The 257,374-nt window shown below is 43.9% G+C and overlaps 5 protein-coding genes across 11 annotated transcripts; 4 read left to right on the top strand and 1 right to left on the bottom strand.

Annotated features, from left to right (window-relative positions):
• Window positions 1-2,136: 2,136 nt before the first annotated feature.
• On the bottom strand, window positions 2,137-32,892 carry LOC128810301 (TGF-beta receptor type-2-like). The gene is made up of 7 exons (XM_053983032.1): window positions 32,713-32,892; window positions 13,775-13,925; window positions 11,818-12,020; window positions 7,999-8,807; window positions 7,745-7,886; window positions 6,422-6,549; window positions 2,137-2,639 (listed from the first exon to the last, which is right to left on the bottom strand). The coding sequence occupies exons 1-7, from the start codon at window positions 32,762-32,764 to the stop codon at window positions 2,427-2,429; spliced, it is 1,698 nt and encodes a 565-aa protein (XP_053839007.1). The 5' UTR covers window positions 32,765-32,892; the 3' UTR covers window positions 2,137-2,426.
• An 8,554-nt stretch (window positions 32,893-41,446) lies between these two features.
• On the top strand, window positions 41,447-74,246 carry SNX4 (sorting nexin 4). Of its 2 annotated transcripts, none has more exons than XM_053982993.1 (14): window positions 41,447-41,609; window positions 42,593-42,708; window positions 51,122-51,260; window positions 51,338-51,487; window positions 52,531-52,578; window positions 56,616-56,671; window positions 61,171-61,243; window positions 62,754-62,815; window positions 64,306-64,371; window positions 68,228-68,317; window positions 69,557-69,656; window positions 70,408-70,553; window positions 71,908-72,022; window positions 72,361-74,246. In XM_053982993.1, the coding sequence occupies exons 1-14, from the start codon at window positions 41,484-41,486 to the stop codon at window positions 72,406-72,408; spliced, it is 1,335 nt and encodes a 444-aa protein (XP_053838968.1). In that variant the 5' UTR covers window positions 41,447-41,483; the 3' UTR covers window positions 72,409-74,246. The 2 variants fall into 2 exon arrangements, with proteins under 2 accessions (XP_053838968.1, XP_053838967.1); XM_053982992.1 differs by having other exon boundaries at window positions 41,473-41,609; window positions 51,359-51,487.
• Window positions 74,247-97,914: 23,668 nt separating this feature from the next.
• ZNF148 (zinc finger protein 148) lies at window positions 97,915-141,599 on the top strand. 6 transcript variants are annotated; one of them, XR_008437922.1, is made up of 8 exons: window positions 97,915-97,997; window positions 118,467-118,812; window positions 120,018-120,143; window positions 123,194-123,317; window positions 123,979-124,062; window positions 129,962-130,080; window positions 130,418-132,313; window positions 141,544-141,599. XR_008437922.1 is itself a non-coding variant. In XM_053982582.1 (8 exons), exons 2-8 carry the CDS (start codon window positions 118,483-118,485, stop codon window positions 132,005-132,007), a joined length of 2,301 nt encoding a protein of 766 aa, XP_053838557.1. In that variant the 5' UTR covers window positions 97,915-97,997; window positions 118,467-118,482; the 3' UTR covers window positions 132,008-139,703. The 6 variants fall into 6 exon arrangements, 5 of the variants coding, with proteins under 5 accessions (XP_053838557.1, XP_053838555.1, XP_053838559.1 ...); XM_053982582.1 differs by lacking the exon at window positions 141,544-141,599 and having other exon boundaries at window positions 130,418-131,659; window positions 131,732-139,703; XM_053982580.1 differs by lacking the exon at window positions 141,544-141,599 and having other exon boundaries at window positions 130,418-139,703.
• Window positions 141,600-145,675: 4,076 nt separating this feature from the next.
• Window positions 145,676-193,632, top strand: SLC12A8 (solute carrier family 12 member 8). Its single transcript, XM_053982344.1, has 14 exons — window positions 145,676-145,692; window positions 149,195-149,411; window positions 150,175-150,321; window positions 153,222-153,413; window positions 155,802-156,033; window positions 171,782-171,895; window positions 178,748-178,835; window positions 180,368-180,455; window positions 183,607-183,753; window positions 186,563-187,235; window positions 188,091-188,188; window positions 189,744-189,861; window positions 192,084-192,144; window positions 192,513-193,632. The coding sequence occupies exons 2-14, from the start codon at window positions 149,343-149,345 to the stop codon at window positions 192,676-192,678; spliced, it is 2,193 nt and encodes a 730-aa protein (XP_053838319.1). The 5' UTR covers window positions 145,676-145,692; window positions 149,195-149,342; the 3' UTR covers window positions 192,679-193,632.
• An 8,215-nt stretch (window positions 193,633-201,847) lies between these two features.
• HEG1 (heart development protein with EGF like domains 1) lies at window positions 201,848-253,519 on the top strand. Its single transcript, XM_053982696.1, has 21 exons — window positions 201,848-202,031; window positions 219,735-220,007; window positions 221,014-221,244; window positions 221,627-221,899; window positions 222,982-223,290; window positions 223,692-224,009; window positions 224,537-224,854; window positions 225,749-226,057; window positions 226,740-227,291; window positions 227,648-227,989; window positions 228,962-230,314; window positions 232,643-232,762; window positions 234,379-234,473; window positions 235,285-235,343; window positions 235,771-235,931; window positions 237,638-237,772; window positions 242,450-242,492; window positions 242,595-242,632; window positions 243,126-243,213; window positions 244,662-244,836; window positions 246,382-253,519. Exons 1-21 carry the CDS (start codon window positions 201,848-201,850, stop codon window positions 246,529-246,531), a joined length of 5,526 nt encoding a protein of 1,841 aa, XP_053838671.1. The 3' UTR covers window positions 246,532-253,519.
• The last annotated feature ends 3,855 nt before the right edge of the window (window positions 253,520-257,374 follow it).

Raw genomic sequence — 257,374 nt, 5'->3', positions numbered from 1 at the left:
AACTCTGACCAGATTTGATTCTCTTGCATAACTGGAGTTGTTTCCATCCTGTACCTTCTGGAGCAAAGGGAAGGGCTCAGTGCTGCTTCCTGTGTAGATACTTGCTAGAACCACAGTGTGTTCCAACAGGGAACGTGGCAAAATAGGACACTGGCTTATGTTACCGTCTGTCTTCTTGGCTTGATTGGGCCCCACTGAAGTTAAGAGCAGAATTTTCATTGATCTCAGTGGTTTTAGGCTCCCTGAATCATAAACAGATCTTGGATCTTAAATAAGTGGCTGTCTTTAGAGGTGCTGTGCAGCCTGCTGCTCCTCATAGAAAACAGAGTGCAACAAGTCAGCCCTGTGTAACACAGGCATTCAGGTGTGTAATGCTGATGGATTTGTGTGCACTATGCAAATTGGGTTATTCTAAATTTTAGGCATGGGTAGGGGAAAAGATAAAGTTTTTCAGCATATTTATGTATGAACTGTCAAGCCTAGGATGAAATCTCTCTCCCCAGGAGAATTTGGATTTCAGCCATCAGAATCAGAGATGCAGCCTTCAATGTCTAGTTTGCACAGGCTGATCCCCCTCTGTCCCTGTCACCTGTGGGAAGAACAGGTCAGAGTGTCTTTTAAATCCTTTTGAGCGTCAGAGAACAAGTGAACACATTCATCAGTGTGTTCAAACAACTTGATGCAGAACTTGGTATGGAAATTCTCCATAAAATACTATGGGAAGCCAAGATTGGACGGTCTGGGGGGGAGTTTGGTGTGTTACTGTAGTTTTTTTATCTCCCATGACAGAAAAGCTGCCCCCTGCTCTGTTTCTCTTGTGCTAGTGGTTAATATATTAAAGAAATGAGACTGAAGTCAGGTGGGTTGAAAAGATGTATTTGTGGGGAACTGGGGAGGGTGTGCTTCAAGAGAAAAGGCTTAACTTGAAAAATTGTAAGGTGTCAGGAGGTAGCAGCCAGGTGAAGATTAGTGAGAATGACAGGTGTGGTCACTGTTGCAGATGGCTTAAGTGGTAGCTAAGCAAATTTTTTGTTATTTAGATTTAGTGCAACCTAATTCATTCCCCTTCTGTCTTTTGAAGTGTTTAGAGACAATTTGTTTCTAGGCTTTTAATTTAGCAGCTGTAAAAACAGTCCAGGGAGATGGAAACAATAGCTAGAGAAGAAAAGGTTTTTATATGTGTTAGTGCTGTCATAGCTGAGCACTTAAGAGAACCAAACCAGCCCTGCACATCTGCATCCCTGTTCCACATTGAGGAGCCTCAGCTGCAGAAAACTTGTGGCTGTTGCATGGTTTGCTCCCTTCCCCTTTTTCTGGGCTGATCCATGCAGCTGTGTGGTGGCAAGAAATGTATTCCTCTTGGATGCTATCCTGAAAAATACACCTCTGTGTAGGTGTCAGGTGTGGGCTTGCAGGACTTAGGGTCCTGAGGTCTTTGCTCCCAAGGGTGGAGGGACTTGCACAGTACCAGGGGTCAGAGTGAGATGTGACTTACCTTTCCTTAATTGCTGTCCAGAATAGAGGCAGCCTGGGTTGATCTGGTGATCGGGGGGATAAAGGTCTCTGTTCAGTCTGACTGTGTTTCCCCAGGTGGGGTAATCCAGCAGGGGGGTGTGAGAGTTTCCAGAAGAATTGGCCAACACCCTTGGCCAATTCTTGACGCTGTTACTGTGGCACAGATCTGGCTAGAGGTGGCTGGAAACTGGTCTGATGGGGGAAAGGGTTGTCTAGATATCCTGTGTGGAAAATTTTTAGGGTGAAGCAGCCATGTCTACACAAGTGACTTCTTTTTTCTCTCTCAAAGAAGCTTCACACACCCACCTGAAGTATCAACCCAGGAATTCCCCAGTGAGGAAAGGTATGTTGGAGTTGCATTGTATCAGGCTTTTACAAACTGGATTCTTGTGGATCTTTGGACAATGTTGCATGAGTGATTTTCTTGGATTTCAGCATTTCTTCCATAGAGGGTGTGGTACATCTCATGATGTCTTTTTCTGCTACAACAGATTTTGTGTGTGTATGTGTAGGCTATTAAAAAGAGGAAAATTGTTTTAATCACTGCAGAATAAGGTAGAAAAGAAACTCATGATGACAATATGGAAGGACTTAAAAAAGATAGACGTGGAATTCAGCTGCTTATTAATAAAAGATTAAACATTATTATTTTAAAAAATAATAAAAGGAATGCTTTGCATCATTATACATTTTAAGTAAGTACAAAGTCAGTTCATATAATAATGTTTCACTTTAACCAAAATATTGATTCCTCAGTTCATTGTATCTGTGGGAGGAAACAGATCTTATAAATAATTTATGTACTAGATCTTAGTTCCATTTTGAAAAACAGTGAGGTTTTTTTCCCCCATGAGCTAAATGCTTCTCTCTTATCCTCTTGTTCCTCGTGATGAGGACTTTTGCCTGCTGCATCACTGAATGTTTCTGCTCCCATCACTGTCCTGGAGCTCCCCACCTGGAGAAGCTGTTTTGCTGGCCTCGTTGTCCATGTTGTTGTTGAGGATGTCATCACAATCCATCTGTGCCATCAGGTTGAAGCGCTCAGCCACGCAGTGGGCGGTGAGCCGAGCCTCGGGGTCGTGGTCCCAGCACTCCGTGATGGTGTCGCACAGGAAGCGCATTCCCTGCAGTCAGAAGGGCTGAAATTAGGATCAGAAGGCAGGAAGAAAAGGATCTAACAAAGTCTTAGTGGTTTACCAGACTTCTGACAGCCTTCTGCATAAGGGCTGGTTTTGGCCAAGCTTAAGCACAAGAGGAATGAGCCTCGGTAAGTTGTGGAAGTGCTGATGCTTCCACTGGCACTGCTTGTGTTAGAGCAGCAGCCTCAGCTCTCACAGCATCTGCTCCCAAATGTTCCCCATGCTCCCTGGAAACTGATTTCTGTTGGCTGAGAGACTTAGAGCCTGTTTCCTTCCAGCCTGTATTTATTTCCTGTCTAAGCCTTGCCCATTTGGATCAGAGCACCCTAAAATCAGGAGGGACAGGAGAGGTGTGGACAGTGACTTGTAGGCTGCTGGCTGAGCCCAGGCCTCTGGGTTTGAGCTGCACCCTGCCTGTTACACCTGGAGGGAGGGGTTGGGGAGGGGGGGAGGTGGTTTTCAAAGGTAGGTTTGGAAATATTTTTTTAAGTCTGACTTCTTGTTTTAGTGGCATTCTGAAAGGCTGTGCTGTGCCAAACACTCATTTCAGCGTGCAGCTGAACCTTGTTCTCTTATCACAAAACAGTGTTTTGGTTGAGATGGGCTGAGGTGCTTCCCAGTTTACTCCAGAGCAGATGGAGTTCCTCTCAGCTACAATGCTTACATCTCCCAGAAAGCTGGGGGTTTTTGTCCAATTGTGTAGGGCTCTGAAAAGAGTCACAATATTTTGGGCCTAGGAACAAAATAAAGGGTAATACTCAGCTGGTGCTTTCCCCACTCTTTAGCTAGTAGCACAGCTAGCACCAGAAGCTGTGTTGAACCTTCCCTCGCCCATGTAATTCCATCATGTGCTATTGCTTTTGGCATCATTGTCAACTAAAGTTGGAACACAGTGGAAAAATCATTATTCTAAATAAAGCTTCGTGTTTTTCAGTGGGTTTTATGTATTTCTTAATTTGCAATTAAGAGAACCCTGAAGTTTCACATGGACCCACACAAGAGGAAAATCCAAGTCCTATAGAGATACAGGGTCAATTCCATCTGCCCTTACTCAGAACTCACTGCTCACAGCTAAGGTTCATTGTGCTAAGTCTTCTATAATAGACACAGATTGGAGAGAACAGGATTGTAGAGCAAAACTGACAGATGGTGTGTTTCAGCACCTCTGACGTCACTTATTTATTAGCTTAGTTGAAAGGATTTGAGGGGAATTGATTACATGCAAAAATGAGCTAGCTTAGGTGAAGCTTTTAAAGTCATCCTGTTCTCAAACAGGACATTCAAGATTTTCTGTACTTATTTTTCTCTTAAATCATAACATTTATTTGCAGTTTGCCTTGTAGTGATGATGTTCTTTTGAGTGGTATAACTGAAACACCTTGTTTGGCTTACAAAATGAACTTAGTTTGGCTTTTATATTTGATATCTGTTTTTCTAAGATTCCAAAGGATGCTGAGTTGTACAAGTGTATTTTTAGTGGCAATATTGACTTAAGCGGCCAGTGTTCCTTCCTGTCCTGCACCGGCCTCTGGTTGTGACAGTACATCAGTCTGTTCAGCTGTTTTGTGAACCAGATTCAGGAATTTACCTGGCCTAAAAAACCTTTTTTCCCCCTTTTTTTAATGTGCTGGGGTGTGAAACAGGTAGAAGCACAGACCTAAGGGGTCCATAAGTTATCTGGGAAAATGGGGATGAATTTCTTCAGCTGACTTTGTTGTGGGGCCTTGCAGGCAGTTGCTCTCAAGGTGCTGTTGGGTGAGTCAGCCCTGTCAGGGAAATTAGTGCTGACACTTGCTGAAAATCAAACCATGGTCTTCACTTGACTGAGAGCAATCCTGACAGTTGAAACGTGGAAGTTTGTATGACTTATTGTCATTGGTGGGAACATCTATCGGTGCCTCCCATTCAGATGAGCCAATTGTCGCCCTTTCTCGATGTCACCCAACACCTCCTCCCACGGAAAGCCAGCCTGGACCCCCAGAGTGGCACAAGCTGATGCTTTCTGCTGCTTCCCAGCAGATGGTGCTGCCCCGTTCCTCCTAGGGAAAACTGTTGCAAAATGCCCAGAGAATGCTGTGAAGCTAGGCTTGTAAGGAGATGTTTATTGGACCAGCAAAGATTAATCACAGAAAAACTTACAGCAACATGATGTGGCTTTTCTGTTCCTCTTCCCTAGTGACCATCAGGTGATCAGTAAAAGTTCCCACCTTATAAGCCTTGCTCTCTTTGTCTGCTAGACCAACCCAACTACAGCAACATTATTTCTAGGACGTGACTGCAGTCAGCCTCCCTTCAGCCCTGAGAAGAGCAGTTATGTTCACACTCTATCAAAGTGTGATTTTTGACAACCCAAGCCTCTGTATATTTTTTCTGTGGTTTCAAAGTTTATCAGAGACCCTGTGAGGTGAACTTCTGAGCTGAATACTCAAAGGCTTCAAACATGTGGCACTGCTGATTGAAGTTCCTGTATTTGCCTTTGTCAATGAAAAAGGCTGGGTGAGCTCCAGAAATGGACTCACCAACTGATAAACTCCCCAGGGCTCCCGCAGAAGCCACGGATTCATTTGATCCTGTTTGCAGTTTTGGTCAGTTAGGTCAGCTGCGAGTCTTTGGACAAACATAGTTTTGAGAGGAGACATTGTAGGGAACATGTGGCCTCCTAATGTTGAGAAATTCTCTCTTTCCTTTTGCAAAGCTTTCCTCTGTGTGCCAGCAGGGCAGAGTGGGAGCAGAGGCAGTGTGTTTTACGGGTGGATATTGCAAAATGCACTGAGCACTGCAAGGCTCTGAAAGCCAGCAGGCTCCATGTTCTAGCTTGATTTTCAGGTGAATGGGAGTGTTGATCAGAAGTTGGGTGTTTTTCCACAAAACATGTGAAATTCAAGAAGTCCTAAAGTCAGGCAAGGTGTGGAAGTCACGATCAGCGTGCCTGTTATCCCTTGTGTCCTTTGTGTGTGGCAGAAAGCACTGGCCTGGGGCAGAGGACCCTGTCAGGGCCAGGAGGGAGCTCTGTTTCTGTAGCTGGTTGCTCTGGGTGTGCTTGTAGGTGGTTTTAACAGAGCACATTTTGTCACTGCTGAGAAGTTCCTGTTCTAGAACACTGGGTTATGCCCTCTGTGCTGACACATTTGCTTTCAGACCTTCTGAAGGCTGGTGAAAGACTTCTCTTAACAAGCCCTGAGCCTTGCAGAGTCCCTGTTCTCAGCTTCACTCACTTTTCCTGAGTGTTTCACATGAAGGAGATGCTTCCTAGTTTGCTCTTCCTTGTAGTAATGGAAATTTCTCTCACATTGAAGGTAATATTGAGCTTGAAAAATCCAGGCAGAAGGCAGGATGTGCCTCCCTTCCCCTTTGTCCCTGCTGTGAATGGCTGTGTGTGGGGGACTTCATGTTTCCTGAGCCTTCCAGACAAGGTGCTAGGGGGAGAAGTGGGGCAAAATCCAATGATTCATGGGAAGAGCTGCACTGAAGTGCTCCATTTTGCTGTTATCCTCAGGGTAACTGAAACCCATCACCTGCCACTTACAACTTCCTGATCATGGCTATTGATCAGCACACTCTGCTGTACCTTGGCTGGTGGCTTTTGTGCAATAAGGAAATGAGTCCAGTGGGACTTGTGTGGGCCCAGCCATCCACAGTGGAGCTGAAAGTAGATCCCAGGAGTTCTGCCCACTTTTCCTTTGACTATGAATTTAATTTTTCAGGCTGGTTTAGTGAGGAAGTGCAATATGTGTTGCTCTTTTCTGAACCAGTTGCTCCCAGCTTACCTGGTGCACCAGCCAGCTGCTTGGGATCTCGGGCCGGCCTCTGCCATGCAGCACGATGTCCCTCATGGTATCCACACAAGGCTGCTCCTGCACTTTTGACCCAAAAGGTAGCTCATAATTCTTTACCTCTGCAAGGAAGCAACAGCAGCATTACAGGATGTTTCTAATGCATTCCCTGCTTTGTTTTGCTATGGCCCACCAGATGAGAATGGATTTGTTTTTAACAGTCTGCAAAAAAATAAGCAGATCTGGAAACAATTGAGAATTTGAACACAAAAATGTAGTGCTGGGTTTTCACACAGAAGTTCTTTTCAGAGACAGCACTCAGGAACCATCTGACCTCCTCCCCAAACCCAAAAGATGCAGTACAAAGGACCTGGTTTGTCTTTGGGTGAGACAATTTGAGCAGGCAGACAGTACGGTGCTGGTGAAGGATGGGAGAGGTGACTATGACATGAAAATTTCCAGATTTCTGCCACAGGCAGGGAATGGGTTAGAGGAGAAATGGCCCTTCTGGAAGAGCAACCCCATGTGGTGGAAGACCAAGGAGAAACTGGCTGCTGGCAGAGGTGAGAGGCCATCCTGGTTTCTGCTGGCTCCCATCCAGATGTGAATGCAGGTGAGATATGAGCGGGGAGAGATGGCCTGGGAATGGTGGCTTGGGAACAAAGGATGCATGCAGCATCCAGATCAGACAAGGGCCTTCCCCTGCCGATCATGGGGCTTGCAGGGCAGTTGGAGCAGCTTTCTGGCCAAGGGTTGAGGGTTCCTGCACTTCTATGGGCTTGTATTGTGAGTAGGTGGGATAGGGAAGAAAGGTAAATGGGAGCAGGCAGAAGGCAGGCAGGGGCTAACTCCAGGGCAGTTAATTAAATGTTTTCTTACACACGATTGTAGATGCCAGGATGTGGCTCTGGGAGGTGACAGGGTATGTCATACTGTCAGAGGCTGGGGTTTGTGAGACCCCATTGCAACATAAGCTCTCTGGTGTTGTCTGAAGGAAAAAATGGGTGAGGAGGGATAGGCACCTTTGGCTGTTCCTGCTTGGTTTGCTTTGCATCATCAGCACAGGCTCCATGGGACTTGGCAGCTCATCAGCTTTGAGCAGGGGCTGGACCAGATGTCCCCATGGCATCCTGTCCTGCTCCTTGACCACTGAGCTACCCCCCTTCAGCCACTGCACACAGAGCAGGGGAATCTGTCACCAACTCTTGGCAGCCCTGCAGAGACCTGGACCACCCAAGTCACGTCTTATGCCATGAGCTGGGATGTGGAAGTAAGGGAGCAAAAAGGCACACAGCGACATGGGTGTGATGCTCCTACCTCCTACCACTTCACATCTGGAGGCCATTTCCCACAAAACAAGGGCCATGGAGTAGACATCCATCTGCTTGAAAGACTCCAGGTCTTCCAGGTTCACTCTGGACTCCAGGACCTCTGGGGCCATATACCTGGCGGTGCCCACCTGGCCACAGAGAGGAGACAGGCATTAGCAGGGGTGGGCAAGGACTTTGGCCACAGGACATGGCGGTGGCTGGCAAAGGCTCCTCCAGAGAGGGCTGATGGGTCATACTTGCCTGCCCACTGTTGGCAAAGTCATCCACTGTGAGGGAGGGGTCGAGGCGTATGGCGATGCCGAAGTCGCAGAGCACGCACTCCTGCTCGTTCTTCACCAGGACGTTTGTGCTCTTGATGTCGCGGTGGGCGATGGGGATTTTCGGGCGGCCGCAGGCGGTGTAGTCGCTGTGAAGGTGGGCCACCCCACTCACCAGGGACCCAGCCATCTTCTGCAGGTCCATCCAGCTCAGCACGTGGTGGGAGAGGTAGTCCTTGAGGTTGCCCCGGCTGTGGTAGGCGGTGATGAGCCAGTACTCCCGGCGGGGCCCCGTGCCCCGGTCCTCGGCAGTGAGGAACTGCAGGACGCTGTCGTGCCTGAGGCTGGTGTCAGTGAAGATCTGGCTCTCGTTCTTCCAGGAGGAGTATTCCTCACAGGGGAAGATCTTCACGGCCACGGTCTCATACTGCCCCGAGCGGCTGTGGCTCAGCTTGGCCCTCCACACCTCCGCGAACTGCCCTTTGCCCACCATCTCGTCCAGCTCGATGGGGAGCAGCTCAGCGGGGCGGCTGCTGGCGCAGCCGGGGCTGGTGCTGGCTGGGCTCTCATCCATCAGTACAGACAACTTCTCCTCCCGCTCAGCTGCCTTCCCCTGCTCTGGCAGCACTGGGGACTGTCCCTGTTTCCCATCCCACGCCTTGGCTCTCTTGCGTCGCTTCTGCGTGCGGCAGAGGTAAAATATCACCGTGATCATCACTGCCACCAGCAGCGGGGGCAGGAGGCTGATGGCTGCCACTGGGATCACCTCTTTGCTCTGCAGCATGGAGTAGCCTGAGGGGAGAAAAGAAAAGGCGAGGTGCTGCTGCGGGTCTGCCATAGCTCCTTTTCATCACGTGGAGGAGGAAAATATGCAAAGCTGTTAATGGAGCGCAGCCCTTCGCGGGGCCGCACAAGGGCTCATCCCGACACAGAGCCCAGACGTAGGCACTTAGCAAGGGGGCTGATTGGTTTTGGTCTCAAATTTATCTTCATTTATCAACAGAATACACAGGCCAGTATCACTTGGATGGGACAGTGTGGTACAAGAGACTGCAAAAGGCATTTTGGGGGTCCCAAGCGCTGCTTGCGCTTGTGGCAAGGGGAGCTTGGCTGGAAATAACAATGATAAATCCAAGGTAAGGCTCAAACACAGCAAATCTCTGAGGGGGCCTGGGGCTGGAGCTTTGCTGGACCCCTGTGGTACACAGAGAGTCAAGAAGGATGCTGGGGGTGGGCAGTCTGCAGGACCACCCAGCGCAGGGGAGTGCCTGGATGCTTTGCAGGATAATTAGCACACAGGAGCATCATTTCAGTGCTTGTCTGGCAGTGCTGGCATCTCCTTCCTCAGCCCGTTACAACAGCATCCCCAACAATTGCCAGGGCATGGCTGCGTTTGTTTTATTTCTTTTAAACCCTCTGTTTGCCTTCAGATTGTCAGGGGGAGGACACGCACACAAAGCCATAACCCTCACACAACATATAATTGTCTGATCCTTTGATGTTCGTGATTCCTGGAATAAACATGCTGACTTCAGTCGAGATATTCAAGTAAAATCTTACTCAGAGCTTTTTCTGCCAAGTATAATAACCCAGGGGAAGAGGGATAAGAATCATTCCATAAGCAAAACTCTCGCTGCTTGACCTCAGTGTGTGCAGATCATAATTCAGGTTCTGGAAAAACAGAGCATTTAGCTATTTTCCTTGGCAAATTTCAAGAAAATGTGCTGCAGCTAATTTCTGCAAGGCTGTGAAAGCGTTTCTAAAATAGGCATCAGGTTTAAACCACAAGATCAACCTGAACTGATATAAATCAATAACTAACTCAGGAATATGTTTATTTTGGAAAGTATTTGGCTTGGATATCACCTACTGCTTTAATGGATTTACCCGATGCTTTGGATCCCATCTTTGAAACTCTGAAGAAAGAGAAGATATTTTTAAGGAAGTTGCATGCACAAGTCTCAAAAAGGGGAAGTTAACACAGCTTCAGAAAATTCCTACGTAAGGATGCCCCTTCCTGATGGAAGTCTTTTGATACACAGGGGCTGCAGCAGGGCTTAGACCCCTTCTATGGAAAGCAAATGTTGTTGATCTGGCAATAACCACAGGTCTGTAAACCCACACCTTGTTGAGCATTGCTGCGTGGGTTTCTCCATCCCTGCTGAGGGGATGTGGACCTCCAGGGCTGGGCTCAGCTGGAGCACAGGTGGAAAGGACTTCCCATGCTTCACCCTACCCAGCATCTTCCCGAGGTCTCACCTGGACTTCTGTGTGCACAGCTTTAGGAAATGATGGCTCTGTGTGCTCATTAGTGTGGTCTTTGGTATCTGATGGAGTCCCCTGCACCCCTAGTGTGAGGGCAATGCCACCAAGCAGCCCAGACCTGAAAGCAAAGCTTAAGGAATCAAGAAACAGGAAAAAAATCTGCCTGCTTCAGCTGCCAGAGAAGTGCTCGTTTCTCTGCTCAGGAGTTGTCTAGACCATTGAATGTGACAATAATTTAATATTTAGAATGCAAATGATCCCTTAAAGTGGAAGAGAAGGATGTAAAGAATGGGGTCTGTGAGCCTGGGGTTTGCCTAGGCTGGCCCCTGGCCCCTATCTAAGAGGAGAGAGTTGCTGAAGACCTGCCATGGTCTTGCTCTGACTTCCAGCGCTTTCCACGCCAGCTGACAGGAGGAGGCTGGATATGGAGCCTCTGCTGGGGGCGGCATTTCCAATGAGCCAGTTGTCATTTTTGTGTGAAATTGTGAAATCCCAGCAGCAGCTTTGGGATTTGACTATCTCTCCCTAGAAGTGTGTGTACCTGTTATGTTTGGCTGGGGAAGCAGCAAAGAACCGCCAAATTTAGCATCATTTTCTTCCATTAAAGTGGCTTGTTTGTTCAGAGAATTTGCATTTCATGTGATGTTTTTCTTTTTTCCTTATGTTGCAGGAGATGCTATGCCACTGGCTTGCAGGTTCTGCTTAGGCTCATTTTCAGCATCTCCTTGTGTGATTATGGAAAATTGGAGGCGTTTCATTTTGCTTTTGTTACAGGTCAGATTCTTGATGGACACTTGGATAAACCTGATCCACTTGGAGTTGGGGAGGTTTAGACAAGCCCCCAAAGGCTCTGGTTGGAAATATTTCCAAAATACACGACCCTCCTGAGGTACAGAAGTGAGCAGCCTCTTAGTTTTCCCTCCAGTGGATTTACAGCTCCCGTTGGATCTCCAGCCATGTGCAGCAGTGTGCCAAGCCACGCTCACGTGTGTGCTCAGCACCCGGCTGGCTCCAGCTGTCCCTTCCCAGGAGAAACACTGCTGCAGGAGAGGAGAGCAGCAGGGGAGGCATTCCTGTGTGCCCAGCCCTGCGCCCCAGCATCTCCACCTCTTTGGGTTACAGCCGTGGGGGATGCCAGCAGTTCCTGTGGGTGTCTTCTGGGGCAGGATTTGCTCCAACACAATTTATTTAAAGCTTTCAGAGCTTTTGACTCACACTACGTTACACCAGCCCCTGGGTTCCCCAGCTGATTCAACCTGTGCTGAAAGCACAGCCCATTGAGAGATATGGTGGATTTTCCATCACCTGATGTTTCCAGACAAAGGCTGGAGGTATTGCTGCGAGGAATGCTTTGGCCACAGACAAAATGCTGGGCTCAGTAACAGGGTAGAGATTTTAACTGGCTTTTATATGGGGAGATCAAAGAAGATGGCAGAAGAGGCTCTTTTGCCATCTCCTACTCCGCAGGAAATACAAGGGATTTGGCATTGGTGCTGGGTGCTGCACCCCCATAAATGACATCAACAAAAGCACTCACCATTGGTGTGGTTTTCAAAGATGAGTTTGTCGTTGCACTCCTGCTCATCCACACAGCCACAGATGTAGATGATGCCATCCTCGCTGGGCTGGGGGCTCATGATGCAGCGTGAGGTGTTGTAGTTGGGGACCATGAGGTTTTCGATGGGGCGGTGGGGGTTGTGGCAGAGCGTGCTGATCCTGATGCTCTCGTTGTCCTGTCTCCTGCATGTGACAAATGAACCAACACAGCGTTAGCCCAGCAGCTTGGCCCTTGTGTCACCTGTGCATCACCTTAAACCTGGTTCTAAGATCATTTCTTTCAGGCTGTGTAGGGAATGACTATTTGCAGTGGCTGTGGTATAACTCTACTTACATGTACTTATAGGACCAGTGATGGGGATGACTGGGCCTGCACAGGCTACAGCATTGCAGCTACTCCTGGGTGCATTAAAGGAAATGACAACCATTCATTACTTCTCCAGGAACAGCCTCTGCCTCCTGACCTGGTGGTGCAAAGAGCGGGGATGAAGGTATGGAGAGATTTCACAATGTCTTTGAGGTCAGCTGGGAAGTCAGACATAAAAGCCAAGGAAAGAACCTAAATTCATCACCCTCTCCCTGGTGAAGTCCCCCAGTGTCAGCACTCCCCACACTTTTTTGTGGCTACCAGGTAATTTGACAGAGGAGCTCCCAGATGAGGAGTCCTAGGAGGGTGAGATCCCTTCTGAAGCTGCTGCTGTGACTGAGATATCCACTCAGGACAAGTTTGGATGATCCACATATGCCTCTGCAAGTGAGCAGCAAGCAGCAAGGCTGGCCTGGAGGTGAGCCCTGCTGGCAGGGATCTTGTTCTCTGGATGAAGCATAGAATGGGAAGGGAGGTGCTGGAAGGGGCTGGCAGGGTGTTTGTGACTGCGTGGCTGCCTCAGCCCATCCGATACACGATGCTGGGTGCAGCTCCATCCTGTGCAGTGGGATTGCTTGCCTGGCATGGGGATTCCTGCTGCAGGGGCCTTGCTTTTTCCTGTGCATGTAAGCTGTAAATGGAAAAACCCAGCAACACACTGGATTGCCTACCCAGGATTTAAGGTGCCTTCTCCATGCATGTGTACGGGAATTTGGGGCAGGGGGTGGATTTTGTTGTTTGTTTGTTTGGGTTTCTTGTTGTGTTTTGCTTTTTAAAAATCCATAATGCAACAATTAGGTTGAGGCAAACTCCTACTGAAAGCTGGCATAGAGCAGTCACGCTAATTAGCAGGTTGAGATAAAGCCTAGCGATAAGTGCTTGGCTGGCTTTCACTTTGGCAGCCAAATTAAAAGGGAAAGTGGAGGAAAATCACTCTGGGCAGACCCAAAATGGATGCTTTTTTAGTTTTGCTCATGGGGACCAAAAAGCTGGGGGAGGCACTCTTCCGGGCCAAACCATGCAGTGTGTGCTTGGCCTGAAATACAAGACTGTGTTTCCTGTCCAGGCACCTCTCGCAGGAGCAGAAAAGGACTTTTTCCAGGGGATGGGAAAGAGGTGGGTTAAACCCAATGGGGTAACCCCAGTGTGGTGCCAGCTCAGATGTCCGTGTGCTGCATGGGGACTGACCTTGGCTGCACCCCTGCATGTGAACTGAGGTTTCACCTGCCTGATGCAAGAGGACATCACAGGTTTGGAGGTCAAGGTTGCTGGTTTGCCCTTGAGTTCAGCTTGTAAAGCTTAATTCAGAGGTTTATGGGAGTTTATAGTTCCTGCAGCAAACTTGCCACGCTTTCAGCTCAAAAGCTGAATCTATTTAGAAAATAAACTGGTACTAATTACGGGGCAGACCAAATGATTTTTTTACTGTGCATTTTAATTATACTGGGAGTCAAGGAAAGAGGAAGAGAAACTCCTGAATTACTGCAATAGGCAAAAACACAAGCACAGGGGTATACACATGAACCCCTTCCTCCCCCTGTCTCCCCTTGGAGAGGGAATTTCCTCTTACCATATTGCCACGCAGATCTCGTAGGGGTCCTCGCAGTAGGAGTTGAGGTTGCAGTTGCTGTAGCACACCTTCTCCTCGCAGGCTGGGGCTGTGGAGTCGCACCACTTGCACAGGTTGGTCTTGAGGCTGCGGCGGGCGCCGGCACCGCAGGCTGCGGAGCAGAGAGGGGCTGCAGGTGAGCACGGCCGTGCTCGCCCTCAGCGGGGAAAAACAACCACCATTCCCAGCGATTCACAAAGCCAGGGGAGAAGGAGCCTCCACTGACCCCATTTCTCCATGTATTATTTTTTAAATGCTTTTGTCTGGCTCTCCTTTGCCCAGTCATTTGTGCTTTGTGTTATCCCAAAGCCTCGAGGAGATGGGGGAATGCTGCGGGCAGGTCCCGCTGGACAGAAGCCTGGGAGACCACAGAGAATCACGTTTTCTCTCTGCTTTTCCCGCACCATTTATCATCAAGGGGAAATTTACTTCTTCCTCTACCACCCAGGCTCAAATTGGCACTTCCCCTCATCTTGAGTACATTCGGTGTTCAAAAAGGGACATCTCCGGGTCGCTCTATGCCTCAAGACTTCATTTATTCCCCACTCAGCAGGAAGAGAGGTGCTGGGGACGGGTGTACGGCCAGGCTGGGACAGCTCCCGCCTCTCCTGCTGCCTCCTTGTCCCCCCCTTCCTATTCAATGAGGCCATGCTGGGAAACCTGTTTGCTACCCACTCCCCAAGAATCTGTGGCTGAGACTTCCCCAGCTCTGGGGCAACAGGGGCTGCTCCCTCCATGGCTCCACTGCCCACCGTGCCCCATCCCAGCATGAGATGTTCTCCTGCCCCTTGAGCCTCAGATCTGCCGCAGCAGCAGGAATAACGGCTGCCTGTGGGGAGCTGCTCTGCCTGTATCTCACAGGCATAACATTATCTCTATTTTTATAGAAAGGGTGCATGAACTATGCTTGGTTAAGGGATAAATCCCAGCTAAATTTAAACTTCCTGTCTTAAGGCTGCTAAATGTCTTTTTAAAAAATGCCACTGAGTGGCTTATGTAGAAATATTTATTTATGCTTTTTTTTTAACTTAAATATATGCACTCCAAAGTGTTCAGGTATGAACCTGAACTACAGCAGCTAATTTTTTGAAGCTTTGGGCCATCCATTATTCTCTGGCTGCCATGTCCCTGAACCACCCATCAGTGCTGGGTACTCCCAGCCCCTGTGGAAAGGGCAGTCATAGCTCACTGTGCTGCCACAGCCCTCACAGAGTTTTCCATCACCAGCTGTAAGTCTGAAGAAAAAAAAATTGCAAAATTCCTGACTATGGCTTGGGGAGCCTCAGCCTCTGCAAGGAGGGTCCTTCTGATCCAGCACAGCCATGAGTGCCCCCAGGTCTGTCAGTGACATGCAGGAACTCCTGTGTTCTTGGTGGTAACATCTGTGACCTGCCTGTGTTCCACAGCTGAGCCCATGGATGCTTTTCACTGTCCCAACAGCAAAATGGGTATTCAACTTCCCTGCTCCCCAAATCCAGGGCATGCAGCCTGCTCTGACAGCATGCCATGTGCCTGCTCTGCTTCCCTCACCAGCCCAGGACCCCCTCCCTGCAACAGTCGTAAAGAACTGCTGGAAGGCTCCCACACAGAAATAAACCATTTACAAGCTCCCATGGCCTTATATATAGGGCCAAGGTTAATGCTGGGGGAAAACCTGGGTGCAGAGGAAAAGTCTGTTGCATCTGGAGGTTGGAAGGAGGAAATTTTGGCTTAAATGACCCATGCCAGGCTTAAAATGCAGCTCAGCGGGGATTGTGCTGTGCCAGGTTTTGGGGGAGTAGGGAGCAGGGTAGGTGAAGATGTTGCCCACAACCTCTTACTCAGCATCTCACCCCATCCATGAGGCTGCTCTGGCCCTGCTGGGGCACCTAGCACAAAATCCATCTGGATTTTGTGGGTGACCTCAAGAGATCCAGTTACCCACATTCATTTGAGGGTTAGCTACTAAAACCATGGCTTCAGTGGGATTTGAAGCACCTGCAGCCAGCATGAGCTACCCTCACCTCCCTGCCTTGCTCTGCCAGAGCAGAGCTTGCAAAATCTGAGGCAAAACTCCACTGGAGGATGAGAATTTTGGGTGTGGAACAGAAATCAAGCCCATCATTCGTGTGCAGCCTTCAACCTACAGCAGTAGCCACCGCACCCTACAAACTCCATTTGGGTAAATTCAAGGGAACAGAGAATTGAAGGAAAGCTGGTTTCTCACCCCAAACCCAAGCCCTACCACACCCAGGCCTGTGCTCTGGTGGTGTCACTGCCACAGTTCCTCTTCCACCCCTTCAGCTCAACCCATCCACACCACGGCTCGTGCTGTGCTCGCAGCAGGCTGGTGTGGGATTGGCTCAGCACCATCACCGCAGGGACACCTGGAGGCTCTGCAGAGGAGTAACAAAATGACACATCCAGGTCGTGGATGTTGCTGGTGCAGGATGAGGTTGGTTATTTATCTATTTATACCCACCAGGTGTGTTATTTACTTATTTATATCTAGGGTTTGCTTGAGATCTCAGAGCAGAACGTCAGACTTGCTCGTAATGCACTGGTGCGTGTGCTGGGGATCTTGGCTTGGCTGTGCTGTGCAGAGGGGAAGCCAGGACAGACGAAGGAGTTAAATATGGAAACAAGAGCCAGAAATACAGCGGTAACCGGACAAAATTCTTCGGAGACAAATTGTTCTAAACTAACTCAGGCTGTGATTCTGTTATCTGCTCTGCAAGAAAGAGCAGGGATATCTCTTTTTTCTCCCTCCCACCTCCTTCTTGTCCTAGGAAGCTAAAAAGAAGAGCACAAAGCCCACTGCAAGGTTCTTCAGGACTGTGTGTCCTTGAGCCATTAGCTCGTAGGTACAGTTTAACTGCCACATCACTCATCTTGGCCCTGATTAGACCCAGATGAGCACTTTCAATATTAATAGTCGGATGATTTAATAAAGCTGCACAAGCAGTAAAAGTAACAATACACTTCCATAAACGGGTTCCAGATGTTGCCAAGGCAAATGCTAAACATCAAAATACAAACTTCAAAAAAAAAAAAAAAGTTAGGGAAAAAAAAAAAAAGCTGGATAAGCAAAACTTGGAACAAACTGTAAACTAATTAAATGTGGGTTGAGTTTTCCAAAAATAAATTGAAGCCATAAGGATGTGATGTGAGCCAATAAATAGTCCAGTTAGTCAAAGTTATTGTGGAATGACAGTTGGAAAGATGGTTTGAAGTCACCGATAGGTGGGCTCACAGCAAGCTTGGCTTCCCATCAATAGGAAGGCTTGTTCTCCTGTGCACAAGAGCAGGATCAAATCCTCTGGTATCTATAACTGGGACTCTAGAGAGGTTACTGAGAGAATATGAGATGATTTTCAAGTCAGAGAATAATGGAAAAATGATGCCAGAAGTGCCTGTGTCTCTCCTGCAATAGCAGCAGGGGTGATACCACCACCCAAGGACACTGGGATATCTTTTCCTGCATGTCGGGACAGCCTTCCAGCCTCTCATTGCCCACAGGGCTTCCACAACCTCTGCCTGGCCACCTGCAAAGCCCACGGGAACACCACCACTGTAGTCAATAACCCACCCTCCTCCCTGTGCAAGAGTCATTGCAAACAGCTCTCCAATTCCACCCCAGTCCCATCGCTGCGGTCACAGAAGCAGCCACCCACAGCAGATGAGCTTTCTGCCAGCAGGTACTGCACCTGTAAGAACATGGAGGGGGATTTTGTGAGCCACTATCCACCTGCACTATCTACTGCAGCCCCAGAGAGCAGGTGGGTCACCCAGCACCTCACTCTGGCTCCGGTTTTCCCTACACTGTGGTCCCCAAGGAGGAAGAACCACTAAGGAGCAAGCTGGGGGTGCTTGGGGGTGCAGGCACAGCACATTTGTTACAGGCAAGGAGAAAGTGCCTCGTAGCCCAAGCAAGGGCAGGAAATGCATTTTCACTGAGGGGCAGAATGAACACTTTTAGTTCTCAAGTATTCTCCCTGGCATGGTGCTTTTGGGACAGCTAAACACCAAGATGGGCTTAAGGGAATGTGTTTAGAGTGAGATGCTAGGGCACTTATCCCTGTTCCCAGCTCTTCCCTTCCCAAGGTGGAAGGAAACCAAGGCTTTTTTTACACAGGGCCTCCATTACAGGACCCTCAGATCATGCTCTGTCTTGCAGTGATAACTGTCCTTACATTGCTTGTATTTTCATGGACAAAGAAAATTTGTTAATTTTTAGGTTGTAAATGTTCTACAGTGAGGTCTATCCCCCCTTTTCTGCATATCTCCAATATGCAGGATGGGGCTGACACTATTTCAGCAGTCACAGAGGGCTGCCCAGTGTGCTGTTACTGCAGTGGCTCTGGGAGCCCCTGCATCATCTTTTCCATGCAAATCAGTCAACCTGTAATCCCCAGGCTTTGCACTGGGAGAGACTAAGGCTAGGCAGATCAGCTGAGATGCTCTTTTCTTTCTCTAATGAGCAGTGCACTTAAACACAGGACTGGGGAGCAACTCTAACTCAACCCTGCAGCCCTGTTCTTCCTGGAAACCCCCAGATAGGTGCCCTGATGGAAACACAACCTGCACTGGGACTTGCTTTCCCACCTGGGTGAGCCTGGGCTCCACCGTGAGTCCTGCATCTGCCGCCAAATTTAGGATTAGTTTTTGCTTTGGGCTTTTATCCATGGTTAATGACACAAGCATGCAATAACAGAGCCTCATAAAATTATTATGAGAACAAACAAATTCCTTCCCTTTTATATGCAGTACTTTGTTTTTAAGATTAATCCAACAGCAGAGATGATGGGCTCTGCTCTCTCACTGACCCATGTGAGAGCACCAGGTGTTCCCCATCACCAGGTTACTCCTGAGCTGCCTCCTTCATGATGCAAGAATCAGTGCCACAGATGGACATCAGGGTAATTCCTATGCCCTGATTTCCAGGTGATTCTGTGCAGGCTCAGAAGTTCCCATGGAAGTTGTTCAGCATGACCTGTGTAACAGTGATCCCAGATTTCTTGCAGATTTCTTGCTGTCTTGCCTGATCTTGTTGCTGTGCTGCAGAATCTCTCCAGAACCAGACCTCAAAGTGTTGTACTTCTATTTTGGATGCAGCTCAGTTTCCTCCAGCAGACTCCTGTTCTCCAGCAGTGGGGTCTGGTGCTGCTTTCTGGTGCTGAACCAAAGAGGTTTTTTGTGTCTCTATCCATGTGTTTTACACTGTATCTTCATCTTTGTAGGAGAGGTAGAGCAGACCAAATGAAGCTGGAAAATCTTAATATCCCAGTTTTTGCCTCTGCAAGGTACAAGCCACTGGCTCTCCCAGGAAATCCATCAGTGCTGCATTCGGATCAGGGGACCAACCCAGGCTCCACCCTCAGGTATGTGGTCCCACATTGTCCTGCATAATAAATACTGTATTTGGCAGAGTACAGTATGGAGCAAGGAATGAGCCAGAAATGTTTCCTGGTGCATAAAAAAGGACTGATTTTGATTGTGTCAGACACCAGTTCTTCCAGTGCCAGGAGGACATGCAATATGCATTTCTGGTTTGCTTGGACCTTCTTCAAACAGGCTGGTAACTGACTTACTCTACCATTTATTTTTCCTTTGTGAAAATATCCCTTTAAATTCAGTGTTTAGCAAATACTGCTTAGTCCCATTACAAAATAAATTGGGTATGGATCATAACAGCAGGCTTCTCCAGTCTTGTTCAGATGCTTAAATTACATCATGATCTAACTTCACCCAGGGGAGGGACAAGCTCTGCAGATTGTGTCCATCCTTCTGCTTTGGTAATCTCCGGTATTTCTCGTGTGCCTTTCACAAGTTTTCTGTGTATCAGCGCAATGACTCTGCTTTTGGGGCGTGGGGATGTTTTGTACTGAGGTACCCCAGGGTTGTGCCCCAACAAAGCCAGCAGCATCCAGGCAAGCTGGAATGCCAGGGGCCAGTGAGGAGATGCCTGGCACTCGGCAGGGAGAATTTGGCCAGAGCAGATTCTCTTTGATTTTGGTCAGTTGATGTCTGGGTGAGGACAGGGGAGTGTGCCTGGCCCTGCACTCCTCCATCTGCCCTCAGAGCCACTTGTCTCCTCCATCCACTCTGACCGGATCTCAAGTTTCTTTCACAGATTTCACTTTCTGTCCCCAATGCTGCTCCTGCGGGGACAAGCCCTGCTCCAGCCCTTTGTGTCCCTGGGGTGGGGATGCCAGGTCCGGTCCAGCGCTGGGGGCTGGCAGGGGGCAGCCTGTGCCGCGGGACGCCTGGGCCAGCGGGGGGGCTGCAGGGGCAATTATTTGCCATATTGTGCTCTCGCTTGTGTTTAAAAACAACAACAGCTCAACTGACTCATAGGTCCTACGGCCTCTGAGTCATTTTTTATTTCTGGATTTCACTGCTCTGCCCTTTGCAATGAAGGGAGTTGCATGCTCTCTCTCTCTCTCTCTCACACACACACACACACACACACATCAAGTTCACATTTGTTTTTCCTCTATAAAAACAAAACGATTTCCATACCATTAATGAAACTGAAATTATTTGACTTCGCGTACCCTGGCTTTTATTTTCCATTGTATAAACTCTGCAGATGAAATAATGATGGTTGTAAAGTAAACTTCTCTTTTTTTTTCCTTTCCCTTTCCAGGCAGCCTCTTTTCGAAATAGCAATAGGGAGTCACTTACAGACTTGGCTTGTGCTGTGCCTGTAGTAATTAACCCCTTCATCCCTAGCTTTTCCTCTGTTGGAAGTTAGCCACGGCGTGGGTGGAGGCATCAGCAGGTCTCCTCTGGGACTAGAAGCAAAGCGGGGGAGCAGAGCAGGCAGGGAAATGTGGGAAAGGAGGCCAAGAGCTGCTCCAGGCTGAGCAGTGGTGTGTGCCTGGAGCAATACACTCGTGAGCTGGACAGCTTTCCTGGGAGAGCCAGAGTGCTGGCACTGCAGGGCCAGAGGTACCTTCAGTCTTCCTACACCCCCCACTTTTTCTGGGTTTAAATCAGCACTACTGTTTTGTGTTTAGCCTGGCAGCCCCGTCCTGGGTCACCTCCCTTCCTTCCCACTCCCCAGGGACCACCAGTGAAACGTTCTCTCTCCTCCACATGCCACTGCAGAAATCATCTGTGGTAAATAATTATTCACCTAATCTTGCTCTTTTTGTTTACAGGGCCGTTACGATTTTACGAAGTACTCGGAGGAACATTATTGGGTGAGGTAATACCTTACCCAGCAGCAGATCCAGCTGGAGCTGGGCGTGCGAGCACGCGCCTGCCCTGCCCCGCAGCACGGGCTGAGCTGCCCTCCCCACGAGGGTGGGAGCTCTCCTGATAGACCCTCACCATCACACACAATCTGTCTGTCTTCAAGGCCTCCACACGGGCCACAAGCATTTTTCCTAATCACATTTATCATGCAACAGCACAACCCTGCATCCCCCCAGCATTGGATCAGATGCTTCACTGGTGCCTGGCCCGGGCGGGTTGGTGACACTGACTGAGTTACTGTTCCTCTTCCCAGACTGGGTGATGTGTTTTATATTATTTCTCTTGGATTTATTAAGCATTATGTAACTGGCTAACCAATCCCGCATGCGATGCAATCGTGGCTGATTTCAAGTCAGTGGAAAATAAACAAAAAAATCGCTCTGAAGTGGCTAAATTGAAATTCATTTCCACATGCAGAGCAATTCCTGGAGGATCTTTCCCATCTCCTTGTGGTTAATTTGCATCCAAGCTCTCATGCAACCCATTAGAAAAGAGTTATGGAAAAATTGCACATAGAATATGATGGCGTGTTATGATGAAAAATTATTAAGATGAAGTTTATTTTACTTAAAATATTTTAAATATTAAAAAATAAAATGTTTTTAAGCAAATTTGTTGATTTCTGCTGTGCCTTGAAATGTGTAACACTTGCCTATTTTTTGTCTTTCAGTTGAGGAACTCAAAATGTGAAAGTTGCTCCCCAAAGAAAGTTTGGCATTAAAGTTTGAAAAACCAGGCAAGCCAACCCTGCAGTCCTGAGGTCCTGAAGCCCAGCAGGACCCAGCCCAACATGACAAGGAAGATGTTCTGCCCTTGCTGAGCTTTGGAAGGACTGTAAATATCAGGTGAGGCAAAAACTATACCCCCATTAGACTCTGAAATCAAGCTCTTTCCGGAGCACTTGCTTTCTGGTGCCATGGACAACATTTTTCCCATTAACACCAGTTTGTATCCAGAGATGTTGAGCTGAGGATGGGGGAATGTGGAATGGATAAAACAGTAGTGGCTTTGCACTACTTCATTTGTTTTTCTCAGTGTTTTTGAGACTTTTAGCAATGTCTGAAAGTGATGTGTGTATTTCTGGATCCACTTCACTGACACACTTCACTGAAATATCAGTAAAGTTGGTGGTTGGGGCTCACCTGGTTGCATGTTATTTGCATTATTTTTCAGTCAGTCCCTGAGGCAGCCAAGCACCTGCTTCACCTTGGCAAGAAGCTAAGTTCAATTAAGCTGAAATGCTGTATTAGACCTGGCTGGGCTCATGGACCATGTAACATCATTTGCCAATTGCTGGGCTGGAATTTGAACATAAAGGTGACACCAGCTGTGATCCACAGACAGATGAGGGTGGTGAAGGGGCAGGATGGGACAGCCCTGAGGGCAATGCTGGTGGGCAAGCTCACAACTCCATGTGGGTGTCACCACTGCACCTATCCTTGTGCTGACTCGCTGGATGAGGAAAGCTGTCCTAAAACAAGGAGAAAACTCAAAAGTCAGGGGTTGTCCCCTCTGCTAGAGGCTAGTTTATTCCTTTGTGAGATGAGCAGGGATGCTTTGCACCCTTCCTTGAAAAGACAGCTCAAAGGAGGCTTGAGGATTAAAACCGAAGGTTAGCACAGGAATTCCTCACAGTGCCCAGGACACCAGCTTGAGAGTGGGGTTTTTTTACTCCCTACCTGTTGGATATTGTGGGTCATTGTGTAATTATGGTCAGTACCTCTAGAGCCATGACCAAGCCAGGCAAAGGTTCCCTGACAGGCAAAAGCAGGTATGAGTTTACCTGGTAATACCTGTACTCATCCCTCTAGGCATTTGTTGGCCTGAAGGTGCAACCTTGTTTGACAACAAGTCCCTTTCATTGCACCTATGTCCCCATTTCTTTTTTGCTCCTATATTCTGCTGTCCTTTCCACCCTGTTGTATTGGAAAACCCTAGAGAGAGCAAGCCAAGCCAGCAGCACAGCCTGAAGTGCCTGGGAAGGAAAAAAAACCCCACAGCCAGGGGTCAGCCCAAGAAAAGACCATGGATACAGTTTGGTGACCATCACCAGCATCACAGCATGGCCCCACTGCCACAGCAACTCCCACCAGCCCAGACAGCACGTGAGGGGAATGTGCCATTCCTCTTTGTCAGATGGAAAGCAAAGCAACTTATTCAGGGTCTGAGGAGGTGGGGAAATGCTGAGTTTCAGCAGTTCATAAGTAATTTTAGCAGCTCTGCCAGCACCTCTGCTTATCTGGGCCTTGCAGGGTGAGGCAATGCATTATCAGCACATCACAGCCTGCCGGTGGGGTTTGCAGAGGGCTGAGCTGGCCCATGCCCAGTGGAAGTTGCCTCCTAATGATTGGGGATTTGCATGCCATGTTTTCAGAGGGCTCAGAGATTTCAGCCCTTTAAAGAGCACTTTGCAGTGATCTGGTTTTGACTAAATTCTTAGTCTTAAAAATAAGTCCATTCTCCCACCTCCCACACTGCTGGGGAGCAGGAGTCACTGCATGGCCACGCATGGGTGGTTTGAGCTTATGCTGTTGCAAGTTGGTGCAGAAATTGCTGAGGATTTTAGACCACTTTTAGGACTGAGAGCTGCATGGCAGAATGCAACAGTCAACCAAATCCACTCTGCTGTTGCCATCATTTTTGTTGCTCTTGTTTCTGCAGAGGCATCAACAATCTATCCTATATCCCAATTAACTGCAGCTTCTGCAGCTCATTCTCAGATGCAGCAGTCATTAGTTCCCCTTTTACACAGAAAAAGCAGCAGCAATCAACCAAGTAGCAAAAACATGTGAGCTGCAAGTCAGTAGCAGACATTGCTCTGCCTAAACTACTCCCATTCAAGTAAATCTACTGTGCAGCAGTCAGTGGTTTTTTACTATTATCATCATATTATGCTCTGGAATTCAATTTTCTGCGTATTCTTCAGGCTCTGCATGAATCCTGGATTTCCGTGAATAGATGGAATTGAAATTGAAAGATACCATCCAAATAGGTAAACACGTCAGAAACATTATCTGGGTCACATTTGGGCACCAGGGTTCGCTCTGTTTTAAGTGCAAATGGGTTACTGACGATTGAGATGAACCTCCTGAGGAGTGTTTGAAATTCCTGGCACACATTCACTATCCCATCTGCTAGAAGGTCTTTGATAAGCCCACAAAGAGACATTGGACTGGAGCTGCTGCTCTTCATCTCTGGTTGGACTTCTTATGATTGACCAGTTTGTATTTTTTGCATTTGTATTACTTTGATTCCCAAGGAGAAAAAGGGCTTGCAAGGGACTGTGTCACAAGCTGCTGGGGCAGAGATGTTCTGTGAACTCTCCATCCATGTGCTATCATCAACTTATTCCAACACTGCCAGTTCTTTATGACTGCTAAAATTATTAGGTAGAGTCAAATTTTGCCCTCATTTAGGCCAGATCTAACAGTAATTAAGTAATTTGTTCTCTCAGAGGGAACTTGAGACTAGTTTGGGTTACAGATGCTAAAAACTTTCTGTTTAGCACATAAATAGATGGCATCTTCTTCTCTTTCATGCCCTTCTTCACCTGTTAAAAAATATATTTTCAGGAGCTTGTATTATAACATACCAAAACACACCAACAATTCAGTTGGGTTGAATTCAAATTGAATATCTTCCATTTTTTAAAGCAGAAGAGAGCTATGGCAGGAGGGTGGGGGACCAGGATTGGAAAGGAATTTTTTTTCAGGAATGGAACCGAGAGTCCTGTTGACAAAGCTTGAAGTGCTTTTTCTTCGCACATAGAAGAGGAGCCTATGTATCTTTGCAATGCCTCTCAAGAGATCCCCCTTGCAGGAGAAAGAGAAGGTTTCCACAAGTCCCAGCCCCTGGGCAGAGCTGCAGCACAGCTCCAGCAGCTGAGACTCAGCAGGGAGACTCAGCAGCTGAGGGAGATGAGGTTCAGGGGGAAAAGCTGCTCTTCCAGCATGGAAGAAATGACAAAGCAGGGAATGTTCTCTATTCCCCATCTCCTGCTGCACGATCTCATCATTTTGCAGCAGTGCCTTATCTTTTCAATTCAGTAGCCTGCCTCTGGACACCTCCTGAGACATGCCACAAACTGAATATGCTGAACAGTGCTTCTGCCTAAGAGCTGCCTCCCAAGCCACAGCCTGTTGCAGAGCTGATAGCCCTGGCAAGGGTGAAAGGAAGGCTCAGATGTGATGATGCTGCTCTACAAGCAGGTGAGCACAGGGCACATATACAAAACCACAGTAAATGTTTGCTGAGACCTCACCCCCAAGCTAATTGCTTCTGCCTCTGGTGGGAATGTCTACCCACTGAGTGCCTTTTGACATATTAAAGGCACGGCAGGAACTGAGATCCCAGGGGATCCATTGGTCTTATTTCTGTGGATGCTTGTACCCTGGGTCTATTTGAAGAAGGATGATTCATTCAACTGCTTCAGCTTATGGGTCTGTGTGTCACTTCCCACTGTAAGAAGGGTCTTCTTTGCTATCATGGACTGGATGGGGCTAGTTTTGGGATAGATCTAGCATGGAAAAAATGCTTTACGCAGCAAGACAGCAGCTGATTCAGTTTCTTCCATGCTGGATGCTGGTGTTTAGAGTCTCCAAGGCAGGAAGTGTTATCAAGCAACATCAAACAGATGTTCCTCATCGTGCTCCAGCTGCATTGACTGGCAACCTGCTCAGTCAAACACTCGAGGGGGACACAGGCATTCATTCTGCATGGACAGCAGTTTTTTAGCAATCCACCTGGAAGCAGCAAAGGATCTTTTAAAAGAAATATCTGTACCAGTGTTCATTGTAAATGCACCAGAAGCTCTTGTAGTCACAGCACTCCCAAGAACCATTTCCAGGAAGGGGTCTGAGTTATCCTCCTGATAACTCAGGAGGATAAATCCTCCTGATTTTGCAGGAAAAGTGAATAATTTTTTCTCTGGATTTTCACACCTGCTGGTCAGGGTATGAATCCACATTGGCAACATCATCTTTTGATGGGGTGCACGGTGAACCATGGCAGTGCAGGATACAGCTAAGCATTCTGGTTTGGGATGGCTGAAGGGAGAATGGATCAGTATCAAAAACCCAGAAACCCAGGGTTTTCCATTGTTGATCTAAAGAAAAGGCCCCTCTTCGTGGCCAGGAACTCCAGCAGATGTCTCTGGACCTTTCAGATGCAAAGATGTAAGTGTGTTGTTCCCAGAGGGAACATCTTCACAGGGATGTTGCAGGAACTGAAGATATTAGGAGAGATTTGGACAGTGGGGCAATATCAGCCATCAGTGGATGTCAGCTCAGGTGATTGCTTCAGGGCTCTGCCCTGCCTGGACCCCAAAGCAGGGCAATAAACCAGCCCTGTTTGCTGGCTGCCATGGCTGTGCTGGTTCCAATGGCTGGAACCAGCAGCATCTGTGCTGCTTTGTGTTCAGGGCATGCATTAGGGGGTGTGTGATGGTCCTGGAGGCCTGGACTCTCCAGCTCTGAGGCATGGCCAGAGTACTTGCCATTGGGTGCTGCATGGGTAGGACAACAGCTTTTTGCAGGCTGAGTGAAGGCAGTCTGGAATTTCCTCCAGAAACCTTCACGCCTCACCAGCACTGAGCCTGGAGCCAAGGTGGAAGCTGCTGGGGACAGCTTTCTTTGGACATCTACTTATCCACAAAGACTGGAGTTTTGGGTCCAGTGGAGAGTAACTGACATGGAGCTAAAGGGAACATCTCCATCCACAGTGTGGGAAGGTGAGAGGTCTTCCTGCAGGCGGAATGTGCCCAATATGATGCTGCTTCAACTACTTTGAGAGTTGTGGTCACTTTGAGGGAGGCACAGGTAGAACTGAAGCACGGGACCCTGCAAAGTGACACTCTGCAGCTGCCACTGCTGGAACCCCACCTCAGCTCCCCACTATAGCTGGAACTGCACACCAGCCCCCCAACTACAGCATGCCCAGGCTGATTGCTTCAAATCACTCAGCTCAAATAGTGATAATGTCCTTTAAAAAAAAAAAAAATCTTGAATCCAAATAACCCTGTGCAGTCCAGGGTTGCACTTGGGTTTAGGCATGTCCTTGGGCTACTAGAGTCCACACGGGCCATAGCTCTGTGTCCAGCACAGCCTGGCACTCTGTGGTCACAGCTGGACACATTAATGACCCACATGCCACAATGAATTTGCTGTAGTATTAATCAGCTGTCATTTGTTCCTGGCTTATCAATGGGAAAGAAAACACTGCAGTGCAACAGCTCCATGAAAGCTGAAGTCTTGGAGCCTCATAATTGGTAGGAGCATGGGCTGCAGAGGGGATTGCACGATAAGAAGGCTCTCCCACTTCTCCTAAAATTTTGACAGTTACCAGAAGCTGGCAGCAGAGTTTCAACCCTACATGGGATGTAACAAAAAGATGAACCAACTGAAGAAGAAGAAATATGACTCTGATGGACACTACAGATCACTTCCAGAGGCAGGATCACAAGAGTTGACTCTGAACTCAGGGACATGCATGCAAGCAGGGCCAAGACAGCTTTCAGCCACTCCTTCACTTCCCCCTGAAGATCCCTAAGGAAATGTTATCCCACAGTTGGGGTCCAGCACGGACATAATGTAGGTTTGATAGGGCAGGCAGCCATCAGTGGTGTTATCTCCCTTCTGCAAGGAGGCCCCTTCCAGCGCGAGGCTTTCACTTGGCACACAGCACTGAACTCGGGATGTGAAAAGAGCAGAGTGTGTGGGAGCTGCTGATTTTGTCTCCTTGGTGGGACTCGGTTTTTTTAATAAAAGTATCAGATGTTGCACTTCCTTGAAAACATGACAGTCTATGGGAGAGTTCATTAGTTTATGGCAAGTTGCAACACTGTGGAGCCTGGCTGAAAGCAAATATTATTGCAAAGAGTTATCACTAAGGGGAGAGGAAAACAATGTCCTGAGGAAATAAACTCGACAGAGCAAATCACAGAGCAATATAAAGCTGCGGAGTACAGGCAGTAGAGCGGAATTCTTTCTCAGAATAAAAGGCCCCAGTCACCTGTTTTTAATGCCAGTGTTTGCTTTCTGCATATTCAGTGAATACGTGGGATACATCTGTGCAGAACTCTGTCTCTAATGGGAGAAACAAGTATCATGATTGCAGCTGGCTGAACTTATTTACTACTAGTACACAAAAATGTCTTTGGGGCCATCATTAAATAGTGATAACACCAGTAAAATACCAGTAAACATCAGTTTTGTGTTGGTTGTTGGGGTTTTATTGTTAGAAAATAGTGTGGTTTAATTTCAACTTGTACCGAATATTCCAGAAAGTATTTCTTTCCTCAAAAATACAGAGTGAAACTTTACTGATGGTCAGCTATACCAATGACTAGCCTGTCTCAAGTCTGAGCAAAGCTGGAGGTGCAAGGGGAGAGGAAATACCAGTTTTCATTCATCTCACATAGCTGTACACTGCCACTCTTCTTAACCTTCAGTTAATCTAATTCACACCAAAGACTGAAACCGTAGCATCAGATTTGGAGGTGTGTAAAGGTAAATTGAAAATAAGCCATCACTTTCCTTTCTGATTCTCATGGCACTTGCAATATTGCAGAGCACTCCAGTTCTGCATTGTCAGGATTTTTCTCGTGTCTTCCTTTTTTATTTCCTAGCTGGAGAATTTGCTGCAGCTTTGTTCTTATTTAGCCTCATGGTAGGATGCACAAGTTTCTCCTTCAGGCAGTGGGATCCTGTGCCTGCTCCTAACCCAGCTACCTACGCCAAGCCAATGTGGGGCTCTGGTAGCCCCTCAGAGCTTTTGAGAGTGGTAATTTCTTCCTTTATTTTGGCTGTATTAAGACAATATGACACGGATTGTCATGACCAGCCCTGCAGCCCTGTGTCCTGGGGTGGGCAGTGTCTACCTCCACATGCTGCCTGGCCTGGGAGGAGAGGTTTGCTCTGGTGCTCTGGCTCGTCCTTGGACCTGCAAAGCTCCTTTCTGCAAATGCCTGTGAAATGCAGGGTGACTCTTCCTTTGTCTTTTTCCTTCCCTCATCCTCTCACTGTTTGACCAGTGTTCCTAAATTTTGCATGCATTGGTGTTGGGGTGCAATCCCAATAGAACCCCTGCCAGAGAAGCAGGCTGGCATTTTGGTGGCACTACAACCTCTGGTTCTAGCTCTGGTGACCTCAGAAATAAGAGGCCAACTTCTTGAACAAGCTGCCTGAGGAGCCTGGGATAGGTCAGAGATTTCTTGGGCAGATCAAAAGCCAGAGATGCTTTTCTGACAGCCCTGGAGCTCCCTGTCCTGATTTATGAATTCTATATGCTCTATATATTTAGCTGAAGAGGCTCACTGGGGGAACAGTTTTTGCAAGCAGGAAAGAGAATGTGACTTCAGAAAGCCACCATCTATCAGGAGATAACCCCTCAAATGCACTCTCGGTAGAGCTATCAACCATGGAAAAGGGAGCCCAGGAGACTTGGCAAAACATGTTAGGATATTTTAGCGAACCAGCATTTTTTTAACAGGAAACCTGTTAAAAATGGGGAAGCAGATTATGGGAAAGCAAACTCAAACCCCAGGAACTGGGAGCTCTGGACTTGGGGTAGCAGACCTGCAACCTCACCTCATTTCAAAAATCTTCTTTCTCTTTCTTGGGAACCTCACCAGAGCCCAAGGGGTACGGCTTGCTCTCCCTTGGTAAGTGCTACGTGCCTTGGCAGATTTGGAGTTTCATATCCTCTTTTGGAGGTTGGATGCACAAAGGCTCTGCCAAGCTCCTGGGGCTCTTCACAGCCCTGAGAGCTGCTGTCACACCAGTGACACTTAGCTCATGTTCTTGAGGCAGTCTCCACAGGTTAGAGGGTTGTGATGCTTTGCTGTCCCCTCTGTGAGATGAGGCTGAGCTCAGCCCCATGCCTGTTTGGATGTGAGCCCTGTTCCTGACAGATGGAGCACAAGGGACCATTTCCCAATATTCATAGAAAACAGGGCAGGAGAGCTCCTAATTCCTACTTTTAAGGCCAGAGTGTTTCCATTGTGCACAATACAGTAATCCTGATATCAAATCTGTAGTTTCTGTATAGGTTACAGACTTCCAAGCAGGTAGTCTTGCAATCTTGAAGGCTTTGAGCAACAAATATTCACCACATCCCAAGCCTAACTACCTGCTGGAACAATTTTACTGTGTTGTGTCCCATTTTAGCTTCCAGTGTGCACATCTTGTTTTATCTCTGTTCCACAGAAGAGAAAGCCCTCTGCCAGAAAAGGTTTTCCCAGGACCTGGCTGTAGATGGCCAGCTCACCTCCCAGCTCTCTCCTGGCCAACCTAAAGACACTGAAAGCCTCCAGCTCCACCCCCCTGTATGACAGATCTCCAATTCTGAATGATCCTCATATTTTTTTTGTCCTGGTCCAGGTAAGTCTAGGACTGCACCAGCTCTCTGTCCTGGAAGGATTCTCTGCTCACCTGTGTGAGGGTTAGCAGTGGTGAAACTACAGCTCCTGTCTTCACCTTCTGCTGAAAAAGCCACGTAAAATTGCTGCCCTCCAGCAGGAACTGCCATTGAGGAGAAGACTGGATATTCTGAAGCCTTGGTAGAGCTGTCCATGGAGAATTAGGGAAATCCACTAGCTGAATTTCAGTGTTCTGTCAGATCAGAGCCCTTTTTTCCACTGCATATGAACTGAAATGCTCAGATGTGCTGTGGGATGGCCATTCAGTCATGTTGGGGATTAAAGGCGTAGACAGGCAGCATGGAACACAGGCTGGGGTCTCTGCTGCCCTGGGGTAAAGTCTTAGGGACAGCAGCAAGGGGTCTACAAATGCTCAGCTGGAGTTATTCTGGGGTAACAGAGACACAGTCTGGGCCATGTTCTATATGGCAAGACTTAAATCTCTGTGCTAAGAGGAGCAACATTGCTGCTGCCACCAAGCCAGTGCTGTCACTCTAAAGAGAAGCTGGATGAATGGTATGATTTGTTGCTTGCAGAACAGCTGAATGTGCGTATTCTGTCAGTTTGGGAAATTTGGGAAACTAGATCTTGCCTTCTCTTTTAATGTCAATGTGAAGTGGCCTCCTCAGGTACTTTTATTTTCTCAGAAAGACTGTAGGGTCAATCTTAACACTAAAAGCAAAGGAAGTGGATGTAGTCCCAGAAAACATCTATCACTGGTGAGCTGAATCACAGAGAGCAAGCCCTGGCTTATTTTTTTTACCCTGTGCAGAGGCAAATTTTGTCATCATATCACTCACATAACCTTTCAGATGAACTTAGTAATCGTGATATGTTTTGGTTTGGCTTCTTTCAGATTAAAATCTTGCCTTTCAGAAAAAGGAAACCATAAGTTAAATAACTCCAAAATTAGGTATTTTTGAAGGATAGTTAGTGGTCTTCTTTCTTACCAAAAACAACCCAAGATTGTGCTTTAAATAATAACCTGTAGTAATTCCTGCGCCAAATGTGATTAAGTTAGCAGGATGTTACCAGTATAGCATCCTACATTTCAAACCACACTTTAGGGTATTATCTACAAAAATGAGTACTATAGATCTCCGTAACTTTGAAAAATCAACCAGATACTATGTCCTGAATCTCCCCATCTGGTTCTCTGCTTCAACAGTTGCACCCATGGTTTTGTTTGCCTACACACAAATTACTGACCGATTATTCTTTTATTCCCTGGTCTTGTAGATAGGGGGACCCATGTAAAATGAATGCAGATCCCTGCCCCCAGTGATTTCATTTGGATGCAAAAATACTGGAATTATAATCCTCCTCCTTCATCACTTTGAGCAAAAAGTAATTTTAGTTGCATTGAAATTTCTATAGCAAGGGCAACAGGTCTGTGTTTGTAAGAGTTCACTTTTAAAAGTAATGTCCATGCAAATATATAAATATATGCTTTGTAGGGATATATGCCTGTATACACATACAGACTCTGTATATACAGAAAGACACACACACATACTTAGGAGATGTGTATATAACACTCACTTATATACAAATCCATTCCCTGTTATGAAACAATCATCAAGATATAAACAAGAAAAAGTTAAACCACGGATGGGCACATTTTCAAGTGCTGCTGGAGGGTTTTATCTACAGTATTGAAGAAGTGCTATCAAAACTGAAACAGGGCACTTATTACAAAGAAATCTTTACGTAAGTGCTGGAAAGGTTTGCTGAATAACCAGATGTTGTTGCAAAGACACTTCTCCTCCCCCCTCCCCACTTCTTTCCTTCTTTAATAGTTCGATTAATTCTGCGCATAAACCAGGGCTGATAAAAGTTCTAAGCTGCAAACTTCACCACATCTGGACACTGTTGAAGCCAGATCATTCAGCGGTGCACTTCAGTTGCTTTTAATCTCCCTCAATAAAATAAAAACTTCCAACAAGTAATGCTGACCTATATATATTTTTGCACTGTAAACACTGACATCTGCGAGCTGCTCCGAGCGAGCACGCAGCGTTTTCCACCAAGCAATCGCTTGCCCCTCGCCATAAGAGAAATACGCAGCTCATGCAGTCGTAGCAGAGTATTCAGCTAAAGTCTCTGCTATTTCCAATCCTCTGGCTAATTGCTGTCAGGGGAGAAATCAAAGATTAGCTGTTTTGCTGGAGGAAGGAAAAATAAACGACCTCTCTGAGTATGTAGCTTAACATTACCTGACCAGAAACAATTTTCTACTCACACAAGGAGAGCAGCAGTAAGGAAAGCAGACCAGGTCTCCTCCAGTACCCCATTTCTGGATCCCACTGGCAAGTAGAAGCCCAGCTTCACGGCATTGACCAGCTCATCCTCCCTCGGTGGAGCCAGCCTCCTGCGTTTCTGCTGTCAAGCCCGGAGCCCCTTTTTGCGAGGCTCCCGGCTCAGGCTTGCCGGGAAGGCGGATCCAGCCGCCAAAGCCGAGCTGTGCGTGGGGTCCGCCCAGGAACTGCAGTTTATGAACAAACTAAGCCTGACTCTCCTCTCGAAATATATACAAATATGAAAGGGGGTGGAGGGGGGCTCGGGGAAGAAGTCAGGCTCTGAGAAAAAGAGTTTGATTTTTTTCCCCCCGATGTCAATGCAGAGCTGCTCCTGGCTCCATACTGCCCAAGGATCTTTGAAGGGGACCTAAAGCCTGCTGCATGCATCTAATCAAAAAGGCATGGGTACTCCTGCATGAGTCTTTCATCTGAATAAAGCATGTAAGGTAATGCCTCAATACTCTGAGCTGCCATTAATTCACTACTTTCCCCCTGTATTTTAGAAATTATCTTTTTAAATAAGCTTCAACGGGCTATATTTATAATAGGGATAATTAAAAGTTTTCGGGCAGCTTTTTCAAAAAGACCACATCAGTGTGAGCTTAGCCTAAAATAGGTGCTTGCAACCCATTAAAGCAGCAGGATTTAAAGATATATGTTTTCCTGAATCAGGGCCTAAAATAATAACATAGGGCATTTAAATATCTGCTTTCTCCCCAAGATCTCTGACTGCTCTGCAAAAACTAGTAAGAAATATTATCCCACTTACAAAAGGGAAACTGAAATGTAGCAGAATTCTGACTTGCCTTGGTTGTTAACACAATCAATCAGTGGCAAAAGGAGGAGTAAAATCCTCAAACCCTTGCCCTATGATCTACCCCAACCCTTCAGATCAATGTATTTAAGAGTGGCAGAGAAAGAGATGTTGTTATTAAGGCTTTTTGCAGGCAAAAAAATAAGATAATAGTTACTGAAAATACATTAACTGATTTTAATGCATACACTGTATTCTAATTCAGTGAATCTCCAGCTTTTTATTTACCCATTTTACAATTAATTTTTTGGTTCTTTAATCAATTTGAGATGGATACGTGGTGTACCTATTGTGTGTGTATTCATTATGGTGAATGTTTTCCTCCATTGGACTTGAAGGCCCTTCCTTTGTATCCATCTTGCTTATAATTTGCACCCACTTGTTTTGTAAACTCTTTATATAAATGGTTCTGTTAGGGTGTTAAATAATGGTATATCTTTTCCCTTCTTCTGTGTTTAAAAAGGAAAAAGAGGAGATGTTAGATGTGGTACAGGCACAGCTGATAAAGTGTGTCTCCTGTGCCATGGTGACACACACATGCCTCTGCAGAGGATGGCTTGGTCTTCTCAAACCCGCTCCAGGGTGCCCAGATCCAACTCAGCTCAGCCTGACCTCTTGGGGAAATGCCTGCATGTCCCTGGCCCAGGCTACCACAGATCAAATATGACCTCTGAGGGCTAAGAATGAGCGGATGTTCAGCAAGCTTTCAGAAAGATGTTATTTTCCAACAAACATATTGGAACTGCTCATACTGGAACTTCTTTGCTCACGGTGATCTCTTGGGGTGACCTGCCAAGTCTCCTCTCTTGGGTTCAGAGCATTTCAAAATGCCCATGGATTTCTCAGACTGCCAGTTGGATTTTCAGATGTGAACTCTTGTGTGTGTTACAGGACAACTGGATAAGGCTTGTGTTAGCAACATCACAGGTTATTCATGATCCATGGGAGCCCCCTTTAAAACCAGGAAGAAACCCCTGCTGCCTATGAAACTTGGAGAGAAATAATGTCCTCAGCAGGAGTCCAGAGGGGCTTTAAACAATGGTGGACATTGACAAAACATGCTGTATGATTTGGAAGTGCAGGAGAAGCATGGGGTACTATTTTTTCTAGGAGCAGAAACTGGGAAGACAGCAGGATGCCTGCACAATGTCACTGTAGCCAGGGACCCTGAGCTGCAGGATCTGCATTTTCCAAAATTCCAGGCAATCCCAAACAACTTCTGAGCCAAACTGAACCCTATAAATCCTGTCTGCAGAATAATCTTCGAGAGAGACTTGGGGCCAGATCTCACTGAAATGAGAGCAAAAGCAGTAGCTGTCCCATGCAATGGCATCTTTACAAGGCAGTTGGATATCTACAGGAAGCAAGAGAAAATTTTTGGGGAGCAATGCATGTCCTGCTCTTCCTAAACAGTTATACATATTTTTAGATGGTGTTAGACCTTCTGCTTGGCAAAACAAGCTGCCATGATGATAAGGGCAGAGGTTTGCTTTCCTAAACTGGGCACTGCCAGCTGCTTTCTGTGCAGCCCTTGTGTAAGATGCAGGGAGCTAGATGTACCCTCCTGTAACCTCCATTTTCAGTCCACTGAGCTGAGGCTATTGCAGGCAAACCTCATGTGAAGAAGAGGAGGGAAGTGAGGCTGGCACTATGCCATGAGTCACCCCAGGTCTACTGGGGAGCCCCTCAGCATGTGCCCCACTGGCCTGACTACCAGCTCTGTTCTGGAGAACCTGGTTATTTCTTAGACCTTATCCAAGGAAAAAAATCTAACTAAAAATCCACCAGAGTTACTTGGGGAAAATGAGTACTCTGGGGTTTAGCCTAAAGTGCCTAAACTCACATTATAGAGCTTTGCTTCCATGAAAGAACACAGTGACCTTTTTGAGTAAGACACTGGGGAGGAAGAAGAGATAAATGGTTATTTTTATTGTTGGCTTGTTTATTCCTTTTGGTGTAAATTCCCCTGCTCCTCTATTAGTGGTCTGGACAGCCTCATAACTCAAGACACACTGAAGGCTGGATTTAAGCTGAGGAACATAAGGTCTCTGCAGGGTGATTTTTAAGTTGCATTGTGGGAGCAGTTTTCCCAAAGTTCTCATTTAGGAGCTGGAAGATATTTACTAGAGAAGTAAAATAAAACTTTGGACACCTGAAACAATATAGCATATGTTTAAAGGAGGGTTTCAAACAGCCTGGGAGGCAAGGCTCAGCAATCAAGCAATAGATTTGAAGCTCCCAACATGAGCACTAAATGCCCCTGCACAGGGTAACCTCATGGTGGACATGTGCCAGGCCCCGGTGAGTCAAACCTGTTATTATTCCCAGGGGTGAAGATCACCTTCTTGTGACAGGGAGAGAGAGAAGGGAACCACATAACCATGCAGACAGTGCTAATGTAAAGGCCAATGCTCCTGAGCTTCTCTGGACCTCCTCCATGCTTTCCAGGCCCCAGAGATCCTAGCAGGGTACTGGGTTTAAAATGACCGACTGCAACAAAAGGTGTTAGGTTTACTTATACAATCAGGATATATCCTTCTGGCCCTCTTGATTGCCTGCACATTACATGACTGGGCTAATATCTGTTGCATCTGCATTGCTCTTTTTTAATATGTTTATATCAACAGTGATGTCGGGCATCAGATGAAGTCTGTGAGTGTCTGTGTTGTTCGGACAATTTGCTTTATACTTTGAAGTATTAAAAGACAGGTCTAAAGAAAACATCTAGCTGATAGGATCAGGACTTAGCTTCTACTAATGAACACAAATCCACGAGTATGGATTTGTTTTTATGTTGTGTGCTCATATTGTACTACCCCCAGGTTGTCCTGGCAGTTAATTAAACCCCAGAAATGTCATCACTCTTATAAGCACGACCTTGCTTTCACTGTGCCATCAGCAGCAGTTGCCTGAGAAATATGTTCACCTTGCAGTGTGGATCCAATCCAGCCGCTGTCTCCACCCTGCATTCACACAGACACTGGCTCCAGTCCTGGGAGTGTCCACTAAATTCAAATGTCATTGCCTGGTGGCACTGAGGGTGCCCATCAGTCTCTGGGAAAAGTTCTCATTACCTTGCACTTCTCAGTTTCACAGGGTTTTGATGTTTGAGATCTTGGATGTGGTGCTATGGCTTGCGGTCCCTGCTGCCACCTAAGGAAAAATACCATGATGATTTTTGACATTTTCCATTCCCTTGCTACAGCTTGTGCCTGCAGCGGTGTGGTAACCTTTGAGGATCTGATGGCATGAGGAGTCAATCAAAGCCAGCACTGCACCCTGAGGGACACAGCCATTCCTCCTTTGGCACAGGTGACCTTGTCTGCTTTGCCACAACCCCTTCTCCTTAGCCCTGGCAACTTCCCTGTGCTCCGGCCTCTCAGCTAATGCTCGTTTTGGTAGCCACACAGGATAATTGCATTTTCTAAGTGATGCCTGACTTTCATTGGAGTCTTTGCATAGTCCAGATACACCGGCCTAAGTTCTAACTTCTCACAGACTCTGTGTAACAGCTTCCTTGACCGAGCTGCACCAAGATTAAGTAAAGGTCTATCCCTCTGTACCATTTTCAATGTTATTGAGTTGGCTTGTTTTTTTTTTTTTTTTTTTTTTCCTCTTCAGTTCTGTCACACATTATCTGGCTTTCTTCCTTTGAAGTTTTCTCATGGCTTACTTTGAGCTGCTTTTGAAGCCACTTCCAATACATTTTCATTCATACTGTTGATGTGTTTGTACAGATTCTTTCAAAAATGTGGATTAGTTTTGGTTTTCTTGTTATTATTTGTGGACTGAGATATGCTGTTGCTGAAAGGAATGGAACCCGTTGCTACCAATTTAAGATTGAGTGAAACTGAATGATTTTCCCCACCCCAAAAGTCACCCATATCTCTTTTCCACTCTTTCTCTGGAAAATTAACAAAATTCTGATTTTCCTACACCTTAGTACTTATTTCACTCAGATATTTAAATGATAGAAATATGTCTATGAGGAGCCTGAACTCACCTACTTTTCTGCCTGCACTCTGCCATGCTAAAGCAGCTACTCATGCATTTTACTGACAGTTAGTTCCTTGACATTAATTCCTCTTCTGTATTTTCTTAGGGATCCCAAGCAAGCACTGTTTTCTGCTGCATCCATCACACACCAAGGACATCACACAGAGACAGATGCCAGGGTCTTCAGTGGGGATCAGCCTGTGAAGACCAACAGCACAACCTGGCACCACTTCGGCTGCCGGATGCCTCTGGAGAGCAAATACCTTCAGTTCTGGAGGAATTACTCTGTAGAGGGAAGTAGGAGCAGTTTGACAGCCTGACTCATGATCTTTGTATTATTATTACTGGTAGTGAAACTATGATAGGATCCAGGAGCCTGAACCATGGATCAGGAATGTGCTTTTGAAGAGAAACTCCTGGCCTTCCTGCTTTGGCTTGTGTTACAAGGCAGTCTTAAGGCAGGCACACATGGGTTTTTTTTCCAATAGCAGCTAAACTGGAAGTTATGAAGGGTGGCCAGTCCCTGGGAGTGGGCTAGAGGCACCCTAAAAGTTATCAGCTAAAATATGTGTGGTGTGGATGGTGGGTTCTCAGCTCCAGGGTGTTGCTCCATGAATCCATTCTGTCCTGAACCTCCCTGTTTTTGAGAACTGGCACAGCCAGGTCCTGCACAGGATACGCAGTCGGCAGGAATATTGGCTGGTTTACTCTCTCTTCCTGAGGTTACTGAAAGGCTGTGGGTGTTGCAGGATAGATGCAAAGCAGAGCCACTGCTTTAGGTGTTTTCATTCTGGTTCTCAGTAGCATTATGGTTGTTGTTAGTGGTTTTATTATCTTTTAAATCTAATTACTTCTAAGAAGTTGAAAGATGAGGAACCGGAAATGAAGATACTGATAAATAACGTTGTGACAAAGGGGAAAATAACTGAAATATTTCCCATTAATATGGCTTTTTTTTTAAGGTGTGTTATTTGCTAGAGCAACACAGGCTGTCAAAAGATCCAATAAGAATGCATAACATTACAAAAAACACCAGGAAGCCAGTGTATAAGGTATATATACCAGTGTATATACCTTGCTTAGCTTTCTTCCATCAAAAAGTTTATCCAGTGTAACAGTAGGGTTAAAACAAATAGATTTACAGAATAGAAAAGATGGAGTTCCCTGTTTTCCAGAGACTGTAATGGGAGTCAGGGCACTTTCAGAGACTGAAGGGACTTGTAGGTAGGAAGTTGAGTAAAATTTGCCTTCTTTTAGTTGAAGAACAAGGGACATGCTGCCTAGTGAAGATGCTGAAGAACAGGAGAGTGTCCTGGTTGGATTGACCTGCAGGAGATTGGACTCACATCCTGACAAGAGGGGATCTAGGGAGCCCCTGGGTGCATGAATGGTTGTGCCTAGTTAGGGTGGAAGCACTACAGCTTATTTTGACTGAAGTAGCACAAATCCTGGAAGTTCTCCTGAGAGCAGCACTGTGCTGTGAGAAAATACTGTTATCCCACTTTGCAGGCTGAGGTAGAGAAACGTGGCTCAGGAAAAGACTTTGCTGGAGACTTTGGTGTTTATGGAAGATTTCTCCATTGCACATTGGTTTTTTCAAGACATCTCACTCTCCTCTGAACTCTCCAAGCTGTAAGGTACGTGAGGGCTGCCCATGCTCACAGCCATCTTGATTTAGGCACTTCTATCAGTACCCTGATCCTATATATGTAATGTTTTAACTCTTATCCACATCTTTTAGTGTATGAAGAAAATTCAAAGGTGAAAATAGTTTTTGAAATCATAGAATATTAGACCTACAATATATTACTGTACTCTATTGTTAATGTTGTTTCCATATTAAAAATATTTAGTACAAAGTATGATATCCTGCATGAGTTTCACATAAATATTTCCATTATATAACTGATAGGGATCAGAAAAATTTCAGTATGCACATGCTGCAAATGCAAGTGTAATTGATACAAGGTATGTATCGTGATGTACATCTTGAGTAAATATAGGAAAACCATAGCTTAATGAAAAACAGACTGTGTCTTACAACATGCAATCATGCTTTTACATCTGAACTGGACCTTGGGTTTAGAAAACAAATCTTAAATCAGTCCTATTCAGAGGACAAATCACAGTTCACATACTTGTAAAAAACTTTTGTTTTAGGAAAGCCTTTTGTGGAAAAAGCTTGGGAAACTCCATACAGCTACAGTGGTGGAGGGGTGGGAAAGGATAGATTGAGGTATCAGTTCAAACAATCTGAGGGAAAAGTTGCATAAACATTGAAGACAACAGAATAGAAACCAGACGCCAAATATTAATTCATGGGGTCTTCAAAGGGGATTTTGAGATTTATTTTAATTGTTGTTGAAAGAAAAAGATTAATTTTTGGATGAAAAATGTATGCAAATTCATCTCTGGTCAACACTACAAAACCCCCATTTCCTACACAAAGCAGAAAAAGGCAAAGCAAAGAAACCCACAATATCAACTCTGTAATCCCCCAAAGTGGCCTTTAACCTGGGTTTGAAAAGAGTAGGAAAAGGAAAAAAAAGCTGCATAAGAATAATAAAGAATGTAGTGCCTGAATCAAAGGACATGAATCTGGTGCAAGAATGGGAAATCTCAAGGGTTGATGTGACATGTAAACCAGGGAACAATGACACTGTTCTGGAGTGTCCAAAATGGTATTTGGAGAATGAGGAATAAATAGGAACAACCTCTTCATCCAGTTTGCCAGTCCCACTGGGACTGTGTAGGCACCATGGGATCATGAGGGAATAAACCCAATAGTGAAGATGTATATATGAATAAATCTAGAGTGTGTGATGGTTGGTAGGGGCTGAAGGGTGGACTTCCTGAATGTCTCTCCAAAAAGACTGACAGAAATGCACAGAGATGTTTGTTCCTGTTCACTGAGAAGAGATGGGACAGCTGGGGCTTTCATTAAATAGCATCAGAGGCTTCCCCAGAGCTGAACTTGGCAGATTTTACCTACTCCAGTCCCTCCTGAGGAAGACAGGCAGGATGGGACATCCTTGGGTGTTCCTCAGCAGAGATGTTGGGCAGGAAAAAGCACCTGTGCATGTTCAGCCAGAGTTGGCAGGGAGCTGATGGAAAAGGCTGGCAGCCAGGAGGGTGAGGCCAAAGGAACAGAGCATGACCGAGTCCTTCACTACTGCTAAAGGAGTGAGTGGGGGAATAACAGGTTGGTGGGCTTCAAAAAACAACCCGAGCTGCCTAACGCTAACAAACATCCTGTGGGAAAGCGCCGAAAGAGACTCAATAAAGGAAAGTGACAAATCTTGCTATAGATGAAAGATGAGAAAGTGTCTGAAATAATTCCCATTCGTATGGAATTTAATTTTTGTTTAAGATGTGTTATTTGCTATAACAACACAGGGTCTCAAAAAAAACCCAGCCAACCAACCAAAAAACAAGCAGGAAAGGTGTGCGAAGCATGGCACGAGAAACTCTTCGGTGACCTAAGAACTAAGAGGGGAACAACGACAACAAACAAATGTTAGAAATAAACATTTACAGCTGTAAGAGTGCTGGTGAGGGGCCGGGGGGAGCTTTGTCCCGGACAGGGACAGGAGGCTCAAGGCTGCCTGTGAGCGAGCGGAGCACGGTCACAGCGAAGGGTGGCCGTGCACAGGGGCACGAACGAGCCCCTTCTGGGCACCAGGGTGGGCAGGACGCCCTCAGCACCCCCGGATCGAGCCTCTCCACGGGCACGGGCGGCAGCGGAGGGCGGCGAGGGCCGGGGCCGGCTCGGCTCGCCCCCGCCCGCAGCCCCGCTCCCCGCGGACACACCCCGGCCCGGCCCGGCCCTGGGACCGGCCATGGGCTCGCCCGGAGCCCGGCTCAGCGCCTGCGCGGAGCGCCGCGGCCGAGCCCCCGAGCCCCATGGAGAGCACCGAGCCCGAGCCGAGCGGCAGCCGCCCGGAGGAGGAGGAAGAGGAGGAGGAAGAGGAGGAAGAAGAGGAAGAAGACGACGGCGCCCTGCCGCCCCCGGAGCAGCCCTTGGCCGCGGTGAGGGTGCGGAGGGCGGTGGCGGAGGGGCAGCGTCCCCCTCCCCGGGCTCAGGGCCTGCTCCGCCGGGCGAGCACCGGGCTTTCCTGAGCGCGCTGCCCGGGCCGGGCGGGGAGGGTGGCGGGGCTCGGGGGGCCGAGCGCTCGCTCAGCGCTGCCCGCCGCGGCGGGAAGGGGCTACAGGTGGGACGAGCCCTTCCTTCGCTGCCTGGGGCCGAGCCCTGCTCGGCGGAGCACGGGGCAGAGCTGTGCAGCGTGACCCTCGGAGCTGCGGGGTTCTCTTTGCAGCCCCGTCCTGGCCGCTGTGAGAGAGCTTTGTGCAGCCATCCTCTGCCCTCGTCCGTAATGTCAGATTATTGTTTATTATTATCAATTATGTTTTTGTCTCCCCCTCCCCCCTTTCACAAGCGACTCCCCGTTCCTGCTCAGTGCAGCTCTGCCTTTCCATGGTGGGCGTGTGGTCCTTACTGATTTCTGGTGGCCAGCGTGTAAAAAAAGATAACGATCCTCCTCTGAGAGATTTAAAAAAAAATATCTTGGTCCGGATATATTCTGTTTCCTGTGAAAGGGGAAAGGTGGCTGCATGTGTCCCGGGTGTCCTGAAGAGGAATTCACTGGTAGTTGGGAAGTGTTTGGATAGAAAATATTGGGGTTAGCGTGTTTGTTTTTTAAAAAAATGTTACTTTGTTACCTGTAAAGAAAAATATTTCTCGTTTCTGTATCCTCCTGGCTCAGGGTGGTTTTTGGTACCTGAAGTTGTCAGTTTGTTGACTTTTCTGTTTTCCCCCTAAAGCAGATTTCCAGTTTTCACTTGAAAATGTGATACAGAACATAAGTATAAAGTAAAACCCTGTCAAAGCCTTTGTCCCACAGAGACTTGTCTTATTTGAACAAATGTGGTGTGGGAGAAGGGGAGGCAAGGTTAGTAGCCTTTGCCTTGTGTGGTTAATGTTACATGAATCTTTATTTTCCTCTTCTAAAAAGATGGAAGACTGTTTGGCAAAGAAAATGGAAATCACGGTTTCAGAAGCTGAAAAACGGACTGGGAGGAATGCCATGAACATACAAGAAACATACACTGCTTACCTCATTGAGACTAGGTGGGTGATGAGAGCTCAGTCTCAAGTGTACATGGATGTGCATTCTAAACAGATTTTCTCTCCTTCCACCCCTAAAAATAATCAGGTACAGTTGATGAGAGGATTTAGCTGTTTTGTGCTTTGTTACGTGGTTGGTTATCAACCCACTCTGGAGGATCTTTTCCTGTGAAAATTTGGCAGCTATCTCCAGTTCAGTACTAGTGCTGGTTTTGTGTAACTGTGTACTGTAATTCTTCATTTGGAGCTAGGTGGAAAAATGTGTGTTTGAAAGCTGTTGCATTAAAGTGATGCCAGCAACTGCTTGGTTATTTCTTGGACATAAGTTGGACAAGTTTATTCACGTATTTGTGAGATTGAATGTGAGAGAGGTCTAAAGTAACGTTAGGCTTGCTTGAGATGGTGAGAAAAAGAAGTCTCCTGACTTATGTCATGTGGTCAAAATTTATTGCTCAGCTTATATTTGAAGAGTTTTGCTTGGTCTGATTACCACATACTCCTTGTAGATGGTTTAAGGGTTAGAGTTAGTTAACTATTTCCTTTCTTCATACTAGTTTGAACTTTCACTAGGGAACTTACTGCTCTTAATCTTCTTGTGTTAACAAGATTAATACTATTAGTATGATAAACATTCTCAGTACCACAAACACAAAATTTCAAGTATTGAATAGTGAGCAAAACTTTAAAATCTCTTCTAACTTATCCTTACTTCCCAAACAGTAACAGATGACTCCTGTTATGTGGGATCATGTTACTCAGCTGAAGCAAGAATTTCAATATTATACTTTGTTATGAGTTTTGTTTAGCTCTTCTTTATATTACTAGTTTTAACCTTTGGGCCTTGCCTTTGGAATTATCTGCTGTACAAAGAAAACCTGAAACAAAGCAGTTGCATTTTGCAAAGGCTCTGAAGAGTTCAAGTTGTAATACTGTCACATTAGCCTTCTATTTGCTGGTTAAAAGGCTTCTTAGTTTGTTTAGCTGATGCACACACCAGTCACACTGACTGCAGGCCTTTTGGAATAAGTTTACTGTATTTTTGCTAAACTTAAAGAACAAAATCCAAAATAGACATACATTTTTCAAATATTGTAGCTCTTTGACAGTTGCTCAGATGCTTAAAAATACTTTTATAGTGTATTGATATTAAAGATCACACCTTCTCATGTAAGTAGTGCTGTTTTTATTGTAATGATATTTCTGAAGGAAAAGAGAAGAAAATTGGAATCATTTGGGCCTAACTGTGATATGAAGTATACTCTGGGGGCAGATTTATGCAGCCCCAGAACATGCTGACTGCATCTCCTTTTCCAGTCATCCTTGCATTACTTTAGAGTTGCTCCCACTGGTCTTTCCCAGTTGTTCTTTCATAGTGGCAAAACTGTACTTTGCTGGCCAGATTTTGTTTTTTCATTAAGATTTATTTTACTCTGTGGTCAGCAAATACCGAGACCAATTACATGTTTGTCACAGAGCGATTGAAAATGTGTGTTTGTCACATCTCTAATAAAATAGGTTCTCTATTCCTTTTGCTGAGAAGGCAAAACTTCTTGCATAAATATAATTGGTGGCTATTAAATGTGCTTCCCGCTGAGCCTGTAGCTGTAGGTGGGCTTCACAGTAATTTGTCTGGGTAATAAGATATTTTGTAGCTGAAGAATAAAACTGTTTATAGTAATATAAAGGGAAGACCACTTAATAATAGTTGCATTATGTTTATATGAACTGGGGTTCCGCCATTACTGCTATCTAGGATTTAATTTCAGTTTGAATTGAGGAATTCTATCTGGGTGAATAAGAGACATGAGATGGATACAATTACGACCATGGTATATTTATTATAGAACAGGAGCTGAGTGCATAAGCCTTTAACATGCAAATTTCACTGCTCCTGGTGAAAATGTTTTCAAAATACAACTGATGGTGTTACTTAGTTTTTCTTTTTAAATGAAAAAAAAATATTATTGTGCTCACGTTTTTTTGTTGATTTTTTTAATTAGTGTGATATTATACTTTGATGTGGATACATTTCTTTGAGACAAAACAAACTCCATTGCTGTAGACTGCAGTGTCAACAAATTCCAAGGGTTGTGCTTCCTCAAAACTTCTTGCTTTAGACCTTTCTAGCTAATTCGATTTTTTTAATGATGAGCTATTTCCATTCAATTAGTCATAATGTCAGTTTGTTTCACAGCTTCTGTTAAACTATACAGTTATTTAAAAATAATCAATTTTTATATTCTCCCTGTGAGAACAGAGGTCACTTCTACCTCTTTGTGGGAAATGGCATTAAGGCAAGTACATATTCTTAAGATGTGCAGCTAAATATTCCTACTTGAGATGTGCTCAGTGTATCACTTGCTTTCTATAAGGGAAGTAGCAAATATCCAAAAAAGGATCTTCCTTAAATCCGGACTTGCTTGTTAGAATTTTAGGCAGCTGTGTCTTCTAGCAGAGTCTGCATGAAACTATAAGAACTCAGGTAGAATAAACCCCTCTGTCTGACTCCTGGCTTTGTACCTGTTATTTCCATGACAGAGCTGAAAGTTAATCAGAATGCAGAGCATCTCTAAAGAGCTGTGTGGTATTGTACTTTTAATTATAGGATGTACAGGGAATGCCTTTTTTTTTCCTGGTCTCCTTTAAAGTAAACTATTTCTTCTGTAGTAGGACACTTCCATTTAGTTCACTTTCCTTTCATCCCTGCTGACTATAAGATTTCTATCCTGCCCTTCCCAATCAAACAATATGATGACAAGCACGTATTTTTTTTGTTCTGTTTTAAATGTGGCTTTAGGAAAAAGTAGCACAAGTTTGTGCAGCCTGCTATCTGACCACTTAATAGCAGTATCCCTGGTTTCCAGCCCTACTAGTCTTCGCTTTCTCTTGCAGTAATTTGACAAGGGGGCTCATTTTATTTCCTTTTTACTCCCACAGTATGGCTGGGAAGTTACTAGTCTTATTTCTGGTTTCAGTATTTGGAAAGTTTTGCACTAGTTAAGTTGTGATATGAGTGTTAAGACCTTGGACTTCCCATCCAAAGTGTGAGAACTTCTAAAAAAAGTTTCTGTGAGAGAAATGGAATTGGAAATCAGTAGCTAGCCAGACCACAGGTCAGTGATAGCAGTGCTGCATTGTGGGATTTCAGGAGTTTTTCCTTTGTTATATTTTGTTTAGTACCTTTATCAAAGTTTCCTGTCTCACTGGGCTTGGTGAAAAGCCCAGGCATGGGTTTCCTGAGAAGAGGCACAGGAGGAATGCCCACAGAGGGATGTTGTCGTCCGATAGAACAGTAAAGAGCAGATTTTGGCCAATGGGAGTCAGGAAGACTTGTCCAAAGTACTCCAAAGAAAGTGTGAGGGGAAAAGTCTAAATTCAGCATGAGCTTTAATCAGGGAGGTGAGGTTGGGAAGTGAAAGAAGACAGAGGATTTGAGAACTTAGTTTTCTTTTGGTTTTCTTTTGATTTTTACTTGATAGATACTATGAATCATTCATCTTCCTGACAAATGGATGTTTTAGTTAAATACAGTAAACTGGGTGACAGTATAAACAAACCAAAGAATCACCTGGCTGTGAAAAATCATCTGGCAAGAGAAATGCTTCCTTGTCATACAGCTTGCCAGGTAGAAAAGCAATTATTAAACATCAGCTGTCTGAGAGGCCTGAATACAGAGACTATTTCTAACTAACTCCTGGAAAAAGTTGCCCATCCCTCTAAAATGGTGTTCCTCTGCACAGGGAGTGAACCTTGCCCACTACAGGGAGTGGAAGTGTCACTTCTCATACACTGGAAGGTCAAAGGTTGAAAACAGAGTTACTGCTTCTGCCATTGAAGAGATGATTGCTTTTACAAGGAAATAAACCTGTGTATTTCCTTCTTGTCTGATTTAATACTTCACAGCCATTCATCTTTTATTGCATTCAGAATTATTTAATGCCTCATTTAAGATAATTAGTTTTAAATGGGAAGTGAGAAGAGGTTAATTAAATGGACTAAAGTTTTCACACTGACACTTTGAATTAAGGCAAATAAATGAGACATGGAGTAATGTAATCTTTGAATTGGTTATGATAACATCAGTTATAAATATAAAAGCTGAAGGTTTCAATTTTGTCTTTTTAATTTTTTTAGGTAGGTTGGTTTGTTCGATGAATAACTTGCATTGTTAAAAGTGTACTTAAAGGGGAAACATATGGTTTTCCTGCCTGAAGACTGTACAAGTATTATATTGTGTTTTTAGAACCAAAACAAATTGAGAAGTTTGACTGAATGTCAACAAGTGATTATAATCTTAATTGAGACTGGTCTGCAATACTTGCATGTAATGGGGGAGTTCATAACGTGGTCTAAAAAATTAGATGGTAGTGAAGGTATTAAGTCTAATGAGTACCTTTGTGGATTTCTACTTCCTTTCTGAAATGGTGTTCCTGGGGAGGAAATGCTCTTGTAATTGGTGATATTTTATGACCTCATATGTAACCAGGCAGAGACATTTTTGGTGTGATTAAAAAAAAAATTCTCTCATCTTGGTTGCCTGTCCTAAATCCATCCATGCTGTTTCAAACTCTTATTACCTCATTTAAAAGGCCATGGTGCTGACACAGGCTCCTAACTGCGGGCTGTGCACTGCTGTCCCACCACAGCTTTGCAAAGAACTTTGCTGCTCCCCTCCTTTACCCAACTCTGCAGCCTTGTGCTTTAGAGAGCACAGCCTGGGGGTTTACTCTAAGCCTGGGTGTAAGCTTGGGGGGTGCAATTGATACTAATAATTTCAAAATGTCCTAAATGTATTCAAATCAATTAATTTAAGAAGCATGGCTTCTTTGTTAGGTGCTATATAGGTCCTCTCCTGTTGAAGATAAAAGCAGCTGTAAAAGGCTGTGTTTACACTCCTGAGACACTGAGAATAAATGCATGTTAGAATAAAGGAAACAAGTATGATCTGAAATGATAATAATGTCAGGCTGCTTAACACACTCTGTGGTGAGGTGGTTGTATCAGATGCTGTCTAGTTAAGAAAGAATTAACTACACAGGCAGGTTTGACCTTCAAGATTCTCTGGTAGTAATTTAATCTTTTTCTTCAGGGTATAGTGTGAGGTTTTTGTGTCCCTCACAAGGGTTGTAAAGCTTGATTAACTGAGACTGGGGGAAGCCTAGCTGTTGTCCACAGATCTGCTTTATCAGAATAAATTGTCAGTAGGCTTTAGATGTAGTAAACTTCCTTAGTGTCTTCAGTGTGGGCAGCGTAGATGCAGTGAGTGGTATGAACTGGTCTGGCAGTCTGCTTCCTTCCTCCTGGAGTTCTTGACGCCCTGTGTGGGCATAAAACTTCAAGTAACAAGGTAGTTATTTGTGCTGATGTAGCACTAGGCTTCTCTATAAAGCTGTGGTCCTTTCCTGCTGAAGTGTTATGCTCCCAAATGACCTTTTAAAATTTTTGATTAATATTTAGTTTTCTTCTGAATGTATGTGGACTGAGATGTTACTACTATGTTTTTTTTTCAAATAACTGATGAGTTCTTATTAATTGTAGCAAATACAAAGCTGATAGGCATGTTCAGAAAGGGTTTTTCTTTTTTTTTCTCCCCACAGTTAAGGCTCAGCATGGCCTTTGCTGCTCCTACTTTCTAATTAACTCTGCAAAACAATTACGGAGCATTTATAAGCATGATTTAGATGCTTATAGAAATGGACCATTCTCCTGTCAGAAGGCTAACACAGCAGCATCTGTACCTGCAGGACAGATGTGTCCTCCTGGGATGTGGCTGGGTTCTCAGGGCAGTCCTGACCCATGTTTTCTTATCTCCCTATTTATGCTTGCTTGTGCAGCCTGTTCTCAGGCAGGGTCCCCATAATACTATCATGTACTGATGGTAGCAGTCTTCCTTAAGGCTTGACAATAACCCATGTGGAAGTCTTGAATCCCATGGTGTAAGTCAGTGCAGCTGGTTGGTAGGCTACTGAAGCTGAAGATAAAAAGGACTTGTAATTCTGAAGTACTTTTATGTGAGTGTCTTGAATGGCCAGATTGTTTACCAAACCCTGCTGGGAGTTTTTCCTCCAGGAATGCAATGTTTGTGCCTTCAGCTTTTGACTAAGCACTTAATCTTTTGAGGCACAGTAGCTCAATTCCTTATCTATTCAAATTTACCTCTTACTCATCAATAGTTCAATCACTAGATACCTGCTTTGAGCTGAAGTATTCTTGTAATATTTGAATGGTGCAGCAGTTAGTGTGGGGAGGAATGCTGCAGAGCCTGTCAGTCCAGGCTAGGCTGAGCTTACCTTCTTCAGAACTCAGTATTTGCAGGTGCAGCTTCATTGAATTTAAATACTCTAATAGGGAAGAATTCTGTGGGATGCTGACAGTGTGAATAGTGGCTGTCAGTAGTGTACTTGCCTTTTCCTCTTGAGTCACTCTCAAATAGTTTTGATCTGCAGCAGTTTGTGTTGAATGCTGTGAATTTTATCCTTTTTTCTTCTTACTTGTGAAGTTTCTTTTTCCCTACAAATTCAGTCACCTGGAATGAATTTCCTTTCCCCAAGACATGGGTAGATACATAAAACTTTTTGCAGATTACTAAGTTAAAAAAGTTTCTTTTGCACTCTTCTGTATGACATTATTCCACCTTAAGATGTAACTAAACCAAAGCATATAGCAAGACTGTTCCTCTCTAATGAGGGCTCACAAATAGAGGCACCTTGTATTTTGTTTAAATGTATCAAATAATTGGGGCAGCTTTAGAGTGGGATTGTTTGTTTTTCAGTAAGATCATTAGAAATCTGACCATGTAGGTTAAGAATAGCTTAAAAAATGATCAATAATTTGTGTGCTACTTAGATGTTTTAAAACTTCACAAAGTTCTTATGAATTCAAGAACTGAATTCAGCTGAATTAAAGCCTGACTTTTGCTGGAAAAAATAACATAGCATTCTCTTCTACTAAATGCCATATGAGTAACTACTTGTAGTTCATAATTTATTGTTCCCAGTTCTGAATTCTCCAGCACCAGAAGGATGTGGACTTACTGAAGCAAGTCCAGTAAAGGGCTGTGAGGATGATTATGGGCTTGGATTGTCTGACCTGCAGGGAGAGGCTGAAAGAAATTACATTGTTCAGCCTGTGAAAGAGACAGCTGATTTTAGCAGTTGTGTACCTGGTGGAGAGGTAAAAAAGATGGAGTCAGACTCCTTCTGTGATGCTGAGAGAGGGCAAAAGGCAGTGCCCACAAATTCAAACATGGGAAATTCCATGTAAAAGTAAGAAAACCTCTTTATTCTGAGGTTTGTCAAACATGGGAGTGGGTTGCTCGGTGTGGTGGGAGAGACTCAAAACCCAAGTGGATGTGGCTCAGAACATCCTGCTTTGAGCAAGGGAGTTGGATCACAGACATGCAGAGGTCCCTTCCAAACTCAGCAGTCAGTACTGTTCCATGTAGGTTGATGCCAGTGCTTTATGTGCTAGTTAGTCACTTACAGGAAGAACAAAGTTGAAATAGGCATCACTGTTTTCTGTTAAGTGCCTTGTGTGAATTCTCTCTCTGTGTTTATTCTGGCATATGCTAACTGTTGGAAGTGTTGCTACCCAATGCTTATTTTATGATATTGCAAAGTATTTCTGTTTCTTTGAATGTCTTGTATGAAAAATGATTTTTCTTGTCAAGTATTTGTATTACTTTCCAGTCCTATATTCAATGATTTCTCCTTTTATAGTAACATAAAATCCTTTATTACCTTGCTAGGTCATGTTGGTTTTAAGTCTTCAATGAATTTTTCAGACACATCAATTTTGTACCTGCTTGCTCTAGCTAGTTTGTTACATTTTTAGTCCTTAAATATAAAAACATCTCACTTTGAACAAAAAAAGAAAATTGGAAGTACTTTGAAATTTTTTCTTTTTCTAAAAATACCCTGTAAAATATCTTAATATTTTTAAAGTTGTATTTGTAACTGTATCAATTGTTGTATGCAAGACAATTTTTATCCTCTGAAGACTTTCCCACTGAATAGTAAATTTCTTCTTATAATGTTCTGTATCCTTCAGGTACTCATGAAATTTTACTAACTTTGAACCTAACACTGTTCCGAGAGAAATAGGGCTATTTCTGTAAGGGTGTGGACTAAGCCACATGTGTCTCTTTACTTGATTGTGACATACCTGTTTGTTTTTGATGTGTAAGTGCATTCACTTTTCCTGTATTCCTAGCAAATTGAAGTGCTATCAGGCAGAAATTATAAATATTTTTGAATTAAGTATGTAGACATGAAATTAATTAAGGTTGCTTTAGGTTATGGGCAAGTCATGCAGTAGTCACTACTATACTTGGGGCTTTTGGTCTAATTGCACTGATGGTTTTTGAGGGAGTAAGTGATAGCTCACTAATGTTCAAATTTGCTGCTTTATCTTTCAGAGCTGTTGAGTCCCAGAGTGAGGGACAATGTGCCCCAGTGGAGTCCCTGTGGCGACGTTACAGTGAATTTGAGTTGTTGAGGAATTATTTGTCAGTTACCTACCCACATATTGTTGTTCCACCTTTGCCAGAAAAAAGGGTAAGGAAACTGAAACTGTGGCTTGCTTTGTTTTGTTTGTTTTTTAATTTACTGTTGACACTCTTCTGTTTAACTAGGCTGACTTTGTTTGGCATAAGCTATCAGCAGATAATATGGATCCAGATTTTGTAGAAAGAAGAAGAATTGGTCTGGAAAACTTCTTGTTACGTGTGGCTTCACATCCTGTTCTTTGCCAAGACAAAATCTTTTATGCATTTTTAATGCAGGTATAGTAAAGTTATTTCTATATACATTATTTAGTGATTATTTAATTAAGATAATGTCCTTTCGATCTTTTGTATTGACCCATAACTTGTTCTGTGTCAGGAGGAAAGATAGACAATGTGAATAAACTTGAGGTGGAAAAGGCTTGTCCAGCTAAAAGCTTATTGAGAGCAGCCTGTGGTTGTATAGTTGCCCTTCTAATCTTCCTTATGATTTTTTTCCAGTCAAATTGTAAGGCTCCTAAGAGAGAATTTCCACCTCTTTGGAATAGCCTATTGGGAACTTTATGCATGTTGGTTGGGAGCTCTTCCATAGGGCTAAAGCTGAAGTAGTTACTGTGCTATACTGCTGACTGCAGGGACAGCACTGGCTTCCAATTCACTCTTTGGATATCCATGGTTTCTTTAGCTTTGTGGTTTGGATCATCCATTCATGTGTGGAGGCCCAAAAGTGCTACAATACATTGTCACAGAAGTTGTGGTTCAGTTGTGAGCTTAAGCATCGCATTCTGCAGCTTTCAACTTTAGGAGATGTTTGGTAGTTTTCTGTGCTCTGATGAAAGATTTCCAAATACTGGACTGAACAGCTATGTTTGCCGTGGTACAGTATGTGGGTGAACTGATGTATGGGAGCTGAAAACAGTAGAAAACCAGCAGTACACCTGAGCCAGGTCATGGCATGTGCACTGCAAACTGTTGTCATCTGTATGCTCTCTGCCTTGAGATGCAAAGGTCCTTGGAGATGCTGGTAATCTCAGAGGCAAAATATGTTAGCTACTCTTCTTTAGACAAAGCAGTGTGGCTCCTGCTCCCAGCTGATAGATTGAGGTAATTGAGAAGAGGATTTTTGGGGGGAGATTAGTATGTAAGCACAACATAATGATTGGTTATTCTTAACCCAGATTCTTGAAAAGACATGGGGAGGGTAGCTGAGGCAGAAGCCAGGCATACTGGAGAAGCTCCTTTGATGTAGGTTCTCATAGAGACTTGCAAAAACTGCAGCATTCTTAAATCACTAACTGAACATTCTTCTCCTGTATATTTAGGAAGGTGGATGGAAAGAAATGGTGAATGAGACTGGATTTCAGTTGAAGGTAATTACTGTAATTGTTTGTCTCATGATTGCTGTGGCACAAACATATTCCAGCAAACATGTTTTAGGCTATTTATGAAAGGATGTTTGCTGTAAGAATGAGTTAAAAGCATTGCTTCATGAGTACTTGTTATTACAAAAACCAGTGATGTTCTTGGCATGTGATGGGTAGCATTGCAGTTAAGTTCTCTAGCAGGCTTATGTGCCTATATAATTCTGCTGGTAATGTAGAATCCTTACGAGCTTTAAAAGTAATGAACTTGAGGTCACAGCAGTGAGTTTTTGTGTTTTCTGTTTAGTTTAGCATTTTTAAAGGTGGATGTCAAATTTAATCTGGTAAGAGGTGCAAGGTGTCAAAAAAAGGTAAGCAAAGAGGTCTGAATTGTAGGACTTTGCAAGGAGCAGTTGGTGAAAGGGACTAAGACAGATGGATTTGGTGCCCCTTAACTGTTTAACAGAATGTGTCTTGAAGTAATACTATCCTCATTGACATCAGTGAGTTCATGGTTGGGTAAACTGGTGGAAGACTTGCAGGAATAAATGGTCTGAGGTTGTGTGTCTGTACAGGTCAAGAATCTGAGAAGCTGATAGATTGCTGGGCCGTGTCTGGAAGAATTACGTTATGGGGACAAATAGTGAGCTTTTTGTTTCATTGTAATGTGATCTGCTCTCATGAAATCACAAGTGAAAACTAGGTGGATTATGAAGAATTATTCTAAATAGTGAGAGCTAAAGAAAATCCCTGGTGTTCTTATCCTCAGTGTCCAAGGGGCTTTGATACTGACACTTACTGTTGATAACTTAAATTGACAATAATTCTCTTCCATCACAGTTGGGTTTGCATACTACTAGTGTTCATAACGCAAACAATGTAAAGCTCTAAAGCTACATACACTCATAGGAGTTCAGAAAGTTTGTACTGGCAGGGTGTATTCAGGAGAGCACACAGTGGTGTGTTTATGGAAGAAAACTCATAGCAGAATGCTGAGAATATTTGCCTCCCTGAAACCACATTGTAGATTAAATGAGAGACTAGCAAATCTTGTTTTCCCTCTAGATTTGATTGTGTATGTTTTCCCTTTCACAGTTCCAATTTCCTTAGGAAAGAAAAATAACTTTTCCAAAAGCCTGGTAAAAAGAATCTTCTCTTTATTCTGCATCTGAAGTATAAACTCTCAATATTTAGCACTACACTGGAAGGAAAACCTCTATTCAGTGCATGTTTTAGACTCAAATCAGACAATTTGTTTATGTTTCTGCTGCCTCTGCTGCATTTAAGTGGGATGTGTTTTTTGTCTGAGAGGGTTTGAACTCTCTAACTAAACTTTAAATTAGGTATTAATGCATAGGTAGCATGCTGTAGCTGAATGTTGATGTTGGAGACTTTGTTTATTCTGCCAGCTGTATCATTAAATCATGCCTTTCCTCCCTCCCAAGCCCAGCACTTATTTTTTAAGGGATTTTTAATTTAAGGGATTTGTCACTTGGGATTTTAACCTTTTCTGTAGGAAAGAGAAAATTCCCATCTCTCTTTAGTTGACATAAATGATTATGGGATCATAGTAGGTGTTAACTCTGAAAAACTCCTCAGCTGTACCTCATTTGATGGGTGGTTCATCTCTAAAATGCTTGTGCATGTCACTCTTAAATGAATTTTAAGACTAGACAGATGTTTCTCTAGAAGCCTAACTCTGGTGTAAATGCTCAAAAGTGGTGTGTGAGAGTTAATGTGCTGCAAATGGCAAAAAGGAAATAGCCCTACTGAGATGGTTGAGCATTGTCAGGATTGTGCTTCCCGCCTGATAGTGCTTGTATGGACCTACTGAACTCTTCCTTCAGAGCACTACGTGTGTCTGTGACAAAAGACAAAAACTTGCTCTGCAACTGTAGGGTAGGAAGTTGTCCTTTCTAAGTGTAAAGCTGTTCTATGTGCCTGCTGCCCCAAGAGACTCAAACGGCTTTGGTGCCTGCTGTTTCAACATAAATACAGGGTTTTGGGAAACAGCTGCTCAGAGGGAAGGACTCTGATAATGTCAGTGTATCTAGGTGATGTTTGTACTGTGAGAGGATGTGTGAGGAGTACCTGCAGGTGTGTGTGAACAGCCCAAAACATAACTGGCTTGTGTATTGATTTGTTGCTGTATGGCAGTGAAGATCCAAGACTATACAAGCCTCAGAAGTGCTCTTAATAAGCATAAAGGCTGGGAACTTGGAGCTCCTGCAGTGTTTTGTGTTCCTTGTGCTATCTGGGACATGCTTCCCCATGCTGCCTTGTCTTCCCTTTGCAAGATATTCTTTGAGAAGTGTCACATGCAGTGGTGACAATGAACCTGTTTTCTCCCAATGTCAGTCAGTCTTAGTCTGGAGGGTTTTGTTCCCTTACCCTTCAGCTTGTGGATTATACTTTGTTTTGGTGTTTGATCATTGGAAGAACAGCTACAGTTAACCTGACTCTGCCACCAGTCCACCAGTAAACCATGTCCCTGTGGGGACATCCACATCAACATATCTTTTAAACACATTGAGGGATGGTGACTCCATCACTTCTGTGGGCAGCCCGATCCCATATCTGACAATCCTTTTGGTAAAGGAATTTTTCCTAGTGTTCAATCTGAACTTCCCCTGAAGCAACTTGAGGCAGGTTCCTCTTGTCCTACTGCTTGTTATGTGAGAGAAGAGACCAACCTCCACCTCACTACAACCTCCTTTCAGGAAATTGTGGAGAGCAGTAAGGTTCCTCTGAGCCTCCTTTTCTCTAGGCTATGTATGGGGTGTCTTCTGCTCAGCCCAAATGTAGTGGGAGGTGAAACAGTCTCAGACTGTGCCTGTCTTATCTGTAGATGCTATTACAAGGCCCCTAAAGGATGGGCTCTGTTCTTGTTTTGGGAGGACACTGTGTTCCCTTCACTGACAAATTCAAAATAGCTCTTCAAGCTCTGAGTTTTCTGTAACAGGGCACAAAATATTCTTTTGTCACATACTAGCACTAACAAGTACTGCTGAAGTAACTTACTGCTTGCAGCTGTGACACAGCCTGTTAGCTAAAGGAGTACACTATAGGAAATCTATACACCTTGCAAAGTGTGCTGAATTATTTTCCTTTGACTGAAGAGAAGGATGTTTTGATCAAAAGTAAACTCCAGCCATTTACCCACAATTGGCGTTTTTCTTTGGTATAGATGAGCCCTGAGTGAGCTCTGTGTAAAATGCATTGTAGGAATGAAGAGTTGTAGTGATGTGGACCTCAGGGATGAGGCTGGGATCTCTCATGTTTGTTGGTGTCTTATTAGGAGTAAATACTCACTGCACAGTTTAATATTCAATAAATTGGGAAAAAAAACCCTTCTGTCTCCTTAGAAATGTTCAATACTGCTGTTGCAGTAATTGATAAACCAACATCTCAAAAACTAAAGCAGTCAATTACCTTTTTAATTAGGTATTGAATTTTGCTCTGTAGAGATTTATATATGCTCTACCATAGAGAAGAATATAGCATTAAAAAGGGCTCTATTCTGATATACAAATTACATATTTTCTGTAAAGCAAGTCATAAAAACTAGGAGAACAACATATATAAGATTTTGATTTCACTGGGGAACTGTTCCTGGTAATAAAGAGCATATAGAGGTCACTCTACCACTGTTTTTATTTGGTTTGAGAAATATAAAATAGCTTGTCCATATGGTCTTAAGTTACCTAATTGCTTCATCTGAAAAGAATGTGGGGTTGTGTATCTTAAATCCATGATTTGTGCAGCATTTTAAGAAGGGACTACTTCTGTGGGACTTGGATTATACCAGCTTTATTTTAGTGGTTACTGTTTACGTAATATTCACAAAAATAGTGTAGTTTTTTTTATTTTTTAATAAAAATATCTGACATTCAGGGTAGCTGGTGTCAACTTGTTCAATGTTTGAAGACTTAAATATGCCATGAAGGCAGGATGTTTTTTTAATGGTGCTGCCAGAAGGCTGAGATTTTTTTGTCACTGAAATTTAATTGCATTAAATTAACAAAGCTTTTTTTCCCCTTTTTCAGGCAGATTCCAGATTAAAAGCTCTTAATGCAACATTCAGAGTGAAAAACCCAGACAAGTAAGATTCCACATCCTTCTTCCCTCCCTTTTCCTTTTTCAGTTACAACTATAACTTCAGGTGACAGAATATTCTATCTCTTTAGTATAAATTCAGAAAAGAAAAATTATCTTTCTGCACTTCAGATCTTAACAGGAGCCCAGTAAAGAGGCAGTGTGAAAATATTTGATAAATCCTGCCTCCAGAAGCAGGAAGCATTCAGAAAAATTCCGTCACTTTATGTAAAATGAGTATTTCATTTTAGCTAGAAGGGACAAAAATGAAGGGACAAAAATCCCCTAAACCAGACTCTGAAAAAGAACTTCTTAATATTTGTTTTCAAGAAATCTTTCCAAGCATGAACAGAATACAGATTGATAGTAGGTTTTTCCAAAAGTCTGCTAGTGTACAGCTCTGGATGCACACACCCTGGTGTTGCAGTTCATAGTTCTTTCCAAGCTGCCAATTTTCACAGATGCTTTTGGAAATCCAGAGGTCAGTTCAGCTCTGTTGCAGTTTACAGAGCTCTGGGACAGGCACTAGAGCAATCTGGTGGATGGAAAAACTGCTCAGAATTGTCAGTGCACATAGTGGGAGGTTCATCACACCCTTGGTGATGTGGGAAGGGTAAAATGGAAGTTTCTACTTCTGCAGTGGTTTAGAAGCATCAGTGTGTACTGATGGGGCCAATAACTGTGGCTGTTTGCCATCCACAGGCCGTGAGACCTGTGCAAAGTGCCCTTCTGGGTGCACTTGCTGTCCAGCAGTGGCACCAGGAGATGCTCCTTGGGGAGTGCCCCTGTGCCTGACTGCTGTCTGTTGTCTGTTCCATAGAATCTGTGGATATTGTGTGAAGGATGTTAGAGGGTACATACTTTTCTCAACCTCTTCATAGACTTAACCTGTGAATTGGTCCAGTCCCTCCTTTTTTACTGTGCTTGTTTTTAGGGCCTTCTTTGGCAGACAGGAAGTTTTTAGCCAGGGTTTACTATAAAGGATAACATTCATGAATGAGATCGGAAGGCAGCAATTCTCTGTATCTGCAGGTGAAAATGGTCCCTTGTTTGAATGCTTCATCCTCAGTCATCTTCCTCAGTGGCCAGTAGGAGTTATCTTTTCCTGCTCTCAAGTCTGACTGTAGGCACAGGTCGGCAAGAGTGTTTAAGGAGCATCCTTGTTATCTTTTGAGGTAACAAATGTTTCAGAAAGCAAAGCTGTTGTGAGATGTAGCTTGTTAAAAAGCAGGGAAAGGGTTAATAAAAGGAAAACACGAGGAAAGGGCTTGTAACAAAAACAGTCCTTGAGTGTGTGTGCCTTGGTAGAGCCTTCACAGCCCTTGAGAGATGGCACATGTTTTCTGTTGTATTCTGCCAGTTATGTAACTTCCAAATTGCACCTTTGGATACAAATTGTTTAATAAATAACTCATGAGCAGAAATTGTTTGTTTGCCTTTTGCTGTAGCATGTGTGGCTCTACGGGGAGGCACAGTGCTTTGCTCTGCCCAGCACACTCAAGCTTGAGCTGCTTGGAATGTGATGCCTGGCCCTTCTGCTTTACCTTTGGTGCTTTTGTGTGGCTGGCTGGTGAAGTGGTTCAGCAAGCTCACCTTGCTGAAACAAAAGGTGTGACTTGACTGCTGTGAGGAGTGTAGGCTTTCAGGCTCCTGGGCCAGGAGAGGTTCAGGTGAGGAATGGCTGCAGCTCCCAGTCAGGATTGCCATGGAGCTGCACCCGTCAGCTTGGCAACGTGAGGAGTTTCATGCAGCTGAAACAAGGCTGCTCTTTGAGGTCAAATGTACACTGGAAACTAAACCTTCTTCTGTGAAAGCAATTTGTAGTTTCAATGGTGGAATTAAATGGTGATAAAAACATGGTATTCTGGTACTCAGAGTTAAATTTCTATCTACTGCAGACCTCTCTGATTTGGCCTCATGGCACTCATCCTTTCTTTCTCTTTCTGGGTTTTAATCAAAACCATAGCTTTTGGGTTTTGGTGGAAGAGCTCTTTAAAAAATCCTAAAGCCTTTCCTAAGGCTTTTATTTTTTTTTTTTTTAAGTAGCTCTCTGGGTTTTGTTTGGTTATTCAGGCAAGTGGCTTGTTTTTAGTGAACAGTTCTGTTCTTGTAGTATCTCTCTTCACAAAACAGGACAATGGCACTGCCTCTCCTGATGCAAGAAGGATTACTGCTGAGTAAAATGCACAAAGTAAATAACTTACACTGAAATGCTGTCTACTGTAAAGGATTTTTTTTCTTTGCCAGTATCATAAAGGATTTTTTTGAAAGACCTGCTGGTGTTCCTGCACCAGTGTGACCTAATCAGTTCTTCATTTGTGTCTCAAGTTCTATTTAATAGCTCAGTTAAGTATGTAGACTGTTGCTAATGTTGCAGAACCAGTAAAACCAAATGAAAAGTGCTAGTTTAAAAAGCCTCAGTTACTGAGGGCCAAAACTGTGTCTTGTTTTACACTTCTACTGTTAGGATGCACTGGGAAGTAAGCATCCCTTTGTGTGCCTCACTGAGCTCTGTTTGGAAATTAGTTTATAATTATGTAACTTTTTTTTTACATGAGCAATGACTAGGACTTAAGCAAATAGTTGAGAAATAAACTTTTGCTCTGCAACACCACCAATCTCTTAAAACCAGTTTTTCCTGAAAATTGTATTTGTAAAATTTTCAACCTTCACAGAAGATTGAGAAAAAAATAGCAGCACTTTGGTTTATGCTTTTATGGGACAAAACAGAAGGCAGCTTAATTCTGAAGTAGCAATTTTTAAAAATTATTTTTTTAATTGAGGAAGAATTGGTCTGAGAGAAGATGTATTGCTGCTGAAGGCCAGGATACTGAAAGTCCTCCTAGGTTCCTGACTCTGCCTTCAGGGAGTACAGTATTCCTAAAAGATTTCTTGTGGCAAAACAGGATAAATAAAACTTTACGTTATAAATTTCTGGAGTGGAAAGGGGAGTCTTCCTGAGCTGCAGGCATGCTTTTTAATCTTTTGTTTTTAGTTCAGTTATTTCAAATATCTTCACTGTACGTGTCTGCAGCTGTCTGACATGCAGCCCTGGTGCATATTTTATAAAGTGTAAACTGAAAAGATTGCTCTCTAAATCCCACTGTGCAGATCAGTGACTACATTTCTTTTTCCCTTTACAGCTTCTCTGCTAACTTTTAAATCTTTTTATGTACTTTAACCCCGTGTGTGTCATAATGCTATTAAAAAATGCTTCTTGGAAATCAAAAATATTAGAAGTCATAATAAAGCTTTTACTTCCTGAATGCAAGGATGGGAATATTTTAGGGGAAGACTTCCTGGCAGGCGAGGAAGAGGTGTTAAATGAAAAACCCTGGAATTTCATACTTGGTCACCCAAAACAAGTGACCCAACTCATTTCAGTAAGACCTCTTGGGTACAAGCTATTCTGAAATACAAAGCTGGACTGTGTGCCTGTGGTGGGAGGAGGGATTAAGTTTTTTTTAATTCTTGAACATCAACCTGGAACACTAATCTTGGTCTCCTATTCCTTAATTTTAGTTGCATTCTTCAGTGGTTTTTTTCAGATCATTGTTTAGTAATTTAGGTAAAGCTGTTTCTGGCTTCTCATCTGGATGAAATAAATACATTCTTGTGTACCAAAGTAGGTCATGAGCTAGACTTGTGTGTAGTAGGGAGGGTTTATGTGTACACAAGAGGCTGTTGCTGCAGTTTAATTAGTTACCTGTCACTAGCAAAGCTGTGGCAAATGATTCACCTTTGTTATTAGCAAGAGCTAAAGGTATCAGCTTAAATTGCTTCTGAAACCTAACTGGGCTGGCTGATAAAATGCCTCTTCTCCAGAAGTGACAAGCCAGCAGTATGCACAAGTCAGTTGCAATGGCTTCCCTGTCTGGTTCCTTATTGAGATGTAGTGATTTGATGGCCTTCAGCCATACATGGCTCCAGTGCAGGTACAAGTCTCAGTAGGATTTCATATGTTACAGTTACTGTACAGATTAGCCTTGGGGAAATGTAATTGTAAATGTTTCCTTGAACCCCTAAAAAGATGTGCCCAAAACTGGATAGAGGCAGCTTGAAAGTAAAGTATCTTTGTCAGGTCAGAAATTTAAACATGCTTCTATTGAGAAATATGCTTCAGCAGATTTTGCCTTTGTATTTGTTTCAAGCTTTCCTATTCACTAACCTTTGCTTGTATAAATCCCATTAAAAACCCCTAACAACAAAACAGTGATGTAATAACTTCAGCTAACTACTCTTATTTCATAAAATTTTATCTCTTAATTCGATCTGAGCCTTCAACATTTGCATTTAAAAAACCAGCAATCGTGCAAGTGTTGGGATGTTTGTTCACTTGAGGGAAATGAAACTCAGCAGTCACTTCTTTAGCAGTCTTCAGCTAATTCCACTCCAACACAATCCAGGCTCCGTCTTGCTGGCCGCGGGGCTGTGGCTCTATTGTGCATGCTGTGAAAGCTTGCTTTCATGATGGTTAATGATGTACTATCTGTTTCCTGCTCCCAGGAGATTTACTGAGCTAAAACACTACAGCGATGAACTGCAGTCTGTCATATCACACCTTCTGCGAGTCAGAGCTGTAAGTATTTCCCATGTGTGTCATGACAAATAGTATGATTTATTTATAAGGCAGTATTTCTTGTTTAGTCAAGAAAACAGTATATGTGTTCTAGAATAAGGGCGGTTTAGCCTGAGGGAGTCTGTCTCTGGAGTGTGGAGCAGGAGACAGCAAGAGGTGAGGGCACTGACTTTGTACAGATTTGGAAGGGGGAAGGAGTTCCAGATCTGATGCTTGGGTTTGACAGTGCTAATCTGCCCTGCCCTGTGATAGTCACGTATCGCAGGGAGGTGCTCTAAAGAGGGTCGAGGCATCTGCTTCTCTCTGCTCAGCAGACAAGTTACTTTTGCTGGATGTTTGGTTTGGGAAGGGCCTCAAAACTCAGTTTTCTGGTCAGACGTATAATGAGCTTATAGTATGAATCCTTTATGCTTCCCAGTATGTATTTTCTTTTTTTGGCTCGTTCATTGATCTGCAATGAATAATAGTCTTTCTAATGATGGCAACAATTATGTAATACATTAAGATACTCTATGGATTGAGAGCAGAAGGTTGTTATTTTTTTAAAGACCTAAAAAGGAAATAAGAAATTACAATTCTAATAATGAGAGTATGATACTTCTTTTTAGTATGTTCAACAGGGATTTCTTTTTCAATGGACCTGTGTGGCAGAGAGGACAGCAATGGATTGCTCTGTTAAACTCAGATTCTTGAGAGAATTAATCACTCTCAAGAGTGATGTTCTACAGACAGTCCTGTTTTCTTAGGGTTGTGTGTGTGAGATCTGTTGGGCAATTTGTTAATGTTTCCTTTTTACTACTGCTGTGACAAACATCATAATAACAATGGTAGCTCTTGCAGAACTTTAATCTCATTCATTGGTACATCACAATTCCAAGGGCATTATCTGGATTACAACTCACACTTCAGAGTGTACACGTGTCTTTTCTTCTGAGGTTTTGCCAGCATTGTAGTGCTGGCTGCAGCGGGTACTGACACTCCAAACAGCTGAAATGACCTCTAGCTCAAGCAATGAGTTCTGTAATGGATAGTTCATTTCCTTTCCCTCAGTTCACTCAGCTGGATGGAAAACTCAAGTCACCTGTTAGAATTTTACTGACAGTATTGATGTCAAGATGGACTTCTGACTTGCTGTCTATAAATTAAATAAATGAGTGTGTGCATAAATTTGGCGTTATTTGGACAAAGAATGCCTTATATTTGATTATCAAAAACTGAAGGGAACTCGATTATGGTCTCCACAGACATATCCTATCAATGAGTACTTCCAAAGACAGATTTGAAATGCTACTTTTCAGCATAGCCTTGATTGTGACTTCAGTCTTCCAGGACTTAATGCTGTTGACTTTTATTTTTTTTTTCTTTCTGTAGTGGCTTATGTTAGATTTAGGCCTAATCTTGTTTACCTGTGTAAGAACATTAGGGCTTTAGCTTGGAGCATGTATGTGGGTTTTCACAAAGCAATTGCACTTAATGTTGATGACCAAAACCTGTCTCTAAAATGTTTTAGAGGGTAGCAGACCGGCTTTATGGTGTCTATAAAGTCCATGGGAACTACGGAAGAGTATTCAGGTAAGAGTTCATCCAGTTTTTAAATACATACATAGTTATGGGGAGAGAGAAGAGAATTTCTTGGTTGTGCTGTTATGCTTTCGGAAAGTATATTTGAAAAATTTCATCATCTGTCTTGAAAAACTCTGTATTGCAGTGCTAATGAGATTTCTGTGCTGCATGCAGAGATTGCCCGGTCTGCTGAGCTTAGCCTCTAGTGGAAGACTACAGCTTTTTCCTTTGTGTACCAGACCTTTGGGCCTCTGCTGCTGCCTTGGCATTTTGCTTCTTTAGAAAGTAACTCGCTATTCTTCATGCAGTTGTCTCTGGAAAAGCTTCTAGGTTCTTTTAATGGATAAAAATCAACAATTATATCTATCCAATTTTAGTAGCTTTTAGAAGTGAATTTGCCAATCGTTTTTTTGATTTATATGAGGGAATTGCATGCTCAAGTTTTCCATCTCACTGGAGAATTCAAGAATCTAAACTTCTGGTTAAGGGAAACCTCCTGCTTCTACACACTGTTCAAGTGCTAAATTTAATTCTCTGGGTTAATGGATTGCAGATGTCTTTCTCATTGGGGGTTTTAAAATGAAATTAGGTGTAGTTCTGTAATAACACAAAGACAAATATCAACATCAGCAGAGTGGAATGTTTATGAAAAAGTGAAGGACAGAATAGATGCATTACACATAAATTATGCGAAATATAAGGAGAACCTCTTTTTTCCTTGTAAAAAGAGTTGTGGGTATAATTCTTGTAACTAAGAACTCTCATAAGGTTTCTCAAAGCTGAGAACACAATTAAAATGGCAGAGTACATACCAGGATGTCCAGAACAAGTCTCTTGCTATCTTTGTTGTAGCTCTGTTTTTTTTCTTTTTCTAAGTAATATCTCTAATGTAAATAGGTAGTTGAGACAACTGCAAGTTGGATTTTTTTTTAATGAATAGAACTGAACAAGAGTCTACTATGAAAACATAAAGCTACATACATAAAATAGTTTCAGGAGAAGTAAAATGCTTACAAAAGTCAAATTCACCCTTTGGTTTTTTGAATGAGAGGCTTCTACCTTCTATCTCATAAGTCTGGAAAGCTTACGTTAGGTTAGGGTTAGGCTTCTTGGTGAGCCCAAAATGTATTTCAGAAAGTTCACCATTGTCATTGTCCCTTGGTCCATTTACATTAAGTGCTTGGTGGTTTGGTTTTGTTTGTTTGATTTTGTTTTGAATTGAGTTTCAACTACTTAAACGAGATTATGCTCAAAACCCATCCCAAACTAACTATATTTGTGACTATGAGTTTAGGGATAATTGTTTTACAGAGTGCCATAAATGGCCTTGTCACATTGTCAGTGCTGTTCCTTAAAGTAAAAAAACAGCTTGGCCAACTCTAATTTTGAGGCAGTTTCCATTCAGGTGTCACCTGGAAAGAAACTATATACAGGATGCAGCTTATTAACTTCCCTTACCCTTCATGTGTGATGTTGTTTCTCGTTTGTTTTTCCTACAGTGAGTGGAGTGCAATAGAGAAGGAGATGGGGGATGGGTTGCAGAGTGCTGGCCACCACATGGATGTGTAAGTACTGACTGAATATCTGATAGTTTGATGTAAGCCAGATGTGGAACTCTCCCTCTTTCCTCTCTTTTCCCTCAACCCCAAAGTGCATATGAGTACCAAGAAAGTTGGGGGTGCATTGTTTTTAGGTATACAGTGTTTCTGTGCCTTGGATGCAGGCACAGTTTTAGCATCCATATACTGTATTAAGTAGCTCAAAAAGCCTCAGGAGAACCAGAGGGGTTTCTTTTTTTATTATTATTTTGAAATCGTAGAAGTGTTTGGAATCCTTCCAGTTTTTCTTTTAAGCTACTATGCCAGAAACTGGTGGAATACAACTTTAATGTACTACAGACCTGATGAGATCCATTTGGTTTTGATAGCAGCATTTTGTACCATGCTGTAGATGGTACACAGATTTGGACTTAATTACAGGGAGTTAAGAAATTTAATTAATCAGCACCAAAACTCCAGTGGATTCTTGAAACAAACACTGACTGGATATAATAAAGAATCCTCTCTCTTTGCATCTTTAGAGTCATTTGGCAGCGTATGTGAAGCACAGCCTTCAAAATAAGAGTCTGGCACTTGGGAGTGCTCACAGAAGTGGTATTCTAAGCTCATGGCTTCTGCTTTTCATGTAGTCACATATAGCAAGTGACACAGCATTCCTTACCACTCTGATTCCTCTTCTGTAATCCCACACAGCAGATAAACAACAACTCCAGCAAGAGATGGAAGCTGTTTTACACTTTATGCAATATTTGTACTGATTAAGTGTAATTCCTGTGGAAATAAAGTTCTCTGGTTTAGTTTATAGGGCAGATTTACATATGTACTACTGCCTGATTGTTGTTGTGGTGTCAGGTTAACAGGTTAATTGTTACTGTCCTTGCCAAGTGGAAGGGTTTGAAGAGCCATGCCCTCAGCTTCTTTAGAGTAATTCTGCTTTTAGCAAATGTTTAAGAATTGGACCACTTCTGAATAATTTACTCACAGGTCTGTGTTTTGTCTAATGGGGTGGTTTCCATACAAGAAAAGCTGTAATATTTTCATGGCAGAGGGCTCTGGTGAGAACAAAGAATGGAGAATGCATTCTAGTTTCAGAAGAAAAGTAATTAAAGCAGGGGTGGAACACAATGTTAAGCACCTACTGCGGTAGGCAGGAAATGAAGAGATTGTGAACACTTGGTATGATATAGTGGAGTTAAGGAATCACAGAAAGGTTTTCAGTGGTTCAGATACACCACACGAAAATGTCAAACACCTGGAAATGCATAACCAATTAAAAGAAGTTTGTCTCACTTCTCAATCAGGAGGCTGAACCCTCTCACACATCCGTAATATTTAATATTTCTGTCTGTAACACAGGGCTAAAGATCCAGAGTAATGGCAGTGGGTAACTGCTGTTGTGGGCAATTTTACTCACTGCATGAAGTCTGAGGTGGCTTTCATTGTCTGTCATCTCCTGTGCTCTGGCACTCTTGTACAATAGTAATCCCTTAGTGATGACAATCAAGCAAGAAGCAGCAGTTGTGAAGTTCAGGAACTCATTCAGTGACCCATATGGTCTCCTAGCAGTAAGGTTCATATCTGTGATTTCTTTAAAGTGTAACTTACCCGTTCTGTTACCATTCCCATAACATCAGGTGGGAATTTATTGCAACAAAAAGCTACTTCTAGAAGGTAGCCCAATATAGATGTTAAACTTCAAAACTAATTTAATTATTCCCTTTCTACCCCATATGGTGTAGTCTTTACTAGATGTTTATTTAAGCTTTTGAGTAGTTATTGGTTAGTGTGATCTATAACTCCTAAAAGTTTGGAGAAGACACCCCAAAGCTTCTCTGGGTGTGTGCTTTATTACAAGATGAGGCTTGCTAAAGTGACAGAGAATGCTGAGAAGGTTGGAGTGAGTGGCTATGGCTAGCATTTAAAAGATGAAAGAAAAAAGTGCCAGACCTTTGACTTCTGTCCTTTATTCCATTAATGAGTGACCCTTTATCTCTGTATCAACTAGACTGACATTCTATATTGAACCAATCTAAACTAAAACAAGGGTTCAGTTGACAGCTTACACAAAGAGTGAGACCATTATCAGGTACCTTTAGAACTTACTGCAATGTTTCTCCTTAACACTTTCTCTAGTTTGCCTAAGTTTATGCAGTCAGAAATGTAACTTTTCTTATTACATTTTTTTCCTCCCAAATAAAACTTATTATAAAAACCTGCCTAGGTAAGGTAGGATTTTGTTTGGTGAGATTTTTTGGTTGTTTGTTTTTAAAGTTCTTTTCTGAGAGTTGATCTGCCACACATGAGCTCTAGCACTGCTCTAAACTTAGATCTTACTTGAAAATGAAATGTGGTCCATCTGCTGCCCTGAGAAATCTAACCACTATACGAAAATTATTGCACTGCAGAACTTAAAATAGGGCAAGCTATTTATGACCTTTGTGGCTGCAGGATTTTTTCAGAACAAGTGTATTTTTCAACAGTTTTGACTTAGTCCTTACGCTGATTCATAATATGAATTCTTGTTCTCCCTGTTCTTTAATCCCTTCTACTTAAACTTGTCTGCTGTTGCTGACCACTTCATATGTTATATTTATTCACCAAGAGTCTTGGTAGGGCTTTTCCTGGGTGTGCCATGTCTTTGATTTCACAGAGCATCAAAACAACTCATCATACTTGCAAAGTTCCCAAATTCATGTTGCTCCTTCCCTTTCAGCTTGAGACTGTGCCACTTCTTCCACAGAGCAAATTACTGGAGAAGCATAGGGAGAAAAGGAAAAATAGAAAGATTCTGCAAAAACTTGAAAGCCAAGAGGTGCTATAATTAGCATTTGGGTCACGTTGTGCTGGTTGCTAGAGAAGAATGGACATATGCTCACTTCAGAGAGCCTGCAGGTGTGTGAGATTGCCACATAGCTGAGAATCCAGACTGAGTTAGCAGAATAGATGAAGGTGTTTGTGTGGGATCTCATTCATCCTGGTTATCTCCAGTGGCACATACCCTGAGTCCAGGCCACAGAGGAATCTGATTTCTTGGCTGTGCCCAGTGAGATGTGCAGATAGCTGTAGGCCTGTCCCTACAAAATCTGTCCAAGACAATCACCTTGGTTAGCAAGAACACACTAAATACTCAAATAAGCAGTATCAACTAGAAAAATAAAGTGATTTTTTCCACTTGTAGCCTAAATAACAAAACTCTTACCAAATGCAAGAGCTGCAGATTTGGTCCAAGCCCTTGTACTTCAGATTTCTCCCTAAAAGGGGTGTTAAACTTCCTGTTGCTGTGAATTAACATGGCTGACTTACACAGCAGACAAAGCTATAGGCTTTGAAGGAGCTGAAGAAGGGACCTAATGTTGTGGTGTTCAGGGCACCCCTGTGAGTTATGAATAACAAGCCATGAAAGCAGCTCTGCTTTTCAGAAGGTGTGATGTTCACATTCTTGGCCCTTAATGCTTTAAGCTTTGAAGGATTTCTTTTGCACAGTGTCTTTTTTTTTTTTTTTTTTTTTTTTTTTGTCTTGGTGCTGCCTATTGACTGTCCACTGAAGAAAAGGAATAAATTGGGTTTTTTTCCTGTAAGAAAAGCTGTCTCATCTTCAGCAGGAGACTTATGATAGGTTTTGTACTTGTCAAAAGATTCATTGTACAATGAATCAATATAGCAACCAAAGAAGCAGGCTCACAGGAATGCTGACATTAGCTGATTCAGAGTTTAATTAAAAACAAAGAAAAAACCCTTTTTGGAAGTGCTCTTTGCTGTTTGCCACAGGTGTTTCTGTCAAACAGGTGTTGTCCCTTGTAACTGGATGTGTATCCTTAAAGGTTAATCAGCTTTACGTTTAACTGTGGCTGTTTTTCACTAGATATGCAGCTTCTATTGATGATATACTGGAAGAAGAGGAGCACTATGCAGATCAGCTGAAGGAGTATCTCTTCTATGCTGAAGCACTGCGGTATGTACAGAAGTCTAGAGCTCAAAATGAAGCGGTAGTCCTTTTCTCTAATGTGATGTTGATGTTTAATTTAGTCTGGTATCCTTTTGTGTTCTCTGAGAAGAGGAAATTCCAGTGTTGTGGAGTCTCCATGTTCTTGTTTCTTATTCTGCTTACTTGTATTCAATTGCCATGAGTGTAGCAATACAAATTAGAACTGATCTGATCAGTAGTGAAGAGACAGAAATGTTAGAATCTGTATACTATAGAAGAAAATGCTGTTTATTCCTCTGGTTCCATTGTTACCTTGGCTTTTGGTGTAATAGTGCCCCAATGTGTTGAAAGCTCCAGCTTTCAAATGAGATAGGCCAAACAGAGCTGTTACAACCATTATAGATTCCAGGAGCTTTCAAAGTGCTCAGCATAACGTTCATCTGCTGCACAGTCATGTGCATTTAAATACCAACTTTTTGTTTTGTTTTATGTTAGTCTTTGTCAGTCACCTGTAACAAGCATGGACACAAAAGCAAATTGCTTTATGCTGCAAGGCTGTGCATAAAGCTATTGTACTTTACAAGGGTTGGCTCTGAACCTCTTGCAGAGGTCCAGTAGTGAATTGGGTTGGCGATTGCAGGGGCTGCTGTGTGGGAACCTGGAGCACTGGTAGCCTCTCCTGGGAGACAAACGTGCATCTGGCTGTGCAGTACGGATGTAGCATCACCAGCCCACACAGGACTGGGAGTTACTGCAGGTGGTCAGAGGAAACTCCTCTTTTCCAGATGAAAGGCACTGTACGAGTCTAGAAGCAGTTTATTGTTTCATTGTTTAAGAAAGAAAATGTGATGAATTTTATGATTGATTGATAGATTGCTGCTGTGACAGGTACCTTCTCCAAGTATCTTTTGTCAAAGCTGTGGTATTTCTGTAATGTATTTTGAATTAAACTGTTTTACAGTGGTGTCCTTAAGGAGATGGTAGGGCTTGTATTGCTGAGTGTATCTTGGAATGATTCTATAAAGAGAAGCAGAATGCTGTTTTACTAAGAACTTTATTTATACTTTGATGCAAACTTGCTTAACTACAGCATTTGCAGAGTTATGCAGTCTGTGATAGGGCTGTTGAATTTGGGCTAGATGAATAATTAGAGGTGCTTCCTGTCAAAAAGCAAACAAAACATGATGCTATCTGTAAAGTGTAAATGGAGGGAAACATAGCAAAACAAAGTATTTAATGACAGATCTTTCATGACTTACTTTTCAGGGCAGTTTGCAGGAAGCATGAACTAATGCAATATGATTTGGAAATGGCTGCACAGGACTTAACATCTAAGAAACAGCAGTGTGAGGAGCTGGCAACAGGAGTGAGTCTTTTTCCACTTTCTTCTCCAAGATACCTCTTTCTGAATTTATTTTTTACTTGAGCCAAGTTACTTAGAATGATATTTAAATGGCACCAGCATGCTGGCTGCTGCTTTTGAGAAGTGGTATCATATGAGCTGGAGACATGTGAGGTTTAAAGTAACTTGGTTCTTGGAGACTTAAACTGTTAGCGCCAAATGTCTTTTATTGAATACTGAGCAAGTAAAAGGTTGCAGTAAATATGACTGGAGCAGAATAACACTCTGTCTATAGACAACTCTATCCTAAAGATGAAAATGTTGGGAATTCTGAAAGACTGCCTTTTGAACAGTGGGTGTTATTGATATGTTGTGTTAGTCCATTTTATATGGGAGATAACATTACCTAAAATATTATCTGAAAATGGTAACTGACAGTTTTAGAATTTTTAATGTTGCTCTTGGATCTATTGATCTTCTTTATGGAATGCCTATATGGCTTTTGTTTCTCTTAGTTTCTTTCCTAATTCACTTACTAGGAAGGATGCTCTGAAAGTTCTCCCTTGTCAGCCTTAAAGTGTTTGAACATCAAATTACCTCCTCCCCACTTTGCTTAGTCTAACCTGAGTCACCAGAATACTTATCAAATAATGAAATGGAAATTAAAGCAAAAAAAACCAGCCAAATAGTAAGCACAAATGCCAATAAAAGTCACCTGATGTCCTGTGGCTGTGCTCAGAACATGCCAAACCTAGAGTATCCTTGTTTTTTGTAGACTGTGAGAACCTTCTCCCTGAAGGGGATGACCAGCAAGCTCTTTGGGCAAGAAACCCCTGAGCAGAGGGAAGCCAAGATAAAGGTTCTAGAAGAGCAGATACAGGAAGGAGAAGAGCAACTGAAGTCTAAAAATCTGGAGGGCAGGTAAATGGACTTGACTGTTTCAAAGAAAACACAGGGGCTTGTCTTAGCAAAAGTCCTTGACTGGATGCTCTTGAAGGTGTTTGCATTTTATAAGTGTTTTTAATATATTCTTGGTGTTTATGAGCTGTCTATAAAAGCTCCTGTCAGCTGCAAGTTGTGAAATAAAGTGCAGTACATGCAGTTAGCTTCTGGTCTGAGTGTATGGCTTATGTAAAACCTGATGACTTTCCCAGTTACTGAGCCCACTCTAATGGCTGGCTTGCATGCTTTTATGTTCCACTAGTAATATATTTAGCAGGTGGGCTTGGAGGTCTGCAGCTGAATAGGCTGAGACTCAAAGGCTGATTTGCTTCAAATACAGTATTTAGTTTGGTTTAAGTGTAAGGGTGCTGAGCCCATATTCTGCAACTTCTCCGATGGGGGACACCTTACTCCTGTTTGAAAGAGATTAGAAGGTCTGGGAAATTGTGTTTGGGTAACTGCTTCTTGGTGGTAAAATGAAGTTTTCTTCAGGTATGCAAAAATTAAAAATAGGAACTAACATTCTTAAAGCAGTGGGATTTTGTCAAAGCATGTCTGTCATATAACACAAGGGGTAAACATGGTATCTCCTGATATGTTAGCATTAGAGCTGGAAAGATAAGACTAGTTCATGAATACTTCAAAGCAACAACACTCAGTAAATGCAATATCTTAATAATTTTGGCAGATGTATTCGAGATGTGCTTTTGTAGCTCTGGAAGCAATTTTCAAGTGAATGCTAGTCCAGCACAAATGAAAGTAGGAATTACAGGTATATGCCTCCATTTTAGTTAAGGAGACCTGACTACACATTACCAAACCAACAAAATTAATTTCTGAAGTGAATTATCCAAGTTAAATTTGCATTGTAAATGTTTATTGTACTTGACTGTCTCATATCCTGACAAGCAAGTGAGTTTTCACACTGAAGAGATGAAGATTCTGACTTGACAATTGAAAAAGAAACATGCAGTGTTGTGTGCTGAATGTTGGCATAAAGATAATTAGTTACCCCAACAGAATCTGAAGGAAAAAAATTATATTCTGACTTATGCTGGTTCTATGGCAGGGATACTTCCTGGGGAAAAAAAAAACACCAAACCAAGCAAACACCCTAATGTATCCTGTGAAACTCTAGGTTAAAAACCTTAAAAAGAAGATGGAGAATTAGGTAGTGGTGCCAGTTGTAAAATGAGGACACTGAGGGATGCATAATATTTGTAGGACTTGATTTACTGACTGAAACATGGAGCACTCTGTCATACACAGCTTCTCTGCTGAGGGTGGAACATGTAAAACACTTCCTAACAGAAGTCATTGCTTTGAATTTCAGAGACTTTGTGAAAAGTGCCTGGGCTGACATTGAACGGTTTAAAGAGCAGAAGAATCATGATTTGAAGGAGGCACTTATAAGCTATGCTGTTATGCAGATTAGCATGTGCAAAAAGGTACGTGTGGCTTGGGAAGGCTGGTCTAGTGTGTTTGTCCTGTCAGCAGGGGGGCAGATGCACTGTCAGTAACTGGGAACATGGCAGTCACAGAAGATTGGAAGTCACTACCATAAAACCTCCCATATAGTCTCCTCTTGAACTCAGTGACATGTTAATGTTGAGATAGATATAGATATAAAATAGACAGGGTGGCCCAATTTCAATATGGTCTCTGCCTTCTTCTCTGAAGTTCTATGGGACTTCTTTGTAGAGTCTTCTGTTGAAGAAAGTTGTGGATGAGGTTTGCAAATAAAGTATATTTCCACCTATTGATTTTTTAACTGTTCTCTTAAAAGGGAATTCAGGTTTGGACAAATGCAAAGGAATGCTTCAGCAAGATGTGACAATCTGGAAATGAATTCCTCCTCCAAGTGCCAGAGAATGGAAGCACAGTGTATAACACCAATGTTATATTGCTACATGACTTACATACAAATCATGAAATAAATGTAATTGTTAATAAAGGATGAAAAGAACATGTTGTTAAATGTTTAGCCCTGACTGCCACTTCTGTGGCATGTTTTATATGTGGTAGCAAAGAATGCAGGGGTAAAAGAGTTACTGAAAACTACAGCTCTGTATTGGACAAAGGTACTGGGAAAGTTATCCCAGAAAGTATGAACTAAACTGTTCAGAGACTTGTGAAACACCATGCTCTGTAATGTGTAGATCACTTCCAGATGCCCTTCTTTCCAACCCTTGCTGTTTAGAATTTTTAATGCTCAAGGGTGCTTTGGTTTTATAATGGGGCACACAGTTGTGTTCTCAAGGTCTACGCCATAAGAGGACAAAAAATGAAATATTGTAATGCCTAGAGTTCATATTTAAATGCCTTTGCATGTCCATAGAGAAATATGTTTTTCCAGAGTTCAGGTTAAGCAGTCTCAAACTCCTGAGATGTTTGAAACTCTCTACAGTAGAGGTGTTGTACAGTGGTTTGATAACAATATTCTGCATTTACTGGTTCCCACTTCAGTTTTGATACGGGCATTGATTTCTTACTAAACTTCTTCCTGCAAGTAAAGGCAACTGGTGATTCAGCTGAGCAGAAAAACCAAAGTCAAAGCTGGTAAGAAGCAGATGCAACTTCTCTTTGGTTGTTTGGAACCTGTTTACACTTGGTGTGAATCTGGCCTGTGGCACCTGTAACTGAAGTGGTTTGGTTCTTAAACAAACAGTTCTTAATGAAGGTGCTGAAATAATAAACCTGGTGCAGCTTCTGTCATACTTCAGAGCAGTGATGTGCAGAACCCACAATGAACCAAGGTGTCTGGCCCTTGTGATGATGTTTCAGTGTGTGTGAGTCTGTGTAAATGTGTAATATACACACCTGTATAACATGATTTGCAGTTACAGGATGTACATTAAATGTTTCCAATTATGAAAATCTCTTACCACTGTCTAATACTGGGCTTTTTCTACATCCTTACTGAAAGTTCCTGAAGTCTTGTGGAATTTGTCAGACTTGATTGGTAGTCCTGAAGGAAGCTTTGTAATAATCTGTTGAAAAGTGTATTTAATTATTTTGGATTATAACACTATTCAGATTTTTTTTGTAAGAGATACTCCCAAAAGTCCTTAAATGTTCTTTTGATAAAACTATCTAAATGTATTTACTGGTATGTCCCATGTTACTTTTGTCTCTTCAACCTTTCTTTTCTATAAAACCATTGTAAAGAATGCATAGGTCTGGTGCACACTACAGCTTAAAACTCTGAAGTAAAGTGCTGGTACTCTGAAAACCTGTGTTGGCTTTTCCAAAGCATGTGACAGTGACATGCCTGGCTGCAAGATGATGTTGGGCACAAAGCAAAGAGGTCTCTTCCTTTAAACATTGGAGAAGCATTGTTCCATTCAGAGGTTGCAGTGTCCGGTTCTGAGCAGGCTGAAGGACTCTCACATTCCAAACCAAGAAGTTGCACACTTGATGTATTCAGTAAACCTTCTAAAAGAGTGGTGCCTTAACACAATACCATGAGGCGCTCAGAGTAGGTATTTTTCATGCACTTTGATTTTTGGTAGATCTTTCTGGTGCCTCCTTCCACATGTCACTTGCTGTACAGCTCATTAAATGTATTAGTATGCCTTTTTTTTCCTTGCTAGTTGTACTAAAATTTAAGAAGGGAACAAAACAGTTCTTGTAAGTTTTGTGCCAAATAAGATAAATAAAATTGCTCTTTGATATTTTTGTTATGGTTTTTTTGTAAAAAGCTCTGTCTTTCCTATTTTGAAAACTGCCTTTTGATTTCTTGAAAGTGGTTCTTGTCCATTTTAGCTCTCAAGTGGCCTCCAAATTTGGGTTTAAAATTTGGTGAACTGTGCACAGCTCTCCCTTTAGGTAGGAACATAGTGCTAAGGCCAAAATTAGATGCTTGCTACAAGTCAGCTGTGTGAATTTCATGTGTGTCTCCATCTAGTTAAGAGACAGTGCTTTTGAAGACATTTTGCATTATTTGTAAAATTATGTGAAAGGCAAATTAAGGGTAATTTGCAATAACTTTGTTTCTTTTACTTCTGTCTTTCCAGGAAAGCATTGCATGTGGTCTGTGTAGTTGGGAATCATAGCAAACTGTGAAAGTTTCTCCTCCTCTTTTAGCTTTTCAACTTTTTAAGGTGAAACCAGCCAGTTAATGGCTGTTTCCATGTGGGTAACAGAGCCCACATGACAGATGTACACTTGCAAAGTGTGCATTTTTCCAGTTACAGTGTGGATTTAACTCCTGTAACTCGTTCCACTTTGCCAGTTATCCAGTAAACATCAAAAATTGGTGCCTTGAGAATGAGGTAGGAAGAACACTTTAACTTGACAAAATGCTTGTATGTGAAAATGTTTACCTGCCTGGATCATCTGATCTGCTGATCCTGGTGCTTCTGTCCCAGGAAGCTTTGCTGGGTGGATTGTCGCTGCTCATGCTATCTCTGACCTTCCCCATTAATAGCAGGACCTTGTCTTGTCAGAGCATTTTAGTTGCTACTGTTGTCTGTTCCTGAAGTGTAGCAGGGGTGATGGAGCCAACTGCAATGGAAAGATAGAGTTTTACAAACTCTCTTTTTTTAACGTATTATTTCAGTATCTGGCACATCAGCCCAAGCAGTGTTAACCAGCTGTGTGCAGGGACTACCTTGGCAGGCGCAGAGCAAATCTTGGAGCTTGAGCCACACTAAGGAGCTTGCCTTGTGCAGGTGAGCCAGAGGAAAGTCTTGGTTCTGGCCAAACACACAGCAGAGCCAGCAGAGCAGGCTGCAGTCCCAGAGCACTGCAGCTCAGGAGATCACTCTCCCTGTATCACTCTCCCTGTATCTCTCTCCCTACCACTGAAATTCCTTTGTTCATCTTGGTTCAAGAACTGAGAAACACTTTCTAATGTTGCCTAAAGATGACACAGAAGGAAGTTGTCTTCATTCCCTTTGCTTGTCCTACAATGGCAGGGCAGGGCTCTAATCCAGGTGTCTGTGTGCCTCCTGTTCTGCCCATCCCTGGTGCCTCTGACTTGTGTTTGCGCAGAGCTCTGTGGGGAGGCACAATGTGTAATGAAAATCCCCACACAGGGCTGCTCTAGAAATAATGCAAGGAGAGGAAGCAAGTGGAATGGGAGCTGGGAAACTTGGAGCACAGGCCGTTGTGTGAAATCCAAGTTCAACACACCTGGATGTCACCAGTAAAAGCAGTTGCCTTTGTAAGCAGTCACTTTGCTGCTGCCCTGAGTCCATGTCTGATCCTGCCTGGCAGGCTTCCCCAGCAGAGGTGTTTCCTAGGACAGGGACATGTCCCTAAGGATGTCACTCAGTCTGTCCCCTGAGAGACCCTTGGCAGTGCAGGACAGAAAGCGCTGTGAGCTGCTTTGTTCTTTGGGCAGTCCTTGGGGCAGGCAGGGTGCTCACTGCAGCTGTGAGCAGAGAGGTGTCTCTTGAGTGACAGAGGCTTGGTTGTCCCCCCAGCTGAAACAGAGGGTCACCTGTGTCCCCTCCACAATAGCACTGCCATGGGTGTGTACTGTGGGAAGCCTGGAGAACCTCAGATTCCTGCTTAAGCAAAGATTGTGGCCCTCTGGCTGCTGTGTTCTGGTGCTTCCTGGTGATACAGTGTTATCAAAAGGATTTTGTGATTCTGACTTTCTGAAGGGTCAAATGCAGAGGAGAAACTTGTTTGTCCTGTTGGTTGGTTCTGTTTGTTTGTTTTGCTGGCTTCCTTTTGAACAGCTTACGTGGACTGGCCTTCCTAATGCTGTGTTTTCTTCAACAAGAATCTTTTGCTCTGACTGCTTGTAGAACAAATCTAAAATGTGAAACAAAGACAAATCGGGAAGGAATTTGGGTTGTTTTGGAGGAAAATAGCTTCATACACAGTGAAAGTACAGAGTATTTGGAGGTAAGGAGAGATGGTGCCATGCCCAGACAGGTAAGGATGGGGTGAAGCTGCACATGAGAGCAGACAGGTTTTGAGAAGAGATACACAAGAGGGTGAGGAGATGAGGCAGGGAAGAAGGACAGCAGAGATGGGATGGGTGGTGGAACTGGAGAGGAGAACAGATGGAAAGCTTCTGTACCTGCAGGCTGGGCTATGCAGGAAAAGGGAAAAGCATCTCTGTGTGGTCCTTGTTTTGGAGAAACATTACCATGATAATCTCAGACTGAAATTTGTAGTGATGACTGTGGTCTTGAAGCTGAGTTCAACACTGACAATGGTGTGTCACAGGTCAGGAGAGATTTCATTTTGTCTAATGTTTTGTATCTGTATTTAATATGGTAGTTTTCACCTTCCTGAATAAATGAAACAGGAGAAGAAGCTTTAGTCTTCAAAAACCCAGCATAAACTTTGTGGGCTCCCCAATCCTATAAACACCAGCAAAATCAGCCATGGGATCTGGGGGCCTGCTGTCTGATGCAGCTCTAAAAGAGGTTGCCCCAGCAAGCCAGGGACAACAATTAATAAATAACTCTTCATCTGTACCAAACATGTTTTGTTATCTGTAGATATCTGTGGCATGTGATAACACTAATTATATTCTCTTCAGAATGCAGCTGTAAGTGGCCGCAGAAGATAAAAAGTGGTGAGGCTCCCCGGGACGCAGAGGTGGAAAATGATGCAGTCGGAGGGAAAAGGCAACCCCGACCGCCCTCTGGTGGGTCTCCAGCAGGAGCTCGCAGGGCGCGGGATGCGGGATCCCGCTGCGGGAGGGAGGTCAAGGCCACCTTGTCCCCTCCTGCCCTGCAGAGGTACGGGAGCAGTGCAACAGCCGTGGTGTACCTGAAGCCTAAATACAACGGGATGGGTAATCTGGAGCAGTTTTTAGTGCTGAGTTTGTGTCCTGCTGTAGGTTGCTGTTAATAATAGTGTATTACACTGTGATTTGCAGCTTGGGTGCCCTTTGGCACAAGCACTGCTGTGAGTCGGACTCAGAGGCTTTTGAGCTAGCACTATTATTTATTTATTTATTTATTTTTAATAACTGCTTGGATGTGGTGCCAGCTGCATGATCAGTAGGAATGATCTGCCACTGTGCAAACTGCAGTTCTGTGTAGGAGATGGCAAAGTCACCCTGCCCTGGTGCTGCTTTGAATGAGGTTTTTCTGAAGTGTGTGCTCTCTGGTTACAGGGAGGCCAAGTCTCATGGTGGTTGTTCCTGGGGCTAAAAGGATAGACTTCATTTCCAGTCTCCTTTGTTTTGATTAGATGCCAAGCCCAGTGCTGGTGGCTTCTGCCTGCTCACCTCTGATGGCCCCACAGACACTGGATGCTCAGAGGGCAGCAGAGAAGAGCTGTGTGCTCCTTGTGCTGCAGCAAGATCCCTCCTAGGCCACACGACTGAGCTGTGCATCCCATCTGCCATTTGCCAACCTGAAGTGGGTGTTGCAACAGCCACAGCAGCGTTCCCCCTCCTGTGTGACATTCCCTGTACTCTGCCATGGATTGTGCTTGCCACTGAGGTCATCCTGCTTGTTCTAAGCTACCTCTGGTGCTCCTGCTGTTGTTCACAGTGGCTCTTCCCCCAGCCTGACCACACTGGGGCTGCCTGGAGCCGTGCAGGGCCTGCCACTGACGTGCTCCTTGCTTCCTTTGGATGATTCATCACCGCTTCCCAGCAGCACAGCCTCCTCTTCTTCCAGTGGCTCGCTAATCCTTTCCACCTCCATCTCACCCATGGTCTCAGTAATGCTCTTACTGCCCAGGCTGTCAGTAAGGACTCTGACCAGAGCCAACGGGAGAACACAGCAGGATGCTGCTTCCCTAAAGAATTCCCATTCCAATTGCATCCTGAAGGCTTTGACCAGATTTTAGTTTCTTCTAAGGAATGCTAGGCTGGCTTTCTGATTCAGAGCAGGACTGGCCCAACCGGAGGGAGGAGAGCTGCGATGCTCTGGATTGCTGCATTAATACTATTGCTCCATCAAGGAAGCTGTAATCTCTTAAAATGAGAATTAATTTGACAAGATTTGTTTTTCATGAACACGTTGATTGGCGTTAATCTCTTTTAGCTCTGTATCAACTATTCTTTTCCCAGGGATTAGCTTCAGACTGACAGGCCTCTAGTAATTCAGTCTCTGTAGTTATATACTTTTATAAACAGACAAAATATCAGCCTTCTTTTAGACTTGTGGCATTTCTCCTGAAATCCAAGAACTGTTGAAAATCAACATCCATGGTTCAGAGACCTGTTATGTTGAGACTTCTATAAGCTTGAGAAAAAGCTACAAGGATCTGGAGATACAGGCATTAATTTAAGCAGCTAATGTCTAGTGCTGCACTCTGGGTGTGTCTCAGGAAAAATATCCCCTTGTGATGGAGCTAAGGCACAGCTCTGCTTGATGAAGAGTATGCACAGACCATGATTTGGTTTTAGCATCCTCCTAAATGAAGTAAAAAGCAAATTCCTGTGTAGTTTAACACGTTATTACATTATAGCTCTATGCTGTTGCTGAAGTTTGACTCTCTGACATCTCAGAAGAAAGTGAGGAATTAACCTTTGAACCATGTAAAGTGTCGGGAACATTCACAGATGGAGTGAACTCATTTGTGAACTAGGAGTAGCCAAACTATTAGAGGAGATCAGGGATCTTCCTTTCAAAATTTGAAATCATTCTCAGTGTCAAATCTTCCCAAAGAACATATTGCTTCCTTATAGGTAATTGATCTTTCCTAACCTCTAATTTCTCTTTATGGTTGGCTTCAGCATTCCTCCTCTCTATCTAATACTTTACCTGGTTATATTTGTCCTGTAAGCCTGGACAGGGATTTGAACATGTGCTGCCTTTTTCAGTTTTAGGGCACTTACTTAAAATATCCAGAAATAATTGCTGGTGATCATTCACTTTCTGTTCAAACTCCTTCTCCCTGCTGATGTAGTTACTACTATTTTTAGCTTTCAAATGCTAAATACATAGTGCTTAGCTGGGCTTTTTCTGTTCCCTACCAAAAAATATAATGAATTCTATTACAAGGCAATTTAGTGTTTGCTGGGATTCAGGTTATTTTTCACTTTGAAAACATTTAGTTTTTCTCTCTCGTGTTGACATCCACTGTGGAGCTTCCTGGGCTGGAGCTAAATGAAGGTGATGATGATAAGTAAAATAAAGTGATGTTTGCCAGCACGTATGTGAGTGGCAGGACACATGCCTCCATGCTGGTCCTTGGCAGATGGTCCTAGGGAATTATTGACTCGATCCAGGTAATGTTTCTCCTTTCCCCCTATGTCCAATTACTGGAGCAGGATGGCTTTGGCACTGCGGTGCTGGAGATTCCCAGCAAACACACAGGGACTGGGGAGCTGGGTCTGGAGATGCTCCTGGAGGGTCACAGGGCAACAGGTTCCTGGTTTGGGGGTGCTGACAGGATTTGTCTGGTTTCAGGGGAGCAGAGGGTAGTGAGCAGCTGTAGGACCCCACCTTTGGGAGCGAATAACCTCGGTGTTGTAACATCTCTCTTTGAGTAGGCAGAGAAGGATGTAGAGGGGAAATTAGCTGTTAATAGGAGCAGAGCTGGAGATAAGCAGGGGGAAGAAACCAGAGCTCTGGAAGCCCAGCTGGAGGTTTGGGTAAAGCTGCCTTTGGCAAACACTCTCAGCTGGCAGAAGAGTTTTTAAATTTGGCCTCCAGGACTGACTTTCACGTGAATCTGCCATGGTCAGCAGCTGAGTTGGGATTACTTTTTCCATCTGAGGAACAACATGTGGGATGCAAGAGCTCTGTCTTGAGCAACAGAGCTGAGAGTTGGTGCCTCAGGTTAGAGTGGCCTGTGTAGGGTGTGGTGGCAGTTTTTGGTGTCCTGGGCAGACTGAGCTGCCTGAGCAGGTAGACAGGGTTTTGGGTTCAAAAGTGGTTCCTGACATCTTTGCCAGAGGATGAACCTTTCCTCTCATCACCTGCCTTTCCATTGGTATGTGAATCTTTTCACCAGGTGTTGGTAACACCCTTGTGCTAAGTTTGTGCCTGCAAATGTGTCACAACTGTTGATTTTATGTGTTACCCACTCTGTGACATGGTGCAGGCAGCTGGTCCATTTCCTTCATTGCTTTTGTTCTGAACACTCCAGCTCCACAACTGTTCCCCTTCAGCCTCCCTTCATGCTGGTTCAACCCTTCAAACTTGTTTAGTCTGACTGAACCTGATGCTCAGAAAATTTGGGTGGCTCTTACTGTGGCCATCCACAGCACACAGCCTTCCCACTGGAAGAAGGTGCCACAAAACCTTTATCTCTCACGTAAAAATGCAATGATGCACCCATGATTTCTTTCTGTTCTTCCTATCCATTGGTTAAGGATGGAAAGGGTCTCAGTAAATGTTGCTGAGATATCTGCTCCTTCATGTTATGCAGAGTCCTCTAAGTCCTCACCAACACTCCCAGCCTCCTGCGGTGTACGTTGGTAGGGAGGGCACTGCTTCTTTACAGGTGGCTCCATAATTAGCTGTCCCTGGAAATGTAAGCTTAATTACATTTTATGTATTGGCTCTAGAGAGGTAGGAACTGTGTCCCTTGAAGGACGTTCTTCTATTATCCAGAAACTGGTGTTTTTTTGCAGTGACTGAAGAGCTCTCAGGCAGCATGGATTTCCTTTCAGATTGGGTTGAGCACTGACCATCAGCGATGCTTCTCGTCCCACCATTTGTATTCCTGCCCTTCCCTCTTCTGTCTCCAGCCAACAGTGCTTTGTCCTTTTGTCTCTAAAAACTGCAGAGACTCTTGCTTAGCTTTGATATGAACCATGTCCCCACTAGTCACTTTTCCTTTTTTTCCCTTGTTTTCCTTACAAAGCGAGTGGCAAGTCCTCTCTGGCTGGCTTGTCCAGGAATTCTTCAATCACTGCATCAATGCTTCTCTTCCAAAGCACTGATTTTCTTGTAGCAAGGTGAGCAGCATTCACTTTGGAGGAACCTCTCCTGCTGTAGGACAGTGATGTGGAACACAGGAGCAGGCAAGAGGCGCACTTCCCCCACTGGAATATCCTTTTCATGTCTCACAGCTGTCCCTGAGCAGGGACATTTCTGGATCCAATGAATGGAAAAACAAACTGTGGCAGTATGGGAACTCTAAATCCAGTTATTAGATTGCCATAATCTATGGAAACAAGGGAAAATAAAGCACAAACCGTGAAATAGCCTCCTCTTGCAGACTGATTGTGCCATTGTTGTAGTCCCTTGGGTCAACACACCCCCAAGATGTTCCTTCACCTCCAAGTGTTTGAAGAGGCTAATATTTGGAAGAACAAGTTCTGCTGAGTGTAAGAGTTCAGTCTGACTTGCATGTCCCAGAAGACAGTAATTCTGGAGTAATTTCAGTGTAGCATCCCTGGGTGCTGAGTGTGAGAACGAGTCGGTCACATCCCCAGGTAGGTGTTTCAGGCAGGTTAAAAAAATTGCTCCTTGGAGATCCCTCTCTGTCTGCCTTGACTGCACAGGGAGTTGCAGAGAGATAATTAGATTTCAGATGTAGTCTACCCTAAATAAGAAACAGAAGCAGCAGTGGATTTCTGTGGGTTTGTTTTTTGCTTTGGCCTCTTTCTGCTGGTAAGAATTAGAAAGTGGGAATTTTACAGAGCCTTCATGGATTTGGTCCAGAAACAGTAGATTTGCTGTTCTCTAGGAAAAGGAACCCCTCTCTTATAGGTGTTGTTTTTTCTATCTGCTTGGGGAAAAAAAAAAAAAAAAAAAAGTAGTTTGCGGGTCAGTGTCCCTGCAGCACCTGGGTTTATCTGCTCGGACCGCAGGACATTAATACCAGAGGAACCAGGTGCTGGCTGGAGAGCTGGGTGCTGTTTGCTCCTGGGGATGGCTGTGGGCTGGCAAAGAAGAGTCACCTGGTGGTATCTGGGCTCCCTGTGGGCAGAGCCGCCGCTAATCTGCAGACGAATGTGTTTCAACAGGAAAAATAAATCCTGTCCGTACCTGTGCTCGCTTGCTCCTGCCGGAGCCAAATCGCAGCGCTGGCTCGTAGGCTCCGGGCAGCGGCAGCGCCCAAGCCGCGTCACTCCCTGGGTCGGAGGCTCTTGTGCAAGCCCCGTGCAGCCGGGGGGGGTCCGTGTGCAGGCTCCGGGGCGCAGCGCCAGCCCCTGCGCTCAGGGGTTTTGCAATGCGATCTCCGCTCACGCGTCCGTCAGCGCTCCGGGCGGCCCCGCCGCGCTCCCGGCTCCGCGCTGCGCTCCGGCGCTCCTCGCCGGCCGCACGATCCCGGCCGCGCCGCTGTCTGCTCGTGCGAGTTCCGCCAAAAGTCGGCATTTCAGCACAAATGCTCCTTGACGTCACGGTCACACGCGGGGGAGCCCCGGCACAGGTTTGGGCACCGCGCGTGGCACCGGGAGGAGCGCCCGAGGCAAACCCACGCTGTGCCCCGCTCTGCCAAGGGACTTTTGATCCAGTGGGTTCGGCAGAGAACTCCAAATCTAGACTAAAAAAAGCCAGAAAAAAGAGAGATTTAAGGCATGCTTTTCACAAGGGGACCGACTGTTTTTGTGTTTCTGCTTATTTGGCTTTTGTTTGCAAATCAGGCCACTTGTCATGAATTTCGGGAATGGAAAGAAAATGAAAAAATCAGGCCCCAGAGTGGCAGTCACTGTTATAGGATAAGTGTTTGCAAATGACAGCTGGTACGCTGCACTCAGCATGGTGGGGGGTGCAGGGGAGGAGAAGCCACTTCTGCTATTTGCCAGCACTCTCAGGGAAGAAATGCTTGCTAGACAGACTGGTTTGTGACATAAATGTAAAACAACAGCAGAAAAGAAACACAAAAGAGCCCTCTAAAATCTAAGAAAAGCCACTTGCTGTTGGTCTTTTCTTGCAAGTTGATATATTGTCTTCGCTCTAATGATGGAAACAAAATCCTTTGGCTGAAGTTTTTCCTACTGGACAGTGTCTGTAAGAGAAAGTATTTCCATTTCTGGACCTGGAAGGTTAAAATCAGAGAAATAACTTCTTTGCTTATGGCTTACCTGTCAGAGAAGAGGCAGATCTTGGCCATCGTGCTTCCACCCCCATCCAGATTTCCTCAATGTTTGGAGCAGACTGATCTGAGATTTTTTTTATCATACATGGCTCCAGATACAAAGCTTTGCTCTAGCTCCTCCGAGACTCTTTTTGGATCTCCTATTTGGCTGAGCACCATCTCTGACAAGATCTTCAGGAGCAGAGCCTGGACTTGTACCTCCTGTTTAGAAAAAAAACAAACAAAACACTCCAGGGCAGAGAGTGTGCAGTCAAGGTGCTCCGCTGTCCTGCAGCCTCTTCTGTGCTGACTTTCTCCAGCTGAGTGGGAGATGCTTCTTCCCTTCCTCAGCTACTGTCAAGCCCTCATTTTCTTTGGTTTGGGGTTGTTTGGTTTTCCCCTCATTATTTGATAATTTATGTCCTTTTTCCTTGTGACATGGTCTTTTGCTCATCCTTAATATTTCTGTCTTTTCTCAGAGCAGTTGAAGGAGTCAAACTGTGAGTGAGCCTGTGACATCCTGGCCGTGGCACTGGTGCTTTGGATGCAGCCATAAATCCTGAGACTTGGAAGGAGCTCATCTGCTGACAGCAACGCACCCGTGGCTTGATGCAAATGATTTGTGATGTATCACTGGGCTGGGCTGCCAAAATGTAGGTTAGGGGTAGATGAACTAGAAATTGCTGCAGAAAGATGAGGACATGGCAATTAGCCACCTCCATCTTCTGCTTTCAGTGTCCGTGGCACAAAGCAGGAAAATAAGAGAGATGGATTCAGCTGCCAGCAATTCACCCAATGAAGGGTTGGTAGGGCTGTGGCAAAGGCTGTCCCTGGTTGCTGGGGGTGTCTGTGCTCAGGGGTCAGGCAGATGGGCACAAGTGGTACCAGTGGTGGCTGTGCTGGCCTCGGAGCTGCACATTCCCAGGGCTGTGTCTCCTCTGTTCATCCCACTGGCAGTCTCTGCCCTCTTTCAGTCATGTCTGAGTAATTTATGGCCACAACTTGGTGCCAATATGAGATTCACTGGGACTCGGTGGCATCCTTAAAGACTGTTTCAAGAGGGGCTTAGACTTGTGTTCCTCTGCACTGCAAACAAAATTGGCTTTTGCTAAGTTTCCAAGAAGGGTCCTTTTCCACAGGGGCTGCTGCTCCTCGGGTACCTTTCCATGGGGAATGCACTGGAGCATTCCTCAGGGCTGGGGAGATGCAGACCTCCCTGTTCTTGCAGAAGTTATGGGAAGGGGAAGGGGAAATGGGGAGACAAACCACCTGGTGCTGTGGCCACTGTGGCCTGTCTGCTTTAGGAAATAAACTGAAGGCAAGTTCCCTCTGGGTACCATGGTCCACTAAACTTGCATCTGATACAGTTTAGTGCCTGGTGCCTGCTAGATGTCAATTTGGAGGAAAAAACCTGTTGTGGGATGCTACTTCAGGTTGTGCAGTGAAGCATATGACTAGCTGGCAATTAATGAAATGGCAGGTAAGGGTCTTTTGGGCTGAGATCACCCATATTTTGTTCTGTGCCTGGATCGCTCTGTTCTGTGACTGCCCTGCTGCAGATGGCAGCTACCCATAACCTCTTCCTCCCAGGGCCCTCCAGTAGCAGATATGGTAATTCCCAGGGTAGTTGGGTGACTGATTAGGAAATGTACCCACGGCCCTGGAGGCTTCTCACAAGACTTCAGAAAGTTTGTACTGGCAGGGTGTGTTCAGGAGAGCACACAGTGGTGTATTTATGGAAGAAAACTCACTGCAGAGCGAGAACTCCAGTGCAGCTCCTTGATGGAGCTGGACATCTCCAAAGAGGCACTTACTAGCTGCTCATCATGTTGTTTTCCCTTGGTTCCTCTGTTTTTCTTACTGCCTCATTCCTTGCAAAATTCCAAGCACTTTGCTCCTGCAGGTAGCAGCTCTAAGCTGCCTCATGCTCACTGTCAGCAATCCTGTATTTCACACCGCAAAGCAGGGGCTGCAGGTGTGGCCCCATGTCTCTGGTGCCTTCTTTGCTGTATCCTTGCTATTTGTATTCTTTGGTAATTGCAAAGCCAGGGAATCTTGGAAGGGGTCTAGAATAAAACCCAGGGACAGGTTAGTGTGCTTAGCAGTGTGACAGCAGGCAGAATCTTGTCTCACTTTTTCCAGCTTGAAAAAGGTTCCAAGGGAAGAAATCTGGGTTGCTGGTAGCTTTTGGTGGGCTATGATGTAGTTTGAAATGTCCCTGTGGGAGGAAGCAATTTAAAGAGTGATTTAAGGGCATTAAGGTGTTGGGAGGGAGGCTGGGGACAGGCAGGACCATCTGCACAAGGGAGTGCCCATCTGCATGGAGGCTACAGGGAGGGGATGCATTGCAGGGGACCACTTCCCATCCGGTGGGAATGGGGGTGAGCTGGGGGTGGGGGATGCCATGGCAGGGCAGGGATGCAGGACCTGGGCTCATCCAGCAGTGCCCAGGGCGTGACAGCTGCTGTGGTGTTTAGAAGCCAGCTCAGGGGTACTGCTCCTCAAACGGGGCTTGTGAGCACATTCCGAGGCGTGGCTGCTGTGCCAGCTCCGGGATCAAATGGGTCATCTTGTGAAGTTCAGGTACTTTGTGAACAATTAAACTGCAGTTCATGTCAGCGTGACTGCTCTTACAATGTCATGGCAATTAGAGGAAGTGCAATGTTTGATGACCAGTATCTCATTTTCTAGAGGGTGATTGAGATTTCTTTTTCACACTCTGATGCAAATTTCTTTAAATTTAAGATCTACTGAGGGGAGAAGAGACCAATTTATCTTAGATGAATTGCAAAAACTTGATAAATCCTTTAGGTGTAGTGGTCTGTGTTGATGGTGGTTTGCTGCTATAGACTTTAGGTCTGAAAAAGCTCCCACCATGCAAAGAAGTTCTTTTTTTCTGGACACTGAATCCATGACCCTCACTAGAAACAATGCAAACACACAGGGACAGCCTGACCGTGCAAGGTGGTGCTTTTAGCAGCAGCTGCTGCTCGGGGTCAGGCAGATCACAGGGAAGGATCACAGCAGCTCCGTGTGCTCCCTCTCTCCTCCCCACATTCCTGAGCTGCGGTGATTTAAGGTTAACATTCCTTCATTTGTTTGCAGCTATAAAAAATAGACATCTTGTAGGGAATGGTGAGATGATGTGCAAATTCAGCAATGAGAAGGAGAGAATGTTATATTCCTGTTGGTGGTTGTGTCTTCACATATTTTAAGAGACTTGTTCTTTTGGTGGCTGTGTCCAGCACAAGAAGGTTCCAGCAGGTTCTTGGGTAGTACCCCAATACCAATTCATTAGGAATGATTTGAAGTATTAAAAAAATTTACAGGTTCAGACTACTAACAATTTCCAACAGTAACCATCATTTGTGGTTTTTTGCCCTGTGTTTTAGGGGGCTGTGCACCCTGAGCTGCTACCTTGTAGGAATTTTGATCTCATTTAACTGTGAGCAGCTGGTCTTTGTCATTGGCTTCAGGATACTGCTCCTACAAGGGCAACTGAAATTTTTGTACCTTTGTCTTTTTCTATTTTAGCTTCAAAGGACATGTCCCTATATTATTATGAAAAAACATCTTTCACTAGACTAAACTTTGAAGCTGCAATATTAACCATTTTGTATGCCTATGATCAGCGTTTCTGTGGTGAAGACACAGCAACATCCTCTTTCTGTTCTAACCCAGCCTGTTTGCTATTTTTGCATGTGATATTTTGATGCTGCCCCACCTTATGCTAAACCCCAGTCTTCTACTAATTTTTTTATTTGTGATTCAGTTAGCTTTTGTATTTCCAACATAACTTACTTCAGTAACACATTCTTTGTTATTTTGAACTTGAGTTGTGGGGGTTTTTTCACTCTCTCTAACAAATTATTTTGTTTGTCTACTTTGGCATTAAATAAGGCCTGGTTTTCTCTCTTTTTAAGGACACTGACTTACTGATTTCTACATGAAAATTTCACCAGCATTAAGACTACTTGTTAGTATGCACAGCTACAGCAGAGGATGTTTTATTTTTTGACAGCTCCAGCTTCGTTAACGTCTCTGTAAACTGTGGAAAGAAAGCTGCCATTTTAGTACCTAAGTGGGCTGTACTACAAACAGAGACATTTCCGAAGCAGAAACCAATCCACAAAATATTGCAAATTTGCATGCAACCAGAAATGAGATTGACTATCATATCTTTAATTAAATATGCTAAGTGAGTTGATTAAAAAAATGGCCAAGGTGATGAAATGAAAGTATCCTTGATCTACATCTAAATATACATTTTTCAAAGGAAGTCATAGCCTTTTATCATGCCTTCATATTCCAATAGCTGGCATTGATTTCAGCCTGTCAGCTTGAATCTACTGTTGTTGATAAGGAGTCTTTGATAATATGATATTTTTTAAAATAAAGCTATTCCCCCCCCAGAGGTATATGGATTTGGGATCACCTTGTTGGGTTTGCCCTTTTGTATTCAATGAGTTACCCAGAATCTCCTGCTCCTTCTTATTTATTTCGTTTTGTGATTTTGTCAAGGTTATCAACTAGATATTTTATCAGGGTCTATTTTCTCTGTGCCTCTAGCTTCTGAAAATTGAGATTTAACTTTGTCTGGCAGTTAGGACCTACTGCACAGCCACTGGCAGCTCTGCAAACCTTGTCAGCTCACCAGAGGGGCTGTGGGGAAGGGAAGCTGCCTCTTTCTTGAGACAATGCTTTGACCCAGAAGAATATCCTGTGCATTACCTTGCAATCCACTGTCACCATTTGGCCTCTCCAGTTATATGCTTTCATCCACCATCAGCTCCTTGCCCTCCTGCCCTGTGAAGCACTGATGGGATATTTTCTTCCACTTTTTACTGCACCTCCTCTCAGACTGGCCAAGGCTCTCTCCTTAAACCCAGGTACCAGTTTTTCTTCATCTGCTTGTCTGGCTTGGTGTGCGTACATCCACCCGGCAAACAAGGGCAGTTTACTTCACAAAGAAATATGGTTTTACTTACTGCAAGCCATTTTAAACCATTTATTTTACTTTTAAATGATCCTCAGCACTGAACTCTCATCTGCTTTGCAGATGGAAAGCAGCTCTTACCAAACAGGCTTTGTTGTCTGGGATATCCCCAGCCCACACTCAAACCATTCTGACGTTCTTCTGACCACTTTCATTTACATTGTCCCCAAGGCTTAGCCAAGCTCCCTGGATTTCCCAAGCAGGTGGTAATTGCTCTTCTGTAGCTTTCTGAGCTGGCATTAGATACACCAACCTCCTGACCAACCTCAGGCTCTCTGAATCTGCCTGGGCACGAAGCGTGGCAGTGTGCTCTCCTTCTGCAGGAAATTAGTCCTCACCCAAATCTTCTGAAGGGTTATGTCAGTGTGAAAGGGGCTTCACAAATGCCACACCAGGTATGATGTTCTAGGAGACCAGGAGAGATGGTGCTTTTCCAGCAAGCTTGTTGGAAGACATGTACAATTTGAAAACTGCATCAGTGCTGTTAGCTGAAAATAAGCTGGTGTTGCTCCACCACGGGCTCTAATGTTAAAAAACAACTGCTGCCACTCCTGAGGTGATCAATGGAGAGGTCATATCATGTGCAGCATCCCTTCCTTATCAAAGTGGACCCACATTGAGAAGCTGGGGAGGGACCTGTCTCCCCTTGTGTAAAACAGTGTGACAGCATTACAAAGGTCACGTTTTTCTTAATGCTTACACACAGCACCATATTTCTTCACAGAATTTGGTCTCTTAAAGATTGCTTTGTGTTTTAAACAAATTTCTGGCAAAATTTCTGGTATATCTCTGAGATTTCTGGTGTCTCTATGTGTCCTTAAATGGATCCCCTCCAAGTTTAGTTCTTCATAGGCACCAGTGGATAGATATAGATAATTGCAAATTTCATGGTTGGAGTTATTCAGTAATGACTAGGTTTGTTAAGTTAACTTTGGGTAAGACTTAGCACTGAAGACCTTTGCCCTTCTCTTTTTAGGTAGTCAATGCTGTCATGGAGATTGGAGATCCTTTGTCACTGTTTGCTCGTTATTGGATAAACCAGAGGCACCTCCTTCATACACACACTGAGTTCTCTTAAGATGACAACAAGGCTATGACTTTACAAAGTTTGTTCAAGTTACTGCTTTGGGGCTGAGCAGTGTTTTTGGCTCAGGACATGTGATATATTTAACACAGAGAGTGCTTGGAACAGACTTTTCCTCTGCTCTTTCAGTGATGAGCAGGCATGGTCAGCCAGCCCCAGCCTACTGGGATAAACAGCATCCTCTTGGAAACAAGCAGTCCTGTTTTTTTCCCCCTTTGCTGTTTTTAAAAAGAGCAATATCTGAAACTTCAGATTTTTGTCTGCTTTTGCCCATTTCATGCCCATTCTGTGACAGAGTGTGGTACAACCACAGGGTATGGTGCAAAGGGCTGATGTCAAGCAGGAGGAATCAGACTTCTTTACAGCCTTGCAGGTGCCTCAGGTACCCATGCTGGCAATCCTTCAGAATCCTTTTGAGTTTAGCACGAATGCTTTGGATGTGCCATAGCAGAGAAGTTCCCCATTTTAATCTCTTGTATTCTTTCTTTGTTGATTTTTTTTCTGTACCAGACATTACTTCATGTACTTTTATTCTGACTCCCTTGCTTTTCTCTGAAGATAATAATCCAAATCATTTCAATCTTTTGGGAATTGCCATACCCTTGATCCTACTTGTTGCTTTTTGAATCCTCTGAAGTTCTCAGTCTCTGAGATGGCTGGAGATGGCTGGACCACAGCAGTCTTCTTGAAGTTGTACCACAGATCCATGTCAAGATACTGAATCTTCTTATTGTTCTTCAGCCTATTTTATCTGTTTGCTTACTTTATCTGCACACAAAAACCAAAGCTGGGTGGCACCTAGTGGCAGAGGCTGTGATCTAGGTTACTTCTTCAAGCATTCATGGTTTATTTGTGCAAACTGCTTCTAAAGACCTCTATTGACTCCATAACCCCATAGGCCATTCCAGTGGTTTGTGACCTTTACTATTAGAAAAACAGAAAAATATCTAACCTAAAGGTAAAAATTTATGTCTTACATACCTCCCAAGGGCAGGGAAACCAGCTTTCTCCACTTGTCTGTGTGATGTCCTCTTAGATGTTTGAAGACCCTCATCATGTTTCCCCTTTAGCATTCTCCTTGTGAACATGTGCCTTTTGGGTCAGGTTTTTAGACCTCTTGGCATTCCTACCGACCTTTCCAACTGGGCCATATCTTTCTGCCCGGTTGAACTCTCAGCTGTCCTGTGCAGACTGAATGGAAGTGATTCCTTTGTGTCCTACAAGGTTTAAGCCAGGTCACACCTAACAGCATGATATGCACATCAGCTGATGTCCAGCTTGTGAAAAACTGCACTGCCCTACTAAAACACCTTCTGCAATATTGCTGTCCTTTAGCTCAGCCATAGATTCAGGTCTTTTCTCCATCCTTACTGAGCAGAACTCCATCATCTTCTTCTCCATCCTCATCCAGAGGAGGCTGGACCTAGGCCTGGACCTGCTTGGTGCAGTTTGAAAATTTACCTGTCCTCATCCTCCTGTTGAATAGTCTGGTACAAGTCCTAATCAACTCCATTCAATGCATCCTTGTGTTTAGAAAGAAAAACCAGTCATCACTACATTCAAATAGCATTTAATTTGCTTGCTTTGGCCTTATGACAGATTTCATCCAGTTCACTTCTCATTTTATGAGAAAGGCACATCAGTAAATAACTTCTCAACAACTTTACCTTCTTGCCTTTCCTTGTCAAGGCCCCCCTTCTTTAGCTGTACCGTGGTCATTTATCATTTGTAATTGTAATACATTTGTAATGTATCTTAGCAGTTTGCCTTTTCTTCTAAATTCAGAACTTAATGCAGATACAATTAACTTTGTTGGCTATTGTGTTGTCCATTTATCTGGCATTTTTGGAGGCCTCTGAGGTTTTGCTTAGTCCTCACTGATTAACTTAACAAATTTATGACAGCCCAGTCAGTTCAACTTCTGACAGTCATGAATAGGCTCTATGTAATTTGGGGAATGGTTAATAGCCTGTCTTGTTCCAATGTTGCCTTATTCTGAGGCAGTTTTTGAGTGTAGTACCAGAGGAAACCATTAATGGGAGGGCAACATTATGATTTTTATTATGTTTTTACACAAAACCCAAAACCCTTCCTTTTTTTTTTGCTGTGTTGAGCAATTAGCTTATGGAGTTCCAATTCCAGCCTTTTAGAATCTGTCCCTCGTCTTCCAGATCCATTTGTGCTCTTCTCATTCCCCATTCCTTCATTGCCAACTAAATTAGAGATTTTACTGGCTTTCACAGATTCGGATTTCTATACTCTGTTAGCATTTCCATATATTGTTTGTTGGCTCAAATAATATATGGAAACATCCCATTTGGTATAATGGCTTGATCTTTGTAACCCTGGGAATGTACAACCTCTTGGGCTTAAATATACAGAATCATAGAGTGGTTTGGGTAGGAAAGGACCTTAAATGTCATCTAGTACCAAGACCCCTGCCTATATATATAGATATATCCATATACATACATGAATACATACATACATACATACATATATATATATATATATATATATATATAAAATTTAAAAATTGCTTAAATATATGTTTTTGTGTTTGAACTTTTGCTTGGTAAATATCAATCTCCCATCCTTGCCACTGCATCAGAGCCTGGTGTCCTACCTGCACTACACATCTTGTGTCTTGCTTTTAATCAGGTCAATGTTAGACTTGTAAAGAAGTGTGAATCTGAATTTAAAATGCTGTACTTGGCTTGCACAAACTCTCAGCACATGCAAGGTCGTGCGATGCAGTCTACAACAGGATAAAGGAAACCAAGAGCATTGACACAAAGTAGGTATGAAGTAGCTGGTTACTCATCCCTGAGTAACCTCCCCACCCCGACAAGCCTTTAGCTAATGGTTCAGCTAATGCTGTCTTTCAAATTAGATCCACTATAATATTTCAAATTAAAGAACTCAGCTGCAGTGGGACAGACACATGGGAAAGATTAAGATGAATTAAGTAAAGGTGTGACATTAAATTGCAACAGTTAAAGCCCACCAAATCCCTGTGTGGGTGTTCTCTCTTTTACAGATAAAATATCCCCCACTTCCTTTACATTATTTCTGAAAAGCTTAATCCTAAAGTGTTCACACTGGGGTTTAAGGCCCTCTTGCTTTCCTATCTGCAGTTAATTCAACTTAAATGTCTTAGGTAGGCTGCCAATCTAAGTTAAGAGTACATGGTTTTCTGCTCTACTTATAACTTGTGTTTTAAGGCAGAGAAATGGGTTCTTTAAGTTCTGTCTTGTGTCATCTGACAATTTGTGTTAGGCAAGTGCTGCATTATCATCATTTTTGTTGCTTTTTCTGTCTATTAGACATCTCAGCATGGGACATTAAACATCCTCTCTTCTTTTAGTCTAGAGATTTATAATGCTAATTATACAGGAATGCCAGGTGGGACCAAGCCAGACGTATTACAGATATCTGAATGTCTCGTGTCTACACAATCCCACCCTGACTGATGCTGCCTTGCTATCTTTCTTTATTCAGACAGGTATGTCTCTCATCAAACTTTTCTTTTGCTTTTTCTGGGATTTTTGTGCTGTCTTGACCTCAAATTTTAAAGCACTTCAGGCCGCCATATTACCATAAAATAAATGACTGAGTCAGGCCAGGCATGTTTGTGACATTAGAAACTAAACTGATATGAAGAATTCTTCACAGCTCAGGTGGAAGTGGAACAGTGCTCTCCTGCAAACAGTTTCGGGAACAGAAAAGATTCTGGGAATAAGGAAAAGATCTGTGTGACCTGCATGCACCCTCTAACCAATATTGACCGTAAGTAATTATTTTTGTTTGCAAACATCAGATGCCCAGGTGTTTTGAGACATTGCATGCCACCACATTTCCGTGCATCAGTAATGTCAGGACGAGCACACTGTGGCACTCTGTGGCATTGTGATTGATTCCTGATTTGCCAGCAATATAGGGCAAGGCAGACTATTGAGTCAGGCTTACATGGGATCATGAATTGAAAGCTTGCTACAAAAAACATTAAATAATTAAAGCATAAATTCCACCAGGGACGCTGAAATGAAGAGGAGCAATTTGCAGTCAATGTGAGTGGATGCTTAGACAATGGACTCATTACATTTCTGCACTGAACATGTGTGCTAGTTAAAGCCCTGGTGAAATATTCCAATTGAAAAAAATGGATGGAAGGTGATTTTCTAGCTTTCAGTAGCAACTGTTCCCTGATTGAATCCACTGCTGAAATGTCAGGCGTTCACCAAGGCATTTCTAAAGCACCATGCATTCTATCACTGACACATACTGGCTACCAACCAGTGACCTTTGTGGACAAGGAAGGAGGGGAGGAGAGGAACTGAAGAAGAATAATGGGAGTGGGATGTGGAGAACACACCTGTAATCTCTGAAAGTCAGGTTACTCTCATCTTCCACCGATGCTGTGAACTTCAACTGTTTGATGATTCCACAAGTACAGAAAAGGTGGGTTTAGCATTGCTTGGGAAGATGAATTGTGTCTGTCCACACCCTACTACCTCACGCTTTCTCTTGGATTTACCATGGATTTGAATTTTCTGTTTGCAAATACCTTCTTTTGAAAACACAAATGTTTTTCAAGCAGTGCTCTCCATATATAAACTACTGACATGAACTCTTCACTGATCATCTTCAGTCTGTTTTTTCAAGACTTAGCATCATTATAAAATACTCAGTAAAAACACTGATTGCTGAACTGCAGATTGTTTTTCACATTTCCTTTGGCCTGATCCTGCAACCATGAACAGACATAAACAGTCCAACAGATCTTTATTTTTTTGCTCAAGAGAAGCCAATCGTATGTGTTGGAAGGAATGAGACTGTTAACAGTGAGTTGTGACATCTGCAGGGGGAAGGGGAGGAGATGGACAGGAGGATACAGGAGATGCTGTATCCTTGTTTTACGTGACAAAGGACAGAGAAGCAGCAGGGAACTTCAGCCTGGACAGTCAGTAGGACAGGTCACATCACTGGACTCTGTACATCACTCCAAAAGCACAGAAAAAAGGTGATGTGCGTGGGTGAAAAGAAGCTGCACTTGATATTTGTTGATTTATCTGTCTGTGGTCTAAATGACTGAGCTGTAGGCCCACCCTAATAGTATTTTCAAACAAATAAAAATAATTTTTGAAAAATTGGAAGGGGAATTATAAAGATTTACAAGAATAAAGCAAGACCTGGAGAATCGAGTTAAAAATCTTGATACACAGTCCTTAAACCTGATAGCTAAAATGAATAATTAGAAGTTCAGACAAATACAAAGGCATAAATTTGAGAGGTAGGCTATGAGGCCATCTTAAAAGCCTACATAACTGGTGGACTTCTCTCTCAAATTCCCAGACTTGGGCTCTCCAGGTCAAACAGCTACTTCAGTAGAAATTATTGGCTTGATGCATACATTTCTGAATTAAATCCTTTAGTTTTTCATGCAGGAGGTCAAATGTGCTGGTTCTGCTTGATGTTCTGAAGCTACTTCCTGGTTAAGACATTTTAAAACACATGTATTCCCCAGTGATTCCCCAAAGCCACTTTTTAATACATAAACTACTTGTGCTTCTTAATTTTTTGGTTTCTAGATTTATACAGAAAAGAGAAGAAAAAAAAAAATAAAAGGAAGGAGGGTGAAGTGCTTTTTACTTTCCAGTATTAGCCCTCTTAAAACTGAAAGGAACTGTGCTCCATGCTGCATACACATTGCCTTTTAGAGAGTTTCTCTTGGGTGGCAAACTTTTGGAATTCAGAAGGGAGAGGAAAGACTATATTAAAGACTATTAATTATTTTACCTAGGGAAAAGCAGATTTTTTTCTGCTATTTACAGAGCAGTGTAAGGAAAAAAATATAGGTCAAAATGCAAATGCTCCTTTAAACTTCTCAAGCTACTGAGTTTATATATTTATTTTCTATTTTGCTATGTCAAAATACTAATATTAATAAATAAACAGCACAGTATTAAATGTGTCCAAACACCAATATGAACATCAGTACCACAGCTGGGTGACTTGGTGAGGAACTGCCATCATTTGAAAATATGTGAGGGAGAGGCCCAGGGGCTGATGTGTCCCTTCACCACCTCTGCCCTGGTGCGGGGGACTTCCAGATGAACAAAGCACTGTAAGATTCTTACTGAACTTGACAATTTATAGGTGCTTAATTCCTCTTAAAACAACACAAAAACCTGCACCCTAACCCAAACTGTCATTTGAAAATTGGAACATGACTTGATTAAGGTCATAGAAGAATGATAAAAGAGTAATGAAGAGTAATGAACAGCACTCAAATATGCTGAGTCTTACTTTTTTTGCATTAAATACAAGGCAGTCTTTCTTCTTCATATTACACTGTTAATTGCTAAACAGATATTTTGAAAAGCAGGTTCCAATTGATGTGTCCTTGGAGAAAGACTTGTGCTCACCCTGCAGAAAGCTTTAATTCCTCAGTGTGTTTTAAAATCAGGTTCGACTGCTGAGCTTTCCCACTCAGACTTATTGCAATTCAAAAGATTTTTTTTTGACAGGGAAAAATGAGTAAAGTCACCAAGTTAACTGTCTTTGAAGGAAAAAAAAAAATCAAAGCTGAATAAATGTACGTCTTCCCTCAGTTTCTAAAACTCTTTGGAAATGAAAGTGTTTCCCATTTTATTCAATAAGCGGGTTAATGACACTTCTTGTAGTTATGCAAAATTGTAGAGGACTGCATGGGATGTAGCTACATTTTATTAACCCCTTCCTCTGTTCATAGAGATTGAGTAATCTACACCATCATTTTGAAATGTACATATTGCACAAAATCAGGGCAGACCTTCATCAGGGTCCTGGTGTCATTCATACTCTCTTCTTAATGAAATTTCTTGCACTGTAACTTGATGGCACAACCTCTGACCTGCGTGACGGTGCAGAGCCTTATTAATGCACCTTGCTGAAGGAACTCGAAACCCTACTTTCAGCTGATTCACCAGGCAGATGCTTCTCACTTCTAACAGGACCTGAGTGAAGGGCATAAGCCTCATCATGGAGACAGGGTGATCCTGTAGGACAGCCTGGGAATAACTAAGCTTGTAGCAAAAAGCTTTGGGCTTCTGCTGATTGAGTGACTCACAGAGCTAAGCCCAGCGAAGCTGGTAAATTTTACCCAACAGAGCTTATGCAGATCTTGGCTTCAATCCAGCAGAGCACTTAAGCACATGCTTAATTATACGCAAATGACACAGAGCAATTGAGCTACGCACGTGTTTAAGTGCGTTGCTGGGTGAAAGATTTTATTTAGAGAAACGTGGAAAAGTTGGTAACCCCTGAAAGAGGTGAAGTTGAGAGGTGCAAGTGGCACCGTGCCACAGCCCAGGCTGCAGAGGTGCAGCCAGTTTGGGTGGAGAGCTAGTCCAGGGAAGGCGTTGGGTTTTAAGATTTGGCCTCTAGTGATTCTCCAAATAGTTTATTGTGCAGGGTCATGGCGAACATCATGATAATGGAGATTACAGTGCAGAAAACTCACGTTGGGACTTTCAGATGGATTTGGAAGCACTGAGAGTCCGAGGGACACCACGTGTGTAATGACACTGGCAGTCTGCAGTGGGGCCTCACCCCAGAGATGCATCAGGAGTGGGGAACCAGATCAGGCTTTACTTCTTTACATTGAGGGTGGCAGAGCCCTGGAACAGGCTGCCCAGGGAGGTCGTGGAATCTCCCTCTTTGGAGACATTCAAAGAGGGACGCGTTTTCCTGTGTCACCTGCTCCAGCTGACCCTGCCTGGGCGGGGGGGTTGGACGGGATGATCTCCAGAGGTCCCTTCCAACCACAACACTTCTCTAATCGTTACGCCTTCTCCCTGACACCGACCGCGGCCGCTCCGGCCTTCTCCCATCCGGGAGGCCCCGCTGCGCATTACGCCGCTGGCCCGACACCGAGGGGCACGGGGGGCCGCCCCCCGCCGGGGCCGATGCCCGAAGGGTCGCTCCCGCCCCGCCTCCGCTCGGGGCCGGCGCGGGCAGCACTCCCACGGCCGCGGCGGCCTCCTGACCCGCGCGTAACCCGGCACCGCCCGCCCCGGCAGCAGCCGCAGCCCCGGCGTGGCTCCCGGCTCCCGTCTCGCTTCCCCATCGCCGTCATCCCCATCCTCCTCCTCCTCCTCCCGTCCCGCCGGTCCTCCGGGCGCGTTTCCCGTGGTGCAGCGCGCGCGCGGCGCTCTGGCCGGGTGTCGCTGTCACCGCCCGCGGACGCTCGGCGGAGCAGGAGGAAGGAGCCGCCGCCGCCACCGCCGCCGCTCCCCCCCGGGCTCCCCCCGCCGCCGCCGCCGCCCCGCCGGCCCCCCCTGCCCGCGCCCCGCCGCCCCCGCCATGCCCGGGGCCGCGGCACGGCCGCTCTGAGCCGCCGCCGCCGCGCCCCGGCCCGGCCCGGCCCGGCCGCCTTCTCCTCGCAGCTCTGCGGCCGGTAAGTGCCGGCGGGAGCGAGCCGGGGCCGGTCGGGGCCGTTCGGTGCGCGGAGGGAGGGCGGGAGGAGGAGGAGGACAGGGAGGGGAAGGAGGGAAGGAAGGGAAGCGGGGGGCCGCGGCGCGGTGCGTCCCGCATGGGCCGCGCTTGGCCCCGGCGCGGAGAGGCCGGCGCGGAGCCGGGGGATGAAGGAGCGGCGGGCGCCCTCCGCCCGCTGCTCCCGCTGCTCCCGCTCCGTCCGCTCCCCCGGCCGGGAGCCGCGGGGCCGCGCAGGCCGCACCGGGGCGGCGGGGATGGGGCCAGCGGGGCTGCCTGACAGACGGACAAAGAGCTGACGGACGGACGGACGGACAGCGCGTCCCGCGGGCCCCGTCCTCCCGGGCCGTATCCTCCCGCTGCCCGCCTCGCCATTGTTCCCGGTGTAAGATAGGTGAAGCGTGCCGACCTGCGAACAGTCATTTCGTTTGGTTTTATTTCTGCATAACCTTCTCAGAGTCTCCTCTCAGCTGCTCGGAGGAAGCTTTTGCACGGCACCTCTTTTCCCCAGCGTCGGGAGCTGCTAACAAGTGCCAGGCTGGAAGTGGCTTGGGAGAGCAGGGGGGACCAGTAGGAGTTGAAGAGAAATTAGTTGGGCTTCAAACACTTTCACTCATCAACATCATTCCTCCCCCGATTCCTGCCAAACCTCAGCTGGGGTGAGTGCAGCAACGTCTGCATTAAGCTGGCTCATGGAAAGGGAAGACATTTATGTTGCAAACATAGATCATCTCTCTCTGATCACCTTGTTTTTGTAAACTGTTTAGGGCAGCTGTGAGAGATTTTGCAGAATGATTTAAAAAAAATCTAGATGTGTGGAATCCAATGCTCCCAACTTTAGTCTTGCTTTGAAAGTCTGCTTGGAGCATGACCTATCTCCGTCTGCATACACGTGACATTCTGGTCCAAGAAGCTGTAGATGGGAGAGATGTCTTAGTCCTGATGAGCAGCATCTTTGCCACTGGACGGGACAAATGACAGAGGACTGTGTTTTTTCTTTTGAATAGGATCTCAGTTGCTTTGTTTATTTCTGTACTTATTTGCAAATGTCAGTAGTACTTTACAAGCTTGCTAGGAGTATATATATGGGCCCACCCATCATGCTTCAACATTTTGGAGTGCCCATATCCGATTTCATTATTGTAAGTGGTATAAATTTTGTAGCTGTTCTGCATGAGTTTGGTGAATATACCTTGTGAAGCCCTGCATCAATTTTTGCAGGTGTTCTTATCCTGTTCTCAAAATCAGTCCAGATAAACCAGTGGTCTGATTGAGACTTAAAATCTATCCTGCTGTGTGAAAAGTTTGCATACCTTCAGGCCATGTTAGTTTTTCAGCGTTCACTTCCAGTGTTTGGGTTTGTGCATTGTCCAGTGACAGCTGTCATCTGCAGGAGTTTTGGCTGCACCGGAAGCTCTGGAGCATGTGAGGCCTGCTTTCCTGTGGATCTCGTGGGATCTGCAGGCTCTTGGTACAGGGTACACACATCCATAGGAGAGACCAGCAAAGCCTGCTCTTGTTGCAGTAATTTAGGAAAACAAAATTCAGTTTCAGTTTCCTGAAAACTGTTGTCATGGCCTTTCCTCATGAATATGCAACTGAATGTGTGTGTTCAGTTTCCAAAAGTGTTTTCTTTGTATTTTTTTCTGGATGTCTGCATGCCCCTCTTCCCCAAGTATACCTGTACTTAAGTCAGTGATCTGATATAAATGAAGAAAGCTGAAAAAGATGAGGATGAACTCTTGCATTTAGACTGCTGTGTGCATGTGTCCTTCTGTCTTTGCTCCTTAGGCTGACCTAAGAGAACACGTGTGTGTGTAGTCGTATGCTTCTGTTATTCTGTCTTGTCCATGTGTGCTTCATGTCTGCTGTATTGCAAACATACCCTGTTTATGGAAAAATACCTAATATAATGGATCATGAAATCAAACTATTAAGTGGGTAAGTAGCTACTTGAACAACCACAGTGATTAAAAAAACAAGGGAGAAGAATTATTCAGAATGTGAAAAGTTATATTGCAGTCTCAATTGTTCACCTGAATGAACATATATTTTGGGAATATTGTTATGTAGTTTTTCAAAAGGTGTTTTTCCCTCTGAGTTCAGTGTGTAGTTTATTTTTATAAGGATTTAAAGCACTGTGGAATGTGGAGATGTTCTAAACACAGTTGGTGTAAAACCATTGAGGTTGGAAGTTCGTACTTCCCTCTGAGAATTTCTGTGTACCAGTAATGTTAGAGTTGAACTATCAGAATGCTAATAATATATTACTGTAGAGAAATATGGTGATGGTTCACATTAAAGAGTTTATCTCAACTTCTCGATACATTCTTTGCACCACAGGTTCAGTAATACAGATTTGCAAATAGTGGAGCTTGGGGTGTCAGTTTTTAGCAGATGGATTTAGGTTAAACATTTAAAAATGTACTAATGGGGAGGAAGTGTTTGTATTCTAGTAATCTGGGGAGAAACATGGTGGGTTTGGTTTTTGTGTCTGCTGCAAGACACTGGTGATTTTTTTGTGACTGGAATCTCTGTAGTGTCTTCCTCTGGCGAGGATTGCTGTGTGAGCTCTTACAAATGGAGACCTGTCTGTATGGAGCAGCTTGATGGAGTGGGCCTTAATCTATCAAAACCCCGTTAAGTGTTTAGCATAATTTGGGATTAAGTTTGATTTAATTTTGGCTCTAATATAAAATACATTTTTCTCTGTGAAATAGCGGAAGTTAAATAAGAAATAGTAACGCTGGTAATGTCTTTTGTAGATGAAGATACTGCTGTTACCCTACATATGAAATGAAGCATCCAGCTTTCTTGTCCAAACTTAACATGTCATATATGTTAAATGAATGACACAAGCATTGAAAGTAAGCACCAGTGGAAATATTTTTTACTTTGAAGGCTCTTAAATGGATGTAACAGAGAAATAGATAGGTTTTATTTAAAGTAAGTATTTCCTCTGCTTTTGCCTGGCATTTTAATGATAGCTGCCTTTCAGACCAGCATCATTTATGATGAAATAGATCCAAGCCTTCATGTTGCAGTCTGATCTGCATAACTGACTGTTTAAAGACAAAAGTGGTCCCACAAAGGCACCATGGATGTAACCAGACATGGTTCTCTGCTTCTGTCAGGTTGCAGGGCTTATGTAAAGGATCAGCACTGTGATTAAGTTCCACTTTAATTTGTTTGGGTTTTTTTTGAAAGAAATACTTTTGGGAAAATGATATTTCTTGAAGTGATGAAATTCATGATTTTTTTTCTTTTTTTCAGTTCTGTAAATTGGTATCTGTGCAGAAACCCTTGTGCTAGTATTGAGTTAGATGTACAAACTTACTGTTTTTTAACAGCTGAGACATAGCTATTGACAAGACATGTCAGCAAACCACAGCCATTGGCTATAATATGTAGTTATATGCCAAGCACAAATTTCTGTCTAACAAAGGAAAATCCATTCAGATTTTCATGAGATTTATTTTCATTTACACAAATGGTGTTAGTTACTTTATTTCAGTACTTTCCAGTGAAGTTAAATACACAGCCCCATCTGTTTAGCTCATTAGCTGGTACTCTATATACAATTTAAATATACATTTTTTAATCTACATAGAACAGAATGTTTTATACATCAGCAGTAATTCCATAAACCACACAAGTGATAAAATTTTAAACTATTTAACTTACAATTTATTGTACAAATTAAAATACAATAACATATGTGAGTATTCAAATATTATATGTGATTAAATTATCTTCCCCTGACTCCATATAGAGATATTTTTTGTATGTCATTCATCATGTTGGATAAAATACTTAGAAAAAAACTTATAATATGTTCTCACAAAACTTGATTGTAAGTGTGTCCCAAGGGGAAATTCACTGTCTTTTAGAAAGACTGTGTAATCCACAACATGCAGAAGGGTTAGAATCTCCTCACAACTTCTTTCACACTGTCAGAATGTTAATCTGGGAGATGATATGGAAGCTGGTACTGCTTTTGCTCCAAAACATTTTTTAATGTACTCTTAGGATATTATCAGTGTGTTAGTATATTCCAGGCTATGATATCAAGGGGTAGCACTGTGAATACTGTAACGTAGTTAATGTATTACTAGGTTATATTATTTTATTATTTCATTGCACTTTTGAAAACAGCAAGCCATAGCTCAATAACAGCATGTGTATTGGCCTGATCCTGGAACTGATACACTCTACTGGCATATTAGTATCACACTATCTGCATCTTGTCACTGTATGTGCAGAAAATCTTAAGACAGTGCTGTCTAATTCTTCCCTTATGACTAGGATGACATTTTTATAAGCGCAGAATTAAACAGTCTGATGATAAAATGAAATCTGTGTGGGAAGAAGTTCCAACCTGCAAACAGCAGTAGACTATAATTTATGAACAGCCTATCAAATATAAACTGTCTAGATCTCTTGCACTGGAAAAAACCCAAAAAATCCAACATAAAAACCAAAATCAAAAATCAAGGTGCCTGCAAAATGTCCATAAACCAGTTTCTTGATATAACATGTGATATTACTCATGTGTAAGGCTGTTGTGATATCTGTGTGAGCTCAGCTATGTGACTGATAGAGCCTTCTGCTGTAAAATAGTTTCAAATGGCAGCTGCATCTGCAAGGTTAAAAGATGCCTATTCATAAAAGCTTGTACAACTGTCTTAAATGTTTTTGTAATAATTTCCCATAAAGTCGCTGTTAACTTTTGCTACTTATGCACCCCACCATGGATATAAAAGACTTCATTAGAGAGGTTTACAATGCCTGTAACATCATGACCAGGTCGTGTTACCTTAATGCAAGAGGTGAAGTGAGAAATACTGATGCTGTGCAGATGTGTCATAGTCATATGATCACTAGCAGTATTTAAGAAAAGGGAAAACCCAACTTTTTGCATTCTCTGAATTTTAACTGCTATGTGATTGCCCTGAAAATTTGTCAGATTTTTCTTTTTCTGTTGTTAGGATTGTATTTGAATCAAGGAAATGGTGATAATGCTTCTAAAAAGTGTGTGTGCATGCAGATGTATATGCAAGACTCTAGTAGCATGTATTTATGATGCTGTCTGGCCTAGAGCTCTAGTCCTGGAGAATGAGAAATGTTCATCATAAAGTGAAGTTTATTTTGCCAAACAATAAGCAGTGTGTTTTAGTGCCTGGGATGTCACTGGGAAGGGGCAAAGCAAGGAGGCAGTTTCTAAATACACTGGGTTTCTGCAGGTTTCCGTGGGTACTGAAAACTCTCCAGGCTTGCTTTCAACAAGTGATCTTTAGAATTGCACTGCAGACATTCTTCAGTTTTGTAAAGGCAGGGAAGAGGGAGCAAAGTGAGTATGTAAGCCAAGAAATAAATACATTTCACAGGATGCATGGATGATTTTTTTAGTCTGTAGGCATTATAACAGTCAGAATTTCCAGATTCAGTGGATGATTTCAGAGTGTCTCAAACAGGAGTACTCTGAAGGAAATTATCATCTCCTGAGACATGATTCTCCTCTGGTTTTGACCACATACACACAGTGGTTTCTAACATAGGTCACTGTTACATGTCAGTCTCTTATCAAACAAAATACATGTGAGATGGATGACAATTGCCAGGCTTTTAAGTTGGGTCATTTATAGCATTGAGCAGTTCTTGATGCAACAGTAACTATATACATAAATTTAAGATATGTTATTTTTTGTGTCTGTAAACTTTCTTTTAACAAAGAAGTTCTTCACAATAGATTGGTAAACTCAACTAACTCCCTTTTTGCTAGAGTGATCTTGCACTGCTTACTTTGAAGAAAATTTTTGTATTGGCCACTGTATATCAGCTGCAGAAGGAGGTGGTCAGTCCTCAGGGTACCAACATGTGATGCAATTATTTTACCAAAATCACTTGCAGATTTTCCAGACATGCCTATGAAATACTGGTTTTTCAACTCCTGTTTTGACATTATAACTGGTTTTCTTAAAAATAAAGTCTAGTGTGAAGGTGCCCTGAGTGAATATTGCTTTAACAATATCAAATAAAAATGAATCTTTCATATGGGAAAGACTGCTGTCATCCTTCAAGGAAGAAAGCTTTATTAGGCTGTGGTTCTCAGGAGCTTCCTCTGTCACTGGTGAATCTGACAGTTGTATTTTGTGATGAAGTTTTGTGAGTCAGCAAAAAGATGTCAAAGTTATGTGATTGTGTTCTGTGGAGCAGGAAAGCTTGTTGTATTGTTATGGGTATAATGAAGTAAGGAAAAGCTACTTGACTTTAGTGTTGTTTTTTCCTGGTAGAGATTATGAAGTTGTCTTTTTAAATGACTTGTAGAAAAGAATTTTTATGTATTAGAAATGTGTTTTTTTTATGATCACCAATGATAAAATTAAGTTACTGAGAGGGGAATTAAAATAGAGTTTATAGAAGAGGAGCACACAGAGGATGATCATCCAGTTGTCACAGTATTTTGCTGGAAGATGTGAAGTAGGTGGCAGTTTGTAGACAAAACCAGTGGGCTTGTTGTCTGAATCTGACAGTTAAAAGTAGATCATGCAACCCAGGCATGTTCAGCTGGTGCCTGCTAGGAATCAGTTACATACACTATATTGGATCAAATGTAGTGCAGCTTTAAGTGTGAGTTTACTGTCACTTTCCAAGGAACAGCGATGTAAAAGGAGAAACTGACAGAAAACTTCATCTGTCAATTCTTTGCATGATCTCGCATTTTACTGTCTGGGGTGCCTTTGTGTCACCCCTGGATTCGTTGTAGGTCACAGGACAGGCAGGGGACTTTCTGCAGTTGTGGTGGTGATGACAGTGTGGCTGCACATGCAGAAAAAATGGAATCTGTTGTAGTTCCATCTTATGTGCCTAAAATTTGCTGTAGCATTGGGCAACTCTTAATTTCCCACATTTTTTTGGACACAAGTTCAGCAGAGAAGTCTTGGCTCTGGTGCTTCTGTCTTGGGTACTTGGATAGGCAGTGTTAGGACAAGGGGTAATGAACTGAAACAGGGTAGATTTAAAGTAGCTATTAGGAAGAAATTTTGACTGTGAGATTGGTGAGACGCTGGAAGAGGTTGCCCGGAGAAGCTGTGGATACCCCATCCCTGTCATTATTTAAGGCCAGGCTGGATGGGCCCTGAGCAACTGCTCTAGTTGAAGGTGTCCCTGCCCTGGCAGAGGGTTTGGAGCTAGGTGATCTTTAAGGTTCCCACTGAACCAAACCATTCCAGGATTCTGTAACAAATTGTTGCCCTGTTACCTATGGGACACACCTTTGCATTGAGGGAACCTGGGTGAGTGCAACTGCAGTGCAGTGTGAGACTTTAACGTGGATGGATGAGGAGCCAGTACCTGGAAAGCAGTCCATAAAGGCAGAATGTGCTGAATTTTTCTTTCTTCCGAATCCTGTCAGAATATTTTTTAGCTTTACAGATTGGTTTCCTGCTTACTCAATAATACGGATTATATTGAATGTATTTTACTAAGACTTGGCTTCATCATGAAGTTATTTGACTACAGATTCTCAAAAATTTCAGACCTGTTTGGAATGGTAGCCCTTAATTATTGGTCTGTGAGTTAATGGCATCAAGAACCTTCAAGATTTTTATTCCTAGTAATTATAGGTGTTATAAACATGTATCATATCTTTTAATCATTCTGAATTCTTGTTTTAGTGTATTCTAGGAGTTAATTAGTGAGAATTAGCTGCAGGGCACAAAAGTCATTGAGGTAGAATCCAATTTCCACAACCTTTTTATTCAAGAGGGCACAATCCTGAGAAGTCTGTGTTTTATTTTTTGGATTCTTTTCAGTGTTAGTTAATGGGCCAGGATATCTGTGTTATTATTGCTCTTAGAAAATAGTTTCTAGACATCTCATGTTTTGGCTTGTCTCAATCTGAAAATGGGCTTAAGTGCCTGAAAATTGTTTGAGAAATTTAAAACTGTAATGAGGAAAAATCACCTTGGGGTATGTGGTAGAAGTCAGTGGGATTCCTTGTTCATACCATTTTTGAAGAGTTACCTGGAAGTTCTTGCTGAGGTTGTGGATAGTCTTTTGAAGAGGATGCACTGCAGAAGCACACTGGATTTAGTACTTGATTTGCCTTCTTTTTTTTTTTTTTTTTTTTTTTTTTTTAAAGTGAGGGTCATTGAGATTAAAAATGAATTAAAAGAGGCTGATTTACAATTCTGGAATTTTATGTAAGTGGGATAGGAATAGTTCTTAGTTGATTTAATCTGACCACAAATGTTGGTTAGCAGTAGGGAGGTGGTGGATTTGTTGCAACAGTGTGGAAAAAAAAATCCTAACTGGAGATGAGTATACTCTTAAAAAAACCTTCTTTGTTGTCTTGGCAAATGTACATGGGCTGTAACATGCTTGTGTTCCAAGAGGGGTTTTGAGAAAGTGACCTGGTTGCTCAGTTCCATGATTTTAGAGTTTATTTCTACTCCATCCTCCTCTGGCTGATTTCATACTATCTTTAAATACTAACACATGTCAGTTTTATGTGCTGAATCTTCTGTTTATTTCTGATGAAGGTGCTTGATACTGTTCTGGTGCTGTAACAGTGCTGTTTAGGCCACAGCAGTCCCTGATTCCACTGATGAAAATTGCTCCTTGGTGCCCAATTTGTAACTGCTTGAATATTTGAAGAAGGGTGATAGATTTTCTTTTTCTGGCTCAGTGTTGATGAGTATTCTCCCTAATGTAGCATCACAACATCCTCAGCTCCTTGATTTTTATCATGCTTTAAAGGCAAGAAAGGGCTACCACCAGGGTATACAGGTCAAGATGCTGCTTCTAGTGATACCTAAATCATTGTCACTGCACTGGTTTTATATTCTACAGCTGCCATCTCTGAAGGGTCCAAATGCTTTTTGGAAATGTCATGAATATTCTGTGATTCTTTTTCTTACCTCATGAGATTATATGGGCTTATTTTTTCCATTGACTATATTACATGTGTGTTGCTAAAAGGCCTTTTTTTAAATATAGGTAGGATGGACCTGCAAGGTTTGAAGAGTGGAGCAGTGAATAGAGATCTATGTCTTTGAGCTTTAGGCTCTTTCAGGTCTCCTGGCCCAGATTTTTGGCCCCTGAAGGTAACACTGTGGTATTTGAAAAGCAGTACAGAAAGCATAGGATTTGCTTGGTCTGTCTGGAATGAATCTTTTGCTAAAGAGGTATTCATTCTATCATGTTTTGGATTAACTAGATTATTTGAGTTTCTGTTCCATGTGTAGATAGATGAAGGGTGTGTTTGAAACACAGCTGAAATGAAGTAAATATCCATTTAAAATGAAGTTACACTGAGGTATGACAATGCTTCCTCTGCTGAAGAATGAGATGAGAAAATGTTCCTTGCCTGGTGGAAAGTTGATCTAGGGAGAGCCAAGCACATTTTGTAGAATTTGTTTTGAGATGTTATGCAGAATGTAATCTTGCACTGAATAGGTTTGCTGAAATGAAGTTAGGGAAAAAATGCCTGCTCTGTGCATGGTGATGTGCTAAAGTTGAAATTGGAACTTAGGAGAATGGTTCCTGTATTCTAAAATACTTGCATTGCTTTCACAACCTGAGAGCCCATGTTGAAATAACGTCAAGTGCTGAAGTAAGATCTAGAGATATCACCTGTGCTCTATAAGATCTGTATTGTTGATATTCATGGCCTTCTCACCTATGGTTTAGAATAGTGTTGGTTTTTTTCCTGTAAGTTTTCCTTGTGCTGTCATGCAGGTAAATGAGGAATGTCTTCCAGAATCTCTAAGATGGCTTTTGCAGCTAACTTCCAGTTTTTGAGCAAAACTTTCTTGGTTATACTTCCGTTAGCTTATTGTCCAATGTTATTTAATCTGTGTGGATGTATTAAGTAATTGTCTTGAATTCTTCTGTAATTACTGTTTTTCTTTAGTACATGTAGATGGCCTTTTAGAAAACAATGAAGCTGAAGTAAAGATACTACAAGAAAAGCATGGTTTTAAAAGAGCAATTTTAGGTGTAAATCAAGTAGGCAAGCCTTAAAATTGCAGCACTGAGCTTTACCTGTGCCACTTAATTTTACCATCCTCCTTAAATTATTAATATATTGCATCTTAATATTATGCCATATTATTTCATGATACATGAACCCCAAAGCCCCTACCTTTTTGAATGTCCCTGAGTTGGATAAGCATCTGCTCTGTACTTTGCTTTCTTCTTGTTGCATAACGTCTGTTCTCTTACTGTGCTCTGCTTAATCCTGCTCTGAAGGCAGAATGAATATATTACTTTGTGAAATTTCTGTAATAGTTATCAGTAGGCTTGTGAGGCCCTCAGAGATAATGTCTGCTGCTCACTTCACACCTAAATCCTAGGTGGATCATTGCACCTGATTTAGAGACAGGAAATGAAAAGATGGGAGGGGGAATGATTTGCAAAGGTAACAGATTTGCCCCAAAAGCAGTGGCAGAGCTACAAAAAGAAGCCAAATCTCTCATAGTTCTGTTGCATCATGGTGGTAAACAATGTTTCTCTTTTCAAAGTCTTACTGTCATGCTTACCTTGATGGCAGTGCCACACTGGTGTGCCCCATTCCTCTAATGATTCTGCACCAAAGTGGCTGCACCATGTTAGTTGGAAACCTACTGCTGGTTGGGCTTTCTGGTCAGTGGTTAGGTCCTGGGAAGGCCAGACCCCTCTTTTCCACCTTCTCTCAGCAGTTTCTCAGTCACTGGTGCAGGTTTACCTTCCCATCCGAGGTGTGCTGCCTTCTCCCCTCAGGCTGCAGGAATGAGAGCACCACAAACTGATTAGTTCACCCTTGTGACCTATACTGAGTATTGCTTGCTGTTAGAAGTATTTTACTGTGCCTCAGGGAGAGGAAATGGATATTTCTTATTTTATGGCTGGAGAATTGGTGCCTGTGAGCAAGGTGAAAATTTGTGTTTGGTGTGGATGTCCATTGAGCTCTTTAAGAGCTTTTTTTAAAATTAAAATAGCAGCATTGCATTCATCTTTGTATTTTTAAAGTAGTGCTGTAAGTGACGTAATTGCAGCTCTGAGTACTCAGCATTTTGGGTAAATCTGACCTAAATGTGTCAGAATAAGCAGCCAGAAAATGTGCCAAATATAATTATTGATCACCTATTTGAAAAAAAAATTGTAGAAAGGGCTTGATCCTATTTTGCAAGGTAGGGTTCAACTACCTAAATGGTCACAGCTTTCTTTTCATGTGCTCTGTGACTCACGCATGTTTTGGCACTTGTAACAAACAGAGAAAGGATATTATAATCTGTCTGACTAGTTTCACATATTTTTATGGAGCATTCCATTCAGTGTGCTGTAGAAAACCACATATGTATGTCTATATATATATACACACACGCACATGCACATATATTTATGATATTTATATTTTAAAAAAGTACAGTACCAGTATTTGTGCTTGGGATTGTCCTATCTCACTTGCAGGATTATACACTCAGCCTTGTTGAACTCCATGAAGTTCACACAGGCCCATCTCTCCAGCCTGTCAGGATCCCTCTGGATGGCATCCCTTCCCTCCAGGGCATCCATCACTTTGGGAACTTGCTGGGGGTGCCCTCAATCCCACTGTCCATGTCCCTGACACAGATGTCAAACAGCACCAGTCCCAGTACCAAGCCCTGAGGAATCCCACTTGTCACTGGTCTCCCATTGGACATTGAGCCAGTGACCACAACTCTCTGAGTGCAACCATCCAGCCAATTCTTCATCCACCAAGAGGAAGGAACAAATGCACACACATATACAGACCTTTGGTGCTTGGGCCAATTTGAGAGCAACAGCAGATTGTCATCTTCTGTAAAGCAGCACAAGCATAGTGCTTGTGATGACTAGAGATGCTTCACAGATACTTGCAGATAGTAAAGAAGTTGTGAGGCCCAAGGAGTTTAAGGGCTTGTAAAAAAAAAAAATCACATTTTTAAAAATCTATGCATTAGAGTAGGCACCAATGATAGGGTGGACTCTCAGAGTTAGGAGGAGATCTTGCCCCTTTCAATGACCTTAGCTGTTAGATTGGCTCAGCTTTATGATAGAACTGCACTGTTGTCAAAATCAAACAAAAAACCATTTGACACACTCTCTGAAATATTCTTATAAAGTTTCAGCTTGGGGCATAGATAGATGAAATTTCACAAAATTTTCACCAGTTGGACTGAGGTTATAAAAGGCTACTTAGAAGATGCTAGGTAGCCTTAGTTGTGTCTAGTGTTTGTTTTCCTCAATATAAATGTCATCAGAAGTCCCCAGAGTGAGCACTTTTGAGTCTCCAAGTTTCATGGTGCAAAGACAGAAACCCTGCATTGTTCTTTTGAGGTAACTACCCAGTGCGAGAAATTCTCAGATAAATTCTCAAAAATAACTGTTATCTAGTAGTTTATAATTTAGTGCCACAAAACCAGTGACTTTTTCTTTTCCAGACAAAAAGTAGCATTGCCTGTGATTTTTGGACTATATAAAGTATGTTTGTGACACTGGTGACACCCCTGGTGATTTTGACATGGAACTGTGGCTTTTTAAATACAGCATCACAAGCTTTTCCATATGCACATTTGATATTAAATTACGGCTCTGCTGGTGATGATGGAATACAGATTTCAGGATAAGAAAGGTGACAAAGATTTTCACACATGGATAATTTTATGCACGATAAGGAGATTTTCTGTGAGTAATCCTGTTGATTGTAATAGGACTATTCACAGCTCAGTGTGAGCGTAAATCTTGGTGGAATCAGGCCCTGCACTGGCATGTGTTCAGCAACATGGAGCACTCAGAAATAACTGTGCAACAAGTCATAAGAGTGTATCATATGTTACCTTTTAGAATGTGTTGATTTTATGATCTGTTAACCTTTTCATGATGATTTATGTTTGATTGCTTTCTTTCTGCAAGTCAACACATTCTAATTGATTCTTAAAAATACTTCTGTGTTAATTTAAAAATCGTTCTTTTAGCTGAGTGTTATTTTTCTGAGTAGGGATAAGAGAGAATTTTATTTAATGATCTTTATTTAGAACCATTAAGTAGGGTATGATTCTTTACTCTCTAGGCTTTTGTGGTATGGTAGAAATTGAACCTTTGATATTGTGAAAGCTAGCTGTATTTCCTTTTGTATTGGACTATATCCATATTTTAATAGTGCAACTAAATATATTTTCTGATGTGATGAGAATAGTCAGCATTTTTCATTATTTGATAGAGATTAAAAGTGGATGTTAGCAACCTGTTCAGTTCTAATTTTTCTCTTCCTTTTGGAGGGGCTTGCATTGGTGGTGGTTTCATTCATGGAAATGCCTAAACATTAGTAGTTTTAAACGTGCTGTTAAGCCCTGTTGCTATCTCTTTCTTCATCAGCATCAGGAATTGTAAAATTATTGGTGACTTTTATACTTCATTTTAGGAGGAGGGCATTTGAGAAAGCCATTTTTCCCGTGGTGTGAATTTGGCATAGCCGTTGGGCATGTCTGGGTGGCAGCTCTGAGGTGTTCATCTGTGTGTGCACATGGCCTTTGTGGAGCAGTTTCACAATGCACTGTAATCTGATCCAACCACTGACCACTCCTGGGAGAAACTCCTGTTCCCTGCTCCTGCTTCCTCACTGCCCATCTCCCTTATCCTCCACCTGCTCTGTCCCACTGACCCAAACCTCATGGCTTTTCTGAGGGAATGTTTTTGTCCAACTCCCTTCTCAGTTGCAGAATACTGTGCTCAACCCAGAGTAGGCAACGAAGAGGTCTGAGGCAGGAGAGGTGCAGGACCTTCCCTTTGGGCAGGTCCCCCCTATATTGGATTGTTTCTTGCAGTATCATTGAGAGTTGGGTACATAACAAAACACACCAAATGTCCCACTGGAATGGCCTATCAGCTGTAGTTGTTTTTGTAAAAGTTTGGCTATTTAGAAAGGTTTTACTAATCATGCCAGTAAACTGTTCTGATTATAAAGGGGTTGACTTTTTAATTCAGAGTAAACCTTTCTAAAGTGAATTCCACTATTCCACTAAATAGGGAAGGAAAAAAATCTGTACTAGAACGAGAATGTTCATTTAGGGAGTTTTACAGATTTATGTACACTATATTAATTTAAGTTTACAGTTTAGCACAAATAATTATAGCATGACCATAGAGATGAGCCCTAAGAAGCTGAGAGGTTTCCCCAGATTGCCTTTTGAGAAGTTTATTCTGTGTGCATTTTGCACAAGTAACCTTTATATGTTTTGTAGTTTGAGCTCTGCATGTACTTCTTCTTCCAAAAGCTCTTGAAGCAAGGATGTGGGAGGAGTGCTCAGGTATGTGTTCTGTAGCTTCAGATACTTGCTCATTAGGAATTTTGCCTTCTCTTTAATGAAAACACACTTCCCAAAATGTGGAGCTAAGATAATGTCATCAGGCTACTCCTAGTGTAAGGTTACCCTGAAACCATTTAATACCTTGGGCTGAGCACAGTGTCAGCTTTTGTGAGGGGAATCTTGGAGGTAGTTTTCATCAGAACAGTATCAGATTGCTAAAGGCAAGTTAGAATTGCTGTTGTGCATCCTGGCGCTTGTGTTTGGGTTGTTGTATCTTAGAAAACATGGTCAAAGAGAGCTTATTGCTATAGTGAAAGTCGTATTTCTGTCTCAAGTCTTTGCTACAGTCCTTCAGAAGGAGTTCAGGTTTAAACCAGAAGAATAGTTGTATTTTAACAACTTTCCTTTCATGTTTCCCTCAGCCTTCTTTCATTCCTTTTTGCCTTGCAAAAGTAGGGAGAAGACAGTATAGAAGAGAGGGTGGAGTAGGTTATGGATATAGAAAGCAGCTAATCTTGCTTTTTAACACTTAAAAGGAGTAGTATAAGTTCTAGAACAACAAAGACTATTCACAGGACACTGTTTACCAATACAAAAAGTCTATCTTACTTAAAAAGAAAAAGCAAAAACATTAATTCTGTTCTACAAATAGATACTAAACTGCAGATGATTTTCATTTTTTGTCTCTGCTATTAATCCTTAAACGTGTTTTCTTTTCTCCTGTGTCATAAATAGTCTTTTAAATCCTACAGAATTCATGTTTCTGCACATATGGATTTTATTTTTAAAGTGAACCCAATTAGTATCTCTGAGTACTTGCTCATTAAATTAAATAATGCCTTACTTCATGCTTAAGAAAAGAAGGGAGAAGACAGAATAACCCTTACTATCAATCAAAGTGGAGAACAAGAGCTGGACCTGGTCTGCTCTGATGGCTTAAAATTTTACTGCTTTCCTTCAGGGTCTCTGTTCAGATCTCCTTCATAGCAGCCACCATCCCAGCAGACTTTTTGAATCAATTAATGTTTTCTCTCGATGGTATTTTTATTTTTAATTCTGAATTGAAATGTTGTCATGCTTTTCATGCAGCATGTTTTCATTTAAGTGGATGTTTCTTTAATTAGGAATATTGTCTTTACTGCTCAGCTCTCCAGCTCAGTGCAGAAGTCTTTGGAAAAGCTGATGTCAGGGCTCCTGAAATGAATAGTTCTGAAGTGCAGCCGGAGGCTCTGGCGAAGCAGCGGTTTCTGAGCGAAGCGATGTGGTTCACTGGCTGGGGATGTGCTGCAGGCAGCTGTGGAGCACCCTGTGAAAAGAGAAGGTGCTGCCAGAGTCCTGTGAGACCTTTTCCTGGCAGTCCTTCCCCTTCCTCTCTCTCTTCCCCAGGGAGCTCTGCCTGTAGATGTTTCTTGTGAGTTGCTTTGCCTACAGTAAAGGCTTGGAGAACCTCTACCAAGCAAAATGTATTCTTTAAACATTTTGTTGACAGCTCTTTTTCTGTCAGTTTATAGAGGAACTATATACTCTTAAGAAAAATCATAAAATTATGTGGTGAAGCTTAATAGAACTTCTGAAATTCCATGAAAAACATCTCTGCAATAGGGATAACAATATCTTACGCCAAGAAATTTGCTTGTGTGTGTCTCTGTGGTTTGCATTTTTGTAGCTTCCCTAGAGATAATCTCTAAGTAAGTTGATCTTTTTTTCACAAATGCATCTTGCACTTAAAAATGTATTTAATCTTTGCAGGCTTGGTAAAGTGTTCTTGTTTGAATGCTTTTAACTTACATTTCTTTATCACACTGTCATTCTTCCAAGAACACTTCTCATCTTCAATTTAAATGATAGGATTCCTTTTATGTGAGCCGAAAGGTGTCACTTGACAAATTACAAGTGTTTTACTGAATTAATTGCATTTGGGATGCTTCTTGCTTGGATTAATAGCCTGTTTTTGTTTGTGGTTCTTTGTTTTAAAACATTACTTCTTTGTTTTAAGACATCACCTGTAAGTCATGTAACTTGCGTTGTTTTTCATCACTTCTCATATGCAGCCTAACACTGTGAGTTCTCACTATTTTTCTTTGAAAAGCCAGGTGTTTGAAAGCCTGATTTGATAAGCAGTGCACTTACTACACCACTTCTGATATGACTCAAGATCATGGCTGGAAGACAACTTGAGGGCTTTCAGTTGCGTGAGTCTGCTAAACCTGCTAGTCAGGATGAGAAAGAAACTGTTTCCATATCTGCTGCAACTGAGGGAGCCAGCGAGACCCATGAACACCAGCCCACAGCTGGCCTGTCCTCTGGGAAGCTGCTGTATCTCGCCAGCTGTCCCAAGGTTTGGCATGTCAGGAGTCTTCCTGCCTCTCTTGGTGAGAGTAGCAGGCTCTTCTGTGTGGTTAACACTCAGCTTCTTAGTCTGCCTGACTTCCTGCCAGGAAGTAGCTTTAAATCCAGGATTTCCGCAATTCCTACCTAATTTCAGAGTGATGTGGCAATATCATCCTCCATGTAGAGCAGCCTTCTGTGCTGTTCTTGCCAGTGGCCTGATCAGACAGATTAGGGCCACCATGTTCTCACACTTGATGCTGTTTGCTCTCCCTTGATTGTGTTTCAGCATCTTGAGTTCTTGTATTCTCATACCTGTCCATGTAATTCTTTTGGAGAATCTGCAGTGACCTGATGCTGTCGTATTTCTGTAGCGTGGAACAAAAGCATAGTGAATGACAATCTGTGTGAGATGTACCCTGAGTATGGATTGAGTTCAGATAAAGGCTGACATTAGTAGATATATCTGTTTTATTTTCCTTGAAGTCTGTCTTTTAAGCTAGATATTTAGAATGCTCTACCAAAAGAACCAGTCTCAGCTTTAGGTCTTTTGCACCATCTTTTACCAAATCTTAAGAATTTCACTTCTGTTTCACCTTTCTCACTTGGCACAGGATATTCCAAACCAAAAAGATGATAAATTAATCCTCATTTTCTCATTTTATGATGTTGTTGCAAGATCTCTGGGAGATCTGCATTGGTGGGAAGAATACAGCCTTAGTGCTGTGCCAGGTTTTGTTTGTTTGTTTGTGTTATTGCTGAGAAACTATCAGTTTGGTTTCCCAGTTACATCTGAGAAATACTTCATGGATTATATAATGTCTGCAAATGCCCGTATGGCATACCAGACCTGCATTTTTCCTTGAAGACATCTCATTCTCTTAGTCTAATTGGATTAATTTCAGAGTCAGTTTGTCACATAGCCCTACCTGAGCTCAGTCAAGGCATTAAGAAGTTGTTGTCTGTATTTGAAGACAGATACTGTGAAAATCAAAAGCATGATTTCAAACGTATGTTAGAATTGCAGGAGAACTAAAAAGGGCAAATCACAGGCATAAATGTCCTGAACAGAATTTTTCCATGTTCTTCTCCTGTCATGGGTGGTTTTGGTCCCTAAAATGGACTTGTTATGTAGGGAGGAAGAATGCTAAAAAGATTGATGACCTGTCATCAATTATAAAGAGATTGAGCTTGATGACTCTGTCCTTCTGATTTCCAGCAGAGCAAGGCTTACTAAAAATAATAAAAAAAAGTATTTGCCTGAAAAGCTTCTTCCTTTGGTGTACTTCTTAAATATTTGAAACTGAGAGTGGTCAGACCATCCTGGCTGTCAGCCTTTCTGTGCTGTATTCGGAAGTTTAGAAACTCTCACGGTACAGAATAGGGACAAATGTTCTTTCACTTTTGACTTATAAGATATGACTTGCCATCAGGATGTGTGAATCAGCTTTTTACTTTGAGGTGTGTGGTGAGTTGTTTTTTTTCTTTTTTTTTTTTTAAGAAATTGAGTTAATTTTACTTTCAGAATCTTAAGAACCAATATTAATATTTTAAGAACCAATATTAATATAAGAAAACTTCATGAGATTTTTCAGCTCTTTCAGCTGGTGGCTTCCATTCCTACCAAGTAATCTAGGATCTTACCTAAAAAGAAACCACTATTTGTTTTGTAAACTCGATGTAGTTTGATATAAAGAAAGATTCACAGATGTTAAGATACACTGAGAGTTTTTGAAATATATTCCCGGAGAAGAAAATTATTTAGAAAGTGATCAAATGGATCAGACTGAATATGGAAATTTAGACACTTGATGTACATTTGTTTGATGGACTGTTTTTTGCATGTTGGCAGCCTGTTAGACTGGCAGGGGGCTGTTGTGGTGCAGTTCTGCAATGATGGCCCTGCTGGTTTTAGGCAGAGACCTGATTTCTGTGGACGTAACCTGTAGAGAGACCTGATTTCTTTGGTTATGAATAGTCATTGTGAGCTGCAGGGAAGGCAGCATGGCCTCTGACTTAAGACTTGAATGGAGATGGATCCTTTCTCCATGCTACACTCTCAGGGGGTTGGAATTTGAAGCTGATGTCTAGCAACGTACCCACATCACACCTGTATCCTAACTCTGAATGCATCAAAACCAAAGGTGCTGCTGCTGTTGTGATGCTGCCCAAGGTCCCATCTGGTGCTTTTAGCTGGGCCTGCTGTGTGTTGTCCAACTCCACTGTGCCTCTGCTCCCAGCCCTGTGTCTGCTGTGGCCTGTGTGTGTATTGCCTCTGCTCTCTGGCTGTGGGAACATAGAGAGATGGAGGAAGGATGTCTGTCTGTCTGTCTGTCTGTCTGTCTGTCTGTTGGTGTGTCTGCCTCAAGGAGCACTGAGGAGTGGGTAGTAGGGATTATGGGCCTCGGGAATAGAGTGAAGGAGACTGACTGCTCTGACTGGACATCCAGTGTACCAAGGAGAAGAAGAGTCCTAGAACTACCTTGTGTATATATTGATTAGTAGAATGAGAAGATGCTGCCACTTCCAGCTTCACAAAAGCCTCCTGCTCTGTGCTAAAAATTAATTAATAATATCAGTATACTTGTTAGAATATTGTGAATTGTATTGCTTTTCATGATTGGAATTTATATTTCCTCACAAATGCTCCTGCTCACTGTGAATGTCTTTTATGAACAGCTTTGACCTCTCTGTTTGAGTCTTTATTTCATGTATAGCTTTAGCTATAAAATTGCATTTTCATAGTATCACAGAATAACTTGCGTTGGAAAGGACCTTTAAAGGCCATTCAGGCCAACTCCCAGCAATGAGCAGGGCCATCTTCACTTAAATCAGTTTGTTCAGCCCCATCCAACCTGGCCTTGAGTATTTTCCTGGATGGGGTATATACCACCTCTCTGGGCATCTTGTGCCAGTGTTTCAGAACCCTCATTGTAACAATATTCTTCCTTATATCTAGTCTAAATTGACCACGTCTCCGTCCGAAACCATTACCTGTTGTCCTGTTGCAACAGGCTCCGCTAAAAAGTTTTCTCCACCTTAAAAGCTTCCTTTTAAGTAATGAAAGGCTGCAATAAAGTCTCCCCAGAGCCTTCTTTCTCTCTCATCCTGTTGGCATAGCAGAGATGTTCCAGCCCTTTGATAATTTTCCTTTACTCCCCTGGACTTGCTCCAGCATATCCACATCCTTCTTATGTTGTGACCCCAGAGCTGGATATAACACTGCAGGTGGGGTCGCAGGAGAGTGGAGTGGAGGGGCAGAATTACCTCCCTCAACTGCTGCTTTGGATGCAGCCCAGTTTTCTCTCACTTGTGGTTATTAAGATGCTCCAGGAGCTGCAATGCCCTGGGGTAACAGCAGTGGAAGGGTGCTGAAAGGACAAGGAAGTAGGGAGAACAGGACCAATATGAACGAGGTGTTTGTAAAAGACAGTCAAAATGGAAAAAGAGAACAGAGCAAAGAGGGCATACAGGAAAAAAATTAAAAGTTTTCTAAGGAATGAGAAGGAGGAATTAGCCATCATTTAATTACCATACTTTTACCAGTTGTCAGGAGCGCTGATTTGAAACCTTTTATGTGAAAATGTTCTATTGTATGCACACAGATGTGCAAAGGGAGAGTCTTTTGACATTCCTCAAAGATACCCAACTTTTGGTTCTTACTCAGTATCAATTTTAGGACTGCATGTGTGTTTGTTGAGTACTGACTTGAGTTCTTATAAAATGTTTTTAAGTAAATAATTTTAAGCAAGCGCACCAATTGTAGATGTTTACTATTAAAACTTTCTTTGTAGGTAATTGCACTTAAGAATGAACATTGAAGACAAGCTGGGAGGATTATTTCTTAAATGTGGTGGCATAGACCAGATGCAGTCATCCAGGGCTATGGTAGGGATGGGTGCGGTATCTGACCAGTCTGGAGTATCGAGAGAACGGCAAGAGGCAGTGCTTCAAGATCGGACTATGCCGCACCAGGAAATTCTTGCTACAGATGAAGTGTTACAGGAAAGTGAACTTCGACAGCAAGAGATGATTTCACATGATGAACTCATGGTCCATGAGGAGACGGTAAAAAATGATGATGAAATGGATGCACAAGATAGACTTCCTCAAGGGCTGCAGTATGCTGTTAATGTCCCTGTAAGCAATTTCTTTGTGAAATATTGGAGAGATTACTAGGAAGCTTGATCTGGTAGTCTAATCCTACTCTGGCAAGAATCTATTAATTGCTTGTTTGGATTTTGATTATCAAAATATTTATGTTATTTGCCTCGGGCTGTGGATAAATTTTGCCAATTAAGTATAATCTTTAAGTATCTGTTTTATAAATATTTTATAAGCAGGCTGTTACCATAGAACTAAAGTGTTAAAATGTGCTCCTTTAAGGATATTTAATCTTCAGGGGTAACTACAATCCGGAATAAATAGTGTTATTAGAAGGTGCATACTGTTTATGCTGTTAATAGTACTGTTTAGTTGCTTTTGCTATAGGAAGCATCTTGTATGTTTTGAAGGTATGTGGACGCTTAGCAATTGCATTCACACTGCAGGTTGGACTGTGACACTTCATACATGACCATAAATATGCCCCTCCACGGAATCTCATAGAAGGCATACCTTGGCTTTCCCAGAGAGCATAGAGATGACTTCCTTTTGATAACAGAGCATCTGTCTGTAATGCAGCACACCATCACTGTTACCCTTCAAACATAAAGGACAACCACCAGGACTATAAAAGTAGATAGCCTTACACACAAAGTATAATCTTCAGAAACACAGCACCGTTAAAACACTACTCTGTTAGTTGTAGATCAGGTGGCTCAGGTGTTAGAAAAATGTAAGAGTATCATGGTCTTCATTAAAGTTTACATTAGATCAAGATTTTAAAAATTTTTTTTTTCAAAAACTTCGTTAGAACTGGTCTTTTTTTTTTTTTTTTTTCCTTAAAAATACTTCTGTCTTAAATATATAATAAACTATTCCATTAAATCTTATATTGACAACAGCACGGACTAAAGTAAAATAGGTATGAAAAACTGAATGGTTTTACAGATGGAAGTGATTTTAATATATGAACTGATCTCGAAATCACCACAGGTCAGGAAAAAAGACCTTGGGAGATGAATGAAAGGATACATCAAAATGTTACTGAGGAAATTAACTGTGCCCTTTTTATTTAAGATACATATTAATTCTTTCACTTAAATTTCTGAAAGAGTGAAGCCAGAAGATAATTCCCTTAGGAAAAGGTTTTCTGTTTCAGCAGTTTGTCATCTTCTAAAATTGAAAAATTGCTTTTCTGTAGTGAGAACCTTACCTGAAACTGGCACTTGGTATCTTAACAGATCAGTGTAAAGCAAGAAATTACCTTTACTGATGCATCTGAACAACAGAAACGAGACAAAAAACAAATACGAGAGCCAGTAGATTTGCAGAAAAAGAAGAAAAGAAAACAGCGTTCACCAGCAAAAGTAAGACATTGATTTGGCAAAACCAAGATTAAAAGGACCTGAAGATTTGGTTGACTATGACTAATTTCATTAGCATTTGAACTAGTTAGGCTGGAAATTGTTTGTTTGCTCAGTAAAGATGCAGTTCTGAAGTTCACCAGAGACCCAAAACAAAACTGATATAACAGTGTTTTTCTTTGAACTCCTTTTTAGCAACATGAACTCTTGACATATTTTAACATCTGTCTCTCCAGGCAGTTCTCTCTCCAAATATTTTTTTTTAAATTATGAGTCAGTAGCTTTGTAGACCATTTATAAATCATTACTCTGTATCTATCTAATAATAGTTGTGCTTTTCTGTGAGCCTGATAATTTTATATGCTTCATGCATAGTAGTGAAAAGTTTTTAAAAAGAAAACTAAAATGTTAGTTTTGAAAATTCTAAAAAGCTTACTAATATATATAAAATAATTTACTGGTAGGGAAAATTCCTGTGGTCATAATCATCTTCATATATGTATTTATTTATATCAAAAGGTTCGTACCGTAGCTGCTGGTTTGTTACTTTAAAATTTGTTTTGTAGATCCATTCATAAGGACTATGTACCCTGTATGTCTGAAAACAATTTTCTTCTGTTGAGAAGCACTTCAGATAAAACCAGAATCATTTCACCTCATGAGGTAGCAGTGTTATATCTTCTAGTAATTCCCCAAATCAGTATTAATCTTCAGACTTAAAATAGAACATATGCAGGCTGCTCTGATAGAAGTAAATCAGTTATATGTTATCACACAGCAGCATTAAAATAAGCCTACTCAGAAATCAACCCAGACTGTTTGTACATTAAAGGAAAACTCACTGTAATACAAAGAAAATCTCCCAAACCTCCTTTTTATTGCCCGGGGAGCAGGACCTTCCAGTCCTCCTCAAAGCACTGTTAAATAAGGTTGCACCTGTAGTATTCTTGGAAAGCTGAGAAATTGCTTCAGATTGGGTGTGGAAGCAAGTTCCAAATGCTGTGCATTTTTTTTCTCACTTCTCCCTTTGAGAGAAAAAGGAGATCTAGGTTGAGTACATCCAGAGATCACTTCCATGGAAACATGGCAAGGTAGAAGAGGCGTGTGCCCCTCTTTCTACAGACGTGTACTTGCATGCTTCCTTTTTATCTCCCAGTCTGCCAGGATTAGTCTTTTGAGATGACAAAAGATTGAAAAATTATCAGGTGAATTGCTAAACAGGTTCTTTTTCAGTCTATCTTCCCCTTTTTCAGACCTGTCAGAGTAGAAAGGCAGAGTAGAAAAAAGCTGAAGGACTGACCTAGGTGAGAGCCTACTGCAGTTTCAGTATTTCCAGGGTAGTGGGGTTGATTTTCCATCCAAACAAGCAGCTGGAACTCTGACAAATGGAAGTCAGTTAACATTCTGAAACGTTCTAAATTCTGTTTTATATCAATGCAGTAGTCAGGTAAGGAAGAAGTCATCAGTTGTCATCAGAAGTCATCAGGCGTCATGACTCCTGTCTCCTGTTCCCTCTCCCATGCAGACACACACACGTGCACACACGGACACACACGCATGCACACACACACACATGCACAAGCTTTTCTGTTGCTTTGGTTAGGGAAGCTGCTCTGACAAAGTTAACTCCCATCATTTAAGAGGTGGTAGATTAAGTAGAAGAGCCCAGGTTTAGGATAACCATGAAATTAAGTGTATTTTCTGCACTATTATTTTAAAATTTCAATATACTATATGAAAAGCATTTCATAATATTTATTTAAATTCGTTTAAAGACGCAGTTGGCTTCATCAGCTGGATAATGTTACAGAACAGAGTCTCTATCTGTGACTGGAGCTGTAACACACCAATCTTACAAACGTATGAATGTGCTTGTCCTTCAGAGTGAATGCACAAGAATTTGTTAGTCTGAGATTTTCACTCTTGTTTTGATGCCGGAGAATTAAAAATTAAGTAGATCCTACAGTATTTGCTACTATTTCAGAGATACTGTTTCAGTTATTGACTCTCTTTCTCATCACTGTCATTATCATAAAACCTAAAATGCTGTAGCTAATCAAACTGCAGATGTGTTTTCCCAGCATACTTTTATTTTTTTAATAACAAGGGACTAAACTGTATTATTTAAGGTTCCTTAAGCTCTTCTTTATAGTTGTGTTTGCAGTTAAGCAAGATTTTATAAATGTAATTTGTTTACTGATTTTATTATTCTCTTGCCAGAGATAGTAGAGATTTTGGATTTTGGTTTAGTTTTTTATTTTTATTCTTTCTGACAAATTAGAGAAAACCTGTGATTAGCTTTATTGAATAAAGTAGATGTGGTGCATTTTTTTTAAATTTAAGTTTTTTAAACTTTATATGAAAATAGCGGCTTTGTTTGACAGCAAAGCAATTGAGTGTGGCAAGTTGAAGTAATCTAGGAGATGCTTTAATATGTATATTAAGTAAGCAATACTTTATTGAGTGAAAAACCTGAAAGGGGAGAAGAATAATACTATTCTCTTGATTGTTTGGCTTTGGGATTTTGGTTTTTAAAATATAATCTTACCTTTGAGACTACTGGTTTTATATAGATGTAGATAATATATATGACTATTCTGGTTAAGCTTTAATGACTTTTAGCAAACATTTAGAGTTGTGATTTGAAAAAAAGATTTTAACTATTCACTTTTTCTTTAAAACAATTGTCCACGGTTTAGTGCCCAGGAGTGGTTTGATTACTTTGCATCCTTTCCAACAGACGGACAAAATAAACAGTAGTGTATAAAGTGACTCAGCTGTGCCTAGGGAAGCTCTAAGCTGATTTTCCATGAGCTGCCTTTGTCTCTGTCCTGTTGAAATAGCTCTTAATGCACAACGAGACACAAGCTGGATTGGACTGCAATTGGGAATGTGTATTAGAAGCTTAACGCATAGTTTTGTAGAAATTAGCATTGTTTTACCTGAAATATTTACATTTTCTGCATTGAAAAAATTAATGTTTTTTTTTTTTGTAGTTAATAAGACATCTTTAGAGGGTAGTGTGAGAACAAATTTTACTCTTTTTAAAATAGATCCTTACAATAAATGAGGATGGATCACTTGGTCTGAAAACCCACAAATCTCATGTTTGTGAGCATTGCAATGCTGCCTTTAGAACCAACTACCATTTACAGAGACATGTCTTCATTCATACAGGTACTGCTTGACTTCAAATTTGTCTTTTCTACTATATAAAGAGTTGTTTACTTATGTTAAAAATGTTTTCAGCTCTATGCGAATTTCAGTTTTATGAGTGTAGCTAACTTGGCATCTAAGCTTAGAGATTCCATGCACCAAAGTGTCAAAAGAATATCAGAAAAAAAAATCAACATATATTTAATAACTGAAGAGCTAACTGTTTACAAGGTTTCTTTTCTTTCTTTATCAGAAAGTAATGGGTTGACTTGTAGCCTAAGTGCCAAAAATTGACCCCTTTGTAAAACATGCTGCAGCTGCTTATTTGCCTGATGAGGTATCTCTGTGTTTGGAGAAGTGAAAAAGGTACTTACTGTTATAATAGCTTGCCAGTATCCTGAATGCAGTCTATGCCAGCATCCTGATTGATCTTGCACATGAGGAAATTACAGCCATTCCAGATCACTCTTCTGTGCTAGTCTTAATGTGACTCTTAGGATCATGGAGAGAGCTCTGCAGTTCATATACCTAGTAAGGCAAATGTTTTTTGGTATCAGGGTATTTTTGGAATTCGCTCAGATGCTGGTGTTTTTAATAGACAATTTAATATTCCTCAAAAATAGTTATCAGAAACAACAGTGTGTAGTTATTAACTTATGGATGTGGAATTATATTGTTCAAGGTGAAAAACCATTTCAGTGCAGTCAGTGCGACATGCGTTTCATACAGAAGTACCTGCTACAGAGGCATGAGAAGATTCATACTGGTGAGTATAGTGCCTTGAGTATCTTTACTGGCGTGCTTAAAAACTGTTTCCCCACTCAGGCAAGGTTTCTGGTAATAAATATGCAGCCAAAAACCCTGTCGTAGTTTGTTTTAATTTAACACGTTACAAAGTGATAAAGCTTTTAAAAAGAAATTAGTTTTGTGCTTTCAACTTGTTTCACTTTCCTTTGGCTGTAAAATGAGTATGAAGTCCAGTAAGCAGATCTGAAAGTAGTTTTCTATAAATAACCCCTGAGCAGCAAATCCTGAAGTTTGTGCATTCATAAAAGTCAAAGTTCATTAAGCAGTTCTGTCTTTTGTTGTATCAAGTTAATTCAGACAAGGGGGACTTCCAAATTACATTTCCATAGATTTATTTGTTTGTTTGTCTTGTTTGTTTGTATTTGAATTTGATGGAAAAGTGCCAGGACTAAAATGGCCAAAATGCCTAACCCCAAAGGTATTAGTATCAGCTTTTCTTTTCACTTTTTTTTTTTTTCTTTTAGGTTTAATTCAGAACTGTTCTAAAAAGAAGAGTCTTAGTTTAAAAATATGCAGTATAGGTCAAATAAGGCCTGAAGCTTTAAACCAAAGCAAGTTAAAGTTTATATATGTTTATTTTTTTTATCTTGTTGCACCACACAGAACCACATTCTTTAACAGGTTTGGTTTCATTGGGTTTTTGGCATTTTGGTGCATGGCCTTTCAATCCCTCTTTAAATATTTTGTAATATGGTCCCTTTTGGACTAGATGCCAATTTCTCAGCCTCTTTTTCAGAAAAGCAGAGCTGGTGAATGTGCACAGTGTTTCTTGGCTGTAGCATTTAAATGGATATGAAAGCTACTAACACGCAGTGCAGTGTGTGCATGTGTAAGGGTTGAGAGGGAGAAAAAACTCTGCAAAATGAATTTTCAGAGCAGTGTACAGGGAGTTACATGCACAAATGCCCTGTTGTTTATGGGATTTTTGTATCCTAGGTTGCCATGAGTCCAGACTAAGCAGGTTTCCTTCAGCCAGTCAGCCACAGAAGAGTCTTCCATTCTTCTGTCCAGTGTCTTTGTTCTACTCCTAGTCTTTCCTCTGGCTCTGAATTGGTGAACCATGCTGTCTCCACTTTGTGTAGATACTTATTATTGAAAAGAATGCTCATTCAGTCTCTTCCATCTATCTGCCCTCCAGCCCCCCCCCCCAAGGCAAAAATTAAAGTGCAGTTTTCACATTTTTTAGAAGATTTTTCTTTCTTTTTTTTTTTTTTTTCAAATGAGGATTATTCCCTGTACGTGGCTTTGAAAATGAGAGTCTGGGTAATATAGTTAATTAACACTTGACTGCAAATATTTTATAAATTGATTTAATTATCTTTTAAAATTTAGCTTCTAGCTCTAATAAGAAATCTGTGTCGATTGTAAGTTTTGGAGGGAGGGGAGTGGATGTGTTGGGACTGTAGGTTTTTATGCCAGCTCTTACATATGCTAGTCTTTGTTTAGCAGAGAAAAAGGTGCCATTTAACTAATTAACCATATTGTTATCTGACTTTTTTTAGATAACTGTGTTTCCTCCTTTCCTCAGCTTCCTGAACTATAGTTTGGTTGTTTCTCAGAAAATAGATGGTGCTTGTGTTTAAATTGTTGAATCATGTATGTTTTCCTAGGTGACAGGAGTAATGCTTAGGAGAAAATGTAAAACTCAACTTCTAGGAGTAGCAGAATTTTTTCTGAAGGCTGTTTAGTTAACAAGAATTTAACTAGTGTTTAATTTTTGGCTTCACCCAGTTATAGCATAGCTAATTGGCACTTTGCATACCTGTCTGGGCTTTCACCTCTATATGACAGTGTTCACTACTGACCCTTAGCTGTTTGTGTAGTTGCTCTGTTGTTCAGGGCTGCATAACTAAACCCATCCAGAAAACCTGAATTTTCAACTTGATTCTCTAATGAGGAGGTGAGCAGTGGGTCTGTGTTTTACTTTGATGAAAGTAAAGATATGTTTGTATTATTCATACCCTTTAAAAAAATGTTTCTTAACTTTATTCAATACTTTTTTATTTTGCATTTTTATCTCCATGAATGACCACTTTTAGCACCAGCTTTTGGACAGTGTTCAAAATGCTGATGTGGAACAGGAAATCTCTTACTCTTCTAAAGATTTTTATCAATTTTTCTAGTTTTTTTTAAACCAATCAAAGAGAGTAGTAACAGGTAGAAGCCCCATTTTATGCCTGTTACAAGCCCCCAGTTTACAGGTGCCCCAGCTATTTCTAGTCTGATTTGACTTTAGTTCTCTGAACCACTCCTTCAAAGGAAATGTTGTGAGGGAGTTAGGAAGCAATCAATGAACAGCGTTATTCTTTGTAAATAATTAAACAGTTGCGTCTAAAAGCAGACATTGCATTAATACAAAATTTGCTTATAATTGTGTGTAGAGGAGGGCAGCAGTGTTGGAACCCTGCTGCTAAACTTGTCCCTAATGATACAGAAAATTGCTATTTTAGTTGTAGGAGAGGGAAGACTCGCTGGTACGCAAATATTTTCAGTTTACGAGGTTGGAGAAGATGCTGAATGTTCTTCTTTTTATTTTTCTTTCAAATATGTCTGCTTAATTTTGCTTAGAGATGTTTTTATATACCTTACCCACTCATGCATTCATGTGTCCTAATTGTGTAAGCCACCCTACTTTCCATTTTAAACACAAAAACTAAGATTACATTAAAAAAACCAAAACACCATTGGGGCTAACAATTCAAGTGCCTTCTTATTCAGTCATGCTGATTTTTTATAGCCTTCTTTAGTATTTTATAATTTGGTTTTTGTCTGTTTAGACTTTAAAATGCCTGGCATTATAATTGTTACAGCCTTCATACAGATAATATTTGTACTACACTGGATGAGTAGTTCTATTGCTTGGTTTTAATAGATTGCAAACATAGACAGAACACATGAGCTGTTTTCATAAGTAATGCATTAATTGTTGTAGTGTATTTTTAAATTTTGAGGGTTTTTTATACATCTGATTCTTTCCCACTGACCCAGACATTTCAGAAAAATGTGTCCTGGATTCTCCCTGCATTATCAAAAGGTTCCTCCATTTGCATTAATGGTCTCCTCCATTTGCAATAGATCTGTCTGAAAAGTACAACAAAATTGCGGAAGGCATCTGAAGTTTTAGGCTTCTGCTAGGATAAAATTATTATTGGAAGCCTATCTTCATATTAATTTTTAATCTTTTTCTAAAATTATCTTCCATATGAAGATTGAAGCCAAAATTAAATATGGTGTCAGTTTCACAAAGGTTTTCTTAATCTTACTTTCAGAGTGTTCTGGAATTCTACTGAAAAATATTATTTTCTATACTGTGCTGAGTTAACTGCAGGGCAGTGTCCCCAGATTCTTCTCCCCTTTAAGGCATGGCCAGCAGTGCATTTGTATGTGCCCTGAAAGTCTCCAGAATAGCTGGTGACTGCAATCCACCTAAAAACCACAGACCTCTCTTTGGCTCTGTTTGAGCCTTGAAATGGGAATAGGTAGGTGTGCAGTCTTCTGCCAGCAAATAGTCAGCTTGAGTAGAAAAATGTTAAGGAACTCAGTGTGCATTCACTTACAGAAATGAGTGTAAGGCTGCAGGTAAGTGTGTTAATGAAGTGTTCTGCATTTCCTGGGATTGCAGGATGGCTTCTCAGAGGGCTGTTCAAGGCCAGAACAAGACTCAGATCTCTTGCTTTAAGGCTCAGGATAGTTTTCAAACTAAACAGCCACTCTATTCTCTAAAATAAATCTAAGGTAGTATGAAAGCAAGCTTTGAAACAATGTAAGGAGAGTTGTTTGAAGGCACAGTTTTAAAAAGCCACAAAGTAGAATAGTGGAGCAAAGGTGAAGAAAACCATAAGTAGCAAGGACTAAGTAGTAGTCTTCAGGAATGGAAGAGTTCCCATGTATCAAACAAGATCAGTGAGTTCTAAATGTCCTGCCTCAGCATCCTGGAAATGGGAGGCAAGGATTGGAATTTGATTCAGAAAGACTGAACAGGCTTATTGGGAGTAAGGCACCGTAGTTTTGAGGGTGCCTAACAGATAAAGAGAACATGAAGAATGAACCTGGAGTTTGAAAGTGAAGAAATAAGCCAGAGAGGAGGATTTGCTTATAGGCAGGATGAGAGGGAATGATATGATAGGTGTTTATAACTTAAAAGGGATGTTGAAAAAAGCACAAAATTTTATGGTGCTTATTAATAAGCAAGAAATGGTAAAGTTCTCTAAGTCAAGTGAAAGAAGACATGTAGAATGCTGGGTTGTGAGCCTGTAGAAAAAGAACTGATGGAAGCTGAGAGATCTGAGGAGAGGAGATAATTTGATTTAGGAGGGAATAAATTGGAATAATTTCATCCAAGAAAGGGATTGGCTGAGAGGCCACATGGAGAGGTAAGAATTAATAATTCGAAATAGGACATAGGCTTACAAAGAGGGAGATTTAGAAATTGCTTGGAATTAAGGAAGTTGAAACTCTGAGCATTAGTGATCTGACTAGGAGCACATGTGTGGGTGATACAGATATTTTCCATTCTAGTCTCTATAAATACTGGAACCTTATTTTCAGGTACTGTATTCCCATTTGTAGAAGGTTGTAGATAAATTTCTCTAAATGGAAAATACAAACTCTGTCAACATTTTAAATAATAAAATCTATTAATTTAAAGTTTTAAACTTTAACAACTAATTGTTGGTCATTCAACAGTTCATAATATAATTAGTAAAAATAAAACTACTTCAGAAAATAGCAATAGTCTGCATTTTTCTGGAAGCAAGACATAAATGGTTCATATCCCAAAAATCAGTGTAGTGCAGCACCCAGAACAAAGAGGGTCTTGACAGATGCTGCCAAGACAATCCTTGACTTCTATGTCAGTCCAAAAGATTTCATAGAAATACTAAAAGGAGAGATCTCTGTTGTTCAGGGTGAGTTCTAGTAAATAATAGTGAACTTCTATAAAAGCAGAACTAACTTTTCAATGCATTTGAAATTTTTAGGTTTTGTCACAGAAACCTAGGAAAAAATATCAGAGGGAAGATGTAAGGCAAAAGTTAAAAGAAATAAAAATAGTTACTCCCTGGTCAGAAAGTATTGTTACAGGGTTTTTTTGTAAGGAAAAATAAGGAGGAGAACTGAAGATGAATTAAGGGCAGTGCATATTGTCTGAACGAGTATTTCCTGAAAGTAAAGAAAAAACCCATAAACCAAAACAAGCTAACAAAACAGTCAAAATGAGAAATCTGTAAGTTTGCAAACACTGGTTCTGCTACAGAGGTTTCTTGGGTTTTGACTTAATTTTAAAAAAGTTTTAAAATTAGTTCTTTAAAAAAAAATTGGGTTTAAACCAAAATAGTAGGACTTTTTCAAAGCAGTTCTCTCAACTCCACATGCAAATAAGGGAAAAAAATATGGGAAAATAGCACCCTTCGAAATGTTATAGTCAAAGTTTGGAAATGCATTAATTCTCTCCTAGTGGGGATGGGTTTGTGTTAATGACTTGGTGAGAGGATTGAGGTATTTTTATACAGTTGTCTGCCCTAAAAAATGCATACTGTAGCAACAATCCAGGAAGACCATCTTTGCAGTTCTTAATTTGGTAGGTGTAAGACATACCTGCACCTGCATTAGAAAGAGGAGTAAGGATTTAGTTTTAAAGGTGGGGTTTTTTTTTAGCATAAAAGCTTAAAGTATTTGAGGCATCAGCAACTGAGTATTGGAAAAATAGTGATGTAAGCAAGCTCTATGTTGTTTTTCAATAGCAATAGACTAAATCCTCTTACTGCTTCTAATAGAGAATGTAGTATTTGACCTTGTAACTTTATGGGAAGATGTTAATTTATTCTTTTAGATTAATATTGCTGTGTATTTTTTATCAGGTGAAAAGCCATTTCGTTGTGATGAATGTGGTATGAGGTTTATTCAGAAGTATCACATGGAAAGGCACAAAAGAACTCACAGTGGAGAGAAGCCTTACCAGTGTGAATATTGTTTGCAGGTAAGATGACTTAGTGAAATTTTCTGTGCTTGAAAGCCAAAACACCAGTCAATTCCCCAGTATTTCAGATGGGGCTTTCTCCATTTTATACAAATGAATACATAATGAATGTGTTTTTCAGTCAGGATGGGCTATCTTGGTGCACCGGTGGAGCAGAGTCACAGCTGGCTGTGCTTGATTTTATTGACTATATAATCTTGTTTGACACTTCATTAGAAATTGCTAAAGTGGGTGAATCATCAAGTAAATTCTTTAGAATGAAAGGTTTATTTTCTTTCTGCTAACATATTTATTTTTTCATAATAATAATCCTAACCACCACCATAATATTTTCCAGTATTTCTCCAGGACCGATCGTGTGCTGAAACACAAACGTATGTGCCATGAGAACCGTGAGAAGAAACCCAACAGAAGTGCCACCAAAGTTGGCTTTTTGCCATCAGAGGAAGATTCTGGTTTCTCTACGCCTCTGAAAGACAGCTCCTTGCCAAAGAAGAAAAGGCAGAAAACAGAGAAAACAAAATCTGGGGATAAGGAAAGTACAGATAAATCAGAACACAAGAAGGACAAAAATGACTATTTGCCTTTGTACTCTTCTAGTGCTAAAGTAAAAGATGAGTATATGGTAGCGGAATATGCTGTTGAGATGCCACATTCTTCAGTTGGTGGATCGCACTTAGAGGAAGCAAATTCTGGAGAAATACACCCACCGAAGCTCGTTCTCAAAAAGGTCAACAAGAGGAGTCTAAAGCAGCCACTTGAGCAAAGTCAAACCATTTCACCTTTATCTACATATGAAGACAGCAAGGTTTCGAAGTATGCCTTCGATCTTGTGGATAAGCAAAGTTTATTGGACTCTGAAGGTAATGCTGACATTGATCAAGTCGACACATTACAGGAAGGGCCCAGTAAACCTGTACACAGCAGCACTAATTATGATGATGCAATGCAGTTTTTGAAGAAAAAGAGGTATCTACAAGCAGCTAGTAACAACAGTCGAGAATATGCCTTGAATGTAAGTACCATAGCATCTCAACCTTCAGTAACGCAGGCAGCTGTGGCCAGTGTCATTGATGAAACTGCTACAGCCTCAATACTAGACACACAGGCACTGAATGTTGAAATTAAAGGTAACCATGACAAAAATGTCATTCCAGATGAGGTACTGCAAACTCTCTTAGATCATTATTCACACAAGGCTAATGGACAGCATGAGATCTCTTTCAGTGTGGCTGACACAGAAGTGACCTCTAGTATATCCATCAATTCCGCTGAAGTATCTGAGGTGACCCCATCTGAGACAGTTGGAACAAGCTCTCAAGCTTCCTCATCAGATAAAGCTAGTATGTTACAAGAATATTCAAAGTTTTTACAACAAGCTTTGGACAGAACTAGCCAAAATGATGCCTATTTGAACAACCCGAGCCTTAATTTTGTGACTGATAACCAGACACTTACAACCCAGCCAGCATTTCCTTCCATGGAGAAGGTCTACACATCTATACCCGTCAACAGCTTTCGGTCGGGAATGAACTCTCCATTAAGAACAACTCCAGACAAGTCTCACTTTGGACTAATGGTTGGTGATTCTCAGCACCCTTTTCCCTTTTCAGGTGATGAGGCAAATCATTCTTCTTCCTCCTCTACACAGGACTTCTTGGATCAAGTAACTTCTCAGAAGAAAGCAGAGGCACAGTCTGTTCATCAAGCATATCAAATTAGCTCTTTTGAGCAGCCCTTTAGAGCTCAGTACCATGGGGCAAGAGCTGGAATATCCTCTCAGTTTAGCACTGCCAATGGACAGGTGAACCTTCGGGGACCAGGGACAAGTGCTGATTTCCCAGAATTTCCCTTGGTGAATGTAAATGATAGCAGAGCTGGGATGACTTCTTCACCTGATGCCACAACAGGCCAGACTTTTGGCTAAAAAATCTTTGTAAATAATACTGGCACTTTAGAACACATTTGTCAAAAGGGGGTTGCTCTGTATAAGATGGAGTTCTGTACAGCTTTTAAGAGCGCTATGTTAAAACAGAAGTAAGCTGATATTATTAGCAAGACCAATAACTGCTTCTTTTTTCTTTTTTTCTTTTTTAAAAACTTTTTTCGTTAGCCATCAGTCATTGAACTGCCTGATGTTGGTGCCCCTATCAAAGGCAGTTTATTATTCACTTGTTTGAATCCAGAAAATATTTTACCTTCTATGAAATTTTAAAATAAACAAAATCCCCAGGTAAGACTTTCCCCCATGATTGTTTCCTTGCTGGTTTCCTTGTATGCTTTGGGAGGACAGTTTTTTTTGTCTGATACTATTCACATTGTCATTTCTAAGCTTGTCAGCATAGTTGTTGCTCTTCAGCAGGGAATCAACGTGTACTAAACACACAGAATAAACAAGTAAGTTTTGGAAGTCAAACAAATATGCTTTAAAAGAAAGCATTTTTCTAGAAAAATCCTCAGTCTCTCTCAAAAATAATTTTAGACCATGTGCCCTTTATTTCTGCTTTGCATTACCTTGAGTTGTGTTTGGAGGGAAAGAAAGTGAATTCTGATAGACTAACTCTACTATTTAAAAGTCTAATTAATTTAAAACAGTTTAAACACTTTTTTAAGCAAAATGCCTAACTGCTAAAGCCTTTACTTCATTCCAGAAGTAATGTGTATTTCTTTGTACAGCTGAATCTAGATGTAACTTTTTAATGACTTTTTCATATGCAGAAACCAAGATTTTGAAATTTTAGTTAAAATACTCTGTAGATGACATTCCCAATTGCAAAATGCTTACACGAACAGTGTATTCCAAGATTTAAAAGCTTAATTGTACCTTATCCTACATACTCATAACGATTAACATAGAGCACTTAGCCAACTTTATAGTTTTTGATTTCTCAAAAAATAAAACCATTTTTAGATGTTTAGGTTTGATACGGTTGCATCATTTTCATCTCATACAGCAGCTCCAGTAATTCTTTTACGTATATTTGAGATTGGGTATTTTTAGCTTCTGTAAAAATGGTTTTAATTATCTGTCTAGAATTTTGACAATTCCAATTATTAAATTTATTGAAGTATCCCTGAAAGCTGAAGAAGTGGGCATTCAAATTCCCTATTTTTTAGTGTTTGCTTAGTAAAAGTCACTACAATTTTACCAACCCAAACTGGTGAATGATGCTAGTGAACGGGATTTCTTTTTCCAGCCTAGGAGAGTGATCAGAAGTTTTCATTGCATTTCACAGTATAAATAAACTGCAAAGTTTATCCCTGTACCATGAATATGTTTTTTTTGAATAGTACTTTGTCTTGAAGTATACAGTATGGTACGATAAGTAGTTCTGTGTGCATTTTTAAGGTGGTAAGATTTGAGTAGCCTAACTATTGTGTAGTTTAAGTTAACAAGTTTCAGATTTTTGAACTGTATGTTCATTCTATTGCACCTTCCCTAAAGGGACACTGTCTGGTAGTTCAAGGCAGTTTAAGCCTCATGTAGGCTGATTAACCAGGGAAAAACACACACACACACACACACACACACACACACACACACACACACACGTAGGTGTGTATATGGTGGCTTTTAAAATAGGATTTCATCCAGGTTTTTACAGCACTGTTGCTAGCTAGTGTATCTCAGATAAAGCCATCAGGTAGGAGAAAAGGCTGCATCTCAAGGGGCTAAAATATATCCTGTCTTTTAAGAAAGGACTTGAGCAGCACCTAGAACAGTTCTCACCTCTTTACCAAAGCAGTAGCAATATTTTTCTGGATTTTCGTTATTAGGAAACTGATCCCACTTTGTCTTTTCCCTTATGGGAGCACTACAGCAGCACTAACTTCACTTGGTGCAGTTGAGGGAGAAAGGGCAATTCTTATCCATAGCCTGCTTCTTCTACTGGCAAGAATACAGGTTATATAAACTAATTTCTTAATACTTTTGTATAAGAAAGCAGGCTCTTTTGATTTGTTGACTGTGTATGTAATACAGTAAGGCATTTCAGCATGCTAAGACTTAGCAGTGATTTTGTCTGAATATTCGGCCACGACTTGAAAAGAGTGGGCATCAAGGGAAAAGACTAAATTCCTTATGGATTATTAATGATACCTGTAAAGAAATTTCTTTGAAGGAATATTTTTAAACTGATTCGTGGTCTCTCTGTTTTTTTTTCCTTTATGGTCAGTTTGGTTTTTTGACTTTCCATTGTGTGTTGCACAGAAATAACATAAAGGGTCCCTATATCCCAGGAAACCACCTCTTGTAAGGCATACTTTGTTTTCAGTGTCCATTTCCATGACATCCTAGCTTGTGGTGTCTGAATAATACTGTGTTGGCACTTTTGTTCCTATGCCCTGATGATGCAAGGAGATGGCAATTGTACTATTTGTTAAATATAGCAAGGAACAAAAGAAAAAAACCAAAAGGCTGGGTTGTTACTGTGTTACTGCACAGCTGTGGGCCCATAGGGAGGTAAGAGGAATGAAGCCTCCTTCTCCCTAAGAGGACTGACTAAGCTTTCTTTAAAAAAAGTTGCTGCATTGACACTCTGGTGTGAGAAGGTGATTGAGGACTCAGAGGGAGTGGCTCTCCCATGCCATTGTCACACTTGGGAATCACTCCAAGGGTGTGTGAGGGAGCAGGCTGCTGAACAGCCTGAAGGAACCTGCTCTTCCCTGCAGCCAAACGGGGATCGCCAGAGGAACTGCTGTCCCTTACATCACAGCTCATTCCCTAGCCTGCTGCTGAGCCATTCCAGCTGCACTCTGTGCCTTAGGACAGGCTGTGAAGTCCCCTAAGCCACAGGGGATGTCTTGTGGGGTTCTTCCACAGGTACAATTAAAGCAGTGGTGTGAGTAGTTGATCTGCTGATGCTTGAAGCTTGCTGCACTGGAGGAGTTAGCCAAATGTACTGCTGTGATTTCCTGAGTACATCCCCTTCTATCCTGGAATAAGTGTTTATGTAGTTCTGGGAGGTTTAGCTCTGTAAAAAGCTCTTGCTTGTTTGATAATGGCATTATTTAATAATGTTTTTCACTGCTCACGTTTTCTGCTTTTAATCTGCTGCAGATGCACAGTCTTCACGTTGATCTGGTCATTTTTGTTAGTTTTCTGTGTATGTGTGGAAAAAAGCAGCTTTGGTTGTCTGTTCTGTTCTTGTGCTGTCAGTATAAGGCTGGGGTGAGCGTGGAGATTCCCCTGAGCTAACAGCAGCCATTCTTACCAAAAGGTCATGTGAGCACCAGATACGTGTGTGTGTGTGTAAAGTGGAATTTTTGGGGATATCTACTAGTGATAGCACCATGATAATTTTGAAAAAGAGGAAATTGATGACATTTCTCTCTCTCTCTACTTAGACAGAGACAAGCTCTCTCTCTCTACTTATATATATATACAAAATACATATATATATATACACACATGCACTTATTAATAGGCCATATTTTGGTCCTAAATTACTTGACAGTGTCCCTTTTAGCATGAATCTTTTGATATGTTTTGCCATTAATATAACAGACAATGAAGGAATCAGCTTGTAATGGTATACTAATAGGCATTTACATTTTTTTCATTTGATTTGAGAATGAATTAATCATAAATGACAAGTTTTGGGGAGAAGGATTAACCATGTGTATTACTGTATGTTGGTTTACGAATAACAACATAAACAATTTAAATTGGATGATAAAAGAACCATGTTTATGATCTTGTGTCTCCTAGTGTTGTCTTTAGGAAAATTGTGTTTTGAGCAAAAAATAGGACAAGAAAGTATTCATGTGAAATAACACTTGTATTATTTTTATATTGTACTCGTTGGTTTTTTTGGATGATGGGAACTTTTCGTTGTTAATTGAGAAGTACAGTAAAATCTTGCTAATTTGCTGACCTCTAAACAGAGCATTTGACAGGTTTCTACATCCCTCATGGTCCTTTCCCACCTCTCTGCAATGGTCTAAAAAGTACTGTAGCAAGGTCTCACCCAATAATGCTGTACTACTTCACCCAAGTATACTACAGCATCTCTATTAGTATACTAGGAGGTAGAAGGAGTATTGAAAACTAAATTGCAGTTGTCAAAATAAATTAACAAAGTACTTTTTGTGATGTGACATCCTTGCTTTTGTTGCCTGCTTCTTCACTATTTTCAAAATTGTAATTTGTAAAGGGTTTCTAAGGCATTGCTGCAAATTATTGGGTTTCTACTGTAACTTTTGGAGTTTTCGTGTTCTCCTATGAAAACTTTCCACCTGAATAGATACATTATAGTCCATGCTTGATCAGGATATTTTTATAGAATTTGTATCATATCTAGTAACTATTTGAAATGAACCAGAATATTTGGATGAATTAACTCTGAATTTTGCAGCATTGGATTACATTATGTATGTATATTTGCTAACTAAATTTCCTTGGCTTTGAAAGCTTTGATTTTTATTCTTTGTTTGCTTGTTTTAATACCATTACAAATTGCAGGGAAAATCCTAATACTCCTGGGAATCCGTTTGGAAATGTTAACAGGCAGAAATATGTTTATGCAGTCGGTACCAGTACACATGTGAACTTTCAAATTACATGGTTGGTACTGAAGCAAATGAATAATTTTACAGTTTCCTAGAGTTAAATGTCTTACTAAAATGAAGCCTTGTAACTTTGAAAGTTCATTGGACTTAGGGTAATGCATGTTTATGTTAGGCATGTAATGCATTTAGCTGAAACTCACTTTGCAAAGGACAAGCACTAAGAAAGTATTACTGCTAATGAAAAGACATGTCTTTAATTTGAAAGTTTAACTTCTGTTCAAGTTCAATTTGCTTTGTGTCAGGGAAATAAATTTATAGTCGCTTTTGCTCTACTCAACATACAAAACCTTCTGTTTCCTTTTTGAAATTACATCTTTTGGTAGGAAACACAAACTGAGGCAAGCAAACATTTCTAAGAGTTGTTTCTTGCTTTCCTTAATCCAATGGATGGAAAGGTAATATTGTGTAAACAACATTATTTTATTTTTTTATGCAATATCATGCTGTAAATATGATTTATCAAATAAGGATGTACCTATGATTGAATCTTTGATTCTGCACAGCTAGAGTTTATATATAAATATAAATGTGTCTTGACAATCAAGGACTTATGTCAGTCTTCCTTTATGACGTTTCTTATTGTTATGCATTCCATTTGTTCGACTTGAGTATTTGTATTGTCTGTAAAGTATGTAATGTTTTTATAGCTTGTTTAAAAACAAACAGAAAAGCCTGTAAATATGAACTGATCACAGTACTGCTCTGTTGGAAGGCATATGATGATGTACTGTTTGTAAGCAATAATACATGACAGTGCTAACTTGACAAGTAGCATAAGGATAAGTTCCAAAAATACCTTTGGGAGTTAATAGCCTTGTTTGAGTTAATGAATATTCTTAATCATTTTTTTATAAATAAATTCAGATGTCCTCCTGCTGGAATATATACCATTGTTTACAGAGCACAATTTCAGTCACAGAGAGGACAGTCTTTAGATCTATGGCTTCGTCCACTTTGAGTGAGAAATGAATGGCTTGGCTGCACTTCTGCGAGACGAGGAAGACTGCTAAGGTTGAATAGCTGTGTCTCTAGAGGATCAGAGATACTATTCTGCTTCTGTGCTGATTCCTGCCAGTTCCTCTACATAAATTTGGAGTCTTTAAGTCCTGATACTGAACTGATGAGGCTTGGGCCACCCATAGAAAGGAATAGTTCTCTTCTTATTTCATATGCAGATAAACAGTGAACTTTTGAGTCACCTCTTCCTTTGAGTTGCATATTTTTCAAATTATGAGCTATGAGATGATGAGATGGGTTTATTCTGATAAACTAGATGTCAAACTTATAGTTTGAATTGAATAGGTTTTAGACTGTACAGAGCAGCATATCAATTTGAACAGTCATCACTGCTTTAGAACCTCCCCCCCAATTTATAAATGTATATGACCTACATTTTATAGAAAAAGAAATGTTTTTAAATGCTAGTCATTTATATAATATGTGCTTTGAAGGATTTGCTAGTCCACTTCTGTCACTTTTAGTACACTGGTATCTTTTATATGTAATGTATGCTTTTTATTATTATAATAATTATTATTATTATTATTATTGTAGACATTTCAGTAGGAGGAATTTTGCAACAGTATGAGGGGTTGAAATTTTCATTGTCAGAAATGAATTATACTGGACTTTGTCTATGTAGTCGTGTCTTTCTTTAAATACTGTCTGGAAGGGAACTTGGTATTCAATAAAGCAAGTGACTTCCTTTTATTTTGAAGGCATACTATATAGGACTGAATTGGATCTGAAAATGTAATGGATTTGAAGACAGAGAAATTAGTACAAAATCTAGTGTACAGAAGAAATTGTCTTATGAAAAACCTGATTATATATATAGTGAAACACTGTTACAGTGAATTTCTGATATAGTGCTATTTTCCTGGAGTCCATATGCCTTCTTTGTATTTCAGTTAATAAAAAATGATAATTTGTATAGATAAATTTAGGATAATAGGTTTATTTCAATCATTATACAGTATTTCTTTATCCTGCAACATCTATTCCGTCCCTTTATTATCAGACAAAAGACCGTAGCCTAAATTCCATCAGTTGGAGTATGTATATATAGGTGAGAGATGGTTTTACAGGAACCTGGAAAGTATGAATTTACATATTCCTTATGTTTCTGACAGAAATCAGTATGTGAGTCTTTCATTATTCCTGTGAAATGAGGAATTTCCTGATACCAAGAAGAGAGTGAGTGTGTGTATGTGTGTGTGTGTGTATGTGTAGATCCATGGAAGTTATTTGGGTCTTAAGGCCAAAATGATAAAAGTATAAAAGGATTTAATGTAGCTCAGCACATGACTTACATTTAATATGTAAAAGAAACATTTAAATTTCATAACTCACAAAAATACAAAAATAGTTTTGCAGGGAACAAAACTATTTGGAGAGCAGGCTTGACCAAATGAATTTTTTTTTTTTTTTGTTAAACTTGATATATTTTAAATGATTCTATTTCTGCCTTTATTTCTGCCCTAAAAGCAACTTAAAATATTTTGGGAGTTACTCTTCCTGTTCATTTGACTGTGAGTGTAATTTATATCATGGTTTACAAAATGTGGCATGAAGGATTGGATTGTTTTATCTGTATAATACAATGAAAGTTTGCTTTTTTTTTTTTTTTTTTTTTACATAATCATGGTGAATGGTATTGTATTCTTAGACTGATTTATTCATTAAGTGACTTAATGAGTTTCATCACTTTTGACGTTACTGTTTTCTTATGGTTAACTTAGTCTTTTTGGGTTTATAATACCCTTTTATGTATTGTGATACTAAGGGAAGTTATGTTTTTGCTTTATTTTTAATTAAACTAATAGTTTGATAATTTATATTTGCAAATGATGCATTTTAAATGTGGTCACTTGCTGTTTGAAAAATAAAAATACAGAATACTGTTTTAAGAATAGACTTAGCAGTATTTTTCATGTTAGATAATTTCAAACAAAATCTGCTTTCTTAATGAGACAGATGAAGGCATGTAAAGATACATATTGTGCAAGAACTGAAGTGGATACTTTTCAACAATTAAATGAAATATTTAAGTATTTGATTTGAAACATACAGAACTTATTTGGGTTTTCTTCTCCTTTGGATCTCATTGCCTCCTTTGATTATAGAAAACAATCCTGGTTGTTTGAGAAGATTGCACTGAAACCACTTTAATAGAAATACCTAATGTTAGACCGGCTTTCCTTTTGTGATTTTTCTTTGCACTGGAGTGAGTTTGTTTAGTGCCAGCAGCTCCTCACGTACATGAGAATCAGGACTTTGTTTTAATCTCTCTTTGTTTTAATCTTTAAATTAAGAAGGGTGAACTCAGTTACTCAAGATTTCAAGTCTGTTGGATAACAGTATGCCATGTGTGCACTACAGCATTTTGTAGCACGTGTAGTATATGGAGTATTTATTACATAGATTTTTTCCATTGTTAAAGCAAATATTTAAAAAAAATATTGATGATAACAGCATTTATGCACCTACAAAACCGTAAATATGTCCTGTAGCATTAATTGCTGGTAATTCCGTTTTCTCCTCTTTATTTGTTTGTGTGTATCAGGCGTGATGTTTCCCTGAATCTTTTGGTAGGGTCCTTTTTGGTAAATACTTGATTTTTGTGGAATGCTTGGCTGTGTTGATTTTACTTCATGTAAAAAAACAAGTTTTATGCAAGAAGGTATTAAAAGTGGCACAATACCTTTTAAAGAGAAAAGAGCTGCAGTGAAGCAGTGTGTGAAGACTGGAGCTGTGGTCAGATGAGCGTGGCAGGAAGAGCTGGTGGGTCTGGGATGTCACCAGCCCCTCACCCCGTGGGTGCAGCAGGGCCACTACCTGGGCATCCACCTGGGCAGCGGTGGCTGCGTGAGAGGAGCTTCTCATGTGGCCTCGGCTGCACCCTCTGAGGAAGTTGGCTCAGCTGGCTGGGTTTGGCCATGGCAGAGAAGGGCACTCAGGTTTGCTCTCATGTCTTACCCAGGGAGAGCAGCCCTGGCAGCGGTGGCCACGCACAGCCCAGGGCGGTCACTGACTGCAGCAGCAGAGACTGAAAGTGGCTGTAGGAAATGCCCCTGCTCAGTCCCTCTGAGCTGTGGGAGGCACTGCTTTGTGTACCCCTGGAGCAGAGTGTGAACACAGCTCCAGCACTGGATAGGACTTGGTTTCAATTTTACTCCAGTGTGCAAGTTATGGTATTGACTTTTTAACATACCTTATAAACTTCATGTGATATATTAGCATCCAGCCAGCATAATAACTGCTTTTAATGGTTTCATGTTTGATGGTATTAAGTTGTGGGTGCACTCTGACTCTGCAACATGCCTGATGATAGAGTGTCTGTGTACTCAGCCACCCTGCTTGTCTTTATTTTCAGTTACATTGGTTATACTGATTTTCATTTGTTTTAATTATGTGGTGGAAATAAGAAATCAAAACTGATCACATATTCCTATTGACTTTTATGATTAATACTGTCAAAGAGTAAAGTGATACTGAAAGATACTTTTCAACATTTTAATATTGAAAAGAATTATCAGAACCTATATTTTGTGTTGAGTGAGAAAAACAGTCTGTTTAAATTAGCTTGCTTTTAGTTTTTGCTAGTAGAAGGAAGCATTTTTCTATTAAAATAATTGGTTATTTGTTTATTTAGAGGCATTAAAAATATCTCTTTGCAATTAATGTTTTTCTTGCAGTGCACAGGGTAAACTATTTTGTGGCTTCAGGATAGACCGTAGTTTTATTATAAAAGTTCAGAGATTTGGAGGTGTGTTGTCTTAGGGAGGTCATCTCAGAAAGCATCCTGTTTGTTGATTATCTTCTGCATTGCACTTGCCAAATCAACAGAAGATAGTCTTCCTAGAATATTGTTTGCTTTTTTGTCTGCTTTAGTTGTCAAGACATGAAGTTTAATGAAGAGAGCTGTTCACTGGAACAGGGTTTTTTTTAAAAAGGAGCCCATCTGTGCTGTCCTTTTGAAGCCAACAGCCCTGCCCTGGTTGCTCAGGTAAGTTGCTTCCTGTGCAGTGCTCTTCCCCTTTCACACCAGGGTTGGTCTTCAGGTTCATGACATCCCTGCTGCACCATCTGCTTCGAATGCATACATGTACAAGCCCCTGGCAGAGATTAAATAGGATGATTTGGTGAGGTTCCATTTTAAAATGTGCGTGCAGGTCTTTTGCAGTCCAGCCAGTCTACATCACTTTTGCTTGTGTCAGCAGCCATGCACATCATGCAGAAATCACGGAATCCAGTTCCTGCCTCTGTTATTTAAACTCACTTCTGGATGTTTGGTGGGTGTACAAGTCACTGTTGTTTTTTCCACTCAGAGTCCATCTCCCTGGGCAGCTCTGCCTGTCTTCCACGGGACAGCCAAGACATGTTGCTGCATGATTGCTGTTGGTGTGATTTCATTGGGTCGGTGCCTGTGTCTTCCAGGCCTCTTGGCTAGAAATGTGGTGCCCACTCCCAGACCAGGCTTTGTGATGACATCTTTTTAGATAGATCGGTGCCTTGGCAGTAGCTTGTACATAGCTGCTTTCATTTAGAGGAGGTGATACCTTCTCAGCAGCTATGGAAATACAAGTAGTACCACTGAACATGTTAATTTTCACTTTAATTCACATAACATCTTTGTTTTCATTGTCAGATGTGATCATTAGTGCCATTTCACAGAGGCAGAAGTAACAGCTTTTGTTAGATCAAAAGCACTAGCCTGGCCCAAATGAAACCAAAAGGATCCATTACTTTAGCGGTGTAAATTATAAAAAAATACTTCTCTGTTGTATTATGAATAATGACTGTTCAAAATGTGTAAGTATTATACTCTGGAAGCTCTTCAGGAGCAGCACATCCTTAATCGGTCTTGTCACAGGATAAACTGAGCCATGAGAGAGGATAAAGCAATGCTGCGAGTGCTGGGAATGTTCAGGGTAATTGCGAGGTAATCCCGACCATGCAGTCACGTGCAACAGCAAAACAGAGGATGACATCAGAAGCTGAAAGGATGACTTGTTTGTTTTCTCTCAAGTCCTGTGTTTTCTTCCATTTCTCTTTGCCAGTTCCTGAAATCATCTTTGTTTAAAAGGTAAAGTAGACAGAACAGCTTAAGAAAGATACAGCTCAGAAAGACATAAGCAAGTGCAAGGGTACCAGTGGGACAAAGTGATCTTTTCCTGCAAACCAGGACTCCGAAAGGGGGGTTTTCTTTAGGACTACATCTTTTCCCTTAGAGAAAGAGAGCAGGATGATTGATAAAACTCTTAGTCAAACACGTAGCTAGAGTGATGGATGTTGCAGCTACTTGAAAATGTGCCATAAGGACAGTGTGAGTCCTCATAGCAGGTGTGGAAATGTACTTTGGCAGTATTGGCTCTCACAAAGTTGTTGCCTGAAAATCCATTTTAAGGAATTGAAACAAGAATGCTCAGGTATTATGTTGATAACTGCTGTTACACTGAATATCACCAGGTAAAAATCCATTTTAAGGGCAAAATATTTTACAGTTTGTAGCTGTGAGTGAACTTGAAAAGGATTGTCACTCCATTTAGTCTGAGAACATAATCTGTGTCACAGCCTGTTTTACGGTCAGTCTAGGGTTTGTAGGTCATTAAGTGATGTGATTAGCTAAACTGGGTAGTTATTCACAGTTTGTGCTGTGTGTGTACATGGAAATTGCACATTGTGTTATGTGTATGGCAGCTGAAGATGATGAGGTAGGTGACAATATTCATCCTATTAAGAATCAATCCTTTCCACATCTCACAGGATGGCTCAGACTTGTGGATGTTTCAAATTCTCATCTTCTCTTGCTGACTGACCTCTGCGCTGCTGCTTTCCCTCTTTCTGGAGGCCGTGTTTGTATCTTTGACACCTTTATTGTTCCCATACCTGTTCTGTCCCATGTAACCTTTTGTCATCCTCTTCACTCTCCTAAATCCATTTCCATGCTCCATTCCCTGGAGCAATTTCCAGTCAGTGACACTACATGAACCATCAAGTCTTCTCAAATCATGGTTCAGGATGTCCAATGTGGGTCTGCCAGGCTTTGGATGGCTCCATCTGCCCCAGGACCTGTGTAACTTGGAGAGGATTCCAGCAGGTCTGTGGAAGTTGCAGTGTCCTTTGTTAGCCCTGAAAGCACTCGAGATTTGGACTTGAAGAAAACAGTTTAACTCTTAGTTTAATTTTTCTCGCCTTTTATTCCCTGTAGAGCTAAGGTATTCAGCATAATGAGAGAGAATTCTAATTAGGGCTTTTAGAAAATTTTCCCAGTTTGTTTGTGATAGTTTTCTTGGAAAGCCTTAAAGTGATGTGGAGTAAGACTTACATGAAGACACTGGTTCTGAAATGCACACAGAAGGGGGCATTGAAGGAGGGCTCCTGCTTTTGGAAGGATTCTCTTGACAAGCGGGAGAATGTTGAAAATTGCCATGACTAAAATAGGAACAGACAGAGAGATTAACACCGAACATTCCTGAAAGTGCTTCTTAGCAGTGCTTGGTGATTTTAATGTGTCAGTCCTTGGAAAAAACACCTTTTACTGGATTTCTCCTGTGATTCTTTTCCAGTGCACAGGCAGGATTTCCCAAAGGAGTGTTCAGCAGTGGCAAGTGGCAGTAGCAGCTGGCCCAAGAAACTTCTTTAGCTCTTGCCAGGTGTGCACATGTGTGTGGGGAGGGCACGGAAGTGCCTGCGAGCAGGCTACAGGGCTTGGTCCTCAGGGAATTAGTGACTCTTCATCATTGCTGCAACAAATGCAAGATACTGATTTCAAATTTTTCCCTGGCCCTGAGGATGGGAGAATCTGGCTGAACCTGTTCCCTGGTAGTTGTAGAGTGTAAAAAGAAGGGAGTGGAGGAGAGCTTCCAAATATTCCAGGAATGGGATGCCCTGGGGAGCTATCCATAGAATTGGGATGTTCAGCTTAGAAAAGGTGCTTAGGGGTGACGTAATTGCAGCCTTCCAGCACCTGAAGGGAGCTTAAAGGGAACACTACAAGAGCATGAAGTGACAGGACAAAGGGGAATGGCTTCAAAAAGAAAGAGGGCGGGTTTAGATTAGATACTGGGAAGAAATTCCTCAATGTGAGGGTGGTGAGGCACTGGAACAGGTTGCCTGGAGAAGCTGTGTGGATGCCCCATTCCTGGAAGTGTTCAAGGTCAGGTTGGACAGGGCTTTGAGCAACCTGGTGAAAGGTGGCTGCCCAAAGCAGGGCAGTTGGAATCAGGTGATCTTTAAGATCCCATCAAACCCCAGACATTCTGTGATTTTCTCAGTTTCATCCTCCTTTGAGAAGCCATCTGTCTTCTCTGAACTCTTGCTTTCCTTTTCTGCCACTTGCAGAAATTTGTGGTTTTGTTCAAGAGTAGAGACGTGTTCACACTTTGGCTCTGCAGGAAAATCAAAACAGGTTTATTGGATTACATTAATGTCTTGTATGGATCCTTTTTGAAAATGAAAATGGCTCTAACCCATTTTGGAAGTAAATTAAATCAAAGTGTACTACACGAACTCTAAGGAAGGGTGGCTGGCGCTAGATTTGATCCTCTTTATATTGAGACTGTCCAAAATTCCTGTCTTTAGTTCAGGTGGGGCTTTGCCTGTGCAGGGTCACAGAATTTCTTGACAGCCCGGGGCTGGGAAGTTCGACTGGATCGACTTCCTATTGAAACGTCGCTGCAGCCGCTCCTGCGCGGAATCAGAGCCCCCTTTCCCCGTGGCCAGCTTTTGCTCAAGCAGCTGTGAATTTGCGTATTTATTCACTTATTTTGTCAGACTCCTGAGAACTGCAGATTGAGTGGCAATCTGCTCCCAGCCCCTAACGATTTCTGTTTCCCACGCTCGGCGCTGCGCGGTCTCGGCGCTCCTGGAGCCGGCGTGTCCCGGGCTCGGCGGGTCCGGCCCGAGCCGGGCAGGTGCTGGTGCCGCTGCGGGGGCGGGCGCGGTGCCCGGGCAGACGTGGCAGCGCCCGGGGCCGCCCCGGCGGGAGGCGGCGCCGCGGGAGCCGGCGGGAAGGAGGGAGGGCCCGGGAGCCGCCAGGTGAGTGGGGTCGGCACCGCGGGGACACCCCCGAGCCGGGATGGGGGACCGGCCTGAGCCGCGGGGACCGCGCAGGTGGCGCCGGGCTTGGCTTGGCTTTGCCCGCTGCTCCCTCCGGTGTTGCGGCGGCTCGGTCGGGGCGGAGGCGGCGGAGGGAGGGAGGTAAACGGAGGAGAGGAAAGCTAAAAAATGAAAACCATGGTGAGGGTGAAAAAAAAAAAAGGTGGAAAAGAGCTCCCCCCCCCAAAAAAAAAAAAAAGGTAAAAGAAAGGCTAATTAAAATGGGCGTGGGGAGGAAGTTAAAAAAAAAAAGGTAAAAGAAAACCAGAAAAAAGGAAATGGAAGAGAAAAAAGCAAAAAACAGGGAAACAAAAAGGAAAAAAAAAAAAGAGGGGAAAAAAGGAAAAATTGAGAAAAAGTGAATTTAAAAAAGGACAAAACAAACAGAGGGACGAGGGAACGGGTAAGTCGCAGCGCTGCCCGGGCAGGGGTGGGCAGCCCGGTGTGGCGGTGGCCGCAGCCCCCAGGTGTTGGCAATGCCGTGGCCTCTGCCGAACCGAAGCTCTCCGGCCACACCGGAAAACTGAAGTTGTTGGGGAGAATCCGGGCTCGTTTCCCACGTCCGGTGTTCCGCAGCCTTCGTTGCTCTACGGAGATATATGAAAACAAAACGAGCTCGGTAATTGTCCTGGCTGGTGCAGTAAATGAGTAACTGGGAATGGCCAAGCGCTGCTCTGTGTGGTGTCACATTTGTTGCACTGACGGCTGCTTCATTTCCCTTTAATTCCGCTTTCCTAAAAGGCTCCTAAATTAGGTGTTTTTAAGAACTTGACCCGGAGAGGAGTTGAAGGGATTTATTAAAACTAAAAAAGCTGTTGGCTGCTGTGTCCCTTGGGAGGAGAGGCTTTAGGAGCACCTCCTCTGGCGGGGACGGAGGCTTCTGAGGTCGTGGGACCACACGCAGTTGTGCTTGGGAAGGCGTTAACCTTTCCTCTTCAAAATCAGCCAGCTCTTGAGTAGCTCAGAGCAGCGACGCTTAGCTCAGAAGCAGCTTTAATGTGATCATTAATAAAATAGTGCTTTGAAAGGATATGGAGGGCACAGAAATTTAATCTATAAGAATCTGGTTTTGCAATTAGATATAGAAGTGTTGCAGGAAAAGGAGATGAGTCTTTGTAATGTTTCTGCGAGGTTTGCTAATGCTCTTCTGCTCTCTTGAGTGCTAAATGGTATGGAAAGATTAAAACAGACGTTCGTCTTTAATTTATAGACTGGTTAGTGTATTTGGCAGAAACTTTAGGAAAAACAACAGCAATTTACTTTCAAGTTAGAGGCTAACTTATATTAGGGAAAATTGAATCTGTTTAATTTATTTATCCTGTGTATAGGAGAAAAAGCTTCCTCAGGATTGGTGACCTAGGTACCAAATAGCACCCAAAAATATCCCTGTACTCTTGGAGTGCTGCGTGTGGAAAGAGGAGGGCACCTGCCCCAAGGTCTTTCCACTCACAGACCCTAAATTGCAGAAATATTTGCATGTTGATGGATTGGGATGTGGCTGTGAGTTCATTTGTTCAGCTCCCACTCCTGTACTTTACATCCCCTTCTGTGTTTACCTTGGCTACCTCATAGGGACCAATGGATCCAGTTGTGGTGGGATGTAAATAATTACAGAATTGGGTAATAAGATTTTTAGGCAGTTGGAAATGCCACAGAGGAGCAGCCGTGCAGAGGCAATTTCCTGGGATTGTGGAGGAGGAAGATCTTACAGCAAGGTGAGCAGTAGCTGAGCAGAAAGAGCTCTAGAGCACAGGGCAGGAGAAGGATTTTAAAGCAGATAAAAAGGAAGGAAATTGTGAGATAAGGGGATTTAAATGTCTAGGCAGGTAACATTTCTTGCTAGGTGTGCTTCAGGTCTAAAATCCATGTGTGCAGCCCTTCTTTCTGCATTTTGCAAGTTTCAGGTGGGTTATATGGGTGCATGACACCTATTCAAGTAATGTCACACACCAGGCACACTGAGAGAGTCACTTCAGCTCTGAGCTACTCTAAGGGGTTGGAGCCATCTCCTTCTGACTCCCTTGGTGGAGTGGTTTAGGAGAGCAGGGGGCCACAGAGCTGCAGCCTCCCTTTGCTCCACATCTAGATGGGACTGCTGTGGCAGACTGGAGTGTGGATGACCCCAGTGAATGCTTTACTGAGTGAAATATCTGTTGAGGAAGGTCTGCAGTAGGGATTCGTAGGAAAACATGGCTATTGAATTGTAATCTTGTTTCACGTTGTGTATTTTCTTCCATTTTTTATTACTGTGGCTATTTGAAAAAAAAAAAACATGAGTTTTGTTTCTTTAGAGTTCATCTGCTCCTGCTGCTTTTGCCCTGCTTGAAGCCCCAGTCTCCCTGTAACAGCAACAATTTGTGATATTGTAAAGGGTTATTTGCTTAAAGAAATGTGGAGGCAGCAGCAGGGCGTCTGTGAACTCTCACGGCTTTGGTGCTGCTTAACTGGCCATGTGGGCAGGGCAAAGAAAAACCTCCCGTGCTGGCCATTGTACCCAGCTGCAGGAGACCTTCTGCAACTGAAACACTGTGGTGGAGCAGCATCTGCTTTGGTTATTTAATTCTGGGTATTTCAAAGTAGAGTAATAAGGGCAGGATGGTGAAAGGCATTCAGACCCTGGTGCAGAAATCCTGAGAGACACAAAGTAGTTTCTGTATGTCCTTGTGCAATAGGCAAAGCACATTTCTGTTGGGTTCCTGCCCTGAGCCTCTGATTAATTTGGTCTCTGGTCTCAGGTAAGGTGTCCAGCCCTTGGTACAAGCCTTGTGTGATCATGGTTGGTTCTTGTAAGCATGTGGGCTCAGCTGGCCAGCAAATTACCTGCCCCAGGAGAGCCAATGACCCAGACAAACTGCCCTCTCCACATTTGTGGAACAAGCCTTACTCCCCTCTGGCTGCAGCCCTCTTTGTCTTACCTACGCATGTTGTACTGTACTGAGGAATAGCCAAAAGGTCTCTCTTGACACCTGGTGTGGGAGACTGTGGGTAACTGAATACAGTGGCAGGACCTTGGTCTGCAAAAGGTACAGCTGAAGCAGATGTGGTCAAGGCTGTGAAGTGATGAGTGGTGCTGGGAAGTGAATAATCCATGTGTCCTATGTCACTGGAGCACAGGAGCATGCAATGACATTACCAGGCACCAGATTTAAAACCAACGAGAGGAAATGCATTTTGCAGACAACACTGTGGAGCCACTGCTACAGGATGCTGGGGTTAGTTTGGAAAAGGCTACCAAGGACTGTTAAATGTGTGGCTGATGGTGGAGCCGGAGCTGGGAGCAGGGCTTGGGAGGGTGCTGGGGGAGCATTGCTCTTTGCTCGCTGTGGTGTCACTCTGGTTCAGCATCTGCTACAAGCTGCTACTGACTGTGTGGACAGTGGCCTTGTGCTTTGGCAGACTAAGAAAGCAGCAGTTGTGTCTTTCATCTTTCCTACTTTCACAGTAAGGCTGGAATAAAACCATGAATCTTCTACAACAGAGGACCCAGCCCTGCAGGAATTGGACCGAGCTGAGCTTCCACTCAGAGCAGCTTTGCCTGTGGTGGTGTTAGAGCTGTGCTCTGGGCAGGCGGAGGTAGCGCGGAGGAGACGATGTTCAGCCGGAATGGTGCCCGAACTGAGGGATACGTCCAAGAGCTCTTCCATGAGGAAGCACAGCAGGTATGTCAGAGAGCCATTTCCTTTCCCAAATTTCTATCTCCATGGCCTCTGCACTCCTGGTCACCTCTGTGCAAAGGAACAGGACTGAAGTAACAAAACTGACCTTTGTTTTGCTGTGTATGTCTGAGGTGTATGACTTAGAAAGGGAGAGAGGGCACTTGATATTCAGAGGGCAAGAGGAAGCAGTTGCCATAGGAAAGCTCTGGAGTTTCAGATCTTGGTTCCAGCAATTCTGGAAAATCACCGTGCCCAAGACCCAGAGTCCCATGTCTCCTTGAGAAACAAAGGGTCCTGATCAAATATGACTCTGATGGGAAAACCATCTTAACCTACTCTGTTGGTCCAAGCTGGTCCAGCCTGGTTTGTCATATCCTCTAAGGGACTTCTACCATGCACTGAGAAACCTGCTTGCCTTGGTGGAGTGTTTGGAAGGGACAGGAGGAGAAGCACCCTCTGTAGCTGCAGGCTCTGTGAAGAACCCTTGAATGGTGTTTTTGGTTGATGCATCGGGGTTAATTCACTGAGGCTCAGCAGGGCCCTGTTGCTGCTTATCCTACAAGAATATAAACAGAGTATTGTAGGGAGCTGTCTCTTTCAGGGCCCAGGCATCCCAAGAGCCCTTCATCACAGGGACAACTTGCAGCAAAGGAGTGTCTTAGCAGCTGTTGGTGGCCATCCCCCTGTTGGTGGCTGGCTGTGGCAGCACTTGTGCAGCCTGCCCATAAAACATGAGTGGTAAACCCCAGGCTTTGCTTCTCTCTAGGTATCTCAAACACAGACCAAGCCCTGGTGGAAGATCCAGCTGTTTGTATGGGAGCCGGTGCTTTTTGGAACGTGGGATGGGGTCTTCACCTCCTGCATGATCAACATTTTTGGAGTGGTTCTTTTCCTGAGGACGGGATGGCTTGTGGTGAGCAAGTGCCGACTTGGTTGAATGTTTGAATAAACATTTTCCTCTGCCCTCCCTCCCTGTATCTCCATCACCACCCAAGTGTTTTGGATTCTATGCTCTTTATTTTAGATGTTGCTCATGCCCTCTGGTATTTTGTAGCTTTCAAAAAGTTCCACTAAAATGTGCAGCTGAAGTGGTCTTTGTGAGTGGTTTCCTATCTTAGCTTTCAGAAAGATAAAGGAAAACACAACAACCAACCTTGGCAATGAACAGGGACAACCTTGTGTTGTATTGTTGAGGAGAAATTAACACTTTTTCAGGTAAAGTAGTTACAGCCACTCACCCATCTTCCCAACACCACTGAAGGAGGTCTCTTCCAAACATGCCAGTGTTGGAGTTCCTGATTTTTTGAATGGGGAATCCTCAGTCAGGTGAAATTGTCACGGCTATCAAAGGATCTTCCACTGCTGGGTCCTTGATAGTATCTCACTGAGGGTCAGAGCCTGGAGTACTGTCCCCTCTTGATGCAAAATACTGTATTATACCTCAAAATTTCCCCTTAGAAATTTAAGAACTTAGAAGAAAAGTTTCCCCAGAGATGGACGGGATTTGAGCTTCAGGCAGGGTTTTTGTCACAGGCATGGTGGACACCTTCCAAAAGGAGCAGGAAGACACTTGCACTCTGCACTGAAGACTGCTTTGATGGAGGTCTTGAGGGGAGCTGCAGTTGTTGTGGTGGAGAAGTTGGGATGATTTTTTAGCTTCCTTTTCCTTCTGATTTTATTTCCTCCACATCTCCTTTGAAAGCAAGTTACTTCTGGAGCAAACACAAATATAAACAAAGCTAGTGAATAAAAGAAAAACAGAACCAGCTGGAAGCTAGCATGAAAGGGAAGGGAGGAGAAGTCAGGGCTGGCAGAGAGCTCCCCTGGCAGAGGACAGTCATATGTCGAGCTATTCCCAGAGTCAGGCTTTTGCTATAAATTTCCAGAGCTGGGGCTGGTGAAGCTTTGCAGTTCCAGGGGACCTAATCTTGCTGAAATGTTCAACAGGGATTGCTGCTGCACTAACCCCTTCCAGCATGCATGCATAAATAAGCATCAGTGCTTAATGGGGGATTTTTCTTCCCACTTTCTCTGCTTGCTATTGTTGCTGTGAGTCCAGCATTCCCCCTTGGTCTTAGTGTTAACCCTTTATTCTGTAGGAACCATTGGATTGCCCATTAATAGCTGCCATAGCCTGCTACCACCTTTCTGGAAAAGCCTGAGGCTAAGTGAATGTTTGCATAATGTTTGCTTTTTTTTTTTTTAACTGAAGCATATAATGTTTATTAACCATTTAACCATTTAACCTGGGATAAGCAGCTGAAGAAAAAGAACAATTGTCCTTTTAAAAAGAAGTATGGGGTTGGGGTGGGTTGTGGTGCTGACCCAATCACAGCTGTGTTTATAGAAATCCTTGGCTCTGTTCCCCACTGACCAGATAACACCTCTGTCAAAGGCAGCAAAATGCTGAACCAAAATAGGATTTTATGATGATACCAACATCCTGGATATGTTTCTGTTTTTTTCACCAAAAAAAAAAAAAAAAAAAAAAAAAAAAAAAAACAAGAGGAAAGGAAAAAGAATCTGGGATTTCAACCAACCCCGGAGCAGGGAAGCAACCTTTTAGTGCTGGTGATAAAAACCCTGTCATGGCTAGCGTGACTTCAGAGATGAGCATTGCTGGAGCGAGGTTGGAAAGAGGGGATATGGACATGGCCTGGAATATGAGTAAAAGGAAGGGAAGCCAGATGTTAACAAAGCCCTGGGCACTGGAGGAGACTTCTGATTGCTGTGCACTGGCCTGAGCGATTTGTCAGCAGGGGAAGGTGGGCTGGAGCACGAGGGAAAACTCCTGACCCTGGAAAATAAATTACAGCCACGTGCAAGAGAGTGGGAAGGTCCTGAGCTCAGAAGAGTTCTTAAATTCTTTTGGAGGTACTAAGCACCTTTTCTTTCTGAAAATCTGATCCTAAATGGCAAACTGAACACCCCTCCTCCCCCCAAAGAAAGGGGTTGTGCTGGCATTTAAAGCCACCAACCGGGACCTGCAGCTGTGTTTGTTCAGAGACTTTTCCTCTTTGCCACACAGAGGCGAGTGCAGCAGCTCCTCCTGGAGCCCTCCCTCTGCCCCAAGCAGGAAGGGTTGTTTTTTTTTCCCTGGGGCTGAATCCTGTGCAGAAAAGTCTCCTGAGCCCAGGCAGGGCGAGAGCCACCTGCCCCTCTGAGTACACCCTGCAGATAAGGGCCGGCGCACGCTGCTTTATGAGAGTGTGATTTATCTTCCACGCTGCGTTGCCTTTGGGGATTTGTTCTTTGGCATCTCATTGTTTGGAGGGATCAGAGCTTTCAAAGGTAAATGTTCTGAAAAATTAAAATGCAAGCTTGATGCTGTTAATAAATCAGTCGTTGCAAATCCCAGGGGTTCAATTTTGAAACTACTTTTTGTTATGAAAGTGGTTTTTTTTTTGGTTTTTTTTTTTTTTAAGCATGTCATTCTAAACCATGTAGACAGACAGTGATCCCCTGACTGTGGTGGCTGAATCATTGTTTGACCTCATTCCTTTTAAACCAGTGGACAAAATCAGTGATTCATGGAGGAACCCACTGACAGAGCAGAACCTGCTCATGCAAAGGTCTGCCCAGCCCCAGGCTCAAGGACAAGACAGGTTCTCATCAAAGGGGTGCTAATAAAGGCTCTAAATTTGGCAATCAATTATGTTAATTAGACAAGTAGGGGTGTCTGTGTGTGTTTCTTTTAATCTGTAATGACTCCAGATTCATAGACCACTAGTGACTAGAAGTGGTAGGTCCTTACTCTGGCCCAGCAGATTGGTGTGAATTAATCTTAATTTGATTGTTTTTTTTTCATTCCAGGGAAACACTGGCATTGTAATGGGCATGTTTCTGGTGTCCTTTGTCATTCTGGTTGCCCTAGTGACAGTCTTGTCTGGAATTGGGGTGTGTGACAAGTGCAGCATTGGAAGTGGAGGAGTCTACTCCATGATTTCTACTGTCCTTGGAGGTCAAGTAGGGGGCACCATTGGCCTCCTCTACATTTTTGGCCAGGTAATTTAAAGAACTTATTCAAAGAAAATTTGGAAACTTTGTAATGCAGATATTAATCTTGTGCTGTCCTGCTGCAGAAAATAACATTTCAAGTAAAATCTGGGTAATGCTGGACAACATGGGAGAGCACCACAGGGAGCACTCAGCCCACGCTGCTCCCCAGGAGCAAGCCTGTGCATGGCAACGTGCTGCCTGGCATGGGCCACCCTGGTGGAGGAGCTGGGTGTCTGGACAAGCCGTGCAGGACACATCCTCGCATCCCAAATTACCCCCACTGCCAGGACATGCCCTTGCTGGTGGGAACTGAAATTAAACGAAGCAGGAGAGGTCGGGGTGGCCAAGCAAAGCTCAGTGAGTGGCTGTGGACTGGCAGGTTGGCCTTGGCATGCTCCACATACCCTTAGGGATCAGGCAAGCCTTGGCTGCTGCTCTGTGGGAGCCAGCAGAAGTGGAGCTGGTGTGGGAGGAGAGCTGGGCAGGGGTAAGGGCCACAGCTAATTGACTTCTTGTGAGCCAAAAGTCACAGTTCTGGATTTTCTGAAAGATCCCAAGGAGCTGTTGTGGTGGTGAGGCACAGAAATACACAAGTAGTCTACAAAAAGAGTGGAAAATAATCACTTAAACCTGCAGTAACTTAACCCTCTCCCCCCATAAAGATGTTATGAACAGTATAAAACGTGGTGAGCAGAGAAGCATTTTTATAGAGGTTTGTTTTTAACTGACTGGCTTACAGCAATCTCCAAAACCCCTGAACAGCCCCCAAACCAAAAATAATCCCCTCTTCTCCTTTCACTCCAGATTAAAAGCAAGTGTCCATAAAATATGAACTGAACCCAGTTACAAGCCAAGATATGGAAATGGGCCACACATGAGAATCCTTCCTGTCATATTTTCCACTCTTGCTCTCCGAGAGGACCCCGTCTGGGAAAGCAATCAGGTTGCAGCCTGTCCTGAGGGTCGTAAAAGCTGGGCTGCAGCAGCCCTGGCCCCTGGCTTGGCATCCCATGTGCACAGGGGCTGCGGGCTGGGAGCTGGCAACTCTCTTAAAATCGCTTTGCCTGCTCCCAAAAGCTGCTGATGCCTTTCCTTCCTCAGCTGTGCTTTCTGCCCAGTGTGCCCTACACCAGCTGCAGCCTGATCCTCTGCTGCAGGATGCTCAGGGAGTGCTGTAACCTCTGTCATAAGGGAACTACTGCCAGAAATGGGGTACTCCCTATTCCCTGCTCTGACTGGGGCAAGTGGGGAATGACTGGCCATGTGCTGCAGAGGAAGACTCTCAGGGTGTAGTTCCCCTGGTCTAGGTGTCTGCCTGTGATGGAAATGAATCCTCCAGGATCTCCAAGCTGTAGGTGCCCAAGTCTGAACATCTGCATGCCATCAACCTTGCTGAAAACCACACAAATCCTGCAGCTCCCGGGTATGAGCCAGGTTGTCCTGAACACCCTCAGTGGAGCAGTGCTGGGTCAGTCCCAGGTGGGAGATCTGCAGTGAATGTGGGCTCTGCTCTTGCTGTCTTGGGTGGGGGTTTTGTCCTTTCCAGTCGTGTGGTAGCTGCACATCCCTCAGCTGTGGACAGGGATGGTGAGATTGCAGGACCCAAGGTCACACCAGCTGTATCAAATGCAGCTGTCTGCCCTGACCTGGTTCTCCAGGGATGCCATGCGCTGGAAAGGGTTGTTGCTGGAATGGCATCTAGTGGGAATTTCTGGAGTGAAACATCCTGGTGTTTTGGGTTGTTGTGCTGCAGTGGTGTTTGAGCCTGCAGATGTCCTGTCCTGCAGGCTCTCGGCCAGCTGGGGCAGAGTGTGTCCTGTCCTGCTGCAAGGCAAACAGGCAGCTTTCCTGGGAGCCCAGGGAGGCACGGCTCACACAATGTGCTCTCCTCCAAAGTGCAGGCTCCATTCCAGCAGCAAGATGGGGAGCTGGTGAAACGTCAGAGTTTGCATCCAAACTAAACACCGAGTTAAAAATAACCCCCAGGAGGCAGCGAAGGGGAAAACAAACGGCTGCTCTTCAGGCAGGTGTTGAACTGGGACCTTTTCCTCCAGAGAAACAGAAGAAGGGGACAAACAGAAGTTGACTCATCCTTTTCTCTCTCAGAGAAGCCAGTGTAGTTTCTCCTGGAGTGTTAACAGAGGGTAGATGTTACAGTGGAACCCAGCCTTCCCTGTTTGCCCGGCTGCTGCCTCGGCAGTGTGCTGTCTTACAGCAATAAGGTTCAGTCCCTACAGGCCAGAGTAACATGAAAGGCTGTACTGTGACAGCCAATGTCTGTCTGTCTGTCTGTCTGTCTGTCTGTCTGAACAGAGGCCCCCACAGCCTGGCGTGGGGCTGTGGATGGGGGTCCCTTTTTCTCCTGCGGGGCACTCACAGAGCTGTGTCCCTCAGTGTGTTGCAGGTGCCATGTACATCACTGGCTTTGCAGAGTCCATTGCAGGTGTCCTGAGCCTCAGCAACATCTGGGCAGTGCGTGGCATCTCCCTGGCTGTCCTGCTCGCCCTGCTGGGAATCAATTTGGCTGGGGTGAAGTGGATCATCAGGCTCCAGCTCCTGCTGCTCTTCCTGCTGGCTGTCTCAACACTGGACTTTGTCATTGGGTCCTTTACACATCTTGATCCAGGTAAAGCTGGGGGTTCATTGCATTGGGGTCAGCAGGCATTAGTTCCCTGGGGTTTTCTCTTTAGCTGTCTTTGTGAAGTGACACTCACTTGGACAGTGGTAGAGTTCAGAGCTTCCAGATGTACTTTTAGAGACAACCCATAATTTTGCAGGGAGTGTTTCCAGTGTATGACTGAAGGTGTCTTACTAATTTAGGTGTTTAACCAGGGATTGAGCTATCAATTTCTGCTCTTGTTATATTTCACTTGGAGGTTTTCTAACAGAAGAGAGCATCTGTGTTTGCAGTGTTCTTTGTAGCCTTCTGCTGCCCAACTCAGCATTGTGCCTGTGAAAATGGAGGATTGTGAATTTGAGCTATGGAGATCTTGTCTGGAGACCTCTGAGGCTCCTTAGACCCTGGCTGTGCTGTGCTGTCCACTCTGCTGGGCCTGCTGCCCAGGGCTGTGCTGGGGATCCGAGGAGAGAGCTGGGTGAGGGCAGGTGTCTGCTGGGGTTTCAAGCGCCCATGGGTGGGAGTTCTCCTGCTAACTTTTCCCAGACTGAGTTCAGCCTGCAGTGACAGCTCCAGCTCGGGCAAGGGGGAGGTTCGGGGCTCCCACCTGCAGCCCTGCTCACACCAGGTGCTGTTCATTTTCTTCTGTCTGTTTGCTGGGAAACACATTGCAGGGCAATAATGAAGTGTAATTAGCCGAGTAAACAGAAGGTGTCACCTTTTTCTTGGCTTCCTCTGTGTCCAGCAGCACCTTGGGGGGTTGCAAGTGACCTACTAAAGTGAGTTTAAGGAAAGATCTTCAGTTTTCATTGACAGCTGTGATTCAGCTGCTGGGCTGGGTAGCAGGAGGTGTCATGTGGGTACTCGTAGCACCGATGGCACAAGTGTCATTCATGCTGCTGTTTTATTTTGTGCTGCTGCTGTGGTGTGCAGGGATGGTGGCATGGGGACAGAAGCAGCTGCGCCCCTGTCAGACAGAGCCTTATGGAAAGGCACTTACACTTTATATTTAGCATGTAGGAAATGCCCCAAATGAGAGCCTGTGAAAGTTTCAGCAATACTTGTAAATGAGAATGAAGCAAGGGCAGTTGTGTTGCTGTAGCGTGTTTTGCAGAGAAACCAAATGACCTGCTCCAAACCACTGTGTTTCATATAAAGCTGTTTTCTAGAGGAAACGGGGCTGGGGGGGGAGTGTGTTGTATTTTTGTTGTGCTCCTAGTAGACCTTTCTGGTAGTAGAGAAAAATCAATACTCGAGGTGAGACCAGATAGTAGGAAAGTGAACATAGGACCAGGAGGCAAGAATTAAAGGAATACAAATGACAGCAGGAAACATATCCAAATGGAGGCCAACATAGTTGTCTTTGATCTCCTCCACTGCCAAGCACTGTCATTTTCTTCTGACAGAAAATAGAGAAAGGAAGGGAAATGAGGTGGCTGAGATTGCAGATGCTGCAGTTTAGCCATGGCTGACTAAAGAGAGGAGGGCTTCCAGTGCAGGGAAGGGATCGGGCTGATGGTGGCCGGATCCCAGCCCCGCAGCCCCGAGCAGCGCAGCGCTGGGGTGGGACCCGCACAGCTGGCAGGGCACCGCTCTGCGTCTCCACGCTGTGAGAGCGCGGTTTCCCTCCGGCCTGGGCGGGGGGATCCTCCCAAGTCCTGCATTTCCCCAGAAGGCCTCTGAGTGGTGTGTCAGCACCAAGGGTGAGCGCTGGGCTCCGAGGAGCCTCCTCACGCTGTGCTGTCCGCTTTCTGCGCCCCACGGATGGATGGATGCCTGTCTCTTGGGACTGCACCCACCAGCAAAGCATCCCTCCTGCAAGGAGCCTGCAGGTGGGACATGCAGGTGGTGCTGCAGCTCCAGCCTCCAGAGGCAGCTGGTGACAATGGCAGAGTGCAGTGCACCAAAGCCCAGCACCAGGGGAAGCATTTGAGACCCCTTTGGGGTGGGCATTCCACTGATCAGCCCTCCACAGCCCTCAGAAGCGTGCAGTTGTTTTCAGTTTGGTTCTGTGGCTGCAGCAGGAACTGAGATGCAGAGGAGCATGCAGGGAGAGGTGATTTTTGAGGCTGGAGCTGTGAGCTGCATTGTAGCTGACAGCTTGTCTGGGTCTTGTCCTTGTTTTATAGCAGGTTTATGGGGTTTCAGTTCACAGCCTTGGGTCTCAGTCTCTGACCCTATAAAGTGGGCCTTGTGCAGCCATCCTGCCTTTTCTGCCATGGCAGCCTTTTCTCTCACTTAACATTTCCAAGTGCTGCGCAGACACGAAAGGACTGCACATCTGCCAAGCAGCAGTTACTTGAATTTAAATAATCTCCAGGAATGCCTGTCCATCTTGAAGGTCTTAACTGGCTGCCTTTGTGTGGTTGGGCTGGGTGGAGTCCCCTGCTCTTCTCCCCATTCCCGCAGCTCACACCCAGGCACACACCAAATCGGATATTGTCCAAGCACTCACTCCCTTCCTGTGGTTTGCCTTTATTTTTAGTCTGAGGACGGAGCATGTTTACACAAAAGGGGGCTTCTCAGCAGGGCTTCCTGCTGCTCTTTCTCCTTTTTTTTTCTCTCTCTTGCTGTGGCTCGCTCCTGCTCCAAGAGCCAGCTGGGCTCCTGCAGCCAGGAGCTGGGACTGGAGGAGCTGAGTGCCTCCAGCAGACCGGGAGTGCTCTGGGTCACTTGTTCAGATGCTGCTGACCCCTCTGGGCCTGCCAGCCTGCTTGCTGCCAGCCTACCCTGTCCCTCTGCCTGGCCCCCAGGGCTTTTGCTGCTTTCCACAGGCTGCCTGCAGGGTGGGGTGGGACTGATTTTTTGGAGTTAATCCTAAATCCTCCCTTGGCTTCAGCTGGCACTTCCCCCGGGGCTTGGTCACAGTCCCAGGCTGGGATCTCTGCCAAGGGTGGGTAGCAAGGAGAGGGGCTCCCTGTTCTGTCTGAGAACCAGCCTCCTTGAGCTGCCTTTGGCCACCCAACTTAAAGCTCAGTCCCTCCTCCAGAAACAGAGACCCTGGTGCTCCTTCCTTCAGACAGGAGACATCCCCTATTCCCTTTTTCCCTAGCACAGGACAGTGTTTTTAGCAAACCTAACACAGGTGAATTGAAATCAGTCAGTGCTCGACTTCTGAACCCATCACCAAGACCCAGCACTAGCTACAAATTTTCACAGTAGCAATGCAGGGTTGTTTTGGTTTGTGTATGTCTGTATTTTAATGATGGAGGTCCATACCTCAAAATCAACCTGAGTTATTTTGGGAGGAGCGGTGAAAGTAGAGGAGAGGATGCTCCTTTCCCTGACCAATTTCTCAGAACAGTATGTGAAACTTTTTGGCCTTTTCACATCCTGAACATTAGAGTCACGGAAAAAAAAGAAGATAAGCTGTCCGTTAATGCCCACTATTTTATTTTCCTAGCATATCTCTGCTAATTTTTGTGTAGGGTGACTCCCAAATACTCCCTTTCAATTAGGCGCCTGCTTTCCTGTTTTGGCAGTGGCTCCCAGGTGCCCTGTGAAAGCAGAGCGGCTGTGGGAGCTCATGGGGGGGGCATCACAGGGAGGAGGGCTGGTGTTAATTTGGTTGTGCTTTGATGGGGAGATGAAAGGAATCACAACGTGAGTGAAAGAGGCCCAACAACAGCCTCTAAAATGCCTGGTGGGGGTGAAAAATAAATTATCTTGTTAGTAATTCAGTAATTGTGTCCCCTTGGGCTGGGATTCCCCAGTCCTGCAGTAGATGGTACCACGTGGCTGGGGTGAGCGTGGAGCTTGGCTGTGTGGGGCTAAACCCCTCTCCTCAGGCTGGGAAATCTGGGTAGTTCATTTCTTAGGGATGCAGGGAGGTTTGAAAGGCATATTGCTGTCAGGGTGCTTCTGCTTGGGATTATTTTCCATGCAAACCACATCCTTCATGTCACCCGCTTGGGTATCAGCTTCCCTAAGCTGCTCACGCAGAGCCCAGAAAACTCATTTATCATTTTCATTTATTCCTCTGAGGACAAGTGCTTTGGAGGATTCATTCCCCTCCAATGTTCTATGGCCGAGCTGGGAGCTGATGCTGTCCTCTGGGTACCACTGGTAAGGATTTGTGGGAGATGAGTTTTGCCTGGAGCTGCTCCAGCAGACAGGGAACCTGCAATTGTTGAAGTGATTTATGTATATAGACACTCTGGTGTTGTAAAGATGCCTCAAATGCTGCCTCTGGGGCTTTGATGGTCTGAATTAATTAAAAATATTCCCACAGATTGAATATGAAAGTGATCAAAACATCCTAATCAGGTGCTTCTGCTTGGGTCTGGGTTGTTTTATTTTATTTTTGGGCATAAGGGGTGTGCCCCAATATCATAAGAGAGGGTGCAGGAAGGATGTGTGTGTCAGAAGATGATCTGCAGCAAATCCCAGAGGCTTTATCCCGGCTGATTGCTGACTTCCTGGCCTGAGACACATCTGGAAACTGGCATCAAATCCCAAGTAGAAATCACCGTGCGAGCAGCAGCAGAAAAAAAATAAAATCCCACTTTGCTACTGAACAAGGTACACACCGTGGTGGATAAAGGCAGGAGGCTGCTAATACACTCTTTATTTATTAAAAAACATGGGATTGCTTTTCCCAGGTTTTTCCAATTATAGTGCATTGAATGGCCCTGACATCACTCTTGAGTGGGGGCCAGCCTATTCAACAGTCTGGCGAAGACATTTATTAACTGGTTACCTGCCAATTGTCTGGGCTAGGAGCTGCAGGACAGATGTGTTTTGGAAAGTGATAACATTGTTAGAGGCCTTATTTAGATAGTGAGAGGAAAGCTACACCACTCTGTCCAGGTTCTCTGAAGTAGGTATTTAAAGCAGTTTATTTAGAAGGAAAAAACCAAAGCAGTTAGTTTGAGATGGAGCCCTGCTGCCCTGTTTGTTGGTAGGTTTTCACGGTGTTTCCCTGCTGGAGGACATCCAGCAGTAGGACTGTGTTGAGGAGCAGCAGTCTCGATTGTCGGCAGATGCTCAGGTGTCAGCACAGCTGCTGCACCTGGGGTTGGGACTGGCACCCCTGTGTCCCTGCTCTGCCGAGACCAGGCAGGATTCCCGAGCCTACCGCCCCGAGGCATCTCCCAGGAGGTGGGTAAAGAGGGGAGGAGGGCTCAGGGTCTGCGGGTCCCGCCCTCCTGCACCTACTGGGCTGCACTGGGGATGGATGCCATGTGCATCTAATCTGCTCCGAAAAATTTCCAGTGGTGGATCCTTTGCTGCGTCCCCGCGGACCCTGCTCTAGTCACAGCGATGCCAGGCTAACTCCCTCTTCCTGCAGCCTAAACCCACTGTTTTGGGTCTCTTGAGGACTTGGCACAATCCGGTGTCCTTCCTTTTTACATTAAACTACCTTGCTTGGAAGACCTCTGGTGCTCTTCAGTCTTCTCTGGGCTGCTCCATCTGAGCAGCCATGGGAGTGAGCAGCCCTCTGCCACGTGCTACTGGGGATGAGCAGAGTCTTGGCCTCCCCTGAGACCCTAAAATGTGTAAAATGTGCCACCGAATGGTGCTGTCATGTACTGGCTGGTCCATTGTACCAGGTCCATTCCTGGAGCCAGGAGAGGCTTTGCTGAGGTTGTTACAGGTTTAAACTTGCTCAGTAGGTAATAGAGTTCCTGATGTACACGGGAGGTTTGGTACACATTGATTTAACCTTTAATTGCTTCGCTGTTTCCCTGTGAAGCAATGCTAAGCTCATCTTCCTAGAACTTGCAAATAAATCCTGAAATACCTTGGCTGGCTTTGTTCTCTAGACTCTGCTTTCATGTGGGGTTTCCCCATCCATTCCTCCTATAAAACCTCCTGTGCAGGCTCTCCTTCAGCAGCAACTTGTTTAATGCTAGAAAACTAATAAAGCTGACTGGTTTGAGGAAGATAAATATCATCCCACATTTTCTCCCTCTCTCCTCATTGCTGTGTTTGGATGGGACAGCTTTATTTAATTGTATTGTTTTTTTTTTGGTGCCACCATATAATAGTTTTCAAATGATGGAGATATTTTGCCTCTTCTTTTTTTTTCATTCCTCCAGTGTTTAATTCCAGTCACAGTTCAGCTGTGCCCTGAATCAGCTTTCCTTATTTAGGGATTTAATTTATTAAGATAACTTCTAGATATTAGATTCTTCCTCCAGCCACGTCACTTCTAGTTTGCATTCCTCTGTGGGAAATAGGTCCTTATCTTTGTTCATCCTCTTTCCTTGCTTGTGTTAACAATTTTTGGCATTTTTTTGTCCGTAAGTAAGGGATTTTATTCTGGTTATACCTTCACTAACCTGGATGGTAGTTCAGTGGTTCTTTCTGATTTTTCTTTTTTTGTTCAAAGGGGAAAATGCATCCATTGAAAAATTGATTTTTGTAGGGAAAATGTATTCTATGACATACACAGAATTAATTTAATAGTTTCAAACAAGCAAACAAAAATTCCTTTTAGGTGACAACATCTTGCTCAACCTTTCCAAAATCAAATGCTGTTATGGTTTGATTTGCATTCTGAAGCAAGACTTAAGGCTGTAGCTGTGTGTGTATTGCATATAGAGGATAATGAAAACCTTCCAAAAATAAAAAGATACTATCATTTTAGACACAAAATCAAAAAGTCAACAGAAAGAATAGTTTTCTTTTGAAGTACCACTGTCATGTGGATAATATATCCATAATTTATTATGGGAAGCTGGGAGCATGGGGTGCTGTAGTCATGAGGATGGCAGAAGGCTCATGGCAGGATCTGGTGGATTAAGTTGTATCATCTTTCCTTTGAAAGATGGGGATTTGATCAGTGTAGATTTGGCTTTGTCCCAAATTATACATGGAGTAACTCTGAGATGGAGGGGAGGTCACTCCACAAATCCAGAGGATGTGTGTCATCACCACTGAACTGCCACTCATTTTCCTCCAATTGTTGTGCCTTAACTCAGCCCAAATTCTGATCTCTCAAGCCTAGGGCTTTTCACTGGAGAAGTTCTTCAGAGCTTCCCACAGCTGGGCACTCTGGGCATGACTTCCAAGAAATACCATTCTGTAATTGATAATGATACCCCATTGATTTTTCTGGAAGAAGGATGGAGCAAGGGACACTGTACTTCTTGTCCTCTTTGCAATGAATAAAATAATTTTTGCCAGCTGGTTTGAATACCAGTGAACAAGCCAGGCTGAAAATACCACATCAAAGAAATTAAATAATTGAATTATAATTAAGTAATGGAAGGATTTATATATTACAGCAACTCTAGTGCTTAGCATTAAATAATGCAAAACATAAGAAGAATTTAAAAAGTTGAAACACCTGTGTTAAAACCTCTTACTTTTTTTCTCCTAACCAGAATTTCAGAGTTTCTAACTGTAGAAAATATTCATTTTCTGGCTTTTTTTTTTTTTTTTTTTTTTTTTTTTTTAATTATTAAACCCCACCAACCTGTAGAGACAGAGTAAGTGCCAAAGAGCTCTACTAGCTACTTCTGGGCACATTCCTAAGTTTTCCTTTATTTAAGCAGTGCTTTTGTGATCTGAGTGTGCTCTTGTGTACGTTAGTGGTTTTCCGCTTTCCCGAGAAGCTGAGGCAGAGATAAAGCAGGCACATGGGGAGTGGGCAGAAATTAGCATTTCCTCTCACCCCGTCCAGTCCTGCAGGAGATGTGGTGTGCCTGGGGGGAGCTTGGAGGGAGGGTGGGCTACCTCCTGACCTGAGAGAGGTGACAGCATCCTGGAAATGAAAATTGCTCCATTAGCTAAAGACAAACATCGGAGACAGATTTAAGCAGCTCCCTTTGTTTATTCTGCCCTTTATGCTATTTTTAGCTGCTGGCTAGCACCCAGTCCTGCAGGTCCATTGCCTTTAGGGAGAGGAGGTGCTCGTGATCTGATGGCTCTCACAGCTGGGATGCTCCACGAGGAGTTCGGGGTGCAGTTACCAAAAAGGATAAATATGTCAAGGGCTGATGACGCTTTTTTTCAGGGTTTCGATAGTTTCAAACAGATCAGCCCTGGCGCTTCTGCTCCAGTCTCTCTTGCTCGCCTGAGGGTACTCAGCGCAGACATCCCATGTCCCCCCAAGCCTCCTCTACACTGCAGACCATTGCACTGGCTGATGTCAAACCTCTTTCCAAGAAGCATCCTGCAGCAGGCTGACCTGCAGGACGCGCTGCAGAACCCCTGAGCAATTTAAGAAGAGGTCGCCCAGAGTGCTTTCCCTCGACAGCGCTGTCAGGCTCCCGCTTGCTGATTTGTCTGCTCGGCTGAGCGGTGTTTGTGCTCGGGGGTGATTCCTCGCCCTGCAGCAGCATCGCCGGCAGCGGGACAGCGTCCCTGTGCTGCTCCGGCCCTAAGTGACATCTAAATACCCCGGGGTTGTCTCTGCCGGGGTTGGTGGGGATACGCAGGTGCGGTGGAGGGTGCTTTTTGGGAGAGGATTAATGGTGGGGTCCCCCGGAGCCCACAGCAGCAGGAAGCCGCATTGTGTGTTGACTTTAAACAGGCGGTTTGGGAGATCAGCTCTGGAGCAGAAAACAGCGACTCGGGAGGAACAAACACTCGCTGCTTCAGAAGGGCGGCGATTTCCTTTTGGGTAAACACGTCATTAATCTCAGGGAGCACATTCTTTTCCATCAAAAGATAAGGGATTCCAGTTGCCTTTCTCAGGGTTTGGCCTTTTTAGATTGTTTTAACTGTGGCTTTCGCTCCTTCAATTACAGACTGTACATACTCTCTCTTTTTAGGTTTGCTGGCTTTATTGTGGGTGCAGAGAAAGTATTGGGCAAGGAAACTCCTTCCCTGCTTTCTTTAAATTTGCTCTAATCCTTCCTCACCACCACCCTCTTGCCAAACTTTTTTTCCCACTAAAACCTGTCTATTTTTTGCTACTTGCAGCTCTGACGACTTTGAAACGTAAGTGTGGTGTTTGTCCTGATTCATGAAATCTCCTTAGTGCTTATGATAAAATAGGAGCTTATTTGTTCACAAGTGGAAAAATAGCCATGAGCTTCTCTCCCCACCCTGGGCTGCCTCTTACTGCTCTGTTTTGGCCCTTCTGAGGGCCCTTTTGACTTGCTGTGAGGTGTGGGGTGATGCCAGCTGTGGCAATTTTCAGCTGGCATCATTCTGACACATGAGGTCACAGCAATGGCAGAGGTGCTGGTTTTGCTTCTGCTCCCTGTGGCTTGGGGTCTGTGGTCACTCTGAGCCCTTTTGATCATTAATGTGTTTAACTGACATTTAGGGATGAAATTACAGAGGGAATTGAGTCTCTTTGCATTCTTAGCTCCTCTTCCCAATATTTTCTGCTAAGGGCTGCCAACAGCAACATAGGTTAGGGTGGGTTAGAGCAGGAGCTGAGGAGCTCCCACATCCTGCATCTCTCAGTGCCCTGGCAGCTCAGGCAGATGCTCTGCAGCCTTTCTGCACTGTCAGTGTGGCCACATGCTGATGTGTTAATTGTGTAATAGCTTCATTTTTATCACTGCATAATCATTGACCTGCATGTGTTCAATACAAAAATTCCTCTCTATTTTTTCCCTTTCCCTGTTTAAGATTCTTAAAGCAGAAATACTGAGACTGTTGGAGCTGCCTGCAGGCGGGATGTGGTCCTGAGGACTGAGATGAAGCAAAGTCATGACATCATTTGTGACATATGGAGAGGGAATGATCCTGTGTTTGCTCTTTTCCATCTGGGCTGGGCTGCACATGCCCCATCTGCAGCTATAGAGCTGTGCTGCTGCCCACAAGTCCAGCCTGGAGCTGATGTGCTCCTGGCTTGCAGGGCATGTGCAGTGCTGCGTGCTGACTCACATGGCACAGGCATTGCACTGGAGCTGCAGAAAAGGGCAAGCTGGGTTGGGTGCATGTGGTCCCCTGGGTAGGCGAGTGCAGTGGTAGCTGACAGGAGACAGGGGCATCGGTCTCATCAGTTTGTCCCACCTCCTCAAGCTCTGCTCCCCTGCAGCTCTTCTCTTTTCCTTCTGCTTCTTCGCAGTCTTCCAGCCAAAACTTGTCTTTCCAAAGGTGAAGCAGGAGATGTCCTGGAGGATGTCAAAACATTTTTGTATTCCTGTACAAGTTCAGCAAATGTCATGTTTATTCTCTGTTCTTGCCAGCACGGCTCTGCCGCTCAATGCCCTCTGCTTCCATGACTCATCAGTTCCCTTACCATTGTCTTGGAGAACTGGGACTTTCTGGTGAAAATCTGTTCATGCATCCCACAGGTTGAGTGTCAGCCACAGCAAGCTGAGCAGTGGACCACCACACTGTCCTCTCTCCACCTCCAGCATTACTGCCCTCTGCCTGTTTTCCTGCCTGCAACTGACCTGTAGCAGGGTGGCAGCAGTAGGACAGTGCCTGGGATCAGCAGTGGTAGTGTTGGACTTGCCTGGGAAAAAATATTGGGAGGACCTTGGGAGCTGGAGCTGGGTAGTTGTGAAGGCATGGCTACAGAAACAGGCCAGCCTTGGAAGAGCTTGGGAATGTGATTGTTAATGTTGGTGTTAAACAAGCCCAAACACAGGAAGCCAGGTGTGTACATGGAGGGATGTGGAGGCTTGTGACTGCACTGCTTTGATTGATTTATTTTTCATTCTGTTGGGAAAGGTGATTCAAGTGTTATTTGTGACCATGGTGCCCTCTTCATGCCTCTCTGATTATGCCAATCCCCTGGAGAGGTGCACCATTTTCAGTGCCCATTGCTGGGTGTGCTGTATGGCACTGCAGGGCTATGGCTGTGGTCAGCTGGAACCACGTCATTTTCTAGCACATCCAGCACTTCATTGAGGAGATCCAGAGCTGTTGCATCAAATGATCCTGTGCTGTTTGTTGCCTGAAGTTAAATTTTGGTGTTTGCATAGAGTAGGGGGGCAGGGGAGAACAGAAAGATAAAGTCCTTGGGGTTTTGGCAACATTCATGGCTTTGCATCCATCTCTGCACATCCACAGTTCCTGTGTGGATGGTTAATGCTGCGGATCTGCAATTGCACACTGAGATGCTGAAAAACCTATTGCTGGTGGTGCTTTGGCATCCAAATTTTACTTCATTTAAGCTAGGCATGCCTAACTTTCCTTTGACAAGTGAATATGCTGCTCTCATGTGATAAGCTGTGGGTTGTATGTGTGTTTGGGGGACTTTGGTCACCACCAGACGATGGGTGATCTTATTCTGAAGGCAGGAGAAGAATTTGTATTTCAGGGGCTTCTGGGGGGAGAATTTCACTCCTTCCCTGCTGTAGAGCACTTCAACCTATGTAGGAATTAATTTGGTTTAGGACACCCAACAGTCACCTGATAGACCACAACCTCTGAGAGATAACCAGCCTGACAGGGCTTGACTTGCCCGTGGGGGAGTCAACAGCTCAGAAGTTCTGGGCTTGTACCTTGCCCTTGGCTAAGGGTTTGGAGGAGGAAAATGTAAGCATGTGGTTGGTGAGGAGTGGAACTTTATCTTACAGCAGAGGTGTGTGTTCAGATGAGGATGGCACAGTGGGACCAGGCTGTGAGGACCATTCCTGTTTTCTCCACAGTGGTGTGCTCGGATATCTCCAGCACCCACAGCAGCACCTCGTTCTGGGTGTGCGCTTGGACTGGCATCCAAGAGCTGGAATTCAGAACTTGTGCCAGAAGGGTTTAGTGGTGGAAGAAGAAATGGGAAAAAGATAGAGAGCAGAGATAATTATGCCAAGGATATGTAATTATTCTTTGGCACTCCATGTCTTACACATCACACAGGATCCTGAAAATGCTGAGGTCAGACCTGGGAAATGTGCTGCAAGACAAACACTTCCAGCTGTTCCCCTGAAAGCAAATCTCAGCAAGTACCTTCCAGGAGGGAATGTGTGGGCTCACTTATTTTGGAAAAGAAAAAATCTCACCATTTCAAGCCTTCAGCATTCACCTTCGTAATTAAAATCTCTAATCACAAGCAGAGTGCAATATGGGACTGTCTTCAGGGAGCTGTTTCTTAAGGTGGTTTTCCATTTTTGCACTATTTAGCCCTTGCCTTGGTGCCAGGCTTTACTTAACCTTAAGCTTGTGAACAGGCTTATTGAATTTGGCCAAGACTTAACTAATCTGTAATGAGCTCCAGGTTGCCTGGAACTTGGCAGTGCTGCTGTGCTCTGTGCTGTTGCATAATGGCCTGACCCTGTGTAACCACAGCTTCGCCTTGAGCCCCTTCTCCAAGCTCTTTGAGCTCCCATTCTGTAACCCTGGGCTTCATGGAGGGGCTGCCCTCATAAGGGGAGTCCTGAGTGCCAAAAATCTCATGTTTTGATGCTCTTCCACAGGGTGAGAGGTGGGAGAAAGTACAAGAAAAGCCCAAGGGAAGAGAGGGGATGCAGCAGTGGCAACCAGATGAAAGCTGGTGCCTCCTCCCAGACATCTGTGATGGATAGAAAGACATCAGAGTTGTGACCATCTTCTTCCTCCTCTGGCTACATCAGGCTGGTGTACAGCCTCCTGTCCCCCTGCACATGTGAACAGAGGATGCTCATCCTGAAAACTCTTCCATTTCAAACTTGTTAGGTAGTTTTTACTGTTTATAACATCATTTTAATAAGAGCAACTGGAACACTTGATTTGTGAAGAATCACAGGAATAATTCAGATGTTGCTCTAAGTATTTTTTTTCCCCTATTGTTTATTTGGATCAGCTCAACCACTTGAGAAATGCATTATTTGCTTTCTACTTATTGAGTATCTAATGATGAAAATAAATTGTTACTGCTCTTTATTGTGCATTTCCCATAAGGCTGACACGGCACAGAGAAGGAACCGGATTCTTTTCTTCTAGCATGACACAGGGAAGATTGTTTATAGCACTTCAGCTCCAGCCCTCTGCAAGCCAGCTGAGAGCAGGATCATTAAAGGCAGGATTTAGAGGCTGTGGGGTTGCATAAATTGATTGAGAGCAAAATTTTTCAGACAAATATTTTGTAATGAACAAGAAGGGAGCAATCTGGTTTGGATCGTATACCCAGCAGTAAGCTGGAGAAAAAGATCTCCTTACAGAAAAAATGTATAAAATGATCTTGCCTCGTTTGAAGATCAGAGTGCCAAATATAGAACCTATCGCATTTCCTTCCCTCCTCCTTCCGAAGCTCGTCCTTTTGAAGTGCACTTTCAATGGGATGTGGATAATTGACTCTCTGAACAACTGACCGAGGGCTCTGTTGGTTTAACCGATCGGTCTCAGTTGCTGATTCCTGTTTTGTTTTGGATGATTTCAGCCCAATTGCCCTGTCAGCTACAATTAGTCACATTAATATTAATAAGCTGAAAGGTCACAGATGTCTTGCACTGGTCTCAGGCACATGGGCAGGCAGGAGATGCTCCCAGCATGTTGTCCTCAGCCCCATGCTCATGTGCCCCTAAACTGAGGTGACTGCAGATCCTAGTCTGAGCAAAAGGGATGTGAGGTTGGCTTCACAGGAGGGTGATTGAGTGAGAAAGGGTGCAATGACAACTAACATTTGGATGAACTTCTCTTCAATTAGTCAAGAAGGTTCCTGGTTTCTGTATACAGGGGAAATGTGGAATGGCCTCTCACCTGCCAGAGCTGTGAGGAGAGGAAGCAGAAGTGGGATAGAGCTGTAGGCACATCCTGTGTCTCTTTCAGCAAATCCATGGCTGTTGTTTTCTGTGGTTCCAGTGACATCTGCCATGGCTTTGGGCTTTTGTCTCTTCCACGGAGGATTTCCACCTAGGGAAATAAAGTAGGAAAGGGAACAACATATAAATAAATGGAGCACTAGGGGATCACTTAATTTCTTAAGGTTGAAAGGGGTCAGATGCATACAGGTGCAGGTTAGACATTGGACTCATGGGTCTCATGGTCAGTGTGTGGCCATAATATGGCCAAAATGGTACCACAAAAAATGTAGCCTGGTTGTTCATTGGTCTGTACACTTGGCCTTTTGTACGAGAAAGGAAACAGAAGGCACCCAAAGTGCCTCATTTGAATTATATAGCCCCAAAACACCATTGGAAGACCCCAGTTGGAGATGGTTTACTTACAAAGCAGGATGCTGTGCCTGGTGAGGTCCTGCAACAATCTGTTTTCAGTTTGATGGTATTTGGCATTTTTCTTAACTTCCCAGAAGATAGAAAAGGGAATGTGCAGATTCAACCTGAAATGAACCCCAGCTGGGAGGAGCTCGCAGCAGCCTGGCAGAGAGGGTCAGGATTCAGATGACCTCCACAAACTGGGCAAGTGGTACAAAAAGGACAATTTGTGATTAGGGAAAACCTGAATGATAGGAATATGTGAGAGTAAACTGTCAAGAGAGGCTAGAGTTCACTTCACAGGAGATTTTTGTGAATCAGTGGGGTAAACTTTTATCAAGTGGCATAGATGTATTTGATGCTGCTGCTTCAAAGCTCTGGTTGAAGAAGGTCTGCAGATCTTCATGGGATGAGATGAGTATTTTGTTCACCTTTTAGATGAAAAATTAACGTTTCTCTGAGGAGCACATACTTGGCCAAGGACCAACATTTCCCTTGAGCAGTTTGGTGGGAGCTCTGCAGACTGGCCATGTGCTGTGCTGTCATGAGCATCAATTTCAGTTGAAGTCACATAGGTCTGGACTTACAGGAGCATACAGCCTACACAAATTCCCCCTCTATTTCTCCAGAAACTGCACTTTCTGCAAACATCTGTGAGGTCCAGAGGTCAGTGTGTTGCACTGAGCTTGTTCCCTATAAATCTCATCTGGAACTCGTTCCTAGCGAAGAGAGCTAGTGCTTTTCCAAAGCCTAGCAGCAGGAGACCTCTCCTATCAGTGTGTTTCCATCCATGTTTGGGCAACACAATGAATACAGATGTAGTAGGAAACTTTTGATTATCTATAGGGTTTTTCTGTGAAAACTTCAAAGCTCTGTGGTTAGTTATATTCTGAGACTTTAAATGGATATGTCTTGTGCTCAGAGCTCTGATTTAATGTTCTGGTTTAATCTATTGTCCAAACATAATTAATGTTGTCTTTGAGGCATGGGACAGCTTTGATGGAGTCTTTTTTTTAATTTCTGGCCATCACCCTGTGCAGCCATAAACAGCATCCTGCCTGCTAATGAGAAAATTCAAGTTATTGGAGTCACATGTCTTGTGGAAATAGATTGTAGTGGCAGGAGAAAAAAAGGAACCGACTTTGCTCACCTTCCACACCCAACTGGCATAAGCATTTGGATTTTTGACAGGGAGGAGAAGTTTCCACAGATTAAGATACTCCATCAAAAAGCAGTGTTGCCCGTTAAAAATGAAATTATTATTTAATAGTCACACACATTAATTATTTAACCTGCTTTTGTGAGTTATGTTTTCTGTCTATAAGCATCTAAAACCTTTCCTAATTAATGCCTTGCACGCCAGCTGTCAGGCTTAACCCTTCCTAACAAATTGAGACTTGTGGAAGAATTTGAGCCATCCTTCAAGTGTGTAGTGAGGGGGTTTGATCCTCCATTACATACCCAGTAAACCAGGTGCATGACACTGGTATAGCACCCATCACTTTCCCCCCTCCCCCGTCTTCTGTAAAACTTGTTTGGAAAGTAAAACTCGTGTGCGTGTCCTTAGAAAGATGGGGCAGGAGTGGCAACCCTGGTTTCTGCCTTCTCCCCCACCATGTAAGTTGATGTTCATCCTTTCAGATGGTCCTTGGAAGCAGCCCCTGCAGGTGCATGTGTTTAGAGGGGGGTGGTCGCTGAGAGCAGCTGGAGGGGCTCCTGCAGCCCTGGTGGTTCCTGAGGTTCTCCTCTCGCCCTCCATGTCTCCACAGAGCACGGCTTCGTTGGCTACTCCGAAGAGCTGATGTTCAACAACACACTGCCAGATTACAGCCAGGGGGAGTCCTTCTTCACTGTTTTTGGAGTGTTTTTCCCAGCTGCCACAGGTACAGTTAAGTTTTATCCTCACCCTTTTTTCCTCCACAGGAATATCTCGGAGATGAGCAGAAGCAAGGGGCTTCTGGGGTGCGAGGTGAAGTGAGCAGGACTGCACTTGGCTGTAGCAGACCCAAGTGATCAATTCAAATGTTCAGGCTTCCCTCCAGCATCTCAAATTTTTTGTAGTCCTGCCTTGTTCCCTTGAACGTGCTCTTCTGTTTCTGTGGTTAGAAACTGTTGGTGAACTCTGTGGGTTGATGGGGTCCTGTAAATCCTTCCCTGCCAAGGACAAGGCTCAGGCACTGATCTTGGCCAATGCTGTCAGGGCAGAAGGATCAAGCCTATTTAAAAGATCTGATCATGATTTATCAAATCAGATGAGTCAGATGAGCCTAGTGACTTTATTGCACTGGGAGAGTGGGAAGAGCACAGGAGGATTTTCTCTCCATCCTTACCTAAGGAGGTGTCTGAGCTGGGCTGATGCCATTGCCCATGATGGACCCACCACTCGCTGCGTGGTGTCACAGGTTCATCCTTGTATGTCAGCAGAGCTCATATTTATGAGCTTAATTAGATACCTTCATATCATCCATTCCCTTAAATTGCCAGGAAGATGCATGTCCCCTTTCCAGAGCTGACAATCTCCAGTGGGAATGCAGTAACCTTCAGTTGAAGTTACAATACCTTTTGTTGATGCTGGGTGTTTTAAGCTATAAAAAGTACTGATTATAAGCAGTTTCCATAGTGATGAATCCTTGGATTACAGAATGAATTTTCAGAGGATCAGCTCTAAGCAACTCACTGGAAGTTGCAGAATTGCTGTGGTACAAGGAGACAAATGAAATTGTTTTGTGAAACAGGTGGGACTGGAGGAATGGTCTGGTAGCAGAAGTCACTTTGTCAGGTGCACCTAGTGCAGGACTTCAGATTTTTCTTTGATATCCTCTCTCCCACCTTATCAGGCTGGCTATTGCCTCTCTAGACTTCCTCCTGGAAAACTCACCTTCCTGAACTCTTGGCACCACAGAGATGTCTTCTGCCCTCTTTTTTGTTGTCATTTTTGGTTGGCCCAAGGAGTCCCCAAGAGAAAAAAACTTTCTCATGAGCTCTGTCACTGGTGTAGGAAAGCAGGTTGTTTTCTGGTTCCTTGGTTATAGAAGAAGGAGCAGTTACAACAAAACTGTGCAGAAAATGACCATGATTAGCCATATTAAATGATTTTTTGTCACTGCTAATGCTTGGCTGCTAGGAAGAATGCCAAAGCTAATAGATACAATTTGTTTAAAGCCCTGGCAGCCTGTTGCTCTGTTTAGTTAGCAGTAGTAATACCAGTAGTAACGTCAAACATTCTGTGAAAATACAGTTTGGGATGATGTATAATTACTTTGGTTGTTAATACAGCTTTTTCATGTGTTCTTTTTAATTGCTTGGTTATTTACTGGATTTAAATTATTCCATCAGAGTAGCAGTGCCAGTGGTACCATACAACATCACTATCACTCCTGTCACTGCTGTTTGGAGCACTGTGGAGTTCAGGAGCCTCATAAAATACAGAGCTGTGTTTGGTGCTCTGCATGGAAGAGCTTGTGGTCTGATTAAGAAATTTCTAGGATGGGAGTCAAGACTTCTGTGCTGCCAGTGCTGCTGCTTCAGGGCAGGCAGCGAGATGCAGAGGGTGAGCAAGTGTCACTGAGGAATGACAGGGACAGGCTAGCACTGCTCCCAGGCTGTCACCTCCAGCCTGTGGTCCTCCCCACCACCCACCTCAGTGGCACCCACCTCTGCTGGAACCCCCACAGTGACCTGGTTGAAGCACTGGAAGTAAAATCCTTTGCCTTGAGACACAACAGAAATCTGGGGAGAGTTTCAGCAAAACCATATGATGTTTAGTTTTGAGGGGATACATTGAGCCAGTTTGAAACAGTTCTTTGACCCACAGAAATGTTCTGTTTATCTTTAGTTATAAAATGTTGTGTTTACTATTTTTAATTTGTAGCATATGCTAGCTTACAATTTAAGATGCTATTTTGGTAACAAAGTTTTTAAAAAAGAATATTTCGGAAATTGTGAAATAAATTGTTTGGGCCTTTTGAGATAAAATGTTCCTCTTTGAAGTGAAACTATTTTGATCTCTTCAGGATAGGCTTCTTCCTCTGTCTCTGAGATGGCTATCTGAATTCAACCAGTTTAAGTTTGGTCTCTGGGATATACTGAAAAGTGGCTGTTAGTTACCCATTTCCACCAGACACAGCAGTGAAACAGAAATGTCTGAAATGCAAGCTGGTGTCTGTAACAGCAAAGAGGGGCAGCCACTTCAGGAAGGGGGAGCAGGACCTGTGGGGAGACCCCTGCCAGGACGAAACAGGCAGGAGGAGCAGCTGGGGCCATGTTTCAACTGACGGGCATAGGATGGTCATCCCAGCCTTTTGCAGACCAGTAGCACCATGCTGCCTCCTATGAGTATCCTCCTCAGGGTGTTTTGCTCCAGGTCAGGTTGTTTTCTCTGTCCCTCTGTGTTTTATTGCAGCAATGAAAGTGAAGTTACCCCAGTTTTACAGTTGAGTGCTGGTAAGCAGGGGCTGGTCTGTTTGCTACCTGTGCAATAGCTGTTTAAACCATTTCAGCTGGATGTTCAGTGCAGCTGGCCTAATTCCCCCAAGTTTGTCATTTAATCATAGGGAAGTAGCCAAGAGATCCAAAACATACATCTAGAGCTGGCCTAAATGGGAGAGCACGGGTACAGAAGACTTGGATTTGCTGGCTTCAGTCAAAAGACTGAAATACACGCTGTGGAAGATGTGAACATACCCCTGTAGAGATGCTGTGCATTAACCAGCTGTTCTTCTGCACGTTAGTAAATACCTTCTCAATGCACACATTTTGCTGCTGTGCTGTGATAGGTGAACACTTGGATACCCACCCAGCCAGGACTTTCCAACAGGGAGGGAGTCTCGGGAGCCACCTGCCCACAGTCAGCTTCCAGCAGCAGCCATGCAGCCGTCAGTGCATTTTTAAAATTAAGATAAAAGCCGTTTCTGTTGTGCAAAAAATGTTTTTCTACTAAATCCCCAAGGTTTTCTGTCTAATGAAAGAAGTGTGTTGTCTTGTGATACAAGAAAGTAAGATGTCATTTGAAGCGGCGTTAGTGGAAAATATCACTGCACAGAAACCAGTTCTGAAATAAACCATATCTGGCATTTGCAAAATGACAGCAAATAGATTTAGAAGTTTTGGGCTAAGTTATCAGATGATGTAAACTGGCACAACTCCATTGAAGTCTATGGCAAGGTGCCAGCTTACATCAGTGGAGAAGTTGGCCCTTTAAAAAAATTAGCTACAAGCCTTATCTAAGATTTTCCATTCTTCACCTCCTGGGTGAAGGAAAAAAACCCACCTTTTTTATTTTATAGTATGTTCACTGAAAAATGCACTGGGCGTTTGCAAGAGTGATCATATCTGCAGCTATAAACCGTGGCTGGTGGGGCTGGTGGCTGTGCCTGACACACAATGTAGGTGGTCCCCTCATGCACTGCCTGGATGATGCCCAGGACCAGATTACACTGGGAATAGCAGCAACATACAGAGTGTCTCAGCCATAATTTCCTGGCTGGCTTGACTGTGTTTTCATGCTTCTTTGTCCAGAAGCTTTGTCACTATCTGCTGCTCTCTAAGATAATAGCCAGTGTGGAAAATCCAGCCTGCTATCTCATTGAAACAGAGAGGTGGATAATTTTCTCCATGGAGAATCTGCAGATATGATTGCTTGAGTTCAGAAGGGATTGGCCATTTTCCTAGGGATAGGCCTGTGTCTGATGGAAGGAGCATCCCGATTTCTTCCTACCTTGACTGCTAGGAAGGACATGCAGACAGAATCTGCAACGAGTGTTGAGATAGGTCTGTATCTGCACTGCCTGCCATATGTGTTCTTAACTTGAAAGAAAAAAGCATTTTCAGAAGAAAGACTGATTTGTTCAGGAAAACTTGTTAACTCAATGGGTTTAAAAGGCCGGTGGTGGTAGAGAGTGGCTCTGGCATTGCCCATACATCTGTACTACCAGATTGTCCATACCTTTGCCCTGGTCATGTCAGAGTCATAATTGCAGTGTGGACGAGATGGCTTTGGCCTGAGTGGCTGAGAGTATCAGAGTTGCTTCCCTCTGGTGGCCTTGACCTTTGGTTGTGGAACCCATGAAACTCTGGTGACCTCCTGGGAGCCCTGACAGAAGCTAGTGGTGTGCAGTGGCCTGGGTGTGACCCCTGGTCACTGCTGGGCAGGAGGTCAATCATCAGCCTCAAGATCCTCTTTATGTGGCTCTGGGAAGTCATCTCCTGGCTGCTCCCGAGCGTGCGTGGGTCTGTGGGAGGGAGGCAACGAGGCAGCCCAGGCTGTGCAGTCATCGCTGTGCCGATGACTCACGTCTTCAACTTTTTTATGTTCAGTCCAGAAAATGCCATTTTGGTGTTTCCCCAGTGCTTTGCTGAGGCAGGAGTTTGGATGAGGAAGAGGTGACTCAAGCTAGAAGATTTAAAGGTGGTGCCAGATGTTTGAGAAACTTGGCCAAGAAGCACATGAGATTAACAGCTGTCCTTCTGACAATAGTTTGTTCCCTTTGGAAGAAAAATTCAGAGAATTCAGAGTTTTCTTTGTCTCTGAATTGCAGAGTAGCATGTCATCAAAGAGTGCTTCATAGAGACTTTATTTAGCATATTTGTGACCATTTCCATGGACTTCTGCCTTCCTAACTTTTCTTACCTCTAGCTGTTGTGTAACTGTTTGAAAGGAGCAGGGCTTGAACACTCCATGGAAGCTTTATCTAAAGAAAACCAGAGCAGCTGACAAGCTTTTAGCTGTGCTGTTCAGAAGTATATCCACAAAATAGTCTTCCAGGAGAAAATTAAGAACTTGATTTTTAATGCTTTCAGTATGGTGTCAAGGATTCAAATCTGGTCTGAATTTGGAGGAAAAGCTCTTCCAGGAGCTGAGGAATGCCAGGATTCTGTGGGGACTGGGGAGCAGTTGTCAGGGCTCTGGCTCCATGGTGGAGATGACAGGAGAAGATGGCTGGTGAGTGGACTGATCAAGGGGGGAAAAAAAAGAGATGATAAAGGAAAAAGCATTAATAACAAACAAACAGATACATAAACAAATAAATAAAGCCCTGGATGTGTTTGGCAGCATGAGAGTGCCTTGTGCTCATTTGTGTGCTGTCCTCATGGCAGAGCAGCGAGGAGAGGTGTTACAATTCCCTTTGAGCAGATGTGGAGATGGTGCTATGAAGATTCACAGCAATGCCTGGGACAGAGCAGAGCAGAGTTTGTGTTCCATGATTAGCAACCCAGCCATTGCTGACAGCCCATCAAAGGCCAAGGTCTGTAGGGAATAGGGAAGCCATCCATCTGGCTGATTTGGGTTTGTCCCCTTTACCCTGAGATTGGTCCCATGGCTCTTGTCTATCCTTCATCTTGGGAAAAACCCCTTCCAAGCAGCAATCTGTGTTTGAGCTTTAAAATGCAATGGGCTGTTGCTGATTTAGAGCTGTAGTCACTCAGATTTGCAGCTGTAGAGACTGACCTTGTCATTCTTATGCCCTCTGAACACGAGGAATGGCTGCTGGGCTTGGCAGCCACGGTGGACTGGCATGTGGTCGGTCCCCTGCTGCCGGGCTGCCAGATGCTGTGGGTGCCATGGTGCCATGGTGCTGGCATCTTCCTTCCCATTGTTCTGTGGTGACCTCACCCTGGCCCCAGGGACCGTGCCACCAGCACTGCTGGCTGGCTCCTGATCCACGTGTCCTTATGGAGACATTAGTCTGACGTCCCGGGGGGGCAGTGGCGGGCAGAAGTTAGTGTCCTAAAGTCTCTTTGGTCCTGCCTTCAAATTACACAAATTCCCATCAGGATTTTAAATCATAGGCTTTTATTTATTTGTTTTTATTTATAGCACATACCTGAAGTCTTCTAAGAAAACTTTTGGCATAATGTGGCAAGGGAATCTCTGTTTTCTTGACAAGTCTGGTATGACTCCTCCTTCAGCTATGGACAAAACCCCTTAACCAATCTGTACCTTGGCTTTCTAGTCTTAATGTAGAGACTCTAATCCTCTGATTCATCCTGTTTCCCTCTCTTATGTCTTTAGATGGTAATTTTTTAGGCTAAGGACTGTCCCTGATTGTATAATACCCTGCACTCTGGCCTAAAATAACAGTTCAGTATTTTATTCTTAGTCCTACCATGTGTTTTCTATGTGACACTGGGACAATCACTTGCCCTCTCAGTGTTTCTGTTTTCCTATCTGCAAGGCAGAGATAATGCCTACTTCCAAAGCAGATCCCTTGGCTGGAAGGTGCCACCTACGTGCTGAGAGCACTGTTATTCCCTCTGCTAATGTGATCATCATTTAATATGGACAGGACATTCTGTTTTCTAGCAGTGGCTGTCCCCTGTGAATGCAGGGACCCGTAATAGATCTGCTCTGGGGGTTGTACCACCAGCTGCATGTGCTGCCCTGATGAACAGTGGCATTTCTCTTCATCAACTGGGCAGCATTGTCTCCTGTTAGGTTTGTATGAAGATAAGATAGGATTTGTTCACATACTGCTTCCCCCCCAGCATTGTTCAAACTGGACAGAGGCTTCTTTGACATGTTAGTGGTGACTTGCTTCTGTTAAAGACATGAACATTTTTTTACCAAGCTATTGATGGGAGCCAGTATTTGTCTGTGTGGCAGTGCAAGTGATATAGTTACTATTCTGAAACAATCAATGAACTGATTGATTAAATTATATTAGATATTGCAATGTGTATTATATATAATATAACTTAGATTGACTCTAAATTGCACTTGTGTCTGCAAAATACAGGTGTGATGGCTGGGTTCAATATGAGTGGAGATCTCCAGAAGCCTTCTTCCAACGTCCCTCTGGGGTCTCTGGCTGCTATTGGCACCTCGTAAGTCATTGCTTGGGGAAAATTTGCTCTGGAGACTGCCCTGAGTGTGACCAATCCATTTCATGTTCCCATCAGCTTTCTATTACTCAGCCATCTGGAAAATTAAAAGTGTGGCTCTCATTCCAATTGTCATCCATTACCACCACATACTCTGGGTGGGTTGGAGATGTTTGTTAGTGAGGATGTGCTCAGTCCTTCCACTGCTGGCTGGGATCTGTGCTGGTGCTGGGGTGCTTGTGCTGCTGCAGCCTGAGTGGAATGCAGAGTTCTCCAAGGCTTGGGAGGGGAATGATTTTGTCATTCACTCATTCACTGCTGTTGATTTCAAAGTGGGGGGAGGGGGGGGGGGTATTACCTGTCCCTCCCCCCCCTTGTGTTCTTTTTCTATATAAATAGAAAAGAAGTATCAAAATTTTGTATCTTTTATTGCTGGGCAAATGAGGCCAAGAGAGGTGAGATGACCTACCCACCTGCAAGACAGAGGAAACAGAGGCCCTGCATCACCAAGTCATGCTCTTCCCAAGGAAATGCTACTTTCCAGGAGAACTTTCCACTGCTGCATATTAAAAAAAAAAAAGCCCTCAGTAGGTTTTCCTGCCTGCTTTTATTGCCATCTAAATTGCCTTTGAAATGATTTCTTTTAATTGTGTATCAATGTTCAGTCAGGGAGGAAGATTCTTCACAATTTGGAGGCATTCCCGCTGGAAATGGTGCTTGTTTTCAGAGGGCGGATTCCACAGGACACAGAAGTATCACATGAATCCATCTATCCAAGGCTGTGGTCATTCCCTTCTCTGCTGTCTGGGCTTTACAGACAAAATTATCCCCCAGCCTGAGTATGGAAAGGCCAGAACTCCAGAAGAGGATCCTGGCTGAGGCTGCAGAGCAGGCTGGCTGTGCTGATAATGTTGCTGCCAGATGGGTGGACCTGTGTACCTGCAGAGCCACAGAATCACAGAATGGTTTGGGCTGGAAGGGACCTTTAAAGGCCATCCAGACCCCGCCCCCTGCAATGAGCAGGGGCTTCTTCAACCAGATCAGATTGCTCTGAGGAAACATTCAAGGTCCATCCTGACCTTGAATGTTTCTGGAGATGGGGCATCCACCACCTCTTGGGGCAGCCTATTCCCATGTTTTACCACCCTTATTGTAGAAAATTTGGTTTTTTTCAGCTAGTCTGAATTGACCCTCTTTTAGTTCATACCATTACCCTCTGGCATTTTGCTACAGGCCCTACTAAAAAGTCTGTCCCTAGGACTGGGATATTTCTCCCCTGCACACCTAAGGAGTGTGGGTAGCTTCCCCTCAGGGGTACCTGCAGTTGTGCTGCAGCTGTCCCTTGCACATCATAGTGGGTAAGTAAAATGGGCTGGTGTCAAATTTATCCCTGAAGCTAAATCATTCAGGAACCATGCAGAGTGACTGAAGACCCAACTTGTGGGCATTTGACTGTTTCCTGGCTCTCCTGGTGGCAGAATTCTCTATAGTCTCATCTTGCTGTGAAGAAATTGGTTTATTTTTGTTGTTTGCAGGTGGTTTCTGTACATGGTCTTCGTTTTCTTGCTGGGAGCCATTTGTACCCGTCCTTCACTCCGCTATGACTTCATGATAGCAGAGAAGGTAACTTGTGGTTTTATGTAATGGTGCTTTCAGGTTGCCATCTGCCTTACTGAATGCTTGAGTTTTTCAGAAGCCTAAGGAATTTGGGTATGCATCCCTCATTAAAATTCAGGGGCATTTCCCTGTTGCAAATCCCAGTGTACAATTGATTTGAACAGCCTTGCATTCACCAGCATATCCCGTAATGCCAAATCTTGGCATTATCACCCAGCAATAGCTTTAAGAGCTAAAGTATGGTAATGCGGTCTAATGATAAATGCTATATTTTATTCCATGTATCCTTTCTCTTTGGTGAAAGCTTAGACCAAATTGAAATCTCTGAAGAACCCCCCTGCTTATCTTTACCAAGTCAAGCGCAGCTCACATTTCCATATCTAGCAGGCTGTAATTGCAGGGCGAGGAATTGGATTATTAAACTCGAGACATTGCACACAGAGTATTTACACAAGGGGATGTTGTAGTGTAACACACCATGAACCTTACCACTGCAGGTCTCTTAAGAAGAGAGAAAGAGATTTTGGTGTGTGCCATTGTCTTTCTTTGGATGGGATGTGGAAAGGCTAATTTTCTGTTATTTGGTATTATCCAAAATTATGGGTTCGCTGTATTTGACACTATTTTTTATGATTCATTTGAAGTAGAGAAGTTTACATAGTTTGATCTGTAGCACGGTTTTAGTTTAAAATATCAATTTAAAACTCTGGTTTTGTTTCTTAAGTACTTGCAGCTCTAAACTTCTCACACCCCCCCCCCCACCAATAAACTCCCAGTTATTGGTAGGGCTCTGCCACTACCTGCTGAGGTAAAAAAATCCCCCTCTCTTTCAGGGAAGAAAAGGATGAACCTGCCTTCTCTAAGGCAACCTCTTTGTATGTCAGTGACTTAATGGGCAAAAAGTGTAGTATCCAAAAGAATCAGCTTTAAATGAATCTGCTGAAGAGAAAGAGATTGTTAAAGCTGTGTTTTAACTTCAGAGCCCTCAGGGGGAAAATGAAAAATCTCCTAGTAATGAATGAGAAGATATTTAATACTGTCAAATACAAAAAATAAACAAGCAAACACCCCCCTCCAAAAAAGCAAATTCAATTTTCTTTCCCCTAATATGGGACAAACAAATGGTGCAATATTCATGTTTCTTCTTTGAGTTATTACAAGATGCTTTAGATTTTAATGACTTTGGAGAGAGGAAGTGGGGAGAGATCATTACTCCTCCAAACTCTGCCTTTCTATCACAGGTGAATGAGTGCTTGGCTGCTTTTCTCTGTTACAATATTTGTTTGGCTTTTTAAACACAAAAATGAGATTCAGTAATTTCACTTCTAATGAGCTCCAACTGCCAATTCCTTGCAATGTATTCACACTCTGTTCAAAACTCCTAGCAAAACCTTTCATCAGCCTTGGTGAAAGGGACTCTTCCCCTCTAACCCTGATTTGAATGTCAAGTAGCACATTTAAATGCAAGCATTTTTGGCAGCTAAAATAATATATGATATCTGGCACAACTGTTTGTTTCTTCCGAGTATTTCCCAGAGCAGGGTAGGATTAGAGGAGAGGGAAGGGAGGATTCCCCACTGAGTGTCTGTCTGTTGGTCTGATGAGAGCTGGTATCTGCTCATCTTTGCCCCAGGTTCCTTCTGTCCCACAAGATACAATTCACAAGGCCAAGTGGATTTTCATGGGGAAATGTTGTGCTAGGAAGTTTGAACAGTTCTGGATCATGATGTTAATGTCACATGCCTTCCCCAACAGCAAGATTTTTATGGCTTTTTACCCAATCTCCTTTTAGCTGCCTGCAGATTTTGTAGACAAAAAAAAAAAAAAAAAAAAAAGTCAGATTTACCTTGAATCATCTTTAGCCATGTAAATTTTTGTAATTCCTCCTGATAAAGCATGTGCCACCTGACTTCAATGGGGGCAGAAGCTGGGAGGACCTGTGTTCATTTAGACCCTCTTTTCCATGGAAGGAGGGATGGGAGCAAAGGACATGTGGGATTCAGGGGACCTGCATTTGGTGGCATCCTCTGCCACAGATATTTGTCTGCACCTCCAGCACCCGCTTCAGAAGAGTATTCAGAAGGGCATGTTGGATTTGGACCAAAATGTGGGGTTTTTCTCTCTGCCTGGCCTTTGTGCTGGAGTTACCCCCATGCCTTGCCATTCTCTGTGCCTGGCTGCTGGCTGTCAGACCTCTGCGGTCTTGTAGGACTTGGGGGTGTTTCAGGTGACCCTAGACCTTTGTTTTCCTATTTTTTCTGTCCAGGTCCTTACACTGCGGTGCCAGGAACACTCCCATTTCAAAGTTTTCTTGCACAATGTTTATATTGTGGGGTTTTGTGTATTTGGGTGGGGTTTTTTAAATGCACTGTCTGTGCTTGCAGCTCTTGACTGTGGGGACCTGCTTAGGGGGCCCCCATCCTCACTTCTGTGTGACACACCAGGAGCTGTCCTTCCTTTTGCTCCACACCTGCAGGAGTTGCTCCCAGCTTGAAAGGGTGCTTCAGAAAGCAGTTCTAAAACCAGTCTTGTTAGTGCTATGGCTTTAAATTTTTTCTTTTTAATGTTTCATGCTGGCCAAAGGAAATTCTTTTCTCATTGAAGACAGGAAAATAAGGTCATTGTATTACATCCTTTGGAGCGTGTGTTTTGAGATGCCATTTACTTAAGTGGCAATTTTGATTTGGTTTTACTGTAGGTTTTCCTTCAGGATTGGTTTTCCCCTCTGAGACACAGGGGTTTGTCTTCCTGTTTTGGATGGTGGGAAGCCTAGGCAGCTTTTCCTGTATGATGTGCTGTGTATATAAGTGATCTTGCCTGAAATAAACTCACTTCCAGTTACTTAAGGGGAATCTAATAGCTGCTGCTTTGCTGCAGTTGCTTCAAGTGACAAAGAATTCCTTGGATATGAGCTTGTAAAATGGTTCTGTCGGTACAGGATGTTCAGTATTAAATTACCTTTATGGGATAATTTTCCTGTATTAATTGCTTGTACTTTATACCACAGACCAATTAAATTGCTGCTTTCCCAGGGCTTCCTCTGTTCATTTAACAATGTTAGAAAATATGTGATCTCTTAAAAGACATGTATTTAAGACTGCTTGGGTGTCTTTAAGGCATAACATGATGAACTTTGCATTCTCTCCACTTCCTCCAGGTATCCTTGGTGGGCTTTTTGTTTTTGCTAGGGCTGTACATCTCATCCCTGGCCTCCTGCATGGGAGGGCTGTATGGAGCACCCAGGATCCTGCAGTGCATCGCCCAGGAGAATGTGATCCCCATGCTCGCCTTCCTTGGATGTGGGGTTAGTCATCCTTTCTGCAGGATTGCTGTCAAACCTTCACCTGAACTTAAGCCACAATTTCTGTGTGTCTGTAGAGTGAGATGGGGGATGCATGAAATGTGAGGAGGGGAAAGCTCAGGATCTGGTATCCCATGCATATGCAGAAAAGCCAGGAAATGGGTGGTTTTATGAAAAAAAAAAAGCATCCAACTGTCTGTGGTCCTTTCCCTGCCTGTCCCCTGTGTGCACTGCCTCTGCTCCGAGCCCTCCCACGGGGTTTGGCACCGTGCAGTGCTGGCACCTCGCTCACCCACCCCTGTGCCCTGGCCTGGAGCTCTGTGTCCTGCCCCCGTGCACACACAGCCCTGCCTGGGCTGCCATCAGTCCCCTCCCCCCGACCCACTTCTTCAAGATGTGCCCAGCAGGACAGGCACTTAGGATATAGCTTTGCCCGTGGGGTTTTTGCAAACACCTCATCCCTGCTGGTGCTGATCCCAGCCATGACCGAAGGAAGTACCTCCCTCTCCTCTGCCCTCCTGCCCAGGGCAGAAGCCTGAAGCTTTTGTCCCAGCACTTGGTGAAATAAATGGTAACTGTCTCTTTACCTTTTATCTGTTTTCTTTGTTAATCTTCTTTCCTGTACATTTTCTTTGGTCTGTTCCTATCCTCTGTGGTGACCTCAGAGCTGAGTCGGTGACCAGCTGTGATGCTATGGATTCGGTCTGTGTGCAGTGGAGAAGAGGACACTTCTTTGTGAGATAAGGTGCCTTCAGGACACTATTAAATAAAAACAAAGAATAGATTTGAAAGGTTAAGTTAGGGGTCTTCTAAGCTTTAGATATGCATTAAAACAAAGTCTTGCTTGGCATATGACAAGAAGCTTTTTCCTTGCTTTGTGAATAGTCTTTATGCATGAGTCATTCTACTGATATCAGTCACCAAGGACTCTGTAGTCTTGGGCTATACATCCATACATGATCTTCCCTTTTTCTGAACAGGGACAAAATAATTCCATCACTCTCAATAATCTGCATTATCTAACTGTCTGTACAGAGTGTCTGGAAAAGCCTTATGATGCTTTGCTCCTTCAGAGTGGCTTAAAAATACAGAAAAATATTTTTCAGTATTAATATTTATGAATGTTTAAAAATATTTAATAAATATAATAATTTTCTCTCTGTTGTTTTATGTGTCTCAAAGCAGTTTTCTAAACTAAAAATTATAATAATAGCAAAAGTAATAGTAATAATTGTAGGGAAATCAGGAACAATAATGACTGCAAAAAATTCCAGCTCCTGAAGGCAGTTTTCAGGTGATCCCAGAATAAGCTGTTCTTTACTTGGCAACCCTTGTGAAATTCTCAGTGGTTTAGCAAAGTTGATTCCCTCTCTTCTCCGATAGTTTTCTGTCTTTCTGTCAAATTTTCTGTTCTGAACTCCAAGCAGAGTGCCATGATGGGAAGGGCTCAAAAAGAGGAGAGAGATCAAAGGCAGATCACTTTTCCCCCTTCCATCACTCTACCACCTTGGAAATTATTTAAGATTTGGTTTATGGAGAGTAAATTCATTTAATTTGTCCTTACCAATCTACTCCACATCAGTTCTTCTTTTCCATGGTTGAAGAAGGTGGTGTGGTCACCGTAACCCCAGCTGATGGGAAGGACACAAATGTTTTCTGTGGAGTTAAATCCAAGCCAGATGCATCCTGAGATCCTCCCATCTGTTCTCCATCTCAGTACACCTTTCTGAAGATGCTTTCTGAGATCTGTGTTCCTTTGTCCCTGAGATGTATTTTTGTTCATTCTGAAAAGATGTAGTGGTCCAGAACTTGTCCCCTTTTCTATTAATAAATAAGAGTGGAGGAAACAGAAATAGTTTCCATTTAAGCAGTATGTTTATTAAAGAAGTAAATGCAGTTAAATGAAAAGATATTTTGTAAGATATCTTGTAAGGTATTTTTAAGCAAAGTCTTTACACAGCTTGCATAGGCTTGTCAGGTGGCAAAATGGTGCCTGGTCCAAGGAAGGATATGTTAGACCTGGGATTAAAGCTCATGAGCCAAAGACTCAGGTATTTCCACTGCCAGTGCTCTTTGTTTTGTGTCTCTTTTCCTTCTCCTTCCCCTGCCTTCACCCAGTCCCAAAGGACAGGGGCAGGCAATGTTTCCCCTGCCCTCCTGACACGTGCCTGGGGTTGCTGGGGCTGGCTGCCACCCCCAGCCTCCTCACCTGCCAGCCTCAGTGCTGCTTTCCACCTGCTGCTGGGGTGGGTGGGAGGAGGGGAACCCCACCTGCAGGGGCTCGGCAGACCATGGGCTCAGCTCGGCTGCCTGTCAGGGCACGGCCAGAAGCTGCTGATGTGCAGGTGGCACTGCTTCATGCAGAGCTTTTCCCAGGGCAGCATGAGGGAGCCTTTTGGGTAGGCAGTGATGCAGAGTCCTGTAGAATAATTAGAGATGAACAGTTAACTCTAATTAACACGTTTTATTGCCAGACTTCCCATAAGCCTCACAAATCTCTCTGAAGGTTTATTGCTGCTTTAATGACATTGTTTTACCATGGAGATATGAATGAGAGTAGATGAATTTACCAAAGACAAAGCTTGAATAAGGTTTAGGGATGAAGTGGGAGCTCAACAGCTTTTGGCTTCCAGTCTGTTCTTTAATTTATTAGGCCTGTGAGCCTCTGTTTGCACATGCATGTATTTCATGACTAGGGGGGTACTGCAGACAGCCCAGGTAACCACTTATGGCAGCTGAGCAAGTGGGGAATCCTCATGGCAAGGTTCATGGTTATTAATTTAAATGTAATTTTGTTTTATTTATGAACTAGAAAGGCCCCAACAAGACTCCAGTGGCTGCGATTTGCTTAACAAGTCTCATCACCATGGCTTTTGTCTTCATTGGGCAAGTGAATGTTCTTGCTCCCATAGTCACCATCAGCTTCATGCTGACATATATTGCTGTGGACTATTCTTATTTCTCACTATCCTTGAGCTACAACATTCAGCAGAAACCTGAAGAGACCCAGATGGGAACTGCTAGACCTGCTCATTCTTCTCAGCCTTTAATTTTCAACAAGCCCTCCAGCCATGCAGCAGATGGGATAATTCAAAGCAGATCAAATGGCACGTTGCTGGAATTCAAAAAAGACATGGACCAGCTTTTTAAACCATTTTTTAGTGAGCCAAGTACTTGCAAAAGAGAAGGAACTGAGAATTTAATCCAAAAGGGCAAACGAAAGAAGGCAAAGAAGCCAGCCAAGCAGACATTACAAGACAGCTTTCTCCTGGATCCCCATCACGATGCTCCCCTGGCTCAGTCCTGCTGGGATGAGACCACGGAGCCCCGTGAGGGGCAGCAGGACGTGGCTGAGCAGGGCGGTCAGTGGGACGCAGGTCTGGGCTCATCACCTGCTGTGGATGCCCAGCACAGACCCAGGAGGCTGGAGCAGAGGGAGCAGCCCTGCAGTGAAGTGATGATGCTCCCTGGCCCAGGGGGAGAAGGTAAGGGCTGTAGGAGATGGACATCTCCATGTTCAGAGGAAATTGTTTATAACCTAGGTCCTCCCAGTGCTTTCCTGAAGGCAGGCATGAAACGAGCTTTATATGGGGCTGTCATTCAGTGATTCATGGCAATAATATCATTCATTCCAGGTGAGGGTAGAGTTCATTGCAATGCATCACAGGAGAAGTTCCAATGCAATTTCCTACAGAAGATTAATCACAGGAAAGCAGGCAGGACTAAATTTAGTGTTGGGTTGTTTACGATATACTCATAATTCTTCACAGGCATGCTGAACGCTGTACATTAAAAAGGGTTTAGGTGTATCTTGGGATTTACTTCATCCTGGTGTGGGGTAGGATGGTTGGAGCTGTGTGACTCTAAAACTTCAGGCTATCTTAATGCAGTGGTCCTCACAACACAGGTGGAGTCTTCAACTCAACATCCATAGGTGAAGATCTGAATTTGTTCTCTTGGTGATGTGGGTATTTGATACAGCACGTGTGCGTGGAGTTTGTCATTCCCAGTGCTGTAGTGTTTCATCAGCATTAGTCAGTTAAGCTTCCTAAACCCCTCTGAGGGAGGAAAGTATTATTTTTCTTATTTCACAAATTGTGAAGCTGAGGCAGAGATAGAGAGATGCAGCCTTCAAATGGACTTAGTAGCCAAGCTGGCAACTTTTTGGTTTTTTCCTTGCACTTCTTTTCAGTTTTCATTTTAGAGGGTTTGGTTTAACTCTATCATACCCAGCTGTCAGCTAGGATTTTTGCTTTGGTTCCTGGAATCTGGTAATGTAAAGTAGAGGAAAAAAACCCACATTATAGCTCCTTTCTATTTTTTTTTCCCATTTTCTTTAGAATCATCTATAAAGCAACAAAATCCAGAACTGGGAATTCAACAAATACCAGAAACCTTCTATTCCAGATTTTTCAGCCACTGGATTTCCTTTGCTGGTGTAAGCACTTTTCTTTTATTTTGAGCAGCGTTTTGTGATAGTGGAAAACAGAAGGACATTCATCACATACTGCAGTGTAAGGACTCCAGTACCTTAACAGTGGCTTTTGGTTCTCATATTCCAGATCACCTGAACTAAATACTCAAGGTACCATGCATCCAGCAGTTTGAATTCAGGGAAAGCCAATGGCATATTAAATTAAATAACAGGAAAAACCCCAAACAAACAAGCTCCAACCCAACTCAAAAGTACAAAATTCAAAGTCTGGAGTCTTAGGACTTTAAAGATGCATGGACGCATGGGGGGAAAAAAAAAAAATCTGTATCCCTCTACTCACTGTGTGCCAGTCTGCTTTTTCTTGCTGTGTAATGAACTGAGACACCGTCTTCAAAGCTGTGTTGCTTTTATTAATGGGCCAGTTTCTGCAAGCTTGGGGTGGGGTTTCACTAGTGCTGACTTCCTGATACCAGCAGCCTGGCTATGAAATTCCATCTTTTGAGGGAGGAAAGGAGAGCATTCCTACAGCATGTTACTTTAAATAACTTTTAAACAGCTTCTGCCTTAAGTTGCTGAGAAGTTTAAGACACTTAAATTCATCTTGGGAAGATGGATTATTGGGCAGATGACAGGGAAAGGGTCAGATATGCATAATGAATGAGCCATATGGCGTTGCTGCATGGATGAGGATTTCATAGCTGTGCATAAAATGTAACAAACCCACTCAAACAACCCAACAAACCCCGTTAGTTTAATTCCCAGATGGAGTTGGACACCTGCTTTTCAAATTCACCACTGCTCCTGCCAGCAGCCAGCTCCTGGTGAGGGGTCCCACTGGGCTGCAGCACCAGGGGTGGGCTGGGAGTGGTGGCCCCTCTTTAGGATGGCATCTTTAGGAAGTTGTGTGCTGATGCCACCTCTGGGCTCGTATATATTGTGGCTCCCAAGTGCATTTCATTGCAGAGCCATCAGCTCTCTGCCTTTGCGGGGGAATTTGCTTATGGAGATGATGGATGTGCTCATTAAAGCAAACTTGGTTTCCTGTCAATAATCAGGCTTTGGAGGAGGTTGCAACAGAGCAACAGGATGGGATTGACAATGCAAAATAAAATCACAAGAGCAAAAATTGGATGTGTTTATTTATCCTGGCTCCTCTCCCCTCTGCCCTCTCTCTTTGAGCTTCACTGATTGTGTCAGATGGGACCATTTTAGCCCTTTCTTTGTGTGCTGCCCCTTGCTGTTCCAAACATCTCCCATGGAGATGCTACCTCTGCCCCTGTTTGTTTGCAACTTGAGCCAAACCTCCTCCTGAGCTGGTCAGCCTCTGGGTATTTCTCTTGGAGAAGCCCAGGCAGAGACCCATGCTGCCCCTGGGAGTCAGGGTAGCTCACTGGAGCTGCCTCCATGCTGCTGAAGGTGACGCTGTAAACCTGTGCGCTCCCTCCTTTTAAGTGAGACCAAACGAGGCTCCCTGTAACATGGAAACCTGAGCTTTGACTGTCCACATAGTCTTACCTCCCAGACTCTGGGGTAACCCCAAACCATATCTTTCCAACAGGCAATTGTGTCCCTCATCATAATGTTTGTCATTCAGTGGATCTACACCCTTGTCAGCCTGGGAGCAGCAGTTATTCTGTATTTCTACATTGGCCAAGTCAGCCCAGGACTCCCTCTTGGTGAGTTTTTTTCCTCTGTATTATTAAACCTGCTTAAAAATTCATTAAACTTTAACTTAATTAGGAATTGAGACTCTTGTGTTTAATATGTGGGTGACACAGTGAACGATGACAATTTGTTTCATTGCTTTTTTAATACATTTTCTCTCTGAGCCTTTAATTTTCTGTTGGATTCTAACTGTAACTACCGTTGGTGTGATAGTTTGAACGTGGTGCTTGTTGTTTTGTTATATTGTGCTTTAAACAGCAAAACCAGATACTAATATTTGATAGGGATGGCAGTTTGTAAATGTGTCCCAGCAATGAGAAAAATCTGCCATAAATAAGTTTTATTAAACCTAATCAATCTAAACCTACCTGAGAGAAGTTTAAGGAAAATGGGAATTATGATGAGTGTCTCATCAAATCTCAACATTTATAACTGTGGAACAAGAGAGCCTTTTGATTCCAGAGCTGAACACGTTGAATATGTTGGGAACATAATCTGGGAAAATACTTTAAGGCAGAGGGCATTAGAAGGATCTGTGCACGTGATTGGCTTAAACAATTTCAAAATTAAACAGTGAAGCACATTCAGCAAGCAGCTCATGAGAGCCCACAGCTCCTTGGCAAGGCCAGTTGGGGGGGGGGGTTTGCAGTGCTCTGTGTCTCTGAAGGGACATGGTGTGGGCATCCTCACCTGCTCATGAGTCCGTCCATCCATCCATCCATCCATCCATCCATCCATCCATCCATCCATCCATCCATCCATCCATCCATCGGCAGGTGTGTGAGGTGCATAGCTGAGTGCATGCCTGCATGTGCAGTTTTTTGTCCAGGATGAGAAAAATTAAAAGCCTGAGTTCATATGCAATATGTGCAGAAATAGCTACCTGGGTTTGTTTAGGTGAGAGATTACTAGCCAGTAGATAAGTACATACTAGATTTCAGAAATGCACATGATGAGAAGCCGAAAACTAATCACCACCTTCCAAACATTGTTCAACTGTTCTTTTTCTACACTTGAGTGACTTCCTTTCTGTGTATCTGTAGGGGACAGTAGAAAAGAGCTAGATTGTGGATAGTAGTTGCTAATTTGTATATTTTGAAATATATGTAAGTTTTAATCAAATTGTTTATGGCCCCCATATATCAAACAAAACACAAATAATGTTTTCAGGTGTTGGAGTATTTTTTGCCTTTGTATACTCACTGTATTGTATCTCTGTAATCTGCTTTTGAAATATCAAAAATTACTTAACAAGAATTTTTCTGTCAGTGTATAGAGGGTTTTGGAAGCTGATCTGAGAAATAGTAGCACAGTTAGACATTTTTTTCTTGGTTTCTTTTGCACATGCATTCTCACGCATACAGTAAAACAATGCATGGCATTGAAAATGTTAGAAGTGAATGCTCAAAATTCAGCCTGATTTTTACTTGGCTGTGAGGGAATGTTATTTTGTGGTCACAAGGCTCTGATGGTCTGGAGTTTGTTCTTCAAAGGATCAAACAGCCCTTCTGTCTGGAAAGGATGGGAGACACTGGCCTGAGAGAAGCTCTGGATTAGGGGCTAGATGAAGACTTTGGGAGAAAAAATGTGTTGTGGTTGACACATCCCTTTTCCCTCTTCCTCCCCAGCAGCCTAAGCCAAATCCAGCAGGCGCTGACAGGGCTTGGTTCTCCCTGTCCCTCACCCTAAACTTCTCCTGCTGCTTCTGCTTCCAGCTCTGGCACTCCCCTGCCCCTGCAGGGATGCAGTGCAGGAAACGAACTCCACTGAGAAATCAGAAAAGAAATCAGTGTTGGTGTAATAAGCTAAGCCAGCTCTCTATAGGGTCAGACAAGAGGAGTTGAATGGTGAGACCACAGCCACCCTGGCTGAGGTTGGCTCAATGCCTCCTCCTGTCTCCCCATATCTGCAGTGGGGATTTTTGCAGTCCAGGGAGTGAAAGGTACTGTGGTGGGTGTCTGTGCTTTGCTCAAGCTTTACTGGGCTTTAACAAGCTGTCGGGATGGGAACACATATCTGTTCTCCATAGGAAATTTGGGTTCATACCTGGACAGTTGTTTAAAGCCACAGCATGTAGGAAGACTGCAGGAATGTTCTCACTATCACAAAATCCTTGGGTACTGCAGGCTAATAACAAGCATGCGGATTTGAGATTTTATGCAAAAATTCAGTGGTGTAATGCTATTATGAGAGAATTAGCAGCATACTGACTTCTTGTGCCTTTTCTCCATAGGAGCAGCAGCAAATTTCAGTTTCTTTGGCTGGATTAAGTCGGTTTTGATCACTTCATGCAGGTTGGTACCAGTCACTTGGCAGTGACCAACCCACTGCTCGTTGTTCCCATGACCCACTAATGAGCATAGAGAGGGCTGGAAGAATTGACTTACTTATTACCTTAAGCAGTCTTTCTGCCCCTTCCTGCATACTCAGAGTTATTCTTGCCTAATTGTAAAAAGGGCTGTTTGCTCCCATTAGCCACAATTTTTTTTTTTTGTGCCTTCTAAGAAAAATTCTTTTAGGTTAACTCTGTCCCTTCAAGGGAAACCAAGAAGGATTTTGCCTCTTCTGGAATCCCCCTGCCTTGCTTGCACAGCCGAGAGCATGGCTGGTAATGGATAACAGAAAAGGGGTGATGCAGGCACCTCTGCTTCTCTGTTTGCAGGAGAAGGCCAACTCCCAAGGAGCAGATTGTGGTGACACCATCCTTTGCAACAGTTGGCATGGAGACCCAGCAGCTCACTGAGGAGAACGCAGACTTCGCCTCACGGGACCGCTATCACCAGTCCTCGCTCATCAGCAGAGAGGAATTTGGGAGCCAGTTCCAGTGAAGGACACACACACACACACACACACACACATGAAAAATCAATCCATTACTTCAAAAAGCATTTAGAAGTGCTAATGGCTGCCACGGGTGCTTTTTGAAATACTTGAATATACGCACAAAGGATGTGAATAGCTATTTATGTATTTGAGGCTTGTTTGTTTATGCAAACTACAACATTACTGGGCTTCAAACCTTACCCAAACTGAGGGGAAAAATGGAAATGAAAGGGCCAGTCCAGGGAAGTGGTGAGTTACTGAAGACAGTTATAACCCTTTTAAGGAATTCAATTATAAGCCCTATTGAGTTCTAAAAAGAGTTGCTGCTCTAAAAGCTTACAACACCCCATTTCAGATGTCCTCTGGGTGACTGGGGACACTCTGCCTGGGAGCAGTGACATTGACAGCAGGAGCTGGTGCCCCACTCCCAGCTGTGCCACGGATGGATGCGACCTTCCAGGTCAATTCACTTCTCCTCTAGGCATGAATTTCCCTGCTTGTAATACAGTATTTTCTACCTCAGCATTTCAATTACCAAGGTCTTAGAAAGTATTCTAAGACATTAGACAATAGGCCAGAATCAGTGGCAAGTATGAGAAAATTATGAGTATATTCACAACTGAAATCACACATTTAAATGCAGTAATGCAGGATAATGACCTCTTCTGTAAAACTGTGAAATTATGTCTTAGAAGCTCTTCATAGTTATTTCCCACATCCTTTCTGATGTGAGAGCTGAGACCTGATGAAATAGCTGGGCCCACTTAGAGCACCTCCTGGCTGAAGGGACAGATGGTTCAGAGTTGCTTTAGCAAAGTAAGTTTACTCCCAGCACCACACATCAGTTCTGACATTACAAGGAGGGGGAAATCACTGCCTTCCACTTTGTTTCATCTCTGATAATTTCAGCCTTTAGATTATTTATTTCTCCTTCTGTGCAATAAAAGCCTGAGACACCAGGAACTCTTCTCCATCCTTCTGTGGGCACGCTCAATGCCTTTGAGCATCATTCCACTTGCCAGTGCCCTGGTGTTACTGAGTGGGGTGGGTCCCATCCCATGGCCTGGCCAGCTGCAGCTTTGTCTCTTTCAGTTTTCTTACAAAGGGAGGCACAGGAGGCTTTCTGCTGACATGGAGAAAAGAGCCACCTTGGTGCACTGCAGAAAGTGTATTCATTTTTCAAGGTTGCAGGTCTTTGACTAAGTGCTTTTAACCTTAATTATCTCAATAGAGGCAAGAGGAAAGTTGTGTTTGTGTGACCTGCTCTGACCCACCTCAAATCAGTCACTCAGTGTTGGAAACACCTTTCCAGGATTCCTTCCTGCCTGCCTCTTGCTGTTCATTTCCAAACAATCTGAATCTGCTGTGTGGATTTTGGGCTCACGTTGAAGCTTCTCTTGGGGCCAGTGGCTCCAGAGAGCCTTCCCTGTGCTTGTAGCATCCTTAACCTTGGCAGATACCCCTGTTCTGCAAACTTCAAACACTCCTTGGTGCTGCCCGGCTGCTGGCCAGCTGCTTGGTGCTGTGTTACAGTTTCATACCTGACCATAATGCCATTACTGTAAAATCTTGTGTTTCACAAAGTCCACTCACATGTGTGGTCCCTTTCCTCCTGAGTCCTCCTGCTCAGCCCCACATTTCTCTGTAACTTGAACAAAAGAGCATGGCATGAAGAGATTAATAGGCAGAAATTACTAGGTAGCTTCTTTGTTGGCCACTAAACAATTTAATTCCCTTCTTAAAATAAGGCATGAGTTAGGAGATCCAGAGAGGGAGGGTGGGGAAGGTCCTTGGCTGTGTATCTCACTCACTGAGGAGTTGCACTGGTTGAAATCAGATAATTTGGTGGGGAGTGTTTGCCTCTTCAACATTGTGGCCCTTGTTTGTCCCCAAAACGGGGATGCGATGGGCCCTTGGTCCCCCTTGGTCTTGCAGTAGTGGGAGGAGGTCCCACAGCTTTGCGTTCAGCTAGGTGTGCAGCAGCTGTCCCCTTCTCCTGCCACCACTGTCCAGCAGCCCTTTGCACCGGAGCATCCTCTGGAAACATTCTAGTTGTGTTTTTGTGCTGGTCAAGCCTTTGCTGGCTGCCAGGGAAAGGCACTGTGCTGTGCCATGCAGGGGCCTGGGGAGTGGACATCTGAAGGGCTCTGGGGTGCAGGGATGGGGTGTGCCTTGGTACGTCTGGAGAAAGGCAGCGGTGGTCCTGGCATCAGCGCTGCATGGCTCTTGCTGCTCGTGAGCCCTGGCAGCGGAGGGAATGCTCTGCAGAGCACACTGCTCCAGGGGGTTCTGGTCTTTGGGTTCCACGTGCTGCTGCTGGAGAAACTCTAGCACCTCCTTCACTGACACCTCCACCACCACAGCAGGAAACAGCTCCTTCCATCGCCTGGTAAGCACAGGCACCTGCTCCTTCCCTTGTAGCTGCAGGGAGAAATGCATCGTGCAATCCTTGCTCCATTACAGGTTAAGAGCACAACAACCTTCCTGGGCAATGCTTGGAAAGGGACATGCTGATCTTCCCTGGGGCATTAGCTCTGGTGTGGTTAATGGTAAGAGTAGCAAGAAGCCTTGTTTTAGCACCAGTAATCATGCAGTTTGGGGAGCATTGGAGACCCCATGAGACACTACAGGAACGCAGGGCTTTGCGCATCAAGGAAACTTTTCCACCAGGAAAGACAGCAAGCAGTTGTACAGCTAAAGATTATGGTGTCACTTCAAAAATGGTTGTAGCTTTGGTAGCACTCTAAAAAAAAAAAGGGTGAAATTAGGTGGGCAGGAATTTATCATCTTAACATTTAGTGGCTGAAGGGAAGAAATGTGGGTGGGGACTGCTCCTGTGAGTGGTAATGTACTGCTTTCATCCCCTGAGAGCCCAGCTGAACCTCCACATGCTGGGGATTTCATGAAGCTTCAGGTTCCCTGAAGGTGAGTTTGGAGCCCAGCTCTGAGCATCCGATGCCTCATTGTATATCAAGGTTGCAGCTTGGCTAATGTAATTATGGAAAGGCCTTACTGTTTTTTAAGCCATGTGAGCTTTTTTATCATGTATAATTATTTTCCTTTTGGTTTGAAATTTGATATTTTTATTATTATTATTATTATTGTTATTATTATTATTACTATTATTATGCAAGAAGTGAAAATGTTCTGCAATGGGTCAAGGTGTGAAAACATTTGTTTTTGAGGGAGATGTGGATAATGGCACACGGTTTGGTTCCTTTTGAAGGCTCCAGCTGTAAATTTGTGGCTCTACTTTTGATGGTTTCCTTTGCAGAGCACACAAGCACAGAAGGCGGGTGGAGATAAATATTTTATTACTTGCCTTCCAGTACTGCCTGAAAGCTCATACTGCATTTATGATCCCTTAGCACTAAGTGGGTCCAGAAATTTGAATTTTATGCCTCAAAAAACTTCCAGCAGAAATAGTCAGGACTAAGAATGGGCAGAAGAAAAGTGAAGTTTTGTTGTGATGTTGGCATTAAGAGACAAGTTTCTCAGTATAAATTGTCATCCACCTGGATCTGTGGATCTGTGTCCCATTAGGAGTCTGCACAGGGAGAATCAAGCTCATTAAATCCATATCTTAGCTCAAACTTGTCTTTTTTTCACTCTCCTCTTGGCTTCTCTTGATCAGCCTTGAGTTTCCTTCAATGGTTATTGCTGTGTATGGTGGCCAAAATATCACACACCTGCCATGGTCACTTCTTCACAGCAGATAGTTGTGACCACAGAGTTGAAGCAGCAAAGAAGGGTGACAATATGAAATTATGCTTGTGTGCATGGGCTGAATTAAGAAAGGGCCTTTCTGTGCCTTATGAGGTGGTTTACTCTCATCTGTGTGGCTCTGATTTAGATTCAGACAGGCAGAGTTTCTTAAACAGCATCATACTTACACCTGCAAGGTCAGAAGAGATTTGCTGAAGCACAAGAGCCAGCCTAGGATTAACATTTAGGTTAGTGGGAAATGGAAGTTATTTGAATTATCGCCCTTGCCTGGTGAATTTTAGAGAAGGTAATTACAGGGATAAAAGAGAGGAGATTTTGTAGACAACCTATAAATTTGTTAGCTCTGTATGAAAGTGGAATAGAACGCACTTGCTATGTTCTGCAGTGGTGTCTTGCTGCAACCCAGATTTGGCACAGCATCCCTTAAACCTGAGACAAGGTGAGACCTCAGCGGTAACAGCCTTAAAAGCTACGGATGAGAGGCTCTAGCAGCAAACTGCAGGCTAAAAATAAATCACTTTAAAGCCCATACAGCACAGGAGAGGCTCCTTTCCTCTCTGCCTTCTGCTCTTTGTGGCTTTTTTTCACATGATTTTTATGCTCATATCCCCCAATACCTAGGATTTGCTCTCCTTATGCAAGAGCAAACAAAACCATGGGTGCTCCCAGAAACTTAGAGATAGAGGAGCACACCTGTAACTTTATTGGATTCAAGTGTCCCTTCTAAATTTCACTGGGGGCTCCTTTCCAGATTTAAGGGCACTGCTCTGAAGTGTTTAGCTCAGTTCTAGAATATCTGGGTGTGCTCCAAACCAGAGCTGTGTGAAAAATGTCCTGAAAGAAATAAATAAGAAATTCAGAATTGCTTCTTCTCAGATAGATTTGGATGGCTGATTTATTTTTTCCCTCCAGAAAATGTGGGATTTTTTTTTTCCAGTGACAGGATTCAAAATGCAACATCATTTCAAGTTGTGCATTTTTCTGTGAGGGATGAAGAGGGATCACAAGACCCATATCCATCCTGACCTCCAAATATCAAATAACTGGAACAAGCTGCTTCCAGTGGAGGTACAAGGCAAGCAGTTTTTGTTAAATCAATAAAATACCACCACCCCCAAAATTTCAAGAATAATGGTCATGTATTAAGTGCCTTTTGGATGATTGGTATCCTTTAATGGATGGCTTGTGGCATCAAGAGGAGATGCAAAGGTAAAAATTACTCAGTTAGGAACTATTTGTCCACTTTGGAAACTCAGGGCTTTTAATAACAAATTCCAGGAGGAGAAAATATTCACTTTGTACCTCAATTCATCATCAGCTTAAAACTTGTCTGAGGTTTATGAGCCTGATCCAAGTCTTGGACAGATCTGGGATGAGTTTCAAGGGAGCTGCAGGAGTTTCATGACATGGGCTGTGCCGCGGAAGGCTCCTGTGGAACCAGAGGGAAAGGACTGGTCACTGTAGTCCTCACAAAGTGCTACAGAGATGCCTCTTCTGCAGAGACTCTCGTGGTTTTTTGGGATTTCAGACCAAAACAACGTAGGAACCAGCACATTTTGTCACATGTCTCTAGCCCCTCAATCTGGAAAGTGGAAATCAAGGTGAAATAAAAACACACTCTGTTTTTCCTCCCCCAAAATAAGGTGATGGGCAGGTTTCAATTAATCAATATCAATCATGTTTTATATATAGCTTTGTTAGAGGCTTCCTGTATTGATGAGGTTGTTTGTTTGTTTTTAACTCCTTTGCTGTGTGTGGAATGTGCTGCTTGCTTTCAGATGGAAGCGTTAAATGTGTTCTATACATAATTTGGGGAGGCGTTTGAGGTCACAGCCTCTTTCAGGAGGATGCTGTGGCATTACTTGACATTAGGCTTTGCCTGGCCCATCTGGCTCCTCAGACATGATTTCATGCATTTAAATCTCCTATTACAAGGAGGGTATGGAGCAGCCCTCGGCCTGGAGCTGCCCTGGAAGCAGCATCAGCAGGATGCAGCAGCGGAGCGTGCAGCTGTGCCATGGGGATAAACAACTCCAGCACCACATGGGGAAAAGCCAAGTGCTGGTGGCTTTCACTGAGAGCTTGTGCTCCACACAGCCACTTTCATCCTGCTGCAGCTCTTCCTTCTCCCACCACTGAAGCTTCTTTCCCAGCCCCCAGGGAGGGTGTCAAACTCATCACATGGGTGGCAGAGTTGATATCCCCTCCACACTGCCCTCTGCAGCTCCAATGGGTAAAAGAATATCTTTTGAATAAAAACCAACAAAGTGAGGTTTTTTTTCTCAGTTGTTTACACGTGGCTGTTGAAACTGGAGCTCAAAAATATCAGTCATAAATTGACTCCTTATATTCCTTACGAAACCCTGAAGGTATGAATAAAAAATAAGATGGCAGGAAAACATAGTAGCTTTAAATTTACAGGTACTAAACCTTGACAAATCAGACACCTATGGGGGAAGGGACTTCATTTGGGAAGTCTGAAACTGCCTGAATATCAGTGTTTCCTTTCCAGGTGCTTGTAAATAATGTGCTGCTCATGGAGCCATGATGGAGAGAGCAGAGAGATTATTTTCTGATGGTAAGTATTGCTTTAGGCCCACGGGTTCACACCTGTGGGGCCTTTGCTGGGGCTGGTGAAGGCAGCTCACCACTGCCCTGGGCTTCAGAGGCTGCAATGGCATTCCTGTCCCACCTAAACTAAGCTCTGCCAGGATGTGGCTCATCCAAGGGCGGCACGGCACCCTGTGGCCAGCGTTCCCTGCTGCTGGCTCTGCGCTCAGGCACATGGTCCTCATGGTCACCCCTGTCATGGCCACAAGTGCCCTGTCTGGCTCAGGAATGCAGCAGGTCAGGCAGGTTTAATGGCAGTTTTTGGGAGGACATCAGCTACCCCCTTCCCCCACAGCCAGAGGGGGTTAATTCAGCCTTCCCTGCTTTCCTAGCTAGTGGCACTGCAGGGTGGGCTGTGCTATGGGGGCACCACGGGGGAATGGTGAGACGGAGCCATTCCATACCGACATGGGTTGTTCCTGCAGAAGTGTTTGTTTTGCATTTGCCTGTGTCTGCTATGGCTCTCCATGGGCCTGTTGAGTGAAACAGTAGGAAGAATTTATTGAGACCCTTTTGGAAAAGCATTTGATACTGTGCTTCCTGCTTGTTGGATTTACAGCTTGGAAGGATGCAGTAAGAGCGGGGAGCTGCTGTGTGGCTTAGATGTAGGGAAGTCTCTTGGAAAAGGCAGAGAAAAGGGTGTGAGCTCTGCACTCAGTATTAGGGCCCTCAGGCATGAGAGTGAGTGGATGGGAGAGCATCCATTTCATGTCAGGGTGAAGTTTGGCTTTCATTTGCCCCCTGCAGCCCTGAGGATGCATCCTGGAGAGGATCAGAGAGGTTTCTGTGGTCCTGCTGCCTTACCTTTATTGCACAGTTAAAAGTGTCAGATTTGCTGGTTGGCAAGTGTTTCTTTCCAGGGACTAACAAGATTTCTAAAGAATCATATTTATTACTTACTATCTTAGGAATTGATAGCATGGAGTCCTGTATATCATGTATAAAGATATCCCCAGGTGTTTAAGCTGCTGCATTATGCTGTGCCATCTCCCAAAGTATCAAAATACTTTACAGCTCTTCCCCTGAGCTTTAGCTGTGTATTGGTGTCTCTGTCTTATTGAGACAGAAACTTTGTTTTGTACAACTATTCCATACAGAATGGATAAATACCTGGACACAGAATGAAGAAGCCTAAAAATGTCCTCTGTAGATCAGGCACTTTGGTGTTGCCTGTGGCTTCTGGGTCACTCCATTTGCCAGGACTGGACATGCTTGCTTGCATGACTAAAGCATAATCGTGACTGGTTTGTGCTTTATGTCCAAAACTGACCAGGCTTGACTTGTTCCTTGGGTTTAGGCAAATTTGAAACAAGAAGGTGGCAAAAGCTGTAGGGAGTAGATTACAGCATGGATTGATAGAGGGATGCCTCAGAGGTGGCCTTTCCCAGGGCTTTCATCCATGATTATTCAAGTACCAGAATGAGGATTTCTGAGAGTGCTTCATGGTGAAGTGGTGCGGGAAGGTGCGGGAAAAGACATTCGCACGTGGAGAGAAAAGCCCAGAAGCAGAGGAGAGCAAGTAAAGCCAAGGGTCGGGGTAAAGTCAAGGCCATAGGCGTGCTGGTGTGGGCTCATCAGTGCCACCTCTTGGGTGGAAAGAGGCTTCCAGGAGAGTTTGTGTACGTCAGCCACCGACTTCAGCTTTTGGTGAAGAGCAAAGGCAGCGGGGGGCTGTGGACCGGACCCCGGGCTTGTTCGAGGCTGCAGCCGTCCGGACGTGGTGAGTTGTCACCAGTCACCCTCCCCTTGGGAAGGTCGGGTTCTGCTTGGCTTGTGGAAATCAAGTCTGAAGCAGCTCGAGGGAAAAGTACAGAGCCCAGGAGCGACCCGCGGGGAGAGGTTGGCCAGGACGGGTTTGTGTCCCCCGCAGAGGGAGAGCTCAGGGGGACCCTAAACCTGCGCATCGGGATGCCGGCAGCCCCGGCAAAGCCCAACCCACTGCTCTGTGGCGTGCTCTCTCCCAGAACTAGGAGCATGAAATTATGAAGGGGAATTTCAGAACAATGAAGGGAAATCCTTTGCCTCCCGTACAGCCCGGCCTGGGAAATTCACCAGTGCCAGAAGCTGTACCCTCAAACGCTGCTGCTGGCCTTTAAAAGGGAGTCAGCTTTCTAACCAAGAAAACAGCTGAAGTTATTTGTCAAGGACTCGATTTCGATGGAATTTAAGTTCGGGGCTGTGCAGCGCGGGAGTGGGGGGTGACCCAGCCGTAGCGGGGGTGCCGCTGCGCGGGGCGCGGGCCCTGCGCGCTGCCCGCATTGAACCGCGGCACCGAACCGGGGCACCCCCGCCACGGCCGCGGGCGGTGGGCAGCGGGGTCATGCTCGCCCGGCGCGCCTGGGAGATGCAGCAAGAAAAATAAAGTAGAAGTGAAAAGAAGCGTTATTATTATTACTACTACTAATACTCCTACTGATGCCGCAGCCAGCCGGGTGAGGGAGCGGGCGGCCCGACGGCTGCGCGGGGCGGGAGGGGGCGGCCGCTGGGGGCCGGGCCGGGCCGGGGTGGGGGGGGCCGTGGGGAGTCGGGCCATGCCGAGCCGAGCCGAGCCGCGGCTGGGTGATGTCAGGCTCGAGGAGGAGCCTCCGCCGCCTGCCCTTTTACTTTCGGGCGCCGACACTTGGCCGCAGGCTGCTGCCGCTGCTGGCCGGGCCCCCCCCTCACCCCCTCCGCTATGGGCACCCCGCACTTTTAAGGCGCCGCCCCGAGGGGGGGGGGGGCACGGGGAATTAATTAAAATTCGCTATTTACGTGGTTATTCATTTCCCCGCTCCGGGTATGTGAACAACCACCCCCCTGCCCCCCCCCCCGCCTCCCCTTCCATCCACCCCCAGCGCCATGCCGGCAGCCTGCACCCTGCTGCTGCTGCTGGGCTTGGGGCTGGTCCCGGTCCCACCGGCCGGGTCGCTGCCCCTCGCTTCCCCACGGCGTCTTCCTCCACCTCCCCCTCCTCCTCCTCCGTCCCGAAACCGTCTCGGCCGCCCTTCCTCGCTTCCCGCCGCGGGACACGCCGGCAGCCCGGGTGAGTGCCCCGCGATGGGGATGGGGATAAGGGTAGGGACGGGATTTCGTCCCGGCAGCGGCCGTGGCGCGGCGGAGAGTGCGCGGGGTCCGCATCGTGCGGGTCTGTCGTGGCGTGGGACCCCGCGCTCTCCCCACAGCATCGCGACTGTGGGCTGCTGAGCATCCCGACATCACCCAGAGCTGATTCAGCTGAGAAGTGTAACACTCCTCCCTCCCCCAATTCCTTTCCCTTTTTAACCTTGCCCAGCTCATTGTCCTACAGACAACTGCTTCGGTGAGTGAAGGTTTGGGATGGGAATGGTGGGTGGGAAGGTGTAAACACGTTGTAGCTGTGTGGACTGACTGGAAGGCGAGCAGTGGAAACTTCACCGAGGAACTTGAGAAAGGTTTTGGGGGGCACCAGGAGTACTGTCCATATGTGTCTACCCATCCAGGTGGGAAACTGGGGGCTCCTGTAGATGGTCTTCAGGGTCTGGGTGGCCTCCTGCTTGTCTCCAGAAATGCTCTCATCTCACCTCAGGTACTGACCCCTATCAGGTGTGGGGATAGATGCTGTCAGCTCTCTATACATACCCTCTTTTTCTACGTCGCCTACAGACTGTCAGATTAGTCACGTATAAAGTCAAATTTTTCCTTGCATGCCACATCTACAGTGCTATTGTCACAAGCAATGCCTAATTTCATGCTTTACGGATTGTGCTGAATTTGGTTTCAGCACAGGATAAACCTTATTTTTCCCAGAACAAGCAGGGATGTTTCAAGTGTCATTCAGTAAACTGGCTCACTTACTCACCAAAGAAGGCACATAGCTCTAAGGATGACTAATGCTCAATGAGTTTGGAAAGCACTGAGTGTCTGCAGGTGGTATAAGGAATCCAATGTCAAATTAATCCTGCGTAGGTTTTAAGTGGGTTTTAGGATTCATTGCCTGCCTGAACTGGACTGTCAAATTTTATCTTTTAATTTCTGATGTGGAGAAAATACCATGCTTTGGAACTTGGGGTTAAGTTTAGTTGCATGGAGCTGTAAAATTTCAGGAAATGTGACAAAACTACATTTATAACATTTTAGTTTTCTTCACAAACCCAAGGCATGCCTTTGTAGGATGTATCCACACTAGACCAATGTATAGCTAGGGATATCAGCTGGAATGTATCCTGCAGTGGATTAGAAAGCTCCTAACTAGCAGTGCTTGTGAGAGCAGCTTTGTGACTAGGATACCGCATGGCAATGAAGGAGATTTGGGTCTGTTCCCAGCTCAGCTACTTCTTTGTGCCACTCCAAGTATTGGTTTGCCCTTCAAACTGGGAGAGAATAATGCTGTCTTACCTGCTATCAACCTTGTGAAGATAAAATCTGCAACTTGCCAGCAAACTGCTCACCTATTATTTGATGAAAGCTGTGCAAATTCCTCAGTGGACAGAAAAAAAAAATATTTAATTTCATCTCAGCTTTCAGTCTGGCATCTTTTCCTGTGACCTTGATGACTCCTGAGAGTCAGTAGAGGAATGCATTTCCTTTGTTAAGAATCTGAAAAGCTCGAACTATCTGTCCACATGTTGGAAAAGCCATTTGTCAGGCCACAAGTGCCTGGCTGGCCGCCTCAGCAGTGGAGGCTTTGCTCCGTGCAGCCAGTGCTCAGCAGCTACAGGTGCTTGTGAATTATGTCAGCCACAGCCAGAAGGAGCAGGGCATGCAGTGAAGGAGTGATAAATAGCCCAGCAGTAGCTCGCTCCCCAGCAAACGGCATCATGAATTACGCTGGGTCCTGACAGCTGCGATTCACTCGCTGTTAGCTCCAGCTCTATGCCTGTCAGTCAGAGAATTGTCTGGTGTTACAGAAGCAGGCTGGGAGGATCTCCTGAATCACCCTCAGGTTGAGTTGCAGACTCCTGAGAAATCTCTGTTTGTGTTGCCACTGCAGAAGACAGTGCCCCTCAGAGACATTTTTCACCTTTGAAAACTCTTCCTTGAAGTGGGGGGACCATTTCTTGTGAACCCATGACCCTGGCACTACCAGGAAATGAAGATTACATCTCCCTTTGCAACAGTCTGAGGCTGGGTGGCAAAAGCTCTTTCTCAGACAGGGCTTAGTGAGCAGATGGTGAGGCAGTGGGTGTAGAAATGGGGCTTTTGAGTTTCTCACAAAGCATGGGGCAGGGGAATGGGGTGGGAGCAGGGCTGTCCTCGCAGCCGCACTGCCTTCCCGGCAGTGCCTCAGCCTGCATCTGCCACCCTCCCTGCCAGAGCCTCTGTGGGCTTGTCTGCTGAGAGATGAGGACAGATGGCTTTAGCCTGTGTTTATAATATGGTCTGAACCTAAGGAGAGCAACACAGGAGAAAAAAAAATAGGTGAAGTAGGAAGCAAGAAAGCTGGTGACAGTAAAGTTAAAGCATTATCAAATCTCTTCTGGCAGCTAGTTCACATGGGCACTGAGTGAGCTGAAGGGCACTGTCTGCCACCAGCCTGGGTCAGGTCAGGGTTTGGTTACAAGCTCTGTCCTCCTGCAGGTCTTGGTATTTCAGGTTTCCCATCTGAAAAATGGAAATAATTCCAGTGACACCACAGGGACAGCAGAGGTAACTGAGCCCCTGACAAAGTCACTGTGACTGGGGTCTCCCTGTGCCTGCCATGTCCCTTTTCCTGCTATTTCTACCCACACAGTGGGTAGAAGAAGTGCCACGGTGCCCAGCACAGCAAGAAGCTGCTGGCAATGGGCTTTCCCTGAGAAGCTGATCTGCTTTTCTGCCATCTGTGTCTGTCCTTCTGTCCCTGCTCCCTCTCTCCCATGGCAGGTGCCACCTTTCTATGTGGCTTCTCTGGTGGGAGCCCTGGCAATGAGGTGTGAAATCACCTGAGAAGGAACCAGCTTTAGTCACAGCAGAGATTTAGGCTGGCTGCTGGGAGAAACTTTCCAAAACTCTTAGAAGGAGTAAAGAGTCTGCATTTATTTATGTATATTTTTAACTTTCTGTCTGAAACTTTCTGTGTAAGGAAGAAGCAAACTTAGGAGTGAGGGAAGAAGATGCTGAGGATGTTTGTTTGCACAAAGGTATGCTGTTGCCTCCAAACCTGCCTCACGTTTTGCAGTATGTATTTTGTGGCTCCTGGGGCAAAAGCCCAGCTCTCTCTGCAGCCACACAGATGCAGAGAGGTGTAAGATGCTGCTCTCTAGCTTCAGGTGAGTGTGGGTGGTGCAGGAAGGATGCTTCCTCCCCCTGTGGTGCAGGGACAAGGAAGGATTGCCTCCTGTCCTCTGCGTCACTATCAAAAGGCTGCGGGGTTCCTGTCTCAGGCATCTTTGCTGCTCCTCTATTAGCTCTAAGTGGATTTGGTTGGTGGGCTGTGAACATGAACTCCCCGGGGTTGTATGGATTTAGCTCTGCTCCTTTGGGGTACATAATTTCAAGCAAAAAAGAAAAGAAAATGAAGAAAAGGCATTTCAGAAACAGAGGAAGATTGGAGATCAGCTTTCCTGCCTGTTCCCCATCTCTAGCCCTGGAAGGCAGCAGGGGTCGTTCGCTGAGCAGCTGGGTTCGCATCAGTTTGTGGAAGCACTTTATGTGATATTTAAGTGCTAAATGAGTAGTCTGAGAGATAAGTGTGTGACCTGGCTGGCAGGGAGCACACAGTGATGAGTATTGATTGACACCGCCCTGCACAGTGACTGCGTGTGCGGAGCTGTGAGCAGGCAGTGGGTAAGGGAAGAGCTGCCCATTACTGGGCTCCCCACAAAATCTGATTTTCCAGTCCCAAACCGCCAGTGCCAGCCTGTGCCCATTCAGCAGGTGTTGGCAGCATGTTCTGCTCCAGCAGGCACCACCACTTTGGAGGGATAATTTAACTTCCTTCATGTTTTTCTCGTGGCTGGGGGGATGAAAGAGATGGGCTGTTGCTGCCACGTTTGCAGGGGCTGGTGCCAGCCTTGCTGGTGTGTGGATGCATTCCTTAGCAAATATTCTTTTCAGTATCAGAAAGTTGCAGATATTGATCTGTTTAGAGGAGTGTGGAGTTTCTGGGACAACTTGTTTCCTTCACCTGCTCTTACAGATATCAATTTTTGGGCTACCAGTCAGAAACTCTCAATGAGCAAATTCTCAAGCACCCTCCCTCCATTCTCCCCATCCTGCTCATCTGCAGGGAGCATGTCAGAGCTGCTGAGACTGACTCCATCGCCATCACATCTCTCAGAGGTGGCAGAGGATTTTGCTCATTTAAGAGAGTGGTTATGAGGTTAGAAAGGCTGTTTTGTGGTCATAGTGAAAATGAATAGATGCTGCTGTTCACCCACAATGCAAAACATGAAACTTTGTAGCATCAGTCTGGTTGTGTTGGTTTTAATGAAGCATTCATCCATGCTAACAAAATAACTTCAACAGAATACAGAACTATTTCAAATAACAAGCTAATCAAGCCAATAAAACCTGTCAGTACAGCAATAGTGGTTCAGTGCTGTGATGCAGAGATTAAGGCACCACCAACGTCCACAGAACTTCTGGAGCTGCTGCTAGAGGAACCTCCTGGCTGGCGCTGTGGGTTCCTCATCCATGGGAGCTGTGTGCCATTTCCAAAATAAGGATAGCTACAGAGTGGCAAGGTTCAGCTCTGGCTGAGCCTGCTGACTTTTTGCAGCACAGAAATACTGTCTTTCTGCCCCTCTCTGTGCCATTCCAGCCACCTGGGGTGCTCCAGGCAGGGCTGCAACCCCTGAAATACCTCCAGAGAAATAGTCTGGAGCTGGATAGATTGTAGATAGTCAGTGCAAACCCTCTAGATTCTGGCTTTCTTTCCTCATATAGTTTCAGAAGGGTTTCTCTGGTATGGAGGGGTGAGGAGTCTGAAGGTGTCAGGATATTTCTAGGCAGACAAACAGCACTGCTGAAACCTGGGCTGATCCTCTCGGATGTGCACAGAGCTCCTCTGGAAAGAGGCAGGGCCAGATCCTGGCACCTGCTCTGGTATCTCTCTGCTGTTGAAATGGTGCAAAGCAGCACTGGGGCAGTTTGACCAGCTGGAGTGTCACAAGGTGCTCCAAGCAAATCAAAGGTTGGTAGTTTGGAATATTCCCTTGAAAATGCTCAATACAAAATCCATAGTCTGTAGCTTGTGAGCAAGCTTGTCATGAGGCCTGAATACCCCAACCACAGGTCCTGTTATTTACATTCAATTGAAGATGTAGGTCATACAATAGGGTTTTTTTCTCTTTTCTGAATGGCTGAACACAGAAGGCAGAATTCAATTTTCAGTGGCAGCAGACCTGATTACAAATTCAAATTTTTATTTCTTTGAGCAATTTTTGCAACATTTGCATTGTAATTTGCTGTTGCTGTAAATATGAGATGTTCATTTGCTGGGATATTCATCCAGAGGAGATGCAAGAGGGCTACAAGCACAGGCGTGGTGAAAGAATGAAGTCTGTGGGTTCCTCTCAGGAGGAAATGGTTTTGTCACATCTGGCACCTCTTCTCTCTCACCATTTTCTGCATACATGCAGCTGATGTGTGTGCACCCATCACCATATATTTTTAAATGCCCAGCTGTTATATATATATAACATCCTGCTGCTTCAGCAAGGGGCACAGTTCATGCAGAGTCTGCGTTCATCCTTTCAGGCTGAAATCATTTGCATCTGAGGACAAGGAGAGAATTTTCCCACCCAAAAGGGAAATGATGTTGCATTACTGAGCAACCAGCCCAAGTAATAATATAATCTTAGAAAAATGCAGATCCCTTGAGTAAAGGAAGCTCTGTAAACTTCAGCTCCTCCAAGCTGTTAGTGTAGCTGTTGCCTGTGCTGTAGTAACGCTGCTGTCAGAGCTGGTTTACTGAAGTGCTCTGGAGAGAACAGGGGAAAAAGGGGATAGGAACCAGCTCCTATATAAAATGAGAACCTCTTGTAGGATCTAAGTACTGTGAGGTATATAATACAGATTTTAGGACCTTGGGTTATATCCCTTATTTGCTGTTAATTTGTTTTTTGTCTCATCTGGGTGCTGGAGAGGGTGATGGCCACTCATGGTCATGAAGACTTGGAGAAGGGACAGGCAGAGCCAGGCTGAGCACAGGGATCAGCTGGAGGGAGGGAAAATGATGCAAGGTTTTCACTCACTAGGCTCAAAAGCCTGTGGTTTGTTCTCTTCTGCTTGCCACAGGATGTGTGGCATTAGTGTGTGCTGTGCCTTATCTTGGGCTCTGTGGGTGCTGAGTGTGTGCAGGTCCCAGGGCCAGGTCATGGACCGGGCCATGGGCATCCCCCTTGGTCTGGGTGCAGCAGCTCCCTAAGCTGGACAGTCACTGGAGCCTTCTCTTCTAAAGTGCTGGTCTTCACAAAACCTGAAGGAAGCTGCTGTCTTGGAGGTCTCTGTGTTCCAGGCTAGTTTGTTTTAACGTATGAGAACAAACAAAGCTGTCTCAGGAGTTTCATCCCTTCAGAAACCAGTATGAAATGCATGAGATATAAAAATATTATTTTAAAAGTGCCCAAAATGCATAAACAGGGTGTAATAACCTACAAACTGTTGCTGCTCCCATGCTGCTTCCCCCATCCCTCTGTGGCTTTGGATGGAATTAGTTCCAGTTGCCTGTCCTCTGTGCAGGCAGGGCTGTTGAGGAGGGTTATATCTGCTTTTGCATCTGCTGTGCCCTTGACTTGGAGTCATTTGATAAATAGGTTTGCAGTTGGTTACTTAAGCATCTCCCAAGCTGCAGTCAGCATCTCAGCTGTGGGCGAGGGAGCAGTGCTGCCAAAAGTCAGGATCTGTGTCAAGAGCCTCCTAAGATTTGGCTGTCTTTCCTTAAAACCCCAACTCCTGGAGTTGTCATTACAGGAGAATCACTTAGAGGGGTAGAAAAAGAGCGTCTGGCTGTTGAGGTGGTAGATAAAAAAGCCTGGAAACTATTAGCTGCAAAGCTAGGAGTCACAGAGGAAGCCCAGGTTGGGTTTATTTAAAAATACCACTAGCTCAAAGCTGGTCTCCAGAAGCTTTTGTGTCCAGACAGAAGGGTTGTTTCAGACACCCTTGCTTGGCAGGGCTCTGCCACTGCATTTGCAGGAGAAGTGCAACCCTCTGCACTGTCCTGCTTTGCTAGGGGAAGAGAGGGAACACAGGAGGAATGCCGAGGGCAAACCCAGTTGTTCTCTGTCCAGCTGTTTGAATACCTTGTGCAAGCACCTTGACCTTGGTGGATTGACTCTCCACTGGGAAAAACAAGCTCCATCTGCCTTGTCACTCTTTGCATGGCCATGGAGCTGGGAGGACTTTTAAAGCAGCTTCTGCAGCATTCTGACTGTGCTCTGGCTGAGGGTGATCATGTCACTTACACTGTCACCAAATGCTGCAGGTCCTTCCTTTTGCCTTGCAGTGTGAACACCCCATCTTGGGCTTCCAATCTGGTGCTTGGAAAAAGTCCTCTGGAAGTGCCATTACCTTTGCAGTTCTTTTGCCAAGGCAAACGTGGAGATATTTGAGGGACCTTTTACACAGTGCTTTGATGGTAACAAGGCTCTTGCCACTGAAGTTTGGGAGAAAATAATCTTTTCTTTTTAACTCTGAGATGAAGTCAGTGTGGAAGGAGTGAGGAGGAATTTTAAGTGGTTGATAGAAAGGCATGCAGACTGTGCACAAAGGGTTAAGTCAGCAGGGTTAGCTGCTGTCCCAGGGGTACAGCCCAGGCTGCATTTCCCAGAAGACATCGAGTTGCACACACACATTTAGGGCATTTTTCGCAGCATTTTTCAGCACGCTGTGATGGCAGAGGTTTTGAAGGCTGTTACACGATCAGTCTGACCTCTCGCCTCTATAACCAGGCAGACACTGCGGTAATTTCTGCTACCAGAACCACCCTTAGATTCCTGTGAGATCTCCAGAGCATGGAAGAAACCCTGTGCAGGCATTTTGGGCTGATGGACAGGCTTTTTTGGTTACTGGTAGCAAAGGTGAGCTCTCTTTTTCCTTGACGAGCATGCTAAAAGGCACTTCTGCATCTGGAGTGATGAGGAATTTCGATCTGTGGAGCACAATTATTCACGTCACTGCTTGTTAGGATGCTGGTGTTAACACCCTTCCTCTTGTGGAAAATCTCTTAAGCCCTGAGGACTGATGTGAAACGTCACGCTCTGGTGAACTTTGCTGAAGCAGGGATGAATCACACTAAGTTTGGCTTCAATATATTGTCCAAAAGATACCTTCTCTGATAGCCTAGGAGGAGGGTACTGCTGCCCACCCACCCACGGTGTCAGGATCTATTTTGGGGGGAGGACAGCACTTTCTGGAGTATGCATAAATTGGGGGGTTGATGTGGGAGTTTGGATATTTGAGGGGTTTTTCATTTGGCTTTGGTTTTGAGTGCTCTATAAAAGCAAAAGGCAGGTCTGTAAGAGATCTCAAGACATTTCCCAAGGGATCTCTATATATTTCCTCCCTATCTTCTGGGATCACCCAGAATGGTTGATAAATATACCACTTTTTTTTTTTAAATAAGAAGGGTTTCACTGCATCTCTGAATAACTGTCCTGCTACATCCATGCCACTATCGGTAAGAAAACACTTTCTTATCAGGGAAACTGTAGCAGCTGGTAGTTAAACCTTCTGCAAAGAAATATCCCAGATAAGTGTTGGCCAGGTTTGACCCTGCATTACTTGTAAGATCTCACAAACTGACAAGGTAATTTAGCAATTTGGGGAGGAAATGCAAAAGGTAACCCTGTCTATTGAACTCATTTCTCTCCTGTGATGGGAATGATTTCCAAGAGTGGAAGCATCCGCGGACCAACTGCGCATGATTAGAGTTCCTTGTCAATTGGAATCAAGGACCCTGATTGTGGAGCATAATGCTGCTCTTGTAATTCAGCCTTTATCTTTGTGCTGGAGCTGGGTATAATTGTATCTGTGTCTGGAGGGACAAGGAGAAGGGTTTCAGTGGCTGGTGCTCACAAAGGCATCTTTAGAAACCTCCTCATCCCTGGTACAAGCTTGGTAGGGCTTAAATGAAAATACCCCTGAGTAGCTTTAGACATTTGAACAGTCATCATTGTTTGATTCAGATTTGGTTACAGGACTAACATCTAAATGTTAATTCTTTTTAGGACATTATCAGCTCTTTCAGCAAATGCAGAATGGGGATGCAGTATTAGACCATCAGCCAACCCTGCAGATAAAGGCCCTTTGAAAGGATGGTTCTTAGGAAGGAAACATAATCAGAGAATGCAGAAAATCATGAAGACAGTCTCTTCTTAGGAACAGGTAGCAAATATGATGCATGAAGAAAGCTAAATGAGCCAGGAGGCTTTTAAATTAGGGAATGGGAGAAACAGCAATTTTGTGGCCTCTGAGGACAGTCCCCAGCATGCAGTCAGAGATCTTCATCGTCCTGTCCTGCAAAGTGCTGGTGCACCTGGAGATTGTAGGGTGTTGGATAAGCTGTGTCACATGCTGGGTTGAGACTGAAGTTGGTGGTCACTTGATGGCATCGATGTGCCAAGGCAGTTGATGTGTGGTGGCTCTGTACTGGGTAATCTGTGTCTTTGTGTGGGCAGGTGGGTTTGGGGCACAGATTTCTGTCCTCTCAGTCTTCTGTGCTGCCTTGCTCACCACCCCATGCCCGTATGCATCGAGGTAAGATGTGACCTGACCACGTCTCCCTCTGAGCCCTCAGTGACACTCAGTGACAGCTCAGACGGTGACAGCCCAGCCCTGCCCTTCTCCAGCACCCATTCCCACTGCTGAAAGAAGGTGTCCATTTTTCAACCTCCCTGAAACATGTGCAGAGAGGCCCTGGAAGTGGTAAATGCCTTCCCCCCGTTCTCAGAAAGGAAACGTGTGGCTGCGGAGGCAGTGGCGGGTGTCGGGCGGGACCTCTGTTCCAGCTGCCCCCTGGCAGTGCTGCTCCCCTGCTTGTCAGTGGTGACCGGTCTGCAGTGCCAGCGGGGGAAGACCTGGCTCATCCCCTGGAAGAAGGAGGCCCGGCGCCATCCTGAGCGCTGCCACCGCTGCTTCCGGCGGCAGATCGGCGCGGTGTCATCTAGGAAATGTGATTTAGATCATCATCCTTTCGCAGCAGATGGGGGAAGGGAGGTGGGGGCCCTTATCTCTTCTGGGGATTCATTTCTCTTTAAGCTGCTTTTTTTTTTTTTTTTTTTTTGCCTGTTTGCCTTTTTCTCCATCCCTTCACAAGTCTCACTGCCCCTTGCTGAAGGGTAGGAGCCATGAGAGCATCCATGGTTCTCACTGCCATGACATCATGGCCTGCATCCTACCTTCAGCTGGGTGTCAGGCTTGGGCTACCTTAAGTTTTCCCCGGGGATGGGGTTGCATTTTGCTGGTCTCCATGGAGTGAAAAATCCACTGAGCCTTATATTGCATCTACCACTCAGCAGTCTGATGATTTTCCTGCATGCAAGAGGGCTCCTTATCCTTCTCATCCCCACAATGTCCTTGAGAAGTTGCTCAATTCCCAAGCAGGTCATCATCCCTGGAGTGACTGCCAGCCAGCAAAGCTCTTTGGTATGTGCTTAATGTTAAACATGGAAAATAGTTCCCTGGGGAGCTCTTCTTAAGTACATTGCTGGAGTGAGGCTCTGGTCAAGACACCTGGACCAAAGCCCACCTGCATCAGTGGTTGGCCCCCAGGGACTCATGGCAGCCCCTGGCTGCTCCTAGCCTCTCCTCTCAGCATTGCAGTACCCTTTTTCTACTCCTTCCTCCATCTTCCCAATATTTATTGTCCCTTCCTGGGTGTGGGAAACAGGTCCTGGGCTCAGACCACTTTGGAGCAGGGACTTGTGGTTTTGTTTCCAGAGTGGGATGTGAAAACATGGTCTTGTTTTCACCTGGGTCTGCAAAAGGCTGAGTCCTCAGCTCCTGGGGCATATGTCTTTTGCCACACATCTGCTTTGTGCTACTTGGCATCACTTTTTGATAGGCATTGAGGTTTCGTGCAGAAAAATCTGTGTTTCTGCCCATAGTCCTTATGGTTTTGAGTAAAAACCCAGGTAATTACAAATACCAATAGTTTGGGTGTTTCTTTGCCCTGCAAGATCTGTTTAAGTCAAATACAAGTCACTGAACTTATATTGGGAGTAAATAAGCTTCATGGAACGGCTTTGGTTATCATGAGGTCACACAGAATGAGCTAATGCTCCCTTCTGGCCCGGAAATTAGACTTTTCAGACAGCAAAATTTCATCCTGCAGGTTCTAAGCCTCTAGCACCTTTCCTTACAGGGGAGCCCAAGCCCCAGGTCTGTGCAGTGCTCAGCCCCTCGAAGAGATGCTCACCCCTTATCACCAAAACCCGGCCCTGCTTGGGGGCAGGTTTCTTAGACTGCCAGTTTCAATGCCAGCAGCTGCTGGGGTGAAAGCCATCTGGTGGATTGTGATGCCCAGCTGACAGGCAAAGTGCAGTGAATCTCTCCACAGCACGGAAAACTTGCTGCCCTGGAAATATTGACCCCTGTGAGATTTTCACAAGTTGCAAACCTTGCAGACAAATTCCAGGTTTCTGGAAGTATTTGTGCGAGAGGTCTGGAGAAAGAGCCGTGTTAGAAATGAAGTTGTGTGCTTGCAGAAGCTGACAGCAGCATGGTCCTGCTCCCTCCAGCCTCACCAGCCTGTTTCTTTCCACTTCACCAGCACTGTACACACCACCATGGATTTTTCTCTTTTTTTTTTTTTTTTTTTCCCAACTTTTTGCAGCCAGGATGTTTTTTCTTGCCTTTTTATTGTTCCAGTGACCTAGCAACTCCACTTTGCTGGAGTCCTGCCAGGAGACTTCCTCCCCAAGCCGTCTGATAGTCTCCAGCAGCACTGCCCTCGGATGGGAACAGGAGTTAAAATGACACCAGGCTGGGTCCCTGTGTGGCCTTTTTGCTCTGGCCTCATGAGTGCTGGTGAGGGCAACATTGCCTTCCCAACTAGAAAAGCTTCCAGGGGGCTTTAAAAACCTCAGAAAAAGGAAGGAGAAGCAATGTGTGGGTGATATTTTCTGCAATATTTCTGCAGGACATTATAGAAAAGACTGGGAGTGTTTAGAAGTGAATTTGCTGATGCTGGGATTTAGCATTTGGGATCTATGGTGCAGGCAGGGTAGCTGGGGACATTTCAGCATTGCAGGGTTGCGGGAAAGGGGATGGGGAGGAGGTGTGAGTGCTCAGAGAGCTGTGCAGTTAGGGAGAATTATTTTGGCTTGGTTTTACTGATGTTTACTAAAAACAGTAGAAAAGAAATTCCTTTGGTAAGTGCTTCTGGGACCTGTCAGCTGGGGCTGCCTTCACTCTGCCCTGGGCCTGTGGGGGCTTTTGCCACATTAACACTGGAGGGACACTTCTAGGGCAGAACACAAACAAGCTGTCAAGCAAGAAAATATGGCTGGGTCTGGCTTTCTGCTCAGGACACAGGGCCTGGGACACTGGAGATTCAATCTCCACTGGATGGATGGGTTGAGATTTTACTGAAGCCTCAGCATGGTTACGGGTTTTTAGCAGTATGGTAAGTCATAGCTTATCCCTGTTGGAAGTAGAATTTTATATAAATGTGTTTTTCAAAGACTTGATGAAAAACCAGGAGGGTTTTTGTTTTTTTTTAATTCAGTTGCTAAAAGCTGTTTAAAAACAAAAGTCTATGAAAAGAGGTTTGAGGAGCTGCCCTGAGCCACGGGCTGGTGGTTTTCAGGCAGCACAGGTGATCCCATGAATCTGTGTGGTCTCAGGGATTTGTGGATTGAACCAAACTGCCCAAGAAAGATCAGAAGGAAGCTTAGGATTTCATGGGCTTGAGCAGGTGATCTGGGAGCCTGCACCTCTCCAGGGAAATGTTTAGGACACCAAAACTAAGAGGCTGTAAACCTCTTGCTAAGCAGAACAATATCCTGTCCCTGCACTGTGCAGGTTTTATCCCCATTGTGGGCACTCCATATGCATATATCCTGTGCTTTTGGAAAGGATCACAGATTTCTGTGTAGTCTTTATTTTAGAGAACCTGTTTCCTTGCTTTAGGGTACTGCTTTTAAGAGCAGTAATTGGATCCTTTTTTTTTCCCCTAATGGCATTTTTGAGCATCAGGCTCTGGGATGGTGAAAAAAGGTGTAGGAAGCAAAATGGCCTTTAGCAACCTCTGAAGTTTTCCAGGTCCTGGAGGGGAGGTGGTGTGGAAGTGCAGAGTGTTTTTGTGTCATAAAGCAGAACCGCAAGCAAGGTACTGTGGCATGGCACTGGAGTGTCTGAGGATGATGCTGATGTCCCCAGCCCCATGGGCACCCATCACCAGGTGGGCATTAGCCATGTGGACTTTGGCATTCAGAGCTTGCAGGGGAGGCTGCTGGCATTAAACCCCCATCACTTTTCTTGAGCTTTTCTTGAGCTTGAGTATTAAAGCTCTAGGCACCTTTCTTGCCTGCATAAATCCTTCCTATTATGGTTAAAATTACTGAAGGTCCTGTGAATTGCTGTTCTGCTCTGCCTGGGGGCCGGTGGGGAGAGGACAAGGAACAGAAGCACCACAGCAATGGAATGTGTCTGTAGGGTACTGCATCCAAACCAACCCCCACAAAAGGGTGAGAGGCTCTGGCAAGGCTTCTGCGCCTTTTCTTCTCTTCCCCATACACCCTCTCTTGCCACCTTTCTTAATCCAGACAGAATATATCCTTGTACTGATTAAAAAAAAAAAAAAAAAAATAGCAGAACAGGGTTGACTGCATGTGGTTAAAAACCTCTTGCATTTTTCCCGCACTTACTGCACACGAGGGACCTTCCCCAAGCCATATTATCAGCGTGTTTACGCTCAATTGACCCATCTCAAGTATGAATTTTTTTTAAGCTGCATTTCAGACCCCCCCTGCTTCCCCCCTCCCCCCCCGCCTTGAACTTCTTCTTTCAGAGCAAGAACAAGGAAGGAAATTGAAAATCCCAGAGAGCCCTGGACGGTCCAGATTTAGGGCTTTAGCTTTTGTTCGCACAAACTCGCTTGGCTCCTAACCGGCCTCCACCCATGATCCCGACATCCGCAGCAGCCGTTCAAAACAGAGCCCGGAGCCCAGCGCCCGGCCCCGGCAGGGACCGGAGCCGCCCCCAGCCACCGCTGCCCCGGCTCTGCTCCCCGCTTCTTCTCCCTGCCTTTCTTCCTAACCTTTCCCTACAGCCAGCCAGGAGTTCTCGAAGTCGCGATGAGTGTTTTCTCCCCTCCGCGAGCCTCGGATGATGTTAAGATTATGCAACGTTAACAGATGTGGGGTTTACAATGGCAGCTGCCTGTCCTCGGGAGGAGCCCGCTGCAGCCCCACGCGCGCTCCGCTCGGCACGGGATGCTCCCGGGGTGGCCCGCAGCCCTGGCAAAACAACCGCTGCATGGGCGGCTCCGTTCCCATCCTACCGGGAATGCTCCCCAGGGAATGCCCACCCTCCCGCCGGGGGATGCTCCGGGTGAAGGGCTGCTCTGGACAGCCAATCAACAGCGCTTGGCTTTCCTTCTGTGCGAACTCAGATTAAATTTGTGTTGCTCCGTCAAGAAAGTATTTTTTTTCCCCTCGAGGGGAAAAAAAAAATCCCATCTTCAGGGAAGCAGTGGGGCTGGGATAGCTTGTGGCGTGCCTTGGCTGGCTGCAATCTCCGGACAAATGCTGCCTGTGGGGATCCTGATCTCCTGGCATCAGCAGGATACATCCCTCTTCCCTCCGTGCCCTAAGGTGTCTGTGTGTGATCACAGTCACTGCAGAAAACTTGCATTATTTTGCTTTTTGGTGTTGTGCTGACCCATGGTTGAGTTGTGAGCATCACCTAAATGCTGCCTTGGTAGCAGCCGTCTCTGAAACAGGGCAATGCCTGTGCTGTGTCAGGGATGAAGAGAGAAAATTGTTGGCCCAGAAGAGATTTTTCAGGAGTCTCATAAGGTAGATATCCAACTGGGCTGCCAGGGGCAAGCCCAAAGCCTTGAGAAATCAGCTGGAACTTGATCTGTTTGTCCTGGCTGAGCTATGTAACTCTGCTCACAGCAAGCCATGGACTTGTTATGCTTGCAAAGAAAAAGTAACTCTGAGCCTCGACCTGTCTGGTGAGCATCACTGCTTGGTTTAACTGGGAAGGAAAACACCAATCCAGTGGGTGGCAGGGTTTTGTGCTGGAAGTCAAATATTTCTCAGTGGCTGTGGTTATGTAAAGTTAAACTGTGCAAAGCTGTTGGCAGCTTAGGATGTGACTAAATTGTTAGTGACAGATGGGTACCTCAGCTAAAGGGCCACTCTGCTTTAAGCCTTTAATGTGTCAGGGGAGGCCACATAGTCCCGTGGGGAATTTTTTGGAAGAAGTTTGATCTGGTCCATCCGCTCCAGAGGAAGGTTGTCTTTGAAATCTTAATTTCTGCAGGCAAATCAAAGAGGATATTGTGGTTTTATCTTGCACTTCTGGTAGGCTTGATGGATGTGAGATTTCATGTCTATTTTGTTGAACAGCACAATTTTTGGGGGTTTCCTTACTACATGCTGTGGGTTGAATTTTCCAGCATAGCTTATGCTCTGCACTCGCCTATCAGGGGAGCTGAGCTCGTGCTAGCACGAGGTTTTCCTTCCTGAACCAGGACCTGGTATACCTTGCAGGGCAGAGTTAAAAATGCCAGATGACTCTAAAAAGCCTGTGTAAATAATACCTTCTTATTCAGCCCCTCCACTGCCTGGCTGCACTCTAAGCCAGGTTTGCTGGCGCCCACAATAAGGGGAAGGGTTTTGCTTCAGTTTATTCCCAGCATCTCTGCAGAGCCAAAAGAAGATAGAGAACACTCTGAGGTGGATTTGCAGGGCAAACAACCACCAGATAAGCAAACAGCAGTGTTTTACTTTTGAACTGGTCTCATTCAATCAAGGAACATAGCTGAAGGCACTGCTTGCTGGCATTTCCAGGGTTACTTTTTAAGAAGTGGCAATGAAATGCCTGCTGCAGTGTGATCCTGTATATTTTAGCCTGCCTGCCCAGAGCCCTTGTTGACAAATGAGTTGGCAACCTGAGAAAGCAGATTTCCCTCTGTTTATCCTCATACCCTAAGGGTTTCTTTAAGCATCTGCTGCTTTGCCTTCCCTCAATGCAGCAAAGCTGGCCACAGGCTTTCCAGTCAGCATGGGCTGCACAGCTGAAAGCTTTTAGTGAGAGGGGGATGGAGAGAAATTCAGTGCACTGCCCTCCAGCACAGCCACATTTTTCGGGGCTGCTATAAATGGACTTATGGGCTACAATTACAGGCTGGGTATTGGCTTGCAAATGAACACAGCAAGCATCCCCTGGCACTTTCCATCCCCTTGTCCAGCTGGTGAGGACCAGAAGCTTGTCCGGTGAGACAGGCTGTGGCTCACAGTGGGCTCTGGGTGGCGGTGACTGCTCGGCATCGCAGCCACTGTGAGGGCTGCCAGTAATGGTACCCTGGGGGCTCTGCTCCACCACAGCTCTTGTCTCCTTGGCCCACATGGGGCTTAGGCTCCCAGGATGAAATACAGACTGTCCTACCTACCCCTCTATTTTTTGATGAGTTCCCACTGAAGCTATTGCAGATGTATAGAGGACACCACTTCTGAAATTGCCACCTCTGTTGTGGCAGGTACAGCAACTCCAAAGAAGACATACAAGACAGGGAGGAGGTGTCCTATAGGTGTTTCTCTTGAACACACAATTTTCTTACAGAAAATGTTTGGAGGCCCAGAACAGGTTTAACCTTCAAAATCAGGGCTTTTGGGTAGAGACTGAGTGCCTTTATCTGCTGCCTGTGGATGCCATGCACATGACAGAGACTGCATTTTGGTCGTAAGGAAGATGGACAAAACGGGGACCTTGCCCTTTCAGATTTGGACTTGCTTTTGACTTCAAAGCTTGTTGTGGGCTTTGAAGGCCATCTGAGGCTGCAGTGCCAGCCAAGCCTTGGGACTGTAACACAGATGGTGACTGTTGGTTTTTGTGTGAACTGATATGCAGTGAAATCCTCACAGCCCTGGGTGGTACCGTAAGCTGAAAACCCTGATTCCCCACACCACTACTCATGCACAATCTTGTTTCATATTCTGGTAGACATTAATGTTAGAAGTGCTAAAATATCTCATCATTTTGGGGTGCTTTGGCACCTGGGTGAGGCATATAATCCCCACCATACACTGATCTCCTCTGTCCCCAGTGCTGCACTGTGGCTGGGTGGGTTATACTGACTGTCCTGGGTGCCCTGCAGCTCTCAGCCAGCTTCATGCCAGCTCTCTGCAGGTGATGGGATTTGAGGTCGGGTGTCCAGCAAGCACTGGCCAAGTGGAGAGAGGGGAAGAGCTGTGGGGCCCTCTCCCCTCCCATCTTACATTCAGAATGGGGCACATGGGCTGTGCTGGGCTGTCAGCTCTTCACACTCCTGCCATGGACTCTACACTGCAAGTATTTCCATCAGTTATTTGTTTAAGACTTTCTTTTTGCTCCTTTCAGAATTTATTTCTCCTAACACAAAAAAATCCTGAGGGTGCTGAATTGAATTAGTCTTTTGCACAGAGGTGGGTTTTGGTTTTTGGTCCCACAGAGCAATCTAGTTTCCACTGGTGCAAATCCAAAAATAAATTTCATGTCTGTGTTTTGATTATGCAAAATTTTTCTCTAGTGTAAGTAAATGAGCTCAGAGCCTGGCCTTGGTGTTACTGCAGTGAGCTGAGCCTGCACATCAGTGCTGATGTGATCTAAGTTTTTTTGTCTTTCCTTTTAGTCATTGAAAGCAGCCATCAGGAGAGAAGTTCAAGCCCAGAGATAAGGACTGCAGGTGCTCCTGTGGAGTTGGTGACGATGCTGGCACTGGCAGGGAGCAGGGAGGGGGCATCGCTGCCTGCCAGGCACAGGGCAGTGCCAGCAGCAAGCAGGGTCACAGGGCACACTGGCCCCCCTGCCAGTGATGGGGATGTCACCTCTCCAGGAGCAGGATCCCCAGAGAACCCATCTGCTGGGACAGTGACCCATCTGCTCACCGTCAGCCATCCTCCTGGTGAGTTTTATGGATGTGAGAGTCCCTGTTAGCTGTTCCCAGCCCATGGACTGAGCACAGCCAGTGGGTTAGGAAGTATTCCTGCCCCACACAGCTAGAAATGCAGATTTTTGAGAGAAATCCAATCTCAGGAAAGCTGGGCTTTGTTTTTTAACATTACAACGAAGATGATTCTCAGGAGCTGCCCCTGTTTTTCACCACTCAGCAGTACCCAGGGAGTCCTGCCCATCCACTGAGCTCAGGGGCTGTGCAAAGAGTGGAGACCCCTGGGCGTCCCCACAACTTCTCCCATCAGGAACTGAACCCCATTTCAAGCCCAGCCTAGGTTGTAAGAACTCAGCTTAAGGATACCTGACCAGTTACAATGACGATTTGTGGCTGAGGTCCTTACATGGAAATCCTGCAAGTGAACACTTACTTCTGGGCTTGTTCATAATTTTCAGTCATAAGTAAACCAGTGTAGTTTTTTAAATATGAACTTAAATCAAGTCCTGTTTCTCACAGCAGCAAGACAAAGCTGTGCTGATTGCACTGTTCCCACTTCAGTTTTTTCTTACTATCGCCAGCTGAAAAAAGATATAAGCATAGAGGCTTTCTTTAATTTTTTTGATTCTTTTTTTTTTTTTTTCCTGCTTAGGGACTAGAATGTGGAGCTGGCATGCCCAGGCTGCCAGCTGTGGGCTGTTCTGGCACCAGCTCCTTAATGCCTTCTGCATTTTTAATGTCTCTAAAAAAAAAAAAAAAAATCTGTTTCTTTTGCCATGCACAAATGAAGACAATGTTTAAAATGCCATTATATTTTGGCGACAGAAACTCTCTGTTCCCATCAATCCCTCCTGCAGTTAAACTGTGCTCTGTTAAGCAGAGGAAACATGAGGGATGCAGCTGTGACCATTCCTACTGCATTTGGTAGGGCTGGGTACCACTGCAGGTGATGCTGCTGCCATCCAGCTGAGACAAAAGAACTTTTCCAGGTGAACATGACTCTCTCCCTGTTGCTTTCCAGACCCTGGAAGCCATCACCATGCTGCAGGCACGCTGGGGAGAGGCAAGAGGGCTCTGGCTTCTCCCAACACCCCTGCAGCTGCTGAGGGGATGCCACCAGGCTCGGAAGCCATCAGCACTGATTCGGCTGAGGGGATGCAGGGAGGGCACCGTGGGGTCTGGAACATGTCTGGATTTAACAACACCGTGAGGACAGCACTGCTATCTTCATCTTCAGAACCTCATCACCCAGGTGAGCCATCCCAGTTCAGCCTAGGAACACTGGGAAAGTGTTCCAACACCTGGGAATACGGTGAATGCTGTTCCCCAGAGCAGCCAGCATTGGTTAAGCCTGGTTCTCCTGTATTGTAGAGCTTTGTGGATCCAGCTCTCCATCCTCACTCAGGGCAGTTTACTGGCTTGCTTTATGCACAAGGATAGAGAGAAGAATCCATGTGCCTTCTCCTAGTATTCAAAATTATGAACTACTTGGTGCAGCTTCCAGACACAGAGTTTCTGTAAGCACAGTGCAGACAGGGGGCTGAAGGGCAGGGGAAGGGTGGCAGTGTGGAATGGTGTGCAGGCAGCTGAGCACATCTCTGGGTTCTCATCTGCTGTCCCCCTTTGCCTTGCAGGCACTGACAGCCTCTCTCAAGCTGCGAGCAGCTGGGTGGGCACAGAGCTGGGCAGCAGCCCCACCATGGGCACTGCAGCTGCTTCACCCAGCCCCTCGGGGAGCAGCCCCAGCACTGCCCTCCCTGCCCCCCTGGGACAGCCCCAGGCCTCCTCCCAAGCTTCAAGTGCCCAGACTGGTGCAGAGCACATCATGCTACACCCCAGGGGTGTCACGGGGAACTTCACCAGGGCTTTGCTGACTGCATCACCTCCCACAGACAATGCCTTCAGAGGTGAGCTTTGCTGGCCTTTCTTTCATAGTTTTGAAAAGCCACTTGAGAGTGTTTGCTTTCTTGAAGCAGAGGAGATGCTCTGTTTTGCATGTGCTCTGTTTTTTATTATTTGGATGGTTAGCTGAAATTCCCTGCTGAAAGCAGGAAAAAGCAATGGAAAAAAAAAATTTGATCCAACCCCCCCCAGCATTTTCCACTTAAAAAAAAAAAAAAAGAAGTTCTTTGGATGTTATCATAGTGTTTTCTGCAGGGTGGATGTCTGCAGCTGTGAAATATCTTCACTGGGCCAGTGCCAGCTGCAGAGCAAGGGCAGCTCTGAGCCCTGTCTGACCTGTGCCCAAGCGGTGACGGAGTGGGGTGGGAGGTTGGGAACCCACACTTGTGGCCATACGGGGTGGGCTTGGCCTCAGCTACACAGGGTGAGATCCTGTGCTTAACAACTTGCTCAGGGCAGCAAACATGAGATCCCTGGGCTCTATGGCTTCCCTCGCTTGCTCTGCAGCAGCCAAATTCTGGAGTTCCCAAAAACAGAGACTTTGCCCAGCTCCACATGAATACTGAAAACCTCAGTGTTGCCAAATCCTTATCCTGTGTGCAGGGCTTTTCAGGAGCAAACACCTCTCCAGGGTTCTCACACTGACACATCCCTTCCCTCTGTCACAGCTCTTGGGAGCACCACTGGGGCTGCAGGAAACCTGAGATCCTGAAGGACAGTGCCCCGCTGAGCCCTGGGATGTGTAGTGAGCTGCAGGCTCATATGGGAATGTGGCTGGGCTTAGGTTTCCTCCTTTTGCTGTTAGAGCAAAGGTGGGATTTAAAAGCAAACCCCCACAGTCCTTGTCCTGTGGGGTTTCCTCCTGTCTGGGCCATGCCACTCTCACAAAGCCTGGCAGCAAGTCCTGGGTTTTGTGCAAGGTCTTCCTATGGTGAGGAGAGTCATACCTTTCCAAAAGAGCACTTTGTCCAGATTGAAAACTTCCTATGGTTAATATCTGTATGGGTGCTGTAAGCATCTGGGAAGAAAATGGATCCATCTGTTTATAATTTCATATGTATAAACCAATTTTTTTATTGTGCTGTAGGCATTGGAAGCAGCTACCAGCCATCCAACAACTTGGCTACGGAGAGCTTCGCTTCGGATTTCCCCACCACCAGCACCTCCATTTCCACAACAGCTGCCAAGGGTGGAGGGAGGACATTAAGGTCCCTGCCAGCCAGCACTGGGCTGGTCACCATGGCAGAGATTTCCACCTCTGGGATTGAATTCACCAGCTCTTCAGCCCAGAGCCAGACCCCTGGGATGTCTGTGGGTGCTCAGGGTGATGGAGGCAGAGGTGTCACAGACCCATTGCACTCAGGCTTGCCATCCATTTCAGGAAGTGCTTCCACAAGTGAGTTTTGATAGATAGCTCAAAACTCTTATTTAAAGACTCTTTATTAACAAAATATATCCTTTTTATTTTAAAGAAAGGAGGAATAATATTGTATTTGGCACATTCTGTACATTTAAAAACATTTCACAGAAATGAAAGTATGGATAAATATTATTCTTGTTGGAAGGGGAGGATAGATTTTCCTTGAAAACTTCCAGTTGAATTTTGCAAGCAATAACTTCAGCAGTTCGTATTTAGAGACTACTTTTCCTCCCGTCTTAATGATTTCCCAGTATTAAATATTTCTGTATTGAATATTCACACATACATTGTCTACATCTACTGACAGTAGGATGAACCCTACCCAGCAGTTTTTAATTATCTTTATGCAGTTTTGTCTTTCTCTTCTCCTTTTTCAGCTTCTAGCAGCAATTATGAACCCCCCAAGAACATCCCAGGTGCTGAAGACGCAACGCTGCACTTGGACATCCAGGGTGCTGACATGTCCAGCATGGTAGTGGGGACACTGATGTCCTCAGAAAATGGCCACACCGCTGGGGCGACAAGGGACTCTGCCACCAGCACCAACCCCACAAGCTCTTTGAATGGGATCTCCTCTTCCTTGAGGACTGGGACACATCATCCCAACAGCTCATGGGAAGCCACCGATCTCCCAGGCCCTCCTGGGGGTCCTTTGCTCACAAGCTCCCTCTCTGCCTCTGAAGGTCCTTTCCAAGGTAAATTTGTTAGTCTGAGAGCTGTCTGCCTTGGGGCTGGATGAGATTTCACATCCCTGCGCTGTTTTTCTTCAGATATAGTCATCAGTCATTATTGGATACGTGAATGTTTTTATTACTGGCTGCACTGAGCTGGCAGTGGGGCAGGTGGGAAGGGGGAGAGTGGAGCTCAGCTTTTGGGTGAAAAAGTGGAAAACATCGATGGCCTCCTGTCCTAATGAAACACCTGTCCTGGGAAGAACATTGCTAAGAAATATGTGCACACACTTTCCCTGCCAGAGACACTTGCTGGGGTTTTGCAGCTGTCACCTGGTGCTATATCTGCTATGCAGGCTGGTCTGTAGGACATGGGTTTGAGATTTTTCATGGGTTTTTGTAAGGCACATGTGCCTGTACTTAAGAGATTCACCTCTTCCCAGAGAAACACCTTCAGTTTCTCAATGGGCAGTGTAGAAATGGGTGCTGATCCAACAGTCGTATGTATAGCTCTGTATGCACAAATCAAAGCTGGTTTTATTGTGTCCTAGGTGTCAGAAGCAGCCACCGAGCAGTGGCAGAGAAAACCTCCCTCACTTCCTCTGCCCCCAGCACTCCCATTTCAGCCACATCCAGTGGTGGTGGGAGACTGCCCCAGTCTGCCTCGGGCAGCAGCCCCTGGGCAGCAGCCAAGGGCTCCAAGACCAGCAGTGCCCTGTACAGGACCTTGGGCACAACCCAATCCTTGTCCACATCTTCTGTGAGAGAGACCTCCAGAGCTCAGGGGTCCACAGGAATGACAGATTTCACCGAGGTGGCAGACTCTCCCCTAACACACTCTGGCTCTCCTTTGGAAGGTCGTTCCCCAGGTGAGCTCACATTAGAATTGAAATATCATTTTTCTTACAAGCCAAAGGAGGACTTCCTGCAGCTTGCACTTGCCTGACTCTTTCCTGCTATGTAGAATATACTGTTTGGAAGGATGCAGTGTGATTTTGTGTCTGAAATTATTCAGCTCTTTCTTGACCAAAAAAAATGTGCTTTAGATTTTTTACAGAAAGGGCACATGTGTGGAAAGTTTCATTATGCCAAGAAAAATAATTAACTTTCAAATCACAGTCCTTTTTTTACTGTCTCCAGTGGCTATCTCCATGTTACAGACAAGAGAACTAAGCAAGTGAGGATTAGATCATGTCCCTGTGGTCCCAGGGATCAGACTTCAGTTCCTACCTTCTGTCCTACTTCTTGAATCATGCTGCTTCCCAGAATTTGAACCAACTCAACAAATTTCAAGCAACTTTGAATGTGGTCTCTGAGGTCCTTCATGCTGCTGTTTGGTTTTAGTCCCCACTGGGGTTCTGAAGGGGTCTGATCCCCCTGATCCTGTTTCTTCAGACTTCTCTAAGACCTTCACACTGCTCAGGGTAGTGCCTTGTCTGAACTGATTTCCAGGCTTTTCTGGGTCATCATGATATTTGTTCTAGCAGCATGGAGTGCACTCAGACACATAATGGTGAAATCAAGTGCACAGCATTAGTATTTCAACAGTTTTTATATAATAGCACTTTTGTCAGCATCACACTGTTGCTTAAAAGACAAATTTTTGTAGGAAGGATTTACATCTTTGGAAATTGACATCTCATATTTTTTTCTTGTGTTTGTGCACTGTACTTGCTGCCTCTGGGTGCTATTGGAAGAAAGCTCATTTTTATTTATAGTTCCATATGTGTAAAAATGTAAATTGTTTCTTTATCACATTTTAGCTACTGGAAGCAGTCATGTGTCATTCAGCATCCTGTCAACAGAGAGAAGAACCAATTTCCCCACCACCAGCACCTCCATTTCCACAACAGGCACCAAGGGTGGAGGGAGGACGTTAAGGTCTCTGCCAGCCAGCACCATACTGGCCCAAACAACAGAAGTTTCCACCACTGGTACTGAAAACATCAGCTCTCCAGGCTATTCCCAGTCTTCTTTGGGAACCCAGGGTGGTGGTGGCAGAGGTACCACCCTGTCATCTGTGAACTCATGGCTCACAGGCTCACCATCTGCTTCAGAAAGCACTTCCCCAGGTGAGCTCTGACCACACATCAGACACCCACCTGCATGGAGAGTGAGGGCATGCTGGAAGGTGCTGGACGATGGCACTGGATGTTATGGCTGAAAATTTCAACTTCCAGAGAAAAAACGCATTATCTGTTTCTTACATTTAGCCGCCAGGAAAAGCCAGCCTTACTGCCAGAGCAGTCTCAAGATTTGCTGTGTTTTCAGGGACAGCACAATTTCAAGACTGCCCCACTGGCTGTGTTTATACCAGCAGAAGCAGCAGCAGTCATTCCTGACTCCCACCCTGGGGTGCAAAGGCAGTATTTACTGATCCCATACAAACCTGCCATGCTTTCTTTCAAGTACCAGTGATTTGGGTGCTGTGTAACCTCCCCCTCACTCATTGTGGGTGCAGAGGTGATAGTGTGGGTGTCTGGTGCCTTGGTCAGACCTGTGGCACCGGGAGCAGCGCCGAAGGGAAGCAAACCCAAAAGTGCTCCCATAACTTGTTCTTGGTGTCCTGCTGTGAGCAGCACCTCCTAGCACAGGAAAGAGCTGTGCCTTCACAGTTAGCATTTTCCTCAGGATTGGATTTTCTGCCACATTCTCTCTGTGTCCTCAGCCTGAGGCTGGTGATGGAAGAGAGAACACCTGCTTATTTATAGTTTAGGGTGCATAAATCATTTTGCTTTGCTCTCTCTCACTCAGACAAGACCTCAGCGATGGGAGGACGCCTGCCTCTCACCAGCACACCCAGTGTGGTGACAACTACTGCCAGTGAGGAGAGCAGCACAGTGCCTGTGTTGGACACCCGTGGAACTTCCAGTGGCACAGGGAGCTCTGCTCCCTCTCCCCCCAACACCAGCACCCTGGACACGGTCCTGCTGTCCTCATCGGCAGCAGAGCCTGGGACACAGAGTAATGTTTCACAGAGCGGTGCAGGACTCAGTGAGCTTCCAACAAAGCTGCTGCCTGCGTTTTCTCCTGGTGTTTCGGTGCCTTCACCTTCAGCCACACTCTTCATCCACAAGGAAGGGACATCTCAAGCCCCAGGTAGCCACAGCATGTGGAGCACAAAAGCAGAAAGCCTCACATCTCATCTGGACACAGCTGGGAACACCCACACTGGCCCTGTCCCATCCTCCACAGCATGGCCTCGAGTGAGACATGTGTCATCTGGCCAAGGAGGGTCCCCAGAGCCCAAGGTCACCCTTTCATCCAGGGTCTTCACCTACTTCTCAGCTGCTGCTGAACCTTCCAGTGAGTTTTTCTGAACTCTGGGGTAGCGTTTGAGTGCCTGTCCCTTCCCCTTCTCTGTAGGATTGGTATGACACAGCTGTTGCAGGTGGCATGGGCAGCATTTATAAGTGGTCGTGGTTCTGCCTCGTGGTGTTGTACATCTGCCTCTGCTGATGCTTAACAAGAAGGGTCTCATTTTTGAGACATATAACTTGTTGCTGTAGGACACATCCACTGCCTGTCTGGGTTGGGGTGATAATTACACATAACATAAACATACCATTATGACTCTAATGGTACTGATTCCTCAGTATTTGGACAGTCCTGTCTGCTCTGAGGTGATAAAATCAGACACCTGCTTTTCAATCCTTTTCCAGCCATTGGCAGCAGCCATCACTCCCTAAGCAGCTCAAGTGCTGAGAAGAGGATGTCGAGCCCCATCACTGATCCTGTGTACAGTACATCCACATCTGCGGGTGCTGAGGAGAGGACGCTGCTCTCAGTGACAGATGGCACTCTGGCCGGTGGCATGGAGAGCTCTTCTTCCCACGCTGGAGCTTCCAGCTCTCCAGGGCCGTCTGAGCCAGCATTGGTGGAGCAGGGCAGGACAGCCAACGCCTCCACCAGCAGCGGGGGTTTCGCGGGCTTTGCGACGGAGACGGTCTTCGTACGTTCTGCCAAGATACCCACTTACTCTTCTTTCCAAAACGATCTCACAAGTAAGTTGATGTTTTTTGGTGTACATCTGGGGGGAATTCACATTGTCTGTTTTTGAGTATGTTGTGCATAAAGTTCTCGTTCATTACTACATTCACCACCTATGGGTTCACTCAGGTGGATGTTTCCATCAAAGACTCCAAACCAGACCCCACATAAATGGGAAACTATTCCAGAAGTGGAGCCATAATGATGGCTGCATTTTTTTTTTTTGCACCCTAACTGGTTTTTTTGGGTGATGCTTTCAGAAGCATTTCATGATGACCTAAGTCAGTTGTAGAACTAAAACAAATTTTCAATACCATTTTTTATTGTTTTATTATATTGTTTTTTGTTTTAAAGTAGGCTGAACTTAGCTGTACATCCTGAAATTGGTACTATAAGGTTGATTGCACCTTTTGTGCTAAACAATCTGAACTTTTTGCATGCTGATGTGCATTTAGGTTTTCTTGGCTGCAAAGTTTTGAATCACTGGGTTCATGATAAGCTGCAAATTAACATAATGTAATAATTTCATCCTGCAGAGGTATGAAGTTCACTGTGTCCAAAAACAAATGGACTGAACAAGATGGATATTCTGTAGATGGGAATGGAGGGTAAGAGGGAGAGGATATGTGTTTCGTAAATTATGAGTGATAAAGAGAACAATTGGGTTTTCCTGCTAAGCTTGCCACAAATACCTGGAATGTTAAGATCTTGATCTTTAGGAAAGCAATATGCGATGAACAGTGATTTAGAAACCTACACATTTCATGGGAGTCTTGTGTCTGTCAGGGTTCATAATTTTAGAATCAATTAAGGAGTGCATGAGATTCCTAATCCTATAACCATGCTTGAATGGCGCTTGAAATTCTTAGAAAATCGTGGACAGGTTCACAGACAAGAACCTCTTATTTAGCAAGCAGTTTTAATATGACATCAAAATGCTTTCATATTACTCTTTCTGTCTAATATTTTTTGTCCTTTTACTCCAGACTTTTCAGGTAGCCATCAGCCAGTCAGTAGCAGTGATGCTGAGAAAAGGACCTCGGTTTCCCATACAGACGGCACATACATTTCAACCACATATACCAGAGGAGGAGAAAGGACCCTCCTGTCTATCTCCAACAGCAGCACCTCTGCTGACTCCTCAGAAAGTTCCACCTTTTTTTCTGAAATTTCCAGCCCTTTTGATGCCTCACAATCATCTGTGGCTCATGACAGGCAGACCAATGCATCAAACAGTAGCAGTTTTGTTGAACCATCTACGGAGCCGTTGCTGGTGCACCCTTCCAAACTGTCGACGTCTGCTTCTACAGGCAGCATAGAAAATACAACTCTATTCAACTCTGCCTCTGAGTTGTTGACCACTGACAGATCCTCTCTGTCTTCATCAGCATTTCCAGTCTCTTCCTCGCTGTCATCACTGTCATCAACACCACCACCAACTCATCTGTTTACACTGTCAGAATCACCCGAGCCACGCTCGCCCTCTGTGATGGCATCTTCACCTCCTCTGCAGGCTTTATCGTCCTCCTTGCCCACTTCCTCCTTGCCCTCCCCGTCTTACTCGTTAGCATCTTTATTGTCTGTGTTTTCATCACCCTCATCCATCTCGCAGTCCAGTGAGAGTGATCAAGCAAGCACCACTGTGGCTACGAGTGTGGTCAGGCAGGAGCCCTCCACAGCTGCCACAGCCAGGAGCTCACCCAGAGAGACCAACAAGCCCAGTGTCACACACCAGCCCCAAAAGAGCACCACCTTCACTCCCACAAGGTCACCTCTCCCTACAGAACCCATGGAGCTGCTTGGTGGACGCATCGTGTCTGTGTCCGCTCCTGTGACAGTAACAGAGACTGCCTTGCCTAGAGATGCCACCACCCAAGGGGACAGCTTTGGGAAGGCAACACCACTGCTCACCACAGCCAGTGTCGCTCCACAGGCTGGTCCAACAGATGCACCCCTTAGTCCCTCACCAAGTGCAACAAATCACAGCAGCATTGTCCCCGCAGTGGCAGTGACCACGGTGAAACCTCCTGTGCTGACAACACCACCCAGTCACCGGCCCACCCCAGGTGAGGCCAGCACTATGAAAGACCACAGGGCCCAGACACCCACTGCCACTAAGCACAGCTATACCACTGCTAAAAGCACAGAAGCCATGGGTCCCACCACTGCAAAGCCTGGTAAGGTCACTGAGGAAACCATCCCTGTTACAAGTCCTTCTGAAGCACCTCCAACCATCAAGACTACTGTGAGCACTGTGACTACTTTGGCTGCTACCAAATCAACCACTGCTCCTCCGTCGAGCAGCACGGTCGGGCTGAAGACATCACCTCCAGCAACAGGTAATGTGTGCCATGGCTCTCACCAGTGGTGGGGCCAGGAACAAGCGGGCAGGAATACCTGGGTCCCACTTCAAGACTTTTCAAAGAGTTGTGTGTGCACGTTTGTATGATGAGTCTGTTGTCAGCAGGGTTTGAGGGCAATAACTCATCCCTGTGTTCTTTTTAAGCTAAGGGTTTAGCAATCAAGTTGAATGGGTGAGATAGAAAGATTAAGCTGAGATTTGACAGTTTTGAGAAAATAAATCTGATTGGCTTTACAGGTAAGCAGAGGATGCACTTTATATTTAAAGAAATATATACATACATTCATATAAATATATATATATATATATATATATATATATATATATATATATATGTATGTATATAAATAAATATTGGGTTAGCAATAACAATAGATAATGACTGATATCTGTCTTATTATTGAGAAAGTACAGTTGGCCAGCACTTGGTATTTGTGTTGAAACTGCTTCTCATATAACAACCTAAGGTTGTTTTCACCCCACCTCACAAAATATTAATCTTCTTAGGGGCCTGATGCTTCTCCTGGTAGGCTAGGTACCATAGTCTTGCTGAGTATGTTGTTATAGGAATTTATTACCACTGCCAGTCTCCTTCTCTTCTAAAGTAAATACATTTGCTGAAGTCTTATATAAAAGGAAATTGACTTTGTGTTTGAAGTTCAGAGCCTGGCCATCATGCCACTGTAGGATATCGTGCATGCTAAAGGCATTAATCTCAGTGAAATACTGGAAATAATATATATTCCATCCAATAATTAAGTATTTAAAGGTTACTTCTCAGGCTGATTGGTTTTAATTATAGCTATAGCTTCATGCAGAAAAAAAAATAACTGGAATGATTCTTTTTTTTAATTGAAAAATTAAGATAATGCAGCCTTTTTAGAAACTGATTCACACTTTTGTCAAATTATTCTTTCCTTTGAAAACTAAGATTTGCCATTCACCAGAATGCAAAAGATCCTTCTGCTGTCTTGGACATGGTGCCTTGTACATGGTCACTCACTGCCCTGAGAGTGGCTGCCCTGGTCTCTGCTGTACAAAGCACAAATTGAAGGACAGCAAAGTGAAAGCCATGGTTTTAAACCACACCCACTCATTTCTGGCTGCTTAGATTAGAGTCACCAAATCTGCTTCTCAGTGATGCTGAGGTAGCTGTGCCAGGCTAGTCCAGGCATGAGATTGCATCCAGTGGTGTGTCCCAGGGCAGAGTTTGGCTGGGAGCTGTCAGCTCTGTGTGGTGCTGTGGGTTATTGCAGTGCCACCAGAAATGCACGCACGGGTTTGGCTCTTGTGCTTCATGCTTTAACCGTAGAGCCTGTGCTTCCTGCCTCTGCTGCAGCACTCAGCAGCAGCCACAGGATAGGTACAAGTGGTGTGTAAGATGTCTTGCTGGTCTTGGAGAGCCTTGTCACTCACAAGTCCGCAGCCCTGCCTATGGTCCGCCCTTGTGGGTGTGTGTGATGTGTGTTTGTGCTCATGTGAGTCACAGATGCAGCAAGAGGAGCTTTTTTGACCAGGACATCTTTTTTTTTTTTTTTTTTTTTTTTTTTTTTTTTTTTTTTTTTTTTCCCAAGAGGAAATATTGGATATATTATTCAGAATTTGCAGTTTGAGTTGTGTAGCCTGTGAAGCATCTGACATTACAGTCCTTAATCCCCTGGACACTATATTATCACAGTGGTGGCTGCTTCCCAGGCTCTTGCTCACCCATCAGGAAGGGCACTGGCACAGGCAGGAATCACTGCTGTGACCATCCCCAGGCTGGCATGGAGGAGCTTGGGGGAAGGAGGTGATTGCAGCCAGGGCTGCCTCCACCATTACTGGGTAACCTACAGTTACCATCAGTGCTCAGGCACTACCTTTGGAGCAGAGAAATAGGGCTTGGATGAAAAGGGCAGGACTTTGGTGAAGCAGCCCATGCCCACTGGTCTAATTTGGGCTGTTGAGGTTCCTTCTTTAGTCTTCTCATGCATAAACTGTTGGGTTGTTTGGAAAGAACCCTGAGGTCTTCTGATTAGCAGTGCTATAGATGAGTTGGATGTTCATATTAACATGGATCCATGCTAGACCTCAAGGGCTTTTGAATGAATATTCAAGTGGTTTAAATTTATTCTTTCAGCTCCAACAGAATAATTAGGAACAGCATAAATAGTAAGTGGAAATGATGCAATGAAGCATCTGATAATGCTCAAGGAGTCACAGATGGGGAGCCAAGTTCATCTCTTTTAGCCCAACAGTTGATGATTTTTATGATTCTGTAAGTATAATCTGTTTTGTTTTGTTGGTTTTTTTTTTACTTTTATAGAGGTGGATAAATGTCTTTCCAACCCTTGTCCTGCACTGGCCACCTGCAACAACACCCATGGCTCCTATATCTGTCAGTGTCCTCTTGGATATGAGCTGGAAAAAGGAAAGTGCAATTTAGGTAAGAAAACAAAAGTGAAAAACCAGGGATGGAAATAATTATCTTTAATCTTCTAAAATAAATTGACTTAGGCTCAAACTAGTTCAGGAGCTTAATGTTCCTCCCAACCACCTCTTTTATCAGAGCCTTTTAGTGTTTATACAAGTGTGGTGTCTAATGCCTGTTATGTTGGGCTGCCTGGGGAGCAGGCAGAGATATCTGAGTTCTTCTTAAATAAAAACGCAGCAATGGAGTGGTGGGCTCAGGCTTGGTTAGTAAGGACAGATGTGCCCCTTCTGTTCCTGATGTATTTCAAAAATCCCAAAAAGCATTCAGCAGCTTATCAGCCCTCCAAACTCCGGTGAAGGCACTTGGCTTGGGAGACGTGAATGGGGCTGTTGTGTAACCTGGCTTCAGTGGGATCAGCCATGTGTGGAAAGTTAAGCAGCCATGGCGAAAGTCTTTGTAAGATCAAGGTCTTGTTTCATACCTTTAGCATTTTTTGAGCAGCACAGTTATTAGCTGGAACTCAGGTTCTGACCCCTTCCTTTCTATTAGAGGACTCTCAGTCTCAAGGATTTACAATATTCCATTGTAAAGGGGAATTTGTTTTCATGGATTTTCTTTTGACCCTTAATCAACAAGGATTAGAGGCATGGAAATTTTGCTAAGGAAACATGGGTGAGGTGTCCCTGAAGAGTGTTTTGGAACATTTCTTCAAGTTGGAATATGTCAGCTTCTAATTTAGAGACTTGTTTTGATTATGCCTTGAACTGGAGTATGGACAGATTATATAAACACTGTGAAGGTGATTATCATCATAATTTTTGTCTGGAGCTGTTACATTAAATATGTCTGATATACAATTTGTGGTGAAGATAGGTTCAGAGGATGGGAAAAATGGGAAAGAATTGGAGACTTTATAATGTTATCTGCAACTGTATTTGTTTTTCTGGTGGAACATAAAGCTGGAATTCTGAGTTCTCAGTTCCACTGAGTATCTCATGACACTTAATACAAGATTTAAGGGTATTATCTCTACAAGTCTGGACATCTCAGATTATTGCATTCTGCTGCTGTGAATCAAATATTAATCTAAGCACAGAAAAATGCATCTTTTGGGCCTCTTTTCAAATGTCATTGCTCATTCTCTCCAGCAGTTTGAAAAATGAAAATGTCCTTTCCACAGTGCTTTATTTTGACTCACTGATTTGATCTCCTTCCATTACAGGGAAGAGTAAGAGATTTGACATAATTTGACCCCCAACTATCATAAATTACTTTGGTACCTGACACTGTCTTCTTACTAAATTTACCCATCTCTCCCTGTGTTCAGGGATCTATTTAAGTTAGTCTGTGCTTCTGCATGAAATGTATGAACACTGAAGTGAAATGCTGTCTGAGCACCGAGCTCTGGGATTTGACTGGGACTGTGAGAACATTGCAGCACATTTCCTTGGGGAAAAAACCCAAGGCTGTAACTTTGCTTTATTGGGGCAGTGACTCTCAGATCTGAATTTTCTGTATGCCTTGTAAAGAGATTTTCCATGCACACAGCTTCTCAGGTAAGGCAGATGAAACATCTACACATGGCACAGAGATGTGTTCCAACTAACTTGTCTTATTCGACTTTTTAGTGAGAATATTTATTGGCCAGGTTCCCCTGAAACTTAATATCACCCACGGGAAGTACACAGAGCTCCTGCACGTCGAGAGGGAGATCCTGGAGGTGGTGAGTGTCCTGGCTGGGACTTTGGCAGTGCTGGTGGGACAAGTCCCCTTCACTTCTCTTATGATTGTCACATTTCCCAGCCATTCAGTTTTAGCCATGTGGCTCTTGGTCAGTTGAGAGCCAGAGCTGGACAGGCTGTTGGCTTCCCCAGAGGCTGTGCCATCAATAGCTCCAAAAAGACCCATGACTGGGGATCATCTGCACATCCCTGTGCAGTTCTTATCCAGATCACTGCATGCACAAGTTCATCCTGTTAGTGGTTCCTGGGCTGGGTGCATTTCATTCCAGCTCTTTGGAGCAGGTGATTTGGAGATGCTGCCAAAGGAAGGAGGTGCTGGGTGGAGTCACTGTGATGCTGCCTGCACAGCTTGTGCTGGGGAGTAAATACAAACAACTGCACAGATCCAGGGTCAGGGAAGATCTGCAGTCTCCAAGGGTGCTGCTTTGAGGTCAGCCTTGCACGGGGCTCTCTCCCTGCTGACACCTGGCTCATCTCTGACCTTTGTGGCCATTACACAGCAGGGCACAGGCAAATGCTCATGTCAAAAAATTCCTGCGGCTTTTTTCTTGTCCAAGGCTGTGCAATGGTGACTTTGTTCACCCCTTACTGACAACAGGGCAGTGCATCTCTCTTAATAGAACAGATGAACCTCTGGGATGCTCAGAGCCCTCTTGGTCTCAGCAGGCATCTCTGGGAAACACAGGGGATAGTGTCAGTTACTCAGGAGGACTGTCCCATGCTACATCCCATGGGGCTGCCTCCTTCCATCATCCCCTGGGGCACTAACAGCTGCTCTCTCCCTCCTTGCAGCTCAATGCATCGCTGTCAGGCTTGCCAGGATACCACCACTCCACAGTTAAGGCAAGCAGGTAAGGCTAAGGCCACCAGGGGAAGAATGAGAAACTAGAGCATTTGGGATCTTCAGCTTGAGAGCCACACTCTCCATTTTGAGTCAGTGCTGTGCTTGATGCAATCCAGCCTGGCAGTGGTACAGGGCATGAGGAGTGCCTGACCAGCTTGCCAGGCTCAGCTGGTATTCTCCTCCTGTCCTGAGCAGCTTGGGGATAGGCTAACCAAGAAGGATTTATGGCTGGTTCCAAAGTGAGCTACCAGCATCCCTTCCAGCTCCATATTCTCCTCTCTGTGTATTGGTTAGTCCTGGCTTTAAGGTCTGTTACAGTGCATGTAGTGCTGTGTCTGTGATGAGCATCTCTTATGTTAACAGCAGTCCTATGTATAAGGTGCTAATGATGACATCAAACCTGACCTGTTTTGTTTTGTTTTTTTTTTTGTTAGGGAGGCAAATTTTGTGCATGTTTCAGTGCAATCCACGTTCTCTTTAGCATCCAATGTGACTTTCTTCGATGTTATCAGCAGTGTGAAAAGCTACATTCGAACTTGCAAATCCCCCACTGAAGCCTGCCAGTTCATATCAAGCCTGAAATCACTCCACAGAGGTAAACAGCATCTGGAAGGACTGTGGCAGGAGGGGAAAGGGATGTTTTATTTGGCTCCTTTTATAAAAGGGGGACAATATGTTGTCATTTGGAAAAACCCCCCTGTATCTTTTTATCTTACTTAAATGGGAGTCATCTTAAGAACCTCCCAGTACAAAAGGGATGCAGATACCAAGCCTTATCTTTGCCACATGTGTAAGAAATTTGCCTCTCTGTGAAAATATGGTGCAGCACAGGATTAGAGACATTGTAGGGCAGCCTTTCATCTCTGGGATGTGACACTGGGCCCAGCCAGATCAAAAAACTGTAAGTCTTAATTTCACACGCGCGGCCGGGAGCCAGGGAAATGGTGTGAAAGCCAAGAGACAAAACCCCGCTGGGGAACTCGATTAGAGCCACTGGAGGCTGCACGGCGAGCTCTGCTCTCCTGCCTGCCCAGTTCAGTGTTGCAGGTTGTAAAATGGTTCACAATTACTGAGACTTGTGATTTCTGTACTGACTCCTCTATCTGCCCAAGGGCAATGTGGATACAGCACAGAAAGACGTGGAGAAGAACACCAGTGTTGTGCGTGACCTTCTCCAGGTGGACCCCAATGCTGTGCCCTGGCATCTCCCAGCTCTCACTTCCTGAGGGAGTGATGGAGGATGGAGGAGATTTATCTGTGAGGGGTACCTGCAAGGAAACTGCTGCACGTGGTGTTTTGTGACTTTTGGGTTCAAGGCTTTAAGGTTTGGCCTCAAGGAGGATGGAGGGTGGCAACGCTTAGGCTGGGTTTAGTGGGAAACCCCTGGTAATATTTTGGCAAAGTAAACATGCAGATGAGAAGTTTAGTGTGTGCTTTTATTGCAATGTGCTGTATTTTAAAGCCATACTCTGCCCATGGATTGCAGGTTTATTTGGGTAAATCTGCTCAGATTCTACCTACCCATTACCTCTGATACAGTGCTTCTGTAAAGTCAACTTCTAACTTGAAATAAGCAGAGTAAGAAACAAATTATATTCTTGTGTAAATACCTAGAAGAAAACATGTCAGATAAAAAAAAAAAAAATACCTAGCAAGGAAAGGTTTATATAAGGAGAGTGCCAAATGAGTGACATATTTTCCACAAAATCCTATTTCTCACAAATATTTATTAATTCCATTTAGTCTGACCTCTCAGTAAAAATGTAAATTTGATGTCACAATTTCCATCATTTATCCACAGTTTTGCTGAATGCTCATTGTAACAAGTCTGACTTTCTAAATTAAAACACTGCTTCAAAGTAATGTAAATGAAAGTACAAATTTTTTGTTTGAAAAATGAAAAAATCCAGTGCTTAATACTGAAATGGAAAAGAATTGGTTTGGTGTAAGCAAAATGTTTTGCTTGATATAAACTTAAAAATTGATTTATTGAACTGTGTCAGGGCATAAATGTGTTTGAGCTTGAGCCAAACCAGATTTCTCTTTTTCATTTCCCCTTCTGCTTCTGAACTGAAACATTTATTATTCACCCCCTCTATTTGCCTGTACAAATGATGGTAGATACACAAGAATTGGTGACAGTGTAACGTTGACTCCCTCCTAATGAAACAAATATTACTTAAAAAAAAAGAAAAATATTAAAGCAGCACATCAGCTGAATGGGATGCCCAGGGAAAGCAAATGTGCATAATGGTGGTTTCAGACAGAACCATGCTGATGTTGGCCACCTCTTCCCAACAGCTGGCAGCTTGTGCAGACAGAAGGACCCTGAATGTGACAAGGAAACTTCAGAATGCACCGACTTTGATGGGGTTGCTCTCTGCCAGTGCAAAAGTGGGTACTTCAAATACAACAAGATGGACCACTCCTGCAGAGGTATTGCTCTTTATGGGGTGTACTTTGCCTGAATTTTCCTCAAAGTTTCTGTTCCAGTAAAATGAGAGTGTGCATGCAAAACCCTCAATATTATGAATAAATATTAGCAGCTCAAGTTTCTTTTATTTAGTTAGGGGGCTTTTCAGCAGACACTGAAGACACAGTCTCTCTCTAGGAATAATATTATCTCTTTCTGGAGCATGCTGTGAGTCACAGTGATTGAGGAGAGGGAGAGAGGGGCCTGGCTGCTTTGGGCTCCAGTTCAGTGGCACAGAGCAGAGATGACGTGTGTCTCTGCCTGTTTTGATTTTGTCTGAACTCTCAGTGAACTTAGGGGAAGAGCTTTAAACTCAAAAGCTTACATTAATATATCATGAGTATTTAAAAATTTGTATCTGAAAATGATTATGAATTTATTTTTCATCTGGGTTTCAAATATAAATTTTAAGCTTAAAGATTGTGTTATTTTTTAGCTACTCCTCAGATCATAAAATTTGGTTTTGCTGCATTTTAAACAAAGTCTTTGCATGCCAGTGATCAAAATGACTCCTGGAGAAACAGGGTGTCCATTCCCCAGTTTGTGGTTGCAGTAAGGCTTTTCTGATGACATATCAATAACCATTGCAGTAGTGGTAATATATTGCTTCTGGCACTGCCTGCTGGGTTGCTCTTGAAATAGGCGGAGATGTTTTGTCAGTTCCAAATCTGAGAGTGAGAAAAATGTGCCTGGAAATAATTCATGTGCTACAGACTCTGGGAGGGACAGCTCAGAGATGGGCATTTCTGCTTGCCAGGTCATGGCCCTGCCTCTCCTTCACTCTGTGGCTCCTTTGTGACAAAACCTTTCCCTTTGTGTTAAAACCTTTCCCTTTGTGTTTTCCTCCCTTCCCCATATCTTGTATGTTGGAGGAAGGATTTTTTTGGGGGGAAATATTGAGCATCTCCACCAACCCTAGAGAGTCAGAGAAGGGCTTATGTAGTGAGTGAGGAACTGAGCTGAAACTTGAGAGGTTTTTACCCAATTCTTGTTCCATCATGGACAGTGGGGACCCAAGGAAAGTTACTCCATTTGTCTTGTTCATGTCTCTTGCCAAGCAGTGAAGATAAATACCTGAAAGGCTGTGAGGCACTTGGGTGTGCTGGTTGCAGAGGCCTAAGAGATCTAAGACCTCGTACGTGTGATTACTTATGAAACTTGTTTGCTGTGGAAAATATAAAAACCTCATCTGTAAACAGTGAGGCCTCAATTCCACCTTCATCTCGCTGCTTTCAGTAGGATATATCTTACTGATCAGCTTGAGAGTGTCTGAGGGACAGGGCTGATGTTGGATTTAGGCTGTAGTGCACAGACATGAGGGCAGCACTGAGTGCATGGTGCCACTCTCTGACAAGATGCCAGATTTTCATTATCACTTGTGCCCATCTGGGCAAGCCAGGTGGTTGGGATTTTTAAAGGCTTTTCCAAAAGCCAAACTATGGGCCTCGTTTGGATATTTAGGGCTATTTTGCTGATAAATATAGCATACAATATACCAGCCTCTTTGAAAATCTCTGCCCTTTTAGTGCCTAAACAGGAACTGAGGTCTCGTGAGCATCCGACCCTCATTGTGGGTTATGAAAATGTGGTGTTAGTAGCTCCAATTATAGTATTTGCAAAGAGGGAAATGGCTATTGTGCTGCCCTGTCCGGTCTCCCCCGTGGGAAGGCTGGGAGAATTGGCTGCCCTGACCCACAGGATTTGTTCTGTCCTCCTGGTAGCATCTGTCCTCAGGGACGTGCTTGGGAAAGCATGCCATGGGCCAGGGAAGGGCTGGGTCTCTGAGCCACAGGAGGTCCAACATGTTGGCCAGGGTACCTCTTGCTGTGCTGTTCAGTGTCTCTGGGTCGCTGCTGATTTTCAGCCTTCTCAGTGTCTTCAGGGCTATTTCAGTAACAGAGCAGCAAACCCAGTGTGCCAGCTTTTCAAGGGCATGCTATTTTTACTGGCACAGAGTGTTTCTGGAGTGAAGCAAGGAGCAGTAAAGCAAGTTTCCAAAGAGACCCCTGAGTGTCTTTTGGGAAGGCAAAGGAATCCTAGGTTGAAGAGCACAACTCAATAGCTTTGCTTGGCCTCTGACACTTAGGCCTTTCCTCTGTTCCCTGCTTGTGTTTGGAATCTTGCCAAGTGAGTGTGACAGCGAGAGCTCTCCTGGGAACGTGTTCAAAGGAGCAGCAAAGATGCCAAAGGAGAAAGCAAAGTGGCAGGAAAAGACACAGGGAGGAGAGGAAAATACATAAGCATCAAGTTTTTAAGTAAGACAGAGAAATGCATATTCAGGATCTTGCTTTTCCTCTTTTCTGCTCCTATATCCTCCTGACCTGAGAGCAGCATGCCAGCGAGGTCCCAGGGCTGCTCCTGCCCATGCCACAGCTCCAGCATTGAAACTGCTCAAGGTGTATGTGCCTCACACACATTCCTGGGCTAGGGGGCTCCAGCACCTGTCTGCCTGCTCCTGCAGGCCTTCCCAACATGCAGGTGGTGGGATGGAGCTGGGATACATGGGGCTGCTGTGCTCGTTAGAGAAGGCAACTCCAGTGAGCTGTGAGGTGATGCCTCCCTCCCTTCCACTGCACATTTTGTTACTGCCCAATCCTGTGGTGGAACATTCACTTCATGATGTTTTCAGTCTGCTTTTGTCAGCCAGTGAAAGGAGCAACAATTCCAGTCTCCTTTAGCTAATGCCCCCAGTGAGATGAATGAGCCAGGCAAGGATTCTTTGGGATTTACTATCCTTGCCCTGTCTGTTTGCTGACTGGGGCTCTTAACTCTTTCACAGTTACCTCTGGTCTCTTCCTTTACTTCAAAGAAATCATCTTAGAGGGAGAAAAATATATCTAGTAAAAAAAAAAAGCATCACACTGTGATGCAGCAGGGGGGCTGTGTAATGAGGGTCACCTTCCCCATCCCCAGCTCTAAATGGAATGAGGGAGGTGGTGAAGGAGTAGTGGGGCTACACAGGGCAAAGAAAGGTGTGCAAGACCAGGTATTGTGGACATCAGCCCTCCCACCATCATGGGTGCCACTTGCTACAGCAAGTCTGTGTCTACAGCCACAGAAGTGATGGAGTGCAGCAGTCTTCCATGTCCACGCATCCTGAGGATGTGAGGTAGGCAGAAGATGGGAAATTTTGCTATCCCTAGGCTTGCAACATCTATTTCTGGGAATTAGAAATCAAAAGGGTCAAAGAGAACCTGTGAGTGTTCAGAGAAAAGCTGCAATAATTAGGGAGACTCAAAGATCTCAGTGGCCTTGGCTTTATTAAAGATAAAGGAGTGATTTGGTGGTGAAAAGGAGAAATCTGATCATGTAACCTTTTCCAATCTAATAAGTAAACGTCCAAACTTTAGAATATGACACTGGGGTAATTCAGACCAGAAAGAAGGTGAATGTTTTTAATGGCTGAGGAAAATTAACTTTATGAGCTTACAGTGCTGTGCTTGATTGTCTGTCACTGAAAATATTAAAATCAGTCTTGGGTGTTTCTCTAAAATGTAGCTCCAACTACTTTATTTGAAACTGGAATTAAATTTAGGGAAATTCTGACAGTTTTAAGCAAATAGTGTTTAAGGGAGGGAAGAATCCATAAGCATTTTTGTTTTCATTGAACAGTTCCCTGTGGAATGTGCTACAGGGGTTTTCCAGACCCTCGGGTGATGTCTTGCAGACCCCCAAGGGCTGCTGCCTGTGCTAGCCCTGGTTGTCACTCTGCCCAAAGTGACTCTATGTCACTCCTGCCCAGGCCTTTGAGTGGCCACCTTCACTGCCTCTGTGAAAGGCAGCAGATCTGCCAGAGCTCTGGTGGGACTACTGCTGAGAAAAGCAGTGATCTTATCAGTAATTTGAACCTTATAGTTGTGTGTCCAATGTATCATCCCCTTTGCTGTTCATCAGAAGGGTAGTATAATTTTCTCAGATAATTTAGGATAGCTGTCCATAAGCACAGAAATGATTTTATTTTGAAGTGATGGTTCCAGTTTTTCATTAACATTTTGCACATAGCAGTTTTCTGGATTATTTAGACCTAATAAATTCAATTTTTATTGTACAGTAAAATACGATGTCTCAAAATTTGATTTAGCTGCAAATTTGAAAGATCAGAAAAAAAAGTGACATGACAAAAAAAAACATTAGCATCTCACTTCAGGTTACCCTGACTGTGTTTGCATAACATCTTGTTGCAGTACTAACATTTAGAAGTACCAATGCTAAAATAGCATAGTTTAAATGGGCTTTCAAAATGAAAACTGGAGGCACTTGCAGATTTTTTTACATTGCTATTTTGTGTGAAGCAGTACAAGTGCACAGTGAGTTTTCATTTGGGCAAGAATCTCTGCTGGGAATGACATTGCCAGCAGCCTTCCCCGGGCCAGGCTCCAAACTAGCTCTGCTTAGAAGCCCTGAAATGGTTCCATGCAAGTCAGCAGGAGGTATTATTCACCTTATTCACGTTAAGTGCACGATGTTTTCCCCAAACGAGAGGACATGCAGCCCCCATCCCAGCGCACGGCGTTCCTGCTGTGCAGCCGCGGTGCGGTCGGGCCCCGGGGCGCTGGAGGTGAGGCCGCCGTGGAAGCGGCGCTGGGAAATCCCTGCCGGCTCCACTGCGCGGTGCTCACGGCCCTTCTCTCTGGTTTTAGCCTGTGAAGATGGATATAAGCTGGAAAACGAGACCTGTGTGAGGTATGGTGACTGTTCTGCCCTCCTCCTACCCCACCATCCTTGCTCTGGTGACCTGTTGGCACAACTGAGCTGCTGAAACTCCCTGTTCTTCTCTGTTCCCAGCTGCCCCTTTGGCTTGGGTGGATTCAACTGTGGAAACCGTGAGTACCAAATTTCATTACTTTTATTTTCTGCAGTGTCAGAAGTAGGAGATTTGAAACAAGTAATTGCAAGTGACTGTGTCTAAAATGCAGTAGGTACACACTACTTTTTTCAGTGCTTTTTGTTCCTTCATTTTCTGTTAAAAGTAATTTTGTGGACCTTCTTTCATAAAGCTGACTTAATGTCATCTAAGGAAAGGAGATCTCCTTTCCCTGTATAGTCTGTCAGGATAGCACATATAGTGGGCATTCTTGAAGCAAGATATTTGAAGGCCTATTTAAGTTACTCTGACCTATCAGTGAAGGCAATTATTGATTAGGGAAACAAGAACTTGTTTCTATTTCACTTGAAAACTTAAGGCTCTATTGCTTATGGGGAGGGGAGAAGGTAGGAAATAAGCAGCTAATCCCCTTGCACGGGGACTGTGGATATGTTACACTGGGGTTCAAAACCACACTGCTGTTTCTCAGCCTCTGTCTCTCCTGTCTGCAGCCTACCAGCTCATCACGGTGGTGATTGCAGCTGCAGGAGGGGGACTGCTGCTGATGATGGGCATAGCACTGATTGTCACCTGCTGCCGGTAGGTACCGCTGCCAGCCCGGCTCAGCCTGGGCATCCTCCCTGTGGATTGCACCATGCTCAGAGCTCCCCATGTGAGCTCCTAAGGACTAAAACATAGCAGAGCTAAGGACCAAAACATAGGTGAAAACATAGGCTCAGCACGTGGGTTAATCTGAGATACTGAAGTATCACACTCTGCTTTCATTTGGAGAATTTTTACTTTTTTTTTTTTCCCCAGCAGTCAGGCTAAACAATGGACCGGGTGTCTCTTAAAGGTACACCTGGAAACCATGTCCTCTAAGGATGGAGAGGCAGGGGAGTCCTTCCCACACAGAGCTATAAAGCTCTGAAGCCGGGAAGTAAACTCCAAAAGTGCAAGCTAAGTAGAAAGGAGCAGTTTAGGCAACCGGAGAGGTTACTTGCCATTGCTCAAGTGGAATTTGAGTGTATTTAAGGCTATTTTCATTCACCTTTATGGACAAGTCCTGCGTGTGCTCTCACTCTGTGTGTCTCTCCCTCTCACACACACTCACACACATACACACCTTATTCCCATACCAGCAGGTGGCTTTGGACAAGACGTACTTGCCTAGGAAGCTCTATTTCCTAATTTATGTAATCTGAAAAGGGATGCCTTGCAGTAACACCCTCTCCCCACCATTCCAGTCCCCAAATCTAGGATTTCAAAGCTCTCTGATAAAGTTGGCAACTGGATTTGTCACTAATATAGATGTGGCAGTGGTTTGATTGTGGCCCTGTTACCCCATATTTTGAGCCAGGGGGATGCCAGCAAACCCCAGCCAGGAGATGAGGTGGCCCAGAGTGCAGCTCTCCACAGGAGTGGACTGATTTTCTCATGAGTCTTGGCCTTGGGCAGCTTATGTGACTTCCTGGAGGATACTCTGCTTTGAACTGGAAGTGTCACCAAAGTTCACTCATTAACCATTATAGTCCTGAAGGGACATTTGGTGTCACTCAGGCCAGCTCCTTGAAGGTCTTCCTTCTTAGGAATTAACATAGTGCCTGCAAGTGCTATAGTTAATAGCATGGGGGCTCCTATATGTTTTTCTTCCTCAATATCCATGATTTTTTCATTGACTTAGATGAATACACATATTTTTAAGAGACAAGGGACATAGCTGGAACATGAGGGGTTCAAACTGAATGTAGGGGAAAAATCCTTTCACCAAGGGAGCAGTAAGGCAGTGGAACAGGTTGCTCAGGGAGGTTACCATGTAACTTTGGAGATTTCAAATCCCACCAGATAATGCCCTGAGTTGCATGATCTGACTTCATATCTGATTTGGCTTCAGAGCAGATGACTGGACAACAGTCCGAGGTGATCTTTGCTCCCAGTCAAGACCCGTAACATCAAGCAATGCTCTCTCCTGAGATCATGTCAGAAGTGTATACAAGATAGCAGGATAAGTTGTAAGTTTTCACTTTCCCTCATTCTTTTATAAACAGGAAGAATAAAAATGACATAAGTAAACTGATTTTCAAGAGTGGGGATTTCCAGATGTCACCTTATGCTGAATATCCGAAGAATCCCCGAGCACAGGAGTGGGGCAGAGAGACCATCGAGATGCAGGAGAATGGAAGCACCAAGAACCTGTTGCAGATGACAGATGTGTATTATTCGGTATCTATCCCTAGATTAATTTTTAACCCTTTGTGCCTCATACAGGAAAGAGATATTCCATTATTTTTGGAAGTGCAGATCCCTTTCCTGCAAGATAAAAGGGCAAAGCAAATGTCTTCCATAACAAGGTATTTTAGGAGTCCTATTGGCTCTAGCTATTACCTGTGGTGAATATCACAAAGAGATATCATTAGGAAGAATGCTGAGGAAATGTCTAGGAATATTTTGGTAAAAATGCCCAAAAATCCCAATCCTAGAGTAGAGAAGGACAGTTAAAGGTTTTGGATAAACTGCTAGGGTTCCCATTTAGCAGTTTTCTCCTGTCCACCCTCACTGATGAAGTGGAAGGTTGAAACCTCTGTCTGGGGAACTTTGCCCCAAAATAGGAAGATGCTGGTCACTGAGGATCCCTCTTTTCCTCCATTCCTTCCCTCTACTGGGTACATAAGGAGCATCCCTTCAGCTCTGAGGGAATAAGGAGTAATAGGCTGAGTAATAGGGCACAGAAAGACACAAGCACAAGTTGTTATGTCATGGTTGGTACCATCTGCTAATGGCTGTATCCAGAGCTGTGGTGCTGCTCTATCATCTGTCACTCATTTTCAGCAACATGTACTTAAGGTGTGTGTGGGTTACTCATGAGAGTGAAAGTCGCAGGATTTCACCCAAATAACACATTCTGGTCTCCTTGCTTTCCAGAGCAGAGAGTATTGCTATTTTCCTGGCTTATATTTTAAGTTTTTCAGTGAGCAAATTTACTGCGTTGCACAGCATGGAGTCAAACAATTCTCCTTCATGCTTCCACTGAGATATTTGAAATGAAAATGCATTTCCTATTTTTTTTTTTTAAAGACTCTCATTATGCTGGGAACTAGAAGTGGAAACTTTTTAGCAAGCAGTAGGTGATGAGGGTTTTGCATGGATCTGCTCTGTAACAGATTAGACCAAGAGGCTTCATGTTATTCACTGGGTGAAAGGATTGTACAGACTTGATCTTAGACATCAGTCTTCCTCCACCAAGCGTCCCCAGGAGTCTTAGTTACAAGAAGGGAAGAGAAAAGAAGGTCAGACTGTTTTGTATTTGACATATAATTCAAGGGCCTGTGTTGGGAGAGGAGGTACCTATGGTAAATGGGGAGAGAAATGCCCAGGTAATACTCAAAGCAGAAGACTACCTTTGATTTTCTGTAATTGTCTCCTTTAAGGATGGCTCTGAGACAATATCCTTTTAATGAGAGTTGTTTCAATACCTGAGCTCAGCAGTAGATGTTTTTTAATTAAAAATTAACTGTGTACTTGAACTGCACTTGGCAGAGTCAGGTAAGCTTCAAGTCTGTTCATTGGTCAGATGTTGAAATTAGATTTCATCATAATAATCCCTTCAGGCAATACAGCAAAAACTGTTCTAGATTATAGAGATCATTAGAGAGAACCATTGTTCCCTCTAGCTACTGAACCAACAGCAAAGAAATGTGGTAAGGCTGTGCCTGAAGGAGGATTTGAGTGTCAGAATAAAACCTTTTTTTTTTTTTTTTGCTAATACAGCCAACTGGACTGAGAAATCCTGAACTGGAAAGAAATGGACTTTATCCTCCCTACACTGGTTTGCCTGGATCTCGACATTCATGCATCTACCCTGGACAATACAATCCATCCTTCATTAGTGACGAAACCAGAAGAAGAGACTATTTTTAGCAAAGAGTGGAGAGGGAGTGGAAGATTGACACAGTTGTGTGGCCCTTAATTCCCAGGTGCAATCTGTCTCCTGGGTAGCTGAGGCCACATCAATCTTACTCTTCCCATTTAATAGGAAGGACTTTGAACTTCATGCTGAGCATTGCTGCCCTGAGGGACGGTCACAGTTGCTGAGCATCAGAGAGGAGGAGGAAGAGGAGGGAATGGCTCAAGAAGCACATCACTAAAAGACCCAGTGGGAAGCTAACACGTGTACTCCTTATTCATTCTTCATTCTTGGCGCTACATGGGCAAGCATGGATCAGTGCAGGCAGATGAACTGTGCCCAGCACTCTTCATTGAATACCACTAGGGAGTGTCTTGTTTACAGATCTCGTTCACTGTTGACTGTGCTTGTCTTCCTAGCCACCCTTCACGCAAAGATTCACTGTGCAATTGCTTTTGGTCAGGCAAGTTTCTCCACTCCATTTTAGACCACTGCCTTGCTGTCGGCTTCTTGCAGGACAGGGAAACTGGCTTGTCTTCTGGCCCTCACCTTTGTACTGGTAAAAATTCTCCAGATTTCTGAGTCCTTGCCAAAGCCCAGTGTCTGGCAACGTTGTCTGAATTCATGGGTTGATTGTCTCCACGGAGTGCAGGAAGGTTAGTCACATCACTGCAATTTTAACAGAAAAAAGGCACAGTTGTTCCTCTGTGCTGCTTTTAAAACCTTCTGTATATAGGGAATGTTGTTGCTTTGTCAACCAGTATTGTTCAGAAGTGATGCCACTACACGCCATCATGGTGCTTCCATATGGGATCCTTTGGGGCTCTGTTTCCCTGCAAGGATTTAAATGCCTGTAGACACAGCAATACAATATTAAATAATTACTCACAGGGAAGAAGAAGATGAGCTGTGACTTCAGAATGATTTTTATGTGGCATCTGTGAAGGAGTAATAATGCTATAGCCTTGGCTGGGCAGAGGAACCTGAATTCTGGGCAATGAAGGTGGGATATGTTTTCAAACCTCCACAGTCCACCTTGAATTTGTAGGCACTGTGGAGACTTTCAGTGTATTGGAAAAGAGGGCTTACTGCAGTCAGTTGCATTTAAGAAAGAGAAAAACATGATGCTTGCAATCCTAGCATAGCAAAGGTCACTTATGTTGAAGTGTTTTTCTTTCTTCCATCCTAGTTTCGAGTGATTCAGACCAGGCAAGTTTCCTCACCCAGGTGTGTTCGTTCATATTAGCAGAAGCTGAAGAATGTAAGTTATTACATGTCTCACCAAAGATCAGATTGAAACTTATGGACTGTATTCTGACCTAAAGTGAGTGTTGAAAGACATCTTACTAATCACAGAACCCTGGAATGGATTGAGTTGGAAGGGATCTTACAGATCATTTTTTTTCCAACTCCTTGCCATAAGCAGGGACACCTTCCACTAGACCAGCTTTCTCAAAGCCCCATCCAACCTGGCTTTGAACACTTGCAGGGATTGGATAACTTCTCTGGGCAACCTGTTTCAGTGCCTCACCATTCTCATAATGAAGAATTTCTTTCTTGTAACTAATCTAAATCTACCTTCTTTGCTTTAAAATAATTTCCCTTGTCCTATCCCTACACGCCCTTGCGAAAAGTCCCTCTCCAGCTTGCTTGTAGGCCTCCTTTAGTTACTGGAAGGTGCTCTAAGGTCTCCTTGGAACCTAATCTTCTCCAGGCTTAAGAGCCCCAACTTTCTCAGACTGTCTTCATAGCAGAGGTGCTCCAGCCTCTGACCATCTTTGTGGCCTACTCTGGCTTCATATCTTCTTATGAGACCACTGAACACAGCATGGCAGGTGGGGTCTCTGGAGAGCAGAGTGGAGGGAGAGAATCCCCTCCCCACCCTGGTTCTGGTGCTGCCCAGGACACAGCTGGCTTTCTGGGCTGTGAGAGCACATTGCTGGGTCATGTTGAGCTCATTGAGCTTCTCGCCAACCAGCACCGCAAGTCCTCGGGGCTACTTTCTATTCTCCAACATTTGTGCTTGGGACTGCCCTGACCCACATGCGGGAAATATAATTAAATATCATGAAGGATATTTGCCACTTATCTTTACTGCACTGTTAATCTGAGTCATCCAGAGCCTGTTTAGCTACAAAGTCCAGATGCAGTTTCTCCTCTTGAATGTGAATGTGCTTTTAATTCAAGGTGACTGCTTGTATAGGGATAACAAATAGCACAGTTCCTTCGTCACTAACTCACATATCTGTAGTGCGTGCATAAGCTGATATTCCCTTCTCTCCCACCATGCTTTAAAAGACACAGTGCCTGCAACTAAGTTCATTAGGTGGCTCAGCTCACTGAAGCACTGAGGATCACGGGGTGCATCCCCCAAAGTGCCTAACCCCAGTTCAGATGCTCATGTGTTGTGTGGCTGCTCACTGCAGGCAAACCTGGGGTGATGAGGAGCTCTCCATCAGGGAGCTGGTACTTGCATCCTACAGATGATGTGAGTTCCCAGATCCTTTCCCAGCACTTTGAAGGCTGTTGTGTTCCCTACCAAAAGTCAGTAACAGGTGTCCAGAGGAAAGTGAGACAGCAACAGGCAATTATAAGCTGTGTTGGCTTAGAAGTTTCTGGTCCCTGCTCACATCTGTCTTGTTTTCTCAAAACTTCAAGACAGAAAAGGTGCCACAGATGTGCTTGAGAAGGCACAGTTAGGTGCACCAGCCATAGCACACAAACACAGTGTCTTTTTTACGCCTCAGCTCTTGTCTTCTATGTAGAAGCAGCAGTGTGAGCTTGCAGAGAAAACAGAGCTTTATGGACACCTAGGGCAGTACCCTTTGCACTTACGTGAACTTTCGGTGACAAGGCATGCAACTTCATGCCTGTCTGATCCACAGTCAGCCTTGCAGCTGGTAATGCACAGCTGATCTCAGCTGTAGGGGAAAGGAATGGATGCTCATGGGAAGTACAGCTGCCTAAGGAACTGTATTTAAGGAAAGCTCTACTTATAGTGTCCAAAATATTACAACAGGTAAAGCACAAGAATTAGCTATTCCCTGCCACGCTGATCAGAGTTTTCATCCAGGACAGAAAGGACTGCCTTTCCCCCGGTATGGAGCAGAGTTATGTTTTTGTTACAAAAGAAAAGAGGAAGATGCAATTCGTGCTAAATCTAAATCGAAAGCCTATAGACAAGCACTGGACTTTGTTCCTTTTCAGTAAAGCAGCTTGTGATAAGGAGGTGTCCCAACAATTACGAGCATCCCGTGATTTACCCATGTGCCAGCATTTCCTCAGATGGGGAAGCATTGAGGCCTATGCTTATAGGCAAAGATGTTTAACTGCTTGGTTAGTTCAAAGACTAGGAGATGAACTGCTGCGTGTCAAGTACAAAGGACAAAGTAGGGCACACCAACTCAATTGCAGATCAGTCCTTCTGCACAAAGAGTATATGAACAAAACTTCTGGTCTGTATCTGCCAACACATTGCAAATTGCAAGGGATTTGAGTGGAATTGAGATAGGACTATTTCTAATGAGAGCACACAAAAGTTTGCAAGTAATAATTTTAATACCTTAACGGTCTTCAAATGCTTCTTGAATTCTATCTGGAGAGAAAGAGTCTCAGTAAATCCAGCAGGATTTTCTGAGTGAGGACTGCAAAACTTGGAATTTTCTGAAAGAGTGTTATTGCACTGAAATTTTCTCTCTGCCAATGCAGGTAAGCACTGGGGCATTTCTTATGAGGGTTTATCCATCGCAGCATGACCTTCTGTTTGGCTTGGGTAAGAAAGGAGTCTCAGAGCCAATGCATAGTCCACAGGAGGAGGAGGAAAAGGGTCTCTCCTGACCTGCCACACCTTCTCTGGATGTCTTAGGAGGCCCTGCCCAGCAGGCAAGAGAGGGGTTTAGGCAGGAGGAATCAGCACCCAGATGAGTGCAGGTGGTTTCCCCCACAGTGTTCCAGGAAGCTTTTGGGAAGGTGACAGAGGCAGCCTGGGGTGATTCAGCCCCTGTGTCTCCACCAGCCCAGCTGCAACCTGTGCTGCAGTGCTGGTGTCTTCAGCCAGGCACCACCTGCTCCCAGCTCCACTGGGACAGAAGGGTTGGGTGCAGTGCACTGTGCTGTGTTACAATTTATGATGGTTATTTTGCTGCAGTGTTCACTGCCTCGCCCCAGCAGTATGGACTCACCCAGCCACAGCAGGGATGTGGGCAGTGCTTCAGTGCAGGTTGTCTCTGTGTAAAGCTGCCACCAGGATCCTCTCTGTGTCTGCCATGAAAAAAAGTGCTGTTTGGCAGTGGAGTGAGGCTTGTTACTCCTCTTGGGTATAAGAAGGGTCTCTCTATGTGCCCTCAAGCCCACTTTCAAAATCAGATGCTTCTCTGTTCACAACCTAATTCCCTGTAGGATGTCTAAATACATGCAGCTTATTTCTCATCTCTCTTCTGGATTACTTCTAGCTATCCCAAATTGAAAATTTTGAGCACGCTGGATGATTTTGCCAAGGGGAATCACTCTCCACTCTGTGAGAGGATAGGAGGGAAGTGGCATGTTTTTGGTATGGAGAATGCAAGTGGTTCAGCCAGATGTGGGGAAAGGAAGAAAAACTACACCAACACTGCTCATAAATCTGCTACTGCTCCTGGCTGCTGTGGAAAGTGAGGGAAGCAGTCAGCAATGGCCCATGGGCAGTTATGTGGGTGTATTTTTAATTAAATTTGGAAAAAAATGCTAATTCTGTTGCTTGACAGGAAAAATTGTGAGTGGCATGTGTTTGCTGCTATGGTGCTCTGCCAATTGTACTGACAAAACGCCTTACCCACAAAAATACCCCTGACAGTCAGCACAGGAGAGGCAGTCCCAGTGAACTGATCAGCAAAACACAGATCTGAGGAATCTTTCAAAAGGATGCAGTCTTCCTGTATCATGCTGCTTGCCCTGGCCAGTCCTTCCAGCTTGCACTGGGGAAATCAGGGTTGTTTCTTCGCACTGTTGAAAGCTCACAGCACTGAATTGGGCTATAAGTGGAAAAAGCGGGCCAGGTTTTCCCCCACACTGGAAGTGTTAGGTTTTATAGCAGCAGTGAATCTCATTGCTCTTGTGGCATTTCCCATAATATCCACTGGCACAGTCATGTACTGAGTTACAACTCATGAACAGCTTTATGGAAGTTATCTGCCTCCACACTGCAGAGTAGTAAAAGGCTTTAAAAATAGCAATAAATTGCAGTTAGAGAGAGATATTTATCATTGTGAAATGGTTTGTGCCAATACTTGAACAGATTGTTTGCTGGGACCTGAGTGAGCACAGAGTGGGTTTGGACACTGCTGCAGATACTCTGAGTTGCTTTCCCAGGATTGGTCTCTGATGCTAGTCAATGGCCACATCCATTCCAAATCCAGCTGGAATTTTCATTCCCTAATAGTAATCTTCATCTTTTTTCTTTAAATTAACAAGAACGGATGCATTTTAATTACATGCTCTTCCTATGCTGACTAATGTTTTTTCCTCTTTACACACAAAGGATGTAATCCAGCATCCCTACAGTGACTGGAGTAACTCTCCCATGGACTGTAAAGAAGTTTGTTTTAGGCCTGAATTACTCCACCACCAGGGTCACCTGTGTGTAGTACATGCTTTCCCATGGCTCTGTCTCTCTATTTCTGTGATACTGTTCCTGCCTTTCCATGTTGTATCTATTTTTTTTAAAACATACTTATTACTGTAGCAGGATCTGGGTTATATGAGAATGAACAAAACAGCTTCAAGACCTGAAACAGTTTCCTGGGAAGAGAATGAATGTGAATTTTGTGTAGTTGTTTTACCGGTCAGCCAGCTTCTTTCCTATCATGTAATATCTAGGGATGTAGAGATGCTTTCTGCTGTCACACATATCAGCTGCTCTTCAGATCACTCTTGCCTGTCCCTTTAGAAATTAAGCAAGATCTTCTAGATTCAGAAGGGGAATGTCCTATATGCTTGTAAGAGTTTGGGACCTTTTCAATGTACATTTAATTCTTCATTCCCTTGAGCTGCTGAAATTGAAAAGCAGGAGAGAAATTCACAAAGGAGTAAGAAGTACCAAAATTAAAAAAAAAAATTAAAAAAAATTATTTTGCAGAAGTGTGACTTCAGTACTGTGAGGTCAAGTGTGGGATGACACCTCTTGTGTGTTTAGTTGTTTAGTCTGTGTTGCATAATATCCTTGTTGAGAGAACACCTAGCAAGGGTGCCTGATGTTCCTCCAAAGTGGTATTGAAATGCTAAATCACTCAGTCTCTATTTCTCTATTATGAAATGCTAGAAGGGATGGGAGTCTTACTTGGGTAAATGACTGCAGCAGGCAGCCCCCAGCTCAGCAAAATCCTGTGTGGAAAAGTCCTGTGGAATACAGTAAACACTGATCACTTCTCTTGAATACGGCTATAGAATTTGCTGGACATAAAAAATCTTCAATAAAGTCTGCTAGGATCTGTTTACTTTAAAGAAAAAAAAAAAAAAAGAAGCTCAACTATTTACTACCTTAATTTTTTAAAGGAAATTCTGTTAAACTCAGTCATTTGCTTTAAACCCATTAAATTCTACACGATTTTCTCCTAGTGGAAGGTGAAACTTGGTGTGTAAAATCATAATGATTTATTTAAGCAGTTTTTAGAATTGCAGCAGTAAAGCTCACCTTTTGTGACCTCTCTTCCAAAAGATAAATTTTCAGCATTTGTTTGTACTTCTTTACAACCTGAACGTAAACCTGCTTTATGTTCTTGACATTGCTCCACTCCCTTCCCTCTGTCTCTGAATGTTTGCTTCCTAGTCTCTGGGGTTCTGAGGATGTTTTCCAAACCAGTATTATTTAAAGCTGTATCATATTTTCAACCTCCACTAATTATACAGTACTGTAGTAGCAAAATATAATTTTTAAGGATTGGATTATTTTTATACCTGCATCCAATATTATTAAATCTGGCGTTCTAGTCAGTATCATAAAAGGATACAATAAAACAATGAATATTACTATGTTCCCGCTTTTTTATTGTCTTTAGCTTTGCCTGTAAAGGGAAACATATGCAATTTTTAGGTGGTTTTAATTATTATTATACATCTAATCCAGAAAATAAGAAATTGCATAGAAAAGAAATTGCTTTTGTTCTTCTGATGGTGCTTCTTGATCGAATAACTAAATTGAAAAGCAAAGAGGAAATGGTTATGTTCTGTTAGTTGTGCCAAACAAAATTGTGTTCAGCGGAAATACAAGTTGTGTTCTGATACATTCATCTTGGTGGCACCAAGCAACTCAGCTCATTTTAATTTTTCCTCCATTTAATTTTTGCTGGAACTGATAAAGTTGTGTGTTTACGTGTGTGAGTGCATGTTGGAGGGGAGGAAAACCTCAGGAGAGGCGGGTGCAGCAGGGCTGTTTGCAAGGGCAAAGGACTGGACCTGACCACCATGAGATCAGTTCTGTCCCAGTAAAAACCACCAGGGACAGTGAAGAATGCCCAGCTGAATGTCCCTCAAAGGAAGAATGAGGGCACCTTGAATCCAGGGGAACACCAAGTCCAAATCAGGCTGCTGAGAAGAGGCATGATTTGGAAGAGCATCTGGAGTAATAGCAGGTAGGTTCATTTGGGGCAATTTTTTCCTGGGTTGCTCCAGAGCAGTACAACTGTGACAGCAATCAGATGGGACTAAGGTGGGATTCATCTGTTCTATGAAAAGTTAGGTGGCCAGTTTGAACACATGATCTGGCTCTCCCAGTAGCCATGAAAAAAGACACACATCCACAGAGAGCAGCTCACCCCAAGGTAAGAGACCACATACCATGACTGTCTCATGTTATTCTACTTTCTGTGTGATGTTGGGATCTTTTAGGAGATCGGCAGTGTAAAACCATGGGTCACAACATTTCCGTGGGACTAAGTAAAAGATCTTTGGGGTTATGGACAAGCACATGATTTAACAGCACTGCCCACTGCAGATTTGCATGTCAGTGCCTCTGAGACCACTGAATGCATCCCTAGTGTGTGCCCTCAAACTCTTGGGAACCACCTGAAAAGAAGTTAAAGAGCATCTGCTTCCCCTGATTATATGTGAATCTGTATCCATAGCCTAAATCTTTGATTTGGACTTCTGAAGCTTTTTTTTTTTTAACTTTTAGGTAATTAAAACATATATTTCTACTTATATGTGTCATATATAGTGGAGGAACCAAATTTACATGAAATAGCAAAATATATAGGAATCTAGTAAGGAAAAGGATGGGAAATGTGCAGGAAAGAAGTATTGAGCTGATGCACATAAAGAGCTGTAAAAGACAATTTTTCCTACTTTGTCTTCTGACAGCATGATTGCCTCTTGATTACATGCACTTTCTAATAGATAGATAAGGCCCTTTACTTTTGGTATTTCTTTTTCCTGCCATAAAAAAAGTATTGACAGTAGAGCAGCTACTGTTACTAAACATAGCATATTTTTTATTCCATAATAATTGTTCAGTGTTCTTGATTGTCATATCTGAGTTTTCACACACAACAGTTTGATTTTACAGCCTCTGGAAAGTTATTGACTTATTTCTGCAAAGGAAGTTTTCTCTGTAGTTCTTTGCAGGACATCACAATTCCTGTGGCTGTGTGAGTCTGTCTGGACTAACAGTCAACTTTTTGTTGCCTAAATGTGTGCTTAATGACTTAATTAGTAAGTGCATCAGAGCTGCTATTTCACTGGTATCAGTTCTCCTATTTTGTTAATTACCTGTGTCTGTTCTCCTAAACCACCATATCTCTATAAATAATTCCCCCAGAAATCACCAAGCAATGGGGCAGATAGAGCCTGTCACCTTCCTTCCTGGAGAGAGCCTGTTGTTACCACTGGTGTGTCACAAAATGGACAGGGAAGGCAAGCAGAGATGAAAACTGCTAGTCTGTGAAGATATATGTCTGTTCAGTGCATTATTTCCTGGAGGAATTGGGCCTTTTGCATTGCAAATGACTCACACTGCCAAAACTGTGATCATACTTAACATAAACAACCAGGTAGGAATGGAAGTTTAAAAATATAGGTAACACACCAGCTCCTGATGTGCATTCAGAGAACAGTTCTAATGTGCAGGACTGCACACTCAAGCAGTAGCCTCTAGTGTAGGCAGAAAGGCTGCACCATTTACACCTGCTGAAGACCTGGCCCTCATTCTCAATAGTGCCCTGAGAAGTTCTTTTGGTCCCATGCACTTGCTTCACAGCCAACAGGGAGATTTTAAGACCTGGATTAATCTAGCTGCACCTTGAGGCAGCATTGGAAAATTGGAGTATTTCATGAAGATTGAAGAGTGTAAATCTGGGAGAGGGACATTGCTAGAGGATGGGTGACTGTGCCACTCTCCAAGAGCCAGGTTTGTCCTCCTCTGCACACCCATTCCCACCTGAAGCACCTGCTGGGGTCTGGGGCTCACAGCACTGAAATATGTTATTCTAACAAGACTTTGGGATTAGTTTTTGGATGTCCCCTGAAGCTGGGAGGATGGTGGTGGCCTGAGTTGGAGGCTGACACTGGCCAAGCAGGTAGGCACAAGGAATTGGGGCCAAACATTTCCCAGGCATTTTCTTCTCTTATTCTGTCAGCTTCCTGACAAAGCAGTTTAAAGGAGGGGCCTGGAGGAATTGAGTGATCTGTGATGGGCAATGGGCATGGGAGGGAGCAGCAGCAGGTCAGGAGCTGAATCCAGCATGGCCTGAAGGAGCTGACAGAGGGAGAGGAGGCTGCCAGGGGGTCACTGTGGGGACTAGGGGTAGGTGTGGGGAGCAGGTCGCACTGGAGGGACTTCAGGGACAGAGATACAAAGGAAGGCACAGGCAAAACCCCCACATTTCAGGCTCAGCATCCTCACTCAGCAGGTTCACAGAGGGACAAGGCCACTCATTTCTTGTGCCAGCAGAGAGGCACACAACCATTTTTGCTGTCTTTAGAGCCAGCAGTGTTTCCTGGTTCAGTGCAAGTTAAAAGTTTAAGGCAACCCTAAGCTCAGGAATGACTTTGAGTAATACTTTTGGTCTCTCTCACCCTCCTTCATTCAAGGAGATACACCCTCTCAGTATAGATTACCCAAGACTGCATTTCTTGTTCTTAAAACAGAAGATCAAACAAAAGCAGATGAAGGGAGAGGCATTTACTACACTGAGCTGTTACGTGGCATTCATAACCTGCCTGTGTGCTGGCAGTGGGGTTTGCCAGGGGAGACCAGGCCCATAGCCATTAGAAGTGGCATTGCAGGGGATATGGGTTGTTCTTCCTTCTTTTGTCTGGTAATGATGGCATAACCTGTGTTTATTTCAAAGACTTTACTGGCAGTTGTGGCAGGACACAGAGTCACTTAGACCTTCAAAATGAGAGAAATTACACCTTTGCTTGAAAAGGAGGAACTGGAAATCACTGATCTGGCCCAGCTGATCTCAAGCAGTGCATTTCACTGGAGCACAAAGCAGAACAAACACTGAAGAACTTGGGCAGGAGAGGCAGCTAGAAGTAGGAGACTTTGGGATAACCAAGTCCTGCCCACAGAGACCTTTTTTCCCATCTTGGTCTCTCACTGGCCATTTCAGAAGCTTCCTGGAATACAATGTTAAAAAGTCTCAGTCTCCCACCTATTTTCCACACATCACTGTGGTGGTACCTGCTAAATGGCTTTCTGGGCTTTTTGTCATTTCTAGATCTGCTGCAGGCTTTGTGCTCCAGCCTGACATTCCCTGGTTACAAATGTCTCCCTGGCAGGAGTAGGTTTCTTCTCAAGAAAGGGAGGCTGCCACTCAGATAGAGACAAAAACACCTGCTGGCTGTCCTGCCTGCTCCTCCTTCTCTTCGCCCACCACTTTAGTG

The sequence above is a fragment of the Vidua macroura genome, chromosome 7 (assembly GCF_024509145.1).
Source record: "Vidua macroura isolate BioBank_ID:100142 chromosome 7, ASM2450914v1, whole genome shotgun sequence".
Classification (NCBI taxonomy): Eukaryota; Metazoa; Chordata; class Aves; order Passeriformes; family Viduidae; genus Vidua; species Vidua macroura.
The sequence above is the reverse complement of the archived record's forward strand: the minus strand, read 5'-3'. Positions and strand labels throughout refer to the sequence as shown.

Coding starts and splice junctions, on each gene's coding strand:
- SLC12A8 (XM_053982344.1), top strand. CDS start 149,343: ATGTTCAGCCGGAATGGTGCCCGAACTGAGGGATACGTCCAAGAGCTC. Junction 171,896..178,747: donor GTTTTTCCCAGCTGCCACAG/GTACAGTTAAGT, acceptor TGCAAAATACAG/GTGTGATGGCTGGGTTCAAT. Junction 189,862..192,083: donor CAGCCCAGGACTCCCTCTTG/GTGAGTTTTTTT, acceptor TTTTCTCCATAG/GAGCAGCAGCAAATTTCAGT.
- HEG1 (XM_053982696.1), top strand. CDS start 201,848: ATGCCGGCAGCCTGCACCCTGCTGCTGCTGCTGGGCTTGGGGCTGGTC. Junction 221,245..221,626: donor TTCAGAACCTCATCACCCAG/GTGAGCCATCCC, acceptor TTTGCCTTGCAG/GCACTGACAGCCTCTCTCAA. Junction 234,474..235,284: donor AGAGGGAGATCCTGGAGGTG/GTGAGTGTCCTG, acceptor CCCTCCTTGCAG/CTCAATGCATCGCTGTCAGG.
- SNX4 (XM_053982993.1), top strand. CDS start 41,484: ATGGAGAGCACCGAGCCCGAGCCGAGCGGCAGCCGCCCGGAGGAGGAG. Junction 51,488..52,530: donor TTTATGCATTTTTAATGCAG/GTATAGTAAAGT, acceptor CTGTATATTTAG/GAAGGTGGATGGAAAGAAAT. Junction 68,318..69,556: donor TTCTATGCTGAAGCACTGCG/GTATGTACAGAA, acceptor CTTACTTTTCAG/GGCAGTTTGCAGGAAGCATG.
- ZNF148 (XM_053982580.1), top strand. CDS start 118,483: ATGAACATTGAAGACAAGCTGGGAGGATTATTTCTTAAATGTGGTGGC. Junction 118,813..120,017: donor AGTATGCTGTTAATGTCCCT/GTAAGCAATTTC, acceptor GTATCTTAACAG/ATCAGTGTAAAGCAAGAAAT. Junction 123,318..123,978: donor ACATGTCTTCATTCATACAG/GTACTGCTTGAC, acceptor ATATTGTTCAAG/GTGAAAAACCATTTCAGTGC.
- LOC128810301 (XM_053983032.1), bottom strand. CDS start 32,764: ATGGGGTACTGGAGGAGACCTGGTCTGCTTTCCTTACTGCTGCTCTCC. Junction 13,926..32,712: donor CTTACTGCTGCTCTCCTTGT/GTGAGTAGAAAA, acceptor TCTGCTCCGCAG/CCTGCGGTGCCGGCGCCCGC. Junction 8,808..11,817: donor CTTTGAAAACCACACCAATG/GTGAGTGCTTTT, acceptor TTCTCCCCTCAG/GCTACTCCATGCTGCAGAGC.